General features: G+C 51.2%; 1 protein-coding gene and 2 long non-coding RNA genes across 4 annotated transcripts; 1 reads left to right on the top strand and 2 right to left on the bottom strand.

Annotated features, from left to right (window-relative positions):
- Positions 1 to 51296: 51296 nt before the first annotated feature.
- Positions 51297 to 230246, top strand: LRFN2 (leucine rich repeat and fibronectin type III domain containing 2). Of its 2 annotated transcripts, XM_058306679.2 has the most exons (4): positions 51553 to 51949; positions 165064 to 165218; positions 193407 to 194837; positions 226668 to 230246. In XM_058306679.2, the coding sequence occupies exons 3-4, from the start codon at positions 193432 to 193434 to the stop codon at positions 227605 to 227607; spliced, it is 2346 nt and encodes a 781-aa protein (XP_058162662.1). In that variant the 5' UTR covers positions 51553 to 51949; positions 165064 to 165218; positions 193407 to 193431; the 3' UTR covers positions 227608 to 230246. The 2 variants fall into 2 exon arrangements, with proteins under 2 accessions (XP_004462934.2, XP_058162662.1); XM_004462877.4 differs by lacking the exon at positions 165064 to 165218 and having other exon boundaries at positions 51297 to 51949.
- On the bottom strand, positions 72542 to 77858 carry LOC131280373 (uncharacterized). Its single transcript, XR_009187869.2, has 4 exons — positions 77720 to 77858; positions 74917 to 75104; positions 74241 to 74417; positions 72542 to 73425 (listed from the first exon to the last, which is right to left on the bottom strand). It is a non-coding gene; the product is annotated as an uncharacterized lncRNA (long non-coding RNA).
- Positions 230247 to 240850: 10604 nt separating the features above from the next.
- On the bottom strand, positions 240851 to 241789 carry LOC131280372 (uncharacterized). The gene is made up of 3 exons (XR_009187867.1): positions 241563 to 241789; positions 241293 to 241461; positions 240851 to 240924 (listed from the first exon to the last, which is right to left on the bottom strand). It is a non-coding gene; the product is annotated as an uncharacterized lncRNA (long non-coding RNA).
- Between the last annotated feature and the right edge of the window lie 43532 nt (positions 241790 to 285321).

Genomic DNA, 285321 nt, shown 5'->3' with positions numbered 1-285321 from the left:
TGGGGAGGGTGGGCACTTCCCGGGGGACTTTTCATACGACTCAGCCAATCATGAGCGTCTTGTAACCCAGTCAAGGACGGTCAGGTGAGAAAACCCAGGGCGAGGCGCAGATGAAGCTCTCTTCCTCCTCCCTTCTCTTCCATCTCACGCTTCCTTCCTTCCCACGGGATGCACTGCCCTGTCCTCCTCATCTGTGTTCTCACAGGTTCCACTTCTGGAACCTCAGCTGTGTGTGCATAAAAGGGCCCTCTGGGGAAGCGGAGGTGGCTCAAGTGGTAGAGCTTCCGCCTACCATATGAGAGGACCTGGGTTGGATCCCTGGGGCCTCCCGGTAAAAAAGAAGAGAAAAGCGTGCCCACATAGTGAGCCAGTGCCTGTGCAAGTGCCTGTACGAGGGACTGCTTGGGGAGCCAGTGCCTGCGTGAGTGCCCCGGGCTAGCAGGTCACGCAGCAAGATGATGACGCATCAAAGAGAGACAAGGGGAGAGTCAAGGTGAAGCGCAGCAGAAACCAGGCACTGAGGTGGCACAATTGACAGGGAACCTCTCTCCCCATCAGAGGTCTCCAGGATCAAATCCCAGTGAATCCTAGAGGAGAGAAAATGAGAAGAGAAGACAACACAGACAGCAAGGGGGGAGGAGAGGAAAGGGGGAAATAAATAAATAAATCTTTTTTTTAAAAAGGCCCTCCGGAAGATAAATAGAATTGTGAGTACTACAACCTCCGTGTTTTCAAAAGGGCTGCAAGGGGGATGCCGAAATTAAATTGAGCAGAATGTAGATAAATCAGCTCATCTGAATGCCACATCCATTCACAAACTGCCTTCATGCCTTTGGGTTTAATCACCCCAATACCCTGTGAAGTATCCCTGGTAGCTCTGCATTGCAAATGAGGAAACTGAGGCTTAGCTAAGTTAAGCCCTTGGCTTGTGGACCCGCCGGTGGTGAAGGGGTGAGTGACAGAGCTGGGCCTGGAGCCCAGATCTTCTGACTGCAAAGCTGGAGGCCCTCCTGCCGTGTGGAAGAGCTGGCAAGGGCGGAGAACCAGGAGTGTCCGAGCATCTTGGACGGGAGGGCTAGTGCTGGTGAGCCAGGGCTGGCGTGCTGGGCTCCTGCAATCCAGGCCAGCAGCTGGGGAGGGGAGCAGACCAGAGGGTGGAGGGGGCTGGTGGGCAGATGCATGAGGAGTTGAGGGGCTTCAGGGGCAAATGCAGGTGACGCAAGGGGACTGAGGGGCCAGGGTACCGTGGAGGGACAGGGGGGCAAAGAGATGCCTCTGTCTGCTCCATCCACGGGTCCCTCTCCCTCTCATCTTTGCGTCCACTTCTTGAGTTTCTGTTTCTACAAAAGCTGGTCCTGAGTGCCTCTCTAAACTCAGATTCTACAAAGCATCCTGGGCAGCTGGGCATGCAACCCCCCTAGTCAAAGGCTCTGGAGCCAGAGGGCTCCTTGCCCTGATCACTCACTCCCCTGCTCTTCTGGGTACCCCTACGCTCCTCTGACATGACCACAGGGTCATCTACAGAGATCACAGGATTATACAGGCTACCTGGCCAAAGCTTCCAGGCACAGTGGAAGCCCAGAGAAAGGATGTGGCCACTGGCTAAGAGGTGGGGGGTGAGGGCTGGCACACCAGCCTCCTGGCCCAGGCCAGACTCTTTCCCTGCAGAGGCAGGGTGGGGGACATCACCGAGGCACAGTTGGCAGGGCCATACCTAGCCTGAGACCCCTGCCTGCCCCTGCCACTCTGACTCCGGGGCCCCCCTTCCTCTCTCCAGTTTACTGTTGGTTGCTTTTAAAGCACATCTTGGTTGAGTGCTTTTGCTACAGTAAATCTCTAATAATCATTTCAGACTCCATTGCTTGCCTCGCAAAATAGGACCTGGACATAGTGCTTATTTAATTCTGTACCGCCAGAGAAAGACTCAGAGGAGGCCTGCCAGCGCCGGTTCCATCTTCAGTGCTAGTGACTGCTTGTGGTCCGGGGGGAGGGGGTGCCCCACTGACCTTTGTCACCTGGATCTGGGTGCTTATTCCAACTGGGAGGAGGGCGCTGCTTGTACTAACCCTGCTGAGCCATCTCTCCATCCACGAAGGTCGCTGAAAAAGCATGCGTACGTGTGTGCAAGAGAGAAGGGCAGAAAAAGGGAGAGTTTGCAGGCTCAAGTTTGCTTCCAAGGATGAATATAAAAATGTACATGCACACAGATGTCTCCTTGTGTATATTGTCCCATTATCACAACCCAAGTGGCTTAAAACAACAGAAATTGCTTCTCTCACAGCACTGGAGGCCAGAGGTCAGAAATTCAGGTGTCGGCAAGGTGATGGTCTCTCAGAAGGCTCTCCTGGCTTCTGGGGGTGGCCAGCAATCCTTGGGGGCCCTTGGCGCATGGCAGCACCCCTCCAATCTCTCCCTCTGTCTTCATGTGGCCATCTGTCTTCCCTCCGTGTGTCTGAATTCTCTCTTCCGGTAAGGACACCGCCCTACTCAGTGTGACCTCATCTTAACTACTTACCTCTGCAAGGACCCCACCTCCAAATAAGGCCACATCCACAGGTACTGGAGAATAGGTGAACATACCTTTTGGGGGATTTAATGCAGCCCACACCTTGCCTTGGAGGTGTGCGTGTGCATATACACGCGTGTGTTCACACATGAGAGTGGGCCCCTTTTCAATACTCACAACCAGCTAACGGTCCCCAAGAATGGTCACCAAAAAGAGTCCACAGTAGAAGGCAGAAGGTCAGAAAAGTTGCATCAACTTTATGGTTCACAAATGGCTCTCGCATCCTGCTGTTTCCATGCCCCTTTACAGGTGAGGATACCGGGCTGTAGAGAACTCAGGGCGTGGGCTGAAGTTCAAGACTGGCAGTTGCGGGGCTCGAGTTCCCGACTCCATGAGAGCATAGAGGTTAAAGATGGGAGATGGAGAAATGCTAGCTTGGGTGTCAGGTTTAAATCCTGACTTTGGAACTTACCACCTGCAAGAGCTGGGGTGCCTGATGCATGCTTTTCTCACCTGCGAAGGGAAGGGAGTAGTACCTACCTGCCTATCTCGTGGGGGATGTGGTGAAAGTTCAGTGGGTTGATGTGAGGGTCATATGAGGTCCTGGATGGAGACGCTCAGCATGATGCTTGACCCACTATAGGTGTGAGTGTTTTCTCTTATTAGGATCAGCTGATCCAGTGTAGTTCTCATCACCCTGCCTTCAGTTCAGATTTAGGAAAGGTACCGCTCCTTTCCCTGGGCCAAGCACGGCATCGCTAGATCAGCAGCGCTGAAATATTTTGGTCTGGGACCCATCTTAAAAATTATTGAAGTGTTGAGGCCTTTTGATGATGTGGGTTACATTAATTGAAAATTTAAAAATATTAATTTATTTTAAAAATAATGATAATAAATCCAACGTTTGATGAAGCTAACTATACCTTTTCAAAAATCATGAGAAGAGTGGCCTTGTTTTACATTTTGGGAAATCTCCTTAAGGTCTGGCTTAATAGAAGACATCTGGATTCTCATATCTGTTTCTGCATTCCATCTGTTGTGATTTCATGTCGTGTAGCCTTTGAAAAACTCCACTGCACATTCATGAGAGAATGAGAGTGCAAAAGCCAAATAATGTTTAAGAATTATTGTAAAAATAATTTTGACTTCATGGGTCCCCAGAAGTCTCCAGACCATGCTTTGAGAGCTGCTACACTAGAGGAATACTAAGCTCCCTCCCTGCTCTGCAAGCTGTGATTCTCCATGTTTCTGTGACTTTATCTGGAATATACAAGATTGACTAAGACAAAAGCAACCAGCAACTTCAGATTTCTCTTTCTTGGACCTTGACTCACGGACCTGATATCGATAAACTGAGGTTTGGCTGCTTCTGTGCTGAGCCATCAGTAGTTATTGGTTTCTTCTGTGGGCTCCACTATTGGCTTTAGGCTAAGAGGCCGTTGATGATACCCTACGTTATTTTGTCATTGTAGATGCATTGGAATGGAAGAAATAGAAAACCAAGCTCAAAATGCTTTCAACAATAAGAGAATTCATCATCTCCCATAATAAGAAGTTCTAAGGCTGAGTTGGCTGGAGAACTGGTTGTTTCAGAAGCTCAGCAATAACCATCAATGACCCAGGTCCTTTCCATCTTCTCTCTTTGCAGGCTGATTATGTCAGTCTTGTCACTCACGCTCACAAGATGGCTGTAGCCAGCCTACCATTGCGTGCAGATGCAACAGTATCCTCGACAGAAGGTAAGTCATTGCTTCCTTTGGCTGTCTTTTTTATTTGTGGGAAACATTTCCTAGAAGTCCCCCAGCAGACTTTTCCAGAATGGGGAGACATGCTCCCTCTTAAATCACTGGTAAGGGAAATGAAATCCTGGCAGTTGGCTTCCAGTGGTGCTCAACCTGTGGGTCATTTGCATTCGCGAGGGCTTCTTGGAAGTCCTTACATCCGGGGGCCTGTCAGAGCACACCGTCCCTTGGGGGCAGAAATGCTAAATATCAGGTCATGCAAATGCCAGCAGTGCCCTGTTGAGAAACAGTGGAGACTAACTGAGAGCTGAGGACAGTGTTGGCTGCACACGGGGTCTCTGGGAGGATGGGAAACATTGAAACAAAAACAGGGCTCCGCCTGAGACGCAAAGAGGGGAGCAGTTTTAAGAAGGCCGTGAGCGAGGTCTGTGGGGCGTCTTTGAACTGATCCCACTGCAGGTGTCGTTCCCAGGGGCCTCGGGCCCAGAGCATTAGGCAAAGCAGCCATTACCTTCCTCTCTGCTGGGCAACTGGCGGTGCAGGTGAGGAAGGGCACTGGGGATGATGTGGGGTGCTTGATATACTGTTCTCCCCTTCCCTGCCATACCACACCCCCTCCCCTGCTCCCTGTTTTAGTAATGTCATTGATTAGGGGGTGGGGGGAGTAGAAGAAAAGAAAAAAAATCACTCGGCTTCGAAACCCAAGACTATTTTTTTCCCAGATATTTTGCTGTGTGTATTCAAAATCAGGCATCCTACTTTTAGGAAAGTAATGGCTGTTGTTCTAATTATACAGTTGAGGGGATGGAGAAAAATATAAATAAAAACCAGCCAGCTCCAATGCCCAGGACAACCACTATTACCAATCTGGTGGAGTCTGTTTCCCACCCTCCAGGCAATCTGACACTAAAGAAATGGAGATTATCCCATATATACATATTTTTAACCCCAGCGAGCCCAAGACATTTACAAATCCTACAGAAAGATAATCGATCCTATGAGGAGTGGCGCGGTGGCATGTGCTACCTGCCACTCGACTTCCCAGTTTAAGAAGTGTGACTCAGAACCTGAGCGATCGCCCGGGACAGAGTGAACTAGATGGAGACGCAGGGGTCTCCAGCGCATCCCGTGACCCTCGTGGAACTGCTGGGAGACCCCATGCGAGGTGTAGCGAGCGGCTGACGGGCATCTGAGAGGCCTCTAATGCCCGCAGGGAGCCGCTGGCATCCTGTCCCCCCTCAGACGCTGCTCGGCTCAGGCCCTGGTCGATGCCTCTGCTGGTTGGAGAATGGACCTCCTGGGAGAGCCCTGGCGTCACTAGGCAAGTGTCCTCATGTGTAAAACGGGGAGGGGTACCTGATGCTCAGGTCCTCTGCAGCTGAAGCCTTCGAGCACCACCCTGTCCCTGACGACTGGAGCGACCACCCCACCAGCTGTGCTGATGGCTCGGCTGCGGCTCTGGAGGCCGAAGCGCGCCCAGGCTCCTCCTCTCCGCTCGGTGGCTCGGCGCAGTGACCCTTAGAGCTTCAGCGGGGCGGCAGGGGCTCCAGGTTGTAGCTTTCCCCACCCTCGGAGCCCCTCAGGGAGAAGACAGCACCTCACGCCAATGACAGTCCTACCGAGGGTGTTTGTGGGCCCGTGGAATCACGCCACGGGGACAAGCCTGCCCGCGCCACACCTGCCGCACACCTGCCGCCCCTCCGCGCGGCTCCCGCGCGCCCTCCACGCGCCCGGCGCTCGCGCCTGCTCTGTCTCTCTGTGGACCTCCCACTGGCGCCACTGCCTGACCCCCTTCTCCGGCCCCCACCCCCTCTCTTCCCGTGTAACGGGAAAGGTTAAGTGGAGACAGGCTCACCCTGTCTGTTGCGATAGAGACGCAGCAACTTTCTCCCCTAATCAATCTGTCAGGCATGATCAGGCCTCTCCCGGCTCAGGCGGCCAAACAGGCTGACAGCTCCCAGCACAGCCAGGGACGGTGTCACACACACGCACACACGCACTCACACACACATGTCTGCAGAGGCTGGGCCTGGGGTCCCACCGTGACTGGGGAAACCTAGTCAAACAGAGTTTCCCATTACGCGGGTGACCACCTGCCCCGTGACTTAGTCATGCATTCCACCAGCAGAGAGGGAGCGGCTCCACAGGCGCAGCCCTGCCCAAATGCCTGTCCTCGGGGAGACGAGCAAGTGGATGTGGATGCAACAGAAGAGGCTGGCTGCTTGGGGAAAGGGGAAAGGAGGGCAGGGCAGGGCGACCGCACAGCCGCGGGGCAGGCGGCAACGTAGACTCTAAATCCCGTGGCCTCTCCAAAGGCCCCTTGTTCTGGAAACTGCTCACTTGGGAACCCCGGCCTGGGACCTGCCATGTGGCCTTGACAAGTCCCCTAGTTTCCCCTGTTCTTCGAGCTCCTCATTGACAATGTGAGAAGACGCCTGCTGGGCAGCGTGAGGGGAGACGCGTTGACGCGCGTGAGCGGCCGAGGACGGGCGCGGGCGCAGGCGAGCGCTCACGAGCGTGAGCGGCCACGTGCAGATCCGGGCTAAGGAATTGTCCCCAGGCGGCCCCCATCGGGGAACAGGCGGTCTCTCCCGGAGAACAGGGCCCCCCGGACAAGGGCAAGGGACAGGCCATGCAGGGCGGCAGGCAGGGCTGGGAGCCAAAACCTCTTACCCACGTCTGATGGCGGCCGGGCCGGCCTCGGGGGAGAACTGAACTCCACGCTCCAGGAGCACCTCCTGTGCATAAACTTTAGGAAGATATTGTTTGAAGCACCACAGACTGGCATGTACGGATCCCGGTGGGCTCTGGGAACTCGGGGTCCTGAGCACTCGTCACCCAGCCTCTGTCTGGAAGCTCCCGTCACCCTCCTGCAGCCCAGAGACCCCTCAGCTGGCAGGTGCCTCTGCCGGCAGCTCTGTGTGGACGCCTCCAAACAGTCAGGAACGTACCCCAGCAGAACGAGCACCTCCTCAGTTACCACGGGGGCCCTGTGCCCACCAGGCCAGGCCAGGGCCCCCTCGGTCCCCTCGGCTTAAAGCTCCCGGGACCTGCTGTGGGGACCCCCACCCTGGGGGTTTCTGCTACACCTGCCCTCGCTCAGGACCACCACTGGGACGGTGGGAAGCGGAGGCGCCGCCCTGCCCGCTGGAGCACCCAGGCCAGAAGATGCCCAAGGGGGGAGAGAACTTGGATTCTTAGAGAGGAAGGACTTCCCACAGATGTCCACTCCGGAGCTGCTCCCTTTGGGGTGGGGAGGGGTGGGAGCAGGGACATCCCCCCCGCCTAGGCCAGCTCCCAGGAGAGCCAGCCTTCCTCCTCCCCTCCTGCACCCTGCCGTTCACCCGGGCTTTGTGCTCTTCACGGGGTCCCCTGCCCGTCAGGTTGTGGAGCTTTGCAGCCAACAGGCCTGTGAGATGGGGTGGGCAGGGGGCATCACCCTCAGTGTGAAAGAGGGGAAACTGAGGCTCCAGGGGTAAAGCAGTCCTCCAATATCCTGAGCCCATTGGTTCACACCTGGGCCTGGGATCCTGCTTTCGGGCCAGGTCCCCTCCATCCCCTTGTGTTTGAAAAGGGGTTAGTTGCAATGTCTACCTCATGGAGGCCTTGTAAGAACTGAATGTGTAATGAAAGCCAAGCACGTTGCAAGCTCTCAATATATATTAGTATCATATAATGTCATTGATAATGCTTGTTCTGTTTATTCTAGGTGCCCCCAGAAGCAGGTCCTGGCGATGTCGATTTGGATGCAAACACTTCATTTGGGACGTGAGCTCAGGAAGCACTAGCAGAGCGGTGGGCGGTGAGATGTGGAAGGGAAGCCAGCCACTAGTGGGTACGCTCATGAGCATTCCCCGCTGTGGATAACGGGGCTCCGTGCTGCTGGGGGCCTCTGGGGCACTGCGTAGAACTTTCAGTGGGACCCCAGGGGCCTGAACTGGAACGGGGAGTGCCCAGGGCATATGACAGAGCACCGGCTGCATCTGCCGGACAAGCCACCGGCCCCGCGGGGCATGTAATTCTCCTCACTGTCTCCCCTGTAACCCAAGCAGACTTCTACAACATCTCCCCGAGGTTTTGAAGCTCTCTCTGCTTTGGCCATGCCTGTATCTCCAGTGCTCTGCACACAGTGGGAGCTCAATAACATCTCTTGCGTGGAGGTCCCTGTAATGGCTCTTTGGGGCACATCTTTGTCTTTGAATGCGCACTCCCCTATGGCTCCGCGCAGCGCTCACTTAGCACAGGGCCTGGCGCGCAGCGAGTGGGTAAGACGCGGGTGGGGGTTGAATGCAGGGGCTTCCTGGAGCCTGGGGCAGAAGGAGAGTGCCCGCCTTGGCTGAAGGATATAAGTAAGAAGCCAGCTCACTCAAGGAACACCAAGGCCGGGCTGGGGGACGGCGAGCGGAGGAGAGCTTTTGTGGAGAACATTGATAGACAAAGATTAAAAGTGCCAAAGCCGCCTGGAGAAAAGGCAAGCGATAATGTCTCATTGCCTCCCCAAATTGTCTGGCCTGTGGGATTTCCAAAGGCGCAGACTCCTGGCTCGAGAAAGCTACAGCTGAACCTGTGTAATACAAAGGAAGCATAAATAGGATTCTTTAAGAAAGGAAGCCCCACAGAGGAGGCTCAGAGAGCAACAAATTAAGGGCCCCAGCAGGTACTGGGCAGCCTTTGCAGGGATGAGGAGTCTGAAAACAGTGTAGATACAGCAGAGGCACTGCCACGACACGAAGGCGGAAGGGGCGTGGAGGGACAGAGGGGCTTCTGTGGGCTCCTTCTGTCCCATGGGTGATTGAGAAAGGCAGGGAGATGGGAAGGAAGGTGGTTAGGAGGGGAAGGGTAGCAACCACAGGGGCAGGGAGCCTGCCTTGGATAGTTCTTTCTAGAGTTGCATTTTCCTCAGATAAGGCCAGCCTTACTAATAGTGGCTGACTCACAACAGGATATGATTTTAGAGGTGTATCAGTCAGCAATTGACACAAAAATGCTGTGTAACAAACCAGCCCCAAAATTCAGTTGTCTTAGACAACATTCATTTATTTTCACATTTATCCATTTCACTTTGCAAATTCTTTGACACTACTCCCATCAAGATGAGTCTATGTCCTCTACCCTTAAATCTGGGTTGAACTTAGTGATCATCAATTTGGATATTCTGTTATTGGCAGCTGAAAGCACTCTAACGGATGCAAAGGTATCACACATCACATCAAACAGCCAGCGAGAAGTTTAGCCAGGAGTCCCTCCTCCAGGGTCCCCAATCCTTAAGTGGCCTTTTCCCCACCCCATCCCGTCTCCTTTCCTGACCTTCCAGATTACTCCCATATCCAATGTCATCTTTGCTTGTGTGTCCATGCCCACCTCTAGTCCCAGAAGTGTTCCCTTCTCCTAAATCCAGCAGAATTATCTGACTCAGGGAGAACCACGCTTCTGCCCTCCAGCCCTCAGGAAGCTGAGCAAGGAGCTGCCCTGCTGCTCTGACCCCCTTCCTTGGGCAGGCTTGGGGCCACCAGCCTCGGCTCTCAGGGTAAGACGCCTTCTCTCAGCCAAAGTCAGGGAGGGGGAGTGCAGCTGCTGAGCCAGGGGTCTGGAATGGGGGGAGGAGAAATACAAGGCTCTGGGCTATATTGGACTATCTCGTGGGTGCCACCAGGGCATTCTTAGCACTGGAGGGGGGAGGTGACCCAAGCAGATGCCACCTGCTTATCTGTAGCTTTAAAGGACCCTACCTCCTTCTCTGTGTATTTATATCCTCTTCCGTAGGCATGCACTACTGTCACTGTCTCTCTGCCTCCAGGTGCCCCTCTTTCTCTCTCCTTGTCACTGACGCTGTGCGTAGTTGTCCATCTGTCTGTCTTTCCATCTGTCGGTCTCTGTCACTCCATTTGTAGCTCTCTGTACTTGCCTCTCACACACACGCAAGGCTCAGCAAATATGAGCCAAATATGTGCTGACTTCCTGGGAATGCACGTTTGTCTCTACCAGGTCTTAGTCAAGTCTTGTTTTCAATTTTTTTAAACATTTAACTTTAATCAGTTTAGGTCCAGGGGTTGATAAACAACAGCAAGTGGCATTTAAAGGCCGTGAAATTTTCTTCTCCCAGCTGAGAAGGACTTTGCCTCCCCTGGCCCAGGCAAAACACAGACCCCCTTCTCTTCAGAAGTAGGAGTGCTTTTGCCTTTGCTACAGAAGCTGGCATTGGGCGATGCCGTCTGCCTTGACGGTGGCCCTCGGGATAGATTTGCTGGTGTGCACGACGGCTGTTGGGATGACCCCACCTCCGCTCGCATGGTCCTGTGCCAGCCCCAGGTGGCCAGGTCTGGGACAGAGCCGCCTCCCACGCCTGCTCTGGCCCCCTCCCACACTTCCGGGGAGAGGCCGCACCTCCTCAGACATCTGCCCCGTTGCCTGATTGGCAGTCGTCCCCCACATCCAGTGGCCCCCACTCCCCCATCTGGGAGTTGAGCATATGCTTAAGCTTTCCGATGACTCACATGGAAAGCAGAATTCACAGGGAACTCGGAGGGGGCAGGAGACTTTCAAGCTTGGCCCCTTTCCCCATCCCCTGTTAGGGGGGATGGCATCTTTTCAAGGCAGAGTAGCTTTGCAACATCTGCTTACTGACTTGCCTCTGCTCCATTTCGGCCTCGTTGTTCGAGCTGGAACCTTTCAGGTAAACCTGTGGGGTTCCTGGATTTATACCGGGGTACAGTTCCTGAAACCTGGAGGTGGGTGGGGAATCATGCTTCTATCGGGCTGCAGAGCAAATCCAGAAGGGAAGGTCTCTGAGATTTGGCTTAATATGCTGGGGAGTTCAGGATATCAAAGGCTGAGCCAAAACCCTGGACAAAGGGGCAAGCCGGCTCTCCACATGTTTTCTTCTCACCTCACCCTTCTCAAGTGGGTGACTGGGGAAGTTGGGCTTATAAATCTGTGGAAGCTTCTTTCTTGGTTGAGCTTAAACAGAAGCACTGTTGACCTCTGCATGGCACAGGGTACTGCAGTGTCACGGGATCTGTTCTAATCCTGTCAACCAAAATGGTTCTGTCCCCCAGTATACATCACTAGCAGATACAGGGTGGGAGTGGTGGGCACACAGCCAAAATAGGTGGGTCCCTGTATCCGTAACGGGTTTTCAGAGGTCAGTCTCCTGAATCTCCTGAATTTCAGAGCAAGCAGGGGTGTTGGCTCTTCCTGCCCAGCCCTCTCATGTTACTCTGGGGGAAACTGAGGCTGGAGAAGGGCTGTGACTTGCCCAGCCTCTGTTCTCAGGGTCCCAGTCTAGAATCCGAGCTTCCTGCCTCTCAAGCCAGGGCTCCTGGCCCTTGGCTGGCCATGAAAATGCCCCAAAGTGGGGCAGGAGGTGACGCACCCTCCTGGGCTGAGGAGTCCCCTTGGAGCAGCCATTTGGGGGTTGCCAGCATGGTCGAGCACTGGCTGCGGCGCACACAGACATGGCGAGAGCTCCGCATGCATGGCTCCACCTTTTTCTCATAATAACCCTGTGTTGTCAGTACAGAATTATTGTCCCCCATTTCCTGATGAAAAACCAAGATCTGGAGAGACTCAGTAACCTGCACAAGGAAGTTTGTGAGAGAACGAGTCTTCTAAGCTCACTGCCTCTGATTCCACATGCCATTCTCTAAGACCAGTTTGATTCCAAACCCCTTTTCTCTCAATCCAGTGCTCTCAGCCCTGGCTGCACATTGGACCCTCCCAGGGAACTTAAAACATTCGTGCCATGGAAGCGGACTTGGCCCAATGGATAGGGCGTCCGCCTATCACATGGGAGGTCCATGGTTCAAACCCCGGGCCTCCTTGACCCGTGTGCAGCTGGCCCATGTGCAGTGCTTATGCGCGCAAGGAGTGCCCTGCCACGCAGGGGTGTCCCCTGCGTAGGGGAGCCCCATGCACAAGGAGTGTGCCCCATAAGGAGAGCCGCCCAGCACGAAAGAAAGTGCAGCCTGCCCAGGAATGGCGCCGCACACACGGAGAGCTGACACAACAGGATGATGCAACAAAAAGAAACACAGATTCCTGGTGCCGCTGATAAGGATAGAAGCGGTCACAGAAGAATATACAGCGAATGGACACAGAGAGCAGACAACCGGGGGGTGGTGGGGGGGGAAAGGGTAGAGAAATAAATAAAAAATAAATCTTAAAAAAAACAAGCAAAAAAAATACCCATGCCAGGACTGAAACCCAGATTGATGGGGTCAGAATCTCTGAAGGTGGTAAAAATTTTAAAAATTAAAAAAAAAAAAGTTTATTATCAAAATACATCATTCCTCTAGGAAAATATACAAATCCTAATGCTCACAACTTGAACTTGCACAGACTGAACACAGCCATCTAAACAGCACCCCATTGAGGGAAAAGCACCACCAGCCCCCCAGGAGCCCCCCTGCCCCCTTCCCAGGCAGTCCCTAAAGTTACCCAATATTCTGACTTCTGGCGTCCGAGGTTCTGAACTTGGTACGAATGGAACCACGCAGTATGTACTTTTTGGTGTCTGGCTTCATTTACCCAACAGGTTTCTGAGAAAATGGTTGGGTATATGAAGTTTCTGGTTGGGGTGACCACGACGAGCGCTGCTATGAACGCTTCGTACGTGCCTGTTGGTGCCCCGTGCACACGCTCTTCGGGTTATATAGCTAGGAGAGTGCTGGGTCAAGGGGATGTAGCATTCAGTTCAGACACTGCCGGTTTTCCAATGCAGATGTGTAATTTGCACTCCCACTGGCAGTGTAGGAGAGTCCCGGGTGCTCCACTCAGCACCAGCATTTGGTATTGTCCGAGCTTCTCATTTTCGTGAGCCCGCAGGGTGTACGGTGGAATCACACGGTGGCTTATTCCACATTTCCCTGACGGCTAGTGATGCTAGGCGCATGGGCGTGTTTATTGGCCATCTGGGTAGGCTCTTTGTGACGCGCCTGGGAAGTTTTTCTCCGGGCATCCATATTTTTTTAAAGCTCCCCAGGTGACACTAGCACACCGGTACACTTCTGTACGCCTATGGCTTAACCATTCGAGTAGGAAGCTTTTGGCTTCGGGAGACAGTTAAAGAAGCAGGTGAGGACTGGGGGGGGGCGGGGGGCTCCACCCTTAGAGTCCAGGGTGCTCCTCGGGAGCCGCTGAGCCGGAACCTTCTCCTGGGCACACTTGTCAAGAGGAGGTAAGAGACTCCCACCCCAGAGAGAAGCAGAGGAGCAGGCTGCTGGATCAGCCAGGGCAGCAGGTGGGGGGAGCCCCATGGAGGTGACCCCAGGGGCTGCCTGCCCCGGAAGGCTCCCTCGGATTCAACACCCTCTGAATTAAAGGGCTCGCCGCAGGCCCGGCCCCAACAGAGCCCTCTTTATTAGGAGCAAAATAAGGGAAGGTCACTGAGCTACATAAACCAGGAAAAGCAGCGTCAGATATCGACTGTAAGAGGCGGGGATTAATGATGGTTTGTTGACAGCGCCCCCACCCGAACGGGGACCTGGCAGCAAACATTTCACTTTGACGTCTGCCAGCATAGCCCAGATAATCAGATTCCTCTGGGAGGCTGAGGCTGAGGCATCAATAACCAAAAAAAAGGGCAGATTTATCCTCCTGGCTTCCCGAGCTCAGCATGGACCAGGCTCGCCCTCAAATCACAGCAACACCCAGGCACTGCCATTGTCACCTGCACCCCAAGGATGTCGCACGGAGTGGGTAGGGAGGGCGCCTTGCCAGCCTCCTGCCTCCTTGGCTGCTCCCCAGGAGATGGAGGCCACAGTGCTCCAAGACCATCTGTCTGTCTGTCCCCTTGGCATCCCATGGTCTCCTGGCACTAAGTGACACTTGGGGCTGATTATCCTGCGTTCTGTCCCCACGTGCTCCCCACAGCATGGGGACTGATCAAAGGACACACTCCAGCTAGGCAGCAGTTGCAGGTTCCCTGATGAGTCAGGCTCCAACAGTGAAAGCACCAAGGGCTCATCTCACAGTGCCCAGCTGGCATGGGAAGCTAGCTGCGATTTGAGGATGATCCCAGGGTCTGGACTGCTTTCTGAACACAGACATCTCTCCCTCTTTTTCCAAATCCTACTTTCCTAATTCCTGCGGTTTCCCCCTAGTTTTACTCAGTACCCAATCTGTAGAAAAATAAGAGGATTTCTTTAATTTGTTGACCATTAAAATGCAGTTGTTATATCGGATTTTCTGTTTGGAAATGTTTCTTTAAGGGTCGTCTAGTTCTTCTCTCCTCATTTTAAATATTGGTGATATTTACCGAGAGCTTTCTCTATACTAGGCACTGTCCAAAGTGTGTTCCATGTCTGAGCTTATGTTATCCTCACAACAAGGAGTCACACATAAGAGTTGGTCAAGTAATTTGCCCATGGGCACACAGCTACAGCAATAATATAGATTAAGAAATAACAATGCAGAAAAGTAAAATAATTCTATCATTATTTATTGAGTGCAGACATCATGTCAGCTGTGCTAGTTTGAGGCTTTCATGGACCCCAGGAAAGTCATGTCCTTAGAGCTAATCCATTCCTGTGGGTGTGACCCTATTGTAGGTGGAACCATCTGATCAGCTTACTTCAGTTGTGCCATGGCTCAAGGTGGGTTTATTTACTTTTTATATTTACTTCTCCCTACCCCTCTCATTGTTTTGTGCTTGCTGTCTCTTCATTGTATGCTCACTCATCTTCCCTTTTTTTTTAGGAGGCACTGGGAACCAAACCTGGGACATCCCATGTGGGAGGTAGGTGCCTAATTACTTGAGCCACCTCTGCTCCCTGCTTTGTTGTGTCTCTCATTATGTTTTCCTCCTTGTGTCTCTTGTTGCATTATCTTGTTGTGTTAGCTCACTGCACCAGCCCATTGTGTCAGCTCCCTGTCTTGCTCGCCTTCTTTAGGGGGCACGGGGAACTGAACCCAGGACCTCATGTGGTAGGAGGGAGCTCAATCACTTGAGTCACATCCACTTCCCATCAAGGTGGGTTTTTATCCTCTCACTGGAATCCTTTATAAATGGATGAATACTGAGAGAGAGAGAGACAGTGAAGGAGCCACAGAAGGAGAGGGGAACCCAGAGGAAGCCAGAAGCTGAAGCAACGAAACCTGGATGAGAAGGGAGAGCCCAGCAGACGCCACCATGTGCTTTGTCATGCGAGAGGAGTCCAGGATCACCGGCAACCAGTCTTTGGGGCAGAAAGCATCGCCTAATGATGATTTGGCCCTTTTCACAGCCTCAGAACGGTAAGCTTTTAGCTAATAAGCTGCCATTGTAAAAGCCAACCCATTTCTTAAATATTGCATTTTGGCAGCTTAGCAAACTAAAACACGGGCTTTATATATGTCAGTCTTATATAAAACCCTTTAGTGTATTACCCTCTTTTACAAATGAGGAAAGACACAAAGTAACAAGTTAAGTGCCTTGGCCAGGGTCGCCCAGCTAGTAGGTGGAGATGCCTGGACTGCAACCAAAGGCTGTCTATTGAAATCATCTGAGAGCTTTGCAAACTACTGTACCTGCGCTCCACCTGTTTACCTGGCCCCAGGGGCAGCCAAGAGGAAGGCGCTCTGAGACAGACGGGGCAGTTCTACCCCACGATCCTGCCTGGTCCTGAGTGGGAGAGTCAGGGCTGAGCAGACGCCACCGCAATACCTGCCCCCAGGCTCTCCACCTAATTAGTCAGGTCAGCTCCCTGGGAACACTTTAGCTCACCCCTACCTTCATTAACCTCCTTTTTTTTTTCTTTTTCCCCCAGCTGGGTGTCTGGCTCTGTGGTTTAAATAGAAGCGCAGGACTTTACCTGTTTAACTCTTATTCATTTCAATCGTCTCTTTACAGTTTTCTGGATTTCTGCATGTAAGCTCAGTATTCAGTGTAGATAGATGGTCATTTAGCAAAGATGCACAGAAGGTAACATCACACCAAATAGGGGATGCCTGTTCCTGGGAAAATGGGAGCTGCTGTCACAGCGGGAATACAGGGGGTCATTTCCACTCCCAAGGACCCTCAATGACAACTGAGTGAGTTTGTGATCCAAGCCTCGCCGGAATCACAGCATAAATTAACACTGGAAAGAGCTTCACATTTGCAGAGTCCTTTAACAGCCACCACTTCGTGCAGATGATGCACAAAAGCAATTTTATTATCTTAACTTCACAGACAAGAAAGTTGTACCTTAGAGACATCATGCAACTTACTCCCATTACAAGTTGTGCTTGTGGAGTCAGGACAAGACCTGGGACTCCTTCTCCAGTGCTCTTCCTTGTCACTCTTTGCCCCAAACACCAGGCTGAAAACATGTATTTAGTTTCCTGTAGCTGCTGTAACAAACTACCGTAAGACCAGTGGCTTAGAAGAACACAGATTTATGATGCTACAATTCTGGAGGTCAGAAATCTCACCCGGGGCTCACTGGGCTAAATCGAAGGTGTGGGCAGGGCTGCACTCCTTTCTGGAGGCTCTGGGGAAGAGTCTGTTCCCCTCTTGCTGAGGCTCTCACCCCAGATTCTTACCAACACCTCTGATACTCTACCAAGGTGTAGTAGTTTGATATTATTGACAAATTCCAAAAAGAAATATTGGATTAAGTTTGTAAACTGATCTTTTCCTCCGGGCATTTTAGAGGGTATTGGATTCAGAGGTTTCATTTTTACTTATTAAATAATGATTAAGGCTTTGATTGGGGCATGTCAGAAGGACGTTGAGTCCCCGCCCCCTTGGTGGGTGGGACTCACAGAGAAACTGCACCGCAGAGGAGGGAGGAGTTAGTTGGAGTTATCATGTTGGACTTTTTGATGCGGGAGTCTTGAGCTGGAGCCCTGGGAAGTAAGCACACGGAGAAGCTTGGTTATGAGGAAAGAGAAGCAAGCCCCGGGAAGAGAGGAACCCAGGAAGCCTGAATCCTGGCAGACGCCGGCAGCCATCTTGCTCCAACATGTGGCAATAGACTTTGGGGAGGGAAGTAACTTAGGCTTTATGGCCTGGTAAACTGTAAGCTCCTACCCCAAATAAACACCCTTTATAAAACCAATTTCTGGCATTTTACATCAGCACCCCTTTAGCTGACTAATATATATGGGATTTTCCAAGGCATCAGAGAGACAAAACAAGACCAGTTGTCTAGGGCTCCTAGGGTCAAATTCAGACAAGTGGACCCGGCAGGCTGGGGTCACGGCGAGCAGCTCGTGTCCTCCTCTTTCGGAGCTCTGCCCACTCATTAAGTTCATTCCTCTGATCATCAGACCTCAGCGACAGGCTGGAGTGAGTGATGAGGGGCACACAAGAGAAAGGTATCTAGATTTTTAAGCATTACATGCATATATAAATATATATACTTAATGCTCACAGTAGCTTTATTTTTTCCAGTTGCCTAATCTAGGCAAGGAAACCAGAAGCAAAAACCTGAATTAAGATCTGAACAGCAAGAGCAACCACCTTGACCTAATTGATATTTATAGAATACTATACCCAACAACTGCAGACTAAGCATTCTTTTCAAGTGCACATGTTACTTTCTACAAGATAGACCATATCCTGGGCAAGAAAACAAGTCTCAGTAAGTTTGAAAGGATGGAAAGTACACAATACAGAGTATGTTTTCTGAACACAATGAAATCAAATTGGAAATCAATAACAATAAAATATCCACAAAACTATACATATTTGGAGAGTAAACATTTGTCTAAAGAACCATGGATTAAAGAAGAAATCACAAGAGAAATCAGAAAATATAACTGTGAGAATTTGCTAAAGCGGGGCTTTGGGTGGAATTTATAGCTCTAAATTGTTTGTATTAGGAAAAAAGATATTCAAAGCCAATGATTTAAGATTCTACCTTAAAGAACTAGAAGAGGAAGAACAAAGTAAACCCAAGGTAAGTAGATATTCTTTCCAGAATAAAGTGTATATGTCAATAAAATTTAAAACAAAGAGAGAATATTGCCCTACAAAAGCTACAACAAGACTGATACAACTCTAATTAGAGTGATCAAGGAAAAAAATACAAATTACCAACATCAGGAATGAAGGGGGCTATCTTTATAGATAATATGAAAATATTATGAATCATTCCAATAAACTTTACAATTTAAATTAAATGGACAAATTCTTTGAAAGAATCAAGTTACCAAAACTGACTCAGGAAGTAATAGGAAAGTGTTAACAGCCCTAGGTCTATTACAGAAATTGAATTCACAGTTAAAACTTTTCCACAAAGAAAACTCCAGGCTCAGATGGTTTTGGTGAATTCTATCAAACATTTAAGGATGAAATAATACTAATTTTACTCAAAATCTTTCAGAAAATAAAGGAGGTGAAAACATTTTCTTCTTCATTTTATGAGGCCAGCATTAGCCTAATTCTAAAACCATACAAGACATTATTAGAAAACAAAACTTTAGACCAGTATCCTTCATAAGGCACAAGAATCCTTAACAAAATATTAGCAAATTGAATACAATACATATGTATTTATATTATATATGACTAAGTTTTATTCCAGAAATTCTAGATTGTTTAAAATTAAAAAATTAATCCATGCAATTCACTATAATGATAGGATGAAGAAGAAAAAATCAGTCATATTAGAAGATGAAGACAAAAGCATTTGACAAAACACAATACCCAATCACAATTTTTAAAAACTCTGAGCAAATTGGGAATAGAAAGGAATATTTATTTGATTAAACTCAAATATCTACAAATACCCCACAGTTAACATTGTCCTTAATGATAAAAGACTTAATGCTTTCCCTCTTAAAAAGAAACGTGAAGGGCCTGAGCTTTCACCCTGTTGGGACACTAACAAGTTAGCCTGCCCCAGTTTCACGGATGCAGCCAGGAGGCTTGAGACTCCCGGGTGAGGGACCCAGGATTTAATGACATGTGTAATGACGTTCACATTCTGTTGGTACCCCTAAACCCCGAGTCCAACAGGGCCTAAAAGGGGGCTTTATATATGGTAGGTTTGCATACAAAGCTAAGGAACCCTAAGCTTAGGGAACCCCCCGTCTTTTATAAGCAAACCTGACCAACTTTTGCTCTGGAGAAATACATGACATTTGTTATCCTGGACAGCAGACAAATCTGCCCTCTTCTCCTAAGGGGGACGGGACATTTCTCTCTGTCTTTCTCAGAGATGTCTGTTCTCTGACATGTCTGTTCACATTAAAACATAGAACAAAAGGTGTCAGTGCTTCTGCTTCTAAAATGTGCAAAAGTGTGAGAGACCCATGGGAAATCATTCCAATACTCCTACGGTGGAGAACAAAGCAAGAATGTCCATCCTCACCACTTTAATCTATGGCACACAGATTAGAAAGGAAGAAGTAAAATTGTTCCTATTCATAGAAGACATAGTTAGATTCCTAGAAAATGCTAAGGAATCTACAAAACAAATACTAGAACTAATAAGTGAATAAGTGACAGGCTACACTGTCAGTACATTAAAATCAATTGGATTTCTATACACCAGTAGCAAACAATTTTTAAAATTCCATACTCCCTGAGCTGGGCACGCGGTGGCTCTCGGTTCATTGTGGAGTTGTGCTGTCGAAAACTCAGTCCATTTTAAACGTTTTCATTGCACCAGGAGGGGCATCCCATACCTTCCTGTGCTCCCCCCGCCCCCCCATTGCTGACCCTTGGCATTTTGGTGCAGTGCCTTCTTTGCCATTGTGCGAAAGTACTGCAGCGCAGCTGTTTTCCCCGTGTAGCGCCGTGTTCTTGGCACCTGGTGGAGGAGCATTGCTGTATTTATACTATCGGCCATGGTCTTCATCCACCACCTAAATCACTATTTACGCAGTCCCTAGGTTTATCGTGTAAGTTAGCACTTCCATCACATCTTTGTCAGCATTTGATATTGGCCGACTTTTTAAAGTTTCATTTTTTTGCCATTCTGGTGGTTATACAATGATAGATCTTTGTGATCTGTTTGTATTTCCCTGATTATTAATGAGGTCAAGTGTTTTTGTCATGTGCGTATTCTCTGTGTATCATTTTTAAATGGACTTTTATTTTTGATATTTTACAGTTAAAGCAAAATTCCAATACATTTATCCCCATTTTCTTGAAAAATTCCACTTATAACAACACCAAATAAATTATTTAGGAATGCAGTTAAGAAAATGGAGAGATGGGCCACATTCATGAATTGGAAAACTAAAAATTGTTAAAATGCCAAGTCTCATTGCAATCATAATCATAATCCCAACAGATTTTTTTGTAGAAATTGGCATGTAGATTTAAATTTTATATGGAAATGCAAAGAACTTGGAAAATCTAAAGACACCTTTTAAAAAAGAATGAAGTTGTAAGGCTTGTGCACTAGTCTTCAAGACTTATAATAAAAGCTGTATTAATCCAAACAGTATGGCCTGGCACAAGGACCAACTAATAGATGAATGGAAGAGAACAGAGAATCTACAAATAAACTCACATGTCTTCGAATATTTTGTGTTTACCAAAGGCACCAAATCAATGTAAGGGAGGAAAAGAAAGTCTTCAAAAACTGCTGCTGGAAGAACTGGATATTAAAGTGAAAAATTAGAATTTTGGCAATTGTCTTACACATACACAAAAACTAACATGATGAATCATAAACTATAAAGCTTCTAGAAGAAACTATGATTATATTTTGTGAATAGGGGGTAGCAAAGATTTCCTAAACAGCATTAAAAGAAGACAGTAACCATAAAGAAAAAAAGTTAATTTAGATGTTTCATAAAAATACAAAACTTCAGCTCATCAAAAGACACTATTAGGGAAGTGGACTTGGCCCAATGGATAGGGTGTCCATCTACCCAATGGGAGGTCTGTGGTTCAAACCCTGGGCCTCCTTGACCTGTGTGGAGCTGGCCCATGCGCAGTGCTGATGCACGCAAGGAGTGCCCTGCCATGCAGGGGTGTCCCCAGCATAGGGGAGCCCCACGCACAAGGAGTGCGACCCATAAGGAGAGCCACCCAGTGCGAAAGAAAGTGCAGCCTGCCCAAGAATGGTACTACACACATGGAGAGCTGACACAACAAGATGACACAACAAAAAGAAATACAGATTCCCAGTGCTGCTGATAAGGATAGAAGCAGTCACAGAAGAACACACAGCAAATGGACACAGAGAGCAGACAACTGGGGGGGGGGCAGGGGAAGGGAGAGAATAAATAAAAAATAAATCTAAAAAAAAAGAAGACACTATTAAGAAAATTAATAGGGTAGAGGATGTGGCTTAAGCAGTTAAGCACCTGCCTCCCACATGGGACGTCCCGGGTTCAGTTTCCAGTGCCTCCTAAAGAAGACAAACAAAGAACAAACAGACAATGAGCAAAAAAACGAGCAAAACAATGAGCAAATAGATGAGGGAACCAACTCAGGGGAGCCCATGTGACTCAGTGGTTGAGTGCCAGCCTCCCTCATATGAGGTCCTGGGTTCAATCCCCATTCCTGATACCTAAAAAAAAAATACACAAGCCACGGACTGGGGAAAATATTTGCAGAACACTATCTGACAAAGGACTAGTATCAAGGATATAAAAATCACTCCTATGACTCAATAATAAAAAAGAGACATGCCAATAAAAATGGCCAAAAATTTGGACATTTCACAAAGGAAGATGAGTGAATAACAGGAAGACAAATGCACACATTAAAAAGTGCCCAACATCATTAGTCATCAAGAAAATGTAAATCAAAACCACAAAAGATATACCACTAGACACCCAGTATAATGACTAAAATTTAAAAAACTTACCACACTGATGTTGGTGAGGACACATTGCTGATGGGAGTGTAAAATGGTGCAACCACTTTGGAAAGTTGTAGCAATTTTGTATCAGACTAAAAAGATAGCTAGCCTATGACCCAGTAATATAATTCCCAGGTACTTATCCAAATGAAATGAAAGCAAAGGTCCACAAAAAGTGTCATATAGAATATTCAGAGCATCAGCTTTATTCATAATTGCCTGAAGCTAGAAACAGCCCAGACGTCCTTCAGTGGGAGGATGGGTAATTAAAATGAAAGTGCTATATTCATTCAATGAACTACTATTTAGCCACTGAAAGGAATGAATCACTGACTCACACAATACAGATGAAGTTTAGAGACATTATGCTGAGTGGTTACCTCGGTGGGGTGTGCAGGGATTGACAGAAGAGGGACATGGGGGGACTTTCTGAAGTGATGGTATGTTACTGCATTTTTCAAAACTCCTCACTTGGTGTATTTAAGGTTTGTGCTTTCACTGCGGATAAATTTACCTAAAAAAGAACTGGGAGCAAATATGAATACTCAACTCTCATTAATGATATGCCTGCTGAAGAATTTAAGTGTGAATTATACTGATGTCTGTAATATACTTTGAAATGCACCCAAAAATAAGATGTCATGATGGATAGATAGATGAAAGAATAGATGAGAGATATCCAATAAAGCAGCTCTTCTGAAATGTTAATTGTAGAATAGAGGCGGTAGGTAGATGAGTATTCACTGAAAAAATATTTCAGCTTTTCCGTATGTTTGACATTTTTCTTAAGAAAATGCTGGAGAAATATAAGGAAAATATTGTTGGAAAATAATTTATACATCCAAAAATTTGTGATTAAATATATTTCTGCCTTATAATGGCTTATACCAGCATGCTTAGCTTTTCAGCAACAGATTTGCAGCAAAAGTCTGCCCCAAAGAACAGAGATGACATGCATTAATTAAGGAACTTCCATATAAACTTATAACCTCAAGGCTAATCTTTTCAGTTTTTAGTATGGTATTCTGCCTTCATCAGAGTCATTAGTGGGAATGAGAATGTGATTATGTCTCCACACGCCTGTTTGCTTTTCACAGCTGCTAGCCAGGCTCAGTCAACATTTTTGCGTGCTAATAATTGTAATCAACCCATTTGTTCATTTAAAATAAATACAAGATTACTCTTTGGGAAAGAAATACCTTATTTCTAATTTGCTAATTATTAGATCTTATGAACATTAACCAGTTATTCTTTTTTCCTCTCCAAACATACAGAACCTCCAAGCTACTTTTTTCAGAAAATTTATTGAAGAAATTTCTTCTACTCCTCACCTGGTTTGTAACTGCTCAACATAAAGGAATGCAGTGGGTATTTTACAAATGCACACACACACCCCACATGGGATAATGGGAAGAGGAGAGGCATTTCGTTTTAGTACCGATGTTATATTTTAAACTACACTGCGAAGCCTGTAAAAGCGTGGTGGGATTCGAATCCACCAGGCATGCTGCAGTCATGCTGGGTGTAAAGGGGTGCCCAGTCCCGCTTGAGGATTTGACACGCTCGTTCCACCGTGTCCAGGCCACGTCCGCAGGAGCTCTGTCTCTCCATAGGAGAGGTCCAGGTTGGAAGACACCTATTCTTTGCCTCTTTGGTACAAGAATGCGACACCTTAGTCAAAGACATCCTTGCGTCTCACCCGAAAGCCTCCTCTGGGCGGGCTTCCTGGAAGAGGTGAGCTCTGAGATTAGCTGCAAATGACAAGAGGACTTGGGAACCAATAGAGGGAGGGAACGAGATGGTTCTAGGAGGCTGTGGGTGGAAGCGGGTAGAGAGAAAGGACTCACATACGCCGACAGCCACGCATTCTGGGTAGACGGCTCACCTTCCCACAGCCCAGCGGTTCAAAGTGGCCAATCCCGTGGCCTCCCTCTTCACAGCCAGACCCCACCTTGGGATCCTCTAGTAGGAGCAATGGGCAATCTTGGTGAGATTGCCAAACCCTCGGCCAAGCAACGCCTCGCTTCCACTGGGGCCGGTGGTGTCTTCTTCAGGCAACGTCCAACTCCCTCTCTCGCTCTCATGCTCTCTCACGGGCGCTCTGCAGCCCAGCCAGGCTCGGCTTCAGCATCTGTAGCTGTGGGCGTAGGGACGTTACCTGCTCACCTATTTCTTGAACAGGTTCCCTTACTCCTGTACGCTGGAACAAGGGCTAGACAGAGAATTCTAAAGCCAGAGAGATTCCTAAAGTGCCAGCAAGCACGTGGGAGCCCAGGCCCCAAAACAGGGGCCCAGCAGTCCTCTCGAGTGACAGCTCGTCCCAGTGTGCCTGGGGCTTTGCTCGTTTTAGCACCGAAAGCCCCATGTCCCGGGAATGCAGCTCCTCAACCCTCAGGTCCAGGCACACCAGGACAGTTGTCACCCTACAGCTCTCCTGGGCCTTTTAGCGGGACAGGACATTACTGGACCTACCCCTAGAGCTGGGCAGACAGACCCCAGCCTAGGAGATCCCAGAGGAGGCGAAGGCGGCCGAGCAGGCATTCCCTGACCCCGGGGGCCAGGAGCCTACCTCTAAGGAGCCAGAGCGCTGCCCTCCTCTCCCCGCTCCCTAGCCCAGCCCTGAGCTGGGGAAGGTGTGGGGGTGAGCGCGTCTCGCCGCTGTCCTCTCGGCTAGCACCGCCACAGAGGACTCGGAGAAGGCACGGTTTCGTCCCAGCCTGGGTCCCTCTGCGTTCTGGGCAGTTGTTCAGGAAAGGGGGGTTTCCGTTCCGGCCAGCCTCAGAGATGGGGCTCTAACTGCTGGGCAGCCAGTCGCGGGGCTCCTCGGGCCCCTGGCAGGAGCGCGGCTGGCCCGGGGGCCCGTGTCAGGCCCGCCCCTCTGGCCTCTGCCCTGACCCCTGCAGCAGCCTGGATGGGTGGTGCAAGGCACAGCCCATGTGGTGGCAGAGGGCAGGGGGTCCACTCTCCCGAGGGTGCACACCCTGCCAGCACCGCTCCCTAGTGCCCCCCAGGGTGGGGGGGCCTCAGCCCTTCCACACACCACCTCTCCCGCCTCTGCCCCTCCAAATCCCCTCACGACCTTTCCCGGTGCAGTGGGGGAGGACCTGGGCCGGCATCCCAAGGCTTTCCCTGGGCCAGCGATACCACCCAGAAAATGGACGGGCAACCCAGCGGTAGAGGCCCTGAGGAAAGGCCTCATCGGAGGGAACTTTGGGTTGCCGGAGTTGGGGTGTGAAGGTGGCTAAGAGACCCGGGGTGTCTGTGCCGGCCGACTGCCCGGCCCAGGTTGACAAACTGCAGCACTTGATTGGCACGCTCGCTCGCCTGGCAGCCCAGGAAAGCAGAATGCGCCACCACTCTGGAGGTGGACATGGGGATGGCAGGGAAGAGGGACTTCCCTTTGCTGATTCTCCCAGGTGGAAAGACAGCCCTGAAAACAAGAGATAGAGGGAAGCGGACCTGGCCCGGTGGTTAGGGCGTCCGTCTACCACATGGGAGTTCTGCGGTTCAAACCCCGGGCCTCCCTGACCGGTGTGGAGCTGGCCCATGCGCAGTGCTGATGCGTGCATGGAGTGCCCTGCCACGCAGGGGTGTCCCCCGTGTAGGGGAGCCCCACGTGCAAGGAGTGCACCCCATAAGGAGAGCCACCCAGCGCAAAAGAAAGTGCAGCCTACCCAGGAATGGCGCCGCACACACGGAGAGCTGACACAGCAAGATGATGCAACAAAAAGAAACACAGATTCCTGTGCCGCTGACAACAACAGAAGTGGACAAAGAAGAAGATGCAGCAAATAGACACAGAGAACAGACAACTGGGGCGAGGGGAGGAGAGAAATAAATAAATAAATAAATCTTGGGGAAAAAAAAAAAAGAGACAGAGATTTTGTTAAGTGCCCGGTCCAGGGTCTGGCACGAAGCTGGCCCTCTGGGAAAGGGAGCGGTGGTTGGTAAAGCTCCCCACAGTCCTTACCTGGGATAACAGGTTGCTAGGAAAAGAAGCCCCAGTGCACAGAAAAAGCAGAGAAATTCAGTGACTCACCCACAATCACATAGTCCCTTCAGGCTGGAGCATCTGGGGTTCATTTGTCATCAGCAGGACCCCTTCGCTTTCTCTCTTGCCACTGCATCGCACACCTAGAGTTCTGCAAGTGTGCATGCGTGTCACCAGTTAACGTGGGAGCTCCTGGAGAGCAGGGATTGTATTGCTCCCATCAGACTGGAAGCTCTTTGAGGGTCTGCACTGTATCTACCACCTGAGGCCAAGAACCGAGTGGTCCGGGCACTCTGCTCACATCAGTTTTAGGGTTTTTTTGAGAATTATTTTTATTTGTTTATTTATCCCCCACCCCTCCCACACCCCTTTTGTTTGCACTCACTGTCTGCTCTCTGTTTCTGTTTGTTATGTGCTCATCTTCTTTTTAGGAGGCACTAGGAACTGAACCCAGGAACTCCCATGTGGGAGGAAGGTGCCTAATTGCTTAAGCCACTTCCACTCCCCGCTTGTTATGTCTCTCATTGTGTTTCCTTGTTGCATCGTCTTGTTGCATCAACTTGCCATGCCAGCCCACCATGTCAGCTCACTGTCTTGTTCATCTTCTTTAGGAGGCACCTGGAACCGAACCTGGGACCTCCCATGTGGGAAAGGAGGCATCCAATCACTCGAGCCACATCCACTCCCTGCTGTTGTTTCCTCATTGTGTCTCCTCGTTACATCAGCTCACCAGCCAGCCTGTTGTGTCAGCTTGTTGTCTTGCCTGTCTTCTTTAGGAGGCACCAGGAACCAAACCTGGGCCCTCCCATGTGGTAGGCAGGAGCCCAACTGCTTGAGCCACATCTGCTTCCCCACATCAGCTTTTAACAGGGATAATGGAGATGGTCCTAGAGTCCTGGCCAAGCGTGTGCGGGGGCCCTGCCCAGCCTGCAGCCTCCAGCCCTTCAGGACTACAGCCTCTGCGCTCCACCGCAGCCTGCTCCCCGAGCAGGCTGGGCCTTCAGGAGGAGCCAGCCTTCACAGAGCTCCAACAAGACTACAGATAAGGGTGCTGTGCTCCCTGCTAATGCCTGAGTTATTGCTTTCCCTTCTCCTCTAATGAAAGGGGCACTTTATTGGTTCGGGTTTAGAAATAAAGCAATGAAAGTGACTTGTTTTTATTTTCTGGCATTGTGAAGCTTCAGCTGGAGAGAGAAGGGCTGAGGAGGAATGGAGAGGGAAGGAGGAGGGAAGGTGGGGGAGGAGAGAGGAGGGGTCAGGCAAAGGAAGGAAGAAACGACGGGGCGGAGGGGCACAGTGGGAGGCTGAGGAGGGTGGCGGAGGAAAATGGCAGAGGAGAAGGAGGGGAGGAAAGAACTGATGCCTCCCAGTGAGATACTGGCATCCGTCTCCCCAGCGCCGCCTCCCAATGGGCAGGTGCTCAGAGCTTAAGAAGCAGTTCATTTCAACGGGAAAAGCTTCAACTCCCTGGAGACGCTGCCCTGCTCAAATGCCAGGGCTGCGGACAGTGTCTTGCCGGGGAGAAGGAGGGTCCTGCCAGCCTGCTCTGGCCCTAGGCCACCCCTCCCCCCGACTCCTGCATGGGTGTTTTTTTTAACCCTGTACCTGGGATTTGAGGCCTCCCAGGGAGGGACGCGATGCTTCTCTCATTTTATGGAGCAGGGAGAAGAGACCTGAAGTTTGGCTCCCTTGCAATGGCCCTTCTCCCTTGGTTCCTGAAGAGTGCCACCGCAGGTGAAGGTGGAGAGGGGAGATGCGGAGGGGATGTGGCGCCTACCGCACAGGGGCTTCCCAGCCGACGTGCTCTCCACGCCCCTGGCCTCTGCCCAGGCTACGCCTCCTGCTAGCGCGCCATCCCGAGCCTGGTTGGCCTGTCCAACGCTGGTTCCCCTCTTAGTTTTTGACTCAAACTTTGCTTCCTTTCTGAAGTTTTTCACATCACCTCCAATCTATGTTCCCACCTCACCCTGTAGGGATTTTTATCATTGTTTTTGTGCCACTGCAGTATTTTAAAGATTTATTTTATTTATTTATGTCTCCTCCCCGGCCCCACCCCCATTGCTTGTGCTTCCTGTGTGTTCTCTGTGTCTGCTCATCTTCTTTTTAGGAGGCACCAGGAACTGAACCTGGGATGTCTCGTGGGAGGGAGGTGCCCAATTGCTTGAGCCACTTCTCTCTGCCTGTGGTGTCTCTCATTGCGTGTCCTCATTGCATCATCTTGTTGTATCAGCTAACCGCACCAGCCCATTGTGTCAGCTCGTTGTCTTGCATGTATTCTTTAGGAGACCCTGGGAACCGAACCTGGGCCCTTCCATGTGGTAGGCAGGCACCCAACTACTTGAACGACATTCGTTCCCCCAGCATGCCACTGCATTTTAATTATTAATGTTATCAATTAAGCATTAACTGTGCACTCTTCGAGGGCAAGGACAGTGTCTCATACATGGTAAGATTGATTAGCCGTCAAAGAAGGAGGGAAAAAAGGAAGTGCACAGAGGTGGAGAATGCACTGGACAGTACACCAACAGCCATGGATGCACTTCTCTCCTCTATTACTTACAAGTTGTGTGACCTTGAGCTATAATACTATTTTTCAATGTTATCATGAGAACTAGAAGTTACATAGAACATATAAATTGCTTAAAACTGCCTGGCACACAGTAGGTGCTCAATAAATAATAGCGGTTTTAAAAAATCAGACCTCCTGAATGTTAAGGCCAATTCTTACATGCATCCCTCTGTCCTCCTTACTCCACCATCAGCTCCTTCCACAGACTCTCTGGACTGTTTTTTCCAGGAGGCAGAGATGGATTTTTTTCATGGGAGGAACAGTTTTCCTGTATCTCTGCCAGAGTCGTCAGTGTGTCTGCCACAGGACTGTTGATAGGAGGTGCAAATGTGTTTCCTAATTCAAGATGATGGTGTTTGAAATGCCTGGCACCGACTATTTTTAGCTCTGAATCCCCTAAATAGCAACAGGGAGGAAGAGCCTCCCAGTCAAACACCTCCTGTCCAATTGGAAAATATGACAATTACAATTATTATTTTATTATTGCTATTATTATTTATTGACTAAGTGAATTAATGGCTCTTGGATGTCCATTGGCATCTAGAATGATGCAACCTTAAAATATCTGGACTGAAGGATCCTTCAATGGCATACAGCCAAATATAATCTGTTCTACAGCTAAGGAAACAGCCAGCCGCAAAGGGGAGATGTGACGTGGATACATCAGAGCCAACGTCAGAGCCAAAACTAGAGCCCAGATTTTTGGACTCTCAGTTTAATGCTCTTTGTTCTTATATACTAAAGGGCTTCATGTGCAGCTGTTCAGCTGACTTTAAGTAGGGAGTCATTCTCTGGCCCATCTACCTTTCAACATCTTCCCTCCATAAGTGGAGTCTGTGTAGCTCACTGGGCTGGGAGTCAAGAGGCTTGCATTTTAGTCTCAACTCCGCAGTTAACTGTGTGATCTTGGGCAGGTTGCTTCACTTTTCTGGGTTTCAGTGTCTTCATTCACCCGTCCATTGTTTAGCCATCCATCCGTCCATCCATCCATTCATCCATCAAAGGTATATTGAAAATCTATGTGCTCAGCTGGGAACTTTGGGGATCCATGGAAGCACTGGCATCACTTCTGCCTTCAGGAACCTACAGCAGGGAAGTGGATGTGGCTCAAGCAGTTGGGCTCCCACCAACCACACAAGAGGTCCTGGGTTTGGTTCCCAGTGCCTCCTAAAGAAGACGAGCAAGACAGCGAGCTGACACAATGGGCCTGTGCCCCGAGCTGATGCAATGAGATGATGCAATGAGATGACACAGTGAGGAAACACAATGAGAGATACAACAAGCGGATGTGGCTGAAGCCATTGGACACCTCCCTCCCACATGGAACATTCTGGGTTTCGTTCCTGGTGCCTTCCAAAAAAAAAAAAAAAAAGACACACCGATACAGAGAGCAAACAACGAGCAGACACAGAGAGCAGACAGCAAGTGCACACAACAAGGCCGGGGGGAGAAATAAATAAATAAAATAAATCTTAGGAAAAAAAAAAAGAGCCTATAGCGCATTGGCAGGTAGTGGAGAATTACCTGACAAGTCCATAGAGAAGCATCATGAGGGACTGGCCACACTAAGGAAGGGCAGCAGAGACATGGAGAACTCCAAGTAACAAACACCACCTGGACCCTTTCCCTCAGGTTGTGAAGGGTAACGAGACGTGGCCAGGGGGCTCCTGTTTGCACACACGCTCACACACACCACACACACTCAGGAGCTCACGCTCTTCCTGCTGGTCTCCAGTTCCCCGCATTGAACTCCCAAAAGTGATTCTGCAAGGAGCTGGGAAAGGAAGGGTCAAGGCCACAGATAAGCTAGAGCAGGTCTCAGGAAGCTGAAGATGCAGGCTGCTAGGCGGTGTGTGCTCATCCCCATGTCCCTGCCTGGAGGGCAGGAGCTGGGCCTCAACAGACCTCAGAATCCCCCAGAGAGCCGCGAGCTGTCAGTGCTTGAATTCCTATCACTGGGTGACCTTGGGCAAGTCCATTTCCTCCTTGGCCCTCAGTTTCCTCATTAGTAAAATGGAGAAAGGGTGGTAGAAGAGACTCCATCTGAGGTTATTTTCAGCCTTCAGAATCTGTTGTTCTCTGAATGAGCGATTCCCAGAGACCTTCCCCTGGCCCCTTAGCCTGATGTTCTGCACCCAGATTCCAGGTCCCGCCATCTGACCCCGGCTTCCTTGCCCTTTCATCTTCCTGCATCAGTGTCTTGCTCACCTTCCAGGCCCCTCCAGCCTCACTAGGGCTGGGGAGGGGTGCATCGGACCTGCCTTCTCTGCTCTGAGCACACGTGCCCCTAGTCCCCTCCGAGATGCCATGAGCCGAGGGTCCCGAGAGGGATTCCAGCGCTTGTCTGAGTTAATAGGAGAGGGATGAGAGGAGAGGGACTGAATTTCAATCGCAATGTGATTATTGGCCTTTTTGAAGTTCTGCTGAGGTTTTTTTTCACCTGGTTGGCTCAATATCACTAACCAAATGCTTGTCTCACAAATCGGCTTTGGCTGCAATTCAAATTTAATTACATTCTAGCTAAGTGAAAGCAGAAAAGAAAGCAAAGGAGAGAGAGAGAGAGAAAGAGAGAGAGAAATATAGCTGATGATTATAGTGCAGACAACTTCATCTTTGGGGAAGATCCAAGATCCAACTTCTCTTGCCTTAGATCTTCAAATCTCTCTGAAAGTAACAGTGTGAGCCAGACACAGATGGGTCACTCATGAGATAGATGTGAAGCAATAACAAGCTTCCGGTAATTTGAAGCCACTGAGTACTGTAGGTCAAGGCTAGGGGAAGCCTGGGAAGTTGGCAGAGTTTGACTCAAGTGCTGCAGCTGCCTGGTTCCGTGCCTGAGCTCAGTTTTACTTTTCATCTAGCTGGCATCTAAGAAACTCAGGCTTTCTCCCTGCATCCCCTATCATATCCTCTCTCAAGAAATTCATTCATACTACAGTGTAAATGACTGCCTATAACTTACCCTATGCCAGCACCTTAAAATCAAATTAAAAACTTAACCAGAAAATAAACAAGGGTGTGTTGGGTGGCTTTGAGACTAGACATATCACCATGTAAAAGGTCACTACAGATCTATGACCCAACGCAGAGGAAGAGGGGTATGGATTCAATGATGAGACAAGTTCTTTGTTACAGAAAACTATGGAAGAAAGTTAGTTTTGGGGGAAAGGATGACAATTTCAGTGGAGGGTTGGATGAGTTGAGGAGTTTGTGTGCCCTCAGGGCTGATGTTTATTAGGCCTTTGGATGTTCTCGTCTCGTTCAGAGGCGAGGGTTGAGCTGGGTCATGCATTTGGGAGCAGTTAACTAAGTCAAACCCAGGAGAACAGGTAGGTTGATCCAGGGAGAATGCAGAGAGTGAGAAGAGAAGAGGACCAAGGGCAGGATGCTCAGGAACAGGAAAATTCAAGGAGTGCTCAAGAGGCTGCGAGGTGCTATCCAAGGGGGAGGAGAAAAGCCAGTGTTGTCACAAAGTCGAGGAATAAAATGATTTTTAAGGGACTCAAAAATGTGAAGTGGTAAGGAGAAACTAAGTAAGATAAGGATTCGGGGGCAGGGGGTGGCCAACTGGATGTGGCAATTATAGGCCATTGGTGTCTCTGCAGGTGGTTTTGGTTGAGTGGTTGTGTTAGAAACCACAATGCCATGGGTTGAGGAGTGAATGTGAGGAGAGGATGTGAGGCTAGCGAGTATATGCTCCTCTTCTAGAAAATGTGGTTATTAAGGGAGGAATGATCAGGAGTCCTTTATAAAATGGTAGCATCTTGAACCTGCTTATTCACTGAGGCATAAGCATCAGTGGGAAAGAGGGCTTGATGAGGAAGAAGGTGGACTAGTGATAGGACACAGAGATGGAAGGAGAAGGGTCTAAATCATGGGGAGAAGGGTAAACCTTCACCAAAATTAGGGACCCTTCCTCTTTTATGAAAGAAGGCAAAAGGGAATAGACAAATGTAGGAGAACATGGACTTGTAAGAGGGTTGAGGAACTCCATGTCTAGTAGCCTGATTCTTCATGATGTCATCTACTGAAAGAAAGCTGGGGGAGTGTAATGACCTTCAGAAAAGTTGAGGAATGTTAATAAGCCACCATAGAGAGTGAGAGAAGGAGAGGGTCTAAGTCCACGTCTCAACAGGGGTTAAGGAGTCAGCTGAGGTGTGCAATCCAAACTCTGGTCCCAGTTTCATGTGCAAATTTCCTCCCTGGGCCTGAGCAGCAGAGACATGGGGGAAGACGGTTGTATGGTTTTAAGGATGGAGGCTTTCAAGATGCATGTGGCAAGAGAGCAAGGAGTCAAGGATGCTGGGGATCCAGGAAATAGGGGGTGGATTTGATGCCCTTTGAAGTCTGGTGGGGGGGACATTGTGAATATTGGGTGAAGGAAATATATTTTCTTGCATGAGTGGAGTGGTTTTGAGTTTACTACATGTAGATTGTCCAAGAGACATCCTTAATCCTAGGCTAGATACTTCCTGACTTTTCTCCCTACCTCCTCCATCTTAGTTTCTTGCCTCATTTAGCTGGGCCCAACATAATTACAAAGGTACACCTGCAGCCCCTTCTCTCCCCAGAAAATGGTTTTGAATTCAATCTACACTCAAAATAGAAATTATTTTGTATTACATGCTATTTGGAATTCTATGAGCTTCCTCTTCTCTTCCATTGACACAAGTAATCAAAGCCAAGTTATATTTGATCTTTTGAAATAGCAAGTATAATCATGTCAACCGAGCAAGCCCGCCCGCCCTCTGGTCTCACATCCCCCACCTGTGCCACGAGGGAGGTGCAATAAGCAAGTCTAAAGTTCTTGCCCAGCTCTGATGATACTCTGAACCTCTGATCTCCAATAACCTAGTCAAGTTCAGCCCAGTCTTACCCACCAGCCGGCCCAGCCCAGGTTCCAGCACCATGGCCAGCGCCCAGCAGCACCAGCAGCTGTTTGAAAATGGCATACAGCCGCCTGCCAGACCACAGATGCAAAGCTTGTTTTAACCTCTCCAGTCCCAAAGTCTCAGGAGAACTGTAATTAACCTGGGTTGGGGCTACAGATCCCTGCCTCCCATAGCTGGCCAGGTGGGCAGAGTGGTGTGAAATTGTCGACAGCCAAAGTACAAGGAGGAATCATAATGAGATTTACACACTGCTGGTTTTTCTGCACTTATTCACCCTTTCCCTACCCTCCTTGCACCTCTTGCTGGTGGTGCATTCCCTGTAACGTGTCTGGGGTTGCAGGGGGCATGTCTCAGGAGGGAATGGGAGCTGGACTGAGAGTTGGAGACTCGTGTAGCTCCAGCTCAGCTCTGCCGGGTGTGATCCTAAGCTGGTTACATCCCCTCTCTGCGACTTATTTATGAGGTGGTTGAGCCAGAGGACCTGTAAGCTATCACATAGATTGTCTTAGCCTGACATTCCCCAGAAGCAGACCCTGAGACTAGGATCCAAGTGCAAGCAGTTTATTTGGGAAGTAATCCTAGGAAGCATCCATACAGGAATGGACAATTGAGACAGGGGAAGAAGCAAATGCATGGTCTATAAGTGAGCAATTTACCACTATGGGCGACTGGGGTTCAATCCCACTGGGGACTTCTGGGAGATGGTGTAGGACGCATGTTCTGGAGTCATTAACTTGAGGGGTGAGGAGGTAATTAACCATTCATCCTTGACTGGGGACTTCTCTTAGGGTGTTAACTCCCCAGCATGACCGCCTTCTCTGTGTGGGAGCCAAGCACACTCTTGTGACCAGAGAAAGCCCTCTGGCAGGGAGATGCAGGTGCTTTCAATAAGAGACTCTCAGCAGGCACAGAAACAGTGAGTGCTGAGGGGTTATGGGCAAGGCATCAACGGCATCCACCATGGCTTAACATTCTTAAAATTCTATGACTTCCTTTGGCCAAATGAAGGGTGAGAAGAAACAGTCACCTCTGAGGGACTCCTTTGTACTTTGAGTTCTCCTTATACTTGGAATATCTGGGCCATCCCCCCCTCTAAAGCTGGAAGCCCAAACATTCTGAGACTCTTTCCTGGATTAAGAAGGCAAAAAGCCTGTGATATAGTCCCAGACCCCCTAGTTACTATGAGCAGATTCATATTCAGCTTCAACCCCCACATCTGTAAAGAGGGACCCCTGATACTTACCTGGGTGAGTTGTCATCTTAATTAAATGTAGCAGGCAAGTAGCCAAAAGAAGGAAGTGTGGAATGGGTTGGGCTGTGGTTGGGGGAATTTATGGGAATATGACTAATTCCTCAAATACGTTGTCCAATAACCATGGTACAGTATAGGAAGGGATACAGGGAACTAGAGCTGGATCTCGACTGGCTTTTATATCCAAGGAGGCCATCAGTGTGATGGTGGGGCATGACAGCTGGAGTTTGTGGTACTGGGAGTGCACTGAGTTCTGTTTAGGGCATATTCTTGGTGGGAACTTTGGTTTGAAGGATTAGATGTCAAACCAGGTAACCTGTAATAGGGCTATACTCGAAGGAGAAGGAACCACCAAAATTGGGAATCATATCTGAGGAAAACCCAAAAATAAGCCATGATCCAGGGCAAATATTTGGTAGAAGCCTGATGGTATGTGTGTAGGACTCTCACCAGAAACTCCACGTAGAGATGAAGCAGCAGCAAATACTCCTTCCAAATCGTACTTGATCGTAGTGGGAATGCGGCACATCGTCAGTCAAAATCGGCATAACTGGGAATCAGGTTCATGAGGGGGAGTAACACAAGTACTTTCCTTGTTTGATGGAAATAAATGTTGGGGGGGGTGGAGTTGGGAGAAGTGATTTCTGTGCCTTCCACTCACGTGCATGGACCTGGATGGACACTGAAATTGGGGGTTGTTGGAAGGACCTAGAAGAGGGTCTCCAACAGGGTTGCCTCTTGGATGAAAGGGGAAGGTTTGAGGGTTCAGGGATGGGTATATCTATAGGGTACAATATTGGAAATCGATGTTCAAAGTATGAGGTCGATGAGAACAGAAAAGAGAATAACAATAATGGGATGCCAAGTGGTGGGTTGGGCAAGGGAGAGAAAGCAAGACAAAATAACGAGGGAAGGGGTGGTAGAGGACGGGAGGCTAAGTAGTTGCCAAGGGAAAAGGAAGTCTTGTGTGTGGATCTTTGGGCAAGAGGGAACTGTGACCCATGCAGAGCCAGTTTGGTTGCAGTGACCGGGGAGGACTCTGATGGCCCGCTTGGCCGAGCCTCCCACCTCAGCGCCAAGAGAAGCCGAGTGGCACTGCGCTGGAGTCCAGCCCCACTCCACCCTCACCGCAGTGTGCTGTGACGAGCAATCCCACTCCAGCTCATCCAGGGCCTCTCTCAGGAACAGCAGCTAGAAAGCATCCAACCCAGATGGTATCTGGCACCCGGGGGCAAGGAATGGAGTTAGGGAAAATAGTAACGCTTTGTCAGTGTCGCGTCCAAAGAGGAGAAGGGAATAAAAAAGAAGGGGTGATGCATAAGAAGATATGGAGGAAACGCTTTCAGCAATTCAGGTGTCCCCTGAGTTTCCACGATGAGTGAGCAGAGTGATTATTGCTCTGCTCAGCGGTGTACTCTGTACCTCGCAGATGGAGAGTTGTCCGTGACACCGAGGGAGCTGCACGTGGAAAACCCAGGCAGCAGGCCCATGAGGGCGACATCCCCACCTGAGAGGCCGCCATCTGCCCACTGTCTCCTCTGTGCTCCCAGCACACTCGGCATGCACCCTCACTGGAGCACGCACCCCTCTGTATTATAGTTAGCCATTTTTCTGTCTGTCTTCCCTGTGAAAGTGGGACTTCTTTGAAGGCAACCACTTTGTCATATAGATTATTTTTGAGAAAACTAAGCTCTTCTTGGAACATAATGGGTATTTTAAAATATTTTGGAACTAAGTCATTTGTGCAAAGGGATGCTGCTGTGTTTCTGTGTGCGTGCATGTGTGTTTGCAAGCGTTTTGCACAGATGTGAGGGTGGGAGCTGTGGAGACAGGGATCTGGGGGAGAGGCCAGGAAATCAGACGACTCTATCTCAACACAGAGCGGTATCTCCAGGCGATGTTTCTCAAACTCCTCTGGCCAGTGCAGAAGACTGAACTGGGATGCATGTTAAAAATACACATCCCCCAGTCCCACCCAGATCTACTGAATCAGAACCGCAGAGTCGGGACCGAGCACTTTGCCCCTGCTCTCCACAGGTGATGCCATCGCCAGCCAAGTCTGAGATCCACTGTTCCACGTGCATCTATTGCATTTACAAGCCACTAATCTACAGGAGACCAGGACTCTGAAGGACCTTTGAGAACGTTTGAAACAAATCTTCCCTTTCAAATGCATGCAGCTGTCCGGCCCTGCGGTGAATTATGTGAGGGTGGGCTGCAGGGCTGCGCGGACTGCAGCAGTGGCCCCCGGCCCGCCCCCTGCACCCCACAGCTTCCGTGTGGGGCTCTGTCCCGCTGCCATTGTGTTATCCAACTTGAGGCAGGTTATAAATGACTACAGCGCGGAGATGGTGACCCCGTCCCACGCACCTTAGTCAGTGGCTCATTGATCGATTCCCCTGTTGAGAGACCGCACAGGCAGAGGAAGTAGATTAAAATATAATGCACTGCATTGAAATTTAACACAATGCTATGCAAAACATTCAGCTGGAGCTGCATATTCACATCCCCTCCCTGTCCCCAATTTCTCCTAGAGGTTCCCATCGGACCCCTTTTGTGAAGCTTCCATCGCTGCCGGACAAAGACATTTAATGACTCGAGGGGCTGGAAGGAGCTTCCAAATGTCATCTAATCCAGCTCCCTGTTTCTGGGCCAGAAATATTGAGATCCTGAAGGGCTATTGCCTTTGCCCTTAAACTTGGTGAAGAGAGAGGGAGGAAGGTAGATCTAGAAATGTTCAGTGGTTTCCATTTCACCTCTGACCCAGTGGGTTGTGTCCTCTTTCCAGCTGGGCGTTTCATCCTCAAAGCGTGTTCTTTGAGCTAGAGGCAGTGCCCAGCCGTCTCCCCTGTCCTCCAGCTTTCCCCATGGAACAAGCCCGCCGCCTCTTCGGTCTGCATTAGCATCTTGCGCAATGATTGGGAGCCAGAGTCATAGGGGATAATGTTAGAGTCCCCACAGGCTTCGAATGGTGGAAGGACAGGTAGAAAAGAACTCCATGTGTTGAAAAGAATGACAGCCAAAGAATCCCATTTAATTTGATGGTGCGATGAATATTTAAAGTTGTATAAAGCAATACAGGAAAGCAATCAGGCTTATTCAGGCGCGTGCTCCGGGGAGCAGAGTACGCTCCTTCCCCACGTGTTGGCAATACTGGGACGGGAGCTGGAGGATGAGGCTGGGGGTGGGGACATTCATATAAATAGTCCATATTCTTCCCATTTTTTGTATTGAGGTGGAAAAGAGCTTACTAGTGCAGTTCAAAAAGAAAAAGAAAAAAAAAATCCTTCCAGATAATTATCATAACGTGCTGACACCCTAAACAGTTCCTTTTTAAATTTGAATTTCTAATATCATCGCTTTGGAGATTATAATATTGAGACATGAATCCCTTGGCAAGTGATTCAAGAATCCTACACGCTGTGTGATAAAGGCACCTGCCACAGAAACAGGAGGGGACATAAATCTCCCACCGTGTGTGTGGAATGCCTAATAGTGCCACCCTTTTGGGAGAGCAGGGACACCAGAAACCTACCAAACTGCCACACCAAGGGCAGTTGACTCATTATAAACATGCTACAGGCATTTTTTTGTGTGTATCAGTCAGTATGTTACATGCTGACATTAGAGACCTGGGTGAGACACAATCCCTGCCTTCAAAAAGCTTCCAGTCCTTCAAGGGACATTATCATGAAAGTAAAATCACAATGTACACAATAGGAGGAAATACTTGGCATCCAAGTATCTAATAAGGGTTCAATATCCAGAATATAAAAAGAAACCCTTTGATTCAACAACAACAACAACAAAAAAACAATTTAAAAGTGCAGAAAACATGAATAGACATTTCTTCAAAGAAAATATACAAAGGGGCAAAAAGCACATGAAAGATACTCAACATCATTGGTCCTTAGGGAAATGCAGATCAAAACTACAGTGAAATACCACTGCACATCCACTAGAATGGCTACAATAAAAATTTAAAAACCACCAGAAAATTACAAGGGTTGGGGAGGATATGGAAAAATAGGAACACACTCATTGCTGGTAGGAATGTTAAATGGTACAGCTGCTGTGGAATACTACTTGATAGTTCTGCAGAAAGTTAAGTATAGAATTACCATATGACTTGACAATCCCACTTCTAGGTAACACTCGAAAGATTTGAAAGCAGGGACTCAAACAGAAATTTGCACACCAGTGTTCACAGAGGCATTATTCACAATTGGCAAAAGATGGCAACCCAAGTGTCCGTCAATGGTTAAACAAAATAGGGAAGTGGACTTGGCCCAGTGGTTAGGGCGTCTGCCTACCACATGGGAGGTCCGCGGTTCAAACCCTGGGCCTCCTTGACCCGTGTGGAGCTGGCCCATGTGCAGTGCTGGTGCGCGCAAGGAGTGCCCTGCCATGCAGGGGTGTCCCCGCACAGGGGAGCCCCACGCGCAAGGAGTGTGCCCCATAAGGATAGCCGCCCAGTGCAAAAGAAAGTGCAGCCTGCCCAGGAATGGTGCTGCACACACAGAGAACTGACACAACAAGATGATGCAACAAAAAGAAACACAGATTCCCGTGCCGCTGACAACAACAAAAGTGGACAAAGAAGAACACGCAGCAAATAGCCACAGAGAACAGACAACTGGGGTGGGGGTGGGGGAAGGGGAGAGAAATAAATAAGTAAATAAATCTTAAAAAAGAAAAAAAGTTAAATAAAATGTGGCATATACAATGGAATATTATCCAGTTGTAAAAATGAATGAAGTTCTGACACGTACAACAACATGGATGAACCTTGAAGACATCATGTGGAGTGAAATAAGCCAAACACAAAATGAACAACACTGTATGAGCTCACTGATATGAAATATTTAGAGTAAGCAAACACATAGAGTTAGAATCGAGAATACAGGTTACAAGGGGATGGGATAGAGATAAGGCTTAAAATATACAGAGTTTCTATCTGGAACTATGCAAATGTTTTGGTAATGGACAGTGGTGATGGTAGCACAATATATATATGTGCACAATATATATTCGCTATATGAATATAGCGAAAAGGGGAAATGTTAGGTAGAATAGAGGATACTAGAATTTTTAAATATTTAAAAATCCATGGAACTGCACAACCCAAACAATGATTTGTAAGTTAAACCATGGACTATAGTTAATAGCACAATTACAAAAATGTGCTTTCATCAGCTGTAACAAATGTAACCACATCAGAGCAAGATGCTAATAATAGGGTATTAAATGGGAATTCTGTATTTTATGCATGATTGTTCTGTAACCCATAACTCCTCTAATTTAAGGAAATATATATATTTTTAAAAATTAAAACAAACAAAAACTCTCCAGCCCTTTTGGGGAGACAGCTATGCCTGTGTGCTGCACCATAACGCTAGTTCAGCACAGGGCAAAGACTAAATGAACACAGAGAAGGGAATCTGTTCCTGTAGACTGTGCAGAGAGGGGAAGGTTTTGTATTTGTCACTGTCGCAGTTGCTGTCATTGACCCGTCCTTATCTCCTGAGCCACTGCCACTAGATAACTAAAGCGCTGCTGTGAACACCTGAGACTTTATGCCTGAGGGCTTTTCCTGGCCAAGGGAGCCAGATGTGCTGGAGAGTTACCACCCCTGGAAGGCCTCAGCCAGGGACAGAAGGCACGTAGGTGGGTAGATACCCTACTCTTCGCCCTCGAGGGGATAACACAGGGTGTGCTTCACTGTCTCCCGAGGATCCCCAGCGGGAATGAGCTCCCGCTGAAAATCCTTGGCTTGAGAACACTCCCTGTACTGGATTCTTTCCCTATCTTTTTTTCACTTCCCACTCCCTTACTAACATTTTCTAGGTCACCTCCCAAATAAAACACTTGCATTCAAACCCCTGTCTAAAGGCTTCTGGGGAAACCCAAAGTAGCTGAATAACAACAACTGTCATTTACTAAAAGTCAGCTGTCCCAGGCACTGTACAGGTTTTTATACTTATTTTACAACAATCCTGAAAGGTAGGAATTATTATTATAATTTTACAGACGAAGAGACTGGGCTCAGAAAGGGAAAGTGACTCTTTCAAGGTCACAAGAAAAACTTAGAGACCTTGAACAAATCAGGGTCCTAAGACACTATAAGTGATGGTTCCTTCCTTCTCCCTTGCCAGACAGAGTGATAAACATGACTCCTACCCTTTCTCTTTCTCTGGGAAAAAAGCACATATGCATATGCATGTAAAATTGTCTTCATAATTTCAAATCGGTCTTAGCCCCCCTTAGAACCATCCATGGGCTCCAGATTCTAATAGAAACATTTTTAAAGGAGTGAGACTTTTCAAAAAGGGGACAACATAAGTTTCTGGAGATTTGGGGAGGTAGAGTTCAGGAAAGGGCAGCCGGGGAGCAGAAGACAAATGTACCATAATATATAACATAGTAGTACAGTATAAAGTGTACTGTATGTAGTATAGAGTGAATGTATTGTAGCATATAGTGTCTATATGTATTTATAGTAGTGGAATCAGTGGGGCATAAGGGTGTTAACGTGGGGAGATGTGGGAGAAGGAGGATGCTCTGGTTGAATGAAAGCTGGGAAGGAATGTTTGGAGAAATAGCCTAATACACCCATAGAATCCAGACCCTGGATGAGGATGTGACTGCTCCTATCTGGCCTCAATCATGGATCCTTACTCTGCACCTTTCACTTCCCCGATCTCTGTCATTTGACCTCAGTACCCCACCCCCGAGACCTTCACCTCCACCCCACTTCAGCAGTCCATGCACCCTGCCACCACATCCCAGGAACTGACCTCAGGGAAAGAGGAACTTGTATCAAAGGTGTTGGTTGTATTGAAGAAGCAAAAAGGAGAAGGTGCTGTTACTCAGAGGTAGGTAACTGCTGCCTAGAGAGCTGAAGGAGCAAAATGCCAGATCCTGTCCTCCCAGGAGCCCACCTCTCTGCTCAGACTGCTTCCAGCAGCAGGAAAGGCTTCCACCTTCTTCATGCCTTCTAATCTCTGTGGGTGCTTCCCATCAGTAGGCCCTCTGCAGAAGCTGGCTGGTGAGGGAGTCTTGGAAATGAGTTTTTCAGGCTCTCAAGTCCTGCAGGACAGAGGAGAGAATGAAAGGACAGGCATGGGTCTCTTGCTAACAGGCTGCGTTCGGCACAGTACCCCAAACACGGAACTTCATGTTCTCCTTTGCCCTGGCCACAAATTCCTGTCTTCCCATCTCTCACTGTATGTCTGCTGAATGCCCAGTTCCCATTAAAGGCAGCCTGCTCTACTCTTCATCCAGTGCCTGCCTATCCTTGCTTGACTGATTTACCCAAGACCCCACAATCCATCATTCACGAGGGCTCCCTGTCCAGCTGGTACATGTCCAAGCCGTCCTGACTAAACCCAAATCCTAGAGCATATACATTCATTCTTTCCATCCCAGTTCCCAGGCTGGCAAATAGCTGGACAGAGCCCCATGATCCTGCTGAGTTGCCGCCACAACTTACTGGGTACAATGGGCCTCACTTCAGCTTGCTTTCCCTTCTGCTCGAAAGACCTGAGCTCATCTTCTTGCAGAATGCCTACCTCATCCCCGGGAAGTCACTCCAAACCCTCCTCTCCCCTCAAATCCATGCCACTTGACACACAAGGTCCAGACCACGTATCTTGCCTCTCCACCTCAAAATATCTCTAGTACCTCCCTACATTTTGTCCATGTCCTCTGCTCTGAGGAAGAAGGACCACTTCTCCTTTCTAGGGTGCATGCCTGAAGGCTTCCTGCCCCTCCTCCCTTGCTTTCTCCCTACCCTGGCTGCTTCACTCTGGCTTACACCCAAGTCTTTCCAGCCCCCAAGAAAGTCTTTCCTCCACTCAGATTTCTCCTGAACTCCCAGCCCACCTTCCAGCCTCCTTTCACAGCTAAACTTCTCGAAAAAGTATTATACACTCACCGCCTCTACTTCCTCACCTCCCACTCAGTCCCAACCACTAGCAATCTGGTTTCCACAACCATGACATGGCAGAAATTGCTCTCTTAATGGCCACCAATGACCTCTCAATTGCCAAACCTAATAGCTCTGCTTCACAAGTCACCATCCTCCCAGACATGCTTCTCGGCATGGGTCAAATATGCCATTTCACCAAATTCTGTGCCAGAGGCTCCAGCCAACGTGAAATAATAGATGGCTGATGTGCTTCAGATTGGTCAAAGGCAGGGCCAGCATGCCCCATTCAGTCATGTGGGTGATTAATATATAGACTTCCACACCACTGCCCAAATCCCCATGTGTCCCCTTCCACCGTCTGCCTGGCCAAGCCCCTGGTCTAGGGCCTGAGTTGGATCTGCTCATTATCTAACAGTGAGAGAGACTGTGGCTGGGGGCTTCTGTTCTAATTGCTTGGTACCTGAGCTGCATCACTTGTTAGGTATTGATTCCTTTAGTACTTGGAACAACCACACAGGGTCAGGGGAGTCTGGAGAGCAAATGAGCTGTGAATAGCAACCTCATCTATCTACCTGCCATATGTCATACAAATAGTATCATTTTGGGTGAGGCTTGGCATGGGGATGTTTGAGAGGCAAAGTGCCAAGCCCCCTCCCCTTCCTTGGTCCCCACGACTGGCACCTGTTCTATTAACCCTGTGTGGGCTCCTTCTCCAGCTCTTTTATCTAGCTTCTCCTACTAACAGGGGGCCTTGGACAAGTTGATCTTGCTGAGCCTCAGTCTCCTTATACATAAAATGGAGCAAATCGATTTCTGCTTTGCAGGGAGGATCACGGGTAATGTGTATAAAAGGGCTAGCACAGGACGAAGCCAACCAAGCAGGTTCCTAACTCCCACCTCTTGTTCACCCTATATTCTCTTCCGGGGCTCTCCTCTACTCCCATAACCTTCCACCTTCTACCACACACTGTGTCTTCCAGATGCATTTATTGGACTGTGTCCTGGACAGAAGGAGCTGGATGTCCCCAAGCTCTCCAACTTTACACACCCAATGTGGATTTTATCATTCCGCATCTCCCCTCCCACTTTTCCCATCTTCTGCCAAGGATACCAACTATTTCTCCAGTAGAGTGAGTGGGCTACAGAATTCCTTCTGAGACCCCACATCTGGTCACCTCTGGGGTCCTGTCCATTCTACTTCTCACATCTGCCCCCTTCTATTGTCACCACTATAGCCTTTGATCTGACCCCCTTACCTGGTCAATTGAATAAATTTATAACTGCTTTCCTTTTCTTCAGTTCCTTTTCTCTCCACCAACCTCCTACATAGCTCTGCTCAAAACACTTCCCTTGGTGAGCGGATGTGGCTTAAGCAGTTGAGCGCCTGCTTCCCATGTGGGAGGTCCTGGATTTGGTTCCAAGTGTCTCCTAAAAGCAAAAAAAACAAACAAAGAACAAGCAAACAAAGGAGAAAAACCAACTCAGGGGAGCTGATGTGGCTCAGTGATTGAGCACTAACTTCCCACATACAAGGTCCCAGTTTCAATTCCTGGTCTCTGTACCTCTAAATAAACAAATAAATAGTTACATGCTTATAAAAAATAAACAAACAAAAACAAAACACTTCCCTGGTGCCCAGTTATCCACATAAAGGGGTCTAGACCCATTCCCTTGGCATTCAAGGCAGCACCAACCTACTAGGCACTCTTATTTTCCCCTACTCTCTTTAATAACAACAACAAAACAACAGCCATTTCCTGAAAGTTTGCCATGTGCTACACAATATTCTAAAGTCATTCATGTGTTTTCATCCTCTCATCCACTCCGTGACAAAGTCATTATTATTATCCCCTCTCTACTGATGAAGAAGTGGAAGCACAGAGAGGTTCCACAATTTCCATAAGTTTCCTTAAAGATGAGGGTCTTGAATTTAAAACCAGAAGGTCTCTTTCCAGAGCCCATATTCCTAACTACCAGGCTGCCTTCTGCCCTATGCTTTGGCCGCACCAGAAAACTCATTGTGCCCCAAATCCAGTTTCTTTTCTGGCCTCCGTGCCTTTGCCTATGCTAGAACCGCATCTGGGCTGCCAGTTTCTCTAATCTCTTTACCTACTAAAATGCTATCCACCCTTCATGTGTCATTCAAATGTCAACACCTCCTTGAAGTCTTGTCTGATTTGCCTGCTCAGAAGTCATCTCTCTATTCTGGAAATTCTCATAGAATTTTCCCCAAGCTTTTTGTCTTTGCCTTATTCTCTTCTATTACAGCTATTTGAAGACACGGCTGTGGTCAGCTCTACCAGAGTGTGGGATGGTGCCATAGTTGATCTTTCTCTTTAATCCTCCTCTGTACTTTTTATATGGAACCTACAAAGGCAGTTTTATTAGATTAAGTTGAATTATTGTCCTGCTCGGGCCTGGTACGGGTTGGTTCCTGTCCTGCTCTCCAAGTCCCTTTGGAAGGAAAGCCAAGGGCTTGATTAAGGAATGGAAAGAATTTTGTAGTCAGTCAATTCCGGTTGCAATAAATCTCTTGGGTGAAGGATTCTAGGGCAGGAACATAAATGACGATAGCTGTGCTTCCACAGTTGACTGGGTTATAAAACAAACCCTGTGCTTATGACTATATGTTCTAAACAATACCTCAAAGGGCAGGGAGAAGTGATGGAAGGGGATAAGAGCTGAGATGAAAGGAGACGATCTGCCCTGTCCACTCTGGAGATGGAAGTGGTGATTTTCCTCGCACTGGCTCTCCTTAAGAAAATTCACTTCACAACCAGTCAATTCTAGTGTGGGTTCTGAAGTTATGGCTCTGCCACAAGCCAACTTTCTGACCTAACAAGTTGCTTAACATCCCTGTGCCTCAGTTTCCATACCTGCAAAGTGGGGGTAATAAAAGTACCTGCCTCATAGGGTTTTAGTGAGGATAAATAAATTAACCCTGGTCCAGGGCAGACCCTGTAGCACACAGTGCTCCCTAATTGTTGGTCTTAGTATGCTTCCCGTAGTAGTCAGCCAAAGGGAAGCTGATGCAGAGTACCGGAAATCTGTTGGTTTTTATAAAGGGTATTTATTTGGGGTAGGAGCTTACAGTTACCAGGCCATAAAGCATAAGTTACTTCCCTCACTTGTCTTTTGCCATGTGTTGGAGCAAGATGACTGTCAACGTCTGCCAAGATTTCAGGCTTCTTGGGTCCTCTCAGGGCTTGCTTTTCTCTGGGCTCAGGGTTCCTCTCTTCCCGGGACTTGCTTCTCTTTCCTCACAACCAAGCTCCTCTGTGTGCTTACTTCCTGGGGCTCCAGCTCAAGACTCCAGCATCAAAACTCCAGCATCAAAAACTCCATCTCTGTCCTTTGCCATGTCTTTTATCTGTGAGTCCCCACCCCCTGGTGGGGATACCCTACTGACATGGCCCAATCAAAGCCCTAATCATAATTTAATTATGTCCAGGTACAGATCAGTTTACAAACATAATCCGGTATCTATTTTTGGAATTCATAACCATATCAAACTGATACACTTACCATTAGATGTCTGATGGCAAGTGAGGGGATTCGCAGGGCCAGCGTGGTCTGGTGAAGCACTCTCTTGGTTTAAGCCTTGTGGTCCATCCCAAATCTGCCTGGGCACTTGCCACAGCTGACAGTGTTTTCTGCTTAACTGCCCATTTTAAGATTCGGGGATTCCCCAGGAGCCAGCAGAAAGTCAGGGGTGTCAGGGGATCTGTTGTCTCAAGTCTGGTTCTGGATGTCTGTTTTATGAATTGCTCTTCACTAGATCCTAGAGACACTTTAACCCTGCCTCTCCCATTTAGAGATGGAGACCCTGGGGCTTAGTGAGAGGAAGGGTTGCCCAAGGTCACACTAAAGAACCAGAATCCAGATGCTCTGTTTTCTCCACCAGTGCTCTTCCCAGCACACTGCTCCACAGTTCGAGGGAGTCCCACTGCTGTGCATTTGCCAGTGTGGTTCTTTTGGGCTGGACGCCTGCCCGGGTTGCCTTTCCCTTCTCTTCGCTGGATGTCTACTACACTTCAGGCAGTCCCACATAATTTGCCACACTTAGTGGCCCCAGGCTGGTATTGTCCACTGATGCAGAGCCGCCTTGAACACAGGAAGCTCCCCGGGTGTGGAGTCAGAAGGTTTGGTTTGAGATCCATAGCCCTAAAATTTTAGAGCTATTGCATCATCTCTCTGGGACTTAGTGCCTTTGTTTTAAACTGGGGATAAGAAGCTATTTTGCGAGATTGTTGGGAGGGACAAATGAGGGAGCATTTGAGAATGCTCTTTATAGACTGCAAGGCACTGTGCCAGCATTGGTTTGTATCTTTTCTCTCCAGGAAGAGATTCTGCCTTCTCCCTCCTTCTTTGCTTCCCTATAGCATTTAGCAAAGTACTTCGAAGATACTCAGCAATGAGTTTGCTGATTATGAGGTCCCAGGATGGTTTTACCCTTTGATGCCTCAGGAACCCAAACCCAGACTCAGTACTGGGGCAAGAGGATGAGGTTGTGAAGGAGCCAATTGGGCCTGGGCTGAAGGAGAGGTAAACAGAGTGCTGGATGATGAAAAGTAAACTGGATTTAGAAAACAAATGGGAGCTAATGGCCGTAGGTGGTGTTAGTCATTCTGTTAAGGAATTTTGGAATACATATGCATACTAATAGGAATTTAATTTGGCTGTTTCTTACTCCAGATTTGGGAAGGGAGGAGGAGCAGAGGGCACTGCAGAATCAAAAGACACTTGCTCTGTCTGCATATCCAGAAAGTGCACTCCGGGGCTTGGCCTGAGCCCCTGGGCATGCATTTGCTCAATTCTACGGGATCTGTGGGGGTCTAGGGGCTACACTGGCTCTTGGTCATAGGACATACTGAATGAATGGGGTACAGAGTTTAGGAGCAGCTCCCAGCTGCCAGCCCGTGGAGGGAAATCCCAACACCTTATGAGACTGTGCCCCAGGAACTCTCTTATTCCACCCGCCCCCAAAGTCACTCTTCCACCTACAGTGAACCAAGGGAAACTCTGAGAAGTCATCCAGCTCATCCGAGGGTTAGACTGCACCTCTCCTTTCATGGAGCAGGTGCAACAGTGCCCGCCCTATGATTCCGAAGCTTCAGTCCCCTGGCTCTGCCCTGTCATCCAACCTGACTCACTCCCACTGCTTTCTAAGTGGACCCCCCTCTCTTTCCCTATTCAGTAGATACAGAGAAGAGAGGCTCACCACCTCTTGTGCACAGGGGTCCTTCATCGGCTGTGGTGGGCTGAATAGTTTACTCCAGTTTGGACATGCTCTAGGTCTTCATTCTGGTAGGGTGTGGACCTCCTGTAAATAAGACCTCTTCAAGATGCTACTCCCGTTAAAGCATGGCCCACCTGAGTTGGGTTGGGGTTTCATCCAGATTACTGGCATCCTTTACAAACAGAACGGAAGTCAGATGGTAAGAGCAGCCACAGGGAGCAGCAAGAAGTTGGAAAGGAGAAGATGCCATTATATGCATTGCCACATGACAGAAAAGCCAAGGAATCCCAGCGATTCCAACCCCAGGAGGAGGCAGACCTCCTAGCCTCTGAAACCGGGAGCCAATAAACTGCTGTTGTTAAGCCTTCCTGGGTACGGTGTTTGTTTTAGCACCCAGGAAACTAAAATGAAGGCCCAGGCCACCGCAGCCTTCTCTTCCTCAGAGTGCCCCTCCACCTTCAACCCCTGTTGGGAACTCTTCTTAGAAGGTGCTGTGAGTCCATTTAGCAAGTGTGGACCAGGAGTAGACCACATGCCCAGAGGTGTGCCAGGAGGGACTGGTGCCTTAGTCCAGCCAGAAAGTCAAAGGGTCTTAGTGGCAAGCAGAGCCGGCTGCGGGCGGGGTGGGTTCTGGCTGGGAGTGGGAGGAGGGTGAATTTTCCTCACCTTGGGGTGTTGGTGTCATATTCAAGAATGCTGGGTGGCCTGGATGGGCAGCAGGGAACACGAGGCACACTCGTTCTCTGCCGAAAAGACATGAAAAAGAGTGGGAAAACATCCTTAAGCGCCTGCTGGGAACTCTCTGGGAAATCATTCATCTGCCCAGCACCTCAGTGCCTGGACTGTAAAGCTGAAACAAAAAGCACGCACCAAAAGCCTTAAGTATGTCATCTCTTTCAAGCCAGGGATTCACGTCAGAGAATCTAGCTTAAGCAAAGAAGCAAGAATGTGGGCAAAGACTTAGACGTTCAACACAGGGTTATTTAAAAGAGTGAACATGCAGAAGAACCCAAATGCCCATCATTAGTTAGAATGGCTTGGGTGCAGCTTTCCCCCTTCTCTCCTCTTCATAATTGGATAGGTGTCAGTAAGGATGATTTTATCATATATTTCTTTGTACATACGCCTAAATGTGTATGTGTGCATGCTTCAAATGGCATGTATCAGTGGAAAAAGAGAAGCTCCTGTTTTTAAAATTGGAAACAAAACAGAGCCAAAGGGGCTGATGACTCCTCCCCACCCTATCCCTCTCTGGGAAACCCTGGCTCACTTCTGTGGCCCAAACCAGACCCCTCCCCAGCTCTCCAGTTTTGCTCAAGGAACCAAGAAACCCACTATCATTCACCTCTCTCTTATCTGTGAGTGGAGACTTTCCATGGTCAATGGTCACCACAGACTTGTTTTCCCTTGGGCTCCCAAGGTGCACCTGGGTTTCCACCACGCTGTACCTACCAAGGCTGCTCAGAGCTTCTCAGGAGACCCTTAGAAAGCAAACAGCCAGCCCAGTCCCTTTGAGGGGAAGGGACTGGTCACATTGTTCATTGGTATAAAGGCATAGCAAGCATCCAGGCTGCCTGATACCCAGCCCAGTACTCAGTTCTGGCTGAAGCAAACTTAATTTGATAAATAAATGAGTTGCCCTCGGAATTACCTAATGGATGCTAAGGTGCAAGAAATGATCTGGTCCCAGCTCTTTGTGGAATAGTCACACCCCTTCTTTGAGCTGGGAAACCTTCAGGATGGAGCAGGCATTGGTTCATCCTTCCGGTATCCCTGGGTTCCCTGGCCCCTCCCTCACACCATCCTGTTCCATTACTGGTTTCTGGGTGCAGCTCCATCTCTGCTCTGGTGCCAGCCTGGTGTCCTCTCTGCAGTGGAGTCTGGTTCTCGTGGGGGTGACCGTGGAGTACAGAGATGAGCCAGTCTGCTGCTCCCGGTCCTTGGGGGACAGACAGGACTTGAGCCCAGGCCATAGTTCCTCCTTTCACCCCTAATCCAAGTCCCTGGGAACCCCAGAGGATGCAAAACCACGGGGAAGCCAGAAGAAAGCACTCTCCACGCATGTCTTCCTCACATCCTTCTCACTTCACTGCCATCTCCTGCTCACTTCCTGCTTCTTTATTCCTCTCCCTCCCATTTCTCTCCCCCTCCTCTAGCCCTCAGCCTCTGTTTCTGCAGGTCTTTTCCTGAGTCACCTCACCTCTCCCCAGAGCCAGCCCACCTGATACTCTTTGAGCTTCATCCTGGCCATGCCCTTCCCCTCTAGGCTTTCCAGAATCCCTGCAGGGCAGGTCTGTCCTGTAGTGCCTGCGGCACACCCATCTGGCTGTTCCCCTGGCACAGGGGGAGAGTGCCTGGCACATCAGGACTAACTGCCTGGGATTCGGCAGATGGGCACCCACCCATGTGCCTAGACAGAGAGGAGGCAGGGCCCATGATACAGATTTATCCAGGGGCGCCAACCCTGGGCTGCAGAGACATATCCATATGCCACATGTGCCTCCCTGCAGGTAGCTGGGACAAGTGCATGGGGTGTGTTAGCGCCACGACTGAGACATGGAGTGGATTCCAGGAACATCTAAAAATGTCAGTTCTTTCAGTGGGAAAGGTACACTTGTCTCTTGGGGAGCCCAGCAATGCTGAGCTTTGATCAGTAACCAGGAAATGATTGTGGGCAGAGGGTTCCCAAAGAAGATGGGAACTTTTGATTTTAAACTCCCAGTCGGCTTTGAGCAGGGACTCATCTATCCACGTGCCTTGGGCCATTCACTATACCCTTCTGGGCCTCAGTTTCCTCACACGTCAAATGGGGTTGCTGGGTGGATCAAAGGAGAGTTATCAAAGTGCTGAGCCAACATTTGGCACCCCTGCACGCCTCCCAAATTCCTGTGATACACATAAAACGTATAAGTGTGTGTGAGGGTGCACACGGCGCTCCTTTTTGCCGGTCTCCCGCTAGGGTGCGGGGATGAGAGCTGAGCCCCAGGGCCGGGTGGGCGCCGTCCTTCCAGCGCCCACCCCCAGCCTGGGGCCGGCGCCGCCGGGTTTTCCTCCAGCAGGGGGCGGGCTGCGGGCTGCGCGGCGCGCCCCGCACGTGAGGCGGCAGCACCCGCGCTGCTGCAGCGGCGCGGCCCGGGCCGTCGGCTCGCCTGGCGCAGGGGCCGCCCGAGCCGCCGCGCCCGCCCTCCCGGGTCCCGGCGCCCTCGGCCCGCCTGTCGCCCCCGCCCGCTGCCGCCCCTCCGCGTGGGCCCCGCCCCGCCGGCCCGCTGCCGGCCCGGTCCCCGCGCCCCCCCCGCGCCAGGGCAGCCAATCGCGCGGGCTTCGGCGGCGGCGCTGGGCCGCGCCGGAGGGGGTGCGCCGCGCGGCGGGCGCCGAGGCTGGCTCCCCGCTCCTGCTCCTGCAGCTCCGCCGGCCGCCACTGGGGGCTGCGGCGCCGAGAGCTCGGCGGGGACGGTGCGCACCGCCGCCGACTCCCGCGGCCTCGGGCTGCCGGGCTCTCTTCACCTCTGGCCCCGCGTGGCCTCCGCAGCCCTCTCGGTTCTGTGCTTGAGGTCGCTGGTGCATGTGTGTGTGTGCGCGTGTGTGAGTGCGTGCGTGCGTGCGTGGGGGGCAGCATGCATGTGGGGAGTGCGGGGGAGTGTGTTTGTGTGTGTGCTTGTGGGTATGAGTGCCTGGCTCCCTCTTGCTGAGACACACACACTCACACACACCCCGGCTGGCTCGTCTGAACTTGAAAGCTCCCACATTCCCAAACGCCCGCGGTTCCTGGGAATGCCCGGGGCTCTTCGATCTGGAACATCCTACCGGCATCCTCCTAGGGAGGGATTCTCTTTTTTCAAATTTTTATTATTATTTTTTCAAGCTGGAAGAGAAGAGAACAAATTGCGCACCCCCTCCCCTTCCTCTTGCTAAATGCCATGGATATAACTAAATAAGCCTCTCAGGGCTGTGCCCGCGTGGACGTCCGAGGCCACCATCTGCCAGCGTTCCGGAGCCTGTCTCCGGCGGGGAAGGATGCGTGGCCGAGCCGGGGAGCCCGGGCGCCCCGCGGAGCCGGCCTCGGTGCCTCCCAGCCGGGGATAGATGCTGCCTCGCCCAGGTGAGTGGTCGCCGCCGCGTCTCCGCGTTCGGGTGTCCGCGGGAGCTTGGGGCGATGCAGAAGGCAACGAGGGAACCGGGAACTTTGCATCCCTTTCTTTTTCACTTAAGGGCGCCCCTCACCCGGGCCGCGCGTGTGGACACCCCTTCTCCTCTCGTCCATCCTCATCGCAGGAGAAGATTTTCTTTCCTGCCCCCCTTCCGCGATAGTGAGGGTGAAACTCTGGCTGGGAGTGGGTAGAGCGGGTCCCTGGGAGGCCCGAGAGCAGGAGGGAGAGAGGAGAGCCACGGGCAGATGGAGCCGCTGCAAGCAGCGGGAGAACTTTGCCGCCAGACCACTCTGTTGCATCTCCCTACAGCGGAGGCCTGGCTAGAGCCATCGCGGGGGGCTGCCTGCGCCCCGGGGGCTGGGTGGGGTGGGGTACTGGCCGGTTCGGAAGGGCCGATTCCGCGGGGGAGGGATAGCATCCTGGCAGTTTGGAGAGGCAGGTGGGCAGACTCGGACCCTCTCCTGGCCTCAGGCAAAAGGCAGGGGGGTTGGGTGTGTGCAGCACTGGGCGTCAGAACGGCATGATGAAGCAATATGGAAACTGGCGTTAGCCGTGCCGGGTGGGTAGGTCTCCGTCTGCCCCCCCAGCCCTGCCCTGGTGCTCCGGCTGGCCTGGGCAGGGAGGAGAGAGAGTGTCTGGAAGACGGCCGTGCCTTGCCCTGCACACGGTGTCGGCGGGCGGCGTCCTGCCCACCTTCCCTGCAGCTCAGTACAAAGGACAGGGACATGGAGTTGGAGGGACCAGACCCAGGGAAAGCCAGAGCTGGAGAAAGACAGAGGAGGGAGCCTGAGCAGAGACCGCAGAGGGGCCGGGCCAGGCAGACACTCAGCGCCCCCGGAGACAGCTGCGGACAGGCAGGCAGAGGGCTGCAGGAAATGGGAGCTCGTTACAGGCATGGCCGTAGACGCCGACCCTTTGCCCAGGCCAGAGCGGAGTGTGTGTGTGTGTGCGCGCGCGTGCATGTGCGCGTGCTCCGGCGAGGTGGCAGCTTTAGTGGAGATACGGAGTGGGGGAAGTGGAGCTGACGGACTGGCCCTGTGGGGCTGGGGGAGGGAAAGCTTCAGGAAATTGACCCCCCCCCCCCATGGGTGGAAAGGAAACTGTCCTTCTCAGGGCTAAGTTCCCAGAGACCCAGGGTGAGAGAGTGGAGGTGGGCTGTTGTACTTGGGTGGGGGCCAGTTTGGAACTCACGCTGGGAAAACCCAGGCGGGGGATTATGGGGAAACTGAGAGAAGGCCCCAGGCCTTGGGCCGTGCCGCCACCCCCTGCGAGGAGCTTTGTACAGCCCCCTGCAGTGGAGCCTGGTGGGCTGTGGGTCTCGCTTGCAGGGCGTGTTGGAGGCAGAGGGGGGTCAGAGCAAGGAGGACTTGGAGAAATCAGCCTCGGTGGACTGAGCCAGCTGCCTGGCTCTTCTGCTGACACTGGAATGTCGTTGTCTTTGCCTTCCGACTTGGGCTGGGAGTGCAGAGCTCCGTCTCCCTCCCCCCGGCCTCCCTGCCTGCTTCACCCAGGCCCCCTGCCCAGCCCTCAATTTAGAGGTTCTGGTCTAATTCCTGCCTAGGAAGGTAATTACTTATCTTCCTGCCCACACCCTCAGGAGTACAAACGGCAAACTCGGCATTTCTGTTTCTGCCTCCGGCAGTGCTTCTCCAGGAGGTCAGCTGCCAGCTCCGTCTGTCTCCTGGGGGCCTGGACTGGGTGCCCACCAGCAGCTGGCGCTCGGGCTGGCCGCTTCTGTGAAGTGCAGGGCCAGAAGTGTGAGAGGCTGGAGAGGCTGGTTTCCGGGAGGCGAGATTGAAGAGGGAAAGGGGGGTGGAGGGGATGGAAAACGCAGCTGGGGTAGATGGAGCCCCAGAGAGGACCGGCAGCCTCAGGCCACCAGGGCCCTGGGCTGGCTAAAGGGGGAATCGCCTCTTGGGTCTCGATTGAGCTTCAGAGTAAAGATCCAGGACCGGAGGGTTCGGGTCTCTAAGCGCCAGGCGTGCTAAGCCCCTCCAACGTATGGGACCGAGCGGCACCTACTCGCACCGTATTGGCAGAGAAGAAGCCCTGGGATTTCCTAGTCCCTCTAGCCCGGGTCTGTCTGCCTGGCCATTGGAGAAATGAAGCTGGATTTAGAATTGTTTTCAGAAAGTCTCCGGTCCTTAGGGGGAGACTATTAATGTCTAGGGAACTCCCACTCTGATGGGGGAGGCTACTAGACTTAAGGCAGAGATTTAGAGCAAACAACAAGCAGAGACGGCCAAGTGAAATTGGACCTACGGCGAAAGCAATGGCCATTTGGGCATTCTGTGATTTTTCTTTGAGCAGGGGTAGAGTTTTAGGGTCAAACTTATTTGAAGGGACAGTGTTGTGACATAATGGAACCTGGATTTCGAGGGCCTGGCTTCAAATTCTGGCCCTGCCACATCGTTGTTCCTTCACCACTCGAGCCTCCCTTTTCTCATCTGATGAAATAAGATGTGCCTCGCGGATGTTTTACGCCTTGAGGTTTGTCCTGGAGGGCCCCAGAACCCTTTTCAGATCTGTCGGAGGAGGGTCAGGAGAGAGCAAGAGGGCCTCAGAGGTGGAGAGGCTAGAACCCTGAGGCGCTGAAGCCAGGGCGGGCTGGCTGATCAGTGTAAGGGCTTGCAGGAAGCCCTCCAGAAAACTTTGGGAATTCATATTCAGAGAAGCAGATTTTACCTCTGGGGCTGTGGCACCTGCTTCCCTCCCTCTCCTCTCCCTTGTTTGCTTTGGATTTTTACAGCCGTGCACATTTGCTCAGGAAGCGGGGCATCTGTGCTTTACAAGTGTCATCTGTCACCCTTTCCTAGCTGAGGCTTGAGTGTGAAATAGCCCCCAGAAGCAGCCCAGCCCAGTCTTCCCTGACTCTGCCTCCCCCAGCCGCCGGAGTGGCCTCACAGAGCAGGTGTCAAGCCCAGGCCACCTGAATGGACGCATCTCCTCCTGGGGTCTGTGCAGTGACTGGGGTTGGACCCGGGCCTCCTCTCCAGAGCTGGAGTGGGGTGCACACCTTGTCTGGGAGAGGGGCTCAGATCTAGACATGTATTTAGCAGATGCTCTAACAATGAACCAGTTAGAACAAGGGATGAGAGAGTGGTTAAACCATAATGAGCAGGCCTAAGAGTAGGTGTTTTCAGCAGGAAGGAAGTCAGGTCTGGAAATGGGGATCGGGGAGAGTAGCCATGTCCGGTCTGCTTAGGCTGAGAGCAATCGGGAGGGCTTCTTGGAGGAGGTGAGGATATCAGGAAAAGCAAAAGCCCAGGGAAGGCAGGTATTTTTTTTCTCTTGAATTCTCAGAGGTCACTGGGAGTTTGGTGAGCTTTAAGGATAGGGGCACTGAAGAAATAGAAGTTTTGAGAAATTTTGTAGGCTTATCAGGACCAGCTCCTCCAAACAAATAAACAATTTCTTGATTGCATATTATATGCCATGCACAGTGCTAAGAGCTTCACAGTATCGTCTTATCGAATTTTCACAGTCCTTTGAAATTGACACTATTATCTCTTCAGATAAGAAAACTGAGGATCAGAGAAGTTGGGTGCCTACTGGGTAGCTAGTAAGTGGCAGAGTTGTCACTCAAACCCATGTGAATTCGAAGGCCACCCTCGCCACTCTTCTGTACTGTCTTTCTCGCCAAGGTAAGAAATGGCCACTCAAGGGCATCCCTCTAAGTCCCCACTGGCCTGCTGGGGAGGAGCCCTGAGTCTCCATCCACGCCCTGCTGGTGCGGCCCCCTGCCCAGCGCAGGCCCACGTGGTTAACAGCCAGTGCCTCTCCTCTGCAGACCGTGCTTCCGAGTGCCCTCTCGAAATTAGCCCTATGGCTGAGACAGCAGATGTTGCGGTATAGTGAGCACTGGACTGTGAGTCAGGGGCACTGATGCCACCATGGGTGGGCCTTGGGTGGGGACAGATCCCTGACCTACCCCCATGCCTGCTTCCTTATTTATGGAGCCGGATGCCGGTGCTGCTTGGGAGGGCAGGGCAGCCTGTGCGAAGGCACGTGCAGAACTGGACGAGCCTCTGGAAGTCAGCGTTCTATTTGTGACCCCTTTCTAATTTAGATGAAGTGATTAAAATGTCAGATATATGAGGCAGGGGTGGGCTTTAATGTATCAGGAAGACAGCAGGCCAGGCAGGTTGATGCTGTCCTGTCTGGGAAAAGGGGCAGTGTGGTCCAGATGGTTGGGTGGAGTGGCCGTGGCAGCTAGGAAGGGGTGCACTGCCACCTCTACCACTCCCTTTTGTACTCAGGGGGCCACTCTTGAGGGAAGAGGGCCCAGGAGGTGGCCTCCTTAGGTCAGTGTTTCACCGCTGCCTCCCCTAATGAGCTCTTTCAGGCATTTTCCTTATTGCATCCCTCCTCCTGCTCAGGCCTTCCCTTCCTCTCCTGTCCTCTGTCTTTGCCTCTTCTTAGGTCTCGAATCAACTTCCTGGGGGTGCAAAATTGATTTGCTCCTCCCCATCCCCCCTCCCCTCGGCTCCCTACCTGTTCCTTTTCCCCAAGGCCAAGTCTCCCCACACACACAGGTGCCGCACGGCGAGGCCTGCAAGATATTGCATGCTCCTGGGTGGGCAGGTGGTCCCTTGGAGTCTCAAGGCCCTGTGGACTGGAACTGCTCTGACATCCAGAGAGGTCCTGGGGCCCAGGATGAATGGCGCCCTGGGCGTGTGGGGGCAGACCTCAGGGGTCCCCGGGGAACGCTGGGTCCTGAGCACTCACTGGGGTGCAGGGACCCCGAATGGGTTCTCGGGAGGCTCTGCCAGGAACCTGCCCAGTGGCTGTGGCCAGCGCCTCCCTCTCCGTCCTCACCTGGAGAAGGGAAACTGCATGCTCAAGTCCTGTCCAGTTCAGGTGTTTGATGCTTTGATTTAGGAGTCCGTGAACCAGCCTCAGAGCCAAGGTGCATCCGCGGGGCCATCCAGGCCCTGCAAGTGACTTGGCTGGGGCCCCCCTGCCAGATGGCACTGACCTGATGCTTCTGTCTGCCTCATGCTGCCGCCTGCCCCGTGACCTGCCCCTGACCAGTTCCTGGGTTTGGTTTTGAATGGCCAGGATCCCAGGGCTGCAATCTGAATGGAAGTATCTCCATCCACGCCCACAGCCCAGTCATGTGCACGTACACACTCCTACATACTCCCAGGCCCTTGCACACACATTCACACACTCACTGCATACCTACACTGCATTCCCACACACATACAGGCATACTCTCCTGTACACACACACTCACACATACATACATCCCCGAGTACACACACCTATATATTAATATATACACAGACTCGCACACTTATATACACTCTTCTACATACTTACTGTCACACACTCACACACCTGCACACATACTCTGTCACACACTCCTTTCATCCCCTGCCTCGGCTTCTCCCTCAGACGTGGGTGCATGCCATCCAGCCCTGTGGAACGCTGACCACGTCACCAGGAGCACTTCCACACGTGGTCTTCAGCAATTCCCACGCCTCTGAGCTCCGGAGGGCAAGTGTGCATGAGAAGCAGGCTGAGATCCGAGCAAGCCCGCGCAGCTAGCAGCCAGGCGCGAGTTCCAGACCCCGAGCCCCACCCCAGGCTTCTCCGTCCCAGCAGAGCATCCCAGCACTTCCCCACCCTTTACCACGTCTGCTGTAGAACAACCCTGGGAGACAGGCAGGGTATATTTGTCCCTGTTTTAAAGGCGGGATACTGAGGACCAGGGAGACACTGCGGGTTACAGAGCCAGAACCGGAGCCCAGATCTGGCAGATTGAGCTCTGCACTCTCCCCTGGGATGAGGGTGCCCTCCTGCAGCTGTTTGGTGACCAGTTCCTTCTTTCCGGATGCTTGGTCTGCTGGAGTTTTTAGTAACATCAAGCCTCAAGCAGTTCCGGAGCCTTCCTAGCTCAGCCACGAGGCCGCTCCTGAGAGGGTGGGAGAGGGCTGACTGCCTCTGTAATGCTTGTGCGGCGGCGGCATGTCGAGAACTCGCTCAACTCGCACCAGTTATCACGGTCTCAGCCCCTCCCGCCTCCCGAGACCATAATCTCCGTGCTCTGCTGCCTGCTGTAGGACTGAAGCTTTCTTGTATTTATTCTAAGAGGTTCCCTCTACCCACTTCAAGCTTTAAGATCCTGTGATCTTGATAGTTTAGGATTGTGATCAAGCCCATGAGCCTTCATCGCTCTCTTTTACAACTTGATGGACAGCCGTCCTAGCGTGTTCAGCTTAATTCCACTACTGTGTGCCACCCAGCAGGCCACGTTGAACCCTCTCTCCAAGTCTGGGCGTGCATGCCAGCGCTCCCTCTCATCGATCATCTGATTTATCTAGCCCTGTGTCTGGATTCCAGGACTTGGGGTGGTTGGGGGGGGTGGCAGGGTGGTGGGGGTCTCCAGGTCTCGCTTGTTTCTAGTGCCCTCCCGTACCTGCACAGGTGCATAGGTGTGTATTTCTGTGGTATCCATTGTGCAGGACTCAGCCGAAGTCTTGACTGACAGATTCACGTAAAGCTGACGATAGAGGTGACGATGATGATGACTGAGGGGAGTGGTGATGACCTCTTGAGAACAGACTGTCAAGCGACTTTCCCAGATCCCTGGCCATCCCCGCCCTGCCATCACGCTGCCACCTTACCGTCTCACCCAAATAAAACCTGATGGGATGAAGAGATTTGGGAGTCAGAGTCCCAGTTTTGGGGCAGCTGGTGCTAAAGAAATCATTAATCTTCCTCCTGGCCCAGGTACTTGCATCACAGGGCCTGAGCTGGGGGAAAGACTCAAGAACAGACACAAATCCGAGATGCTCAGCCCAGAGCCACAGCTTCCAGGCACATGACAAATGAAGGCCATGGCCGTGGGGGATGGTTTCCCAGGCCTCAGAGGGGCCGGAAGCTGGGGGTGCCGAGGGGGTGGGGCGGGGAAGGGGGTCACCGGCAGGCAGTGCAAGCTCCTTACACTTGACATTGTCCTCTCATTGAGGAAGGCCCTTTCTGTCCTCGGGAGGTTTGTGTTCCAACAAGGAGGATGGGGCAGGTAAACATGGCGTGTTATCGGGGCGAGCTTAGGCCCTGAAATACATGGACGCAGCATCCTTCTTAGGTAGGGAGCACGTGGGTTCCCCAGTACAGGGTTTGCACCGTATTCTGATTTCCTGGTTGTGTGTAGTTGGGCAGGTCACTCTCTGTGCCTCAGTTTCCTTATCTGCAAAATGGGGTTGTTAGAGTACCAAATGAATTACAAAATGTAAAGTCCTTGGAGCAGTGCCCAGCATATAGTGAACATGCTATAGGTATGAGCTATTAGTAGTAGTAGAAATAGTAGTGGTATCTTCCTAAGAAGGGGAAGGACCTGCTTAGTTCATACTCCTTGCAAACAACCCCGTACTTTGTACAGCAACTTGGGGCGATTTCCTAATATCCTCCATGTGATCTCATTTGACGCTCCCAAGAAGCAGACAGGACAGGCATTGTGATTATGTCCCTTTTACATGAGGAAGAAACTGAGGCACAGAGGCTAGCAGTGGTTCCTGGTCTAGTTGGGTTTTTCGGTACACCTCACGACCATGCTGTGATTCAGCAGAGGGGCTGGGGGGGCTGGGAGTTGAGGGTTTCAGGTATAGATGGCCAAAGTGTGCAGGACTGGACCCCAGGCCATGGCTTTATTAGTGCCAGGGTCCAATACTGGAACAATACGTCACGGGGTGGGAGAAAGTTCACCTTACATCCCAGACTGGCATGTGTAGGCTGGGTCTACACAGCAGGGCACGAGGGAAAGTGGGCTGTGTCTATACCGCACTGCAGGTCAGTGAATGGCAGTCGGTCGGGGAGCCACAAGGACATGCTTATTTGGATCCTTTTTGAAACCATCTCGTATGCCCTGGGGTGAGGGTGGGTGGCACTGTCTTGGGGACGATAAGGGAGGGTGAAAGGGTTAGAAACTGGATGGGGGAATCTTCTCTCAAGGAAGAAAGCCCCTGATTCAGCCTGGCCTGGTAAGTGGGGACCTCTGGGCCACAATTCCTGTCCCCCCCAAAACTCCCTTTCCCCAAGACTGCCCCTGGTGGCGAGAAGATGGACCTTCCGGACCTTTTGGCCCGAAGGCTCTGGGGCAAGAAAGTGGACCCTGAGCAGGACACCATGGGGTGAGGGGCAGGGAAGACTCCCAGCTTGTAAGACCAGACCCCAGCAGGGGCTTCGACAGCTCTGGGGGAGTGGAGGGCGCAGGAGTGGATCCTGGGGTCAGTGTCTCTGGGGGGCTGACAGGGTCGGTGTGTGGCCGTGGGGGCGGAAAGAGGAGTCAGAGAAGCAGAAGGCGAGAATCGGGCAGCAGCGAGTGCCCCGGGATGGCACGAGACGGGTCCAGCCTCCTGGCCTTCCCAGCACGGAGCCGGGCTGGCAGGACCCGAAGCCCCCGCCCAGAGCCTCTCTTGCAGGAGGGAGAGGTCAAGGCCCCAAGCTCACCTCCAGGGCTGCACGACCCACCTGCTCCATAAATCTCAGGCCCTGTAAATACCGCACACAATTGGGAGGCACTGCAGGGGATAAAACCCCGGGCAGGGATGGGGAGCAATGGATCCTGAGCTGCAGGGGGCCCGGCAGGCGCGTTGGTGGCTGGCCCGGCGCGGGGTGTCAGTTATCTCAGGCCAGGCCGCCCTGCCGTCTGCTGCTGCGCAGCGCCGGGCTGATATTTACTGTATATTGGTTTTTAAATTACAGTACAACATTGATTCCCTGCTCTTTAAGCTCAGCCCTCACTCTCTGTCCCTGGCTCGCTCTGCCTTTCTCTGCCTCTCCATTTCTTCCTCCATCTGTCTTGTCTCTCTCTCAATTCAGTTTTTAATATGCAATGTACTATCTTACATAGTATCGTATTACTCTGTGTCTTCTGTTTATATATAGTGTCTATATATTGGCATGCCCGTTCTCTGCATCCCTCCCACCTCTGTATATGGCACTGGCTACTTTTGAAAGCTCGACTTGCAGCCATGTTGGTCTTAATTTTGGACCCCGCGGCAGTGAGGAAGTAGGGCAAGCAGAGGTTTCTCCATAGAAAGGTGAGGAAAATGGAGCTCAGAGAGGCTAATGGAATGACCAGGTCATACTTGGATAAGGTTACAGTAAAGTATAATAATAATAATGGCTCCTGGGTACTGAACACTTACTGCGGGACCAGCGCTGTTCGAGTGTAAGCTTCGTGCACTCATTTTATCCTCTAATTTTGTAGGGTGGGTACTGTTATTAGTTCATTTTATTGGTAAGGAAAAAGAGGCCCAGTAGGTCACACGGATAATAAAAGGGCAGAGCTGGGAATCGAGCCCAAGCAAATCCCTGCTCCTGCACCCACCCTCTTAACCAGGATTCATGCTGTCGCTTGTGTTCCCTGAGTCAGACGGGGCGGGATGGCTTCACAATGTTACAAGAGGCCTCGTCTCTCAAACACCCTCAATTTCTGTAATAGATTCTTGACACCCAAGGGGGAAACTTGGAGGAACCTTAGGGCAGTTGGAAATGCCCCCGGGAGGGTCCGCCGCTTCCCGGGAGCTGGCCGGGGCCCCGATACCCGCGGGACAGGGCCAGAGAAGGGGTGGTGGGCGCCTCTGCTGGCTGGCTCACTCGCGCCGCCCTCCTCCTCTCCTGTGCCCGTGGGGGGAGGGACCGGCCTGACCCCCATGGCGCTCAGCAGCTCCTCGCAGGGCTGGGGCTGCCATTGCTGGTCCATTGCTGGTCCATTGCTGAGCAGCCCCGCTCACCCGCGGAGGGCGTTGTCCCGGGTGCACCTGAGGGTCCTTGCGTCGGAGCAGACGTTTGGATGAGGGATGGGCTCGATTTGGATGCAGCAAGAGGTCCTTCTGGTGCAGGCTCCCCGTCCCCCTCCCACCCCATCCTAAGGGGGTCTTGCCATGGCTTGAGTCTGGGTCACTGCCCAGCTGCCCATGGCTCAGGGCTCTCCCCACCATCCCCCAGGTCTCACTCGTGGGGAAAGGGAGGCAGTTGTTCTGGGAGAAGCAGGGATCCCTTGCCCATCTGCCTGTCCCTTATGGGGGGAGGCGGGGAGAGGAGGGCCTGAGCCTCAGCACATTGGTCTAGGCCTGATTTCCTGGTGAGCCACAAGCATTCCAAGAAGCGCCCCCAGCCCTGCACCTCTGTGTTTTGGTGGGGCTGCTGTAAAGTGGGGCTTTGGGGCCTGGATCTCCCTGCCCAGGCTTTCACCCCACTCTGTCATTGTAAGTAGGGTCCTTTGGCCCTTACCCTCTCTCCCCTGGGCTCAGAATCATCACCTCCTTCCCCTGTCCTGGACACAAACTGGAAATGCAACCAGAGCAGAGATACTCTTGTTATTATTACTAACAGCTACTATCTATCGAGCACTTGCCATGGTTGAGGAAGTCTTGCACAGTGATTAAGACCCAGGAACCACACAGCCTGGTTCAAATCCAAGCATTTCCACTTTTGAGCTTTGTGACCTCTAGCAGGGCACTTATTTCGCAGAGCCTCAGTTTCCTTCTCTGTGAAATGGGGCTAACACCAGTGTCTGACACCACCCAGTGTTGCCTTGAGTATTAAATGAGTGTCTGCAAAGTGCTTACAGCAGTGTCTGGCACGTGGTGGGTATTTGCTGACGTTTCACTATTAAAATTTACATGCATTCTCTCCAGTTGTTCCCACAATACCTTTGCAAAGTAAGTACAACCTCCCTCGGTGCAGATGTGGAAATGGAAGCTCAGAATAAGAAAGGGATTTGTTCCAAGTCTGCGGTGACCCACGGTCCTGTTTTGCCTGGGTGCCAGGGGATTCCTGGGATGCAGGACTTTCGATCTTAAACTAGGAATGTCCTGGGCAAAGTGGGATGAGGTGGTCATTCTGCTCCGCTAACACAGCTCCCGTGTGGCTGAGCCAGGATTTGAACCCCCTTGTGCCTGACTCCAGTAGCCATGCCCTTAACCACCACTCTGTTGGGGACTGGAGAGTTGCCACATTTACTGGGCCCTGCTTTTGGGGCACTACCCTACTCCATCCTCAAGAACCTCTGTGAATTAGGTATGCTTATCCAGATTTTACCAGAAGGGAAACTGGAGACCAGAGAGGTAAAGTAACTTGCTCAGGGTCACCCAGCCAGTTAGTGGCCAAGGTGGGACTGGAACCCAGGCTCTCTGGTGCCAGAGCCCCACACTCCTAACCACTCTACCCTAGCTCCCCTTGCATCTGTTTTCCAAATTCCCTCTTCCTGTGCCTGGTCTCACAGTAGCCTCCGGAGTAGGTCCTTTTATGCTGGTTTTAAAGGTGCAAAACCTCAGCTCAGAGAAGCCAAGTAACTTAGCTAGAGTCACAGAGCTTGCAAGAGACAAAAGCAGGGTTTAGCTTCATCGGGGGAACTCGCTGTGTTGTTTCCTGGCCTGATAAATGGGCAGAGGCCCCAACCTCTTCTCTGAGGCTGCAAGGTCTCTGTTGTCACAGGCTGAGATACTCGGAGGGCAGGTTTGGGAGGGCTCTGGACTCTTCCTGTGCTGTTGCTCTGACTTTTCCATTCGATCCCGTTGTGAGTCATCCCATAGCAGGCCGCAGAGGCGCCTTGCTGCGGAGTGAGCACGCCTGCCAGCCCCCTGCCCTGCCCAACAGGAGCCTGCTGGCTCCACGCGAGGGGCCTCTGTGGACATCCAGCCCCCACCCTCCCACCAGCCCGGGGGGAGAGGCAGAACACGCTGCGTTTCCCTGGTCCAGTAGCAAACACTCTATTAATGTCAGGCTTGCTTCTAAGGCAACTAAATAAAAAAATTGGGAAGGACAGTGACACGAGTCTATAAATTCTGAATGCTGTTCAGGAAAGAGGTCTGGGCCCCGGGGCCCATAAAAGCCAGATAGACTGTGGGTCAGGGTAATTTATGGCCTCTGCCGTGAGGTCACCTGTCCATCAAACCTCCCACTTGTACGACACTTTTTCTTTTTAACTTCTGAACTAGTTGCATAGTCCTTAGCATTTCCTGGTTATTCTCAAGCTGGATGAATCATTTAACAAGTAGAGAAACTGAGGCACAGACTTGCCCAAGCTCACAGGGTCCCAAGACTATTGCCTCCAGCCTGGGAAGTTCTCATTAGCAGCTACACTGATTCAGCATTACCTCCAGGCACTGTTCTAAGGTTTTTACACACCTTAACTCATTGAATCCTTGCGACAACCTTAGGACATAGGTGCTATCATTGTCACCATCATCTCTATTTTAGAGTGAGGAAACTGAGGCACAGAGAGTTTAAGTAACTTGCCCAGGGCCCCACAGCAAGTAAGTAGAGAGTCTGGATTTGAATCCAGTTCTTAACTATCAGCTGTTAGCAAAAGAAGGCAGGAGGCCTCTGACGTTGAGGAGGGGCTACTGCGGTCCTTGGGAGCATCTGGTAGTTAGTGTCTTCCCAGGAGAATCCTGGACGTCTGTTTCTTTCCCTGGAGAAAGCTCTGTTCCAGGCGCCCTGTCCTTGGAACAGCATCAGCAGCTCCAGACACCGAGAGTCCTAAGGGCGCCGTGAGGGCCGGCCGGGGCTGTGGAGGCGGGTGGAGAAGTGCCGTGGAGAGAGCACTGCACCGGCAGGCTGGAAGCCTGAGTGCCAAGCCCAGCTCTGCCACCGACTTGCCATGGGACTGCCCTGATTTTGGTGGAGGTGGGGTGACACCTAGCTTTGGGGCCCTCCTGGTGGTGGTGATGGCAGCAGCAGGACCATGGAGGCTGATGCCACCCCTAGCCCTTCTAGGTGCCCAAATTGCCTGTTAAATATCTGGGCTATCTCAAGTGACTGGCGCCGCCTGGAATCTTGGGGCTCCCCTATTTCAGGCAGCCTCCGGGCTCTGGGCCCCGCCCCCCATTGCCCTGCCTGGTGGTCTCTGCTGTGTGTGTGTGTGTGGGGGGGGGTGGCTGGGGTTTGGCAGCTGCAGATTATCCCCAGCTCTGATGCTACTGTTCTCCCATCAGAGGGGGTGGGCACTGAGCCACGCAGGGAGAGGTTCTCTGGGGGTGGGCGTGCAACAGCCCCTTCTCCTGGCCGGTGTCTGTGAAATCCTCAGACCTGTGGAGGAGAAGGTGGGCAAGAGGCCTCTCCTAGTTTCTTGTCGTCTTTGAAACTCTTTAGGCTGCTGCTGGCCTGATGAGCTGAGCATGCCTCCACTCCCTGCCCTTGCAGGTAACAGGTAATTACTGAGCTCCTAGGAGGGGTCAGGTGCTGGGCTGTAGAGGTCAGTTAGAGTCCCTCCCTCCTCAAGGCGCTCTCAGTCTGGTGGGGGACATTATAATGCACTGTGATGACGCACTGGAGGTGAGGACCTGGGCGGCTTCCAGGAGGAGGCGACTCCTCTCCATCTCTGCTGCCTGCACCTCTCCCTGCAGCATCCTCCTGCCTTGCCTGCCCACCTCCCCAGCCTCTTTGCCTCTCTCCATGCCCCCGACGTGGACTCTGACAGTTCCCAAGTGAGCCATGCTCTTTCTCACCTCTCCTCTGAGCACCGGGCCCTCTGCCTAGAAACCGTCTCCCCACTAACTCGGCTGGATCCTTCTCACTTTTCAGGTTTTGGCCTAAATCATGCTCGGTGGGAAGACTGACCACCCAGTCTAAAGTCAGCCCTCCACTGCTCTCACCCAGGGCAGCTTTTTGTTCCTGTACCACTTGCCATCTCTTTGCTTATTTGCTTCTTTCTTGTAGCTTCTCTGCTGTGGGCTCTATGGAGGCAGGATTGGGGAAGGGGCAGGTGATGCGGAGGCTAAGAGCACAGGCTCTGGAGTTGAGACAGCCTGAGTGCCAGTCCCCGCTCCACCACGTAACTGGCTGTGTGGCCCCTGGAAGTCACTTAACCTCTCTGTGACCCAGTTTCCCTACTTGCAAAATGGGGAAAGTAATAGCACCTCCCTCTGGAGGTGTTGTGTGGGTTAAATGAGTCAATAACTTAGAATGGCGCCTGGCATTTATATGCTCGTTAAATATTAGTTATCATTATTGTTTTTATGTCCAGTGCTTAGAATAGCGTCTGATTCAATAAGTATTTGATAATTGCCTGAGACACCTGGGCTGAATCGCCAAGGGAGTAGGGCAGGGTCTGCAGAATGAGAGCAGTGGCTCTCAGCCCTGCCTGCGCATTAGAGTCCCCTGGGCCCTTTAGAGAGCACGGGCGCCTGAGCCCCACCCCCAGGAGAAGGCGATTTAATTGACTTGGGGTGTGGCCTGGGCCTTGGAGTCTAAAGAGCTCCCTTGGGATTCTGTCCTGCAGCCAAGGTTGAGAGGCACGGAGATGGGGGAGGGAAGATGTTCCGGGCGCAAAGAATGTCTTGCAGCTCTGAAACCCTTCCTGGAGGGAGTAGGGCTTGACTGGGGGAGGGCAGGGGATGAGGCGGGAGAAAGGGGAGGTGAAGGACGGGCAGCTGGGAAAGGCAGGGGCGCGGCGGGGCGCGGCGGGGCGGCGCCTGGCGGCCATGCTGAGGAGCTTAGGCTTGGTGGGGGATTTGGTGGAGAGCGTTGCAGGCTTTTACGCCGGGGATGAGGGATGGCACGGTCCGCTTTGCCTGTAAGGAAATTGGCCTGGGTGCATGTGTGGAGGACGGATTACTGCCAGCGTGGAGATGGCAGCGTGGAGATCAGAGTGCAGGCACAGAAACCCTTCTGCCACGGCGAGAAAAGTTCAGGGCCGGGCTCAGGCAGGGAAGGCGACCGGCCGGTCCCCGGTTTAATTACTTAATCCTGCTTGGCTTGTCTGAACACTGGAATCTAGTCAGTGCAGGAGTCCTCCTTGCCCCGGTCGCCCCCCTCTGCGACTCCGACCTCTGTCACTCGAGGTGGACAAGGTGGACGTAGCCCTAGCTCGTCCTGGCCTCGGAAGGCTTCCCTGCCTGGGGTTCTACGCCGCACTCCCAAGCTGCCAGCTTAAATTCTTCCTCCCCCAAGCTGGGCGCTTCAACCTGGAGATCCCTCCCCAGCCTGCTTCCTTGTTTTTGACGTTGGCCTAGAATGGCCCTCCCAGCTCTGCAGTTCAGATGCCTCTAAGGTCCCGACTCTGCCCCGGGCTCTCGGCTGGCCCCCCTGGAATTCCTCTCCGTAACAGGCGTCGTGCTCAGGGGTTTCTCTCCCAGGAGCAGCCTGAGTATCTTCTCAACTTCCTGACTCCAACTCCCTGGCTACTGAGCCTTTTCTCCCTAATCTTTCAATTTGTCCTCCTACATGTGGGAGTGGCTCCCTGAGCTGCTTTTGGACACCGGGCTCTTGACAGAGTGACTCATGTCCTTCCCGCCTTATCACACCGCTTACCACCCAGTGGAAGAGTGTAGCTGGGTGCGCCACCCTGGCCCTGCTACTTACCGACTGTGAGATCTCGGACAAGGCATTGACTTCTTTGTGCCTCAGTTTCCTTATGTGTAAAATGGGCATGAAAATCCTACTTAAAACTCAGAGACATTTAAGAAGTCCGTTACAAGCAGTGATTATGGGTTTGGATTGACCATCCAAATCAGAGGCTTTCATTTAACACTGTGCGGTTGTAGCATTAGGGAAGGATTCAGGATGGGCACTAGAGCACACGCAGCGTCTTCATCTCCTGGGGAGGCCTAGCAGCCACCGCACACACAGCCTTTCTTTGCCCCTCACCCGCCTGGGGCATGTCAGCTGCTGTGGGTAAGAGCTGAGATGTGTGTCCCCTTGGCCCAGAGAAGCTGCAGCCTCGGTTTCCTGCCATCTTTGTACCCTTTTGGAGATGTAGACCCAAGGCCTGCATGCCCACTTCCAGCTCCCCAGGCCCACAGGTCAGGGGGTTCACAGTAAACAAGGCAGATGCCCCAGTCCACACGCATCTTAACTACACGAGCTCATTTTCCCCAGGGAGGCTCAGAGAATTCATGCTGATGTCCACCCTTGACTCAGAGTTAGTTATCTGCACACGTTTCTCTTAGGAGTCAACTAAGAAAGGCAAAGCTGCATGTATAAGGGATAGAGAAGAAAAGAGAGGGGGAAAGCCTGTAGACCACGTGGGGACAGCGAATCTTGCTTTTACATAATCGGGGGTACACTGATCAGCTGGCAGCCAGCAAAGTGGCTAGCCTGGGCATTTCTGTTTTAGAGCATGCCAGTTGTTCATGGATTTTCCCAAAGCACCTTGGGCGTTTACCTGGGGAGTAAAGTCTCTGCTGCCTGCCAGGGCCTGTCCCCCAGCACCTCCACCATGGGTAGGCCAGCTCTGTGCCTTTCCTGTGCCCGAATTCCCCAGCGAGGGGCTGCTGTCGGGATTACGGGAGCAGGTCCATGAAGAGTCAGCGAGTAGGAACTGTTCCCTATAACGATGTTCCTAGTAAATGCTCAGGAAGCTCTCATTACTGTTGTTCTTTCCCTCTTGTGGACGCCAATTCTGTCGGCCTCTCTGGCTTCATGGCCTGGGGTCCTGAGTCTCCTCTGGAACCGAGATCCCAAAAGGGAGAGGAAGAGTATGGGCACACAGGGAAGCAGCCAAGAATCAAGGCAGCTGTGGAATAATGGGTTTTAAGCAATGAAGTGGTCAGGTTGCTCTCCCCATACCCTTTACGTGGCTGGAGTTGAGGGAAGTTTCTTATTCCCTCTAAAGGCAAGGCAGCCCCAATGAGAAGAACCCCCTACCCATAATTTCTTCCCATTGGTTGTGGGCAGGCTGTGTCCACCATTTTGTTTTGTTTCTTCCTCAGCTTTGGATCACGCCTGGAAGACCAGAAAAAGTATCTTTGTAATGATTAGATAATCCCTTCATCTAATTGAGGGAGCCGAGAGTGAGAAGGAGTTGCAAAGATGATCCTTAGGTTTCTGGTTGGGCGACTGGATGGGTCATTAGATTAGAAGCTCCAGGAGGGCAGGGATTTTGTTTTGTCCACTTGTATCCCAGCGGCATCTGGCACACGGTGAATCCTCAGGAAATGTTGGTTGGCAATTATAGCTGCTGACTCTTGATCATGAACATGATGGGAACTGTATATAACAATTTTTGGTTCCCTTCTCTATATCTTCCTCTGGACACCAAGCGCTCTTGGAGCTGGCCCACAATTGCTTAAGGGGCTGGACCCCAGACTCAGATAAACCTGATCTGAGTGCCAGGGCCTTCCTTAACCAGCAGGATGATTTGGGGAAAGTTACTTAACTTCCTTGAATCTGCACACAGTCACCTCTACATGGAAACAAAAAGAACCTTACCTCTCAGGGTTGTTATACCAATGAAAGGAGATTGTGCTCTGAGATAGTGTTGTAACGCACTTAGCTTAGAGCTCAAACCTTGGTAAGTCGTGGTGGTGACTTTTTAAAAATTAGTCGTTTGTAGCTCTCACACCCAGTATCCTGCTGGCCTGCCGAGGATGCTCCGTGGAGTGACGGGCGAGGAAATGAGTGGAGGGAGGGTGTTTGTAGTAACCATGGCAATAGTGAGGGCAGGAAGCTATTGAATATTCGGGGACGGTGCTGGGGACTGTGGGAGATTGATGCCGATTCCAGATCCAACCTACTGCTTCCACCCTGGTTCTGTTCTCGTTCCTCAGCCGTCCGGGAGCCGAGGCTGTTTGCGACATGGCCCCCGGGCTCCTGGCAGGGCCCCTGGTGCTGCGCGGGAAGGCAGGTGCCTGGGGACTCAGCTGCTTCCACTGCTACCTTCGTCCTGCTTAGTCACAAGGAGATGGATGTGTTTTAAAAATAGCAACAGGTGATGTTCAGCCAGATGAAACCCCCCAAAACAACTGCTCCCTGGTGGTCTTTGTGCCATGGTAATTCACTGCGCGTTGACAAGGAGCCCCCGCACCTGCGGCTCGCCGCGGCTCCCCGTGGCTCCCTAGGCCCTTCCCCCTTTGCTGAGAAAGTGAGGGGCTCAGCAAGCCCGGAGACCCCCCTGCGGAGGAGGTGGAGGCTGCTCCTTGGCCCAGCAGCTGCCCTTGCTGCTGCCCTCGTGCCTTTGGGCTGGAGAAAGGGGAAGTGATGAGCAGCAGGTCACTGAGAGAATGGCCAGGTGCAGAGGGGCTGGGATTTAGAGAGAGGTACCCAGCACACCCAAGGTCACCTGTGGGTACCCAGGAGGGTCTCCCATGGGCCCCCAAGCCATCTGTCAGCCTAGCATCCACCCACCCTCAGGGAGCCATGAGTGGGGCTGGAAGTGGGCAGTTGGCGCTTCGTCGAGCCTTAGGGGGACACATGTGACACATGCTCCTGCACGCACAGACACATACAGGCCCTCACACTCGGTGGACAGCCCCTTCCTCTTCCTCCCTCAGTCTCCCCTGCAGCCCCTTGATGGGCGCAGCTATGGACAAGCCCCAGATTGGCCTCTCAGGTAAAATGCGTGTGTGTGCACACTGCGTTTGCACGACAGGGGAGGCTAAGCAGTCAATTTCTAGGAAAGTCTTCTTCTCCAAGCAGTGCCAGAAATAGTCCATGTTTCAGGAGACTTGAATCTCTGGACTGGCCATGTGCCAGCTGGGCCCTGAGCCTCAACAGAGTTGCAACACTTGCTCTCTGGTTCGTTGGACTTACCCAGGTCAGCTAACAGGGAGGTGAAGATGGTCAACCACCACACCAGGGAACCAGGAGAGTCTACAACTGCAATCAGGAGAATTGTATCCATCAGTCATGGGGGATCTAAGCCCCCTCTTGATTTAGAGGTGGAGTGGACATCACCATCCCAGGGTCCACAGGATGGAGGAATAAAATATGGATTAGAGTAGATTTATTGGTATTCTACTATAGAACTATTGTGACTCTAGCAACAGAAGAAATTGTATCATTGATGTGGAGATAGTGGCCACAGGAGTTGCTGAGGGCAGGGAGAGGGAAGAAGAGATGTGCTGTGGGGGCGTTTTTGGGATTTGGTGTCATCCTAAATGATATTGCAGGGACAGATGCTGAACATTATATATCCTGCCATAACCCACTGAACGGACTGGGGGAGGGTGTAAACTGCAATGTAAACTATAATCCATGCTGTGCAGCAGTGCTCCAAAATGTATTCACCAAATGCAATGAATGTGCCACAATGATGAAAGAGGTTGTTGATGTGGGATGAGTGGGGTGGGGTAGGGTGTGGGGTATATGGGAACCTCTTGTATTTTTTAATGTAACATTTTTTACGATCTATGTATCTTTTAAAAAAAGACAATTAAAAATTTTTTAAAAACTGGATAGCATAGTAACAAGCCTTTAAAAATGTAAATTCAAATATATTAGTAAGTAATTATGACTAATTATGATGTTTATATTATAGTTCTATTGACACAAAATCCCTAAAAATGAAATAAATTATTGTTTAATTATTTAATTTCCAAAAAAAAGTAGTTGAGTTTCTTTTCAGAGCACTTTCTCTGGAAGGCGCCGCTCCTGCCGCTCCTGCGGTGGTCTAAGTGCTCCCAAAGGTGCTTGGAGCTTCCGGAGCAGCACTGGGGGCCCTGACAGGTGCCTGCCTCTGGCGGGGTCCAGAGGGTCCGGGCAAAGTGGTCCCTTTCTGGGAGGACCTGCTTCCCCTCGGGGATATGAAGATGGAAATCTCTTTCCTCACTCCCTTCTCTCCTCCTCACTTCACCAAGTCCTGCCTCTTTGCTGGGCACGTTCCACTTGTTAAAACCCAGGACGCCTCCTGAGGCCCTCCAGGTCCGCACTGGAGGGACCACCCCCCATGCGGGCATCTCACGCTCCCCAGATGTTGGCACTAGACCGTGTCATCTGGGCTCCTCCTGCCCCATCGTGGGCCGTACCCTAACCTCCACCTCCAGGAAGCCTTCTAGGTTTGACCCATTAGTCTAGCCCTTCCACTCTGAGCAGCTCCTTCCCCAACACTCAAGCTGAGGCATCCTCTCCATGTAAACCCAGGAGGAGAATAACTGGCGAATCCAGTTGCCCTCTCAGACCCCTCGACCTGGCGGGGTCTATACCATGGGAGAAAGTGTCCCATTGGTACGACCTGCTTGCAGGCCTGGGGCATGGGAGTGGGCAGTGCTCCTGGAGGAGGTTTTAGGGGCTGTGCATTTTCTTGCCAGGCAAGACCCAGACCAGCCTGACCTCCCTCTGTGTGCATGTGTGTGTGTGTGGCAGGGGGGCAGTGTTCAGTTTTCCCATCTACAAATGAGGGTTGCAGCAGAAGCTTCCTGGGATCCCTTCCAGCCCTGCCCTTGTGACTGTGGGGGGGCCTGGGGCCAGGCAGTCTCCTGCGTCGACACTGTCCTTTATTTTCTCTTCCCCTGAAGACAGGGGACCATTCCCCGCCACTGACTGCAGAGACCATCTCGGCACCCTCCTCACTGGGAGTGCCCGGGGCTTAGGGCTCCTGTCCCAGCTGCTCTTTCCCTTGTCCCTGAGCTCCCAATGCCACCTGCTAGCCCTGGGGAAGTGTGTTCTGAGGTCCCATTGAACAAGCCTCCCTGCTGAGCACGCTCTGCTTACGCCAGGGAGGGGGCAGCTCTGCACCGAGGCAAGCGTCTGCTCAGAGGAGCCCTGGGCACAGGTGGACCCTGCATATGTTTGCCGAACAAGGAAAGCATCTCTCAATAGGCTATGGCAGTTTGGGGGTGGTCTAGATCATCTTCATTAGTGGCTTTCAATTTTTTTTATTGGACCCACAGTAAGAAATATATTTTGCATCACAACCTAGTGCATACATTTGATGCACACAAACACCCAGTGTTGTAATGGAAACGAGTCTATTTTGAAACAGTATGCCCTCTAATATTTTTCATTCTATGCTATCCTATCAAGCATGCTGGTCATGACCCACCAATGGGTCATGAAGTGCATTTTGATAACACTGATCTGGAGCAATTGGGAAGTTCAGGCTTGATGGCTGCTGTGAGCTTCCGTCTGTTCCAAGGGGTTAGTAAGAGACGCTTTGCCTCCTGGAGCTGATCGTGTAGCAGCCTGCCAGCAACTGCAGGTCCCTGTACCTGCGGGCCCCGTGCCGTTCCTGCCCCCTGGACTTTCCCAGTGCTGCCATGTCACAGACACCACCACATTTCTGAATCCATCAGGGTCCTTCGACTCATGGGGGCTGCCCCACCCCGGGATGGGGTCTCAAGCATCACAGCCTCCTGGTGCCTTCAGGAAGAACCTAAGAGTCCTGAGAACATGAGCTCTGAAAGGGTGGGTGGTGGCGGCCGTGCTGCTGGCTGGAGCACTGTCCCCAAGCGTTGGCTCAGAGAGGGCCTCCGGAGGAGAGTGTTACTGGCATTGACTCCATCCAGTCCACAGACATTAATTTAGCACCTTTTCTGGGTTTCCTGTGCTGTATGTGATGCTGAGGACACAGGACTGAGTGTTTCTTCCCTCAGTTTAAGTTTACTGAGCTTTCTCTAAATCCTTGGCCCAGGGCACACAAAGGCCATGCAGGAGACCCAGCCCCGGCTCTCAGGCGCTCACAGTCCAGTGGGAGACGCTTGTGTGGACAGAGTTTATACACCCCTTGGGGAGGAGCATCACGGGGCTGCGCCTGCGATGAGGAAGAGGGAGGGGGCTCTGTGAGCAGCTGCTCCTGGTTGAGTGAGATCTGGAAGAACAGAAGAGATTTGTGGCGAGCTGGGGTGTCCTGCCCAGGTTGGGAAGGTGGGGTTCTGTGGAGTCACAGGGCCAGAGTGAATGCAGGTGGACACAGATTTGCACGGGTGCTCTGGCGGCGGGGAGGGGGGGGCAGCCCGGCAGCACAAGCAGCCTCCCACTCTGCCCCTGCTGGACCCCAGATCCTGGAGGGTCTCAGAGGCTATACACCCTCCGGGACTCTAAGCTGGGTGTTAGCAGGAGATGCAGGCAGTCCCCTCAAATACACTGCCCGCCCCCGCCCGCAAGCCTCCCCACTCGGGCCTGGGCGGGGATTCCCAGGGTGCCGGGTGTGGCACCCGCTGCACCCCCCACCCCCATCTGCAGCGGGCTGGCTTACAGCGGAGGGAGACGGGCTAAATTCAAGTAACATTTCAAACGGTGGCATCGGGCAATAGCCTGAGCGCAGCGGCGCGGTAATGGCTTTACTTGGGAGCCCTGATTTACGGCCTCCTGGGCAGCCTGGCCCCCAGCTCCTGGCGGGCGGCCCTGGGGAGGCGGCCCCTTCCCCGCCAGGCCTGCAGGCTCCGCTCTCTCGCTGCGCTTGACAAAAGCCAGAGACACAAACGCCCGCCCTTACCCTCCCTCCCACCCCTGCTGCTTCATTCCCCACCATCCAACAAGCTTTTCTGCTTGGATCTGCACCCCAACACACCTTTTCCTCCCTCTCAGTCCTCCCCCTTAATCCTCCTTGTTCCTTGTTTACACAACCTGCTCCTCTTGGACCCCTTCCCCGCGGCTTCCCTGACGCCTGCTTGGTGCTGTTAGGTGATGCTGGTGCCGGGCCGGGCAGGGTGATGGTTAGGCCTGGACTTTGGATCCTGTGCCGCCTCTCCCCGTGGGACCTTGGGCAGGTGGCATAACTGCTCTGTGCCTCAGCTTCCTCATCTGTAGGAAAGAGGTGATAACATGACCTCAGGGTGGTTTCGTGGGGATTACACAGCACGATGCAAGTAGAGCCGAGTAGGCTAGGAGCTCGTACTAACGGGAGTAGGACTTACTGCAGCTAAGAATGACTTAATGGCCCTAACATCAGTCCAGCCCTCATCGTCCCCCACAGATCCATGGCCACACCCGCCTTCCTGCCCCAGATGAACTGGGGGCCTCAGTGGGGGACAGGGCCATCCTCGCCAGACCCTAAGCAGGGTCTGCCCTGGAGGAGGGGAGGGGCCGAGGCAGAGTGTGATGACCCAGACCCTCCAAATTCCAAGGAGGGCGAGTGTGGTGCCCAGACCCTCCAAATTCTAAGGAGGGAGACGCAGGTTGTTCTTCCATCAGCCCCTGGGGCAGAAGGGAATGGTGCCCTGGAGCCCCAGGGGGTGGCCCGGAGTTCCCTCCTCTTTCCCCGCCTGCCACCCCTGTGGGGTCTGTGGGAAGAGGATGTTACCTGGAGGGTTGCGCTGCTGAAGAGGGCTGAGAGTTGGAGGATCACTCCGGGTGCTTTTGCGTCACACCAGCGCCCCAGTGGCCTCGGCTTACGCACACCCGCAGCATCAGAAGGCGCCTCCAGCAGGTGCCTCCACTGCTCCCTGCCTGGGATCTTTTCCTTGTTTCAGACCAGTGGGCTAGGGAATCCTTGTCCAAAATACAGAACCAGGTAACAGGGAAACCACTGGGGAATCAGAAAAGGCTTCCGTGTTGTTTTTCCCCTCCCCCCCACCCCGGTTGTATTTTCTCTGTGTCTATTTGCTGCGTCTTCTTTGTCTGCTTCTGTTGTTGTCAGCGGCACGGGAATCTGCATTTCTTTTTGTTGCCTCATCTTGTTGTGTCAGCTCTCTGTGTGTGTGGCCCCATTCCTGGGCAGGCTGCACTTTCTTTTGCGCTGGGCGGCTCTCCTTACGGGGCGCACTCCTTGCGTGTGGGGCTCCCCTACGTGGGGACACCCCTGCGTGGCGCGGCACTCCTTGCGCACATCAGCACTGCTCATGGGCCAGCTCCACACGGGTCAAGGAGGCTCAGGGTATGAATCACGGACCTCCCATGTGGTAGTCGGACGCCCTAACCACTGGGCCAAGTCCACCACCCTTCCATGTTATGACGTATCATCAACAATAATCTTGTACATATGTAGCACTTGTTTGCCAGGCACGGTTCTGAGCACTTTGTAAGTATTAACTCATTGAAGCCTCACAACCAGCTACTAAATAGGTGCTGCTATAACCAATTTACAGATGAAGCCCAGAAAGGCTAAGTGACTGTCTGAGGTTGCACAGCAGAGCCGAGATCCACACGGGAGCTTTGGGAGGCAATGGTTTGGGCCCCAGCGAGCTGCCCCAGTCTCTTTCCCTGGGTCCCCCTCATTCTACTCTTCATTTGTAGTTGTCCTCCTGGGCCTTCAAGGCCTGTCTCTGACTCCAAGACCTGGATGGAGCCTCCCTGGCCTCACCCAATGGGACCACTCCTTAACACTGACCCCTGAGCCCGTGGCGCTTGTCTCCTGTGCCACTGGGGATGAAGGCATCTAGTGGCAGCCTTGGCCCTGCCACCAATACCACGCCTTCTCTGATCCCCCACAGTTCAGCTTCCTTGACTCCTAGTGCTTTTCTGCCCATTACTCATTTCCCAGAGACAGCCAGGATGCATCTGTGCCCATCACAGTCTGTCAGCATCTTGAGGACAGGCCATTGTCCTCTGCTACTTTGCAGCCCTTGAGAGGGAGGACGCCCCCTGGACCCTGGATGCCTGGCCTGAGAGTGAAGGAGGAGCACACGAAGGCAGAGGCCCCCTCCCCTTGACAGCCTCTGCTCCCTCCCATTCCTTCAGGGCACCTGCACAGGAGGTCTTAAGTGACGGCAGAAGGGCTGAGGGGGTGGGATGGGGTGAGCAGACTTGGAGGCCCCAGGGAGGCCCCTGGCATTGGCCCATTGGCTATGGTCCTGGCCATTATCACGTATCTTGTCCTTAGCTCCCGGTTGAAAATGACATGGATGTAGGCAAAAGAGAAAGTGCCTTAGCTGGATGTGTGTGTTAGGAGAGCCAGGCAGTGGTGACCATGGCCTCAGGAATTCCAGGCTGGGCCGAACTTGGAGTCAGTCAGATGGAGACATGAGTCCAAGAAATCACCCCATTGGGAAGAGGGCCCAGGGCATGAGCAGGTGTGAGTGGTGAGTGTGTTTGCACGTGTGCCCCCGTGTGAGTGGGTGCGCTTGCGTTCCCTCTCCTTTAACCAGCCGCTTGACCTTGAGTCCATCACCTGTACTCTCAGGTGCCTCATCTGAAATAATTTTCCATCCCAAGAAGGGTGGTCTCCTCTGAAGACACTAATGGTGGAATCGCGGGCAGGGGCAGGTGAGGGGAGAGCATTCTGACCCCCCTTAACGTCACACTAGAGTTGCCCCTCTGCATCCCCGCCCTCTGCCCCAAGCCCTCAGCTTTGCTGCCCAGCTTCTCTCAGCACGGCCTCGGACCACAGTATCCTTTTGGGCAGAAGGGCTCTTGCCTTTAGGCGGGGGGCCTGCCGGGATATCAGGGCGCCAGGCAGGACCCTGAATTCAGACACGGCTGGGTCCCTGCAGGCTGAGGAGGGGCTGGACGGGAAAGCTGACCACGTGGCCGGGGCCAGTGTGTGGGGGGATGCCCGCATGGAGTCCAGCCTGGAGCCGCATGCCAGCTGGCAGGGCCTGTCCAGGTGGCCCAGGTGGGTGGGAGGGGTGGGGCTCGAGGAGGGCAGGTCTGCAGAAGCGTGGGCTGACGGCGAGGGTCAGGGTGCCCTGCACATGCTTGGCACAGGGCCTGGAACGGAGCTCAATCCAGGCTCCTTGTTAAGGTGATCCTGGTTTGTGTCTCTTTTTGTTGGGGATCTCCCCATCTGAGATAACAACAAAAAGAGAATGACTTAGCCCAGCAAAGCAACGAAGACTAGATCAGAAACTGTGCAGACCACATGCATGCCACGGATTTGTGGGGGTGGGTGGTCAGCAGTGGGGGTCCCGAGTCAGGGCAGAGCAGGCTGGGCCAGAATCGCCCCTGACTCTTGTCTGTTCAGTGCTTCCTGGGGAGTGGACGTTTCTGGACCCTTTGAGATGATGAGATGGAAACATGCTGGGAACAGGTTATGTCAAAAAAAAAAGCCAACTGGTGAGTGGTCCAGGATGTGAGGCCAGGAATAAAGGGTCTCTCTCCGAAGCCCTCCCCCTGTGCAGTTGCCTGCGAGGAGGGGGCTCTGAGTGTCCACTGCCTCTGGCTCTTACCTTCCGGATGGGGCCCAGACAGCCCATCAGCGGCTGCCACCCCCGTGCACCTCTGATCAATACTTCTGAGAAAGGTTTCCTGTATCCTGCCAGCTCAGGTTCAGCGTGGAGAAGAGAGAAGGAGCACGGTCTCCTTAACAGTGGGTGAGCTCATCTCCGGCCTAGCCTGCTCCCCCCACCCACCTGCCCCCAGGCCAGAGCCCACCCTCCCGGGGGCCCAACCCCCAGCCCTCCCCAGGGGTGACCTCACCCTTGTGGCTTCTTCCCCGAGGGCTTGGGCAGGAGCCTGACGTTGCTCCCACTCTCACCACAGCCTGCCCTTGGTGGGGGCGTGGGGAGGAGCAGGCTGGAGCGCCGCCCCCACCAGAGGGCTCTATTTACCCGGAACTTTCCCAAACTGGTGAAGACAATGTCTTACGTTCCCAGGGCAAAGAGGAACCAGGTGAAATTATTTAATCAACTCTAAAGAGAAGGATGGCACTGCATTAGCTGTCGGGAGGAACTTTCCTGCAGCTGCAAGGGAAAGGATCCTTTTTATACATTATAATTAATTAATTACAATGTATAATTAATGCATTATTGAAAATGGCTTTGCTAGAGACAGACTGTCACCCTCACCTCCTGCTTTTGCCGTGGAAACCAATGTGGTTATATGTGGATTTACAGTGGGGTAACTTAACCACGAGACTAGCGGCAGAGGTAACAGATAGATGGAAGATACTTAGGTAAAAGTCAGTGACCAGGACAAAAGGGATTTTCAGACAGAGAGGGGAAGAGAGATCTTTATTTTTAAAACCCCAATAGTGTTTGAGACTTCGGGCCAATCGTCTGGCCTCCTCGGGCCTCGGCTTGCTCATGGGGCCGCGGGGCCCGTGGACTAGTGCCTGAAAGGCTCGTTGTAGCGCATACGTTCAGTGGCTCCATGAAGGTGTGACTGTGAGTTGGCAGCCAGAAAACAAACTGGTGTTCTGGAGAACTGGGCAGCTGTAGGGGCCACTTTGCCTTGACTTAATCGTTGCTCTTGGGAAACAAACAGGCAAAGGGATACAAATAACTACCTAATCCTCTGGGACCTTTCTCTTTCCTGTCAGTTTGTCCATCCAGAGTGCCTCTTGTCATCTTGTCTCTGCACCTATCCATCCGTTTACCCGCTCATCCACCTGTGCACCCACTCATCCATCCATCCACTCACCCGCTCATCCATTTTGAGCTCCAGCTTGCTTCTCTGTGGAACCAAGTCAGGGAAGACAGTTTTTGGGGAGGCCACAGGGGGAAAGACCCTCAGGAGTAGGCCATTGGGCAGAGGCCCCCAGAGCTGACTGGCAAACCAGGCCCTGGGTGCGTTTAGCACGCCCCTGCCCAGAGCCCCGCACAGCCTATGCCTTCACGAACTCCCCTTCTTGCTGCAGGTAGCTTTTGCAGTCCTCAAGTCTTCTTCTTGGAGTGTGTCATGTACCATCTCCCCTCTTCCTGCGATGGGGCAGGGGATAAGGGGCAGGAGTGTCTTCCCAGCAGGGAGCCCCTGCTTCCCAGGGGGTGGTAGCCACAGGACCAGTCCAGGAGGGCCGAGGGGAAGGGGTGCTGGGGTGGTGGCAGTGGTGGCAGTCGTGGAAGTTCCTTCTCTGAAGCCTAGGAGGGACAGGCCAGCCGAGGGCGGGGGGGGGGCTTGCCTGACGTGTGGGAGAAACGAGGGCCACTCCGAGGCCCGTGAGCAGGGGTATCCAGGGCAGGACGGGACTCCCGTGGGGTTTGCCGAGAGGACCCTAGAGGTGAGAAGCGTGAGGCGGGGGTGCTAACCTGCTCGGCCCCCAGCTCCCTGACAGAAAGCATCACCTCTGTTTTCCCATCTGTGAAGTTAAAATCAAGCCTACCTTACTGACCTACCTGTGAGAATACTTAGGGAGCTAGTGTACGCTTAAGCGGTTCATCTTCATCAATGAATTAAATATGGAACTAATCCACCAGAGACTATAGTGACCAGTTGACCACATCCATCGGTTCACTCATTAATTCAATTTCTGGAGCATTTACATGCAGGGCTCAGAGCCTGGGACATAAACCAGAATGGCCTTGACCTCATAGACCTTCCCATCCAGTTCGCGGTTGGGAAAGAGCTCTTCTGTTTACAAACGGAGTGTCCAGAAGTCCTGTCTTCCCTCACTGCCTGAAAGTGCCTTTTCCCAGCGGCCTGAAAGGACCAGTGCGGGGAATGCCTCATGGCTTGGAGAGGACCTGCCATCCTTTTCGCCTGTCTTAGTTTCCACTGCTCCTTTATGGCCCTGGACTACAGAGTCATTTTCTTCCCTGTGTCAGTGTTGTTGATTATAAAAGACTCAGCTTGTGTTGAACCCATAATTGCTTTGTCTTCTAGTTTAACCTACACTGGTTGACATTTACCATATTTACCAGCGAATAGACTTGATATTTACCAGGTCTCTCTAAAGAGTCAGGTGGCAGAGATGAGCTGAGTCATCAGAGGCTTCTCCTCGGGGTGCGGGTAATTAGAAACTGGGGTGAGCAATATGCTTTCCTCCACCTAACCGGAAGAGGGAACAAATGAGAGGGAGACAAGTGGCTGCTGGGGGAAAAAAAGCCAGAGCTGCGGGGCACATGCCTGCTCTGAACCGGGAAAGCATCAGACCTGTGAATCCAGGAAAGTGTAGCTCTTACTAATTTGCTGAATAGCTGAGGATATTAATGGAACGATTAAGTACAGGATTTTTACTGATTAAGATAAATGAGAATAGAATGAGAACACTCCAACACAGAATTATTATAGATAAGAAAACTCCACAATAAGGGGTAGGAATTGCTTTTCCTTTTTCTTTCTTTTTTTTTTTTTAAGGATACTTATAGGCAGAGGTCGGAAGAATATACAAAAATAAAAATGGTTATTATGCTTACTGTGATGAGAGTATAAATGTTTCACTTCCTTTCCTTTTCCAGAAATCCTTTAATAATATTGATTTTTATAATGAAAACTATTTTGAAAACGAGGGAAAGAAAGAAAAAGGTTTTGAGACTTTAGCGACCTTTGTTTTTTTTTTTATATTTGAATTATCTAATGTTTTTTGATATAAATATGACTTAGTTTAAAAATCTCTTCTTTTGTGATGTGGTAAGTCTCTGGGATTTCATTTTTTTCAAGTCTTACACAATTGTGTCTGCTCGATTGCCTGTGCCTGTAGAAGACGTCCCAGTCAGTCTCCACAGGTGACATGGCACAGATGTAAACAACGTTTTAATACAGCAAGCATTGTTGTTCAAAGTGCTCCCTGGACCAGCAGTCTGTGCCCTACCTGGGAACTAGTTAGAAATGCAAATTATCTGGCCCCTCCTCAGATCTACTAAATTTGAATTGGCAGTTTAACAAGATCTCCGGGTGATTTGTGTGCCCATTAAGATTTGCACTGTTCTTGAACCGTGATTCTCAAACTTGAACATGCATTAGCATCACCTGGAAGGCTTAGCAAACCCAGGAGGGCTGGGCTTACTTTAGAGTTTCTGATTCAGTCGGTCTGTCGTGGGTCCTCAGAACTGGCATTTCTAACAAGTCCCTGGGTGATGGAGGCTGCTGCAGCTGCTTATCAACCACTCTTGGGGAACCACTGCTGTGGAGGATTGACTTTAAAGACTGGGCCTCCAGTGCGTGAGGACTGGTGTGCCCTCACTGCGTGAACATGGGTCGTTACGTCTGTGGGACTTGGGTTGGTCTTTTTTTTCCCCTGGGCTCCAGTGTTCTTATCAGGAAAATGGGTGAACAGAACTAGATGGACTTGGTTGTTCCTTTCTTCCTCCTTAGAGCTTTCTTAGCATTTTGTTCTATTACATTCCCAAGTCAGAGGAATTATTTTTCTAAAACGTCCTCTTGTTCTTATTGAGAGGACTCTGTAATTCTTCAGTCACCCTACATTGTTAGGTTTACTGCAACTTCATAATCTTAACACCATGGTCAAAATAGTTCTGTCTTGGATTCAACCCTCAATAGCCATTTCTACTCATTTGTTTAATGTATTTGTTTATTCGTTCAACATTATTTATTGATCGCTGTCTATGTTCCTGCCAGTGGATTAGGTGCTGCTGTAGAATTCAAAGAAATGAATGAAGCTTGAGTGATACATGGCAGAGTATCTTCTAAAGGCAAATAATGGAAAACCCAACTCGTACTACATAAAACAATTGAGGGAGTTTTTTGGTTCAGGTGTTTGAAAAGTCTGCCAGTAATGTCCACTAATGTGGGCAGGCCTCTGGCTCCATTTCTCTGTGACTGTCCCAGGCCTGTCCTCCATGTGCTGGCTTTGTCCCCCAGCTCACTTCCATCATGGTAGCAAAATGGGTGCAGCAGTTTCCCAGCCTGACATCTTTGTACCACGCTTTTTTGAAGAATGCATGTTGTTAGAGGACCATGACCCACTGCGTCTGTGATGTTCAGGATGGTATCAGCCATTGCCTTGAGCTGTGCCTGGCACGCAGTAGACCTTCTATAAATACTTGTTCCTTAGTGCCTTTGTCCCTAAGAGTCACTCTATATCAGGGGTTCTTAATAAGGGGTCCATGAGCTTGAATTTAAATTAAAAAAATTATTCTTGTGGGGATGTGTTGGTGTGGATGTGATATATTTAATAAATAATGCACTGTGTAGTGTGGACTTAGTAAGGGGTTCGTCGTTTTCATCTGACTGGCAAAGGGATCCGTGGGACAAAAAACATTGAGAACTCCTGACTTGGGTCATGAGTTCCTCTGGAGCTAGTTTCTGTGGCCAGGGTCAAGGTCCACTACTTACTAGCCTAGGGTTGTACACATGCTCCATCCTGGAGCTGGAGATGAATTGGCTTCCAAAGACCCACAGAGTCCCTAAATGGAAATCAGGAGCTTTGGTGATGATGCTTGGAAGGCAACTACTAATGTCCACTGCAGACCGCCTTTTTGGCTGCCAACACATATTCTTTTACATATATACATTTTCAAAGCCACCACCACCTTCATAAAATGCTCTCACTGCATGCCCAGATGGAGACTTTGTGAAATTTCACCCATTTGCTGCTTATGCTCCAAGTCCAGCATCTTGTAGTGCTGTGAGATCTCTTCATCTTATCTAGATATAAGTCCTTATGGTTCAAAGACTGATTTATTAAGTGGTAAGCTATCTACATCCCAACATACCTGATATGGATGAGTGGACATAGAATATGACAATCGCAAAAACACAAAGAGCAAGCAAACTAAAACATACCTCTTTCACTAACACCTCCTGCTTTCAAATTGTATTGCAAAGCCACAATAGTCAAAACAGTGTGGTACTGACACAAAGATAGACAAATCGATCAAGGGAACAGAATTGATTTTTTTTTTCTATTTAAGATAAAAATTCTGTTTATTCCTGTTTTGTTGAATAGATTGTTTTACTCTTAGACTGATTGTTTATGTCCTCAAACCAGGTTGGATTAATTTTATAGTCAGCCTTTGCAAACACATGTTATTCTGTTTGAATTAACAGGTGAATTGATAGCCTAGAAATATAACGATTTATTTAGTTTTTATTTTTTGTCTTTATTTTTTTAATATTACATTCAAAAATATGAGGTCCCTATATATCCCCCATCCCCCTCACTCACTCCTCCCCCCATAACAACAATCTCCTCCGTCATCATGAGACATACATCGCATTTGGTGAATACATCTCTGAGCTCCACTGCACTTCATGGTCAATGGTTCACATCGTAGCCTTCACTCTCCCACATTCCACCCAGTGGGCCATGGGAGGATATACAGTGTCCAGTAACTGTCCCTGCAGCACCACCCAGGACAACTCCAAGTCCCAAAAATGCCCCCACATCTCATCTCTTCCTCCCATTCCCTACCCCCAGCAGCCACTGTGGCCACTTTCTCCACACCAACGCCACATTTCTTCAATTACTAATCACAATAGTTCATGAATAGAATATGAGTAAGTCCACTCTAATCCATACTCTATACCTCCATCCTGTGGACCTTGGAATGGTTGTGTCCACTCCACATCTACATCAAGAGGGGGCTTAGATTCCACATGGATGCTGGATGCAATCCTCCTGCTTTCAGTTGCAGGCACTCTTGGCTCCCTGTTGTGCCAGGAGGTTATCAGAGGGGTTGCCCTTATGCACACCTCAGCAGAGTCCCAGAGACAGATAAAGTAGATACAACCCCAGGTATTTGTTCTTCTGAGGGCTAAAGAGACCCACAGGTTCTATGGTCATGGCAGATGGAGTTCAGTGCCATGTCAGTTGGCCCTAATTTGGAGTTTGTGTTTCTGTGTGATGGAGCTGGACTCAGATGTGATCTTTGTTCACAAGCCTCTCCTGTTACTTTTACTGGACCTGTAGTTCGTGCTGGGGTTTAATATATACCCAGGGAACCTGAATCTCTGGACTGACCATGTGATAGCCAGGCCCTGAGCCTCAACAGACTTCAGCTCCTACACTCTGGTTTATTGGACTTACCCCACTCAGCTAACATGGAGTTGAAGAAGGTCAACCAGAATTGATTTTTGACAAGGGTGCTAGGTATGTGCAGTGGGGAAAGAATAGTCTCTTCAACAAAAAGTGGATATCCACATGCAGAATAATGAAGGTAGACCTCTACCTCACATCATATAAAAAAATTGACAAAATGAATCAAGGGGGAAGCAGATGTGGTTCAAGTGATTGAGCGACTACTTCCCACATGGGAGGCCTCAGGTTTAGTTCCTGGTACCTTTTATTTTATTTTATTTATTTATTTTTAAGATTTATTTTTTATTTATTTTTCTCCCCTTCCCTGCCCAGTTGTCTGCTCCCTGTGTCCATTCACTGTGTGTTCTTCTGTGTCCGCTTGTATTCTTGTCAGCAGCACCGGGAATCTGTGTCTCTTTTTGTTGTGTCATCTTGCTGCATCAGCTCTGTGTGTGTGTGACGCCACCCTGGGCAGGCTGCACTTTCTTTCGCGCTGGGCGGCTCTCCTTACGGGGTGCACTCCTTGCACATGGGGCCCCCCTACGCACGGGACACCCCTGCGTGGCACGGCACTCCTTGCGTGCATCACTGCTGCGCGTGTGCCAGCTTACCACATGGGTCAGGAGACCCAGGGTTTCAACCTTGGACCTCCCATGTGGAAGGCAGATGCTCTATCCATTGAGCCAAATTCACTTCCCCCAGGTACCTTTTAAAAACAAACAAACAAACAAAAAGGACAACAAGCCAACAGACAAAAAAAACCTCTACAACTCAGGGGAGCTAATGTGTCTCAGTGGTTGAGCACTGGCTTCCCACATATGAGGTCCTAGTTCAATTCCCAGCCCTGGTACCTAAAAAAAAGAAAAAAAAGATCAAAGCCCTAAATATGAGTTAAAACCATATAAGTCTTAGAAGATAGCATAATATAGAGGAAAATCTTCATGACCTGGGATTTAGCAATGGTTCCTTAAATATGTTACCAAAAGCATGAGCAACAAAAGAAACAATCGATACATTTGATTTTATCAAAATTAAAAGGAAATTCTCAAGAAAAGGAAAAAAAACCCAAAGAATGGGAGAAAATTATTTCAAACCATATCCTGGGTAAGGGTTTAATATCCAGAATCTATAAATAAATCCTATAATTCAACAACAAGAAGACAACCCAATTTATAAGTGGCCAAAGGACTTGAATAGACAATTCTCCAAAGAAGATGAACAAATGGTCAATAAATACATGAAAAGACACTCAACATTATTAGCCATTAGGGAAAAGGAAATTAAAACCTCAATGAGATACCACTTCACAGCCATAAGAATGACTATTATTTTTTAAAAAGGAAAATAACAAGTATTGGAAAGGATATGGAAAAATTGGAGCCCTAGTATATTATTGATAGCAATGTAAAATCGTACAGCCACTGTGAAAAGCAATATAGTGATTCCCCAAAAAATTAAATGTAGAATTACCAGTTGACGTGTCTATCACACTTTTGGGTATATACCCAGGAGTAAAAACAGAGTTGCAAACAGATACTTGTATATCATTGTTTACAGCAGCATTATTCGCAATAGACAAAAGCTGGAAGCAATCCAAATGTCCCTCAGTACATGAATGGATAAACAAAATGCAGTACTTATATACAATGGAATATTGTTTGGCCATAAGAAAAAATGAAATTATGAGACTTATTGCAACATGGAAGAAACTTGAAAACATTATGCTCAATGAAATAGACACTTTTGGACAAAAACAGTACAATATCACTTATAAGAGATAACTAGAAATAGCAAATTCATAGAGACAGAAAGCCGATTAGAGGCTACTGGAGGAGAGGGAGATAGGAGTGTTTTTGTTAAAACAAAACAAACATACCCCTCCGTTTGGAAAAGAGTAAAACTGAAACCCCATTGCAGTCCCTGGTCTATGGTCCAAAGCATCTTCTGCTGGCTGTGAGTGCCTTCCTTGATTAGCCAGTCTAGGGTGGGAGGGTATCTGTTGCCTATTGCCCTCTTTGGCTTCCTCTCATATGGACCTTGGAGAGGATATTCCTTCTGTACTACTTTAGCAGTTGCCATCATTAAAGAGGTGGGAAGCTGGGGAATGCTGCAGGCTTTGAGCAATCAAAGGCCATTGTCAGCCAGGCTTGACAATATAATTCTCTTTAAAAACCTTAGATCTCCAGTCTGTTTACTTCTCAGTCAATTCCATGTGCCAATAACCACAGCCACCAGATATTGCTGAGTCAACCTTAGGTCTGAGAAGTATTGTCTCCTAGCAACAGGCTTCCTTGCTCTGCTCACTCCCTGGCCCTTAGTTTGAGAGCTTCTGCCTCCATATTGAGAGGAATCTGTCAGGTGCCTATATAGACCTTGGAATGGGAGGCACCCAATGATCTGCCCTTTGCCTGCTTGCTAACCCCAGCTGCATCCTCACAACAGAGGTGGCTGTTCTCATTGCCAGGTATGGAGTTTATTTTTAATGTTTGTGTTCCGGGGAATCAGGCTTCCTGCTGACCTCAGTCTTATGTTCCACCATGGCTTCCCCCACCTTCCTTTGCCTATAGGCAACAGCACCACTTTCCCATCCCCGCCAGGCCAAATTGTCATCATCCCAGGCAATTCAAACTACAGGTCCCAGGCAGGTATAGCCTCTATTAGCAAAGCCATATTTTCTTCCCTCTCTGCTCTCAGTGGACCACCATCTACCAAAAGTTATCTTTTTATTGTAGTACCTTACCTTTTATTGAAGGCCACAAGAAATAGCCAATTTATTCCAATATCCTAAACCTGCTGTAGCTTTATCAGGCATATGGTCTGAGACCCAAGGAAGAAGAGTAAACAGTTTAATGACCCTGTCGCATAACAATTGTGGCAAATTTGCCAGAATGGGGAAACAACTGCCCTGCTGCTAGCGTCATTGACATCTTTGTGCAAATTAGAAAAAACCTCCCCTTCCTCAAGTCACTTTACTGCCCCCTGCTAGAAAATTGTCTTGTAAATATACAAATCTATGATGACTGTAATGACTGTGAATGCCAGTGATGCCCTAGAATTGTGAAAGGCACAGTACATGGCAGCCCTAAATAGCAACATCTTTGTGGGGTTCTGCCCCTACCTCTTTGGCTTGGTCATATATCTCTGCCTGACATTGTCGGGTCTATTATTTCCATTTCCCACTTCTGTCACCAGATTCTCAACCCATTGGATGCAATTGGTTGGAAGTAGATAAAACCCCAATTTGATCAGACTTTAAAAATGGACTTTGAGTGACTTGAGTAACAAGAAAGTAGTGTGGACTTCACATATGGATTCATCAGAGTTTGGGTCCATTTCTCTGCTCTCTGCAAAATGGCCCTATCCTTAGGCTGGCCCTCTTCATGGTGGCAAGGTGTTATTGCAGATGTGAGCTGAAGACTCATGGATCAGATCATCTAGGAGGCGGTGGCCCTAGAGTTTTGAAAAGAGTTCTGAGTTCCACTCTGTTTTGACCAGTGTAGATCTGGTACTCCTCTCAACTAATCACTGTGGCCTCTGGGATTAAATGCCCTGATTGGATCCAGGGGAGGAATCAATTTCCCAGAACCACATGACTCCCCAAACAGAAATCAGGGGCTTTGTAGAAGATAGCCTCACATTTTCCTGATGTAATTATAATGCTAATAATTCTGATAGCTATCATTTATTGAGTTCTGCTATGTGCATTGGTCCCTCAAAATAACCTATAAGGTAGGTAATAGTTTTTACCCCTAATTAGAAATAGATCAGAAAACTGATGTTTTTACCTAAGTAACATTTGCTGGAAAATACTGGTATATGATATTTGACCCAGTGTCTGCCAGACTTCTATGACTTTTATGAAAATGTTACTTTTTGGCCTTCTCTAGTGAAAGCCTAATGGTCAAAGTCCCATCAGGAAACAGATGATGCACTTAAACTCCTCAGATAACCCTCAGATGGGTTACCTCGGGAGAGTTTAAAAAGGAACTATTTCCTGGGCATGGAAGCCACAGGATTAGCGCATACCCTGGGGTTTTTGCAACAGCAGGGGGCCCTTCCTACCCCTAAACGTGAAGGGGTGAAGGGAGGGCGTAAGTCCCTGTGATGGTGAGGCTCATGTCAGCTTGGCCAGGTGCTGGTGCTCGCTAGCTTGGTCAAGGAATCACTGGCCTAAATTGTACTGCGAGAACATTTCATGAACTTAACTCATCAGTGAGTTGATTGCACCTACGGTTGATTACATCTACAATCTACTGGAGAAATTGCTTTCAGCAACGAGAGAAGACTCATCCAATCAGTAGGGGGCCTTAAAAGGAGACGTGATTTCAACAGTCGCAGAGAGAATTCCCATCTCTCCTTCAGACAGCCAGCTTCTCCTGGGGAACTCCTTGAGGTCCTCTATGGGAATTCCCGGCTTGCAGCCTGCCCTACAGAATCTGGACTCGTGCATCCTTAGGGTCACATGAGACGATTTTATAAAATCTCATAATATTTATAGGTATCTCCTGTCTGTTCTGTTTCCCTAAAGAACCCTAACTAAATTAGAGAATGAGTGAGCAGTGTGGAGACAGCTGCCCAATAGGAGCTGAGAGCTTTGGATGAGGCCAGACTCTCAGAAAGGGGGCTGGGGGATATTAAACAGCTTAAACTCCGTCTCCTTTCCCCCTCCCATCTCTTGCTGGTCTTGCCTGTTGACCCCACCCAAGTGGAAGCCAGAGGGCCTGGCACCCATTGATGCAGAGCACAATTGGCCTCCTGGCCGGAGGAATGTGGACAGTGGGTCTGGAGCAGCAAACCCATGATGACCAGCACTGGGGCACTAAGACAGAATAAGAAAAGTCATGTAAAACTGTGATGAAGGAGATGGTATGAGGCAGGAGAGTCACCGTGGATTTGGACCGTTTACTGACATTAATCAGGATTTACTTTATTGCCATTTTTATGGCAGAAATACTCTCAAATGAGTAAAATATAAGAGCTGCAGTTTACTGAATACTTTATCAAATACTTTACATATGTCTCCTCACATCCTCTCAGTACCTCTGGGAGGCAGATACCATCATATGCCTTCTTTGACAGGTGTGAGAATCAAGGCTCAGGGAAATGAACTCAGTGTTATAAAAATTAAGAGAGCAGGGCCCTGGGAATCAAATTCTGACTCTACCACTTACTTGCTGTTTGACTCTAGGCCTGTTATTTTACCTCTCTGTGCTTCAGTTTCTTCATCTGAAAAATGGGATGGCAGCGGTATCTGGTTAGGTACTAAACCTATGCAGAACGCAAGGAACATCAGGTCGTACTGTTTGCTAATTGGTTCAAGGTTGCACCGCTTGGAAGCAACAGGAGTAGGTTGGAATCCACATCAGCCTGCCTTCAAACCCAGTGAACACCAGCTTATTTTCTGTTCTGTATCACAAGAGTTGGCCAAGCCTAGGAGGGTATGTCATCAGGGGCTCCCCTGGGCTCTCCACCCGCGGCGACCAGGAGGCGGTTTTGGGCTAGAGCCCAGCTTCTCACCTCTGTCCCTAATGAATCTGAGTCCAGCACTCGGGTGGTTTATTTTGGCTGCAGGGAGGCCAGGATCAGCATTAGCAGGTCACTGGAATTACTCATTCCATCTTCTTCCCAGGACAGGATGAGCCCTTTGGTTACAGTGTGCAAGGATTTACATAAAGCCACTGGAAGGGGCCAGGCCTGTAAGACTGAGTGGACCCTTCCAAGCTCCATCTCAGTGCATGGCCCTCGTCTTTCCCCGCTGCCTCTCTGCAGTGTCTGCAGTCAGAACCACCCCGTCGCCCTTCCACTGTGGACTGTCACACTGAACACTCTTTACCTCCCCTCTGTCAGCCTTCTCTCTCCAGCCAGGCTGTGATCCTCAAAAATAGCCCCTGGCTGGTCCCTCTCTTTGGAGTTCCCCCACTATCCAAGGTATAGGGCAGAGACCATCATAGCTGCTTACCTAAAATATGTTAGTCAACCTCCTGCTCTGAAATATTTCATTCAACTAGTGGTTACTGAGTGCTTTCCTGGGGGAGGCAAGGTCTGATTCTAGGGCCTGAAGATACACTATAAAAAAAATAATAAAAGAAAAATAATCAGTAAAAGAAATCCCTGCCCTCCTGAAGCAGTCATCAAATAATCTTTCTCCATTCATTGGTTGAAGGATATGCTCCCTCTTTAAAAATTGGGCTGTAGTTTACATGTTCAAATGATGGATTGAAGGATGTCTCAGGCTTTTCTAAAATTGGGCTGTGGTTTATCTTTTCAAATGAAGAAACTTGGGTCCTGGGCTTTTCTCCCTCAACCTGCTCGCCCTCTGCCTCTGCCTTTTCTTCCTTTTTCCTTTCCCTGGTTTTTCGTCTTTTTCTCCCTCTTTACTTGCTCTCCCATCCCCCCATCTTCCTCTCTTCTGCCTTCCTAACTGCCCCCTTTCTCCTCCGTCTTCCTCCTCCTCCTCGGGCCGTCCCTGGCGTCGCTTCCTCCGTTTCCCCTTCCTGTCTGATCGCGTCGCACCTCCGCTCTGCCACAGCCAGTGCCCACTCAGCACGCTCTGGGGCTGCCCCAGCGCTTGCAGGTGGGAGGTGGGGGAATACCAATTGTTCAACCAATGTGTTTTCAGTGAAGGTGGCTCACACTCTCCCCCTCCTTTGCCAATGACACATTGTTGTTTCAGCTTAGTGAGCCTCGTGCCTGCCTGGCTTTGCGTTGTAAACGAGCGAGTGGCCTTGCGATGGGCCACGAAACGCCAGCGGCCTGCCCTGACTCACGAGCCCATCTTCGTCCTGTGCCCAGGGACCCATGAGGTCCTGCCTCCCAAATCCTCAGGGTCTCTATCATGGCATAGTTTTCTAGCATTAGAGGCATTAAAGGACTATCCTTACTACTGGTCAGTTTCCAAGAGGAGAAAATAATAACATCTGTCACGTGCTTATTCTGTACTAGGTACTGTGCTAAGCACTTTGCAGGAGTGAGGTGGTGTGAGCCCACAGCAGGCCCACGGGGTCGGCATTCTTAGTATTCCCCGATTTACAGTGCAGAAACGCGGACCTGGCTTACCCCGGGTTGCCTGCCAGGATGTGGCAGAACAGGGCTTGAATTCAGGACTCTGCTTCTAACCGTTACCCCACATCGCCCATTGGCAGCTCTTGTTCAGTTGACATTATCCTAAACCGTCACAACTGCGAAGGGCCCTGTCACACATTTGCTCCACTTCCCTTACTGTGAAGATGCAGGTTTAGGGTTCAAAGAGAGACGGTCCCCCCATGGATCCAGGCACTGGGCTGGGACTAGCTCCCTCTAGCCACAATAGCGTTTTCCCCACCGCAGACCTGCGGGTGTTCTCAGCTCTGTGGACTCGGGGTTGGGGGTGGGCCATTCCTTGAAACATCCCTTTAAAGGTTTGTCCTTTGAAGAGGAGGAGGAGGAGCGGGTGGTCGTCACCTGCCCCCTCTGTCCGCGTGGCCCAGTGTCCTTCCATCGTGTCTGTCACAGGAGGGCATCTGAGCAAACGACTTCACACCTCTTTCCGGCGCAGACTTCCTGAATCTTGGGTTTGGGAGGGGGAGGTGTGTGATCCCAGACATTTGGGGACAAGGATCTATGGCCACTCAGGGGCCCTTCGTCCCCAACCAGGGCCCTGTAGGGAAACACAGGGATGCACATGGCTGTTTACTCAACTGCACGTGGTGTTGCTCAGCTGCCGACGCGAGGCCTGGAATTTGGGGCCCGAAGTTTGGCAAAGTTGCAGCTTCAAGTTGACACTGCAAGTGTATCTTAGAACAGGCCCAAACGAGTCCGCTCCAGGTGGAGGGTTGAGACCCTGCAGGCTTGCGCGGTCAGCAGGCTTCCAAGCCGGCAGGAAACCAGGGCTTGAGTCAGAGCCCTCCCAAGCTCTGCCCTCTTCCCTCCCCTTTTCTTTCTCCCCACTGGCCAGATTGGATAGTCACTTCCAGGCTCAGGGGTAAGACTAGTCGATTGGGTCCTTGTGTGAGAGTCCCTGGAAGGCCCTGCAGTGATGGATGGGAGGCGGGTGCTCCATGCCAGTCCCTGGAAGCTGGGAGCTTCCCCAGGCCGTGAGTGGGGATGGGTGAGTGCGCCAGGCCCAAGTCTCTCTGTGGCATATGAGCTGAGCATTTAGAGCCAGCCTGCAGGAGTTTCCTCCACCAAGGACAAGGGCAGGAGACACGCATGGGGGCCCTGCATTTCAGGAGGGCAGGGAACAGAGAGAAGGAGGCAAAACGCAGCTCTTGCCCCTCTTCGGTGTGCCTCTGGGATGCCTCACTCTTTGCTGATACGAATGATGCCCAAGCCAGGAAAGCCCCCAACGCCTGCAGCTGCTGCCCACTCAGGACCTGACCCGTAATTATAATCCCTTTCCTTTGATTTTCTTTGTGAAAACAGCAACATTCAGGCTAGGCTTCAAGCTGAAAAGGAAAAAAAAAAAAGCACCATGTAAAGCTTAAAAGATTCATAAACACAGTGAAAATCACAGGCTTGTTTTCCCACAGCCTTGTCCCCCAGGTGAGTGGAGAGGGGAGGGGAGAGGGGACAGTGGAGACAGGGTGATGCGAGTCAGAAGGAGGGGAGGGGAGGATCCAGATGTGCAGGACACCTGCGTGTGGGGGCACCAGAAGCCGAGCAGGAGTCAAGAACGTGACTCAGCTGACAGTCGCGTCCTCTCCGCCGGCAGGGAGCGAGGTGCTTGCCCGTGGGCGTGTGTGCACCGATAGGCACGTGCCCCTGGCTTTGTCTGCAAAGGGTTTTCCGGGGCTGGCCTGAACAGGGAGGTCAGCACGCCAGGGATGATTCTCCCACTGGGCTCTGCTGAGGGGGAAGGGACCAAATAAGCCGGAGAGATGCCCCTGCCTTGGAGGTGGGGACAGGTGCGTGGTCTTTTCCCCGTGCCTGATGATGTCTGTAGGGCCGCCCTTCAGGAGTAATGCAGTCTTTGGAGCTGGGAGGAGCCTCTAGAGGTCATCAGAGCCAGTCACTTCCTTTGAGCATGGTTCGCTGTCCATTTTGCAGATGAAGCGTCTGGGTGGCCAGCTGTGGGGCTGGGAATTAGGACTCTGATCCCTAGCCCTGGTCCCCTTTGCAACCCTGCCTTGTCTACAGGGTATTTTGGCATTCGATGCCCTTGGGGCAAATGTGGATCCCCAACTTTGAGGAATAAAATCTCCTGCTGTATCGACAGAGACCCAGGCGATTTGTCCCAGGCATAGAGGCAGCCCGGGGGGGGAGCCCAGCCCTCTGGGGAAGGGGCTTGAGGGACCCTCGTTTAGGCTGAGCTAGGAGGGGATGCCCCTGCTTCACCTGTTGAAAGAGGCGATGCCTGGGCAGAGTGGGAGAGGGGCAGGGCTAAGAGGAATGACAGAGGGCTAGTTTCTCACTTCCCTCCACTCAGCTGGCTCAGAGGCCCACGGTGCAGGGCCCCTCCGGGCCACCTGGGTGGCCGTTACTCTTAAGGGAAGGGAGTGACGAGGCCACTGCTGCACCAGGGTTGCTGCCCGTGGCTGGGGTGTGGGTGCCCCGGCTCAGCGCTCTGCGGGTGTTTCCAGACCCCTCGGAAGGTCCCTCCGTGGCTGAGCGTTCACACAGAGCCTCCTCCTACCCATCTAACCCCATCCCCCCCACACCCCTTTCCTTCCTCCTAGCCCGCACTGCCTGGGCTGCATCCTTAACCACCCCCTGCAGCCACCGCTGCCTCTAGAGCTCAGGTTTCCTAATTGGAAACCTCAGCGCCTGCATCCCCTGCAAAGGCAATCATCATGGAGGGGTGGAGGAAGCTCTCTGCAGAGAGAGCTGGGGGCTTTCTCCGGGTGCCGTCCTCTCCTCCCCATAGAAGTAACACGAGTACCCCTGAAACAAGCATTCAGCCCAAGGCAGCAGCCCCCCTGGAAACGGAGCAGTGTGTGCATGCCCATGTGTGCGCATGTGTGTGTGCGCACACACATGCACGTATTTGAGTCACCCGTCCTCTGCACTTGTGTCTACTGAGTGTAGGTGTCTGCGGCGGGATCACTTGTGGTGGTGAGGATGGAGATGCACACCGGGCATGGTGGGGTGCACCTGCAGGTGGTACTGACTCGCGCGTGTGTGCACGCATGCATGTGTGTGTGAAAGAGAGCTAGGCGTCTTTGTGTGTGTCAGTCTGCAGCTGGTGGCTTGCATTTTTGTAGGTACCGGCGTGCCTCTCTGGGCTCCGTGTGCAGGCTGGGCGTGCCTTTGGAGGCCCATCTGACTCTGCAGGCCGCTGCCAGTGGCGGCCAATGGGTGCACGTGTTTGAATGACATAACGAGAATCTCTAGAGTCTGAAGCCAGCTGTGGGCAGGGTTGCTGGAGGGCCTGAGGCCCTTAGCTGCCCTGGCAGAGGTCCAGAGTTCAGCCCAGCATACATCCCAGGATCCTCTGCAAATGAGAACCTCCCCATGGGTGACGGCTGAGACTGTCACCTGCGCCTGTGGCTGGCCTGCTGGAACCTCGCAGGTGATCTCTGTCTCCCTGGGCTCTGCCCCAGGTCCCCAACCTTCTCCCTGCCCCGGGCCTGGGCCGCTGTCTCTCATCTTTCTCACCTTTGCCTTCCTGGTGGCGAGGAGGCTCCTGGGCTTCTCGATGCAGTTGGCATCCTGATGTCTGCTGTCCCCCCTCCCCTCCCCGCCACTTCACTTCAGGAATACCCACCTGGGCCTGTCACTTCGCGGCCCTCAGTGGCACAGGGCTCAAGGTGGAGAAGTCCTCCGACAGCTCGCAGCTGGCCCTGGGGACGCACTCTGCCTGGCTCAGCTCTGAGCTCCTCAGGGGCGGGGCTGGCTTTACTCCCCAGGCACCTGGTCTAGTGGGGACGTCCCCTTGGGGAACCTCAGGTGAATGGGTGAGTGGACCTCGGCAGGTATCCCACCCACGCGGATGGCCGGGAGGGGCTGCAAGAGCATACATGTGGGGTGCCGTGTGCCATGCAGCGGCATTACGTGGGAAGGTTCAGCCCGGAGTGGCTGCTCCTCCCGCCCGGCCTGCTGTCGCTGGGGAGGGGAGGGGGCCGGGGTCTGCTGGGGCAGGCTGCGGGGTTAGGGCCCACCCTGTGCTGCGTGCTCCTGGCTCTGGGCACCCAGCAGTGCCGCTGCTGCAGAGTCCCGGGGTGGGGGCGGGATCCAGGACATGGCGGAGGCCCAGAGGCTCGCTTTCGCCATTCTCCTCTCCTGGGGTGAAATCTCATTCCTCTCCGACCCCTGTGGCCTCCGGCAGCCTCAGACAGGCCCCTTCTGGCCCTGAGAGGGGGCTGGGGAAGGAGTTTGGTTCTCTAGGCTGCCCTGTGCCAGGCTAGCAGCACCGCCAGGGTGGCCTCCCGGCGTCCTCGCCATCCCTCGGGCCTCCGCGGGGTGGTGTGTGCATCTCACCAGCACCGGGGGAGCTGCCCCTCCAGCGGGGAGGGAAAAAACCAGAACGCTCTGCACTCGGCACCGCCTTACCCCCGTCTCCCTTTCGTAATGAAAATACCATTCTGTTTTTTGCTCTCGACAATACCATGGCAGAGGCAGCTGGCAGCCCCTTGGGGCAGCGTGCTCCTTCCCCACGCTGCCAATCACTGCAGATGCAAAGAAAGCTGCAAAGTCCAAGAGCTCCGTGGCTGCCTCCCCTCCCCGCCCAGAACCTGGAGGTGGGGAGGGCGCCCCAGCTTCCTCGCTGATGGGTAGGGGGTTGGCAGTGGAGCAGCCCGGAGGGACTGGCGCTGGAGGCCCAAAGGCAACAGACCCCGTTACCTTACACAAGTTTGGGATCTGGAAGGGAGTTCAAGGAATCTCATCCAACCTGGTGGTTTTTCAGATGGAGCAGATGGAGAGGCCTGGGCTCCCCCGGGTCACGCAGCAAGCTCCCGCCTATCAGTGTGTGTGCAGTGCTTATTACATGCCAGGGGCAGTTCTGGGCATTTCATTTGTAGCAGCACTGTCAGATGTGTGCATTTCCCTACACACCTGATGGGAAACTGAGGCACAGTATTTGAGAAGCTCTCCCAAGCTCACATAGCTGGTCAGAGGCAGAGCAGATATTCAGACTCAACTCAGAGGCACAGTCTAGTCTCTCCACTGCTGCACTCTGCCGCCCAGGGCCACGCCGGGTTGTGACCTTGACTCCCAACCCAGTGCTCTTTCTCCCTTAGGGGAGATTTGTCAGATTTTAAGCTCTACAGCATCTCTTCTTTCCTGGTACCTCACGGCATCCTGGGAAGAGGAGAGGAGGCATACAGGATTATCTTCTCTGGGTCACAGATGGGGAAACTGAGTCAGGAATCCCTGCATCCATGTCCTGCCCAAGGTATCACAGGGAGTAAGGCAGGGACCAAAATCAAACAAAGACCCTGGCCACCCGCACCCATCGAAAGCCACTCTACCATGCATCCACACTTAGCGCTCCATTTATTCTTTGCTCAAAATACAAAGGCACACAAACCACTCAACCTTTGCTCCCCAGTGCAGACAGCGGCTTGCGAGTCCTGTGCTGGGTAAAAGGGGCAGCGGTGTGTGTACCTGGGAGGTCTGTGCCCACAGGTGATCTTCCATGTTGAAATGTGAATGGAAGCGGCTGAGTTCAGGCACGCTGTTGTAGCCACAGCTCTTAGAACAGTGCCTGACACCTGACGCACAGTAGGTACTCAAGAAATATTTACTGAATATATGAATGACTTGAACCTGGAAGCTTCCGGCACCTGTTGAGAGTGGCCGTGGCCGAGAACTCCCTGTCTATTTATTCTTCCGTTCTCCAAACAGTATTGACTGAACCCTTGTCAGGGGCTGTCAGGGAAGGACATCAAGATGATTAAAGTTAGGGAAACGGTGCCTCTGGGGCAGTGTTGACAGGAGGGGGCCAGTGACCCCGAAAAAGGAAGGCCACCTGCAAGCTCTGTCTAGGAAGACTTGAGCTAGCCGGGCTCACAGCTGTTCATCAGCCTCTGCCTCTGAGGACGGGTCCCCGAGGCAGGCAGAGGTGGGTGCGCGTTCTGCAGGGGCGCGGGTGGGACTGGGCTGGGGGGCGGGGGGCGTGAGTATGGGCTCGCAGCTGCCCTGTGTCTTTAGAGCTGACCAAGTCTGTAAGGGCCTGAGCGGGGCCAGACGAGGGTGAGGTGAGCGTCTTGGGCACAAAAGTTTATGGGGGTATCAGAAAACTCACGTATCAAGATAAATTACTTCTTAATGCAATATTTTTAAATAATTAATGCAAAAAATTAAGATGAACAAAATAGAAGAATTTTAAAGGCAGGATCCCACCTGCCCTCGCCCGCCTCACCTCACTGATCACCTGGCTCTAGTTTCTGTCCAGGGCGTGAGACTAAATGAGTGGCACTGAGTCCGGGAGGAGGAGAGGGGAGGAGCTGCTGATGCCGGGCAAGGTGGGCTGGAGCCTGGGGTGACGGGCCACGAGGGCAGGTAGGGGCAGGGGCGAGGTCCCTTGGGAGGTGCCTAGAGGAAGCCGGACTTGGAGGGGAGGGGGAGCGTTTGGGGTTTGCCCCTGAGAGGTGGTGAGCAATGAGGGGCGGGGGGGCGCTGCTTGCGGGTGGCTGCGGGAAGGCGGAGCAAGGGGATGGCAGCTGTGAGTGCTTTTCTTTGTAAACCAGCCAAGCTCTCCCCCTAATTGGACCCATTGTGTTTATGCTAATTCTCGCCCGGGTGCAGGAATCCTGAGCTGGGTAGGGGCGCTTTCTCCGAGTCCTCTGTGTAGGGAGCCCCTCCCGTTCTGTCCCCCTGGAACACTGAACAAATGACACTAAACAAGTCATGCTTTCTCCTCTAAGTCCAGGGGTCTAGCCAGGAGGTGAGTGCCCACCTCCCCCAGACGGGAGCCCGCCCCCTTGGCAGTGGCTGGGGAGCAGGGGCGGGGCCAGGATCTTAGGCATCCCAGCCGGGCTGGGGCAGGCAGGGCAAGTCCTGCGGGAGGGGGCACCGGGCTGGGCCTCGCTCCGTTCCCGCCACGCTTGCTCCTGGGGACTCTCTTGCTTTGGGTCTCCATGCTTGGGGCTGGCTCATTGTGGCCACACTTGGGTGTGACATGGTGGAGGCTTGGGGCCCTGGGAGTGAAGGGCGCCCAGAGGATGCTTCTCCTGGAAGGACACCCGTTCCGTAAACTCGCACACTCGCTCTGTAAATCTTCCCGAGGCCCCCAGGCTCCGTTCCGGGGTTGAGGTGACTGCCCCGTGGAGTTTACGCATGGAGAGGGGTGAGCCTCAGATGGTGCCAGAGGCTGCCCTCGTAGGAGTCTGGTGAGGTTGTATCTCTGAAAGCAATGAAGCCGAGGAAGGAAAGCCACCACACCAGAGCCCCGGGCTCGGATTCCAGCTCCACATGTACTAGCGTCATCGCCTTGGTGGGTCACTAGACTCTCCGTGCCTCAGTCTCCTCTGGGAAATCAGAATCGATGGTAACATAGTACGCGCAAGCACTGCAAACATGCTATGCATTCGATAAATGGTACCTTATAACGGTAGTGATTACGCGTGTTGTTATCCTCGCAGGGGGCTTTCTCCACCTGGGCACTCTCGGGAGATTCCAGGCCTCTGAGGTCCGCCCCTGCAGACCCTCCTGGTCTCTGGCCCTGTGAGGGGCTGGCATCTGGGCCCCAGCAGGGTTGCAGCCTGTGGAGCCCCTCCAGGCCAGCTCTCGGCAGCTTAGGGGACAGGTCTGGGGGTTTCCCCAGCTATTACATACCTCCCTGTGGTTCCCACCAAGAGGGGCTCCCCTCCTGGCTCCCCGTCCCTCCTTTTGTCTCCAGTTTAGCCCCACGCCCTGCAGACTCATCACTGGTTCTTTTCCTCTTCCTAATTCATTAGCCAGAAGTTGGAGCATCTGTCCCTGTGTTTAGTTCTGAACACATGTAGAAGGTCCCATCCTGACCTTGAGGAATAGCTAAGCCGTGGATGTATTATAATAGTGTCCTGGGATGTCTTTGGCTGCCGCCTCCGACTAGGTGCTCCCTGAAAGCAGGGGCCCGGACCTCCTCTTCAGCTCGAGGCTCCCAGAGTCAGGGGTCCTATCTCCCTCACTGGCTTGTAAGTTCCTAGGACAGGGGCTGTGTCTCCTCCATCAATCTGAGCTCCCTGAGTGCAGGGCTCTGCCATCAGCCTGCCCCGTCACCAAGGACCCGAGTCTCTCCTAGACTCTCCCTTCCTGCCGGAGCAGAGGGAGCCTCTCCAGCTCTCTTGCCCGCGTTGCCTCCCGTGACTGGTCACACGCACCTGGCGACTGACCCCAAAGCATCTTCTCCTGGACTCCTCGCTCCTGGGCCTGCACAGCATCTCCCTAACACTCCCACTTGAGCCAGGCCCCTCTGCCTCCGCATCGCTGAGCCAGCTGCAAAAGCAGGTCACTCTCTCTTCCTCTCCTTGTCTTTCTTGTCCCCTTTCCCTAATCGAATTATTTTCTCTGCACTGTGCACGTGAAACGAAGCTTCGGCAGACGTGGGTTATCTCCACTCCCTGCACGCGCTCTGAGCGCAGTGATGAGGTGGGCATAATAAGAGTCTGGATGCATAATCAGCAAAGCGGCAGGCCTTCGCCCCTGCCCGGCCCCCCCTTCTCCCCGCCCGCACCCGCCACCGATGCCGGCTGCACGGCTAAGCAGTTCATAAACTGCTGGGCTTCGGGAGAACGGGAGGGCACCCGCCTCACAGTCCCGTCACCTGCTAAGCTGGTGCTGGGCTGGGAGACGAGGTCTGTGTGGTTAATGGGGTCACGTCAAAGCCCATGTCTGCGGGTTGCAGCGGGCACAGCCCTGTCCATCCCCGGGGACACTGGGGGATGGCATGAATGGTCCAGGCTCCTCTCCTTGCACCTCTTTGGAGCTTTAGGGGTCCAGGTCACAGCCCGGTGTCAGGCTGCTCTGACCCCTTGCCAAGCATTCAGCTGCCTGCCGGCGTACTTTGAGTGGACAGTCCTAATAGTCGTGACAGTGATAATGATAGCAATCATGCAGCAGTGTTGCAAATGCTTTAACTGCTTCCCAAAGGGCATTCCCTTCTGTCATCCCATTGGATGGGCAGGCAGGGCGATCGAGACTCAGAGAGGTCAAGGGGGTGGTTTATGGTCACACAGCAAGGCAGAGGGGAGCAGGGCCTCCCATGCTGGAGTAACTCTTCCTTTGGCCCCATCTTGTTCTCTGGGATGACCCACCACCCAAAGCCTGACTCGGGGCTGCCCGAAGGAGGTCGAGTAGAGTAGTAAGTAAGAGTCTGGGCTTTGGAGCCATTCAGACCTGCGTCTAAGTCCCAGCCTGCCACTCTCTGGCTGTGGGCTTTGGGCGAGGGGCTCCATCGCTCCAAGCCTCAGGTGCCCCATCTGTGAAATGGGATAGCAGTACAGAGCTCCAGGGGATTTCAGAAAAGACATGTGCAGGGCGCCTGGCTTAGTAAGGACTCGGTAAATAGTGGCTGCCTTGATCTTGTCCTAGCACTCCACTGCCCCTTCCTCCTCCTCTTCAGACCAGCCCCTCGCGATGTCCTTGCCTGTGCCTAAGGGTGCGAAGGAGAGTGACCACAGAGCGGAGGCAAAGGGTGCAGGCAGTGGCATTGGCAATGCCTAACGCATATTCGTCTCCTTCTCTGTGCCAGGCACTCTCCTAAGCACCTTACACGTATTTTCTCATAAAAATCTTTACGATCTATTATATCTATTATAGTATCTATTATAATGAAGCCCATTTTCCAAGGGGGGAAACTGAGGCACGGGAGGTTACCTCAGCTGCCCCAGGTCACACGGTTGGCTTCAGAGCTGGTGCAGACCTTGACTGCCTGTCAGTGCAGAGCTGGATGCGATCAGTTCTCTGGTTTGGATTTTCCATGGAGTCGTTCGTTCATGCTTCAGCAGCAGATGCCCCCCAGGTTTCTGGGGCTCTCCAGCACGATGGGCACATGTTCCTGGGGAGAACTGTAACCACGTCCTCACAGGAGCCCATGACTCCACGGCGAAGACCCAGTCCCCTCGTCCAGCGTGCCCATCGCAGTGAGAGGCGGGCAACCTAGAATGTGAGCGGGTGGGTTTCACGGTTCCCACCCCCCTCAAACGCTTAGAAAGTGGGTCAGAGTTCAGATTGCCTGGGTCCACCGCCCCGGGCAAGCCCCTTAAGTCTCTCCGTGCCTCAGTTTTCTCATCTGGAAAATGGGGGCGATAGTTGTAAGAGTCTCTCTAACATGAGAATTAAGTGAGCTAATCCATGTTAAAAACTTAAAACAGTGCATGTCCAATCCTAAGGGCTCAGGAAATGGGCACGCAGGTAGGACAGCTGTAAATGCCACTTGGCAAGGCTGGGAGAGAAAGGGAGGAGTCAAAAATGGCTTGAAGGGCAAATGGGAATTCTCTGCTGCAGGAGGGAGGCTGTGTTGGAGCAGACACTTAGAAAACTGGTGGCATTTACTCCAGCGGTCTCTACGCATGCCTGTGACCCTGCCCCTCCCTCCTCAGTGTACACACAACAGCCGTGCACACGTATGTCCCCAAATGAGGTGTTCTCGGGTGTTCACAGCAGCCCCCGGAGACTGCCCAGATCCTCGTCAGCAGCGAAGAAGATACTCGAATCGTGCTGTAGTCACATGACGGAAGACTACGCGGGAAGGAGAATGAACACCTGCAATTACAGGGCACGGCACACAGGAATCTCATGAGCATACTGTTTAATGAAAAAAGCCTGATGTCAAAGAGTACGTACTGTAGACTCTCCTTTGTATAAATTACAAAAATGGGTGAAATGTAACAGTGGTGTTAGAAGTCAGGACAGTAATTAGGCTTGCAGGGGCGTGAGTAGCAGGGTGTCCGGGGCTTGGGTGGTGGGTAGTTGTGCGGTGTCTCTTCATCTGGTGCAGACTACATTGGTGTGTTTATTTTGTGCAAATTCTTCGAGCTGTTAATGTGCTCACTTTTATGTATGTATCTTCTATTTCAATAAACACGTTTTTAAAAATCCCGTCTCCAGCTCCTCCAGAGGCTTCAAGGATTCTGGTTTGGAGCAACCAGACAAACAGCAAACAATAGTGACATGAGCCAAGGCCAGGAACACAAGAAGAGTGGCTGGCTGTGAGGGAAAAAGAATTCGCGTTGTTTAGGGTGCCTGGGAACAGTCGGGGGGAGATGCGATCTGGGCACGTGGAAAAGTGTGTGGGGAGCTCCAGCAGGGCCAGGATGGCAGAAGCGGGGGCCGTGGGTGTGGTGGGCAGTGTGGGAGAGGGGGGCTGGGCCACTCGGGTGGCGTAGAGAGCCGGGAGAGCAGCAGGCAGACAGCGGGTTCTAGAAGGCTCTAGCGTTCAAGGGCAAGCAGAGGATGGCCATCCTCAGAGGAAGCTGGGAAGAGGTGGGCAGAGGGGCCCACCAAGCTCAGGAAGGGTTGGTTTGCAGGAACCACGGGAGGTTGCGGGAAGGCTGAGCAGGGTCACTGTGGCCGTCGCGTTGCCACCACCATCACTGTTCCCTCCTCCCCCACTCCTCTTTTCCAAGCCTTTTCCCTTGCAGTGGGCCACGGTGCAGTTGTCTCCCCGCCCATGAACTTCACTGCTGGCCTTGAGCCCTTTTTCATTTCTGGAACTGCTCAGGAGCCAGGGCTCCCTTATCCTCTGCCTGTGGAATTGATCGTCCTAATCTCATGGAGAACTTGCCATTGGTTCCTATCAATGTTGCCTTCTATCTGGATAAGCCACCGAGAAAGGGGCAGACTTCCTTGAGCAGGACTGTATCCTTGGGTGGCCTGGAGCCCAGGATCTGGGAAGAGCAGGCGGCTGGCATCCCGAAAAGGAGAGCACAGTGAGGCCCTGCTCAGTGCCTCCTGCATCCACTGACCCCTGGGACTTCAGTTTCCCCACACGGAAAGCACGCGTATCCCTTTACACGGCCACCCATGGGGGCTACCTGTAATGCCTTCCCCGAGAAATGGGGAGGATGTGCTGGCAGATGTAAATCTGTGCTTCTGTTTGGGTGTGCACATTATGAAAGGAATAAGTTCAGACAAACAAGTAGAATCCTTCCAATTAGCGCAATAGTAATTGCTGCCATTTATTGAGGCTTGCCATGCTCGTACGTGATCTAATTGAATTGTCACGTCCACCCTGTGAGGGAGGTGCAGTTGCGACTCCCACGCTGCAGCTGGAGGCGTTGAGCCACAGAGAGCCTCAGTAACTTGCCCAAGGACAGACCCTGAGCTTAGAAGTGGCAGCACTGGGATTTGAACCTAGACAGCTCTAACTCTCCACCACCTTTCATGAAATATTACTGCTAATGTAAACGTGGGGAGCGGTGACAGAAAACTATGCATAATCTAAATCCACAGACAATACTCAGGCCCTTTATTGGGGAGTTTAAAATGCACTACTTGATGGCTTGGCAGCAGATTTATTTCCTTTCTATATTCCATTTGGTTTAAGCAAATATTAAAATGAGTTACATTTCCCTTAAGCCCACACTGACTGACTGCAGGAAAACATGTATGGTTCGGAGGCAGCCCGGTGCCTAGGTGGACAATAAATATCACAATTTATTTTATTTACACTGGCATAAAAGTGATCTGGAAACCCCCTTCCCCACAATCCTACTGCGTAGGTAGGAATTTCAGTACCGTCGTGAAGTGATTCTCCTTTCCCACTCAGCTCAGGGTTACGCAAAGGTCCTGGGGTCCTTTGGAGTGTGACTGATCTCCCACCTCTTCCCAGTGCCTTCAGAGCTGTATGGCTCTCCCTGCTCCTCCTTCAGAAATCTCCCAGTAATTTCCTTACCAAGTTTAGGTTTCTATAAAAGGCAGGAAGGGCAGCAAATCTTGCATCGTTTATTTTCCAGCCTGAAAACATCCACAAGGCCTGGAAAAACGGGGGGAGGCATACGGAGAACCGGCACAAATTAGTAAGTACACGTCTGTGGGGAGCTCCCGGTCTGCTGGAGGAACAAGAGCCATTCATGCAGGGTCTTGGAAAACAACTGAGCCAGAATGTGTCCCGGGGCGGCGGGACTGGGTAGGGCTGTGACTGCTGCGGGTGAGCAATGCAGGAGGCGCTGGAGAACCCACTGGGACTTGGGGTGCGGATCTGACAGCCCAGAGGACTCTGTCCCCTTGAAAGAGAGAAATAAGGAGCATTAGTTAGCATTCTGGAGTGCGCCGTTCCCCTGGTTTTACTGAGGCTCCGTCTTGGCTCTGCTGGTGTAGGGACGGAAGGCAAGCCTCTATTTCCCGCAGTGGGGAATTCACCGAGAAGTTACGGAAGACAGACGTGAGCCTCCCAAGACCTGAGGCTGGAGGCCTCGGGGCCTCCTAGTCCAGCCCCCTCCTAGCGGTGAGAGCAGCTCCGCGGTCAGAGCTGGGCTGAGGCGGGCCTTCCAGCCGGGTCACGGTGATGTTCTGCCGTGTCCACACGACCGTCTGGAGTGCCTGGAGATCCGGGCACTCCCGGTGGGTCCTCAGCTGGTTTCCCAGCACAGCTGGGCAGCCCCGCCTCGCAGCTGCCGGGGAAGAGGTGGGGCTCAAATCGGAACCTATCGAGAGTTCAAGGGTTGGTAATAGGAAATTAAAGGTTTTCTTTAAGATACCTCTTTAAAATTTTAGGCTATGGTATAGAGATGATTTGAACTCTGGCACCTGAGAGAACTGGGTTTGAATCCCAGGTCTGGCCTTGTTGTGGAAGCAGGGAGATTCAATGATCGTGCATGGAAGGCCAGGACTCAGGAATATTTTGAGAAGGAAAAATGTATTATGACCCGCCGGGCACGGCAGACTCTTGTCCAAAAAAGCCAAGCCCCAAATAGGATTTTTGGATCCCTTTTATACAGAGGATGTAGGAGTGGGGAGCCAAATGGTGCTTTTATGCAAAAGGACTTTCCTTGTTAGTTTCTTAGTTAGAGTTTTAGGTGTTTGTCTGAGTATCAGATAGGTCTTGAATTAACACATATCCCCCACATTCCGGGTAAGCTTGAGTTAACGCATATCCCCTACATTCCAGTAAACTTGAATTAACACATATCCCCTACCTTCCAGGTAAGCTTGAATTAACACATTTAGTCTGCATCCTCCCTGAATATCCAAAGCCTACAGGCCTGTATCACTTAATTGGCTTTCTGAGAACTAGGCAGACTAGAGTGGTTGGCATAGTTACGAGAGGTGGGGCTGCAGTTTTTATTGTTTGCATGCACATATGGCTTATGCTGGAATCTGAAGTTTAGCAAGATTACACACAGCCTAGGTTATTTATGAAGGAACACACAGCCCCCACACACAGCCCATATCAGCCTTACCAGCTGTGTGACCTTGTATAGGTTACTTACCCTCTCTGAGACTCAATGACCTCTTCTGTAAACAGGAATGACAGCCACATCATAGGATCCCATGAGTTAATGTGCTTAAAGCACTTGTACTTACTAGCATATATACTATCTATTTAATTATTATTATTATTATTATTGTGCCTGCTGGCAAGAGTTTCCTTGGTCTCCTTTATATGATTCAAACTACAAACTGAACTTGGCCCAAAATCTAGAACATAATCATGTAGTTTCAAATGCCTTACGGCGTCTTTTAAAATTATTTTAAAAACAGCACCAAGTGATCATTAATGAGTAGAATAGTTTATTTGGGATGATTTTCAAGCTCTGAAGTTTGGTACCTTTCTCCTTGATTGCCTACTAACTTTATTTTCACCCTAATATATATCTGTTGTCTTTCTAAAGTGACCTTGAACCCAGCTCCCCTCTCGATTTCAGGCTGTTACATCATCTCCTTCCATGACTGGAGTTTTGAGGGACTGGGAAGAGTCCAGACTATGTGAGCAGACAAACTGGAGTTCAGATTCAGGCTCAGCCACTTGCTAGCTGTGTGGCTTGAAGGGAATTTCTTGACTTCTCTGATCCTCCTTGTCTCCGAGCGTCTCAAAGAGTCATTACATCAGCCTTCTCAGAAGGTTTCCGGGCAGGCTTTCACGGCCAGTGGTCTTACGGCCGGTGGTCTCATGGCCATGTTTTCCGTCTGCTGTTTTGTGTGCCTGCCGTGTTGTCCATCGGACACTCTGCTCACCTGCCTCGGAGGAGTCCCGAGGCCTTGACGGTGTAACGTAAGGCGGGGAGGAAGAAGGGCAGGAAGGACGAGGGGACGGCCCTCCTCAGTCCCTCAGGCTGCCGGCTTGGGCATCCACCAGGCCTGCCCGGGAGGGTGGACTATGGTGCCCCAAAGACGCGGGCTGTGCGGTGTCCTGCACGGGTGTTTCCTCATCAGCGCGGGCTCGCGGGGCCCCCTAAAGCTCGGGGTTCGGGAGGCGGGGCTGGGGGGGGGGGGGTCTGCCGGCCGATCGCCCGGTGTCTGCCGAGGGCTGGGCGCGCCGGACCGCCGGCCTGGGGGCGCTGCTGCTGTCCCGGGGGCTCACAGTGGGCGGCCGCGGTGGGCCCCCCAGGCGCCCACGAGGGGGAGGGGACCCGCCGGCGGTGCGGGTGATTCACGTGCTGCAGACGGTGGTAACAGCTCCCAGGGCCACGCCTCCCCGGGAGGACGCTCGCAGAGGGGGAAGGTGCCGTTTGCAGCCCTGGGTGGCCTCTTTGAGGGGGTACCGTGAACGAGACTGAATTTGGCTCTTGGAATAACGCACATACACGCCGTGGCTTTGCTGCCAACTCGGAGAAGGCCATCGGGGTGTTGAGGGGGCGATCCCCCACCAGCTGCCTGGATTTGAACCCCAGTTCTGCCGTAGTTATCGCTGTAATGTACCACCTCTCTGAAGAAGCCTTGTCATTCTCATCTGTAAAATGGGGACACCAGCAGTCTAGCCCGCCCCTCGCAGCGCCGTTTGGGGGTGAAGCAGGCTAACCTGCAGCACACAGCCCAGGGAAACGGGAGCTGTTACTGCATCAGGAGCATCTTGAGGGCAGGGACCTTTTCATCCTCCTCTCAGCATGCCTGAATGCTCAGCGCATTAAAGATGGTGCCCTTCAGTCAGTCCTTGAAGGAGGCTATTTCCCATACGTCACTGGGGGAGCGAAGTTCCAGGGCCAGGGAAAAGCAACATTGCCCAGGACATAACGGAGAGGGCCCCTGGGTAGAGGCCTGCCCATGCGGGAGGGCTGGTGATACATGGGGGACTTCCTGGAGGAGGTGAGAAGGAGGTGGAATAAGGGAAAAGTGAGAGGAAATGTGGGAAGAAGAAGGAAGCACCGAAGGAGCCAGGGGCAAAGGGTGGGCACGGAGCACGTGTACATCTCAGTTCCCTCGGCTCATAAAGTTCCGCAGACGTGTATTTCCGTCAGTTTTATATTAACATTTACATAACAAGTAGATTGAGAGATTGTGTTATTTACATATATATGGAGGCCGCCTGGAACCCGGGAGCCTCGTGCCTGTCCGTGACGTTTTATTGATTAATAAATTAGACACTTACAGATCAGGCACAAATCAAATCCATCCATTTCAGACACCCATCAGGTGCAAATGAATGTAAATTGGCGGCCTCATTTGCATAGGAAAGCAAACCGTTTAGTCGTCATTTGTCACAGGCACCCTTGAGAGGCTGTAATTTGCTTCTCTGAGCCTGCCTGCAGCAGGGCCGCCCCTGTGCTCTTGGGTGATTTCTGAGAACCCAGGGGGGAGCGCAGCTCCAGGCAGGGGTGGGCTCGGAGTGGGTTATGGAATGTTCCTCTTTCCAGCTCTCCCTCCCCGAATCCCCAGCGTCTCCCCAGAGAGAGACTGTGGAGCCGGAATTAGATGCGACCCAGGGCCATTGCCTTGCTGCAGAATCAGAGTCCACGTTGCCGGAACAGGAGAGGCTCTTGCAGTCTACCTACACCAACCCCTGCATTTCACAGATGAGGAATGGAAAGCCAGAGCAGGGAGGACACTTGCCTAAGGTCACACAGCAAAGTGGGAGCAGTGCCAGGACAAGGACCCAGTTGTCCTTACGCCCATAATGATTTCATTATGGCTCCTTCTAACAGGAAAGAGGGACAGGGTCTGGAGCTTCTGGAACCATTTGTCTGACAAATTTTGGCCCTGGGCAAGATCGAAAGGGTGGCGTGGCGGCTCCAGTGATGGGCCATCACTCTCAGGACCCCGTTTTTCACCAGCCTCTGATTTCAGGGCACCTGGAGGGCCCCTCACCCCTGAGAATACACCTCCCAGCATCCCTCAGACTCTGCAAAACTCCTGTAAGTACTGAAAGGGCTTTGCATTGCTTAAGACAAGATGCAGCTTAAATGCCTGCTTGGGCGGAGGGGAGAGAGAGTGGGCCGGAGACTTGCTCCTCGGCCCCGAGAGCCAGGCCAGGTAAGACACGAACGTGCGAAAGGGTGGGGGGCACCGGAGGCCAATCTTCACCAGCTCAGCATCAGGGAGGAGAGGCCCACCTTGTGTGTGGGGTGTGATGGGGGTGGGGGTGGGGAGGAAGCGGATCCAGGGCAGAGTGAGGGGCTGGCCGTGGAGGAGTGGCCAGGACACCAGCTTACAGGGCCCCGGCAGGCATCCACCGCTCTGTCCTGGTTAGAGACCAGCGAAAGCCGAGTTCACACCAATGGGGTTTTCCTTAGTTTTTAAATCTCTGTGTCTTTTTGGCAGATTCGAGTATCAGGGTTTGGATGTGATTTAATTTTATTTTAAAAAATGTTCTCCCTCCTGTGTGCAAAGAAAACAGGCTAATGGGGACATTATCCCCCATATTTCCTGTATCCCTGTTGCTTGTAACGTTGGGGACAACAGTGTGCTCTTTCCCTGGGACTGCCGGGAAGTGGCACACAGCCGGGGCTGACCCTCCCAGCTCCTCTTCCTGCCCCGTCTTACACACCCGGCTGGGTGGCAGCAGAGAGGCTCCTGGGCTGCGGGAGACCTGACTTTGAACTCCAGCTCTGTGACCTTGGGCCAGTCAAGTGACCGTTTCCTGCCTCCTGGGAGAGGGGCTTAGCCAGGGCTCATGGGACTGCCTGGGGGCTTTGGGTGCCCTGTTTCACCTTTCTCAGCCACTTCAGGTGCTCATCAGTCAAATGGGCTCACGCTGGACCTTACCTCTCAGGAGAGCATGCATGCCGGTGCCCGGGCCGGGGCAAGCGCATAGTAGGCGCTCAGTAAACTGAAGCTGTTCTGCATCGCGTCTCTTCTGTAACATCAAGGCTGGCCGTGCCACTTCCGAGGGCTGTTGGAGACAAAGCACCAGAAGATGCTTCAGTGTCTGTAACACCCAAAGAAGAGTAGGTTTTTATGGCGTTATTATCCTTCATCACGTGGCGCAAGAGGGCTGAGGCACCAGGGCTGGGGGTGCACTGAGGGCTTGCAGAAACTGCCTTGTGAATTAGGGGGCAGTGCTACCAAGGGGCTGTCCCCAGGGGCAGGAGTCAGGAGGCTCGGTGGCCGTTCAGAGGGAGGAGCGAGGAGGGGGTCACATCCTCCCTATACGGAGCATTTGTTGAGCACCTACTGTGTGCCAAGCACCTTCCCCAGTATTACTGCATTTGGCCTGGTGACACACAGTCCTTTCTGCACCTTGGACTTCAAACAGCCTCGAAGCCTCTGGAGAGATACAGACGATGTCATCCTGGCAACGGTTGTGTCACCCAGTCCGGAGCCTGCCTGGACTGCCCCACACTCCCCTTCCAGACCACATCCAGGGGGCCCCGCTTCTGACGCTCTGCCCAGCTTCTAGCACGTCACTGCCCAGCGAGCTGGAAGCCAAGAGCAGAGAGGAGCAAACAGGAGGCCGGGCTCCAGGAAAGCATCCCGAGCCCTCATCCCTGGCTCTCTTGGTCTTTTCCCTTTGAAACACCTGTGGGCTCCCACATAGCTGCTGCTGTGTCATTCTAAGCCTGTGGTTTTCAAACTGTAGTGCTTCTAAGATTCCTGGGCCCCAGCCCCTGGGACTCTAAATTAGCGGGTGGGCCTGGGCCCCAGGGAATTCTGGTGCAGATAGATGGGTCACAAGGCGACCTTGTCCCTTGTCAGCCCTGCCTGGCTTCAGTTGCACCCCAGCTACCAGCACTGGCCTGGGGCAGCTGCAGGTTCAGGCAGGAGAGGAGGGCTAATGAGGAGGGCAGTTGTCATCTCAGGGTTACTCTCAGCCAGGAATCTTCTAGCTTTGCCTTCCTACCCTCACCCTGTCCTGTGAGTCCAGCCCCCTGAGCACTTGTGCAGCTTCCCAGTTGGATTGGGGCAGACCCTGTGCCTCAGGTGGTAGGTGAGCGCCCTTGGCCTTCTCTTCTGGGAACACTGGCTGGACTCAGCTTTTGGGTCCCATCAGCTCTCACTCTGAGCAACCAGATCCCCTTGGTTGTTGCCCAGATCCCCACCTGTCCCCACCTTCCTGGGAGCCCTTGGGCCCAGCCCAACTTGCTTTTGGGGTTTGTTCCTTTTCTTGTCCCACTCTGCCTTCCACTTGTGCCGTTTTTTAGCTTCCTTCTCTCCAGCAGGATCTACTGGCATGCCTTGCAGCTGGCAGCACACCCACCACACCTGACCCCTCTTTCTTTGCTGTAAGGACCCATCTGCTCTGGAGGCCTTTAGGTTGTGGTTGATTCTTAAAAAGATTTATTTATTTATTTACCCTCCCCCCCCCCCGCTGTTTTTATTGTCTGTGTTGTCTTCTCATTTTCTCTTCTAGGATTCACCAGGATTTGATCCTGGAGACCTCTGGTGTGGAGAGAGGTTCCCTGTCAATTGCGCCACCTCAGTTCCTGGTTTCTGCTGCGCTTCACCTTGACTCTCCCCTTGGTCTCTCTTTTGCTGCGTCATCATCTTGCTGCGTGACTCACTTGCGCGGGGCACTGGGTCACCAGGTGGGCGCTCGTGCGGGCACTGACTTGCCGCGCAGACACGCCTTCTCTTCTTCTTTTTCAGGGATTGAACCCAGGTCCTCCCATATGGTAGGCGGAAGCTCTATCACTTGAACCACATCCGCTTCCCACCACTAGGTTTTTCTGTTCCTCCTTTCGTGGAGCAGCCACCCTAGCACTCCATAGAGATTCCTTCCTTTCCTTCTTGGGTCTTGGGGACGTGGCCTCAGTCCCTGAGAACCCCCTGGCCAGCCCATTTCACAGATGGAAAGCTAAGGCCATGGAGAATAGAACATCCTTTGTCTCAAACCTGATAACTGGTTTAGTCTCATAATGGGGCCATATTTGGGAAGGAGTGTAGCTTTGCCAGCAGCCCTCCTGTGAGCTCTATTCAGCTTCTCTCACTGCCCCTTCATCGGTGTCTTTATTTTGTTCCATTCCAGGATGTAAGAGATTGGTCAGAGGAGGGAGGTCAAGGGGTCAAGGTAAAGGTGCCCCACCCTGGACTGGAACGATTCAGGGCAACCCAACCTGGGCTGGAATCCCCCTCCCTGCCACAACTGCCCCCAGCCTCAGAGTCCCTCAGGGGCAGAGCCCCAGACCATCTTGCCGCTGTTTTGTGAATCTCAGTGCTAATTATATGTATAAAATTCCACTGCTTAAATCGTTCAGGATTAATCGGCACCAACACACAGAAATGCGGCCTTGCCTGTAATTAGCGATTCCGTGGCAAATGCGTTTTGCAAAATAGCACTTGATTTTAATAACAGGCTGTTAGTATTAGAACGTTGAGCCCATTTCATTTCAAACTGTCAAAGAAGCCCCTCTCTCTGGCCGCCCCAGCCTCCCACCTCACAGGTGCCTTGGGCTCTGAGATCCTTTCGGGGGCCCTGGCACCCTCTGGGAAGGGTCTCGTAGTGGGGTCCCTAAGTCCTGCCCTTCTAAACATGCTCCCCCAATTCCAAGTGCCTTGGGGCACACTGAGGACTTGCTGGCAAATTAGTTGTGAGAATCCCAGCCCTCCTGGTCATGGATAGCACCCCGCACTCTCTCCTACTCTCCCTGCCTCCTCCTCTCTCTCCCCGCTCCCCTTTCCTCTTGGATCCACAGCTCTCCTCCTTGTCTCTCTCCAGGAGCCACTCTGCCTTTGAAGGACTGAGTTTATCTCCCTCTACTCCTCGCTGCCTCTCTAATTAATTGCTTCTCCCTCCTGGTCTCTGTTTGTTGGGTGCCTGTCTGGGGCTGGTTCTCTAAGTCACTGGCCTGCCTGGAGAGTTAGAGAACTGGAGAGGACTTGCCCCACCTGCCCCTGGTGACTGAGAGGTGCCCTCAGAGGATGCTCAGGGGAGTGCGGCAGCCCCTTCCCCACAATCGCAGCCAAGGAGAAAAGAGGGGGCTGGGCTGACCGGGTGCTGCCTCCCCACCCCTGCCCCAGAGCTGACCCTCTCCTGCAGACCCGGGGAGTCCCCTGGCTCCTCCTCCCAGCTCCACCGCCTTTGGTCTGAATCCACCAGCCGCTCCTCTTCCTCCTTGGGTCTCTGAGCCCCTTCTCCAGCCGTTGCTCATTGCTGTGCCTGAGCCTCTCCCCGTCTGCAGGGCTCCTGCCTCTGACCATCCCTTCTCCTGACTGCCGGAAGGCTGTGTCTAAATAAAGCCAGTTCTCATCCTTTCACTTCGAACCCCTTGCAGGGTCTGTGTCATCTCACGTGACCTCGCTGCCCCACTCTGCTCTGTACCCCTTTGCACTCCAGGTGCAAGATTATACTCAGACCCCATCCCTCCTCCTCTGAAAAAGTCCAGTACCCAGAACAGTGTGAGGCACCTAGTGTGGGCTCAGTTAATGGTCGAGTGATGAATCTAGCTCATCATTTCAGCCATGGTTCAAATGGCTTCTCCTCTGGGAAGCCTTTGCTGCTTGTACTAGACTTACTGCTCCTCCTTTGTGCTATCAGGGAAACTTTTACACATCTCTTTTTCCCTGAAGTGAAAACAGATTTGTATTTGTCAGCTATTGCTAAGTAACAAACTATGTTGAAACTCAGTGGCTGAAGGCAGCAATCTTAGGCTGAGCTTGACTGGGGAGGTGCAACTAGAGTAAAAGCACCAATATCTCCTTTCTGTTCCAGGAGCCAGTGAGCTAGCACAGGCATATTCTTTTTTTAATGTTAATTACATTAATTAATTCATTTTCATTACAGCAGTTGTAGGTTTACAGAAAAATCGAGCAGGAAGTACAGAGTTCCCACATACTCTCACATACAAAGTTCTCCCTATTAGTAACATTTTGCATTAGTGTGTTTACTTTGTTACAATTCATGAAACATTATTATAATTATATGACTAATTTTAGCCCTCTGTTTACATTAGGGTTTGCTCTTTGGTTTTCCGTGGTGTGTGCATGTGTGTGTGTGAATTTACATACAATCCCAAATTTCTCCTTTTATCCCTTTTCGACTGTACAAATCAGTGGTGTTAATTATATAAAGCTGTGCCTCCATCGCCATCATCCATGGCCAAAACGTTTCCATCACCCTGAACAGAAACTCCACACCTATTAAACATCAACTCCACACTCCCCTCCCCCACTTGGCCCCTGGTAACCTGTATTCTGGTTTATGACTTTGTGAATATTCTGCTTATGTCATATGAATGAGATCCTAGAGTATTTGTCCCTTTGCGTGTGGCTTATTTCACTCATCACGATGATGTGGGTGTTTTCAAGGCTCATCACGCTGATGCATGTTATCAGCACGTCACTCCTTTCTACAGCTGAATACTATTCCGTGGTATGGGTGTACCGCACTTTGTCCGTCCATTCCTCGGTCGATGGACGGTGGGGTTGCTTCCACACTTCGGCAGTCGTAACCCAGGCATATTCTTGTCATGGCAGTGGCAGAGGCACAAGAAGGCAGGCGGCACCCCATGAGGCCTCTCGGGGCCCCGGTTCAGAACTGGCACATCATCACTTCCTCCTTCATCTGTTGGCCAAAGCAAGCCAAGCGGCCAAACCCGAAGTCAAGGGATGGAGACGTGGGCTCCGCCGTGAGCCCTCCAGGGAAGAAGCCACGGCCTGTGCCTCCTCATGTGCTCAGGGCCTGCGTGTGTAGTACGTGCAGGTGCTCTTTCTAACTACTTGAACAAGAGAGTGAGTGGATGGATGAGGGTGGCCTCAAGTGTCTTGTCAGTGTGGGCTCTGGGAGTGGAATGTGGGGCCACCAGGGAAAAGACATTAGAAAATGATGCCCACTGCCATATCTCGGCATTCACTAGGTGCCCGCCGGGGCTGGGCTCTGGAGTGCAGGGAGGCCCAAGGGCCTGGCCCTGTTCGGCATCTCTGCCCAGCCGACCAGCTCGGGCAGCACAGGACGCGCGGGTACAGGCTCTGGGCCCAAGCTGCCCAGAGTCGGACGCAGGCTGTATGTTGGCTAAGCTGGGGAGCTTGGCAATTCACTTAGCCCATCATGCCTCAATGCCCCCCTCTGGGAAGTGGGGTTGTGAGAGCACTTGCTTTATAGGGATGTTGGAAGGATTCACTGAACAGATAATTATTGGTTACCTATTATGTGCCAGGCACTGGGGAAACAGCAAGGAACAAAGTAAAATCAGCAGTGGATGAAATGAGTTGCTACCAGGAAAAGACTTAGCCCAGAGCTGAGCGCATCGCAGATGCTCAGTAAGTGTTCACAACTGTTCTTGTCATTTGACAGATGAAAAAACTGAGACCCAGAGAGGGCTAGGCCTTCGTCCCCGATCACACAGCAAATTAAAGACAGGACTGGGCCTAGAAACCAGGTACCCTGATGCTCATGAAGGATCTTTGTGCTTCGTCACCCACTTCCACTTGGAGAGGGCTCAGCTGGGAGATGAGGAGTCAGCGAGGAGGGGTGGGAGGCAGGGGAAGACGGCCCTGGTCCACTCTCATTCCCCTCTCAGCTCCTGGGAGCCTTGATTGAGTGATCCAATTTCTGTTGTCATTGCCCAATTGTCCGCACTAATGGAGCAGAGCTAATCCTAAAGTGCAGCTAATCCCATAAACCATTCTCCCCCAGCTGCCACACAACACACACGGCATGTGCACGCACACACGGTGCCATCGTGTGTGAGGAGAGACTGCTAATTAACCTCCCTAATTAGGCTTTGCTCAAACTGGTCTTGGAATGAATCTGCCTCCTGTGAGGGCACAGGGACGGGTGGAGGGACGGCACCCGAGGTTGGGATGAAGGTCAGAGATGAGCGGGAAATGGATGAGCCCCGTGGAGAGCTGGCTCTGCAGGTGCAAGGGGGCTCCGGGAGCGTCTCTGCCCTGGCCCGGCTCGGTATCAGGGAGCAGGGTCAGTGCTCTGCCCAGAGTGAGGCTCAAATGGAGCTGCTGCGTGATTCTTGACCTAAGAATCCACGGTTGGGGAGCGGATGTGGCTCAGGCAGTTGAGCGCCTGCTTCCCACATGGGAGGTCCCAGGTTCAGTCCCTGGTGCCTCCTAAAAACAAAAGCAAAAAAGCAACAAGCGAACACCTGAAAAACCAACTCAGGGAAGCTGATGGGGCTCGGTGGTTGAGTGCAGGCTTCACACACATGAGCTCCTGGGTTCAATCCATGGCTCCCATACCTCAAAAAAAAAAAAAATACAAAAACCCACAGATGGACCAGGGGAAATGTGCACATTTTAGAGGGATCTGCCTCCCCATCCCCAAGCATGACCTGGGTTCTCCACCTCAGAATGTCCCATTCTGTCTGTTTCCCATGGTCTGACTAACGTGGTTTCACTCCCTGAGGATGTACCTTGTACTTGATACAGAGGTCTTTGGGAGGCCACGTGTTAATTCAGTCGAATGGATTCAGCCTGGGATCTGGGGTGTTTGGTCGTCTGGGAGGACAGGGGATTTCTGCTGGGGCTGAGGGGAGTGGGGCCAGTTCTGTCATCAGAACACCCGCAGACAAGTCCTTTTGCCCCAGGCAGGACTGCCCTCTCCAGCAAGAGCTGATTTCTGGAGCTAGAATGTAAGCACGCCGTGGGAAGGGACTTTTTCCTGGCTTGTTTGCCAGTGGATCCCAAGGTCCTAGAAGAGGGCCTGGCATGCAGTAGATGCTCAATAAAAAATAACGGTGGAAGGAAGGAATAGCTCATCCTAGATGAGCATGAGGTATTTCTAGCCCTCAGGTCCCTTCCCTGCCCTTTTCTCAGCTGCGGGCGAGCCCCAGAGAGGTGCTGGTATTTTCCCAAGGTGACTCAATGAGCAAGGTTCAGATTGGGGACCCTGGCCACTCAGGGTTGAGCCTTCCTCTTGTGGCCACCCCATGATTTTCCAGGAACTGAGAGGCTTGAGAGGGAACAGCCCGTGACCAGCGGGGAGGGTGTGTGACTGTCACCTGTGGGCAGAGAGGTCAGAGAGGCCCCAACTGGCACCGTCAGCAGTGGACAGACGCCAGGGGCTGAAACCATTTGGCAGGTAATTTCCTAATTAGGAAAATGTGGCACTGACTGGAGATTCCTGCAAATCAAATCAGGTGACCCCTTCTCGCCCTCCCACGGCCGTGTGTGTGCTCAGCTTCCTTTGCTGCCGCCAGCCATCTGAAAAACGCATCCTTTCCTTCACCCGGTGTCCTCGTCCCTGTTTCCTTGTAGATATGTCATCCCTGCGACGCCTCCTTGGTGACCCCCCCAGGCCTGACTTCGGTGCAGATAATTAGGGCTCATGTTTATTCAGCATCTCTTGGGGCCTCCGTGACCTTCAGAGGAACTGGCTGGAGGACGGGAGCCATGGACCTTTTATAGTGCCTGGGAGGCTGGGACCGAGCCACCTCCTTGTCCCCAGGGCACGTGGCCAGTAAGTGGCCACATGGGTTTCTTTAGTTTGGGTTCCCCCAGAAGCAGACCCTGAGACAAGGATTTGAGTGTAAGCAGTTTATCTGGGAGGGGAGCCCAGGCAGCACTGGCTAGGGATACAGCCAAGTGAGGGGGCGTTTTCAAGCCAGGGACCCCAGGTGGCACCTGGAGCCTAATCCCACCAGGGAACCCTGAGAGCCAGTGGAGAGACCAGCCTCTGAGTGATCCCACCCGAGTGGCGAGGGAGCTGGGGATTTACGCCCCAGCGCCAGGAGGTGTTGGTTGAGTTCTTGGGTTGGGGAATGCTCATTCCCTGGCGACTGGGCCTGCCACGTGGACAAGCAAAGTGGCTTAGGTGCCAGTGAAGGCCTCGGTCAAGGGGCGCGGGTGCTGGCAGCTGGGCGTTAGGTGCTGATGCGGCTGCAGCGGGACGCCTGCTACGCGCCTCCGCTGGGATTCGGGCGCCAGGCAGCGTGACCCTGGAGCTCGGGCTTCTTGCACCACCTCTCCCCGAACCATGCATTCCGCTCACTGTCTTCTGGGGCTGCTGTTTTCGGGGACCAGATCGGCACACAGTTTCCAGCTTGGAGGTCTTTCCAACATGCATTTGGGGAAGGAGACGCTAGCCGCAATGTGTGTGGAATTCCTTAGCCGGCTTCCCCAGGCATCCTGGGGCCCTCCCCCTTCACTCAGAGTGTGTTCAGAAAAAGCAAACTCCTTTTAGCATGTGTCTGAGGAAGGCCAAATTAGGAAGGTAAGGCTGAAGTAAAAATAAACCCACTTACGCGTGCCAAAAATAAATGGCTTTTGGATTATCTGCTACTTCGGATTATTCTAACCGGTGCGGAGTGACCGTGACTGCTGCACTCACCTGCTGCAGAACGGAGCAGGCTGAGAGCTGCGCAGGTGCCGTTCTGGGTGAGGGGTGCTGCCAGGGACTTGTAGGAATGGGACTTCCAGCCAGGGGAGGGTGGGGGGTATGAGCCGCGTAAGGAAAGAGACACACTTTGGGAGATGGAATATTTGGTGCTTTTCTCCCAATCTTCTTATTCTCCAGCAAGTGACCAGGTATTGGGGTGAGAGGAGAGAAATAAAAAAGGGTTATGTGGTCGAGTTAGGGCAAAAATGCTGGAATTGGCATAGTAGAAATTTTACTGCAGAATTTCTCAGATGCTTTGTTGAGCAAATCAGCATTGAGACGTGCCAACAAAGGAAGGCAATAATGTATTTTGCCAAAACTCTTTCATGGGGTTGATCTTGGAACTTGATCGAACACCCTTGGAGCATGCTTTGGGAATGCTGTTTGGCATTTTTCCAGAGCTTTTTCATCCAGTGTTCTCCTGGGATCCTATCATAAAAGGACTGCTTCAAATCTTTCAAGCTCCCTGACGATGCTCAGATTTTCAACCTGGCATCCGGCCCTCATGTCCTGGCTGCTGCCTGCCTCCCTGGTCTCCTCTCTGGCCGAGCCTCCTGATGGGCTCCTCAGAGTTGCCCTGAGCTTTCTGACCCCTGGACCTTTGCACACACTGTCCACCCTGGCAGGCATGCCTCCACTCTGCCCTCATTCTGCTCCACGAGCCCCCTGCTCGCTTTTCAAGACTCAGTCCAGACTTTACTTTGGGGAACTTTTTCTTGCCACCTTCAGGGTGAGACCTTCCACGAAGATGGCTCTTAAAATTACAACCCCTCCTGGCTGAGCTGCCGGGGGTCCTCCTTGCTTTGTTTCTCTCCCTGGCACTTTGTTTTCCTTATTTGTCTCCTGCCCCCAGGAAGTTTGCAGCACAGTATGGGGCTCTTTGTCCATTTTGCTCTCTGTCTACAGTGCCTGGCACAAAGTAGGTGATCAAAAGTCTCTGTTAAATGAAAGGATGTGGTAAAATACTTCCTCAGTTGTTTTGTCTCAATCCCTTAAATGCACAGTAATTGAGCACTGGGGCGTCTTGCCTTCCCAGCACACTGACTTCGCTGCTACCTACTCTGCGCCTCACCTGTGTCCCAGAAATTAATAAGACCCTGCCCATACGGACAGACTAAACAAATAACCATTGCAAGCATCCGTTTTGACGTTTATGAACAGGAAAGCCAGCTCTGCATCTGGCTGTGCTGGGAGATGGGGTCTGGGTCCCGGGGCCTGCCCCCCAGCCCAGGGGGCCCTGTGTCTTTCTCCCAGGTCTCCTGGGAAGGCTGTTTTTCCACCCTGCCGAGATGTTGGCCAGAGGTGTATCTCTTCCTCCTCGGAAAGCAGCAGCGATTCTCTCTCCCCCAGGACCCAGCAAAGAGGGAGGGGCCGTGGCGACCTCCAGCTGGGCCTTTCTTGTCCCCGTATGGGCTTGGAAAGTGGTCCAGGAAGCTGTGGGGCGCCTGCCTCTGTGGGGCCTGGGAGGGGTCTAAGGCTCGCTGCGTTCCTTTCCAGGGAGGCTGAAGCCGTGCCTGCCAAGAGGGAGAAGCTCTGGTGCAGGTGGTGCTGCGGGGAGTCGCCGGGGGAGGGGGGCCCTGGGCGAGCCTGAGGTGCAGACCATCCCTGCCACCAGGCGGCGTCTGCAGTGAGCACCTGGCGAGGGCTTTGCAGGACGGCGCAGAGATGAGCCTTGCCTCAGCTCCCCTGTAATTACGGGGTACACGTTGGATCAGGTCACTTGATTTGAGGATGGGAAACAATGGTTAGCAGGACAGCAAACCAGGGCGGAGGAGGGAAGGAATTGCCCTAAACAGAGCAGGTGTCGGGCTTTAGCCAGAATCTCCGTCCTTAGAAGCTCTGTGTCCCCAGAACGACTTTTAAGCACCCCTCACTGGCCCGCTTTGCCCATTTGCCGCACTCTCCGCATCCCGTGGCCTTCTTACCCCTTGTCCCTGCCTCTTGCCCTCTGTCCCCACCCAGCCTTCCTTCTTGTTGGGGACAGTTACCTTCTGTGAAAACCACCCCTTGTTTCTCCTGTATCTGGCTGGAAAGGTGGGTCATCTGAAACTGTGGCTCATCGTGTGTCCTTCCCCTCCATCTCCCTCCACCTGCTGGGACTGCCCTCCTTGCCATCACCCACAGCTGGCTCTCAGCCCCTCCCCGGCGCCTGTGCACCCCACTCGCTTCTACCTCTCCAAATTGCCCACGTCCTTCCTGAAACACATGTCACCATCATGCCTCGTTTCAAAAACCTGCAGAACCCACCTCCCCCCCTCCGGCTGTGGCATCTGACAGAGGTCAGCCGGCAGGAGGCAGAACACGCGCTCCCGGTAGGCTGACCTGGGGCAAGTCCCCTCGCCTCATCAGTGGTGTGACTTGGGGCAAGTTGCTTAACCTCCCACTGCCCCCGTTTCCTGTGAGTAACAGTGCAGTATCCATCAGTTCTCAGGTATTTATTTTAACATCTCTGAAATTGGAATGCATCCTGTAATCAATGACATGGCAAAGCTTAATTAGCAGTATTTCTTTCTTAGGGATACAAAAAATTACAGTCCATTTTCCACCTTCTAATCAAAAGAGTCTTTGGTTCAATGAAGTACTGTAGTTTCTACTCCAAGGATTGTGAAGATTAAAATGATTTAACACAGTCAAAAGTCTTAGCACTGGGGAGCGGATGTGACTCAAGCAGTTGGGTGCCTGCCTCCCACACGGGGGGGCGCGTGTTCTGGGTTTAGTTCCCGTTGCCTCCTAAAAGACGATGAGCAGGGAGCACACAAAGAACAGACAGTGAGCCCAAAGAACAAGGCGGGGGACAGAAATAGAAATAAATCTTTTTTAAAAATATTTAGCATTATTTCTGGCATGCAGTACGTGTCCATAAATATTATTATTGTTATTATCTTAAGTGTAAAGAGTACGACCTTCACATTCTCTCCAAGGGCTCCTCCCATGCCCCCCACGAGGAGGCCTGCTCGCTCCTCCCTCTGGAGCCTCCCAGGCCTGGCTCCCTCTGGCCCCTTCCCCTCCGGTCCTGCTCTTGACGCCTTCTCTGGAACATCCGCTCACCTCCCATTTACCCATGAGTTCTGTCCCTCCTTCTGGCCACACTCCTACTTCTCCCTTGACCTCTGGTGAGCTCCGCCCTGTCCAGAACTGTGGGTGTTTGTACAGCTTTCCCCTATTCCTAGGGCGTAATTCCCATTTTCCCAGTGCGCCTTCAAACTGAGAGCCGTGCCGTCATTGCTCCCTGGCCCTGCACTCCGACTGCCGCTGGCCAGGCGTGCATAGGACATCGGTGCCACCCGATCTAAAAGAGCAGAGCGCTCTGCCCTTCGCCCTGCGTTAGTTTGCTGCAGCTGGTTGCCCAGCCTGGCACTAGGTCCTGTATCTGCTGGTCTGTTTCAGGCGCCCCATTCTGGAAGGTGAACCCCATGGGCAGGGACCCACTCGTCACTCAGCCCAGGGCCTGGCTCAGTATGTAAATGGGATTAGCATTTACTAAAGGCCACAGGACTGAGGATGTCTGCCCAGGCCGCCTAATGGCTCCAGAACAGCTCCCTGCTTTGTTGACTGGCAGGAGACAGAAGGTTTGGGGGTTGACTCAATTTCCTGCAGCCTTAGGGTCACACACCAGGACGGGGGCGGGGGGGGGGGAACACCTCTGGACAACCAGGAGAAGCTCGAGGTGGGACTCTTCAGCCTTGCCTGGCTTGACACTGTCCTCATGTTACGTTCACCAGTTCTTTCAAGGTACACGAGGAAACTGGGGTCCGTGAAGTCAGATTCAATGTTCTCGAGGCACTTTTCGGACGGCGCCCCACGGAAATGCCTAAGTTCTCATCACAATCCAACACGTGCAGTGCACACGCCCTGTGCCTCCGCCTTGCCCTGTGCAGCACACTTCATCTTATGTGCCATTTCATTCCATTCTCTGCTCTATCATTTTGCTTTTTTTGTTTTTCTTTTATCATGTTTTAAATTGAGGTGAATTTCACATAATGTAAAATTACCAGTTAAATCCAGTGGCATTTAGTACATTCACAATATTGTGCAACCATCTATCTAGTTCCAAAATATTTTCACCATCCCCAAATAAAACCCGGTACCCATTAAGCAATGAATCCCCATTCCAGCCTCCCCTCAGGCCCTGGCCGCCCCGGTCGGCTTTCTGTTCGCCTTGGTTTAAAGCCAGACACAGCCCACCCCGTTGAGCTCCTGATCCACTAATGGTTCCTGATCCGCGCTCTGGGAAATCACTGCCCGCTGCCCCAGAGCCTCTGCGTGTGGGAGGAGAGTCCCAGCCCGGGATGCCTGGACGCAGAGCCTGCGCTCTTTCCAATGAGCAGTCCCGCCCCGGAGTACGCCATCAGAAACTCGCGTGTGTTAAGAGAGCGAGGTTATTCTTAGAAAGCAAGTGGGAGGCCCTGCTAGAGCTTGGGAAGGACGCTCGCTGGGGTGTGCCATCCCTGGGGGCCGGTCATTCGGGAGGAGAGGGCTCTGGGGCAGGTGCTCCACGTGTTTGTGGTGGGAGGGAGTGGGTATCTCCCCTTCCCCCAACACCCCAGCCTCGAGAGCAGATCCTGCAGGTGGAGGGGGGATAGGTCACCCTCGTGGTCCTTATCAGGAAAGGGATTTCAAAGTCCTGGACTTGGTCCCACCCTGTCATTTTCCAGATGTGAGAACTGAGGTCGAGAGAAGGGATACCCAGGATCACGCTTTGGTCCCTTGGAGAGCTGGCTCCCAGGCCGTGCTGAGCACAGTGGGAGGCCTTGGGGCTCTTCTGGGCCATTGCTATTAACATTAGTTAGAGCAGCATATTTGAGCATTTGTGCAGCACTAACTTCATGTCGTATGTTAAGTTTTTTATTCCTCATGCCAACCGCATTTTCCAGAAAGGAAACTGAGGAACAGAGAAGTAAAGCAACATGCACCTGGTGACCCAGCTGGTCTGTGGTGGAGCAGGGATTTGAAGCTAAGCGGCTCTGAGCCCACTGCTGCTGAAGGCCTGGGGGAGGGAGGCGAACACAGGATCTCTGGGAACAGGCAAAATACCCAGAGCCCTCTTGGCAAGAGTCCTCCTCCTCCACTGCAGATCAGATCCTCCGGAAAAATCTGTACCTCTTCCATTCACCAGCAGAGGAAAGAGAGAGGCTGGCGAGGAGGAAGAAGAAAGACAAGACTGATGGTGCAACAGAAGCAGGAGGGTGTGGGGTGGGGAGAAAGGCAGAGAGGGGCCCCTTGAACGGACAAGACGGATGGCTGGACAGGGGACGGAAGATTGGCTCTGCCCTTTACCCAGGGCACATCCTTGGGCAGGAAGAGCAACAGCTATTGAAATGCATAGCCGGGGGCAGCGGAGGTGGCTCAGGCAACTAGGCGCCTCCCTCCCATACGGGAAGCCCCGGGTTTGGTTCCTGGTGCCCCCTAGAAAGAGAAGATGAGCAGACAGCGAGTGTAAACAATGAAGTGGCCGGGGGAGAAAGTAAGAAATAAAAATAAATAAATCTTTTTTTTAAAAAGTGTCTAGTGAGGCGCTGGGTGCCAGCCACTAAGCTCAGTGCTCTGCGTGGATCTGGGCCCCAGGCCTAGGAGGCAGTGGGGGCCAGGGGGCGGGCAGCAAATCCCAGGTGACAGCCGGTGAAGGGACAGAGCCAGGTGTGGGGCCAACTCCACCCGGCTCCTGCACTGCTGCTGTCAACCCCGTGCTATGCTGCAAGCTCCTGGCCTGCTCCCTGCCTCAGTTTCCTCACCTTTCCCAGCGGGAGAGAAGCTCCAGCCTTGAGGACCGTCACGATCTCCATGCAGTGTCTGGCTCGTAAAAGGCATGCAACATTTGCTAGCCATTCCATCCATCTCCCTGTCATCGTGGCATCAGAAGCAGAAGCGCTGCCTCTGAGCTTTGGCTCGAGGTTTAATCAACTTCAGACAGAATCTGATACCATCCAGGGCCTGAGCGTTTTGTGAGTAGATCATTAAGAATCCACTAGCAGCATGGCCAAAAATAAACCATATCAAATTACAACAAAATGCCACCAGCATTTCTTGGCACCTACAGTGTGCCAGGCACCAGACGAGGTGCCTTATTTCCACTTCTAAACATGTACAGAAGATCAGTGTTATTCATCCCAATATCCAGATGAGAAAACAATGGTTCAGAGGGGACCTAGAACCTGTGCGTTTGGTGTTGAATTCGAGAGTAGGGGCTTTGGAGCCCCACACCCTCCTACACGGCCGCCCCATGTCACTTCACTTCTCTGTACCCCGGTTTCTGACAATTGGGCCCCTCTCAGCAGCCTGTTATGAAGATTAAACAGGATGCTGTGCATTCAGGGTCTAGCACCATGTCTGACACAGAGCAAGCACTCAATAAATGGTAGTAATCAAAATCCCATCTGTGTTTCGTGAGGCTACAGAAGACAGGGGGAAAAAAATCCCTCTTCAGATTGTGAACTAAGCCAAGGCAGTGTCAGTCTGGCTTGGGGGATAGTTTGACGCCTCAGTAGACGTTTATTAAGAGCCTACCATGTGCTAGATGAGCCCAGACTCTCATGCTCTAGCAGAGATGCTGCGCAGAGTAGGCACCGAACCCCGGGCGCCCGACTCTAATTCCAGGGCTGGGCTCACATCACCCCGCCCAGAGGGGGGACCCAGCATCCCGGCCATTTAAACACCATCACCTGGCTTTTCAGTGCAGTGTTTTCCAAACTTATCATGGGACTCAAGCTGTTTATTACTTTATCACTTTGAAAGGGCATCCCCCTTCACAAGTGTCAGGCTTAAAATTCGGCGGTCCTTTCTTTGAGCTTCATATCCCCGCAGGTAAACTGGGGAATAGTTAGTCTCCCCTGACATCTGAGAAAGCTGAAACTCAGAGAGTAGACGTGAGTTGTCCAAATCCTCAAGGCTGGAAGTGTGGGGGTGGGGGACAGGCTCACACCCCCAGGTCCAGGAATCATCGCCTCTTCCGTTCCAGGCCACTTCTCGGAGTGGAGTACGGCTGGCACCAGCTTTGGGGACAGGGCCATCTAGCAAGAGACAGCTTCCGGCAGAGCTGGGTTAGCAAGGCTCAGCATTGGGGGCAACGCACAGCTGGTGCCTTTCTAATTTGCAGGGCACCTGTGAACATGCCTCGGGGTCCCGCCAGCTCGCCCGCACCTACCTGGGGGACTAGACACGCTTACTTGTGTGCCACTCTGATCCGAGCGTCACAATTTTAGAAAATACAGGTATGCCGTTTGGACCCAGGGCACACTCTTTTCCCATCCGTGTTCAGAGAGCAGGTTCAAGGTGGCCAGAACTCTGCCCTTGGCTCAAGTTCCTACGCAAACCTCTGCATAAAAAGAGAACGGCAACAATAAAAGACCCGTCTGGACAATTTTCATTTCCATTTACGATTGGCTGGGTTAAGCCACAGCGGGGATGGGGGCGTTCCATGCACACAGCTTAGCCTCAGAGAGAGGTGACCAGTGCCTGCACCCAAGCTGCCCACGGTGACTTGTGTAGCCGTGTGCCAGGCATCGTCCTTCATCCTGGTCCACCCAGTGAGGTGCCAGGGTAAGCTGCTCCTCAGGTCCCACCGGCCCTGGGCTGTGGAGGTGGTTGGCGTTCCTAGCGGCCCCCCACCCCGGCCCCCCAGACCCCAGGCTAAGCCCACAGGATCGTGGATCTGGACAGGGAAAGACTTGGGCCCATCTCACCCGCTGATGTCCCGGCCAGTCGGGCCCCGGAACCCCTCCCATCTCCGTGTGTCCTGGGGCTCTAACTGACCAGCTGGTAGAGGCGGCCGTGCTGGGGAGGCCTGAACTGGGGAACCGCCCCTGGGACCCCCGGGCTCTGTCTTAAGACCGTGGGCGATGGGTGAGCCCTGCGCGAGCCGAGGTCCCGCAGCCAGCCCCACCCCGCGCCAGGCTGGAAAGCGGCGACCCCGCGCCTAAAGGCCACAGGGCTGAGGACGCCTGCCCAGGCTGCCCGGTGGTCCCAGAACAGCCCCCTGTCACCCAGGCCCCTGGGCACACTGCGTTCTCTTCCCTCTTCCCGCCCAGGCAAGGGGACACTTTTGTGTGGCAACTTCCTGATTTCACATTTTAATTTTAAAAAAGGAAATAAATTCTCTCCAGCCGCAGCCGTAATTGACTTTGGAGTTGTGGCTTTATCATGCAAATGGTTATTTGTGGACTTTTAGAAACCTGCGTCATGGAGCGAAATTACATACTTAGAGACTTCCGAAACCACGGATTACGGTCCCAACAGATCCTAACGATTCTCTGGGTGCCATTAGGGTATAACGTGAAAATGCATATTTAGAGGATGATTAAAAAGCCAACGAGCACGCGCGGTGAAATTCCTTGTGGAAAGTGGTGATTAGGCTCACTGCGCAGTTATTCTCTCACGTCGGGGATCACGCCGACCAGGCCCCCGCCCCCCCATCCCCGCGGAGCCCAGGCCCTCGCACGCCCACAGGCAGGTTATAAACAATCACAGACACCCGCCTGAACAAGGAGGCCCCTGCCGCGCCAAGCAGCGCTCCCACAGACGGGCCCACCGGCCGCTTTGTGCCAGTCACCAGTGATCGGGGACTGTCCTCTCCCAAATCCCAGCTGGTTTCCTACATTCCACCCTCTACCACCCACAGGACGCGTGCCCTGGAAACAGTGGAGAGCCTGAAGTCGCTTTCACGGCTAAGTGAGGGGCTTCTGCCTCCAGCGAAGGAGGGGATGTTTGCAGGACCAGGAGCCTTAGTCCCAAGACAAGGAGACCTCAGCTCCAGACCCCACTGCTTCTGCTAGAGATGTGCCAGAGTGACTCCGGGCATTGGGACTCACGCACGTGTGAGATGGGGGCACTCACACCAAATGAGTGTCTGTACATAAAAGAGCTTGCTTTGGAAACTGTAGTGGCCTGAAGGCTGAGGCTGATAATGACCCTCCGTGCCTGTTTCTCGGTCTTGGTGAAAGCAGGTGCTTTCTCGGGCTGGGCTCCAGGAGGACTCCCCGCACTGGTGGTGTAGTGGATGGAATAGTGTGCCCCAGTTTGGGCATGCTCTTGGCCTTGGTCGGCATTCTGGGGGGTGGGGACCCTTTGGAAATAAGATCTCTTCAAGGTGTCACTTCAGTGAAGGAGTGGCCCAGTGAATGAAGTTGAACTTGAATGCAGACTCCTGGAGCCCTTTAGATGCAAAGTGAGAGTCAGAGGGAGAGAGAAGCCATGGGAGCAGCAAGAAGCTGGAAGACAAGGGCACCTGGGTGAGAAAGGAGACGCTGCCACGTGCAGTTCCATGTGGCCGAAAAGCCGAGGAACCCCAGAGATGGCTGGCCACCCAGAAGGCACCACCGGGGGCAAGCAGGCCTCCCGGCCTCTGGAACTGGGAGCCCATCAATTCCTGCTGTTAGCCAACATGTTGTGTGATGTTTGTTTCAGCAGCCAGGAAGCTAAAGCAGGCGGTTTTCCATAAAAACGCCCGGCCTGTTTTCTCCCTACCTTCTCTGTCTTTGGCTGCAGTCGTTTCTGTGGGAAGGAAGCTTGCTGTTACCCAGAGCCCCAGAATGTGCTTCTTCCCTAATTCCTGCTCCCACCCGCATGTGGAGTAGTCCCCATGCTGACTTCCTCCCGAGCCCTCTTCTTAGTATGATTGCGATGACTTTATAGTGGCTTGAGGACTCATTACAAGTTACTGAGCACTGACAAGTCGGGCACTTGGGATGCAGGCCATCTCATTTCACATTTATGATGACCTCATGATTATTCCAATTCACAGATGAAGGAACCCAAGTCCAGAGAAGTTAAGAAACTTGCCCAAGGTCACACAGCTACTAAGATATGTGACTCCATCCAGGACCTCAGTCAAAATCCCAGCTTTTAGCGATGGGCCCTGCCTTGGAGGCCAGATGTAAGAGCCAGCCGTGGAGGGTGGTTCCTCGTGGGTCTCGCCTGCCGTGTGAGTCCAGTCTTTCCTGGGCAAGGCCCTTACCCTAGTTCCCAAGCCCGTTCATCCTCGATCCTGAACTTCTTCTTCCCTCCTTTCACCCGCCTCCTCTCCAGGGACCACCCTACCTTTCTCCAGCTCTGCACAGACTTCCTAAAGAGGTGGCCTGCTCTCTGCCTCCTTCCCTTACTCGCGCATCGGCTTTTGCGCCACTTCACTCTTTAAAGTCCTCTTGCTATCTGACTTCTCAGAAGCATTGGACTCCCCTGAGCACTTCCTCCTTCCTCCTTGCCTCCGTGACACATGCTGTCCTGGGCTTCACCTTGGATTAGGTTAGGATATGGATAGTATAGGTGTAGGTGTAGGAGTAAGTATAGGTGTAAGTGTAGGTGTAGGTATAGTTATAGATGGTATAGGTGTAGGTTAGGTATAGATGGTATACGTGTAGGTGTAGGTGTACTTATAGATGGTATAGGTATAGGTATAGTTATAGATGGTATAGGTGTAGGTATAGATGGTATAGGTGTAGGTGTACTTATACATGGTATAAGTGTAGGTATAGTTATAGTTATAGATGATATAGGTGTAGGTATAGTTATAGATGATATAGGTGTAGGTATAGGTATAGTTATAGATGGTATAGGTATAGGTGTAGGTGTAGGCATAGGTATAATTATAGATGGTGTAGGTATAGGTGTGGATATAGTTATAGATAGTGTAGGTGTAGGTGTAGCTATAGATGTTATAGGTGTAGGTGTAGGTATGGGTATAGGTGTAGGTATAGGTGTAGTTATAGATGGTATAGGTGTAGGTATAGGTATAGGTGTAAGTATAGGTATAGGTATAGCTATAGGTATACGTATGAGACATTTTCCTTTTTTCACTTAACATTTTATAGTGTTTATTTTCCATCATTTGCACCTGTATTATCAATAACTTCTAATCAATAGAGCAGTATATGCTCAAGACAGAAAATGTGAAAAAAAATGCAGAAATGTACAAAGGAAAAAAATCCTGTAATTCACAGATTTGAAGACAACGGTGGCTCTTTTGCTCTCTGCCCTTCCCAGCCACTCTCCACACCTGTAGCTAGTGTCTTTTATGAGCTTGGACTTTGCGGCCTGCTGCTCATCTTAGAGGTGAATAGTGACTCTTCCCCGTATCCGTGAATATTCCTGTAGCTCGTCCTTGATCTGGACAGTCGAGTACTTCTGGACTGCCGTGGTTCACTCACCCGATGCCCGCGGACGGGCAGCTGGGTTCTTTCCATTTTCGTCATTATAAACAACATTGCGGTGCCCTTCCTTGTATGAAAACGTTTGTGTACGACCGTGGCTACTCCTCTGTACACTGCTGCTTACTAATATTTAAGGAAGGGGCTATTTACCAGGGTGGGGGCAGGGTTGACAGAAACAACAAGGCACCTGGAGGCACCCAAAGGTGCCAGCAATGGTGGGGAGCCACGAGCCCCCTTCGGCCTGAGATGACTGAGGGAGGAGACAGAAGCGAGGACCGAAGGAAGTGGGGGCGGATGTGCTCAGCCTCGCGCTCCTCCTGCCCCCTCGCTTCTCGCTGCTGCAGCCCCTTGGCCAAGCCCAGCTGGAGAAGAGAGGACAAGGGAGCCTCGGGAGGCCGAACACAGAGCTCAGCCTTCTGGAAGGGCAAGCAGGACAGCCAGCACACAGGTGTCATCGCCAACGCCCGGTGGGGAGAACGGGCCCTCGGGAGGACAGCAGCCTGACAGAGGGGCCCTGAGGCACTGGGACCCAGTCCCCTTCTGCAGTGGAGAAGGCTAAGGGGCCCTCGAGGGGGAGGCAGCTCCACCCTCCATGCACCTGCAGGCCGAGGCCGGGGGCCGAGGGCCACGGCCTCTGGAGAGACCTGCCAGGCCTAAGCATCGGGAGATGACCACAGCCAGCATCGTCTGAGGGCCTGCCTGAACCGTCTCTGAGCGAAATTTAAAAAGATAAAACTAAAATGCGTAGTCTACTGTCTATAATATGTAAGTATAGATATAATAATCTATAGTCTATGTTTTGGAGCTATGTAATAGTCTAGAATCTCTCTATATAATCTTGTTTAATCCTTACCGCAGCTCCATGAGATAGGTTTTACAGAAGAGAAAACTGGTGCTCGGAGAGGTTTTAAAACATCTTGCTCCCATAGCCAGGAGAAGGTAGGGCCGGGCTCCAGACCGGGCAGGTGGCCCCACGCCCCCAGCCCCGACCACCACCCTGGCGGGGTCGGCGGGCCGCTGGCCTCAGGCCAGGCCAGGCGGCAGACCCGCCTTCTGCCTTCGCCTCGGCCAGCCACTGGTGCTGCCGCGCCCTCCCTACGCACACCTCAAGCTCAAGAGACCCCGCAAAGCCCTAAATCCGCTCCAATTGTGTTTTCTCTCCACCCTTTGGAAAATAAAAATTGCTGAGCGCCTGCTCTTTTCCCTGAAACTGTGTGGCAGAAATCTTCTCCTGGGCTCTGACCCTGGGAGTCAGCTTTCCACCCAAAGCACATTTTCACAGCCAAGTTATTTCTGATTCTTTAAAAGCAAAAGCAGGAGCAAAAAAAAAAAAAAAAAAAAGTCTGGAAGGAGCGGGCTCTGTGGCAATGTAATGTCTCAGCAAAAACCCCAGCAGCTGGGCCGCTTGGCTCCTGTCCTGACAGCGGGAAGCTGGAGACAAGACGTCTTGAGCAGCGCGGCGGGGAAGCGGGGCTCAAGGCTGCAGGCAGCCCCCCGCACTTTAATTATTCCAGGGACATGATAGGGAGGGAGGGGGAGGCTGTGATGTTTAAAGGAGAGGAGCGTGCAGCCAGGCAGAGGAAGGGACAATTTACAGATCTGACTTTGAACTTGGATGGGCCCCACTCCTCATTCTAAGTGAGCTGCTTCCTGGGATGTCATAAAAATGCCTTGATTTCAGATTTATCTTTAAAATCCCCAGAGCCGCGCCTGTGCACTGTGTGCACGCTGTCTTTGTGAGTGTGTCTTTGGGAGCATATCCTCGGGGCAGCAGGAACCACCTGTGCATCTCCAGCACCAAGCATGCTCCCTGGGGGTAGCATGTGCTCAGCACATGCTGGGGAATGTTTGAGTGCTTGCATAGAGCCGGAGCACTCACACGTGTGCGGCTGCGCCAGCGTTTAGGGGTTGGGGGCATGCCTGTGCATTGCTGTGGACAGCTCCCTCCAAGGACAGGTGCCTGAGGCCAAAGTCTTGGCCTCCTTCATTCACTGGTATACCCTGCAAATTTGGTTTTCCCCTCCCATTCGTGTCCACCTGGAACCTCAGAATGGACCTTATTTGGAATTAGGGTCTTTGCAAACGTCATTAGTTAAGGGTCTTAAGACAAGATCATCTTGGATTTAGGGTCTACCTAAATCCAATGGCCAGTTTCTTGCAAGGAGAAGAGAGGACCCAGAGAGGCACAGAGGAGAAGGCCCTGTGGAGACAGTGGCAGAGCTTGAAGGAACACGGCCACAAGCCAAGGAGTTCCAAGTGACCGCTGGAAGCCTCCAGAAAGACCCAGTGCACTGCCACCTTGATTTCAGACTTCTGGCCTCCAGAGCAGGGAAAGAGTACATTCCTGTTGTTTTCTGCCATGCAGTTTGTGGTCATTTGGTACGGCAGCCCTGGGACCCCACACCCCACACCCCAAGCACCTAATGCAGTGAGTGTGCAGATGCGTGTCCATGCGGGTGCCACAGAGTGGGCCTGATGTGTGTGCAAAGGGTGTGAGTTCACACATGTGAGAGCTGGTGCCTTGGGACATCTTGGTGCCCTTAAATATGGAGAGTGATTGTACTGCCTGGGGTGCAGGCGTGCATGCTTGTTTGCTAAGAGATAGGTGCATCGACGGCACAGGCGACTGGAAGCAGAGTAATATCTAGAAATATCTTCAGGGGTAGGCCAGGTGCTTCTCCTGTAGTCTCTGCCGCTCCACCAATGACCCTGGCATGTCGAATTTGGGTCTTAATTATTAACCCCTTCAGCCATGAGTGCAACCTAGATTCAAGGAGGAGGAGGAGCCTGAGGGCAGGAACTGGAGTTTTGGCCCAGAGTGGCATCAGTTACCTCCCTTGCTGCGCCAGACCCCACCAGCTGTCTCTCATCTCATCTTCTGTTTACACTTTCAATACCTCCCCCCCACTCGATCTATCCAGGCAGAGCCTGTAGTGTGGACACGGGTCTACAGGCAAGCAGGCATGGGGCCAGCGTCCCCCCTGGACAGCCGGGGTCTTACCCCTGCCTTGCTCTTCCAGGCTCCACCCTGCCCTCCACGGCCCTGGACCCTTCAGCACCCCAGTGGGCACCCCTACTGAGTGATTTTCTCCTTTCTCAAGGTCAGTCTTGTCTCAGGACTGCTCCCCAACAGGAAGGATGATAAATGGCTTCTGCGGCCTGAGACTGGGGAGGCGACATTTCTCCAGCCGTCTTAGGCTCCCCCGTGTGTTCGCTGTTGATGTCCCGATCTTGTTTTTGGATCATCCATGCTTCCTGGGTTGCCCAAGGCCCTCTCTGCAAAGGCCATGCATCAATCCTGGGAAGACAGGCAAGTAGAGGGCAGGTGCGATAGGAAATCCAGGGCATCCAGGCTGCAGAAGCCATGCAGACATGGGGACTGGGTCATTGCCAAGCAGTCAGCCTCCTCTTCTTGCCCCATCCCTGTCCTCTTGTAAAGGCATTCTTTTCTGTTCTCCTTAGACGTGCTTTCTGTGCAGCACAAGGGCCTTATTAGATGCTAAAAGCGGTAATGGGTGAGTCCGAGAAAAGGAGAAAATAAAGTGCCGAGATGACTCCCGCAGCTAAACGAAGATGTAAGAAAGGTTTGGCAATAGGTGTCTGGGTCGGGGTGGGGGCCGAGGGGAAGCACAGAGCCCATAACTGACGGCAGAGTGGAAAAGCCAAGGCAAGCCAGGGTGAGTGGGGATGGACGAGGGGAACAGATTGGGACCCCCAGGAGGAGACGCTGGAAGGGAGGGAGGTTAGGGTGCTGTGGGTGAGAACAGGGGAGGGGGCTGCTGGTGAGGGTCAGGGTTAGGGCTATCCAGGGCAACTGCTGAGCAGGCTCGAAGACTGGGGCAAGGGGCAGAAGAAAACAGACTTGTGAGAGAGAGGGGCAGGGGGTGGTGACACAGGAGGGTCTTCCCCTTGGGGTCCTAGAATTACCCTGCTCCCTGGAGGAATGGGGCCAGTGTGCTGGGTATGGTGCTTTACAGCTTGGGGAGCTCTACCACATCCAATAACCTTACTCAGCCCCTGGAGACATGTCAGGTGTTAGGACCTTTATATCATAGATTGGGAAACTGAGGCATGGAGTGATTAATTGGCTTTTCAAGGTAAGTCAGCAAGGAACTATAGATCTAGGATTATTGGCCAGGTCAACTCACCAAGCACCTATTCTGTGCTTGGAACATTTTTAGGTTCTGGGATTAGAGTGGGTGCCACACAGATGGAATCTCTGCCCTCAAGGATCTCATATTCCAGTGGGAGGAAGAAGAGAATAACACACAAAACAGTCAGTGGCGTGCTTTTAAGTACTGATCAAGAAGATAAAGTAGGTTAGTGGAACAGTGGGTGGCAGGAGAGTGGAGGGTGGGATGGGACCCTCTGACCAGGGTGGTCGGAGGTGGGCTGTCTATGGAGGGGCCACTTGAAATGAGATCTGATTGGTGAGAGAGAAGATATGTGAAGACTGGGGCAGGAGAAGAGGGTTCCAAGTAGAAGGAATGACCATGACAAAGATCCTGAGACCAGAAGGAGCGGGAGCCAGCTCATCTGGAGCTTCCTGAATGGGGTGGTATTTGAGGGGCAGAAGGGGGAGATGAGGTTGGATGGGAAGGCAGGGGTTGAGTCAGCCAGGGCCTTGCAGGCTGCAGTAAGAAATATGGATTGTATCCCCAGTGGAATGGGGACATTGGAAGGTATCAAAGCCGTGGATAGACCTGGTCTGATTCTGGATTAGATAAATCCCTTTGGTAGCTCTGTGGCGAATAGATTGGAGGCAGGCCAGAATTTCAAGAAGGAGGTAAATTAGGAGATTAATGTCATGGTCAAGGGGGAGAGATGATGGTGATTTTGATGGTGCGGTAGCCGTGGAGGTGGTGAGAATGGATCAGATTCAGGATACATTTTGGAGGTAGAGGCAACAAGACTATCGATGGATGGGATATTTGCAGTGCAGGGAAGAGAGGAACTAGGGTGCCTACTAGGTTTTCGACACGGGCAACTGGATGGGTGGATGGTGGGGCTTTTCTGAGATGGGAAAATCTTTGGGGTTTGGTGAAGATTTGAGTGGGAAAAAAAGAATCTATCATTCTATTTGGGTTTGAGATGCCTAGTAGACATCCAGCTGTAGTTGACAAGTTGGCAGTCAGATAGGCTAGTCTGCAGCGTTTGGGGGAGAGGTCTGCGCTGAAGGTAAAATTTCAAAAGCCTTCATCATAAAGAACACGTTATAAGTTTTAAGACTGGGTATGATCATCTGGGAGGAGAGTGTAGATACAGGCGAGAAGAAGGCTGAAGACAGGGCCTGGGGCATCTGACCCCTTGAGGTCTGGAAACTGACGAAGGAGTCTGAGAAGGACTAGGAACCTATGAGGTTGAGACAAACTTACGGGAATAAGAGACCAGAGGAGTGTTTCAGGAAGCAGACAGGCTTGACTGTCCAGTGCCGTGGAGGGACCAGGCCAGATGGAAACAGAGTTGGTTATTGGCTTTGAGAAGACGTTGAAATGTCAATGGTGACTTGGATAAAAGCTTTCTCAGTGGAGAGGTGAGGATCAAAGTCCAAGCTGCGAGAGGTGAGGGATGAGGAAGCAGAGATTATACTAATATGAAAGGGGAGGGGGACAGGGAAATAAATAGAGCGACTGGAAGGAAGGCAGTGTGGGTCAAGAAGTTTTTAAAGATGTGAAATAATAAGATGTATTTGTCGGTGGTAATGATCCAAAGGGAGAAAATGGTGATGCAGAGGAGAGAGGTTGCCACTGCAGAAGCAACGTCATTGAAAAAGAGAGACCAGACAGAGCCCTGTTCATTAGTGGGGGGTGGAGTGGGAACTTGGTCATAGAAAGCAGTGGGGACAATTTTCCCATTTAAACAGGAAGCATGGCAGAAGATGTAGGTACAGATGCAGGTGGGCTGGTGAAAGAGGGCTCGGAAGAAGAGGCAGGTCTGTGATCTCATTGATTTCCCTATGAAATATGCATAAAGCTGTCATCTGGTGAGAAGAGGAAGGCAGAGGAAAGTGATAAAGATTTGAGGAATGGGGGAAGAATTTGAATTAATTTTCTTAGAGTGGGAAAGCAAATTTACTAGGAGAGTACAGAAACATTATTACCTGGCAGAGCTCAAAGATATGCCTAGTCATAACTTTGAACCAGTCAGCATGCTGTGTGATATTCTCTAGTGGGTCCCAGATGGCAGTCAGCTGATGGGAGGCCACTGCTGACTAAGTGGATGGTTGAGTTTAGCCAGGGTTGGGGTATTTTCAGGCAAGAGAGAAGGGTCCACTTTCATTAAAAGTGCTTGAAGGGAAGCGGACTTGGCCCAATAGACAGGGCATCTGCCTACCACATGGGAGGTCCGTGGTTCAAACCCCGGGCCTCCTTGACCCGTGTGGAGGTGGCCCATGCGCAGTGCTGATGTGCGCAAGGAGTGCCCTGCCATGCAAGGGTGTCCCTGCGTAGGGGAGCCCCACACGCAAGGAGTGCGCCCCTAAGGAGAGCCGCCCAGTGCAAAAAAAAGTGCGGCCTGCCCAGAAATGGCACCGCACACACGGAGAGCTGACACAGCAAGATGATGCAACAAAAAGAAACACACATTCCCGGCGCCGCTGATAAGGATAGAAGCAGTCACAGAAGAACACACAGCGAATGGACACAGAGAGCAGACAACTGGAGGGGGGGGGGAAGGGGAGAGAAATAAATAAAAAATAAATCTTTGAAAAAAAAAAGAGTGCTTGAAGAGGATGGTTTGGGGGCTGGCCCATGAAATCTGGGCTGAGTAATGAAGGAAAATAAGAACCCTATCCCATCAGTGGTGAGCCAGGTGAATGGATTGGAAGACTCAGTTAGGTGGGAAAGGTGTTGGCATAGGAGCAGTAGAATAAGACAGGAAGTCAGACTAAGGGATGCTTGACCTTGAGATTTCAGAGGTGGGGGAGGTGTTGGGATGATGAGTTGTAGGATATGGCCAAGGGGATGGGAGGTTGAGGAGAAGGGAAGAAGGTCTTGGGAGCTAAGGGAGGCAATGGCCTGAGAGGTCAGGGTGTTAACAGACCATCTGCAAGGACACTGACGTCAAGAATGGTGGCAGGACCTGTGGCGAGGGAGGGGCACTGGGCCGGGGGCTGAGGCCATCAACTGATGACTAATCTTTAGTGCTAGGACTTTCCAAGTCACCCAGTGACATGTTTTTAAAATGATTTGCCAAACTCTCAACTCTGTTGAAAATGGGGTCCCCTGGAGGGACTTTGAGAGGGCTCTGTGGACCTTCTGCATGGCACACCATTAGGAAACCACTCATCTAGCCCAGTGCCCCTTGTCTGACGTTTGAAGAACAAGCGGGTTCCTTGCCCAAGATCACGCTGGTGGTTAAGAGAAGAGCCAGGAGGGGAACCCAGACGTGGGTTCCTAACTGCCCTGGACCCTTGTTCCTATGCTGTGTCCCTGAGGCTGCTAGCACTCTCCAGCCTGCCCAATTCAGGCAGGGCTCATTTCATTCCGCCTGGCCTTTCCCAGAACTGGGGGACAGCACTGTCCTGTCAAGTGCATTGTTAGTGGCTAGGCTTAGGTGAAGGGCGTGCTAGGATGGCTGGGGCACTTAGACAGCTATGGGATCTGTCCTGGGGGGAGGGAGGAGCAGATCAGGGTGCAGAGATCACCCAAACCTTGGACTTGGGCAAGACTGGGGTCCCCGAGCCTGGCTAGGCATGGAAGTGAGGCAGGATTGACCTGCAGCCAGGTGTCACGCCAGTGTCTAGCCAAGTGCGCTCTCCAAGCAAGACATCAGTTGGGCTGAGAAGCAGAAGCCAGCTGCCAGGCAATGGGTCAGAAACCAGACTCCACGAGGGGGAGGTCAGGAGGAGGGGGGCAGCCAGAGCCAGAGGACTTTCTGGAGGTGCTGGAGAGGACAAGGGACTCATTGTAAGGAAGGTGCTGGGCTGGCCCCTGGGTGGGCGGCTGGTCCAAACCAGCTGGCTAAAGCCCAGCAGTGGGGGATGTGAAGTGTCAGCTGGGCCTCTTTTCATTATTTCCATCAGTCCACGCACAGCAGGACACCACCTAGCCTGGTGTTTAGAAAATGGCATCTCTTGCCCCTGGTAAGGGACTGGAAAGCATTAAACAGGTGTCATTGCCTCAGCCACGTGAGTCAGTATTCAAGTCAGGACTCCAAGCACAACAGACTACTAAGTGGGGAAACTGAGGCAGAAAGCCAGGATGGGCCAACCTGGGCAAGGGGACATCGTACAGGAACACACTACCCATCTGGCACCCAGCCCGATTTTGGGGTCCCAGTGTATAGAGGACTCCGGACTACTTTTCCCCCAGATCCTGGCCTGGCTTGGCCTCTGCTCCAATGTATCCTCCTCAGAGCGACCTTGGCCACCCTATCTGAAAGCCCTCCTGCCTCATTCCTCCCCGAACCTTTAGTCGTCTTTGTGTCTCCTTGAAGCTCGACCTGAGTTCTTGTACCATAATTGTTCACTTTTGGTGCCTGCCCCCGGCACTGGCCCACCACCGGAAGCGTCCCCAGGGCAGGGGCGTTGGTTTCTCCCTGTCTCCTTGGATCCTAGGGCAAGGTGCCCAGCTCAGCAGGGAGTCGGAGGGATGCTCCTGTGGACCTTCCCAGCTCCTCCCCCCCATTTCCTCCTTCTCCTCCGAGCACCCAAGGGAACTGCGGAGTTGCAGGCACTCCCTGTGCCCGGGGCCACTGCGGGCCGAGGGGGGAGCCGCGCTGGGCTCCTGGAGGCCCCAGACCGCTTGTATCAAGGCCGATAAGTCTCAGTAAGTGGTTCTAAAGATAATCAATTGTTTTCATTCCGAGTGAAACAACCGGCTCCAAGGAACCTCTATTTAAAAACCACACACATACTCCAGATCCATCTTTTGTTAAATTGTTGCCCTGGCTGATTTGATTTAACCTGGCAGGTCCAATGCGCTTCCTGTGCATTGAGGGCCAGGACTGGAAGGGGAGGTGGTGAACAGGGCAGGGTGAAGCTGCAGGGGGTGGGGGGCAGCGGAGGAGGAACAGGAGGGGACCTCGCCTCCCCGCTTCACCCACCTTTGGGGTTCAGGTGAAGTCTCGCCTATTGTGGGAAAGCCTGCCCAATTGTTCCCACCGCCCTAATCTTCCTCCTCTGTTGACTTGTAAGAATGCGTGTCCTGTCGCAAGGGACTTTAGGCCACTGCGTCCAAATCCTTGACGTTTAGAGAGGGACACAGAGACTCAGAAAGGGTATGCCACTTATCCCAAGCCACACAGCAAAATAGTGGCAGAGCAGAGCCAGAGCCTGGGACACAGAAGCCCACGGGGCTCCCCAGTTTCCTCTGGGCAACAGCTGACATCCTCCTTCCGTGGCCTGCAAGCCCCAGGCCGTCCAAAGCCCACCTCAACACCTCTCTGCGCCTCTCCCCTTCCCCGCCCTGCAGCCCCCCTGGCCTCCCTGCTGGTCCTCCTGAGGGCCACACTCCCACTGTTCATTTGCTGGTGATGTGCTGAGCCCCACAGAGCCCAAAGGTGGGAGGCATCGCCCAAGGCTCGGAGAGAAGGCCGGAGCCCAGGAGCAGGTGCCCTAGTGTCTGGGCAGGGATGGGAGGTGGGTGTGGACTGCCCCAGGCCTCGACACGAGGGTGGCGGCTGGAGGGCGGTCTTGGGTGCTGTGGCCTTTACCAGCCCTGGTGGGCTATAGAGGGAGGGCAGGGAATCGGCAGTCGGGAGAGGGGCTGGTGGGGCTGAGGGGTGTCCAGCGGACGCACGTCTGGCCTTGTGCGGAGCTGCCGCGGGCAGCCTGCGGGGGCGTCGTGGGGGCTCTCGGCGTGTCTGATGGAAGCTGAGTCACCGGGGCTCCACCCGTGCTCTCCCCGCGGGCCCCCGTGGCCGCCCCTGCTCGGCCTCTGTCCCTCCACACGGCGGTGGCCCGAGGCACGGGCTCAGCTATAAATAATAGTAATAACGAGGGAGTCAGTTCCAAGTGAGATGATTTTATGAAATTACATTTTTGAAAAGGTTAATTCTTCCATCTTCCCACTTGTAGTCCGATCTGGAGAGGCAAATGTGGATTAATTGGCGCCTTTTCCTCCCCGGGCTCCACAGAGCCCCGACCAGACGTTGGCTTCCGCGCGGGCTCCGGCCCCTCGGCGGGCTCTGCCGGGCCCGTCCTGTCCGCGAAGCCCCCCAGCGCCCCGCTCCAGGCCCGCTGTAGCCCCCGCTGCTGCCCACGCAGGCCCGGAGGGGACTGGCGCGCCGCCGGCCGCGGGGCCCAGGGCCCTGCCTGGAGGACCTGGCCGAGTCGGGGGCAGCCTGGATGCTCGGGGGCAGGGGGCTTGCAGGGCAGCAGGTGGGGTGAGGGGAGAAGCGGGGCAGCTGGGCCCTGGAAAGGGGTGGAGCGGCACGAGGCACACATACGGGGTGGGTGAGCCGCAGCGGGGGAAGGAAATGGAGGCAGATGGACAGACAGACAGGGGAGGAGCCAGGAGCTGGTACCAAGGCCCTCTCTCTGTCTCTACTTCCCACCTTTCGATTGTTATTTTTCCCAAAATCAGACCGAGGGAGTGATGGAAAACCCCGAGGGAAGGTGTTTCACCTGAGCGGGAGCCGGTAGAAGGGGACGCGTGTTCCCTCCAGGGCCGTGAGCTGCTGCCCCCTACCCCGTCACCAGCACCCCGAAGCGGTCGTCCTGCCCGCCTCCCCCAGCCTGCCTCCCAGGCCTCCCTCAGCTGAGTCCACCCCCAGGGCTGTGCCCAGCACCTCCTCCCCTCCCCCCCACCTGTCGCAGGTGCACGCGTCCTCCTCTGGGAAACACCTTGCACAGGCCCAGCCAGGAGGGGCGAGGGGCCTCGGCCGGCATCAGGCGACCTGGCCCTAGACGTTCTGGTCATGTCATTTCTTAGCTGTCAGCCTCAGGCAGGTCACCGGCCATTCGGGACCTGGGTTCCCCCGTGAGCGGCACTCAGGAGTTGGAGGAGCTCATCCCCAGTGCCTGCTAGCTCTGCGCTGCGAAGGTCGTTTGACTGGGAGGAAAGGGCACGCTGTGGTGCTGTGCTTTGGCTCTGGGCTTTGTTTCTGAGGCAGGAGCTGGAGCCTCACTGGTTTCCAAATACAATCCAGGGGCCCAGCAGGGACCAAGAGTGAGATGGAGGCCGGTGGCGTCGGTGCGTCTGCCTCTCTCTGTTGCTCTGAGGAACATGGGTACCAATGGTACCAATGGCATGTGCGTGTGTTTGTCTCTCTTTGCATGTGTGACTGTGAGGTGAGTGTGTGTCACATGCCTGGTAACTAGCTGTAGAAAGAATCACGTTGACATCAGGCTCCACGCTCAGTGCTATGGGAAACGTTCACTGCGACAGCTTGATGACGGCACACAGCTGAGCATAATCCAGCTAGCACTTCGCCACCAAGTACTCCTTGCGTGGCTAAGTCAGCCCCCTTCTTAGGGCGACCCCTGATCCCACCAGGGATGCACAAGTACCCCTGTCCTGAAGGAGGGAGAGGAGGTGGATGTGCCAGTGATTCCAACCAGAGGGCGTGTGCTGCACCTGGAGTCCACGTGCTCCACTGTGGGTACAGACAGGAGGTCATCAAGCATTGACTGCACCCGAGGACAGTAGCCATCAGGGAAAGCTTCCTGGAGGAGGGAGCCGTTGAAAGTGGGCCCTGAAGAATTAGAGCACGTCTGCTCCTTGGACCATGGAGGCTGGGCGAACAGCTGGGCCGAGCATCAGAGCAGGTGCCTGGTGTGGGAGGGGACGGGTGGAGAGCTGTGACTCAGCTTCCGAGAAGAGCGGGGTTTAGGCAGGCTTTCTGCAGGAGGTGAGGCGTGAAAGAGAGGCGGGGTTTCGTGGCGCGAGAGGGCAGTTTGGAGAGGTGGAGCTAGTGGCAGAGGGACCGGAAGACAAGTCGGAAGGACAGAGCGTGGAGGAGGAGGGGTCAGGCAGGAGTCCAGCAGAGCTGCTGACTGGTGGTCGAGGAGAAGCAAGGTCTGAATTCGGTCCAAGATTAGGGGCTTCCCAGCATCCCTTCCTTGTGGGCTCTGGGTGGGGGCCAAGCCACCCATTCCCTGGTGTAAGTTCTCCTCTGACAGGCGCTTTCCATGTTTATTCCTGTTCAGAGAGCGGGGAAGACCTATGTCCCTCCCCAGAGCCCATTTATTCTGCTTTCTCATTTTCCAATCCAGTGACTTTACAGCTTATCTCCGTTCGGCTGCATCTTCCCAACAGCAAGAGAAGCTGTTCCTTCTCCCTCTCTACCCCCACCCAGGGAGGAACTGAGGGCCACTGCTACAGCTGAGGGGCCCAGGGCCTGCTATGCCAATCCCCAACCCTGCCCGCCAGCCCAGTGGGTCTGGGACCCCACTCCCAACTTAGCCATTCAAGGCTGGGGGCTGGGCCGCTCCTTACGGAGGAAGGGCTGGTGTGGGGCGAGGGGTGGGGAGAGGAGGAGACTCTCACTGCCCCATAGCCCAGAAGTGGTAGGGAAAACGTGGGGTTTGGCTGAGAGGGCACAGGGCACCTCCAAGGGGCAGGGAGAGGGGGGAGTGAGATGGGGAGGGCGGGGCAGGGCCTGTGCGCAGTGATGTGATGGATGGCAAGCCTGGACTTCCTTTGTTGTTTGGTTCCTGGCGTGCTTCTTTTCATCCTTCCTAGGGTGACCCCAATCCTAGATGTTCCCTTGTCCCGCTGTCTTTGGGCCTGTTGATGGCATCCACTGGCTTCCCTTTTCCATGGTTTCTTGGGCTTCTATACCTTCTCATCCTCATCTTTCCAAAATCAAGAGGTCAGCAGCTTTCCCGCCCTGCCCGCCCTCCCATCCCGCCCGCTGACTTTCTCAGGACAGTCTAATAGTCATTCTGTGGAAATGGAAGGCCGGGCTCCGTAGAGTTGCCATTCACTGAGAGGACGCAGACTGCAGGGTCCCCAGGCTCGGGGGGAGCGAGGACTCAGCTGTGGCCCTGTGGGGTCGGAGGTAGCTGGTGGGATCCCAGGGGGGATGTTGAGGAGAGTCGCGTCGCGAGTCTGTGACGTCAGGGCCGGGGACATGGGCTTGGGACCTGGATAATATTTCCAGCTGTGGAATCGGATGAGTCCCCTAAGGGAAAGAGAACAGATGAAGAAGAGAAAGCACCAAGAAAGGCCTAGAGCACTTCAGTGTTTTGCTGGAAGAACCAGGGATAGACACTGAGAAGGACAGCCCAGAGAGGAAGGGGAAACCAGAAGCATGTGGCATCTACTTGTCAGCAAAGCCTCCCTAATGTGGCTGGTCCCTGGTGGTCTTTGGGCTCTTGTCCTCGTGGAACAGACCAGAAACAACACATATGGAATTAGGACCCAGCACCAACCCTTCCCAGCTGTGTGGCTTTGGGCATCTTAGCCTCTCTGAACCTCATTTCCCCATTTGTAAAATGAGGAGGCTACATCCAGAAGATTCAATAAAACCCATGAAACATCTGGCACCTAGTAGCCGCTCCACGAATGTCAGTTCCCCTTCCTCTCCTTACACTTCCTAAAATAAGACTGCCGTGGCGTACATCATCTTAGAAGGAAGTCCTGTAGAGTTTGAGATATTTGTCTTTAAATACATTATCTTACACTTGCCCACACTGAATCTCATCTGTCACTTTTCTGCCCACGCACACACACCCTTGTGGGACTGTGAAGCGTATCCCCATCGGCTTGACATTTCGCTTCCCCCAAAAAACTTAGTGCCATTTGCAGATCTCCAGCTTTCCCTGTGTACTCCCTCTTCCAGATGATTTATTACAATTTCAAATGAGATGGCTTCATGCTAACTGTGGGGTACCTCTGTTGGCCATTCCCCACCCAGAGAAGTCCCGGCAGGTCCTCCGACCCCCGCCCTTCCTAACCTGTGGATCGTTCCACTGAGAAGCCCCCCCCCCTCTATCCCCAAGGCCCCCCACAGGCCTTAGTAATCCCACCACAAGGCCTTGAGACCTGCTCAATCCCCCTTGAACCTACAAGGACCCCACCCCTTGCTATAACTTATCAAGCACTTTTGCACAGTAAGAAGGTGAAACGCATTACTCCGCAGGTGCCAGGTCTCTTCCGAGATGACTCTTGTCGGCGGTGATGTTCTGACTAGGGCTCTACTCACCTGTGTGGAGCAGACACTCGGGGTTCCGTGGGCAGATGTCTTCCGGCCTTAACCATTTCAGTGCACATCAGCCCAACTCCCAACTTTCAGCAGCAGTGTCTTCGGCCTCAGCGTTTCTCTGGCTGCTTGAGCAGGCTCTGCCCAGGCAAGCCCAGAAACAATAAGAGAGAAGTGCTAGGGAATTTAGGCCCCTGGTGCAGCCCCCAAACAGTGGCTGACAGGTGCTCAGGTCCCAGCACCCTCTCCTGCAGGTGGGAAACTCTCTGGTGTGATCTACACAGTCTCCAGAGTTCCTAGTGAGATTGAGCTCCTGTTGCCCTCCATCACAGACTTGCTTGCTAACATACCTTAAATTGGCTGTCCTTCTCTCCAGTCTTACTTCTTGTATTAGTCAGCCAAAGGGGTACTGATGCAAAGTACCAGAACTCAGATGGCTTTCATACAGGGGATTTATTTGGAGTAGAAGCTTACCTTCACAACACCCTACAGAGTCCAACTCAAGGTACCATAAGAGGTACTTTCTCACCCAAAGTCATTGGCCATGTGTTGGAGCAAGATGGCAGGCAATGTCTGCAAGGGTTCAGCCTTCCTTCTTCCTCTTAAGGTTCTGTGGTCCCAGCTCCTTCCGATCTCAGTTGTAGGCTGGCATAAGGCTCATCTCTCTCCCCGGGATTCGTTTCTCTCTGGGCTCAGCTGCAGCTGTGGGCCATAGGCGCATCTCTCTTCCCAGGGCCTCTCCTCTGTTAGAGCCTCCTCTCTTTCCTCACATCTCTGTTGCTCGGTATATTTACTTTCCAAGGCTCCAGCATCAAAAACGCAGACTCTCTCCTCTGCCGTGTCGTTTTTCAACATCCTATTGATGTGGCCGAGTCAAAGCCTTAATCGTAATTTAATCAAGTAAAAGTGAAAGCTCTGAATCTAATATAATAAGCCCAGAGGAACAGACCAGTTTACAAACATAGCTCAATAGCTATTTTTGGAATTCATAAATAATACCAAACTGCCATACTTCTCTACTCTCTTCCCAGTGCTTTTTAGGGACCACCTCCCAAATAAACTAAGTGTCCTTAAATCCTTGTCTCAGGGTCTCCTTCTCGGGGAACATAAACCAAGACTCTCCGGCTGCGTGGCCCATGACCGCTGAGTGTCCTTGGTTCCTGGGCCACAGCTCCCCCGATCACCCCCGAGTTCTTTCAGTGACTTGAAGTCCAGACCCTGGGCACTCCCTGCCTCTAAGTTCTTCCCCATTCCAGGCAGTGCCTGGCCTTGGACAAGACTTTGTGGGGTCCTATGCCGGAGACCGCCCCTCTGTGTCCAGGCATTTCTGAGCTCTGCCTGTCCATGCTGGAGGAGTTTGTCTTGTCACTAGCTGCACTGTCCACTGATTTATCTCTGTCCAGGCTGGTAGGGCCCAGCTGCCGACAGCAAACATATTGAGTAAATTCCTAATGAACTGATTACTCAGCTTAGCATTTTAACTGCGGCATTAAGCATCCTGTCACCCTCGTAAACATGTTGAACTACTGAAGGGATTATGGCTTCCAGGCTGACCACTCTGTCACGGAGAAAAATTAATCTCAAGATTTAATCAAAGCCCCAAATCAAAACCCACACACCTCCGTAGGGAAGGGCCATTTTCTCTCCATGATGCCCAGGAAAGGATAAGGAGCTCATAGTTTCCTCAGACTTGGGCGTGACCTTGCGACATCACCTGGGTCATCCTCCTATGCCTGGGTGCATATACATCTTCTTGGTCCAATAATTGAAACCTTTCCTAGATATGACCTGGAAGAGAAATGCCTCTTTTGTAAATCGAAGCGTAAATCCAACAGGAAGTAGGTCACTGACCTTCCCGAGAAAAAGTTGGAGTGTGCTAAGGTGAACAAATACCAGGTTCTTACTTGCTTTTAGCCTCTTCTGTTAGTGATTCACCATGACCTTCAGATCCTCTTCTGGGGGTTTTTAGAGCAGCAGGCCTCCTGAACTTCTGCCTGGTCAGGCTGACATGTGAGTCTGGATGGCAGAGCCCCCTGGGCAACTCTCACCTGGGCATGTTTGTCAATGCCAGAAAGATCTGTAAGGACCACATGCCTCTGGGGCAGGGCCCAGCTGTTGCATTTAGTTGCTGTAGGCTCAGGGGCTTGGCTTGGCTGTGCTCTGATGCAGGTCTGTGGCTACTGGGCAGAGGCTGAGAACAAGTGTCTGCTGTCTCATGCCTGAGGGTGGGGTGGAGGACAGCCCTAGACTTCGCCCCTAATGTCTGCACTGAGGAGGTGGTCCCAGGTCATGTACACCCTCACTGCTCCGAGTGTGGTCAGTGTACAAGTGGCATTGGAATGCAGCATCTCAGGTGCCTTGCAGACCTCTTGAACCAGGATCTGCACATTTATGGGATCTCCCAGGTGGGTCGTGTGTGCCTTAAAATGGGAGAGGCACTGGTACAGCCCACTGCTGGGAGAGTTGGCTTTGGGACTCAGAAGGATGGAGCTGGACCCAGCAAGGGGAGCCCTCCCCGCTCAGGACGGGCCCGGTGAGATGAGAGCTCACTGCTCAGTGTAGAGCAGGCGAGGATGAGGGTGTAGCCATACCCAGGGAGAAGAGGGCACGCTGATGAGCAGTGACTGGACAGAGGCCTCTGGAAATGAGCGGTCCCAGTTGCTTGTCCCCCAGCCCTGTCACCACACTCTGTCCCTGTCGGAGCCCACTGTCCGCCTTCTGGTCAATCCTTGCTCCTGGCATGTAACGGTTTCCTTTGCAGTGGGTCGGTGGCTGTTTCAGGGGCGAGAGCGGGGTGCTGGCATCGCTGCGCTGCTAAGAGGTGGTGAGAGGCAGAGGGCAGCCCCTGGTCCCTCGGAGCTGGCAGGAAGCCCCCACTTACCTCCCTCGGAAAGGCTTTGTTGAAGGAGATTGCGAGTTCGGGAGGGGGAGGGGATGGGGACGGCTGCCCTCTCTGAGCTGGGCGTGTGGACACTCGGGAGGATGGTGTTGGAGGAGTCCTCTGAGTGGCCATGAACCTGGACCCAAGGACAAGGATGCTCCCGGGGATTCAGATGCTCCTCAGGGGCGTTTGGAAGTCAGACTGGCTTTGCCCTCTGAGCTGCCAGCCCTCCTCCCACGCCCCGCATTGTGGAACTGCTGGCCTCAGTTTCCCTAGATTTGAAATGGGGGCGGCAATGCCAAGCACCGCCTTGGGTTAACGTGATGATTACATGAGCTGATTCCTGAAAAGCTCCCCAAATGGAGCACCCGCGTCATCAGTGCTCAGAAGTGGGGCCCTGTGCAGGGGTTCTTATGCTGCCACGGGCTTCCCAGGACCCCCAGAGCTCAAGGCTGCCCCTCCTGGGGGCCAAGAAATCCTGTCCCCACCTTCCCCAGGAAGCCCCGTGGCCCCAGGAAGTATGGGTGAACTCCGGAAGAGGAGGCTGCAAGGGTGTTGCCAGCTCTGCCAGCCCGTTGGTGGTAAAGCCAGGGAGATGGGAGTCTCGAGGAGGGAGCAGGGAGGGAAGGGGAGAAGAGAGAAAAGCAAGGTGGGTTGGAGGGGACAGCGGAACGCAGAAGAAAGGGGAATGAAGGCGGAAGGCAGAGCGAAAAGGGAAGGGGCCTGCCTAGCCCCTGCTGTGCTGCGTCTGGTATACCCAGTTTCTTGTGGACGCCCCACAGCAATCCTTAATGGCTGCCCATTTCGCAGATGGGGAAAGTGAGGCTCTGAGAGGCAAAATAACTTGCTGAGAGTCACACAGCTAAGAAGTGGCTGAGCAGAGATGCAGATCCAGTTTTCACAGGCTGCTCTCCACGTGGAGCCATTTGGGCACTGGGGGAAAAAGAGAGAGCTGGAAAGAATGGAGGAGAGGTGAGGGGCGTGGAGGGCCGGGGGCTGCCGCGGCAGGGCCAGGGAGCTGGCAGTGGTGTCCTGGCGTCGTTGGCAGGCCTGCTGCCGCCAGGGAGCGCGTTCCCGTCACTCACCTCCTCTGCTGTCCCGCTCCACCCCGCCTGGCCGTCCCCTCTCCACGGGGGAGCCCTGGCATCTGGGCCACCCTGGCCTGGAGGAACGGGTGGCGACTCCTCCCGGGGTGGGGAGGGACGCCTGGGTGGGCAGGGCGAGGGTGGGGGGCTGGGCCGGCGGAGGATGCGGTGGGGGAGGCCGCTGGAGGGGGCCGACTTCAGAGAAACCGGCAGGGTTGCCACGGCAACCGCAGGCAGGCGACATCTTTGAAAGATTTAAAGGACCCCAAGTTTGGGGACTTCGTGGGCTGTCTTCGCACCCTTTTGCCGGGAGGAGAAGTCACGGTCTCGGCGCAGGCCCAAGCAGGCCGGGCAGGCGGGTGGGCAGAGGGGAGGCGGGAGCTCACCAGGGAGGAGCGGCTCAAGCCCTGGAAGAGCGGGGCTCCTGGTGGGTCTCTGGGCTCCAGCCCTCAGGGGAGCGTCCTCGGCTGCAGCCCGTCCATCCGCAGTGGACCTCCAGGACCTGTTGAGAACCAGGGACCTCCCTGGGGCCTGCTGTCGGGGCCGGGTGCACGCGGACATGCTAGGTGACCCGCGCTGAACGCCCTTCAGATCTGGGCCCACCAGGAGGAGGGGCCTTCGGAGGCCGGGGAGACTTTCCTCTTCCCCTCCTTGCCACGCCCGCCAAAAAGAACCCCCTTCATCAATGGGACCTTCACCCGTACAAGTGACACGGGGTAAACGTTCAAGCCCCTGAATCACACTGTCTGGCTTCCCAACCCCAGTGTCCCTTCCAGGGGCTTGGGTCAGCTGGCTAACTGCTCTGTGCCTCAGTTTCCCATTTGTGAAATGGGGACAATAATACTTGCATCACTGGCTGTTAGAAGGGCTTGAAGAGTCAGGGTAAGTAACACACTTAGAACAGAGTCACTGACTGGTCTGGACTGGTGCTGGAAGGTTTCTGCAGCCTTCAGCTTTCTCTGTGCACTTGAAGGCTTTGGGAGGGTGGGGTCGTGGGACCGAGCTCCCACCTACCCCCATCTCCCACCCTTGGGTGCAGGGACCTCGCACACCTGGGCACTGGCCTCCAAGCTACCCTAAACTTAGCCAGGGAGCCCCCTGTCCTTGTTCTGCCTTTCCTGGGCCTGCGTGCATGCCCAGATTCCCTAGGCCTCAGGCTGTCTGAGGAGTTTCCCATCCCTGGTGTTCCTAGGATAGTGAGCGAGAAATAGAAGCAAATGCAATGCAAACCCGATTTTGATCCTCTGGGAGAGAAGCTGTGTGTGCTGGTGAGAGTCTCAATCTGAGACTGACTTTCTTTTTTTTATTAATTAAAGTTAATAGATCACAAGGAATGTTACATTAAAAAATATTTTTGAAAATTTAAGAGGTTCCCATATAAGCCACTCCCCACACCCACAACATCATTTTTGTAAATTGTATTTTTTTGAAGATATATACATCTCACAAAAAAATGTTACGCTAAAAACTATGAGGTTCCTGTATACCCCCCACCTCCCCACCCCACTCCTCCCACACCAACAACCTCCCTCATCATTGCGGCACACTCATCGCACTCGGTGAACACATTTTGGGGCACTGCTGCACTACACAGATGATAGTTTACCCTGTAGTTCACACTCTCCCCCAGTACATTCAGTGGGTTATGGCAGGATATATAAAGTCCAGCATCTGACCCTGCAATATCATTAAGAACAACTCATAATTCCAAAAATGCCCCCACATCATATCTCTTCTACCCTCTCCCTGCCCTCAGCAACTACTGTGGCCACTTTCTCCACCTCGATGTTAAAAGTTCTTCTATTATTCATCACAATAGTTTTATAGTAGAATATCAGTAAGTCCACTCTAGTCGATATTTTATTCCTCCATTCTGTGGACCCTGAGATGGCGATGTCCTCTCCACCTCTAGATCAAGAAGGGGCTTAGATTCCACATGGATGATGGATGCAATTCCTCTGCTTACAGTTGTAGGCGCTCTTGATTCCCTGGTGTGGTGGCTGACCATCACCTCCCTGTTAGCTGACCTGGGTAAGGCCAACGAACCAGAGAGTAGGAGTCACCACTCTGCTGAGGCTCAGGGCCCAGCTGGCACATGGGCAGTCCAGAGATTCAAGTCTCCTGAGTATGGACCATCCCTAGTGCCAACCACAGGTTCAGTAAAAGTGACAGAAGAGGCATGTGTAGATAAGACACATCTGAGTCCAACTCTGTCACACTCAGGAGCACAAATTCCAAAGTAGGGCCCTCTGACATGGCACAGAGCTCCAAATCCATCTGCCATGACTATATACCCTGTGGATCTCCATAGCCTTCAGGAGAACCAGTAACCAGGGTTGTATTTACTTTGGCTTTTTCTGGGGTCCTGCTGAGGTGTGCTTAAGCGCAACCCCTCTCTTGACCTCCTGACTCTTTTTGGAAGACTCTTAGTCATATCGACTCATTTGTCTTTGCCATTTCCCCCTTTTATTCAACATCAAAGAGTAGTTTTTAACACTTGATTCAACATGTAGGCTGAGATATTCTGCTGGTCTCAGTTGACCCTTTTATTCAAGGTCTCTTTCTAGTTGCTTCTCCAGTTTGTGATTGGTAATAATCCCTTGGTGCCAGGGAGGTTCATCCCCAGGAGTCATGTCCCATGTTGGGGGGAAGGTTAATGCATTTACATACTGAGTTTGGCTTAGAGAGTGGCCACATTTGAACTACATGGAGGCTCTCAGGAGGTAACTCTTAGGCACCCTACACCTCTAGACCTAGTTCATATTTCAGGCACACAGGCTCCTAAGCATAGTCATCAGTATCAAGGGCTCATTATTGGACCATCCTTCCTTGTTGATCTTTGCTGTTGCCCTTGGGGGATTATTGTTGTTCCATTGGGGAATGTGACAGAGCTCCCCTAGGTGGGAACTCAGCACTCCCTCAGTTGACGTTTGTAACTATAACTACTATAAAAATACCCAACATATATCCTAACATATTTATGTTCCCTATATACATGCCCTGGAGAACTACCCCCCACCCAAGTGCCCCCCATCAATAACACCCCAAACCAGAGTTCCTCCCCTGCCATAGTTGAACCTCTCTGTGGTCCAAAACTTCTTCAACAATGAAGCCTAATATATTGCCAAATTCAATTAATAGGAAATTGAAATACAGTGATGGGTTTTAAAGTTTAGAAATTGAATACATAGTAATTTAGAAGTACTAAAATAAAGCAAAAGTAAATTGGTGTATTATTAAAATGAAAAAATATTATAAAGCTTTGTTTCTAATGTTTTGCCTTTCATCACTGTAATAGGTGTTGCCCTGTACATACCGTGGCAAGGCACTTTCATTTCTTCCTCAGTGCCTACATCCTTTTTTTTTTTTCCTAATTTTTAATTTTGCCTTCAAAAGAGTTTTGGATCACAGTAATTCACATACACAATATAGGGGACTCCCAGATATCCAACATCAAGCCCTTTCCCCTTTCCCCAGCGATGATCTCCTTACATGCTCATGTTATATTTGCTGCAGCTAATGTACAAATTTTGAAACAGAGCTATCAAACATGGCTCCATTTTGGTTTACATTATTGTTTATATTTTAGACCATACAATTTTTAGTTTCCTTATGTTTTACATTATAGTTTACATTTTAGTTTATAGTCTTTTATACATTTTAGATGTAAGTTGACATGTCCATCATTGCATGATCTTGTGGAGCACTTCCATTGCCCCCCAGTTCCCTGCTTCCATCCATGCTATACCTCTCTCCCCCTCCTCTCAAGGCACACCCTGACACTCAGTCTTCACTACTTGAGGAACCAGATTTACAGATACTGCAACAATGCTGAGGGCTTGACATACTACACTGCCCTAACTAACTGGGAGGCTGTCATCCTCTCGAGAGGCACAATTCCCTCTCTTTGGGAATACCCGGTCTCCCCAGGATGTGGGTACACCTTCACACTCATTGTATGGGTCTCCACCCAGTGATAAAACACACTATGACAAAATGAGCACTCACGTACTCCCTAGAAGCTTGCCCCTGTACCAGATGCCCCTCCACTTAAGCAGGTAAAACATGTGATCCTTCCTTATTATATTTTCTAAAGAGGTTTCTCAACAGTATAGTTTCAACCATATACCTGACATTCTCCCATATTCAATGGTTCCCCCCAGCCTTCCCCCCAATTCCTTGGGTCATCTGACTCATCCCCCAACCCTAGCCCCCCTCAAGATCACAAAGCCCCACCCACAGGTATCCCTGTGCCCCCATCTTATTCCTTCCCTGTACAAACATTACCTCCAGCATATAGTAGATTTCACCCATGTAGGTGAGAGAGACTGTTTTTCAAAAAGTGGTTTTGTTCCTTCCTAACACAGCCCTTAGAAGACCTGCCTTCCTACATAGACCCGGACACTTGCCAGGGGAGCAGCAGCAATTGTTGACACTCAAATTAGCATAGCAGTTGCAATTAGCATCTAAATGCTCCAGAAAGTTTCTCAGCAGAGGGTGTGTATCCCAGAATTGTTTATTTGACCTTCCCTTTCGCCCCCACCCCCCAGATGCATAGGTGACTTTATTTCAGGCTCCATTTTTGTTACCATGAATTTCAGATTAATTAGATTTTGCATTAAGTGCCTGGTCAGCAGTTTGATATTCCTTTAAATCATAAATAATAACTACCTTGTGGCAACTGCCTATACCCCACCAGGCTCTTAGCAAGACGGGAGATGTGCCTTATCAATAATTCCTAATCACAGCAATCTTGTCGGCTAGACTGCCTGGATTCTTATTTCCAGAAGAGGAGCGTGAGGCCAGAAGAAATCAGGGGCTCATTCAAAGCCACACAGTAGCAAGTGAAGGAAGCAGGGTTTTAATCCAAGACTGCCCAGCTCTAAAGTGAGATCTCCGAGGCGCAAGGCAGCCTGGAATGGTAGCTAAGGGCCTGAGTTCTAGGCCAGACTACATGGGAACAAATCCCAGCTTCTCCAGTACCTAGCTGTGTGAAGTCACCTTTCTCGGCCTCAGTTTCCTCATCTGAAAAACAGTGATACTAATACTAACCAGGTACTACTGAGAGATTAAATGAGTTAATTCATGCAAAATTCTTAGAAGAGGGTCAGGCACGCAGCAAGAGCCACATGAGTGTTTGCTTTTATCCTTTCTAACAGGCCCTGAGGCTTCCACATACCCACCTGGAAAAGGGGAGTAGACCCTTGCCTGCACCCAAACATCATTTCTCAAGAGACCTGGAAATTTTCCTAGAAAGAGACCTTTTAAAAACAAAGCAAAAACCACAGCATGGGTGTTAAGCTAAAACCATTTTCCCAAACTTACTCCCAGCAGCGGATGCTCAGGGCTGGTAGGGCCCTGTGTGGCAGAAGGAAGGGAGAACGTGGAGCCAGTTGGACTTGTTATAATCCACGCTCCTCCCCGCAGTAAAAGTGGGACCCTGGCATGTTTCTCAACCTCCCAGAGACCCAGGGCCTCTAGGTGGGCTCCGTGGTGAGCACAGAGGGCCAGGACCCCCACTCTCAGGCCGGCCCTGCCAGTAACTTGGTTGGATTGCTACTCTGGGTCTCTGCTTCCTTTCCTATAAACTGAGGATCTTGCTTCAATTTTTTTTTTTTTTAATATTTATTGGTGTAACATATATACAACACAAAACTTACCATTTTAACTACTTTCCTGTGTACAATTCAGTGGTCTCAATGACCTCCACAATATTGGGCTACCATCACCACCATCCATCACCAAAACCTTTCCATTGCCCCAGACAGAATCGCCACACCCATTATGCAATAACTCCTCAAGCCCCGGCCCCTGGTACCCCGAAATCTAGTTTCTGTCTCAATGAATTTGCTTTTCTAGGTTTTTCATCTAAGTGAAATCATACAGTATCTGTCCTTTGGCATCTGGCTTATTTCACTCGACACGATGTCTTCAGGGTTCATCCATGTTGTAGCAGATATCAGGACTTCATTCCTTATCATGGCTCCGTGGTAGTTCATCGTCTGTCTCTACCAAATTCTGTTTACCCATTCATTCACCGATGGGCACTTGGGTTGCTATCACCTTTTGACTGTTGTAAATAATACTACGATGAAAATTGGTATATAAATGTCTGTTTGATCCCCTGCTTTCAGTTGTTTGGGGTATATACTTAGAAGTGGATTTGCCAGGTCATATGGCAGTCCAATGCTTCACTTTCTGAGGAACCACCAGTTTTCCACAGTGGATGCACCATTTTACATTTCCACCAGCAGTGCACCACGTTGGGTTCCTCCTTATCTGCATCCTTGTCAGGACTTGTTATTTTCCTTTTTTTTTTTTTTTTTTTTTTATCAAAGTGGTTTTTTAACAACACAGACTCAGGATCAACGCCTCCACCCAGAGTGCCCCTTAGGCCCCTGAGTGGCTGGACCAGATAGCCACAGTGGGAAGGGAAACTAGAGCAGTTCCCTGGAAGTCTGGAAGAGCTGGGGGACACCTGAGAAAGTTACTAAGTACGGCTGAGAAAAAGAAGGTGCCCCTGGGGCAGGCGACTCATCCAGTGTCGGAACTGTGACCAGACTAGTGTGTTGTGGTGCAGGTCCGATGTCCTTGACGGGAGGCCACGGACAGCTCAGGAGGGGCGTGCCCGAGACCCTTCCTCTGGGGCGGGCGGTGGGTTCCACTTGCCAGCCTGAACAATGCGAATCTCCCCAAGTGTGCTTTGGCACGGAGGTTGAAAGACACATGTTATATTAGCTGAGATGATGACGAGGATGATGATGGCTGCAGTTTATTGAGGGCTCTGTGCCAGACACTGCTCTAATCATTTATATTCATTTAGTCCTGTGAGGTGGGAGCCATTACCAACTCCCCTGCGCAATGAGAAAACGGAAGCGCAGAGAAGTTGAGCAATTTGCCCGAGGTTACCTAGCTGGTGATACAGGAGCTTGGTTTTGATCAATCAGTCCAATTCCAGAGCCTGCCCCTCAACTATTTGTCCACACTGAGTCCTCGGAGTTGAATTTTTCTACACTTCCAATCCCTAGACATCCAAGGAAGGGGACAGGACTGGACTCAATTCAGTTTAACTCCATTAGTATATTTGTGGAGATCTACTATGTGATTAGCCAGATAACCAAAAAACAGCGGCTGGTTCCACATGAACTTTATCCCTACAAAGCTAGTTTCAGAATGTGGTGTCTCACAGACCACACACAAGGGCAGGTGCACACTTACAAATACACAAGTCCACACGCTAACACACATGTGTGTGCGCACACACACACAAGAAAGGACGGAGGGCATGGCCGCTCAGTAGCCACGATGTTTGGCAGGTAATTCACCTGCTCTGTGAGGGAGGGGACCATCTCTCCACTGTTCATTCCTGCCTCTCCAATTGTACTCATCCAGCAAATGAATGAGCTTATTTCCTCCGTGCTACTTTCTAGCTGTGTGAGTGTGGGCAACTTATTCACTCTCTCTGTTCCTCAGTTCCCCATCTGTAAAATAAGGAAAATAATTGTACCTACTCATAGAATTGTTGTAAGGATTCATTAATTGATGTGTATAAAAGATTTAGAACTTGACCCAGAGTAAATATGCACAAATAGCCGTGATGATGGTGATAATGGTGATGATATTCTTTTTTTTTTTTTTTACATTTTTTTATTGATTTTGTAATAATATTACATTAAAAATATATATGTGAGGTCCCATTCAACCCCACCCCCCCCCACCCCACCTCTCCCCCCCCCCCCAGCAACACTCGTTCCCATCATCATGACACATCCATTGGATTTGGTAAGTACATCTTTGGTCACCTCTGCACCTCATAGTCAATGGTCCACATCATGGCCCATACTCTCCTCCATTCCATCCAGTGGGCCCTGTGAGGATTTACAATGTCCGGTGATTGCCTCTGAAGCACCATCCAGGGCAGCTCCATGTCCCAAAGACGCCTCCACCTCTCATCTCTTCCTGCCTTTCCCCATACCCATCAGCCACCATGTCCACTTTTCCCAATCCAATGCCACCTCTTCTATGTGGACATTGGATTGGTTGTGTCCATTGCACCTCTATGTCAAGAGGAGGCTCAGATTCCACATGGATGTTGGATGCAATCCTCCCACTTTCAGTTGTAATCACTCTAGGCTCCATGGTGTGGTGGTTGTCCTTCTTTAACTCCATCTTAGCTGAGTGTGATAAGTCCAATAAATCATATTGTAGGTGCTGGAGTCTATTGAGGCTCAGGACCTGGCTATCACATTGTCAGTCCAGAGATTCAAATCCGCTAAATATATCTTAAACCCCAACATTAACTGCACCTCCATCACCTTAGCATGAAAGTCTTATGAAGGAAGATCCCATCTGAGTCCAGATTCATCACACATAAACACCAGTTCCAAAAAGGGGCCATCTGACCTGGTAGTTAACCCCATCGGCCATGACCATAACTCCCATGGGTCTCTTTAGCCCTCGAAGGAACCGATATCTGGGGGTTGTATCTGCTTTATCTGTCTCTCTGACTCTGCTCAGTTGTGCATGAGGGCAATCCTTCTGCCAGCCTCCAGACTCTTTTTTAGAAACTCGTAGCCATATAAACTCATTTCTCTTTTCCATTTCCCCCTTACTTTAGGTCAAACAGCATTTTAAAGTCATGTTATTTTATGTAGACAGGGATATTCTGCTGATCCACATTGAACCTTCCGTATAAGGTCATTTTCCAGTTGCATCATCAGTTGGTAGTTGATAGTGGTCCCTCGGTGCCAGGGAGGCTCATCCCCGGGTGTCATGTCCCACGCTGGGGGGAAGGCATTGCATTTACATGCTGAGTTTGGCTTCGAGACTGGCCACATTTGAGTAACATGAAGGCTGACAGGAGGAAATTCCCAGGCACAATGTTGCTCTAGGCCTTGTTCTTATTTTAGGCTTATCGGCGGTGATGATATTCTTATCATCACTTTTTGTCTATAACCTGGGTCAATAATAGCGTATACATCCTGGAGTTGTTCTGAGGACCAAATAAGATAATAACAGAGTATACACTCAGCACCCAACTCATGAGCTGGAGAGGGGCAAAGGACAGGGTGCAGGGCCCGGGGGCGCCTTCCACTCCACTCTGGGAGCAGGCGCGGGCCCTGGGCTGGAGCTGGGCACAGCAGATGGAACACTTCCTCCCCATGTGCCAGCTTGTCCCAGCGGCTGCCCGCCCCGATGCTCCACTTCGATGTGTGACCCAAACTGTCTCTTTAATTATCACACGGAGGAAAACCGCAAACACGTTGGCGATGCGCATGCTTTGCTGCGCCTGCGTTACATCCCGCGTGCATGTAAACAACATCTTGAGGCATTGTCTGATAAATTAAACAGCTCTCCTTCCTGGGCTCGGAGAGGAGCCTTGGGTCCCCAAAGAGGGGCGCGGGTGACTCCTCGCCCCAGCCGCTGCAGAGCTTCAAGTGCAGCGCTCAGAGCAAAGCGCTCTGGAAAGAACGGGGAGTGGAGAGCTGTTTCTGGAGAAGGTGACTGGGATGATGTGCTGAGAGCCAGCCCCTCGGGGCGGCCTGGGGTTGCCGACAGAGAGGGAGCTAACTCCCATCCACCTCTCGAGCACCCAGGTTGAGGTCGAGTGGTGTGCTGGGCACCCTAGCCCTCCACGCCACCCCCCTGCTCCACCCCATACCGACTCTTTCATTGAAAAGAACCTGACTTAGCAGCTCACCTCTGCCCCCCATTCGCTGCTTACACTTCTGTGTTTCTTGTGAGAGAAACCTAAGCCCTCTGGGTTTGGGTTTTCTCCTGAGACCACAGGCAGCCGCTGAAGGCAGGCAGTGGGATCACGCCCTCCTGGAGGTCCCTGGGGCTCTCAGAGCCCGGAGCGTCTTTCCAGCCTTATTTCCAGGTGAGAGAGGGGATTCCCTTGACTGAGGAAATGAGCCAAAGCAAAGACCTTACGAGAACAAAAGGGAGCCGCCTCTGATTAGAAGACCTGCCACTAGATGAGTGCTTTTGAACTCACTGAGAATCTTTTTTTTTTAATACCAAAAATACCAAAGCGGGGTCCCCCACCCAGAAATTCTGTTGTAATTGATCTGCCTGTCTTATTGGGCCTGTATCAAAGCTCCTCCTAAGTCAAATGCGCAGCCAGGTTTGAAAGTGCTGACCTACATAGCCTGACAGTCAGGAATTGAGGTGGTTTGAATTGATGAGGAGGCTGGAGGGATTCTGGGGAGCCACATGTCCAGGCCCCCGGGCCTCTCTGCAGCCAGTCCTAAGGCGCTCCTGGGGCTCCAGCCCCGGGAGGCTGGAAACAGGAGGCAGCTCCTGAGGCTTCCCACGGAGTGTGGCTGGGGTGGGACAGAATATGCCCCTCGTGTCACCAACAGTGCCCCAGGCTTGCCCTGGTCTGTGGGGTCTGGCATGAATGAGAAATGGGGCCTGGTATCAGCAGACTCCCCACGGGGTGAGGATGACGGGGGTGGGGGGGGTGGGGGGGCGGTGTGCCTTGCCCTCCAATGGGCGCACCCCAGGGATGGCAGGGGAGAGAGGAATTCCGCGCAGAAGGGTGAAGGAGGGCTTCTCGAGGCAAGGAAGCTTGAGCTGAGGCTGGGAAGGATGTCGACGAGTATTCCAGGCAGAAAGCAAGGAGATGGCGAGATTCCCAAGCAGGAACTAGGAAACCGCAGGTAGTTCACTGTGTCCGGCCTGCGCCTGCTAGCTCAGCTCTTATGGGGCCCCTCAAGTGCCCAGCTCTGTACAGGGCTTTGCTGGTGGTACACGTGGGAAGTGGTGCACACAGGAGAACACGTGTATTTGATATTCCGGCCCCTGGGGTGTGGGTGGGACAGTGAGGTAGAGGGAGGGGGTATGCTCTGAAATTTTAGGGCTGAGAGGAAGCTTTGATTTTTAAACCAGCCTGGATTATAGCCATCTTTAGGCCCCTGCAGCCATAAAATATAATTATTTATGGAGGAAGAAACCTGCGAAGGCCAAAGGGCCCAGGGCTCATGCCCGTTGCACTGCAGCCCTGGGACAGGCCGCTTACCCGGGAGCCTCTGCCAAGCCCGCCCTTTAGTGAGCTGTGTTCTCCCGCAACGCACCAGTGGGTCTGAACCTGTTTCCCTTTCCATGAATTGGGAGCGTTAGAGCCAGCTCCAGGGGGTACCGTGACCCGGGCTACATCTGGAACGGTGCCCTCTGCGGTTGTGCGATAAATCTGAACCTGCGTGGAAAGGAGCCTGGCCTTAGCCCTTGGGACGGGATGGGGCGCCTCGCTCAGCCTCGCTATGCCCATTCTTTCCACGGAAGCAAGGCTCATCTCCGGTGCACGGCTCCCGACGCTCTCTGCGCGCTCGGCCTGTGTATCCCCCGGCCACCCTGCACCCCGCTCCCAGCTTCCCGCGGCGCCAGACTGGCTTGTCCCTCCCCCACACCCAGCCCCACGCGGCCCCAGTGTCGCGCGGGCGCGGGCCCAGGCCGGGTCTGTGTCCCTAGTGGACTTTCCAGGCCATCCAAGTCCTCGCTCTCCTCTTTGGCTCCAGGATCCCTGCCGGGTCCCCACCTTGTCTCCGGGGCCCAGTCGCCGCCTCCGAGGGGAGCAGCCCCGTCCGTCAGCCCCGGTGGTGCTTGTGCTCTGGCTGGTCAAACCGTCCCTCAGCGCAGGGCCGGGCTTGTTCTGGAAGACGGGTCCCCAGCCCAGCCCAGACGCCTGTTTCCCACACACGCTGGGGCCAAGTGGAGCCCTGGCGGCCCCGTCCCCACGGGTGCCCCACGGCGGCTCTGGCAACCACCAAGGAGGGCACGGCTGGGCCGTCTCTGCAGCTCCCACCACCGGCCCCTCTTCCCAGGAGCCGGAGCCTCAACCCAGCAGGCTGGCAAGGAAGCTGCCGGGGCCTGGCCTCCCTTTCCCAGCTTAGGAGTTGCCCTCCCTTCCCCTCAGACACCTTCCTGGTGATCTGCCTGAAGCCCCCAGGCCTAAAACAGGAGCAGGGATGGGACCACCTTGCAGGGACGGAGCGCCTGCGGTGCACCAGGGAATGTCCGAGAGCGGCCTCCAGGGAGCGAGCCGGGCAGGCAGGAGGGCGGCTTGCGAGGGTGACCAAGAGCCGGGTGCCCAGTCCCTGGGCAGTTGCTTTAGCCCCTCAGGGCCCTCCTCAGGAATCGTAACGCCCGGCTCCCGGCTTGTTTTGAGGCTGAAATGAAGGAGCACATCTGGAGCCCTGGAACTGTGCCGGGTGCCGTGGAAGCGCGGGCCGTGGCCGTGGCCCCGTGATTCTGGTGAACAAAGGTCGGCCCAGGCGGCTTCTGTCCTTTTCCCAGCACAGCTAGCGGCTGGCTGGGCTGCAGCTTAAACCCAGGGTTTTTGTGACTTTGAAGCTTTTTCTAGTCTGACACGCTGTCTCCTTTTCAGGAACCTCCTGGAGGTGTGAGATTTAAGCTGAGAGGAGGCGAGATGTTACCTGAAATGCTTAACAGGCCTTCTGGCCAAAGGTGGCACTGGGGGGTGCTTGTCAGTTTACAGCCCGCCACTCCGGCTGCCACCCAGCAGAGACCAAGTCCTGGAGCTGGGCTGGGGCCCTGGGGTCACCTTTTTGGGGGAGAAAGAAGAGAGGTGAGGGGACCCTGAGGCCAGGAACTGGGCAGGTAGGGTATGAGCTGGCCTTGGGGGGACGGGAGGAGCTGGCGTAGGAGCAGAGGCAAGCCCGCAGCGCACTGTGCGTCCTTCTCCTGCGGCACGGGGCCCTCCTGAGTCTCAGCATCTCCCCGATGAGATCCGCTTCCATCAGCCAGAGGAACAGGTGCTTAGGAAAGAGCCGGCGGGTGCTGCCCGAGGGAACGAAGGGTGTGGGGAGACAGGAGACTGATGGCCAAGGAGAATTACAGTCACAGAAAGTCTTGAGCCACTGAATGATATGGTTCCAGCTTGTCAGCTTGTCCAGGTACCTGTAGGTGGGTGGTGCCCCAGGCAGGGGAGAGGCCCGGGAGAGAGGATGAGGTCATTGTCACAAATGAGGCTCCAAGTCCTGACATATCCAGGGTTCCCCTTAGGATCTTCCTGGAACCACGGGCTGAGCTCCTTCGGGGGACCCCAGCCTCAGGAGGAGGGAAGCGCCTGCATGCAAGGGGAGTCCCGCCAGGGTTTCAGGAGGAAGGAGGCTGTGGGGTTTTGGCAGCTAAATTTGGATGCTGTATGGGGAGAGAGGGTACTCAGTAGACCGTTTTCAAAGGACCCCTCAGGTGTGTTCATTAGGCTGAAGTGACCTCAGTTGCCCCTCTGCTTCCGGCACCCCCAACCCGCCCCACTTCTGCTGAGTCACTGCTGTGAACAGCTTGGGGCCTCCAGATGCTTCCTCAGCAAGTAGAAAAGTGGAAAAGGTCAGGCAGGCAATGAATGGGTTGCTCTCACTTTGTGAGACTAAACCCCCAGATCCCTGATTTTCTCAAAGACCTGCCTGCCACGTTCCTGGTTTGGTGGAATCGACCGCTTTTGACCTGCAGACGCTCAACCAGGCCTGGGAAGGAAAGGAGACAAGACCAACTGTGAAGGTTCTGGAAGGAGGGCAGAGGGAGGATGAGAGCAGAGAGCCAGGGAGGGCAAGGGAGAGGTGGGAGGAGTTCAGGGTTTTCTCGAGGACCTGATGCCCTCCATCCTCAGCACACAGGCACACGCCGGGGAGCGTACCTCCCGCAGCCCGTGTGCGTGGCGGGGCAGCCATTTGCACCAGCTCGCCGGTCCCTGGGGCGGGCACTCCAGCGAGGGGGTACCTGGGGCGTGAAGCTCACAGATGGACATACGTGGACCCTCGCTGCTTCTGGGCACTTGGGCATGCGCTTGGGGCCTGGCCCTGCAGGAATGGGGCCCCCGTCACCCTCCCCCTTCTGATGAGGGTAGTCTGGCTGTGGGTATGTGGCAACCTCTCTCTGGAGAGGACGCCCCTCTTAGTGAAAAATAAAATGAAATTCTTTCCGACTGGTCAGGAGGACAGATTGTTTTGGTGGCCATTCTGGTTGTGCCACCACCCGTGTTTCCATTAGTGCTATACCTAGTACGTGAAAGCTGAGCTCGTTTAACCTTCACACAATCACTGTGAAGGGGGTACTATGATTTTCACCCCCGTATTACAGTGAGGGAGTTCAGTGAGTTGCGCAAGGCCAGGCCACGCATCCATAGCAGAGCGAGGGTTTGCGCCAGGCCTCCTGGCTCCCCGGGCCTCTTTTTTTTTTTTAAAGATTTATTTATCTCCCTTCCCCCCCTACCCTGGTTGTCTGTTCTCTGTGTCTATTTGCTGCGTCTTCTTTGTCTGCTTCTGTTGTCGTCAGCAGCACGGGAATCTGTGCTTCTTTTTGTTCTGTGTTTCTTTTTGTTGCGTCATCTTGTTGTGTTAGCTCTCCGTGTGTGCGGCACCATTCTTGGACTGGCTGCACTTTCTTTCGCGCTGGGCGGCTCTCCTTACGGGCACACTCCTTGCACGTGGGGCTCCCCTATGCGGGGGACACCCCTGCGTGGCACAGCACTCCTTGTGTGCATCAGCACTGCACATGGGCCAGCTGCACACGAGTCAAGGAGGCCCAGGGTTTGAACCGCGGACCTCCCATGTGGTAGATGGACGCCCTAACCACTGGGCCAAGTCCGCCGCCCTCCCTGGGCCTCTTGACCTCCGAATCACACCACCTTCACAGAGTGGTCAGCAGAACGCAACCTTTACAGAGACCCCTGTGTCGCACCCCTGATCTGTGCCGTCCAGCCTTTGCTGGAACCCGTCCAATGACAGGCTGCTGCTCCTTCCTTTGCCGGAAGGCCAGCCCCATCTTCAAACACTTTGGGTGTTTGGAAAAGTCACTTTGATATGAAGCTCTGACCTGCCGCCCGGTAACCTCCTGCCCTTGGCTGCAGTTCTGGAACCACAGAGAAGAGGTGCACCCCCTTGCACCTGACACCCCCACAGGTATCTGAAGGCAGCCCCATACCATTGCTGCAGATGTGGCTTGCACAACTGTGGCATCCCCAGGCCCCTTGGCCCTTCTTCCTTCTTAGATTTGGCTCCCACACCTCTCACCGGTCAGCCTCCGACTGGCTGATCATGCTCTGGTTTCCCATGTCCTTTTCAACCTGCAGTCCCAGGTGTGGGCAGGGCACTCGTGTGACATACCCAGCAGCCCCTGCAGCTCCCTGTCCTCAGCCCATCCTCCGTGTGGCGAGGGGTTGGCCCAGGCGGCACGGAAATTTCTGTAGCTGACATTCTGGGAAGTCTTCTGTAGTGCAGCCCCCCAACTCCTATCTTTGTCCCCTGGCTGGGCCCCTGGGCCCGGGTCCCAGGCCTGGCAGGTGCATACTTTGGAACTGAACAGCGAGAGGAGCAGCAGATGACGTGACACAGCAGCCAGGGCCAGAGGGGCCACGTGCTGAGACTGGGGAGTTGGGTGGGAAGGGATCCCCACAGGCCCAGAGCTGCCGGTGACCTGGCCCTCTGAATTCTCTCTCCCTGGAGAATTCCTGCCAGAGCAGGCCAGAAACAGCCTCTTAACTTGCTCATTAAACAGAAAACTCTGGACACCATTTGACTGATGGTTTCTATTGAATGAAGAAGGGAAGAGAGAAGGATTGTGTTTTCTTTCCTTTTTTTTTTTAATAGTTAATTGTATCTTAACATTTTTTTATTTTTTATTTACCTCCCTACCCCCTGGCCCTTGTGCTCGCTGTCTGCTCTCTGTGCACATTCACTGTGCGTCCTTCTGTGTCTGCTTGTCTTCTCCTCAGGGGCACGGGGAACCGATCCCGGGAACTTCCGATTGGTGGCTCACTTGAGCCACCCCAGCTCCCTGGTTTGTTGTGTCTCTCCTTGTCTTTTCCTCTGTGTCTCTTTTTTGTTGTGGCAGCTCTCCGCACGGGCCAGCTCACCTTCACCACAAGGCCCCAGGCAATGAACCCAGGACCTCCCAAATGGTAGCCGGCAGCCCAATTGCTTGAGCCATATCTGCTTCCTGGATATATTTTCTTAGGACCACCAACTCCTCCATGATTGCCCTTTTCCCAGGTCTCCCACATGCCTCAGGGAGCTAAGCTTGCTGGGGTGGGAAAGTCCTAGCGTGGGGTTCCGTGGCGAGGATGAGGCGATGTGTAACAGGTGAGAAAATGGAGGCACAGGCACCTTTGCTTTGGCTGCCAAAGGCCCATGTCACCCCCCCGTGATTGTCTAGAAAGAAAATCATCTGCCAGCTGTGGGGTTACACCTGCTGAGACCTCAAAAGGCAGGGCCTGACTCTGAGGTTATCAGCCTACCCTCTGCCTATAGGAAGGCAGGCACTGTGTCCATTAGGGACCCCAGGGCAGGTAGATGACCCGCTCCTGGGGTTGTCTGAAGAGGGGAGTGAAGGGGTCATTCTCAGAGGTGTGGGCGGGGTAGAGGGACCCGACACGGGCTGGCACAGCTCCCAGGCTCTTTGATGCCAGCAGCAGCTCCCGTACGTGTTGGATATTTGGCTAGATTGGTTTTTTTTTAGTCATGGAATAAGTACCTGTCAAGCCACCACCCCAAACAAAAGCCAGACCTTGGCCATAACCTACATCAGTCCCATCCCATCCCACACCCTGACCTCATCCGCAAAGGAACCATCCCTCTAAGTCCTGGCCATTATCCCTGTACTTTTCTTCCTCTTGGGGTTTATTTCATCCTTTCCTCATGATGTTTCTTTTCTTAAATTATGAATATTGCAGGCATTCAGAAAGGTCTAGAAAATGATGTACGGATACCTACCTGGCTATGTTTTAAATGCAGCAAGTAATTTGTGAGCACCTACTCTGGTGCCAGACCCTGGGATGGGCAGAGTTTGAAGAGATGAGCAAGGTGAGTGGCCACAGTAGAGAAGCCAGTGGGGGCAGGGGCATATAGAGAGGAGCTCAGGGGATCTCCCGGGTCTAAGGGGGAGGGAGGAAGGGCTGTGGGGCTGAGGACTTGTTCCCCTGTCTGCTCCCACCACTAGACTGGGAATTCCTGGAGGGCAGAGGCCTGGGTCCTCTTCCTCTCTGACCCATCCAGTGCCTGCCACAGAGCCAGTGCTCAGTACACGTCTACAGGGTAGACCACAGAGGAATTCTTGGAACAGGACAGTAGGGCCTGTTAGTCCACCAAGGAAGGTCATGAGCAAGTCTTGGGTTTGGAGGGTTATGGGGAGTTACAAGACAGTCCCTTCTGCCTCCGGTCTCAGGTTCAAGGAAATCATTCCTCAAGAGCCCAGTACACCCCTTACCACATCATGGAATGCTGCACTGGCTTGTGACAAATATTCTTGAAGTGGGTTCTAATCTTCTCACACTGCGAGTTCCCTGAGCTCAAGGCTTTGGGAATTTCACTAAGGTCAGGAACTGAATATCCCTCTTCAGATTTGGAGATTCCTGAAGCAGAGACTGTCTACCCCATTAGATTGGGGTGCTTGTCATAAGGACTAGGTCTCTTCCATAAGGAGACACCAGAAGTCGTCTGTCTCCTCTATCAGACTGGGAAATCCTAAGGTCAGTGTTTTTCATTTGATAAGTCTTCCTGAAATCAGAGTCTGTTTCTGAGCTCCCTGAAGGTGGAAGGCTGTATTCACCCCATCAGATTGGGAGATCCAAGGGTGTAGAGTGTTTTGTCTCCCATCAGACTCATAACTTCCTGTGATCTGAGCTGTGTCTCCCCCATTTCACAGGAAGGGCACATGTTTTTTTCTCTGTGTGCTTGCAGAGACAGGAACTGGCTCCCTGCTCCTGCCGCAGAGATGTCGTGGACCAATGCCCAATTTCTCTGAGAAGCCGTGGTTTTTCTTCTTACTGTCCAGCCTGGAGATAACTCACCTGTATCATCCCTTTTATATCACTCTGGACTTGGCCAAGAGTCATCTACCAAAAGCCCCATACATGGTGTCTCCACATCTGTGCAGCTGAGACCTGAGCTGCTGGGGGGCATGATTGGAGGAGAGGAGGCTGTTCCTTCTAATTCCGAGCCTGCTACCATGTCCACAACCTGAGTCCAGCCTCCAGGGACACAGGCAGCTGGACCTAGCACAGACAGAATCTGGAGAAAGCTTCCCCCTCAGTTCACCAAATAAGATTCTTCAGGGACCCGAGAAGAGTGGCAAATGGAATGGAGAGAGGAGTCCTATTTTTGGAATAAACACACACATAACACCTCATTAAAGTTTCCAAACAGTGAGATAAGTAAAACACATGTTGTCTTCATTTTGCAGATGAGGAAATTAAGGTGGGAAGAGAAGTGGCTCGCCTGGGGCGACATGAATAGGCATGGAGATGCTCAAGTGGGACGAGTGCTTTCTACCTGTAAACCGCAGGCTATGTCCAGTTGGAGACCTTGTGGCTTTGTCTTCTAGAAGGACCAATCCTGGTAGGTTCTTGAGTGGCCTGGGTCCTCTCCATCCACATTGTCTCATGGTGGAGACTCCTGCTCATACTGGGCTTTGTTGGATGTGTGGCAGTAGGTGTCCTTCGAGTGGGTGTCCTATATGCCCCTGTCACATGAGAGGCTCCTTAAAGGCAGGGCTGAGACTGTGCCCTCAAACTGGGAGCTCCCCAGAATAGATGCCCTATTTTTCCCCACCCTCTGGGCACTTCCCTAGGAGACAAATTAACTGTAGGAAGACAGCTGTCTCCACCAGGGAGCCCTTCCTCGTTTGTGCATTTCCAGGCTCTCCTGCTTTCCCCTCTTGCCCTTGCTGCCTGCTCCTGGGTAGTCTGGTCATCTTATCTGAAGCTCATAAAATCTCCAGACTTCAGGTCAGAAAGGACCTGCAAAGATCATCTCATTTCCTAAATCTCCTTGGTTATCTGCAGTGAATACCCATCACCCCAGACCCAAAAGAAGTGCTTGGTGGCTAAAGAGAGAGACATGGAGATCTCCTGAAGTCGGACCTCACTTGTGGCACCCCTTTCTCTTTCTTTCAGTTCTCTGATTCAGAGCCCCTGGTAGACATGGGACCTTAAGTGCATTGCTTTCTGTAGTTCTCCCAGCTATTGTCCATCCCCAACTTTTTCTCCGTCTTCCTCATGGGCACCTTCCGAGGAAAGCTGAGGGCGGGGTGTGGGTACTTCCGTCCTTCTCTGGGTGGGCAGTCTGGGCCCATTCTCTTCCACCTGCTCTCCCTCTCCTCTTTTCCACCCCATCCAGCCCACCTTTCCCCTTGGGCTCTAGTTAACTCAATGATGAGGGCTCTCTAGGGCTTCCCAATCCTTCACTCCTGGTAACTGCGGGTATCTCTTGAGTCTCCAAATTCCCACGGACTTTATCATTTTGGGAACCCCAAGGCCCAAGGATCCCGAAGTGATCAGATATCAGATTTGGGTCAAATCCTAGATGGGTCAGGGTAGGTCTTTGCAGTATTGGCCGAGGTGCCCTTAGTTCTTTACAGCAATTACAGCTCTATCAGGAAACGAAAGGTTTTAATTTCACAAGAGTGCGTGCAAATTGCTCATGTTGTGCATTTGCTCAGCCTTAATCAATACGGTAAAAGAATTAAGAGGTCCCAGCAAGACTTGTGATCTTACATAAGCTAATAACAAATGAGTGTGCCCACCGACAAACAGGGCCTTCACTAAAGTATTTGTAGATAGCTGGTAACCACTGTTTATTTTTGTTTTTGTTGTTTTGTTTTTTGTTTTTCTCTGTCATTCAGGTAGTACTAAAGAAGTGTTTGTGGGGAGGGGGAGTTGCATTGCTATGGCAGTTTGGATTTTTTGTTTCTTCTTCTTTCATGGCATCCAAATTACATTACATTACAACCCCTGGTCCCATTAATCTCCATCCCCTTTCCTGCTTTGTTTGTCCCCTTAGCACTTACCACCTTCTAATATGCTGTATAATTTATTTGTCTAATTTATCCCCAGACTCTCCAAACCATAATGTAGACTCTGTTGAAAGCAGGGGTTTTATTTTTTATTTTTTTGGCCTCTTTTGTTCCCTGCTGTATCCCAGTGCCCAGAACGGTGCCTGGTATGTGGTGGAGGCTTAATAAATTGTTTGTTACAGAAAGGAATGAAACCACCTGGCACGATTTTGGCTATGCAATGTGTCTAATTTCTAAAGTCACTTTGGGGCTCTAAAATTCTGTTCCCAGATGTTTGGTATATAGGGTATGCTTCCTGAATGCCCAGCTGGTTGATTAAATAAATGGGCGAATCAAATGTTACATTACAATGATGGGAAATGAAGTTGTTGTCCCATTGAATAGCCTCCCCTATCCCATGGCTGTTTCACAGACCCAGCTGGCCAGAGGAAGGAGGCATGGAAAACAGCATGTATTTTCTGCCCTTATCTCTCCGGCGCATGGCCGATTTTAAAAATAGCTTTTAATGACCATTGCATAACGATGTCACTGTTTCAGCACCATTCCTGAACAGCTGGGAGACAGTGAAGCCCCCTCGTCTTTGTGTGGTGAACTATCCAGCCCAGGGGCTGCGGATCTCCTGAGCCGGTTCACCTACTTCATTTGTAACCCAGCTCCCAGATAGAGAATTCTGCTAAATACTCCCTCTCCCATATTGGCCTCGCCTATAGTAAAGCTCTTGCTACACAAGCCAGACAATTAGAGGTAATTGGGATAATTGTCATTTATTATGGCAATTTGCATTTCTACAGCTGGCAGCGCAGAACTTACAACCCCGAGTTTGGGAATGTGCTTTTTGGATTTGGGCTGAATTCTGCTCTCCATTCTAGAGCCCATTTTAGAGCCAAGCAGGATTTGTCCCTCCTGACTCCCCGGGAGGTCCTTAGGAGGTGGGGCTAGGTGTGTGTGTCTCACCAGCCAATCAGAGAGGAGCATGCAAATTACACCTGGGAATTAGGGAAGCATCTCTCCCATCAGCAGGAGCCCGGGAAATGTCTGCCACCTGAAAGGAGCCCTGAGCCTGTGGCCAGACCCCTGGTGACTGATGTACCCTCTATTGACCAGATGTTTGACTTAATCGACAGCATCGTTTCACTGTCTCAGCTGAGTTCCTCAGACCTCAAGCCTGCTGTTGGTAGGGATTGCAGAGAGGGAGCCCTTTGTGAGGACACTCCACACCCAGCCCACCCAGGGACTTGGGAACTTGCAGCTGCTCCCGCCCTCTGCCACCCTCCCTGGTGCCCAGCTTCACCGGCACCCACTTGTCCTTCTCATGAATGAGGACAGTGTCGTGCGGTGCTTGAGAAAAGGTTGGCTCAGGATTGCAGTTTCCTAGGGCTGAGTCTCTTCTCTACCAGTTGTTGGCTGGGGGGCCTTGAGCAAGTTACTTAACCTGTGCTGCAATTTCCTAATAGACAAAGTGGAGGTAATAATAGTACCTGCCCCATGGGATCCACAGGAAGATTAAAGGAGATAATGCATATGAGGTGCCTAGAAGAGGGCTGGAGACAAATGTTAGGTGTTCTCATTAATAGGTCTTCTCTCTAGCTCTTCTACGAGCTTCACTGAACCTGTTCAGCAAGCCATTCTCAAGCTACAAAGCACCAGGTGTGCCGCAGGAAGCACAGCTAAGGTTCTGTGGGTGTTTGAAGAAGGGAGCAATTGACCTGGTTGTGGGAAATGGGCAGCTTTGTTCTGGGTCTTGAAAGACTGATAGGAGAGATGAGATGGAGGCCCCAGTGAAGCAGGAGAGAATGGGGATGCACGTGAAAAGAGGTTCACAGCAAAGGGCCCTTTATGTACAGGCACCTAAATATCTCTATCTACAGTAAAAAGACAGTGTTGACAATTTGTCAGCAATTTTTCAAGGGACTCGTTCCTCACCTGCAGCTTCTGTGAACCTCTTCCTCTCTTTTGCTATCCCTGGGTAGGGAGACAGAGAAAACATCTTCTGCAGTAGCAGTTCCTCTGGTCTGAAGCTTTACTCCTATGACAGCCCCATCATAGATTTTGTGCCATTTGTTGAGAATGCAATGGCCAAGCTGGAGAAACAATTTTCTTGGATTGTTGGGGGAAATGAAAGGCATTAGATGGCATGGCCTAGAGATCACTAGACCTTTCAGTAACCACCCCTCTCCCCCAGCCTGCCTGCCTGGGAAAGGGATCTGGCTCCCATTTTTAGAGGTGGTAGAACTCTTTAGCCAAAGCTTCTTAGCTTACAAAGAAAAATGTTTTTGTTGCTCTTGTTCCTGTGGGATCTTGGGAAGCATATATGATGTGAACTAAATCATTTGCTATAGCGTCTTTTTCTCCAGTGCATTAGTTAGGATAAAGGAACAGCTTCTCTAACAAAGAGCCCCGAAAGGGAGTGGCTTAAGTAAGATGGACATGTATTTCACTCTCATGTAACAGTCTAGCTGGTCCAGGCTGGTCAGGCAAGTCATATGGACTCAAGTTCCTTCTATCCTGTAGCTTCACTATTCCCTTGGACATTATGTTCAACTGCGTGGTTGGAGCTGGGTTGCTGGCACATTTGTTTACAACTCTTGGGAATTGGAGATAAAAGTCGAGCATAATAGTTTTTCTTTAAAGCAAGGGATACAGAAGTTGCGCTCATCATTTTTGCTTACCTCCCTTTGGAGAACACGAGGTCACATTGTCATACCTAACCTACAAGATGCTGGGAAATACCCTACCATGTGCCCAGTTGAACCTTGGCAGAGGGGTGGAGTATTGTGGCGTAAGGAAGGAGGGCTGTGAGTGCTTCTGCTCTCTATCACTGTTGAGAGAAAAGAAAAAGCCGAGAGTCACTTTATGTTGCTATAAAGTGGGCTGTCACTTATCAATATAGCCATGATTTAAAACCCATTGGGTTGATTTCAGTAGACACCTTAGGGCCGGCCTGTTTTCTGTATTGCTGATTTCGGAGGCCTCTGGGCTTTTTTGCTGCTCCTAAGTATACCTCTAAGTGAAAATATCCACTGCCCAGCTCTCCCTGCCCCTTGTGCACAAGGGTCATCACTGCTTGCATGTAGGAAGAACATCAATTGGCAATGGAACCTCCGTTCTGGAAAATTGCCCATTCTCTGATCTAACCCTCCATCATTTCTATATTCATGTTTACAAGGCAGTTGCCTATGTTTTCAACTGCTCCTCACAGCCACCCAAGCAGGATGAAAGCTGGACAGGCTTTCTCTGCAATTACAGGAAGAGAAAACAGGCCCAATGAAGCTAAGTGGCGGATGAGTTAGGATAAGTTGGGTTATGCATTCATAATAAGCAATTCTCAATCTCAGTACCTTGACATGACAAAGATTTACTCCCCACCCACCCAAAATCCACTGTGGATGGGCCTGCATGACTCTCCAGGGCAACAGTCCTGCATGTGGAGACTCAGAGGTCTGGGCTAAGGTTGGCTCCATCTCCCTGTTGCTGTACCATCTAGATGTTGCAGCCTCCTTGGACCTCATGGCAGGGAAGAAGACAGACTGGATAATCGCCTAGGAGCTTTCCACTGCATTACCCAGGAAGTTGCATACGTTGCTTCTGCTCACATTTCCTTGGCCAGACATCATCAAAGAGCTCAGGACCCTCAAGGGAACTGAGATGGGTCACCTTCTCCGTGCCTGGAAGGGGAGGAGAGCTGGATGTCAGGGAACACTCGTCATATCTGCCACACATATTTGCTCCAGATTCTGTGACAAATTGTGGCACCTTGAGCTTTTCGGAGAATTTTCTCATTTCTGATGTAATCTTTTAGGCTAGACTGGCAATAAGGCAAGCTCCACCTTTCTCAGAAATCACAGCAAATATTTACAGATGTGATAGATAATGTAGTCATTTTGGGGGAGAAAAAGGCTAATCCCATACCTGGAACCTCCTTGTAGGATCCTCGGCTTCTTTCCAGAGTGGGCAGCTCTCTAGGTTTCAAAGCCTCAAATACATAATTAGGATCCCTGCCTTGAATTAGGGCAGTGGTAAAATCCTCTTAAAATACACACATCTCGCTTGGCTTGGAGACAGGATGCACAACCATCGTTATCCGTTCACACCGCCATGTGGTGTTGGTATTCTTAGTGAGCAGAGTGGGAACTAGGGGGTGATGGAGAGGAGGAGAGACGTGGGAGCTGGAGGGGAGTGAGAATGTCCAGTCTGCAGCCTAATCCTGCTAGAGGAAGATGCTGGAAAGCTGTGTGGACGACTGGTGGCTGAGTGGGGAAAAGCGTGTGTGGGGGCATTCCAGGGAGGCCGTTTTCCCCAAGTGCCAAATTACTGTAAGTGTGAGCAGGGTGCCACTGAGGCTTGTAGCTTTGACTGTGACTGTGACCCAAGGAGCACGGCTACTCCTACTTCATTCTTCTCTTGCCTTTCTCGCCTTGGAAGAAGCTCTGAGTCTGGGTCCTGAACAACCATTTAATAATGAGAAACCCTGGAGAACACTCAACTGTCTTTCTTCATTTTCTTCCCTTCTCAAATGGAGAGAAAATTCGTCCCTGCAGGGTTCTCGGAGAGTCGAACCAATCAACAAATGTACCAGCTTTGTTAAGCACAAAGGGCTGAGTGTTGTAAGGGGTTAACATAGGAAGATCATTGTCACCATTATCATCCCCATTATCACCCCTGCCACCGCCATCATCATCACCATTAATTTACTGCATACATGATTGCACACGATACAGAGGTATCATCAATTACAAGCACTCAGAGTCGTAACAGAGTCTGACTATTCCTAGCTTAAGAAGCGATTCTCTCTGCCGTACCTTGGGCTCGTTTCCCTCAGTGTCCCTTTCCCAGGTCCACTTCCTCAGAGTGCAGCGTCTTGCCCTTCTGGCCTTGGGCAGTGAACAGCCTCCTTCTTTTAAGCTGAAATGAATTCATACTTCTGCATATCTCTATTAGTTCGACATGGTGGTGTAACAAATGACCACAAGCTCAGTGGCTTAGAGCAACGCAGATTTATTATCTTGTGGTTTCTAAGGGTCAGGTGCCTGGAACATTTTAGCTGGGTCCTCTGTTCAGAGTCTCACATGGCTGAAATGAAGAAGTCAGGTGCATGCTCATTGGAAGGCTCTCCTAGGGAAATACCTGCTTGCAAGTCCTCTCAGTGCTGGCAGAATTCAGTTCCTTATGGTTGTAGGACTGAGGACCCCACTTTCTTGGTGATTGTCCACCAGAGATCGCCCTTAGCTTCTAGAGGCTGCCCACCAGTTCCTGCTCCTTCAGCACATGCAGGAGAAATCTCGTGTTCTAAATCTCTCCAACTTCACAATAGTCTGTATCCCTTTTAAGGATTTACCTGATTTGGTCAGGCCCACCCAGGATAATGTCCCCTTGGATGAACTTACAGACAATTGAATAGAAAATATTCACATACTTTCTACCCTGTAACATAACGTCATCACAGGAACGATGTCCCATCATATTGACGAGCCCCAAGCCCTCACACGCAAGGGAAGGGGATTATTAGAACTCTGTCTACTACAGTATTCAAGAGGTCTGTATTTCTTGTCCTTACCACTTCTCTCAGACCAACCTGCGCTCCAGTCCAACAGTGTTGAACCTCCCCTGATACCCTAAGTTTGGAAGAGGCAAAGAGGCCTAGAACCCAGAGCCTGAGGTGGCGATCAAGTGCTGATGCTTGAGTGGGAGGTGCAGTTCCAGGGCAGAGCGAGGGAAGGCACAGGGGAGAAAGGCCGGCAAAGACGGGAAGCAGCGCAAGGGTGTCCTCAGCCACTGCTTCGCAGCAACCGCCAGGAGACAGAGCTGATGGCTGCCAGACGCAGCTGCCCCGCTAAGCTAAAGGCTTCTGGAGGGAGGAGGAGGTGAAGTCATCGGCCTGGCTTCCTGTCTCCTGATTTCCACGGGCTCAAATGCCCCGTAGGGAGCAATTCCAGGTTGTGTCCCTGGAACTACTCCACAAGCCAGGTCCCGTGCCCTGGGTGTCGGGTCTTGTCCCGGGCAGGAACCGTGCTTGACCGCACGGCAGTGTTCTGCCGTGGTGGGAAGGCAGGTGAGGCCAAGAGAACATGATGTGCTTGGCTGAGGGATGCAAACTCATCTCATGATAAGGCAAAGGCAATCACACTTTGAGGCAAAACAGAAAGAGGCAGCAGGCCAAGTGAGAGAGAAAAATGGCTCCAAGGCAGAAGCATTGGGGATAATGAGAAGGGGAGAGAGTCAAGAGGCATTAATTTATTTCATTCTGTTATTTACTTTATAAGTACTTTTTATTATAAAAGTAATATTTTTAAATTAAAAAATGGAAGCAGTGCAAGAGTGCATATAATGAGAAGAAAGTCTTTAATTTTTGTCCTAGATTCCCAGCTACATTTCCCAAAGAAACCACAATTTTCGGATCCTTTCAAAAATGTTCTGGCTTATACAATCAAAGATAGATAATGGATAGATAGATATTAACAGATAGATAGATAGATACATATATACATAGATTGTGTGTGTGTGTCCTTTTAGAGAGGTACAAATAGGATCTCACTATACATTAGGATTTCTAACTCAGTATTTCATATATGGGTGGCTAAAGGTGTATATATATATATATAGAGAGAGAGAGAGAGAGTCTTTGGCAATTATGAACGATGTAATGAAATCCTCGTACCTGCATCTTTGTGCATATGTGCGAGTATCTGTGTAGGATAAATTCCCAGAAGCCCTTGGGGAGGCAAGATTGGATGCTTCGGGTGTCCTCCCGGAGTCTTCTATTAATGTCCTGGACTTTCCCTGTGCCTTTGTTTCCCCTTGTGTAGGAGGGAAGACAATGGTGAGCTCTCTAGTGGCCTGGAGTGTCCGTAATGTCATTTTAATTGGGCGATGTACCCTTGGAAGTGCCAAGCTGAAGAGGAGATGGTTCCCAGAAGACCATGCTGATGGCATTTTCTCATTCCTAATCTGGAAGGGGGCTGGGACGTGTTTCATCATCTCTCTGCAGCCAAATGGGTCCAGGCCCAAGACAGCATCCAAACAAGGCCCCCCTGTGTACTCTGGACTCTGCTAAAAGGGCTCCTTGCCTCCTCTGGTTACATAAAGCCACAGGTATGACCAGAGAGCAGAAGAGAGCGCCTGTGTTTCCAATCAGGCAAGGCACGTGCAGGGACGCTGCCTGGAGCTCCAGCTCCTCTCTGTAATTGCCAGGAAACCAGGATCAACGCAGCTTCTCTGAATTCTGGTAATGAAATATCTGCTCTCCCCAACACAGGCCTCGTGGCAAGTCCAGAGAGAGGCTCATTAAATGAAAGGGCTGATAATTCAATCATCACAGGGCCAGGCATAAGCAGAAAGTCCCGCTTCTCCCAAGGGAGGAGCCAGCCTATCGAGTGGGGGCCCAAGGTGAGGCCTGGAACTCCGATCTCGGGAGTTAGAGCTGTGCAGGAAGAGCCCCACATAGACATTGCCCGCCTCTCTTCATGGAGTGGATTCAGTCAGGCAAGCCGTGGCCTAAGATCCACTTCTAGAATAGGGGCTCTTAGCTTGGTGGAAATCACCCCCTTTCCTTGGAGAATCTAATGAACGTTCTGGACACTCTTCCCAGAAGAAGGCATAATCAGCCAGAATTCTGCACAAAATTTCAAGTAATTCACAGACCCAAGAAACCTTTCCGTGGTTTAATGGTTAAAAAAAAAAATCCTCTGTAAGATTATGTCAGCTTTTTCTAGCTCCCTTAGGTTCATTTCCATTCAGTTTTGGGGGAGCAATAGTAGTTAAGCTAATGATAATGTGGGTGGAAATGCTTTTATGCTGTCTTTGACATGAATGACACCTACATCCCACATCTGTGCATGTCTAAATGTTGTTCATGCTTTAGGTTTCATGGCAAGATCTCCAGAATTCATCCCTATCTTCCTCCCCCCTCCTTTGAACTTCAGTGAAGTTCTACTCCTAATGTAGAGATCGTTTGCTTCCTACATCGGGTTGTATGTTATACAACTTTCCTCACCTCTAAAGGAGGGCCATCGCAGCCTGCCCCTCGGTGCCTGTTAGAGAACCTTTTGTTTGTGGTGAGTGCGCAGAAGATGTGTCCTAGATGGATGGGTGAATGATGAATGAGCGTCCTCACTTGGGGGCTGCCGCGGAATAACTGGTCTGTGCACGTGGGATGAAGCTGGACCTTGAACAAACACAGGGTACTTGGCCTCCCTGCAAGTTTCCAGCCCAGAGGCGTCCCCCACTCACACCTCCTCAGGGACATAGAGAAGGCTGTTCCTCGAAGGAGATGCTCCCCGCTCCCTCCCTGGCAATAGGCTCAGGGCCTTCTGACATTTAACTCTAGTGCAATTTGTTTGTTTTCACCCAAGCTGAAAATACCCATAAATGTCACCTGCCTTTGCTTCGCCCTCCTGACATGTGACTTTGATGGGCCCGGAGTCGGCAACACGAATGAGCCTCTCAGGTCCATGAATTAACAGGGAGGTGCAGAGCTCTGGGAGGAGAGAAGTCAGTGTGAAGGGGGTGCAAACAAGAGAAGGGCGAGCACAGGGTTGGAGATGGTGGGGCAAAGAGGCTATTTTAATTTGCTAAAGGCTGCAAATATACCAGAAATATACCAGAGCAATATACCAGAGAAGGGTTGGCTTTTATAATGGGGATTTATTAGGCTAAAAGCTTACAGTTGTGAGGTTGTGAAAAGGTCCAGATGAAGGCATCATCAGAGCTGCTGTCCCGCTGAAGGTGGCTGCTGGAGAGCCGGGGCTCCTGCTCACAGGGCCAGGCATCTGGGGGCCTGGGCTGCTTTTCCAGGTCTCGTGGCTTCAGCTTCTGGCTGCTCCGTCTGTGGCTCCCTTTCCTCCACGTTCCTCTCTGAGCCCCTGGGGTCCTTCTCTCCGTTTCTGCAGCTTGTTCTGTGTGTCTCTGTTTTCAGTCCTCTGCCTATAAAGGCCTCCAGCAAGAGGACCAAGACCCACCTGGGTCATCCCTCGCTGAAGCAATCAGTCAAAGGCCCCCAACTGAATACAATCCAGTCAAGTGGTACCACGCCCAAGGAATGGGTTGGATTCTAGAACATGTTCTTTTCTGGGATCCACAAAAAGCTTCAAACTGTCGTGGATACTGAGGCCAGAGGCTGCGTATGGAGGTCAAGGAAGATGGTTCTTCTGTCACTTCGACCCAGCACCATCAAATGGAAAGATGACTCAAAAATCTAATGCCTCTTTTGTTTTAAAGGATTTTTCACACTGCCTTGCAGATTTTCTAGTTATTTCCTTATCTGTGTCAGCAATTCCTTCTGCCTACTACATACATTTCTCAGGAACAGAGCTGGGATGGTACCTTGTACTTTTTTGGTGATTACATCAGTTAGGAATACATTTCATCTTGATTGATTAAAAACCCCAAAACAAAAATGGCCTAAATTCGATAGAATTTTATTTCTTTCTCATATATGAAGTGCAGGGAGAAAGATCTGTATTTGAATTAATAATATAGTACCAAGTTAGTCTCCTGTTTTGCCTGTATCCTATAAGATGTTATAACTGGGAAAAGTGGAGCAAACAATAAACAGGAACTCTCTGTATTCTATTTGCAACTTCTTTCATGCCTTAGGCTATTTCAAAATAAAAAGATGTAAGTAAAATGCAGGGAGTCTGGGGCTATATGGTGGTGCCATGATTGCCAGGTACAAGGTTCCTTTATCCACTGTTTTGCATCCTTGACATATAGCTACCACCTCGTGGTCCAAGCTGGCTGCCCCAGCCCTGTCCATCGATCCCCATTCCAATCAGTAAGAGGAAGGGACAAAGAAGGGTGTGCCCTTTACTTAGGGACACTTTGAAGACGTCATGTAGTACAATTTACTTAGCTCCTGTTGTCTAGAACTTTGTCACATGATCACATGTAGGTATGAGGGAGTCCAGGAAATGCAGTCTTTATTCTGAGCGGCCTTGTGTCCCAATGGCACGTGGGCATTCTTGCTGAGGAAGAGGCCAACAGGAGGCTGCACAGTCGCCTGGAGGAAGAACACAGCGCTGGGGGCCAAGGCAGAGCTGGCGGATTTGACCCTCCAGCCTGACCTTCCCGTGACCACCCCGGCCACAGCAGGAAATCCTGCCTGCAGCAAGAGAGAACTGCACTTCCTCCCTGACCTCCAGCACTTCCTCCCAGCTCCTCAGCACTGCCTGGGGCGCATCTTTCCTGGCTCTGTTTTATGTAAAAGGGCGGGAGGCTCTTACGTGGTGCGAATTAGGAGACTCTAGTAGAGGCTTCCCATCTTGCTCTCAGGGCGTAGTGCCTGAACTTTCTGTGGGAGCTCAGTTACTTGGTCTACGCAGTGCAAAATTCTCATTTAGCATGATCAGCCAGTAATAACGTAGCCACCGATTTATTTGATCTTTTTGGGCGTTGCTGAAGAATAAGGCTCCTCGAAGGTTAGGGCTGGAAGGGGAGGCAGAGACCTCGTTGCTCCCACACACCCTTCCCATTATGCGAGGGCAGTAGAGCGCGTGGAGGGCTGCGGTCACGCTGTGGCAGACGTGGGCCTCTCGTGCCATCAGCTTCCTCTGATCTCCTGGTGGTCACAATCACTATTTTTTCACCCAACCTGAAGCTGGCTAGAGGGGAGCATGGGTTTGCTGAACGCACTAAACTCTGGGGACTTCGGAATTAGAACCAAACACACCGGCTTCAGCCAAGTGCTGAGTCAGCTTCTCCTGATGTAAGAGTGAAGTTTCGAGCTCCTTCCCCAAATCAGCCAACCACCCTGAATCCTGAGGCCCAGGGGTGAGGGTGAGTCGAGGTGGGCTCACACTCCCGGCCCCCACTGGGGGGAGAACACTGCTCAGGAGCACCCTGCCCCCCCCACTCACCTGCCTAATGCTGGGCAAACTCTGACCTTTGACCCGTCAGGGCAGGGGATCCCTATCCTGAAACCATGGGACCTGCCCCCAGTTTCTCCAGTTAAATGTTTGATAATGAAGTGACTTTTTTTTAAAAGATTTATTTATTTTATTTATTTCTCTCTCCCCTCCACCCCCACCCTGTTGTCTGTTCTCTGTGTCTATTTGCTGCGTCTTCTTCTTTGTCCGCTTCTGTTGTTGTCAGCAGCACGGGAATCTGTGTCTCTTTTTGTTGTGTCATCTTGTGTGTCAGCTCTCCGTGTGTGCAGCGCCATTCCTGGGCAGGCTGCACTTTCTTTCGCGCTGGCGGCTCTCCTTACGGGGTGCACTCCCTGCACGTGGGGCTCCCCTACGCGGGGGACACCTCTGTGTGGCAGGGCGCTCCTTGTGCGCATCAGCACTGCGCGTGGGCCAGCTCCACACGGGTCAAGGAGGCCCGGGGTTTGAACCGTGGACCTCCCATGTGGTAGACGGACGCCCTAACCACTGGGCCAAGTCTGCTTCCCTGAAGTGGCTCTTTGATTACCACTTGGCAGGGGGCTTGTGGAAGTTTTGTGGGCTGGTTCTCCTGGAGGAGGGCAGAGGTGAGTCCCTCTGACCGTGTGCACAGAGCTCCAGCAGAGGCTGGAAGGAAGAGTGGCCGCGCACTAGGAGGGTGACCCTGCGCAGCTCACCTAAAGCCCTCTCTGGGCCTCAGTTCCCCAAGTGTGAAATAAGGGCGATGATCACACCTACGCCCGTGGGGCGCTGGGGAGAGGAAGTAGGATAAGGCCTGTGTGACGCATAGGGTGCACTTTCCAGTGTTCACCAGTATGGATGAGGAGGATGGGGGTGAGTCAGCTCATCTGAAGTGATGAAGAGTGGAAGTATCTGAGCCAAGCTCAAGGCTTCTGAGAATTTGGCAGAAAGATAAAGGTTTTTAACGATTCTCTAATCTCGGGTCCCCAGTTAAATTCAGGTGGAAGAAGACATCACAAGAAGGTGACAGTTTTGTCTGTGGGGTTGCTAAAAGGTATCAAAATTTGGGGAAAAAAAGAGACTGGGAATCTATGTGAGGCCCCTCCTGAGTCAGTGGTTAATGTCATAACATCCCAGCATCTTTCAAGCTAATTAATACCCACGTTTACACAAGGGAAACCGAGGCACAGGGAGAGAACATGTTTTGCTTGAAATTAATGAGAAGGTCAGTGGGGTCTTTCTCTTGCGAAGAGGAAATGGAAATATAGCGATACTAGTCTAAGGTGAAATGACCCTGCCCTCAGAGGCCCAGTCTACTGGGGGAGACACAGCCCCTCCCCTCATGGAGCCGCAGTCTGAGGGGGGACACAGCCCTGCCCCAGGAGCCCCAGTCAGAGGGGGGACACAGCCCTGCCCCAGGAGCCCCAGTCAGAGGGGGGACACAGCCCTGCTCCAGGAGCCCCAGTCAGAGGGGGGACACAGCCCTGCCCCAGGAGCCCCAGCCTGAGGGGGAGACACAGCCCTGCCCCAGGAGCCCCAGTCAGAGGGGGAGACACAGCCCTGCTCCAGGAGCCCCAGTCAGAGGGGGGACACAGCCCTGCCCCAGGAGCCCCAGCCTGAGGGGGAGACACAGCCCTGCTCTAGGAGCCCCAGTCAGAGGGGGAGACACAGCCCTGCCCCAGGAGCCCCAGCCTGAGGGGGAGACACAGCCCTGCCCCAGGAGCCCCAGTCAGAGGGGGAGACACAGCCCTGCCCCAGGAGCCCCAGTCTGAGGAGACACAGCCCTGCCCCAGGAGCCCCAGTCAGAGGGGGAAGACACAGCCCTGCCCCAGGAGCCCCAGTCAGAGGGGGGAGACACAGCCCTGCCCCAGGAGCCCCAGCCTGAGGGGGAGACACAGCCCTGCCCCAGTCTGAGGGAGGAGACACAGCCCTGCCCCAGTCTGAGGGAGGAGACACAGCCCTGCCCCAGTCTGAAGGGGGAGACACAGCCCCTGCTTGTAAGGGACTTTCAGTCTGAGGATGTTAGCAGGGCAGATTTTGTTTCCATCTTTCGCCCCCCACCCTCCCTCTGGAAGAAAATGATTGCGCCTTCCTTCTGTGCGGGTGCTCTGTCTTGTCTGATAGATTGCAGGCTCCCAGAGGACAGAAAGGAACTACATACTCAGACTCGGTATAGAGCCCAGCACAGCAGGTGCTCATAAATATTTATAGCTGCTAACGATTTAGCACAATAAATACACATAACCCAAGTGACAGCAGCTAATGAGCACAGCACATAGCAGCTGTGCCGGCGGGCCCGTTGATGGTGAGGACAGACGTGCTGGCAGCGGAGTTGCTGGAAAGCCTGCAGTGAGCAGGGCGGGGAAGGGGTGCCCTCTCTCCTCTGTGGCCCCACAACGGGAGGTCAGGACGCACTGACCAGGGCCATGTATGACATTCAGGGGCCCACGTCCCTTTTGACTTCGTGACCCCTTCCTCCATGACAAAAATAATAAAAATTATATTTTACAACCATACTGTATTAAAGCCAAACATAATCCAGGCTGGCTTATATCCAATTTGTTCTTCTAATTTGTCTACCTGTGCCTCGTGGCCAAGTCGGCGGCGCCCTGTGGAGGGAGCTTCTCTCCACCTCGGTCACCTCTCCCCTGGCCGGGAGGCAGCACCAGCAAACTACACGCAAAACTACCCGGAAGCTGGAGCCGCTTCCATTATTCCTCCCCACGCCAGCTTCATTTGCATTAATTCCTATCCAGATACCCTACAAGGACAGAATTATTTTAACCAGCGGCTGAAATCCCCTGGGGTTCCTGAGTTCTACAGGAATGTTGTACATTTTCGCTTTTCATTTCAGTGGCAATCTAAAATCCTCTCTTTACCACAGTTTCTCTTTGAGAACAGCCATTTGCAATTTAAAGATAGTCCACAGAATAAGAATTATAATGGGTAACATTGTTTGGAGATTATACCCTGCCCTGCTTAAGTGTTTTATACATATTAACTCAGTTAATCCTCCCAATTCTATGGGATTGTTTAGTTTTACAGATAAGGAAACAGGGTACTGAGAGGTCAAGCAATTTGCCCAAGATGACACAGCTAGTAAGAGGCCCAGCGAGCATTCAGATTTCGAATTGGGGCATTCTGCAGGATCTGTGAGGGATGTTTTCCTTTAAAAGGTTACTGTAAAAGTACAGCTCTGTTACATTACTTGTTGGTTCCCCTCTCTATCCAACCACAATACCTTGAATATTTGTTCTTCCTTCTAGGACATCCTCTATCATTTCAAAGCCACAATTTTAGTACCATCTCTTCCAAGATGTTCTCAATTGTCCCAGCTGTGGGCAAGGGAGCGGGAAGAATTCCCATAGCATGTTGTCACTTACTTTTCTCTCTACCTTGAGATAGTGTTGTCTGTGATGGAGTAGGACACACCTGGGCTGGGATTCCAGCTCTGCCTTTTGTCGTAAGCCCTTGAATAAGCAATGTAAGTTTCCTGAGTCTCAGTTCCAGTAAAACAGGCAGATAGTATCTGTTATAGTTTGCTAAAGGCTGCCAATGCAAAATACCAGAAATGGGTTGCCTTTTTTCTTTTTCTTTTAAAGATTTATTTATTTATTTTCCCTCCTTCCCCTCCTCCCACCCTGCTGTTTTTGCTGTGTGTGTTGTCTTGTCTTCTCATTTTCTCTCCTCTAGGATTCACCAGGATTCGATCCTGGAGAGCTCTAATGGGGAGAGAGGTTCCCTGTCAACTGCACTGCCTCAGTTCCTGGTCTCTGCTGCACTTTACCTTGATTCTCCCCTTGTCTCTCTTTTGATGCATCATCATCTTGCTGCGTGACTCACTTGCACAGGGCACTGGCTCACCAGGCGGGCACTCGCGCAGGCACTGGCTCACCGCGCAGGCATGCTTTCTCTCTTCTTTTTCACCAGGAGTTCCTAAGGATTGAACCCAGGTCCTCCCATATGGTAGACGGAAGCTCTATCTCTTGAGCCACATCCGCTTCCCATGGGTTGCCTTTTATAATGGGAATTCATTAGGTTATAAGTATACAGTTCTGAGGTTGTGAAAATGTCCAAATCAGGGCCTCATCAGAGATGCTGCTCTCCAAAGGTTGGCTGCTGGTGCTCCTGGACTCCTGCCCCACGGCAAGGCAGCATGGCGGCTGAGGTCTCTGCCTGCCCCACCCCAGGCCCGTTTCCTCCCCAGCTCAGCTGTGGGTGATCAGGCACAGCTCTCCCCTCGCCTCGGGGCCTTGTTGCTTCAGCTTCGGGGGGCTTCACTAATTCCAGCCTCTAGCCCCCTCTCTCAGCCTCTGAGCCCGTCTGTGTTTCCGCAGCTGCAGGCGATCCTGGAGTCCTCTTTCTCACAGCGGGATAAATGACAGGTTTTCCTCTCCCCTCTCCTCCATTTATATAGGTCTCAAGGAAAAGATTAAGAACTACCCTGGGTCCCGCAATCTAATCAAAGGCCCTTAACAGAAGTAATTTTATTAATAGGTCCCACCTACAATAGGTTTACATGGACAGGAATGGATTCGCTTTAAGAACCGGATTTTCTGGGGGCCACAAAAGACTCAAACGAGGATGGCATCAAGTGGTTTAAATGAAGATATCGTGTGGAATGTGCCAACCCAACCTAGGCACTTCCCTCTCCTGCTGGATCGCAGTTCTCCACGTGCACGTCTGTGAGCACCTCCCGAGAAGAGAGGAGCTGCCCCGTCCAGCTCTGTCTCCCTGCTGCCGTGTCCTGTGTCGTGACTGCGTAGAGAAGATGCTCAGCTGAAACCTGACTGAATGACTGCACGCGGCCGCTGAGCGAAGCATGTCCACATGTCTGTGCGGGTGGGCGGAGGGGGCTCAGGAAGGAGGGACGGACTGCGTGTTCCAGACGCTGGCTCCAAAGACCCCAGGGAGGAGGTCAAAGAAGAAACAAAGAGAAGGAGAAAGAAGAAAGAGGAAGAGAGAAACAGAGAAGGAGGGAAGATTACGGAGAGGAAGATGGATAAGGAGACAAGAAAGAATAAAAGGAAAGCGAGAAATGAGGCACTGACTGAAAAAAAAAAGGGAACAAAGGAACCTGAGGTTCAGATTTGGGGACACAGAGGTTTTCCATGCCTGAGTGGCAGGGTGGGGTGGACTAGGGTGGCAGGGGTGGACTAGAGTGGCAGGGTGGGGTGGAGTAGGGTGGCAGGGTGGGCCGAATCCTCAGTGCTCCCCAGGCACATCTCACCCAACCAAGGCTGGAAATGCTCTTGATTGGTGATATGCCCCATCTGCCTGAATTTCCCACATGAGGAAACTGAGGCACAAATTGGGGAAGTGGCTGAGGTCCAAGGCAGGGCCAGATGGGGACCCTGTGCTATCCTATTCCCATTGCATCAGGCTGTAGGTGGGAGTCAGGATGCTCATGGTCCAACATGGAGAAAGACATTAAGAACACAGAGAACAAATCCCAGGGTAACAGAACCTTATGTTGGCATCATCCTGGTGGCTTTTATCTGATCAGCTTGTCAGTGCTTAAGAAGGCTGGTTTCTGTAAATGGCAAAAACAAATTTAATTCAGTTACAGCCCTTGAATTGAAGGGTTCATTGTTTCCAGCAAACTCATCTTTCTTCTCTTTTTCCTCTGTTTCCCTTTTCTTCCTTCTTTTCCTCCTTCATTTTCTTATACTTCCATATGGTTTTATTTTCCAACAACTCATTGGGAAAGTTGACAAGAAGGAAGGGCTCTCTAGGCTGGTTTATTTTCCATTTGCTTCTCCAAAGACACCTTCCATTGCTTTCTGATTTGTATGGTCAAGGCCATGGGTGCAGCCTTGCGTCTGGCTTAGTGCTGGGCTTGGCTGCTGGGAGGCCCCAGCAGGAGGTGAGAGGGTGGGGTGACAGAAAAGTGCTTATTTCCTCGGCCGGCTCCCTCCCAGGTGGAAGCATGTCAAGGGGTTGTATTTGTCTATTTATGGCCACTGCTCCCACGGGGCACTGTTTCTCCTGTGGCTGTAGCCCCAGCTGGGTTCTTGAGACTTGCCCTCTGCCTCTCCCCCTTCAGGGCTAGGGGTGGAAGTCTCCCCTTTGGTGCTAGCCCCTGGGTGCTGCACCATCCCTTGTGGGTCCCCCTGCCCCTAACACACCTCTGTCACTCGTCCCTCCATTGAACTCCCTTTGGCTAAATCCTTGAGTCATCTGTTTCCTGCCAGGACCTGTCTCTCTGCTCCTTCTCCCAGAACTGGGTGGACACAGGAGAGCAATGCAGCAAAGGAGCGGGGAGGAGCACCCAGCTCCATTTGTTCTCTGGGAAGTGAGAGGAAGCAGCTGGGCTCAAGTGATCTCTGGTCTTTGGGGAGACTTTTGAAGGGTGTGCAGAGGGGAGAAGGATGGGATGCTGACCTCGCACCCATCCCCCGAAAGACTTGGGAGACGTGCCCCACACCCCCTCCTGCCCCTCTAGAGGTATCTTGGTGCGTACCCCCAGAGCTGGCGGGGCACGTGAGGAAGGGCAGCCTTTGTGGGACCCTGCAAGTGGCCACTGCTGTGGGTTTTCCCATGACTAAGTCTCTGCTGGGAATTTGTGGGGGCTATTAAACAATAAAGCTCACCCCACTGGAGAGCCTGCCTGCTTTTATGTGCCTTGGTTTCCTTTAAGCCTGGGTTGGCCAATAAGTGAGGATTCTGTTCCAAGAACCCAAGCAGCAACATGGAACCCTTTGTCCATAAAAGCGATCCCCATTGCAGCAGGCCCTTCCTGCTGCCCACGAGCAGGCAAAATGAAACAAGCAAATAAACTCCCATTAAGAAGCAGATTTCATTTTCTAAATTCTTATGGTTTTAATAATCAGAGGTGCTATTAGGAGCCTAAGATTAAATATGCCAGGCTTGGTGGCATACCAAATGCACAGTACCAGGGCCGGGTAATGACAACAGGCCTCTGTAATGAGACAGTGTCTTCAGAGCAGCTTGGGAGCTCGAGGAGAACCTAGCCCAGGCTGCCCCTGCGGAGCCCAGGTGTAGACGCACAGGAAAGGGCAGTGTCCTGGAGGCCTCGGGATGCAGAGGCGCCCAGAAGTGGGGCAGGGAGAGACGAACAGAGGAGCAGATGGATGCCCCTAACATCAGCATCAGCCTCACGAAGCAGAACTTTGGGCTGGAACTTAGGATATAGAGTAGACACAGCCCTGTGCTCAAGAGCCCCAGTCAGAGGGGGGAGACACAGCCCTGCCCCAGGAGCCCCAGTCTGAAGGGGGAGACACAGCCTTGCCCCAGGAGCCCCAGTCAGAGAGGGGAGACACAGCCCTGCCCCAAAAGCCCCAGTCAGAAGGGGGAGACACAGCCCTGCCCCAGGAGCCCCAGTCTGAGGGGGGAGACACAGCCTTGCCCCAGAAGCCCCAGTCTGAAGGGGGAGACATGCCCTGTCTTCAGGAGCCCCAGTCTGAGGAGACACAGCCCTGCCCCAAGAGCCCCAGTCTGAGGGGCGAGACATGGCCCTGCCCCAGGAGCCCCAGTCTGAGGAGACACAGCCCTACCCCAGGAGCCCCAGTCTGAGGGGGGAGACACAGCCCTGCCCCAGGAGCCCCAGTCAGAGGGGGGAGACACAGCCCTGCCCCAGGAGCCCCAGTCTGAAGGGGGAGACACAGCCCTGCCCCAGGAGCCCCAGTCTGAAGGGGGAGACACAGCCCTGCCCCAGGAGCCCCAGTCTGAGGGGGGAGACAGGGTCTTTACCTCTAGTGACCTTCAAGTCAATCCATAAGCATGTGCTTTAGCCACAGTGAACTTTAACACTATGCCAGCCTTGGCCTACTCTCTAGCCTGGGCGGCTTGAAAAAGAAAAACCAATTTTCATTTTAGCCTGAACCAAACATAATGAGGAGAGTAAATCAGACAGTGAATATTCCCCAGCCTAATGAAACGAGTTTAGGATTATGTGCGCTTTGAGTCGCCCACCCACTGCTCCCTCCACAAGCCCCGTCCTGGAGAGCACCATGCACCAGGCCTGCCCCCATATGGGCCCTCACCAGGGGTTAGGGGTGGGCTGTGCCTGTGACAGTGAACCTGGGAGGGCCTTGAGACTTAGCGTGGGGGAGGAGGTGAGGCTGAGAGGCCGAGGCTGCCCTGAATTTGAACCTGCCTCCCAGGCACCCACGTTCACCCTCCGAGGTAGGAAGGAAGCGTTCCCTCATCCGGGCTCCGAGCTGGAGCCTTGCTTGAGGCTTCAGGTGGTGGAACCGAACAATGCTTGAAACAGTCACCGTTCAATTTTTAACTCGTACCTGAATTAAAGCACCCGTCTAGCTTTAGACACCAGAGCACCCACGTACTCACACCTGAGGGCTGAGTGGGGGCCGGCAGCCAGGAACGGGGAGGAAGGCTGTGGCCCGAGCTGGTGCCGAGGGCTGCCAGCCCGTGGGCTGAGTCCCCAAAGCAGGGACGGGTTGCAGGCGGCCTTGGAGCCTCGTGCCTTTCCAGTCGAAAACAGGGCACCGAAACGCACAGCTGAACAAACCAGCTCTGCTGCCCCGCCTTCAGCTCGCGCAGCCTGGTTCACCGCACAGCCCTCCATTCAGGAGACACGCCTGTTCCTCGCTCGCCTCCATTCATGCCACACCCCCTCATCCTCACTCGGAGGCGTCTCCAGCCGTGCGCTCAGCCAGGCACGCCTGCTTCCGCACAGCCCTCTCCATCCACGTTCTAGCGCCCTGTCCACCCCCCCACGGGCCCCGTCCGCCCGTGCACATTGCTCGTTCACAGGTAGGCTCGCCCCTGTCTCAAGGTAAACAACAGCCCGTTGGTCCACGGCCCGGGCTGCAAATGCCTTAGAGAGAAGACGTTTTCCATTAAACCGTGACTACCAGCCCTTCACGTGTGAGCTGCTTCCTTCCTCAATAAGTTACTACTGCTGGTTAGTTAGTGATAATAATGTGCACTGCTTTCCTGTTTTTTCCCACCAGTCTTCCATTTCTGCAGTGGTCCAGGCTCATTTGGTACCTCCTGCAATGTCAGTTATGACTAAGACATTTGCCTTGGGCAGGATTCCCCAGAAGTGGACCCTCAAATTAGGACTTGGGTGCACGTGGTTTACTGGGCAGTGACTGTCAAAACACGGGCATGTGATGGAGAAGGCCAGGAAGCTGAGGGTATGGGAAAAAGAGCAGTCACTGCCAAGGACAACTGGGGACCTCTCAGAGACTGTGCAGATCAAGCCTGAGTGTTGTGTCGACCAAGGGGGGAGGAAGTCGAGGTATTTATCCGCCATCTCCCTCCCTGGCACTGGTTGGGGGCTGCTCCCTGGGGACATTAATTCCCCAGCACACCTGGCCTGCCCCACACAAGAACGAGTGTGCTCCTGCAGTGAGTAAGCATGTACAGCGTGTCAGGGCGGGCAAAGGGCCGGACTGTTTGTGCTAGAGCTCAGAGTCATTCACTCATTCACTCATTCATTCACTCCCCAGCCATGTTCCAGGTACTGCCCCTGCTCCTAGGGACCCAGAGCTGAACAAAAGACACTCCCTGCCAAGGAAAGATCCCCAGGTGAAAGGTAGAAGACAGGCAGACACATAAAATAACTTTGCAACACAGTGAAAGCAATCGTAAATGTGTTAGCACCGAGGCCTACTGCTGGCATGGAGAACACAGAGCTGCAGCTCCGAGCTTAATAAATTACTTACGATCACAACTGCTTATCCTGCACAGTGCACGTTTACAGGGAGCCTTGAATGCGCTCCTTCCACCCTTTTGATCTTCTGGATATCATGTCCCCTTTTCTGTCCTGAAGCCCATGCTGCCAAAGGCGGCTCTTCTTACCGAGTTTATGAAGAAGGTTGGGGGTGCAGGGTGCCGCCCGTGTCTCCATGGCCTTGTCTGGGGACAGCACAGGAAATGGCCTTGCCTGTTCCCTGGAGGCATCTTTCTGCAGTCCTGAAGCTAGACCCTTCCTCAGGGCCGGGGGCTCCAGTGAGGGCTTTGCGCTCTCTCTTTCCCTTCAAACTAGAAGCTGTGACTCCAGCATCAGAACAGGCGCCCCTTGAGGTCCCCACTTATGCCTCCCTGTCAGCCTGGGAGCTTCCTGAGGTCGGGGCGCTCTCCTTCTCCAATCCACATGCACGCGGCTCGCACACACCCACCCCTGCACACCCCAGCGCGGGGTGCCCGCTGCGGGGGATACTTCGGGAAATCAGCATCCTGACGCTAACTCGCCTTTCTGACCCTTAAAGGAAGCCTCAGACTCTCCCTTTCTGAGCGTCTTCAGGGAGGCGGATGAACTGGGGCAGGGCAGGGATGGAGGCTTCGCAATGGAGCCAGCTCCTGGCGCCGGTGGCCGTTTCCCTTGACAATTCCAAGACCAGAGAAGCAGCCCCTCCAGCCGCCATCTGGCCCCTGTGCTTCCGCCACCCGAGTGCAAGTCCAGTCTCCCCTGCCCGAAGCCATCCCGCCGAGGGCTTGCCTCGACTGGTATTTTGGGGAGCGGCAAGGGCTCAGTGGGGAATGACTGGGAAGAGGCGAAGGCGGCTGCCTCTCCGTGGCAGATCTAAGCCTGCAGCACCCTGGAGGGGCATTTGCTTTTACCTGAAGTGGAGACAGGCATCTTGCTTGATGTACAGGCTTGAGGGGCGGGAGGCTGGTTGCTATGGTATCTTTTAAATGGAAATCAGGGTGGAGAGATAGCGCGGCGCAGATCATGCCAGCAGATCTGCTAAATGTTGCCTGGAACAGCTCGAGGTGGTTGTCACAGGGTAGCAGGGCGGGGAGCTAGGGGAGGGGAGGAGGGGCTGGGTGGGGCCACGTTTGTGGTCACCGGCGTTCAAGGTGAGGAACAGGAACTGTCCTGCTCTGCCATCACGTGCTTCATTTTTCCACCCTTTGTTCCCGTTCTCCATCTTCTTTTTGTTTTTTTTTTAAATATAAAATCCCAGCTGGAGACTCCGATTACAAACCGTCAGCCTAGTTCCCACAACGCTGTATTTACTGCCGGTGTGATGTGCGCACCTGTGGATCCCCAGCGTCAGGGCCTGACTGCTGGGTCTTCCTGAGCCAATTCGGGCTCGCTGCTGAGAACACCGGAGCTCCCTGCAAGCGAGCCCCGAGCAGGAAGCACCAGGGCCCACATTCTGTCCAACAGCCGGGCTCTCACTGTTACTAAGCAATCCTATAGTGGAGGCAGCCAGTTTCCGTGTACACCAGGCACACGGAAGCCTCTGGAGGGGCCTCCTCCCGCCCCGAGACCCCCGAGCCAGACAATCCTTAGTTGAAATTGTGATTCTTCCTAGGAAAGCTGAGAGAAATTGGGCAGGCCCAAACCTCTTTGGATTTCACTTCCTAGAGGAAAACGGGGATAACACTCATCAGGGCCGTAGGGTGTGGTAGAGCAGGTTGCTCACTGAACGAGGTTGTACAGCTAAATGGAGCCTCTTTCTAACTGCACAAGGGTGCCTTGTGGGCTCACCTGGCAGAGCTTTTGTGAAATCTGCATGAAGAAATCCAACCAAGGGTGGACTTCCTACTCCGGGAAAGCTCGCAGAGACCGGGCTGATTTTCCCGGGCACCTGTGGTTCTAGATGGGAGAGTTGTTCCTCCTCTCCCCCCTTCTCTCTTTCTGCCTCTCCTGGCAACACCCCTCTCCTGCCAGGCCTCCCTCTGCTGCCCGAGTCCTCGCTCATAGACATTCTGAGCAGGTAAAACCTGGCTCCGCTGCAGATGGCTTCCTGCTATGAAGACTGATCCTGACATTTGATACCAGCATCCGTTTCCCAGCCCCGCTCCTGATCCCGGGCACGTCCCTCAGCTGTGCCCACAGATCGTCCTGCGAGCCTCCCCGCGGCTTGCTCCTGGGAGCAGCCCTCTTCCCCTCCTCTTCGCCCCTCCTTGCTCCCCTCCACCACCCACACCTTCCCCAGCTGCTTAGAGGGCCCTACGCCTGGGATTCCTCCTGCCAACATGTGTTCAAATTCCTGCTCAAAAAGGCGCGCTTCCTCCCTGCCACCCCCTCCACGCACCCCCTGGCTGTGCACTGATTGCAGGTATCGGTGGAGTCTCCTCGCCTCCCTCCCAACTTAGGTTTAAGCTGCCTTTTGTTTGGCCGTTGGGGTAATATCTTAAGTGACAGTACTCAGAATACAATTTTAATTAAGATTCAATAGTCACTCCTCTGTCAGTAATCTTCCGAGCTGATTACTTAAAATATATTTACCCAGCTCTATTATGTCACAAATTTGAATTCATTAGACATTTCTTAGTCCTCAACAAACTTTTTTTTTTTTTTAAATGTGGTTTGTTTAGCATAATTTACAAGGACAAAACTGTCTGAGATACTGGGCGCTGTGCTCTGAGGCCCCAGAGTCTGCAGCCCGGCGGGTCTGGGTCCAGCAGAAGGCAGGTGCTGGCGCTGAGGATGGAGCGGGCCGGGCAGACGGGCAGAGGGTCTGGAGGAACAGATGGAGGAATCCGGCACAGGCCACCGACGCCCCGTCCCTACACACGGGTGTGGCTGACAAGTGTGATCATCTCCGGGGTGCACCGCGGGGTGAAAATGACGGGAGTCCTGCTTAGCCTTACAACGTTGCAGAATACACAAGGATAGCTCCTCAGGAGGAAACTGTCCCGTGGACTTTCAGAATGCTACCCCCCAAACACAGACACGCAGTCACCCCCAGCTTAACCAGGGAGGGACCCAGTGGGTGTGGCCATCCCTGAGCCCTTCGTCAGGGCTGGAGGATCTCTTAATTCTGCTCGGGCACAGTGGCCAGAGAACTAGTGCCTCCTCCATGCTATAAGCACTGTGAGCCATAGGGAGGGCGGCTGGGCAGCAGTGCCAGACGCCTGGCAGAAGACGGTGCTGCTGCTTCTGCTATTACCAAGCCACAGCTGAGCAGCCCCGTGAACCCTGGCCTGCGTTTGGTCCAGAACCCATAAGCTCAGTGCCACGCCAGAAACTCATTTTGCTCCAGCACCCCTTTACATTCATTGATTCCTCTGTCCATTCGTTCATCAGATATTTAGTGAGCACTTACTATGAGCCTGGTGTGGTGTTGGATGCTGGGGATACAGGTGGGTGGACAAGACGGATCAGTTCCCTGTTTACAATCTAGGATGGCAGACAAGTCACTAATTAAGTAATATTTAAAAGTGTGATGATGGAGAGCAAGTACAAGACGACAAGGGGCAAACGGCGGGAGGGCTTAAGCTGATCTAGGCTTTGGAGAGGCTTCCTGGGGTGGGTGTTGTTGAAGCGGAGACCTGGGGGCAGAACAGGAGCTTGGCCAGGCGTGGAGGTGGGGGAGAAGCCACGGAGAGGCAAGAGCATGAGGGCGTTCTGGAGAAAGACCGAGTATGGCACGAAAGAAGGTAAGAGAGTTTCAGTGTGGCTGGGCACAAGGAGCAAAAGGAAACAGAGCGGGAAGAGAGAAGCTAGAGTAGTGGGCAGGGCCAGCAAAGACTCATTCTTGTGCTAAAGTATAAGAAAAGGATCATTGTGGATAGAGGAGACTCGTGTTTGTTGTATCAGGCCCCAGCTGCACATGGACCTAGATGGCCAGAACACACCTGAGCGAGCGGAAAGTCTCCCTCTGTGGACACCTCTGGGATGGATAGACCTGGTGGAACCTGGTTCAGGTGGGCTGGTCCATTGCAGGTAGGAGCTTGGTGACAGCAGGGACTGGGCTAAGTGGAGGGTTGCTCTGCGGAGTCCAGAGCAGCAATTAGGCACTTTAATAATGGCTTTCAATAGGTGGTAACCATGATGAAGATGAAAAGAAAAATACTTACATCATCTAGAACAGAGGTCAACAAATGTTTTCTATAAAGCGCTAGATTATAAATATTTTAGGCTCTGAGGGCCATATGATCTTTGCCTCCACTAACATACCTCAGCCCAAGAAGCCATGGACAATAAATAAATGAAATTGACTGTGTTCTAATAAAACTTTATTGACAAATAAAGGCAGTGGGCCAGATTTGACCACGGGCTGTATTTAACCAACCCCTGCACCAACAGCACTGTCCAGTGTGGCAGCCACAAGTGGCCAGTGAGCTTTTGACTTGTGCTGTAAGAATAGACTTAGTATGAATTAGAGGATGCCAGACATCTTAATTTTATACTGATTGTATTTTACATATTATTTTGGCTATAGTGGATATGTTATAAAATAATTTCATCTCTATTGTTTTTAAAAATAGGGGCCATTAGAAAATTTAAAATTACGTATGTGGGTCACATTTATGGCTTTCATTATATTTCTCTTGGGCAGCCCTCTCTCCAGGGTAAGTCTTTGGCCCTCAAGGGTCTGAGATGGGGCTTTATTCAAAAAGACACAATAATGCAAAGCAAATCTGCACAATCAAGTGATCTCTGATTGGAATGCGTTTTTAAATTTAATATTAGTATTCCTTAAACTGGGATCTGTGGGTCTCTACTTCCTCAAGAAAGTCATAAAAAAAAAGGGGGTTGTCTCAAAAAATGGGCATATTGCAGAATTAAACATTAATCCAATTTCTTTACCGCAGCAGAATTTCGCAACCCTCTGAACTTGCTAACACTTATAGAGCTTTTGCAGGAGCGTGAGAGAGTAGGTGGTGCTTTCTACACTTATTGGCCTTAGAAGTCTTTTTCTACAGAATCCTAATTAGCACCTCTAGAAGGCAATTTGAGATGTGCTGGTCTGCATGATGCTACACAACCAGTGGACAGGATTTTCCAAAAGCCCAATTCAGTTGGTTGTTTTTGGTGCAATGTACATAGAGCTGTGGTGAGTACACTACGCACCAGTGAAGAAACACACAAAGATTGGGGCCAAATTCCTCTTCCTTCTTTCCCTAGATATTCATTCATGCATAAGCGCCTACTATGTGCCAGGCCATACTTTAGGCTCTGGGTATAAAGTGGTAAATAAACACAGATCCCTAGCTTTTGGGGCTTTGCTTCCAGTACAAAGGACAAATAGTTAAAATATTGAATATGTTAAATAATGAGAACTTCTAAGGAGAGATACAAAGCAGGAAAGAAGGATAAGCAGAGTGGTGGGACGGGCGGGAATTCCAGAGCAGGGTCAGAGAAGGCCTCGCTGAGAAGGTGGCTTTTGAGCGAGGACCCGAAGAGGCCCTGAGGCCACGGGCAAGTCCTCACCTGTGTACAGAGATAATTCCTTCCCTGTGAGTGGCGTTCCTGAAACCCAAAGGAGATGGTGTATGTGAAGGTCCTGGCAGAGCCCCCGCACATGCTAAGTGCCCAGAAGACGTGAATTCCTTTGCCTCCCATCCCACCCCCTTCTTCACTCCCTTAGACTCTCCAATATTCATCCACTATGTGGATTCTCAACAGTGAAGAATTTATCCAAAGTCAGTTCCCCACTAACTCTGGCATTTCTTGGGTCCAACTCTCTTGGTCCACAGCCTTCAGGATACTGGTCCAAGTGAATTTCATGCTAAGCCAAAACCAGTTAAGAAGGTAAATCTGTGCTTTAAAAATGGCCACAAAACACTTTTCAAATCCAGTGATTACTAGACAAGCCTCTAGTAGTAGCCATCAACCCCCATCCATCCATTCAACAGATGTTTACTGAGCACTTACTATGTTCTAGGTACTATGCTAGATGCTTGGGAAACAGCAATGAACAAAACAGACAAAAGTCCCTGTCCTTGTGGAGCTGACAGTCCAGGGGCGAAGACAGGAAATAATCCACAAACATTAAATAAGTAAATTAAATCGTGTTTTCAAAGACGGTAAGAGCCACAGAGAAAACAGAAGGTAGCACCTTTTGGAGGGATTGAAGAGATTAGACCTGGCCTGAGCACACATGAGCAGAGGCCGTTTTCTGCTGCTCCCCGAGCAGAGAGCGAGGGTGAGGGAGGAAGTTCCGGGAGAGGGCGTTGGGAAGTCACCGCCTGACCTTGACCTTGTGCCCCTCCCTCCAGGCACCGCGGCCAGAGGGAGCGGACCATGGAGACCCTGCTGGGCGGCCTGCTGGCGTTCGGCATGGCGTTGGCGGTGGTGGACGCCTGCCCCAAGTACTGCGTCTGCCAGAACCTGTCCGAGTCCCTGGGCACCCTGTGCCCCTCCAAGGGGCTGCTCTTCGTGCCCCCGGACATCGACCGGCGGACGGTGGAGCTGCGCCTGGGCGGCAACTTCATCATCCACATCGGCCGCCAGGACTTCGCCAACATGACGGGGCTGGTGGACCTGACGCTGTCGCGGAACACCATCAGCCACATCCAGCCCTTCTCCTTCCTGGACCTCGAGAGCCTCCGCTCGCTGCACCTGGACAGCAACCGGCTGCCCGGCCTGGGGGAGGACACCCTCCGCGGCCTGGTCAACCTGCAGCACCTCATCGTGAACAACAACCAGCTGGGCGGCATCGCCGACGAGGCCTTCGAGGACTTCCTGGTGACCCTGGAGGACCTGGACCTGTCCTACAACAACCTGCACGGGCTGCCCTGGGCCTCGGTGCGGCGCATGGTCAACCTGCACCAGCTGAGCCTGGACCACAACCTGCTGGACCACATCGCCGAGGGCACCTTCGCCGACCTGCAGAAGCTGGCCCGCCTCGACCTCACCTCCAACCGGCTGCAGAAGCTGCCCCCGGACCCCATCTTCGCGCGCTCCCAGGCCTCGGCGCTGACCGCCACGCCCTTCGCCCCGCCCTTGTCCTTCAGCTTCGGGGGCAACCCGCTGCACTGCAACTGCGAGCTCCTCTGGCTGCGGCGGCTCGAGCGCGACGACGACCTGGAGACCTGCGGCTCCCCGGGGGGCCTCAAGGGCCGCTACTTCTGGCACGTGCGCGAGGAGGAGTTTGTGTGCGAGCCGCCCCTCATCACCCAGCACACGCACAGGCTGCTGGTCCTGGAGGGCCAGGCGGCCACGCTCAAGTGCAAGGCCATCGGGGACCCCAGCCCCCTCATCCACTGGGTGGCCCCCGACGACCGCCTGGTGGGGAACTCCTCCAGGACCGCCGTGTACGACAACGGCACCCTGGACGTCCTCATCACCACGTCGCAGGACAGCGGCGCCTTCACCTGCATCGCCGCCAACGCGGCTGGGGAGGCCACGGCCACGGTGGAGGTGTCCATCGTCCAGCTGCCGCATCTCAGCAACGGCACCGGCCGCGCCGTGCCCCCCAAGTCCCGCCTCTCGGACATCACCGGCTCCAGCAAGACCAGCCGGGGAGGTGGAGGCGGTGGGAGCGGGGGCGGGGAGCCTCCCAAAAGCCCCCCCGAGCGGGCCGTGCTAGTGTCCGAAGTCACCACCACCTCGGCCCTGGTCAGGTGGTCGGTCAGCAAGTCGGCGCCACGGGTGAAGATGTACCAGCTGCAGTACAACTGCTCCGACGATGAGGTACTGATTTACAGGTGAGCAGGGGCCGTGGCAGAGCAGGGAGGTGCCCGGCTGGGCAAGGAGGGGGTGACGGGGAGCTGTTGAGGGGTTTGCACCTGTGCCCCTCTGGAATGTTCTGGAGGAATCCTGGGACAAATTGTGCCCTGGGGTCCCCTAGGATTCTCCTGCAGGTAAGAGGGGGAAGAGAGAACTCCCGCGGTGGGCAGCCGGAAGGGATGGGCATTGCAGGGACAACGCCCCCCAGGTAAGTGGCGGTGGTACGTGGTTATGCAGCCGTGAGCCTCGGGACTCCGGAGTGAGGGCTGAAGGGCACTGGAGAAGGCCGAGCAGACCTGACTGAAGGACGCAGCCACTCCGAGCAGGACTGACCCTGGCCCTCCACTGCACTTGTAGGTGGTGTGGTTAAGACTGAGGTTGCAGAGAGTGGAGTACAAATCAGAGCTGTGCCGCTTCCTAGTCGATTAATCCTGGCCTCTGTCACTTGCCTCATCTGTAAAAGGGGGATGATACAGAGCTGGCTTAGTCTGGATGTAGGTAACTGAAGAAGAGAGAGAAAGAGAGAATGGAAGGGCAGGAGGGAGGGAGGAAGTGGATGGGAGTGGAGATTTGGTGGCTCCTGTCACCAAACAGTCAGGGACTTGCAGGCACGGTGGGATCGGGACGGAAGGCCAGTCTCGGGGTTCTGCACCTTCCTAAACTGCGTTTTCCTCTGGCCGGCTTTACCCCGGCAGCCTCTTTCCGCTGGGCAGCCCCGATGGCTCCACTGAGCAGCCCCGGAAAGAGGAGCACTTCCCCTCCCAGCCGGCCCTACAGATGCCCTGGATGAGCCCTGATAAGCCAGACCAGGCCGTGCCACCCCTCAGCAGGGTGATGGTGGGGTGGGCGTCGCCACCCTGCCCTGGCCTGGCCTGTCGGGGCCTCCCTCTCCTCATCTGGAAGTGGAGACACTGACGTCACCTTGGAAAGCTGAGGATTGAGGGTCCCCTCCTGGGCCAGATGGGAAGGGCTGAGGCTGGAATGCGCAGGGGAATCGCATGAGCGGTTCGGAGGGAGGAAGGGGCTCCTGGGGTGACAGAGGGCTCGGGGTGTGAGGACTGACGGCCCACGAGGACCAGCGTTGCTAGAATCCCACCACTCGCTGGATGCAGAGCTGCCTTCAAAGCCTTCATCCTGGGAGGGGTGCTGCGGGCGTCGCCAGACCCCAGAGGGCCTGGGCATAAGGGAGGCCAAGGAGCCCTGGCCCCTGGAGCAGGTGTCTATCAGCCCTGGCTTTCCGAGAGGAAGAGTCCTTTGGCCAGGAGGGGTGGGGGAGAGAAGCACAGAGGGAAGGCATCCAAGCACACAAGGGAGTCGGCGCGACAGGGGGGTGCCCTGTGGAAGCGACTGTGCAGGCCACGGGCCACCTAGGGCCACCGGAGTGGAGCTGGGAGCGTCTCGCACCAGGCACGAGCTTGGCCTGGGTGGAGAACAGCTACATTTCTCAGGGGTGGAGAGAAAGCAGCACTGGAACCTACCTGAGAAATAACCGTACGTGTACGCGCACGCACGTGTATGTACTCAGAGACATACGTAACTAAACTTATATACATTTATGCATACTTTTCTAATTATAAAAATAAATGGTCTTTGTGAAAAAAAATTGGAAAGTAGAGAAAATTGCAAAGAAGAAAATAAAAATTACCTATAACCCCATCATCCACAGCTTTCCAGAAGCAATTGGAAAGTGCCTTTCAGTTTTATTTCAAATCAAAATGATACTTATGACTACATAAAGCATACATTTTGCGCCTTAATTCTTCCCACTCATTATAGCTTGCTTAGTTCCCATGGTATTCAACGGTTTTCATTTGGCGGTACCATAATTTATTTAACTAGTTCTCTATTGTTGGCTATCTAGGTTGTTTCCCGTTTTTCAATATTAAAATGCAGTGATGGATAATTTTGTACCTAAATATATTTTTGCGACCTCAGTAATTTCCTTAGCATATTTTCCTAGGCATTGAATTACTGGTTCAACGAGTGAATTATAATATTTATGCATTATGTATAAATATTTATTTACCCTCTCACCAGTGGGAGGCGACAGGGCCCGTTTTGACCACACTTTTGCCAATATTAAATGTAATATCATTTTTATCTTTGCCAACTTGATTGGTGAAAAATGGAACTTATTTCAATTTGCATTTCTTTGATAACTTTTCAAAAGGGTTGACCTTTTGAAAATACGTTTATTTATTCACTTGTGAATTTATTATGTAGTCTTGACTTTGATAAAATGTGTAAAGACGGAAATCTACCAGCTCGGAGGCTGCTCGCATGGAGTAGTGAAAGGAAATGCAGTTTGTGAGGGGGAGGGAAGATCCTGGCATCCGGCAGCAGCACAGGGAGTTGCCAAAAGGCTGGCCCTCCCTGGGGGGCTCTCAGATATACTGAAAGGGGCATGAGAGCGAGCAGGACTGTGCCCCTGCATGAATTCAGTGGCTTCTCTTTGGTGGTTGAGAACCTGGAGACACCAAGTTTATAAACAGAGAATAAGTAAAACAGAAACCTTGGAATTTAAAAATTGCAGGTGACATGGTGACTTCTCTAGGGTGGTCAGGAGGACTAGAAGAGATGAAGTATGGAAAGCTGTCCAAATAGTGTGGGCACAAAATAAGTGCTCAGGAAATTCAAATTAGTAGCAGTCGTGGTGGCAGTAGTGAAAGCAATAGGAAGGCCATTATGGTCGGTGTCACCCGCGGAAGGAAACAGAGGGGACCCTCAGACGTACTGCTCGATCTTTAAGAAAACAGACTTTCAAACCTTTGGAGAAAGTGGTCAACATGAGTGCGTAGCCAGATAATCATCGTAATGCACTCGCTAGCCAGCACTGTGACAAGCTACCGTGGGCTCGACGCCGGCTTCGCAGGTGGCGTCTCAGGTGATCCTCCTCTACACGCCGGCTGGGACAAGCCCAAGGCTAGCACATTCTCTTTAAAGCTCTCCCGAGCTCACGCAGCCAGAAAGAGGCAGGGCCGGGATTGAACCCAGTCCTCCTGGCTTCTGGGTCCAGACTCAACCGCTATGGCCATGTTGTCCTACGTCCTAGAAGTGACTATTGCCTAAGAAAACTAGGAAAACTCTAAGAAGGGGAATGTAGATTTTCAGAAAATGAATTGCAGCAGGCTGCAGAGTGGGCTTTCTAGCGCTCAGGTTTTAACGGGTATGTGTACAAAAGTGGGAAAAGTCTGTATCCAAGGATGAATATTAAAGAGGTGGACAAACCTACAGGGAGTGATAAAGGCAGCCAAAACGGTGTTTCTTCAAAAGATATATTTATTAATTTAGGCCCCCCCCACCCCGTGTTGTTTTGTGCTTGCCGTCTGCTCTTTGTTCGTTGTGTGCTCTCTGTGTCTCCTTGTCTTCTTTTTAAGAGGCACTGAGAGCCAAACCCATGACCTCCCATGTCGGAAGGAGGTGCCCAATCTCCTTGAGCCTCACCCACTCCCTGCTTGTTGTGTCTCTTGTTGTGTCTTCTCATTGTGTCACCTTGTTGCATCATCTTGCTGCACCAGCCCTTCATGTTAGCTCACATTCTTGTGCATCTTCTTTAGGAGGCACTGGGAACCAAGCCCAGGAAACCTCCCATGTGGTAGGCTGGTGCCCAATGGCTTGCGCCACATCTGCTTCCCAAAAAGGGTGTTTGTAATCCATAGTCAGAGCAAGAAGAAAAAATGACAAAGGTTTCTGGTTGGGAAAATGTTGCCATGAAGGTAGACAAAAGCCAGCGGGCAAAGCCTGGCATTTGCATTTTGCCCCCTTTTCCCCTCCAAGAGAACAACGACGACAGCAGCAGTAATAGTACAGCTCCATGCTGAGGGCTCATTCAGGCGGGCATGATGCTGTGGGCTTTGTGCACTAACTCGGGGGTTCACACGCATTCCCAGGAGAACGACTTTTATTCCATCTTACATAAGAAACTTGCCTGCTGAGACCAGCTCAGCAATTGGTCTGCATGAAGGGAAGGCGATGCAGAACTAAAGAAATAAAAGGACAGGAAGAAAGACACAAGAGAGGAAACAAAGATGGGACCTGGGAAGTTCACAGTTTTGAAACTGAGAGCCTCAACCCTAGTTTCCACATCATATTTATTTGAAAGCTGCGGAGCAGCTGTTTGCTACAGGAAGCAACTTGCAACATCTTCTACAATAGCAGGAAACAACTTGCAACATCTTCTACAATAGCAGGAAGCAACTTGCAACATCTACAATAAGTTAATTTACAACAACAGAAAGCAACTTAGAACATTTTCTACAATAAAGGAAGCAACTTGCAACATCTACAATAAGGTAATTTACAATAACAGGAAGCAACTTGCAACATCTTCTACAATAACAGGAAGCAACAAATAGGTAAGCCAGTTTCCCTCAACACTTGCCCAAGGTTACACAGAGGGTACGAAACAGAGCCAAAGTTTGAACCCGGTCATCCGGTGTGTTTGCCAGCAGACTCAACGTGGGAAGGCAAGGTGCATCTCACTGTTGCACCCAAGTTTGGGTCCCCAGTCCAGACGGGTCCCATCCCAGGGCTAAAAGAACATATAAATGAGATTTCCAAGCCTGTAGCAGTCACCTGAGACAGCATGGCCCAAAAAAAGAGAGGAGCCTAAGACTGGAAAAGGGCAGATATTCTGGTGTCCGAAGAATAAATCCTGTAAAACATAGGTACCAGGCTGGACAAAATTCTAGAAAGGATTTCTCAGCAGATGGCCATGAGCCCTTGGAAAAGACAGCCAACTGCCAGGACTGGGAGCAAATCCATCTAAGTTTTGCGCTACATCTTCAGGACCACGTGGGCCAGTAATCCTCAATCTTTTTCTCTGCCTCCTCCTCAAGGGCAACCCTTGTCAGTAACACCGCCCCCCTCTCGCCCCCCATCTTAGTTTCCTGGGGCTGCCATTGCAACAGTGCCACAAACTGGGCAGCTGAAAGCAGCAGCAGAGTATTGACCTCAAAGTTCTGGAGCCTGGAAGTTGGAAGTCAAGGCGTCAGAAGGGCCCACGCTCCATCTGGAGCCAGTCGGGGAGAATCCTGCCTTGCCTCTTCCAGCTTCTGAAGTTCGCCGGCAATCCTTGGCATGCCATGTCTTCTCGACACGTCCCTGCCTCCATCTCCACAGGCATGGCCTTTTGCCTCCTCTCCATCCTCATATGCCATTTTCCTCTGAGTCTCTCTGTGTTGAATTCTCTCCTTCTTATAAGGACAACCAGGGCATTGGCTTAGGACCTATTGGATCCAGTTGGGTCTCATTTTAATGCTTATCATCTTCACGGACCCTATATCCAAATAGGGGCATATTTGATCTGGTCTGGGAGTCGGACTTGGAAATGTCTTTTTAGGGGACACAATTCAGAACACCTCCTTCCATGGTGATTTTCTACTCTAGCCCTGCCCCCTCCCATCACTGTAGAAGTGGAGACCAGAATTTCGGGGGTGACAGGTACAGTTGAATGTTAGCCTAGGAGTGTTCACTGGCTGTGAGTCACTGCCATATAGAGAATGCCTAGGAATTTCATAGGATGTTTGGCAAAATCTCACACTGTCTTTGAGGATAAAGTGTAGGAATGTGAACTGATGAAGTAGCCTTATAACTGTTGACTGGTTAATAAATTGACGTGAATATGCAAGAAAGCTGCTGGCTTGTGGCCCAATGTCTGCCCCATGTCTGCACTGCTCAATACGTTTTCTTATTGACATGGATAAAGACACAGAGGACACACTTGGCAAAACTGGCGTATCTACAAAACTAGGAATGCTCGCTGCTATAATTGATGACAGTGCAAAATTTTAAATGATATTGATAAAATAGCACCCTTTAGTGAAATCAATATGATGAATTTTAATACAATTATGCACAAGTTCAGGGTGAGGAAAACCTGGCTTGACTAGAATTTTATGAGGCATAGGCTCAGAGTTTTAGTTGCTCTCAAGGACAATGTGGCTACAAAGGGATGGAACAATCTTTGGTTGTATTAATAAAAGTATAGCACTGAGCTCATGGGGGGTTATGATTCCACGGCATTATTAGAGTTGGTCAGAGCAGAGCAGTAATGTTTAATCCAGGATGGCTCATTCTTAAGAGTGCAATGCAGAAGACAGTTGATGAGAACAGGGGTCTAGAAGCTCATGTAAGATGGGTCAAGTTTAACTTGGAGGTGAGAGGACTTGGACAGGATGCTTTCTGAACAGTTTTGAAGAATTTATAGGTGGAAGAGGGGAAACACACAAACACACACACAAAGCAGTAGACACTGACCCATCATGAGAAAAAATTCCCAACAGCAGCAGCTTTCCAGACCTCTCTACTGCTCTTACCATCTGGTAGTGTCATGATTTGGCTGTGTATCTGTCTCCCTTTCTGGCATGTGCTATTCTTGTGTGCTCCTCTCCTTACCCCCAGCCCCTAACAAGCCCTGGCCCACAAGAGCTATTCCATCAGCATTTGGTGAACTGAACAGAATGGAAATGAGCATCAGAGCTGCCTGACAGTAGAGTGAGTAAAAGCTGTCACGGAGCAGTGAGCTGCCTGTACCAGGAGGGTTCAAGCAGAGCCTGCTGGCTCCATGTCAAGTCCTGGGGGGCAGCCTGACGTTAGCAGAAGTGAAACATTGACCGGATGGTCCCTTCCCTGAAAGTCCATGGATCCACTTTTAAGACTTCTGTATTCCCACGATCAAGTCGGTATGGCTACCGTCGGGGTTAAATCCACCTGCCTTTCCCAGTTGAGACCACGATGCCATCCTCTCTCCCAGGTGAAGGTGCCCTGTCTTAAAGGAGTATGAACCCCAGAGCCTGGCATCGGAGACAGGGACCGTGGCAGGACCTCAGAGAATCCCCTCAGGCCTGGGCACAGGTCACTGACATGACCCTCCACCCACCCACCCCTGGGTCCCCCAGCAGCCCCGGGAAGCTGTGAGCACTCTCTGAAAACATGTTTCTAGTCTCCATACTGGAAAGTGGGAGCAGAGGCCTGGTCATCCTAAATCAGGGTAACTCAGAAAGGATCCGAAGTGGAAAGGGTCCTGCTCTCCTGGCAGCCCGCTAGCCCCCTGGTGACCTAACGACTCCGCTGGCCTCCCAAGGCCCCTGCCCGCCGGGAGTCCACATGGCCAGGCTCTGCAGGCAGGCCCAGGGCACTCTGGACACGCCAGGCCGCAGCGGGGCCTGGCACACGCAGGAGAGGCTGGCTCCCACCTCTCAGCCCCAGCGGGTGACCTCCCCGGTGGGGTGGGGGCTGGCATTCAGGGAGACAGTATCGGAGGGAGAGGAGTGAGCAAGGGACAGGATGGGGAGGGGAACGTCGGAAGAAAGGGGGGCCTCCCCGCCCCTCCTCCCCTCCCCTGGAGTGGGCAGCAGCCTGTCCCTGCCCAGCCTATCCCTGCTGTGACATGGGAAGGTAAGGGCCTGCGTGTCACTATCAGTCCAAGTGCAGTTACGAACACCAGTCTCCAAGAGCCATCAGGAGCGTCCGCCACCGGGCGTGAGGCGGGAACAGTCCCAGGAGGCCCGGGGAACAGCAAGCTGCTTCCAAAGCACAGTGTGGAATGGGGCGGACGCAGCCCTGCCTTCTGTGCCTTCCTAGAGTGCTGCTGTCCGTCCCTCGGCAGGGAAAGGGAGGGGCTAGGGGAGAGACCCCGAGGCTGGGGGAAGAGGGCAGTGCCCCGTCCTCGCTCTGTTCCCTCTGCAGACCCCTCCCATGCCGTAGTCTCCTTGACCATCACACCCAGCCCCTGCCCTGGGGAAGCTACACCTCTCCACTGAGTCTGCGGGGTGGGGTGGGCAGGCATCATCTACTGCCGCTCAGCTGCCGATCAGGGAAAGGAGAGAAGGGCGGTTTCAGCTGATTTCCACCCCATCAGTGGAATCGATCAATCAAATCCCCAATGGGGTTGTGCAGCCCCCCACCCTTTGATAACGGAGCCCTGCCCCCCAGAGGGTGGAGGAAAATTGACTAATGGCCCCAGGCTTTGTGGGGACAGGAGAGGGGCAGGTGTTCACCGAAGGGAAGGGGCAGGCCGGGCACCGCTGCAGCTCTCAGGCTCAGCCACTTCCCCAGGCATCCCAGCTTCTAGTGCAGGTGTGGGTTGATGCCCCGCAGGCAGAGGGAGAAAACAGTGTCAAGGAAGAAAACTGGGGTGAAGGGAGAGGGAAAGCAACTCAACGGCCAGAGCCAAAATCAGTACCAGACTGCCCTGGATTGGACATTTAAAAAAAATTTTTTTTTTCAGGCTTGGTTACTGAAATCTGAGGTCCACAAGTGGGAATGGTTAGCACAAGTACTAGTACACCCATTTTATAGATGGCAAAACCAAGGTTTAAGCAAATCGGGTAGATTTCTCAAGGGTACTTACGCAGAGACAAGAAATGTGGTCTCCGAATCCAGCGCGCTGTCGGCTGTGCCACGTACCATGCCGAGGGCGACATCCACTAGTGCCCCAAGGGGTTTCCATTACGGCTGGAGACTGGGGGTGGGGGACACCAAGTGTAACCAGCCGGGAGCTTGCTGGGAGTTTCTCTTTCCGCTTTAGTTTCTGTGCCCACACTTCTAAGTGTCAGCAAAGTGGGAGCAAAGGAGGAATAGGCATGCCAGCAAAAACCTTGGTGCCCGCTCAGAAACAGCCACCTGCAGTCGGCTAGCGGAAAACACAGGCAAGAAGAGGGTTTCTGGGTTTGCTGCCTCACCAGGCAGTCAGGGTGAAGTGACGGAGTTGCTGGAGGTATCGCAGAGAAAAGTCAGGCTTGAGACAAAGGTCCAGGATGGCAATTAGGATGAAGAGAACTCTTGAGGTTTACATTTCTCTCCTGTATTAATAGAAGAAGTCTCATGATAGAGCACCCAGGTCTGGTGTTCTAGGCAGCGTGACCTTCAGGGACCAGCTCCTTCTGCTTTTCTGCTCCATCATCCTGAGCACAGTTTCTGAACTTAAGGTTGCCTCATGGCCCCGGATGGCTGCTGAAGCTCTGGCTAGCATATCTCCCTTTTATGCGGCAGGCAAGATGAAACACAGAAGGGTAAAAGGTCAAAGGGGGCTTTCTCAGAAGCTCCATCCGATAACTTCTGCTTACATCTCGTTGGCCAGGCCTGCCTGTGAGGAAGGCTGGGAAATGTAGTTTTAATTTCATCGAGGCACCGTGTACTCCCAGGAACGCGGGGAAGATGGGGTGGGCAGCTCACAGATCCTTCCTCCATCTGGATTTGTGCCCCAGCGCCCTGAGTAGTCATGTGGTCATGTGCACATCACTCCACTGCCTCAGTCTCCATTGCTGGCATCTGTAAACTGGGAAGAGAGATTCCTTTCTGCACATTTCATAGGATTGTGGTGATGACAGACAGAGATCACGTGTGTGAAAGAGCGCCTTTCACAGTAAACGATGAAATACTGGGTACATGCCAGTCGTTGTTTTTAGGAGCCTGCCCACTTTCCCTTCTTGGCCCCTCCTCATTCCCCAGACTGCCTCTTGTAGCTCCATTCTTCAGGAACTTTCTCCAGGAGAACTGTGAAGCTGGAAAATGATCTGTCGAGGTGCTAGGAAATCAAGATGTAAGATGTAACTCATGTTGGAAATACTTCCAGTTCAATTGGGAACTCTGAGGACCCCAAAGAAGTGAATCTCTACTGGTGGAATTTCAAAACCTACAGCAGGCTCTCCCTAGGGGAGACATTTTTCAGGGTTGCCTTCCAAGAGTGTCTGAAATTAAATCACCACCTTTTCATCCTGCCCCATTCTCTGCACAAGAAGGTGACACCATTCAGATTCAGAATTCTTCAGGGCATCTGTTCAGAGGTGACTAATTTCACGACATGTCATTTCCTCCTCACTCTCAAAAATCTCTGGCTGGAGACATCTCTGAAGATAGAAATAATTAACAGGAGAAAAGGGATTACAGAGTACATCCAGTCTGTGCCTCTCTTCTGAAATATAGCTTTTTTTCTTTTCCCTTCTAATAAGAGGGATTCAGAGAACCAGTCCCCTGTTGATTTTATAGATGTGGGGGGTGGGCCGTTGTTTATTTCATTTCAGAAAAACACCAAGGAAGGTTAACAGAGGAAAGGGGTTGGGCAGGGAGGAGGGCTGGAACTTGGGCGACCATGCTGATTGGGGCAGGCTGAATCAGAATGACACCAAAGACATGTCCAACAATTAGATTTTCCCTGGCACGTTCCCAAGAGCCTGCTCCTTTCGGCCTCACAGCGGCCCCGGGCTGGACGGTCGTGGAGAGGCAAAGGAGGGGTGGCATCCAGGGGCTCGGGTCCCAAGTCAGCGGTTTCCCACCACACTGGTGTTTCCCAGCCCTGGCTGTGTGTTGCAAACCCTTGAGTGGTTTCTTCCCTCTGTGAGAGGCTGACTCAGGCTGGGGAGGCGCCTGCCTGGGCATCAGCGTTTGAAAAGCCCTCCCTGCCCCACCACGATTCTGATGCGCTTTCAGAGTCCGGCCTCCACGCCCAGGGAGGTCAGGGTTTGCAGGCAGAGCTGCAGTGGGTTAGTCTCTGAACTTGGATGGGGCAAGAAGCCAGGGAGACCTGGGTCCCCAGCCCAGCTCCCCCGTGCCCCAGCTGTATGGCCTTCAGCAAATCATTTTACCTCTCTGCAGCTTTGCTTCATCTGTAACACTGCAATACAAATCCCTTCTGTGGGGTTATCTCCAAAGAGATAAGCGCATGAAAACACTTTGGAAACCAAAGGGCCACGTGCGTTTTAGTTGCTGGCTTCATTTTTCTTACCTAGACTGGCTGGAGCAAGGAAGACAGGATCACGGGCTCTGGGTGTGTGCTCCTGGTCTTCCCAGGCCCCCTCTTCCCTTCAGTGAGCCCCGGGTTTCTCATCTGTAGGATGGGAATAATAACCGTCCTGCCCACCTAACAAGGATGCTGTGGAATAGAGAGGAGAGGAAGGTGTGAGAGACAAGCATCTTCGGCAAGGATAAAGCGCTTCTAGTGGCAGAGCTCTGACTGCAGTGGCGTAACCAAATTTGGGGGTTGTTTCTGTCATGTAAAAGAATTCCAGAGGAAGGGAGTGGGCTGGGATGGGGGCTGCGGGGACATTGGGGTCTCAGGCGTCTTCTGGAGGGCAGCTGAGCGGGCCTGCTGGCAGTCACACTCGGCCAGGGGCTTTCTCTGCACGCCCTGCTGCAGCAGTGCCGGCGGAAGTGCGGGGGCGTTGAGCTCCCGGAGCAGCCCCCAGCCCTGGCAGAGGGATTGGGGGGTTGACCCCTAGCTGGGGAAGGGGACCGACACCAAGCGGCGCCACGTGGTCTCCCGGAGGTCTGGGTGGGGCTGACCTCCCGGGCCCGGCGTGCACCTGCTCGCGGAGGCGCCCTGGACAGCTTCCTTCCCCGAGCGCTGCCCAGCCTTCCTGAGCCCACCTCGGGGTCTGCGTTGGGGGACCCCACACTCAGTCAGGCTCCAGCCTCCAGGCTGATTTAGCTCCTCTAAAGAGCCTCTAGAAGCGTCGGCCCGGGACTGCTGCCGTGCCTCGTGGTAGTTCCTCCCGTCTGCTGGGAGACGGAGTTAGGTAGCCGTTTGTCCAGGCACATTTTCTCCCCAAATTAAATCAGGGCTCTGCAGGGAAGGTAGAGGGGAGGAAAGGATGTTGGGGAGGGGTGCAACCGTCACAGAGCTGCATGGGAGAAAGCCGTCACTGTCAAGAACAGTTTTTGGCACCTGCCCACGGAATCCCAGAACGAGGTAGCCAGGTGGCAGCTGAGGCCAGCCGGGGAAGAGGCCGCGGGCTGCTTTCTGCCTCACAGGGAGGGTTCTCGCCTCATCTCTGGAGACAATGGGACACACAGAGAAGCAAAGACAGACGGCTCGGCTCTTGCCAGATCAGCCTATGGTCTGGCACGTGGGTGCCTGACAGGTGGGAGCGGCAGTGACAGAAGGCTTTGGGATGTGAAGTCAAATGAATGCCTGTCATCTCCAGAATCTCAGACATCAAGTGAGTGGACAAAATCACATAAAACTGCAGAGTGGGATGTGCCAACCCAGGGAAAACACAGGGCCACGGAGACGTGCAACAGGATGAACCGGCTCGTTACCTGTGTACAGAGGAGAGCTGTGTTCGCCGGGCTCTGAAGATGGGCTCTGGACTTGTTCTGTTGCTGTAGGATGAGGCCGTGATCCAGACATGGGGATTATATTGCACAGTAAAGAAGGCAAGTGGTAGAAGAGTCTACGTCAAAGAGAGCTTACGGATGTTTCACCTTCCCTCGAGATCCTCAGTGCTGGTACTAAGTCAAGGAGCTTTTCAGTTACTGATCAACCAACAAAAAGGTTAAAATGGCAATGAACCGCATGCTGAATTTATCCACTTGGACTTTTCCTGAGTAACTAAAGTGAATTCACGTGCCTGGGCCTGGAGGGGTGTGTTCTGGGGAGCTGGTGGAGGGGAAGCCGGGTCTTGGGCTACAGGTAGGATTTGGAAGGAAGAGGAGAGGGCGCAGCTGTTTCAGGTGGAAGCAATGAAGAAAAAAGGCAGAGGCAGGATGAGCAGGGCTGGCTGAGACCTGAGAGGGCCTGGTGGGCGGTTTTTGCCATCATAATACCGCATAAAAACAACCCCAAAATCTAGGTTGCTTGCAACCACTAATATTTACTATTTCACTCATGCCCCAGTAGCTGGTTGGTGTTCGGCTGGGCTGGGCGTGGTTCCAGGCTCCAGGCCTGGTTTGGGCTTCTCCGTGTGTCTTACTCTGGATACCGGGTGGCGGCTCTCCAGGATGTGTGCTGCTCACGGTGATACACGTGCAGGAAGGAAACTCAGCTGCAGAAGCAAGCTGCAGGCCCCTGCTGGCATTGCGGCTGCTCAGTCCCACTGGCCAAAGCAAGTCACATGAATCCAAAGTCCAAAGTCAAGGGGAAGGGACTACACTGCACCTACCACGGACCACGGCAGGGCTGTGGACGTATTACTTCAGGTCCTGGGACCGAAGACACAGGCCCAGTGATCCCATCCACCACCCCTGGCTTACCTAGCGAAAGGCTAGCAGGAGGAGAGGGGTTCTCAAACCTGAGCACGCAGCAGAAGCCCCTGCAAGGCTTATTAACATGCAAATACACCCCCTGCCCCTCGAGTTTCAGATTCAGTAGGGTCTGGAGTGGGGTCTTAAGAATTTGTATTTCTAGCAAGTTCTCCCAGTGACGCTCAGCTGGGAGGAGGTAGAGCTGGAGCTTGTAGCCAGTGCTGTGTCCTGACTTCGGGCTTAAAGTTGGGTGTCAGGATTGAGCTCTAAGGAGTGACCTGTGGTGGAGAAAGCTCTGCATTTGAACCTTGATGATCTAGCCGCAAACCACACATTGATTTCACTTATTCACTCAACAAAAATTTATTCAATCAGCAGATGTCTGCTTTGGGACAGGCTCTGGTTAAGATCCTAGGATCGGAACAAGGAGTCTTCAAGGAGCTTACATTCTTATGGGAGAGACAGACAAAAAATGAGAAATGTGTACTTGGGGTTAAAATAAAGGAGTGACTGCGGGTTTACTTTTTGGAGAAACAGCAAGGAAGGGAGGGAGGGGGAGGATGGCAGTGCACGAGGTTAGAGGAGCGGGCAGGGCCTAGATCACACAGGGCCTCGCAGGTCTTGGCGAGGCCTGAAATTTTACCCTGAACGACCTGTGAGCCTTTGGAGGGTTGAAAGCTGGAGAGCGACGGCATGTGATACAGAAAGACTCTCCACGCCCAGTATCTCGTTTAATGAGTGCATAAGGCATTGCCTCAGCGTTTCCGTTAACAAATCCCTTTCTCTAGTGGCTCTTCGGTGCATTTTTGCCGGTGCCTGGCCTTGGCGTTGGACCTGCAGTTGTGGGGTGTGAGGAGGTCGTGGTCAGGCCCGAGTGACCTGGGTCATGAGTGGGCAGGGAGGGAGGCAGCCGAGATCCTGGGCGTGGAGACAGGATCTTGGACGTTGAGATGGTGGCGATGCAGCAGCTGGCACCGAGCACCGGAGAGCCATCCTTCCCACCTGCCAAAGTGCCACGTGTGCCAGCCAGCGCCAGGGGCTGCTTCCCAAGGCTGCTTTGCTCTCCTCCCCCCAAGCTGGCTCCGACTGTCATTCGGAAGAAGTTCTGAGTGGAACAAGGAGACTTTACAAATTCCCAGGCTGGCTTCCCAGGGGCTCGTCCTTTCCCGCAGGGGCCAGGAGGGAGGAGGGGCTGAAAGGAGGCCTCAGTCTGCAGCGGAAGTGAGTGGGCCTGGAACAGGAGTGCGGGGGGCAGACCCCAAGCCTGCTCTCGCCCTGCCCCCTAATGTGGACCTGGGAGAGGACCCCACCCCACACTCCTCCCTCGCAGGAGACGCCAGGGCCTGCGATTTCCCCGCTGGAGAGGCATCTCTTTGCGTCTGTCATGGACAGAGAGCTTGACGGAAATTAGGTCAGAAGTGCCCAGGAAACGCAGGTAGGTTTCTTCTCCAATAACGATGATGATAATGAAAGTGAGACTTGCCGAGAAACGATCAGGCACCAGGTGCTATTCTAAGGGATTTCCATTTATTGGCTCATTTAATTCTTACAACATCCCTATGAAGAAGAGACCGCTATTATCTTGATTTTACAGATGAGAAAACTGAGGCAAAAAGAGGTTAAGAAGCCTGCCCGAGGTGTCCCTGCTGGGATTTGAACCCAGGCAGCTTGGCTCGAAGGTCTGTACCTTGACTCCTTGACAACGTGCAGGAGGCGTTTGAGTGCTTGCTGTATGCTCCCCACGGCACCAAGCACCTGCACGACCTCCTGGGGAGGCAGCTCGCTCTACAGATTAGGAGTCTCCTGGATCAGACAGGGGAGGTAAACTGTCAGTGTCTCCCAGCTGGGAAGTGGCAGAGTCACACTCTGAACCGTCGTGCGCTGAAGCTCTCCCTAACCGCTCTTCTTCCCAGGACACAGGTGGGAGAGGCATGGGTCTTGGGGTCACAGGAGATGTGCTCAAAATAGAGGCCATTGACTCCCATAGACTGTCCCCTGCCCAGTCCTCTAATTCTATTAACAAATCCAGAACCACCAGGCGTCATGAAGAAACAGGGAAAGTGCCAATCAGACCAAGCCATCCCCACCCATCTGCAGATAAACTGAAAATCAGAGAAACCGGGTAAGCACAGCAGGAAAGAGTCTCAGTCAGACTAGTGGAAGAACTTCCAGGCAGCGCTGGTGATGTCTGGCCTAAACCCCCCACCGTTTCTTTGAAAGCAGAAGGAGGCCTCTGCTGCCTCAAGTGCCTGGAGGAGGCCACCTGAGGCAGGTGGGCTGCTGCAAGCCTTTCACCCCTTCCCACGCTGGGCGAACCGGTGGCCGTATCCAGGGGCCCTCTAATTCATTACTTCCCATTTGAACCCCAGCTGCCCTGCCTCCCCATTGCTGCCTCCGCCCAGGACAGAAATGATTCCCAGATCACGTGCAGCCCCAGCGACTGCAAGTGCTTTGGGGAGCGGGAGAAGATGTGCGGCTTTGTCTCCGTCCTCAGTGAGCCGTCACCCCCCAGAGCCGGCGCGGCCACTGCCTCCCGGGCTGAGCAAGGCCCAGAGCTGCGGGCAGGCGGGGGCGCGGGGCTGGAGGCTGGCTCTGAGAATCTCCGACAGCCACGGGGTCCCCGGCTCGGGACGCCCAGGTGAAGAGCAGCCTCTAGACCACAGCTGGACTGTGGACGTTGAGTCGGAAGCAAAGTCAAGACTTGAAAGGTCCTGTTCATTCCATCAGAGCCGCTGCAGCCGCCAAGTGCCCGAGTGTGAATAACGACGGTGCAAATCACTCACCACGCTGGGAACTTGGCAGATCCGTCTTCCGGCCCTGTCACCCACTGGGCAAGCCGGCAACCACCCTGGGAGACTCCAGGGCCCCCCAGCTGGGGCTCTCTCTGGAATGGAGCAGACCTGGGACCCCCTGAGCTTCATGGGTCCCTAGAACGTAAGCGCTCCCTGCCCTCCACTGTCACCTTCCCGGCCACCCATTTAAACTGAGCCCGCCCCTAGCACTTTCTCCCTCCCTCATGACGTGCTCCACTTTGCACCTTTTCCAGAGCATGGCCGGCTTTCTAACACCCTAAAGAATTTGCCCGCTCTGTGTGTGGTTTCCTGTCCTCCCCCTGCTAGAGCGTCAACTCCATGAGGCAGGATCGGGCGCTGCTGCGGGCCACGCCCATCCCCAGCGCCTCGACCAGTGCCCGGCACATAATAGATGCTCCATGCAAGTTTCTTGGGTGAGTGAGCCCGGAAGTGGCCTGGGGAAAGGTCCCCTCCCAGCCCCTCACCATGCCAGTGAGGACAGAGCCCCAGCCCCACGGCCATTTAGGGGTGCAGAGCTGGGGGAAGCGTCTGGGTCTCCAACTCTGGCCAGCCCTCAGGGTCCTCTCCTACCCAGAACAGAATTCCCTTGCCAGTCACATTCTCTTGGCAGCTGTCCTGCCCAGGGTGGAGTGGGGCAGGGTTTGCTTGCTTTCTCTCTTGAGTAAAAAAAAGATAAAATAAGTTTACTGGCAAGTAACTTTCTAACCCAAAGGAGAACCAAATATGTGGGTTCCAGGACTGGGAGAGGTCAGGGAATTTTCCTTCCTTTTAGGGAGCAGGGTGGGAGTAGAGCGAGAGGCATTTCTTGAGCACTTCCGTTCCCCTATGGCAGCCACTGTCTCCTCACCTCCAACCTGCAAAGGAATGTCATAATAAGAGCTAGCGTCCGCTGAGCTCAGTGCCAAGTGCTGCTTTCAGGACTCCATGGGCATCCGTTCATTTAATCCACCCAGCAGCCCTAACACGTGGATAGTTTCTATTATTGTCTCCAGGTGACAAATGAGAAACTGAGGCATAGGGTGTTCCGGCAGTTTGCTAGTGAGGGGCAGAGCCAGGATTTGAACCCTGTTTTGTTGGATTCCAAAGCCCTCATCCCTGTGCTGCACCCCACATGACACCCTGAGGGAAGGCCTGCCCGCCCGGGACACTGGCCCACCCCCTACGGAAGTAGGCGCGCTTCCAGGACAGCCTCGGTGAGTTCTAGGTCCCAGGGTTTAGCTGAGGGATGGCTCAAGAGGAGCGCTGTTCATTCATTCAGCAAATGCACCGTAAGACAAATTTTAGGTGCTTGGGATCCATCCCTGAACAAAATACCCGGAGGCCCTTGTCCTGCGGGAAGCAGGCGGCCAGCCCAATAAATGGGTGATTGCGTAGATGCGAGGAGGCAATGAGCGCGCTGCGGGAATGAAAATGAGAGCGGGACGGGGGCTGGGTGCCGGGGCCCTGTGAAGAAGCGCATGAACGGGGATGGCCAAGGCAGGCCTCGCTGAGCAGGTGAGACCCGAGCCAAGCAGATGTCTGCTGGAAGAGTGTTCCAGGGAGAAGAACAGCCATGGCGAGGCGCCTGCGGCTGGAGCACGGCTGGGGAGCAGCGGGGAGGAGCGCACCGAGGCCCCTGTGAGGACGTTTTCTCGAATGCTGGGCTGCGTTCAAACGCTCACTGGTCATTTACACCCTCAACCTGGAGCCAGCGCCCACCTGCCATCTCTACTCCACGTCCAGGGATGTGCGCTCACACACCACTCGCGCGCCCTCACCAGCCAATGCACACCATGCCGCTGCCCGGGCGGGCATCACCCTCCGTCCCACCCATGCGGGAGGGGCAGAGGCGGCTCTTCCGTCAGCCTTGCTCCCACCTGCAGCCCAGCATGGCCCCCGCCCAGGGGGCCAGAGGGGAAGGCCAGCGGGCCAGTTCCAGACCCGTGCGCCGTGATGAGCCGTGCTAGCGAGGCTCCAGGAAGTCACGGGGCGAGCCTGTGGTTTACCCACACGCGATTTATTCACGTGACGATCAGGGTCTCGTGGGACAACCTTCCAGGGATGTTGAAGCGCACTGAGTGCTCTATTCTGTGCTCACTGCCCGCAGAGGAGCCGGCGCCCCAGGCCTGGGGAGGGAGGAGGACTAGCACATCACTGCTGCTTGGCGTTATTCTCATTCAAAACCAAGAAGGGGCCCCTCTAGGCCAGCCCCATCTCACAGCTGCTGGCCAAGGCGGAAATCCCGCTGTGAGGCTCCCCCTCCCTCAGCACAGAGACCCCAGCCCCCAAGACTGCAGAGCTCCCGGGGAGCTCACCTACCACGGCAGGGTCCCACTGGCAAATAAGTTGGTTGGATGGTTTAGTATTCCCTATAAATAAATGATTAGATAGATAGATAGTGATGGACAGGTGGTGATAGATGATAGAGATAGGTGATAGATGGATAGATTATAGATGGGTGATAGATGATCGAGAGGATAGATTTCATAGGTTCAGCCTTCCTATAACAATACTGTACTAAGTATATATTGTAGACCAGTGCTGCTTTGTGTACTATCTCTAATCTTCACGTAACTATAAATTTGGTGTGCAAACTGCTCTTACAAAGAAGGAAAATGAAGCTGGAGAAGTTAAGTAACGTGGTAAAGGATATCCAAGTGGTAAGCTGTGGAGTGCGGCTTTGAACCCCTTAGGATTACAGTGGAAATCAAACACGGTGCGTGTCTACTTGAACGCCGAGTGTGCGTGGTGACGCGCTCACAACCACAGGCACTGCTTTTTTTTTTTAAAGATTATTTATTTATCCCCCCCCCCCCCCGTTGTCTGTTCTCTGTGTTCTTCTTTGCGTGTTCTTCTTTGTCCGCTTCTGTTGTTGTCAGCGGCACGGGAATCTGTGTTTCTTTTTGTTGCATCATCTTGTGTGTCAGCTCTCCGTGTGTGTGGCGCCATTCCTGGGCAGGCTGCACTTTCTTTCCCGCTGGGCGGTTCTCCTTACGGGACGCACTCCTTGCGTGTGGGGCTCCCCTACGCGGGGGACACCCCTGCGTGGCACGGCACTCCTTGTGCACATCAGCACTGCGCATGGGCCAGCTCCATACGGGTCAAGGAGGCCCGGGGTTTGAACCATGTGGTAGGCGAACCCCCTATCCACTAGGCCAAGTCCGTTTCCCCCAGGCACTGCTTTTTATAACGGGCCCTCAGCACCCGGGCACAAACGAGTGACCAGGGAAGCAGCACTTGCATGGGGCTGCTCGGGGCTGCGGCCCGGAGGCCGGACCCCACGGCGCGCAGTGTGGCCTGCAGGACATCTGGCTTCCTGAGCTGCAGCATCATTCTGCCGCTGCCTCCCCCAGCCCCCCACTCCCGCAGACGTGCCCTTCCACCCGCCTGACAGGAGGAGCCCACTCAGCACTTCTCCGGCCACGTTTCTGCGGATCCTCCCCAGACACCGTGCATCTCTAACAAGCAGGCCTGCCAGGAAGAGATTAACTCAAGGTGGGGAGAGAGACGACCTCTCCAGTGAGAACTTGGGAGGGCAGGAAGGAGGCACTCTGACCTGTGCCCTGGCACAGAGCCAACCCTGGAGCCCAGGGGGAGGGCGGGAAGGGATGGGCAGAGCTGTCTCCACCCAGCAAATGCCCTCGGGGTGGATGAGGCTTTAAACTGGGCTCTGTCATGGACTGGCTGTGTGACCTTGAGCGAGTCACTTTCCCTCTCTGTGCCTCACTGACCAATTCTGCTATCATTGTAGCTACTCTTTATTATAACCCATATTCTACACACTGTGCCCAGTACAGAACACATACTAGGACATTTAATTTTCACGAGGACACCGTATGATCAATATTATTCACCGCATTTTGCAGGTGAGAAAACTGAGTGAGGCACAGAGATGTGAAGTGACTTGCCTGGTGTCATATACAGTGGGCAAGTGCTGGCGCCCGTGCATTCCCCACTAGAGCACACAACATGTTTTTTTCTCCAGGGAGCTTCTAATCTGATGGAGGGAGGGTACAACTGGTGACCCCAATAGCCATCCATGAAATGACCGAGGACTTGAGGCAAGATGAACCTACTGCACCCTGGTTAGTTCTAGCAGGGGTCGCTGTTGATTTCGCCATTGTTGTCACAAAACTTAGTGTTTACTGTTCACTCATTTACTTCCAGGCACCAGCGCCAAGAATTTAGCACCCTTTACCTCATTTAATCTTGGCACTAGTCCTGCGAGGTAGGTACTAGTGTTCCTATTAGTAAACCGTTAAACCGTTCAAGATCCCAAGGCTAGTTAGCGACAGCGAGATTTGAACCCAGGCCTGGCCGTGCTGTGAATCTCCGTGCTTTATCTTCAGCATTCTCTCACCAAGGGTTTGATTCATGCCAAGTTCTCTGGAGCGACTTTATTTTCCATCAGGACACTCGTGGAAGGGCAAACAGATGGCCAGGAGGCCAGTGTCTCTACCTCTATCCCCTCCTCAAACGCCACCACCTGCCCTGACCTGAAGGCCCCACCACGCCCGGGAGCGACAGATCAAGAGGGCCCTGCCCGTGGCGGCTCTTGTGCGAGCGTTCAGCAGCCACGCTCGGGTGACTGGCGTGTTTCCCACAACCCCTCCGCTCCCTGCCCATCTGGCAGAAATTGCTCTGTGGTGGCAGCTTTGAGGAGGCTGAGGCTGCAGGTGGATTTGCCCCTGGATGGTGCCCCCACAAAACCACGGAGTGAATTCTCTAGCCAAGTGCACTGTCAGCTGGCATTGACTTGGCATCTGCCAGTTGACTTGTTCTAGTGCCGCGTGGACATGGCTGGGGGAGAAGCTGTGTTTTGCGCGCTCCTGAGTTTATAACGAGGTATAATTGGGCTGACACCTGCTGCGTGTCTTCTCTAAATGATGAATTGTTATTGAACAAGCTCTTCTCAGCTCCTACAGAAGATAAATGACAATGAGCATCATCATCATCGTGGTCGTTGCACCAAATGGCCCTGCGAGGGGAGGGAAAGGGGCACCGCTGTTGGTCTCTGGTGCACTTAATTCCTCACACTCATCCAGGGAGTTCACTATTACGATCGCCATTTCTTGAGGCTACAGGCAAGGACAATTCAAAACAGAGAAAGGTCCCCCATTCACAGAGATTGGATAAGGAGAGGCGGAGAGAGGATTCCGTGGCTGGGCAGCACAGCTGGGCCAGCCCTGCCTGCTCGGATGGAGACACTGTGGAGGACAGAATGGGGGCGGCGTGGCGTGCCCGCAGCTCTGGGGAAAGCACGGGGCCTTAGCCTCCACGGTCTGCTCAGTGTGAGCCCCCGAGGGGATGCAGCTTCCAGAATGTCGAACGGGTTCTGGGGGCGGCTCATGAGAGCTGTGGTGTCTGAATGGGGGAAGCTGGGGTCTGACTGTTCTCTGCTGCTCAGACCCCCCTGAGAAGAGGGTCAAAGACAAATCAGCAGATGATCAGACGGGAGCAGCGGCAGGGAGGCCAGCTAGAGATGGTGTCACAGGAGGTGGCAATGGAGAGCAACGGAAATGCTAACTCTGGAGAAGTAAAACTCGAGGGGGGATGACCAAGCTGCCTCACAGTTGAGGAAGCACTGACACATGGAAAAGTCAGAAACAGACTTGCTCTGAGTGCCCCGCAGGTTGGAGCAGGGCCAGGAGGAGGGAGTGGACCACAGCCGGTCGGGGCAGGGATTCTCAAGCCCTGCGAGTTCTCCAAGGCTGGAAGGAGTGGCCTTGGTGTGCAGTGAGCCCCCGGCCCCTGGAGGTGGGCGAGCCGACTGCTGACAGCCAGGTGGGTCAGCTGCGGAGGGGCTGATGAGCTGGGCGCCTCCCGGGGCCCCTCTCCACTGGAGTGTCTCTGGTCTGTGAATGGAGAAGGCAAGAGGGAGGGTTAGAGAGAGACAGAGGCAGCCTGTTAAGCCAGCAAGAGAAGTGCCTGGGCCACTGGGCAGGCTGGGCCCGGCAGCCTGGCAGGACAGACGGTCTCCCGAGCGGGGCTGTGGACCCGCCTCGCCAGCCGCTAACATCTCACCTCGTACCTGGATTCATTTCTCTGTCCTCACTGGGACCAGATGACTGCCCCCATCACGATCACTAGTGTAGACTGAGCACTCAGTACGCAGCAGGCATTGCTCGGTTTCCAGGGACTGACTCCGTTAGGCCGCACGACAAGCCTGTGCGGCAGGTTCTGTCATCTGCCCCGTTTTACAGAGAGGTGACGCGGCTAGCCCGAGGCTGCACAGCTCGGAAGTGGTGGAGCTGGGGTTTGACGCCTGGTCTGCAGTGCCAGCGCCCAGGCCTGTGCACCTTGCACGGACCTCTCCGTGAGGCAGGGCTCTTCCTGACACTACCATGGCCACTGAACACAGGGCTGCCTGGCCACCTTCCCAAGCCTGTGCCAAGCAGCTGGATTTGCTGCACTTCCTGAGTCAGGGACCAAAGTCACTGCCTGCTCAGGCGTGAGCCCCACCTGTCTCCAGGTACGCCCCGACTCCGGGGACACGAGTGCAGAGGCAGCCTTCTGGGGCTCGGCTCACTTTGGCCTCATTTGCAGTCGTCTTTGAATCCCTCAGCCAGGGCTGAACTAAAACTGTCATCGTGTGTCTTCTGAAAAAGGCTTTCAGAGCCACCTGTGGAGGAAAACACGTGAGCGTAGACGCCGCGATGGCTCCCGGCCAGCCCAGGCAGGGTCCAGGCCCTGCTCCAGCCTCCCAGTTCCTAGCTTTATGAGGCTGCAAGCCTCTGAGGTCTGGATTTCCATCATCAGACATACATCTCCTTCGGTTTGTCATTACCCATCCCTTTATTTAACAAACCTCCGTGTTGGCAGACCTCCATATTTGGCAGACACTGACTTAAGTTCTTTGTGAATCGTATTTCATTTGATCTTCCTAACGACCCTATAAGGCAGAGACTGTAAATGCCCTATTTTATAGAAATAGGATGTTTCAAGGAAACTAGGACACAGAGAGGTTAGGTGCTTTGTCCAAGGTCACCCAGCTGGTAAGTGGCAGAACCAGGATTTGAGCCCAGGCAGTGTAAGTTGCAGCGTCTGTGCTCGTCACCACAGTGCTCTGCTGCCTCTTCTGCTTCTCTTTTTAACAGAACGTAGAGCACCAGACGTGTTTAGTTCCCTTGGAGATGGGAGGCAGAACACCAGGAACAAGGACATAGAAACAAAGAAACAGAGGCACCCCAAGTCTCAATTCAGCCGGGGGCTGGTGCCGCCTGAGGACCAGGCAGCTCTGCGGGTGGACTGAGGCTTGGGAAGGAGGCAGCCCACAGCCTGAGTGAGAGAGGAGAAGAGTCGGAACGCTCCTGGGGGCAGCGGAGCTTGAGCTGGGCCTGGGGAGCCGAGGAGAGCCCGCTGAATCCAGAGGTCCTGGGAGCCGGGGAAGCTGGTAGCACCAAAGAGAAGGAGTGACGCTCTTCGGAGTCACAGAGAGGATACCAGCGGGGGCGCAGAGGTCGGAGCCTGGCTCAAAGCCTCCGAGAACAAACCTTCCCTTGGCCTGAGCTGTCCCCGAGCCGGACAACGTTCCGTGAACTGGCCACCCGCCTAGACTGTCGGGGCTCACGTGGAAAATCATCATATTTATATGGCCTGCTGGGGTATGTGGATGAGGCTGCTTCCCGTGCTCTAGAGCAGCACTGCCCAATAGAACTTTCCACAATGATGAAAATCTTCCATGGCGTCCAATGTGGTGACGACTGGACACTGGGAATGTGGCTAATGTGACTGAGCAAATGAATTTTAAAATTTATTTAATTTCAATTCATTTAAACTTAAATAGCCACATGTAGCTACTGTAATGGACTATGTAGATATAGAATATTTGCTCCATTTGCCCATTAGCAAATGTTTTTTGAGGGCCTACTATGTGCCAAGCATTGTTCTAAGTGCTGGGGAAACATCAGTGAACAACACAAAGACCCTGACTCCTGGAGGACAGAGGGAGAGCTAGACAGTGACCTGTGAGCATGATAAATAAGGAAATGCCATTGTCTGCCAGGGATTAAAGTGCAATCGAGAAAAGAGAGAAGACTAAGGGGCTTGGGGAGCCAGGGTGGGGAAGGGGGGACCCTGCAATATAAAATAGGGAGGTCACCCTGAGAAGGGGGCTCTTGAGCACAGACTTGAAGGGGGAGAGGCAGAGTCCCGTGGGCACGTGGAGGAAGCGTTCCGAGGAAGCAGAGCACAGGCCCTGAGGCAGAGCGTGCTTGGCTGGGTGGAGGAAGAGCAGGCAGGCCGGGTGACTGGGCGGAGTGAGGGGGCGAGTGGGAGGAGAGGGACCCGGGAGGTGAGGGGCCGAGCACGGGGGCTGCGGGCTGCGTGAGGACGTGGGCTCTGCTGAGATGGGGGCCGCTGGAGGGTTTTGAGCAGAGAGAGGCGGGGCAGCAGCTGTCCTGGGTTTTGAGCAGGAGCCCTCTGGCTGCTGGGGAGAAGAGCCAGAGTAAGAGTGGGCGCCCAGAGGCCACCTGGACTGGACATTTTGCTCCCCCATGCTGCCTTCTGCCCGAGGCTGTGGGAATTGATGTCTGGATGCACCTGTGGATGTAAGGATGGCGGCACAAGCTCTGCCTCCGAGAACCTCATCTTGTTGAGCAGAACATGGCCCCGTTTGCTCACTCACGGGGCGAGGAGCTGCAATAAGCAAGGGGGGTCTCAGAGGACCTGGAGAGGCCCATGCTCCCAAGAGGCACCAGAGTGGAGCAGGGTCAGAGCCTGGCCCTGGCTCCCGCCCACAGGTTGACCCATGGGGTCCTCTCAGTCACACCAGCTCTGCAGCGGTCCCTTACACCTGCCTTCCTCTGCTTAGGACAGGCCATGTGTTTAAAGAAGGCCAGCATTTGGTAACAGACACCAGAAAAAGAGATTCTAGATCTTGAACTGGTAATTCTGGTGATTCTCTGTAACCACCCTGATTCCTGGACCAAGAACACAAAGTACGAGACACAGGTTCTTCCAGCTCTATAGTACTCTGTTCCACTGAGATTGAACACAGCCTCAGACTCCTCCTCAACACTGGTGACCAGCCACCAGCAGTCACTACCAGTTCATCAGAGTCGGAACACAGAGTGGATGCATTTGCAAGCCCTCCAGAACCTGGCTCCTGGCTCCACCTGGGTGGCCTCTTTGCCCACTGCTCCCCCTTCCGTCTCACTACTCTAGCCACACTGGTCTCCTTGCTGTTTCTGCCTCTGAGCCTGTGTGCTGGCAGTTCCCTCTGCCTGGAAACTCTCCCCACAGGTAACCACGGGCTCCCTCGCTCCCTTCAGACCTCCCGTGAGTGTGCGTGCAGAAGTAGCAAGGCTGCCCCCGTCACTCTTTGGAATCCGTCTCCACCCCTAATTAGCTATGGGACATCAGGGTGTTCTGTTATCCGCTGTCTCTGAAATAGGGAGCATAATTACGAAAGCAACTTCCCAGGGTTATCATGGGCATTAACTGAGCTAATGTGATAGTGCTGGGTTTAAAATCTTGACTGGGTACAAACATCGTTGTGAGACCATGGCTAAGGCACTTCATCTCTCTGAGCCTCAATTTCCTTATCTGCACAATGAGAGTAGTAACAGCACCTCCTTCTCGGGTGGCTGTGAGGACTGAATTGGTTAATATATACAAGGTATTCAAACAGTATCTGGACCATAGTAGGTGCTCAGTAAATGTTAGTTGTCATTGTAAAGTAATACATAAGGGTTTTGGGTTTTTTAAATTGTTCTCAAGCAGTTGGTCTGACTTTAAGATTTGCTTGCTCATAAAATCTGATTCTCCTCGACTCAATTCAAGGGAACACAGTGTAGGGAAGATCATGCCTCACGGCGGGATAGACCTGGCCCCCCATACTAGCTTATCCACTTGTCACCTGGTCCACTTGGGCAGGCGACATAGCTGCCTGAGCCTCGGTTTCTTCACCTGCGAGTGGGGATAATTATGCCTACCTCATACATGGAGGTAAAGTGCAGATTCAGCGAGATCCTGCCAAGTGCCAGGCATGTAGTAGATACTCAATAAACTGTGTATGAGCTAGAGCCAGCCACGCCACCTCTACTTCCGGACAGCGTGCAGGGAAGGAAGCAGGGCTCTGTGCGGCTTGCAGGAAGAGGCAGAGGCGGGAAGCCGCGGCTTACCTCCGTTTAAGGAGGCCCTTCGCGGCCTGGCCAGAGGCGCTGGCAGGCGGGCAGTTCTGTGAGGAGCCAGGCACGCAGACCAGGGAGGAGGCGGCGCTGGGATTCAGCTAGGATCAGCGCATCGCTGAAGTGGGGCGCAGAGAGCCCCTGGCAAGTGGCGTGTTGGAGTTGCTGATGGGGAGATGGAGGCTGGAGAAATCCTGTAGCTGAAAGGGGTCTGAGCATTTTGCTCTTGTGTAAACTCCAGCACCAGTTTCTCCTGACACAGATATACACACACGCATACGCATACTTTCTGTTGCCCCGGCCCCCCTCCTCTCTCCTCACACGCCCCTCCACACAGCAGGCTCCTCGGGGCGCTGGCCTCGCCCGTGGCGCAGGGCAGGCCGACCGCCGCGGCAAACGGGGCGCGGCTCTCCGGAAGGCCTGGCCCGGCGCGGGCACACGCCGCTCCACCGCCTTCCACGTGCCTGAACTTGCCGCTTGATGCACCTAGTGGCCCGGGGGCTGCAGTGTGGAGAACAGACAAGAGCCGGGGAACGGAGGAGAGCAGATTTTTGTGGTCAGCTCACAGGCTTTGCCACGGGGCCAAGGTGGTGCAGTGACCTGCTCCTTAAAGACCCTTAGAATCTCTCCCGTTTCTATTCCACTGCCCAAAGGGTGGTAAACCTTTTGGGGGAGCCCACACAGGGAGTCGCCCGGAGGTATCAGGGGACTTGAGGGGGCCTCTTAGTAGGGATGGGGGGTGGGAGGGTTCTGGGTGATAGGAGGGGAGAAGTAGTACCTAACGAGAATAAGAATCCCTCACAGCATATGCATTTAAACTCCTACACTCCAACCACCCTACCGCGTCACAGACACACTCATAAACACCCAAAACGTCCGGCTCCCAAGGACTTCTTAGATGCACAGACGTACCCCATGCATTGCTTCACACACATGCTCACACTCTCACCTACACACTTGCACTCACACACCCCAAACACATATCTATATTCATATCCACAGAAGGTCTTTGGAAGTCCGTGAGGTGAGCTCCAAGGATATGCAGCAATGCCTTTCCAGAAAGATCTCAACACCAGCCACAGTGTTTGAAAGTTCACCCTTAGCCAGCCCTTGCATTTACATGGAATGCCTTCCATTTGTTTAGGCCTTAACATTTAACCAAGGGCTCTTTCATTTACTGCTCAATCGTAGGGTAAATGTTTACTCAGCGTTGACTCTAGGCCAGATATCCCGACTGGCGGTGGAGATACCAAGATAAATGGACACAGCTGCTGTGCATGAGATGCACTCAAACCAGGGCGTGCATGGGAGCTGAGGGGGCAGGGAGAGTTCTGCATGGGAGATGGCACTTGAGTCAGTGGTGGAGTGAGGCCCGCGGGGGGAGAACGGGATAAGAGGTTTCCAGAAGAGGAAGCACCGTAAGCAAAGGGGTCAAGGTGGCTTTTGGGGGGTGGATGAGTGATTCAGGAAGGGTGGCAAAGTGTTTCCTAAAACTGGAGTTCCACCAGGTAAGGCCAAGACGTGCTGCTGCTATAAAGCAATGCCAGTCCTTTCCCAAAGTGCAAGGAGAAGCTGCCCTAATAGAATATTCTTGTCCAATTAAAGGTATCTCCTTGTATCAGTTAGGATTCAGTTTTTAAAAAATAAACAAAAATTAAAAATTAAAAAAGAAAAAGAAAAAAATATACTGTAGGCCTACCAGGGGCCAGTGGGGCATCCTAGGGCTCAGTAACAGCGGGAAGCCACTGCCACCCACTCACAACCACCACTGTCCTGCCCCCAGGGCTGGAGATCCAAGGCTACCTGGCAGGAGTGTGCCCTGTGGGAGCTAGAATCAGAGAGACTCAGCTACTGACAGGAAGACACCGCTGGAAGCAGAAAAGAAGAAGGAGGCCCCGGGCCTCTGCCCTCTCCCTGCTCCCCACCCTTCCTCTAGTGCCTCCATTGACCAACTCCACCTGGAAGCGTGAGGGCAAAGGAGCCTGGGAAATGTAGTTCTCTGCCTCAAAGAAAACGGCTCTGAGAGCAAATAGTAGAGAAACTGGTGCGTTCCTATGATTTCTTCTTAAGTCTCTGGTATCAGCTGTAGATTGTTTGCTATGTTAAACTGAATGGCCAAATGACAAAAGAATATTAACAGGGGGCAAAGAAACAACTCAGAAGCAGCCACTTATGCTTGTTTTGTTTTTCCTGGGTAAGCGCTTGGGGTTGCGGTTTTAAATTGTGTTTTAGAGCGTGTGAGCTTAATTAAATTTAGCACATTGAGGCAACTTAAAATAGCAATTTGTGCTTCCTGCTTACAGAATTGTCGCTGGTTTATTTGATGGAAGGAAATTTATTCAGAATGTCTTTCACAGAGGGCTATGACCTGGTGATTATACCAGATATCATCTTTTGTGTCTCCAAATCATGCTCCCCTCCTCCACCCTGCTCTGTACCCCGGGAGACTGGCCGGTGGATGCCCAGTGGATGCCAAAAGCTTGGGCTTTTGATTGGGTTCAGCCAGGGGGAGCAGTTAGGAGACTTTGGCAATGCGTGGGGATATTTTTTATTAATGCGGGCATGGGTGGGGGTGGGATTTGCTGGCATCTAGTGGGTAGAAGCCAAGGATGCTGCTGAACATCCTACAATGCAAGGAAGCCCTGGCAACCACGACTCATCCTGCCTGCACTGTCAGCAGGGCCCAGGGTAAGAAACGCCGCTCTGGACCAGTGCCGAAAGCGATTCACGGTGAATGACCAGTTTCCTTTCCCCCAGTCCCTTGCGGGTCAATGCTTCTGTGAGAATACAATAAAAATAAATAATCAGATAAAATGACCATGCACTTGAATGTCACAGTCAATGCCAGTCTGCTGTAACAGTTTCTTAATGCCTAATCTCTCTGCCATCTCATTGTGGATCAGGAATAAACAGTTCATGGGCTGCACTGATCTGTGGACCACATCTGAGTAGCACTGATCTAGATGATTCTCTCCCCTTCCTGGATGCCCCTGGTGCGCTCAGCCCTAGGGATGTGAAGAGCTCGGCGGCTCATAGCCCTGGGTTATTGCACTTCCCCTATATTCCGTCCACCTCTCTGTAGTCATTGCCTTACAAATAGAGTCTTCAGGTGCCTTCTGTCCTGAAGGGCACCTGATTCCGAGGTTTCGCTGTACCTGAGTGAGTTAAGAGTGTGGCCAGATTTAGAAGGTATGCAGGTGGGATGACAAGAATGTGACGAGAAGTCTGGTCTGGGGCTCTGGGAAGAGGACACCTGAGAGCCCTGCAGGAGCTGGGACGGGCTCTCGCGGGTTAGCGCCTGCCCGTGTGTCCATGGGCCCGGGCAGGGCCAGCGCTGTGTTCTAGGTGCAGCTCTCTGGAGATGGTGGGCTGAGAACGGCCTTTTAAAGGAGCAAAGCCAGAGGCGGAGAGGACCCTTAGGAGGCGGTACCATTCTTCCAGACCAGAAACGGAGAGGCCTACGCTAAAGTAGGGTGGAGATGAAGAGAGGGAGACGTTTAGAAGGTAGCGCCTACCAGCCCACGTGATGGGATGGGGCTGAAGTGAAGGGGGCATCCAGGCCAGGATCAGTGCCTGGCTTTGTGGCCCTGCCTGACTTCCTCCACGTTGTTGGAGGATGGAGGGAGTTGACAGGCTCACAGCTGGCACACAGCTAACCCAAGTCCTTGTTCTTACTGCTGCCGCTCTTCCAGGCATGTGTGGAGCCTGCCTCTCCAGTTTACATCCTTGGCTCCCCTCTGTGGAGGCCTTGGAGGACTCTTGTGTCCTGCAGCACTCCCTGGGCCCTGCCTTGGGGCTGGCCCAGCAGGTCAGGGGTCCCGCAGGTGGAGGGCACCCTAGGCCCTGCCTCACGCTGGCCCAGCAGGCCAGGGGTCCCGCAGGTGGAGGGCTCCCTGCACCCTGCCTTGCAGCTGGCCCAGCAGGCCAGGGGTCCTGCAGGTGGAGGGCTCCCTGGGCCCTGCCTCATGGCTGACCCAGCAGGCCAGGGGTCCTGCAGGTGGAGGGCTCCCTGGCCCTGCCTTGCAGCTGGCCCAGCAGGCCAGGGGTCCTGCAGGTGGAGGGCATGACTGGGGGCTCTGAGCATGACCTGGGGAAGGGGTGGCTGACTGGGCTCTGTGGTGCCATCACTGGGTGTGGAACAAGCCTGGTCTGTGGCCCTGGAAGGCTAATGTTCAAGTGCCAACTGCCCCTTCCTGGCAGGCCCAGCCCTGTGGCTCAGGCATATCTCTCCACCTGCCTGAGTCTCGGCCATCCTTTTCTGAAATAGGAGCAGTGACGTCTGATGCCCAAATGAAACCGCGGCCGTGACTCCCCCTGCAGGCCAGCTGGATCTGCCCTGCCCCCCACTCTGGCCAAGCACTGGGCAGAAGGGCTGGGGGCTCGGTTCCTCCCGTCTGGCTCCTCCAGCCGCAGAGGGGCCCAGGAGGGTGGGCCGGGCGGCGGCAGCCTCCAGCGCTGCCCCCTGACAGGACGTCAATAGCTGCTGTCAGCGCCAATCCTCGGTGCGGGTTCTCAGGTGCAAGTTTTCGGGCTCCAGTATTTCATATGTGAGCTCTCAATTAAGCTGCTGGCTCTGGGATTGAGGGGTTGACAGGGCTGATGGAGCCCTTCTGCTCTCCAGGAGTAGGGCACAGGAGAATGGGGGCTCTTTGGGAGTAGGGGGGCTACGAGGAAGGCTGCAGAGAGGGGTCGGCACTGAGGCCTAAGTGCAGAAGCCTTTACGGGGGTGACACAGGCATCACCTCTGGGGAGAGCAGAAGGCAGAGGCCTTACAAGGGCGTTAGAACCCCTGATTTGCTTCCAGGTTTTCTGAGGTCAGGGCAGGAAAGGCCAGGCTCCAGGGGACAGGCTCTGGGATGAACCGATCGCTGCCCCATCAGACCTTCCCATAAGGCACAGGAACCAGCCGGGGCCCCACCAGGGAAGCTTTCCCCAGGTTTCTTTGACTGAGCCTGGTCTGTTGTGACCAGAGATGGGTCATTCCCTCTGAAGGCAGAATTTCTCAAAATTGCACTGCCTCCTCCACCTCCAGGGACCATGCCCCCTTGCCTGCACCAGCAGATCTCCTTTGCTAGCCCCGGCCCCTGCCACCCCTTCCCACCCCCAGCCTGCAGCAGGAATGTCATCAGAGAGCCCCGTGAGGTTGTTTGGAACTGACTTGGACCAAGAAGGGGTTCGGCGAAGGCTCGTTGGTGACCCAGGTGAATCGCAGGGGACGGGCAAGGGATGGTGGCGCCTCAGGGCCAGGCTGAGGGGGCGCCAGGCTCCGCTTGACTGGAGCCCCACCTCTTCCCAGCCCACCGAGGGGATATTTGCAGCAGACCTGGCGGGAGGGGGCCGACCCTTAGTTTAATTTCTGCTTCTTCACGCCTTTAACCTCTGCTTGTGTCTCTCTGCCTCTCCCTGTGTCTCCTGCTGCTCGCCTCCGCTCGAGCCTCTCCCTTTTCTTCTCTTACGTCCACCTCTCACGCCTGTCCTTTGAATTATTCTCATTTCTCCTTGCCTCTATCGTCACACTCGTTACCTTTCTCTTTCCACATCCGTTTGTCATTCTTCCTCACCTGATCGCCCCTGCATCGCACATGCCCTGCTACCCACCCGGCTCTCTGTGCGCTGACCTGCTCTCCCTCCTCCCACGGCTCTCTGGCTCTTTCGTGATTTTTCATGCCCTGCGCCGACCACGTCCTCTCCCCTCCCCGCCCCTCTCGGCCTCTCCATCTCCCCCCTTCGTGTGTCTTCACCTCTCTGCCCCTCTTTTGCTCTGTCCCTGTTTCTCACTGGCCCGTTTCTGCCTGTCCATCTGTCTCCCCCTCCCCCTCTCCGTGACTCCGTACTGTCTGTCTCTCCATCTCTCTCCTGTCTCCCCCGTCACCCCGCCCCACACCCCCTCGCCTCTGTGTCGTGCTCCCCACCCCCACCCCAGGATGATCCCAGCCTCCAACAAGGCCTTCGTGGTCAACAACCTGGTGTCGGGGACTGGCTACGACCTGTGCGTGCTGGCCATGTGGGACGACACGGCCACCACCCTCACGGCCACCAACATCGTGGGCTGCGCCCAGTTCTTCACCAAGGCCGACTACCCGCAGTGCCAGTCTCTGCACAGCCAGCTCCTGGGCGGCACCATGATCCTGGTCATCGGGGGCATCATCGTGGCCACGCTGCTGGTCTTCATCGTCATCCTCATGGTGCGCTACAAGGTCTGCAACCACGAGGTGCCCGGCAAGGGGGCGGCCGCCGCCGTCAGCAACGTGTACTCACAGACCAACGGGGCGCAGCCGCCCGCCCCGGGCGCGGGGCCGCCCAAGCTGGCGGTGCGGAACGAGGTCGTGGAGTTCAGTGCCAGCCTGGCCCGAGCCAGCAACTCCTCGTCGTCCAGCTCGCTGGGCAGCGGGGACGCGGCGGGGCCGGGGCGGGCCCCCTGGAGGCTCCCCGCCCCTGCCACCCGCCCCAAGCCCAGCCTCGACCGCCTGATGGGGGCTTTTGCCTCCCTGGACCTCAAGAGTCAGAGAAAGGAGGAGCTGCTGGACTCCAGGACTCCAGCCGGGCATGGGTCGGGGACAGCGGCCAGGGGCCACCACTCAGACCGAGAGCCGCTGCTGGGCCCCCCCGCGGCGCGGGCCAGGAGTCTGCTCCCCTTGCCCCTGGAGGGCAAGGCCAAACGCAGCCACTCCTTCGACATGGGGGACTTTGCGGCCGCGGCGGCCGCCCCCGGGGGCCACAGTCCCCCTCGGAGAGTCTCCAACATCTGGACAAAGCGCAGCCTCTCGGTTAACGGCATGCTCTTGCCCTTTGAGGAGAGTGACCTGGTGGGGGCCCGGGGGGCTCTGGGCAGCTCTGAGTGGGTGATGGAGAGCACGGTGTAGGCTGGGGCGAGGGGCGTGCTCTCCCTCCTACCCTTTCAGGGCGGAAAAACGCGACCGAATCTTTACTGGCAAGTATTTGTGGAGTTTCCATGGTGATGTTTACATCCAGGGACAGCTTCGTCTCCCTGCCAACAGCCTCTTCTCCCCCTGCCCCACTCCACCACATCGCCCTCCCAGGCCCGCCCCCCACCACCCAGCCCGGGTGTGCTCAGGGAAAACGGACTTGCTAATATGTGGGACTGAGCCCTGAGTGTTTAGAAAGGCGAAACTCCCGCCTTTCTAGTCACAAACGTAGCGTATGAGCAAGTGGCTTCGGATCGCTTATGGTTCCAGTGTTGTTTTATTTCTGAATTATTTTTTTTTTCCATTTCCCAGACTCTGCTTCTTCATTCACACAGATAATTGAGAGTTTCCTTCACATAGGAAAGTGTATTTCCAGCAGCCCTGGTAGTGGATGATTACTGCTGACTGGCAGGAGAAAGGAACGATTCTGGTTCCACACTAGTTGGGGAGACTCTGGGGCCCCCTGCCCAGGCGCCTCATGATTCCCAACCACCCCACACCTGGGAAGGGTGAGTAAACCCTCCTGATGGCTGACTCAGTTTCCCTTGCTCTTCAAGCATACCACCCCACACCCAACACCTCAGCTCAAAGCAGAAGGACATTAGAGACCGCCCCACGTCCTTCTTGTGTGTGGCGGATGGGAGAAGGGCTTTGAGAGCCTGTAGGGCATAAGGTATCTTACCTGTTGGGCGTGATTTGGGATGTTTGCCTCTTTTTCCCAGAAAGCTGGGACAGAAAGTCTCCATGGGCATGTGCTGGGCCAAGAGGAATTCTCTTAAGGAAAACAGTCTAGCATGGCAGAAGGAGCACTGGACTTTGGGTGCAAAACTCTAAGTTTGGGCTTCAGAGCCACCACCATGCAACCAGCTGTATACCTTGGGCAAGACACTTTTCTCTCTTTGGACCTGTTTCCTCATCTGTAAAATACTGGGGTTATACTAGAAGGTTTCTGATTCCTTTCCAATGCCAAGGACAAATAACTCTTCATGATTCTAAATATTATGGCTTCCAGCTCAGCAGTACCAGTGGCACAAGCTGGTAGAGCATTCCTTACCCTATGCTCCTTGGTGGACACAGGGGAGAGAATTCTAGAAGCTTGGAAGGGCAGAATCTGAACCTTTTTTGAATCACAGAGTTTTGAAGCACGGGAGGTGTTTGTGATCATCTCATCCTTAACCCTTCCTCCCTCCCCCCCTTGAAAGAAAGCATGAGGGGCTTGCCCAAGGTCACAGGTGAGTCAGAGACCACGTCAGGGCAGGAGCCGAGGCTGCCAACCTCCTGAGGACAGAGTCTGGGATCTGTTATCCTGTCTTTACCCTGGTCAGAGCAGTTTGTGTCCAAAGTCTGTCCCTTGTTCCTTCCTGAAGAAGGTGGCTCTGGGTGGGACACAGGATGCCTCCTCTTGGTTCCCTGCAGAAGGATCCCCATCTGTTGAAAAGACTGGATGGGGGTGGGAAGGGCATGAGCTCCTTTCCATCCGGGGATTAACCCCCACATTCCCAGACAGTGGTAGGGGAAGAGGCGGAGGAGAGATGGCCAGGAAGAAGGCGTTTTAGATGAATCTGAGTGATCTGCCATCTGCGTCTCTCCTGATCTCTTTTCTTCTCTTTCTCTCCTTGCTGCTGATACACTACCTCTCCTTCGGTCTCCCTAACTCATTCTTTCCTCTCTCAAATCTCCTCCACAGACCTCTCTCCTCTCTCTCTTGTTCTTCTCCCTCTGTCTTCCATTGCCAACCACACAGTGGGTAACAGAGCATATACAGGTGAGCTCATTTCAGGCTTCAAAGTTCTAATGGGCTCAACTCTGGGGAGCTGAGCCACTGGCCCCCAAGCCCCGCAGGATGACCCAAGGAGAGGGACCGGAACACTCTATGCAGGATTGCTCCAGCCCAGGGGCCTCCAAATTCGATGCCTTCATCTTTCCTCTCCCTCCTGCCTCCCTTCCCCGCTCCTTTTCTCTCCTCGCCTTCCCTCTACTCACCTCTCTGGTCTTCTTTCACTTCCTGTGATGCTCAGCCCTCCTCCAGCCCTTTCTAGCCCTGGCAAGGTCATTAAAAGATCAGGCCAGGCTCTTACTGAGACCATAAATTAATTTCCCAGGTCTTCCCTAGTCAGAGAGGCACCAATAGAATTGGGCAACTTGAAAGGAAATCTCTCTCCCCACTCCCTCTTTTCCCTTCTTCCCCTTTTATCCCACCTCTCTTTTCCCTCTGCACCTTTCCCTTTCATCCCTTCAAAATGTAGCCATTGAGGAAGTGGCCCCAAATACCACCTTTCTGTTTGCCTTTGGGTTCTGACACCCAGAGGAAAAGTGGTGGACAGTGGAAGGGGGAGAGGCAACTCGCCGTCTGATCCTCCTCAGAGGCTCTGAGCTCTGTCGTGACATGGACATGTACTTGCTCTTGTGTTTGTCATGTTTCTGGCTTAGAGTTTTGGAAAGCAACCTCCCTGTGGTTGGAATATAAATGCCAATCTTCTCTTTTGCTAAAAAATGTACAGTAAAATGTACAGTTTAAAAAACAACAACCGATCATCCTTGGGAGGGAGAAAAAAACAAGAAGCTTCTCGTGTCTGTGAGTGTCTGCTGTTCATTTCTCTGGAGACTCTGGGGTTGTTTTTCTGAAGATGGCTCTGACGTGGCATTTCCTCTTGCACTTGTGTTTGTCATGGCCTGGTCGGAGCCTGCTTCCTGCCATGTTTGGGCATCAGGTGGGGAAGTCTTCTGGAATAAGAGAGAATGGGGGCGTCCTTCTGAAGTAAAGAACAGTAGTGGAATCTGGAGTGAAGCTCCAGGCTGAGAAGGGATTATCCCTGACTGCCACCTTGACATCTCGAGTCTGCTATACCAGCTCTACCTACTTTTTCCTGGACTGTGGCCACCACCACACCTAACCAGTAGGGACACATAGGTATCTTCCACCCATTTTGGTTTAGTTCTGATTGGCATTTTTCAAAAGGGTCTTTACTGGGAAAAGAAACCCAAACCCAAATCCAAGGTGGACACATGGGCTTCTCTAATGTCTAGATCGGCGCTGTCCAACAGAAATAAAATGTGAGCCACATTGTGACTTTAAATTTTCTAGTAGCCACATTAAAACAAGTATGAAGAACAGGTGAAATTAAAATGTAATTTATTTAACCCAATATAATCAAAATATTATCACTTCAAACATGTATTCATTATAAAAATTATTAATGACACTTTTCTATTTTTACACAAAATCTTCACAATCTGGTGAGTACTTTATACTTATGTGACACCTCAATTCAAACTAGCCAACTTTAAAAGACTTGAGAGCTGCCTGTGTCTACCGCTGGCCGCCATATTGGACAGGGTGGCTCTAGATATACCACAATGGGCTTGGAAGAACACCTTTTGAAAGCACCTTACTGAGCACCTATTTATACTTTACAGGTACTGGGTTTAGTGCACTTCTCACTGAATCCTCTCTACAGCCTCTCAAGGAAGATATTATTATGCCTATTTACAAATGAAGGGCCTTAGACCCAGGGCAATTGAGTAACTAGCCAAAGGTTGCACAAATAAGTCTGGCTGCAAAGCCTTAGTTCTTTCTGTGACATCTACCTCATCTACCCTCTTATCATCCCTTCACCCCATTACAGATCATATTTTACACCAAAATACTCAAACTTCTAGCCTAATGGGAAGCCCTTAGTTTGGCCTCAAGGTCTGGTAGAATCCTCAGTGCTGACTCCAGGCAAGGGCTCCTTGGTTAAGCATTTCTTCTGACCTTACATGGGTCCTTTTTGGTTTGTAACACATTCCCTCCCCTGGCCTGCAAGATTCTCCCAGGCTTCAGCCCGCCCTCCCCTTCTCCCCACTTTGTAATCTTTGCAGTCCCCTTGCTGAACCTCCCACCTCCACCAAATCTCGACCCCATCTCTCTCCTGACCCCTCTGCCCTAAGAGCCTGCAACTTGTTCCCCTTAAGACTTTCTGCCTCACTCCAGCATGTTCCAGTCACGAAACCCACTTTCCTTTTTATTATTCCAAAAACCCTTGTCGCATCAGGACAGGTACTTGCCCACCCAAGGTCCTCTTTTCTGATAGAAGGAAACCTTCAGCTCTGACCATTTGCAGAAGAAAGCTGATACATTGTGAGCCCAGCTGATGATTAAGTTTTCTGGTAAACAGATCACTCCTCTTTCCCCAGGTTCCTAATAATGACACATCCCTCAGCTTCCCTTCAAAGGAGATGCTTTCCATTTTCCTATCTGCAGTGTCGAAATCCCAAAAGACCTTAGGCACATTTTTCTTTCCTTGTTTAAGAGATGTAATTTTCATCCGGGTAAGAGAGAGGTCACTGTCTCAGATTTCCCACTTCCCAAATGGAAAGTAGCTTTCCTCTCCAAGTCTGTGGGTACTGAGTACTTCTTTGTCTTCTGTTCCGTGTGTGTGCGGTGAAGGGCTCAGCGCTTCGGCAAGCTGGTGGCGCTTTCTCTGTTCCTGCAGTCTTCGGGGGTTTCTGCAAACTGCTGCTGGAGAAACAGACACACTTACTCAAAAGGAAAGACTGCTGGCACACAGCAGTCCAAATCTGAACACGCAATTTTAAATATCACACCTGAATTCCAAAGCCCAGCCTTTCCATGTGATATAGTTGGCAGCAGGAAAAGTTTGTTGTGACAAGGAGGCTTCCCAGGTGTAAAAACCTGAGGCTGTCTCTTTTGCCTAATAGAACCCAACCCACCCAGGTTGCTCTCCAAGCGTCCAAAAGGAACACTGCCCCTTTCACAGTTTAAAAATACCGATTTGTGCTTTCGGGCTTTAAAACCAAGATCTTGGTTCCTTGGTTTTCATAATCGCAATTAAGGAATTGGCTAGTGTTTCCACCAAGGTGCATGTGTTTCTCTCCCCTGCAGCCTCTAGAAGACAGAAATTGGCATGCTTCCCCACAGGCCAAAGAGGGGGCTGGCTGTCCCTGCGAAGCCCCTCCTAGCCCTCCTTCATAGCCACCAGGATCCTCTGACAGAGCCAATGTTCTTGCTCCATGTCTTCCTTTCCGAGAACATTTGGCAACTGTCTTCTGCTCATTGATTCTGCACTTGCAGGCTCTTTCCTGGCTATTTTCCATTTTTGTGTGGATAACTGATGCTCTGAGCCCTATAGCCAGGGGCCAAATGGGCCAGCATTCTCCTCCATCTCACCCTGGAGGCTCTCTGGGGGCTGGAGCAAGAGAGACTGCACTATCTGGTTCCTTTCTAAGATGTCAATGGATCCTGCCGTTACCCTCTGGTTGCTACTAATGAGGGAGTTAAGATGCAATTTCACCCACTCCAGTGGGATCCCCAAACCCATCTGGCCCACAGTCAGCCCACTGACCAGCCTCCCACATCCCCAGGCTCCATCCTGGCTGCCATCTGGTTAGGAGATGAGGAACACACGCCCTCTTCCTTTGCCACCTCCTCTGTAACATGTGTTCCTGGGTGCTCCCCGGCACACTCAGCAGCAACTCTAGCATTTATATTCTTTGCACAGGTGCATTTTCTTTCCCTTGACTCCCCTATGTTATGGCCAAGAAGTCTCCTGTTCTCTAAACTTGGTTACCTCTGTTAGCTGACCTTTCTTACACTGTTCCCACTTTTACAGGAAGTAAAACCTCAGAGCCCCAAACCTGTCCCCTACATCCCCAACTCCACATGCCCTGCTAACAGGCAAGTATCTTGCTCAGCTTTTGAGAAGGCATATTATCAAGAAGAGGGTTAAGGTCTCTGTTTCACCCATCAGTTCTGAATATTTCCCTCTTGGGCTCCCTGCTCTTTCAACCAATTCCTTTGGGGATCTCTTATGGACCCAATTCTGCCTGTCCTCCAAGGATGAGCTGGTAGCCTTACCTACTTGAATTCAGTTATCGAGGATTTCTTATCATTTCATTAGATTGACACGAGGTTGGCGTTTTTCACATGGATACTGAAGTGCAAAATTAAATTGATAAGCAGAGCTGACATTTACTGAGAGTTTCCTATGTACCACGTACTATTGTAAGAGCTTTATATAGAATATCTCATTTAATCAGCAACACAGCATGATGGAGTAGGTAGGTACTATTATTGTCATCCACCTCATTGGGGAAGCTAAGGTAGAAAGGAGGTACATAACTCCCCCAAGGTCACAGAGCTAGTGAGCGGTGGAATTGGGCAAACGCTCAGTAAATGGATTTACTCTGAAGTTACCTGCAGAGCTGCAGAGGCGATTAGAAATGGAGAGTGGTGTGGGTTTCATGTCAAAGATCTGAATTCTGATATGTGAGCCTTGACTTTTAGAAGACTGAGACAGGCAGAAAAAATGAGCATGCATTTGCAGATCTGCCTTGGCTAGTGCTGTGCCTACTCTTGAGAGAAATTAAAAATGGGTGGGTGGGGAGGGGGGGACTTACATGTCTGCCTGAGGCGGGGAGACATAAGCTGGTTTCCAGGTTTCTGAGTTTACTAAAGTGGGTCAGTTTTCTCTCATTTCAAGTCTAATTGTGCCTCTGGGGAACTCACTCTCCAGGGAGAGACCAAGGCAAGGATAGCTCAAGGGCCACATAGCCCAAGGGGCCTCCCTTGGCTGGAAGAAGTTACTGGATTTCAAATTCCAAAGGGGTCTTGACTCATTTCACAGAGGAGGAGGTGAAGACCCAGGATGGGGAAGTGACCAGCTTTGCACCAAACGGGGCCCAGTTAGGCCTAGAAACCTGCTCCTGGATAAGCAGGGACTGGAGGAGGCAATACCAGCCATTCCCGGGAGCTTCAGAAGTGGGAGGGGTGAGGGTGGGGTGAAGGGAACAGCCGGTCTGGTAAGAGGTGGCTGCCAAGAACTGGAAGGGCATGCGTGACCCAAAGCAAGTGTAGTTGCTCCTGAGGTTGAGGGCTGTTTAGTGGGAGGAACTGGATTGAGGATCTCTTTCCTAGTCACAGTTTACTTTTTGGTAAAATATCAGCAGTAAGTATTGGCTTTGGTAAATAGTGGAGTACTATTGAGTTATACAGATCACACGTCAGAGTGAAAAAGGCAGAGTAATAACCCTTATTATTATTAATGATATGTATCATTGGTATCATGATTATAAATGATAGCATATGAACGATAATATTGGGTATGTTAGGCTCATAGACTCTCAGAGCTGGCAAAAGATTTCTGAGGTCATATACTCCAGCCTCCCTCAACTGGTATTAGAATCCCCTGCTCAATATCCATGAAAACTGTTATTAATTTTATTACAGGCAAAATTGTGCGTGATAGATTTCAGAGTTCATCCAAGGCAGAAGGGGCTCCCTGCGCTCCATTCAGCTTAAGGCTTTCTGGTTATGGCTCCATGTTCTTGGTGGAGCCTTGTGGATCTATAATTTCTGCCTTCACAGAAAATCCAGACCTCAAATAGGAAGCAGCTCTCAGAGTCTCCTGTGATCAAAATAGGGTTAGAAAACTAGGTACAGAGCCAGGACCCTGGCTGGCAAAATCTCAGCGATGTTCACTCTTCTCTTGCCAAATAAGCCCTAGTCTCCATGACACAGAGAAGAAAGGAGGCTGGAAAGGGACAGAGAGCACAATGGTTACCTATAGCCCCCAAACTCTCCCTTATGTTCTGAAATCCACATTCCCAGTAGCAGCTAGGAGGACCTGGAAAACTCCAAGTTTCACCCCGGGTCTACAATGAAGCCAACCAGAAGACGTCAGTACTCTTCTATTCACACACAAGCTATCCAGCGAGGATGGTCTATAAGCCCTTTAGCCCTCAGTTCCCCAATCCTTGCTCACCTGTCATCTGTGCTCCAGGATTGGCAGAATAGCCAAAATAAAACAGACAAGACTCCAGAATGACCCAACTACCACCACAAAAACCTCACACGGGTTTTCCTTCTTTCCTTTGGGTTAAGAAGACTTTTTCCCCACTTGACACAGGAGGTAAGCTCTTCCCAAGAGGGATATGGGATGACTTCAAGCAGCCCTCCCCGCCTTCTGGTAATCCAGATCCCCTCTAGCCCTTCAGGTGGGAGGATGAAAACTGGCTCCCAGCAATTTCTCCTCGACAGGAAGAAGCAACGTCAGAGAAACTTTTTCACCCCATTTAAGGTCAGAGGGAGTTTGTTGGAGATGCATATCTGGACATCCCCGTCATGCCCCAGGGGTGGAGCTGATACTCCAGATTGTTCTTCAGGGTAGAGCTGAGGTATGACAAGACATGCTGCTGGGGATAAGGCAGCCCAGGCCCTGGAAGAGCTGGCTTCCATGTTGAAGGTAATTGGAGAAGACTGTGGGCCACCCCTAAAACCCAGAGGAGGTAGGGAAGGACCTTGAGAGCGAGCAAGCCAAGGGGCCCAATTCTTCCCTGGTCTTTCCTACCTTTGAGAGCCCAGGTGAGATTACATCTCTAAGGAATCATGCAAATAGCTTTAGGTTGGCCCTGACCGTGGGGCAATCAGGCTGAGGCTTTTCTTGGGGCTCTGCTCTTCAGGCCTAGGCCCTTCCATCAGGTTTAGGGAAAACAGGGATCTGTGTAAGGCAGGAGAAAATGAAAGCAGAGGGACCACCTTTCCTTTCCTTTTTTTACATTTATTTCTCTTGCCTCCTCCCCCAGTTGTCTGCTCTCTGTGTCCATTCCCTGTGTGTTCTGTGTCTGCTTGCATTCTTGCCAGCGGCACCCAGAATTTCTTTTTGTTGCATCATCTTGTTGTGTCAGCTCTCCGTGTGTGTGGCACCCCTCCTGGGCAGGCTGCGCTTTTTTTCGCACCAGGCGGCTCTCCTTGAGGGGTGCACTCCTTGCGCATGAGGCTCCCCTATGCAGGGGACACCTCTGTGTGGCAGGGCACTCCTTGTACGCATCAGCACTGCGCATGGGCCAGCTCCACACGGGTCAAGGAGGCCCGGGGTTTGAACCCTGGACCTCCCATGTGATAGCAAGATGCTCTATCAGTGGAGCCAAATCTGCTTCCCATCCACCTTTACTTTCTATCCCAAACTGACGGTGGAGGGGGCTAGGTGAAGAGCACCTGATTCCAGGCGTGATCAGACTGGATTCTCGTCCTCAGTCCTGCTTGTCTGTAGAAAGGCAGGCTCTCATTGTTCAACGGGAAGAAACTTAACCGGACCATTTGATGTACAGAAAGTCAGTAGCAAAGTCAGCAAGATCGCACAGCATCTCACTGCTCCAAAAAAAAAAAAAATCCTTATGCATGGATTGCCATTTCAGTCCTTCCCCCAAAGTTTGGATTTTAGTTTTCTAGGGTTGCAACAAATTAACACCAACTGGGTGCCTTAAAACAACAAAAGCAATCATTCCCTCACAATTCTGGGGACTTGATGTCTGAAATCGAGGTGCTGGCAGAGACACGGTCCCTGAAGGCTCTAGGGGAGAATCCTTCTCTGCCCCTGCCCAGCCTTTGGCGGCACCCAGCAAGCGTGGCATTCCTTGGCTTGTAGCTGCCTTGCCCCAGTCTTTGTCTCCAGCATCATATGGCCTTCTTCCCTGTGTCTGTGTGTCCTCTCCTCCTCTTATGAGGACCCAGTCATTGAATTTACAGTATACCTGAATCCAGGATAACCTATCTTTACTTAAGTAATTACATCTGCAAAGACCCTATTTTCATAAAGATCATATTCTGAGGTTTGGGGTGGATGTGAATACTGGGGACAGTATTCAACTCACTACATCATTTTACAGGTTTTCCAAACTGAGGTTCCCAATTGGTGATTTAGTTTTTCAAAGTTCTTATAGACCCTATGGGACTCAACCTTTATAATTCCCCACCCCCCAGAACGGGAGTTCTATTCACTGCACAACCCCAGCACTTAGCTGTTGTAACCATAGCTGGCTACCGCATTAGGAAACAGGGTAAGAAGGAAGGTGAGACAGCAGCTCAGAGCTAGGAAAGAAAACATCCATACCTGGGGGAGGAGAGTCTGGCCTAGCAGCGGGGAAGAAAGGATACGGACCCTGAAGAGTCTGGAGATGGGGCTGAGAAAGGCACCTCTTCCAGGGATTTACCATAGATGTGAGGATCTCTCAGCTCTCCATGGGCAAAAACCATCACCCAGTTGCTAAGCAGAAAAGGGACATGACAGGGGTCTAGATAGGGACAAGGAGAGAAGAGAATGGGCAGAATCAGAAAAGGCTGGTTTGGAGGACACAAGCGGCCCAGGTCTAGGATATAGGTCCAGCTCACCCACAAGACATAACTAGAATTGGGGGGGAGGGCAGAGGAAGGAGCAGCGTATTGGGGTAGGGCTCTACCTGGAGTGTCTTTGTGGGCACCCTACCTGCTGAATGCAGGAGGCCATTAGGGGCCCACTCAAGAATCCTGGTCATCCTCAGGGTTAGGGCATTTGTCCTGTTTTGCTCTGAGGCAAAGACTCCCAACCCCATGTAAGGAGAGAGGCACATTGGAAAATCATGGTTGTATCTACCATATTTCAAGGCCTTCTAGAGGAAGAAAAGGCTGGCTTCTCCACATATCCTGGAGACTTCAGGGTACGGGCCCACCCATCAATTCACAGCACCACTCATCTATTGCAGGTCTCACAAGGGGATGGCTAGAGGGCTGAGAGTGAAGAGACCCAGAGCTTCCCTTCCAGAATGTTATTTAAAGGATGGGGGGTTTCACAAAGTTTCCTGGAGTCTGGATTGGCCTGGAACTGGCACCCACTAGAGAAGGGGAGGGGTCAGGAGCACAGGACTCCAAAGCTTTCCCCTTTTGGTTGTGAGGCACTGTGAGCGTGAAAGCTCTTAGCTGAATACAAAGAACTATCCATGCACGGAAGAGGGAACTTATTTTAATTTCCCAACACTGTAGTAAGCATCCATTTTAAAGGACACATACAGTTAAAGGAAGAGCTAGATAATTAATAACTGGAGTTGCCCTGAAGTTACCTCAGGAACAGCAAAAGATATCAGAATTTCAGTGAATTTTCTGGAAGGAATCATAGTATGTGAGGAATGAGGATTAAAAGAGTGAGCCTAACATAAAAAAGTAGAGGACATGGAAAGACCTATTGAGCAAATACTTAGTCACTTCTCTGTGCCTGTCCTAGTGCCTCATATAGTGAGAAATAAAAGGTCCTGGGAGTGGTAGACGTGGCTCAAGTGGTTGAGCACCTGCTTCCCACACAGGAGGTCCTGGGTTCAGTTACTGGTGCCTCCTAAAAAAAAAAAAAACAAGAAAAGCAAATGAAAAACCCAACTCAGGAAAGCTGGTGTGGCTCAGTGGTTGAGCTCCAGCTTCCCTGGGTTTAATCCTCCCACCCCTGGTGCCTAAAAAAAAAAATGTGTCCTGACAAACTGGGCACTGAATACTTCCTGGGTCACTTTTGTTGCCAAGTGTCGGGGTTGGAAGTAGGGGAGGAATTATGAAGCAGGCCCTTAGAAAGTACACCTGAGGCTGCTCGCTCCCTATCCAAGGCAAGGGCACTGCATGCCCTCTCCTTCAAGGGGGCTGAGAGTACTTTTCCTGGCTTAGGGATCTTCATCAGTAAAACCATCATTCATGGCAGGTATCTACACCTCAAAGCGTTTGTGTTTGTAAATTTCAAAGCTCTACAAACCTACACATAAAACCCACAGGATGTGAGAAGTCACAGACCCATGACGATTAATGTAATGGATCAATGATAACGCTGTTATAAACACCAGGACATCGATGATTATACACGTAGTAGAACCAGAGAGTCTCAAGACTGGGGAAGATCAGCGGTCTCCAAATAACATCCTCCCTACCCCCCATCAATATCTTTGTCAAGTGGTATCATTCTCAATTCCCTCAAGGAAGAGAACACATTTAAGAGTGTATTCTCGTGCCCTGTGTCCCTGTAGTTCAAGGTCTGTGTTAGATTCCACCATTCCGACCTCTTTAAATATTGCAGCCATTAGAGAAGACAACTCCCAGAATCTTCTGTGGTCATTATGGGGTAGAAAAACAAGTAGAGAGCCAGTGCCCTGGCTGGGAAGCCTTAGGCATGTTCATTTTTCTCTCAGCAAATCAGCTCTGGTCCCCAAGGCACAGGGAGAAAGCAAGAAGGGAAGAGAGGCCAGGGGCTCTGGGCACCCCCTGAGGCCCCGCTAAGTGGATGCTGCTTGGGGATCTGCTTTGCCTCTTCACTGCTAGGTGCAAGGTCCTGCCAAGTTCCCACCCTCTGCACAGCACAGGCCAAGGACAAGATACCAGTATTCTTGTATTCACATCGACAGCAACAAGCCCCTTCCACCAGTAATGCATTCCCTAATAAATCTCCCTTTTACCCTCATGCAGGGACGAGAAGGTATAAAATAACTTATGAAATTGCAGGACCCCCATATGACTGTCTATGCCCACCCACTTCCCTCAAAATGCCCTGACATCTTGGTGGACAGAAGTATCCATTTGGTTTTTCCCCTCTTAGAATGAACACACTCGAAAAACTTGTCAGATGTCTAGTGAACCAAGTGGTGTCCAAGTGGGGCTGGAGCCCCGGCAGAGCTAGTGAGGAGCACTGGGCAAAGTGCAGGGGGAAGGCCCGGGCAGCCCTTCAACAGTGCTCTCACCCTCTCCTCTCTGCCCGTCTTCCTCTGGCACACAGTCCACCTGGCCTGGGTGGCAAGGAAAAAGAGGACCCAGATTTTTCTGAATCACCACACCCATCACAAGTGGAAGCAGAAAAGAATGGCATAAAGCCTTTTATTCGAGAAACTCTTCCACTCCATCCTGAGTTATCAGGGGCTCTCTTGGGGCTCCTTGAGCCCATAGACCTCTTTCATAGAAGGGCAGTTTTGAGGAACAGGATGATGCACAAAAGTGGGTACCATACCCACGAAAAGAGCCAAGTTTCCATGTTGATAGTAAGTGGAAAAACTCTGGGGTCAGAGCTGAGCTCTGGGACAAACAGAGCACAGAGGAGCGATGAAGGAAAGCACCTCCTCTTCACTGACTTTAAAGCCCACAGCCTTCTCTGCTGAGGAACCACAGGGACTTTGACCTGTGAGGGAACGTCACCTGTGAGGGCATTTCTCTTGGTGTCTAAAGCTCAGTCTTCTCCCTGAAGGTAGAGGACTAGATATTTTGAGAAGGACAAAGGGTGCAAGGGAACAAAAGCCCCAGCAGGTCCTTTTCCACGTGTCTACAGCTCAGCAAGGCTGGGAAGGAGTGTGGGCAGGTCTCCACCAGTATGGGAGCTCCCGAAGGGTGGCGCCCCCACTCCTAGAAAGAGGCAGTGTGGACAAGTAGGCTGCCTCCTTGCTCTTCCTTATAGCTCGACTGATAATCACAGGCAGGGACCATTCCTGCGAAAGAAAAAATAAGGCCTCAAAAGCTTGATACCAAGAAAAGCAGCAGCAGGGAAAGCCCACAAATTAACAAAAAATAATTTGTAGCACATAGTTTTCAAGACAGTCACATAATCACGCCCCTTCTCACAGGAATTCTGAATTAGGCATTACATTTTTGCTCATTTTTTCAGGTGAGAAGACTTGTGCTCAAAAGGTAAGACACTGGATTTAAAAGTCAGGTCTTCTGACCCCAGGCCTGGAGTTCCACCGGCCCCTAAACCCCAGTCCTCACTGACCACATTACCATACAATGAACAAGATAGGAAGGGAGAGGAGAAAGAGGACTGAGAAGAAGGCCTGGAGCCAAGGAAGAAAATACCCACACACTCTGAAGGCAAGTCAGGCCTGCAAGAGGCGGGAGAGAGGCACAGGCCCTGGAGGCTGGACATGGGCTGGGAAGGGCAGCTTTGCGAGGCACGCCTCGTCCTCAGAGTCCAGGCCCTTTCACGAGCTGAAGGAGGAGAATGGAGTCGTCCTTCCACGAGAGAAAACCTGAAGAGGTAAAGGGAGAAACCGAGGGTGCTCAGGAGGGGCTTGGGGTGGCTCCTGCAAACAGCCCATCCCGGCGGGGTGGGGAGGGCCGCGCTCCACACCTCAAGGAGGGGTCTGGACGCTCCTGCCGCACCTCCCGCAGCCACCTGGGAAAAGGCGACGGGCGCCCCAGCCGCCCACACCCCAGCCTAGGAGTTTGTCTGCATCCTTATCGGCAGCGCTCATCACCCCGGGGGCAGTCCCCGTAGCTGCACTAGCCACACGGCCGCCACGTCCGAGAAATCACGGGGAAAGGCGCCTTCCCCAAAACAGCCGCCCAGTGCGCTTCTTGCTGTTGGCCCCGCCCCCACAAGGCTTCCTCCAATCAGAGATCCCGATCTTCCTTTGCCCTCCGAGGCTGCGCAGAGAGAGCCGCAACCTCGGCTTTCCAGAAAGTTCCACAGCCTCTGAAAGGCCTGAGAGCAGCCTTCCCAGCTGGAGGAAAGGGAGTTCAGAGAAGGAGCTTCTGGGAAACGTCTCGGGCTGATTAAGTCCTGCCTGTTGGGGAGGCCGTGAGGGTGCAGGATGGCCCCAGGGTTACGCAGATTGGAGGGAGCCCCAGGCCTTGCAGAATATAGGTCAGCCGTGGCCTGGCCTCCGAGGGGAAGAAGCCAGCGGGGCGCCTGTGCGGGCAGTGCCGCCCACTTTATACTTACCAGGGAGTAGAATCACAGGATCTTCAGGCCCCTTTTCCCTAGAGGAAAGCAAGTTCCAGACGACCTGAGGCCATGCAAGAGTTAGGGATGGGGCTGCCCTCAGAGGTCTGACTTCCTCCTCCCACAACCAAAGCCCTCTCACTAGAGAGAAAGGCTAGTGGGGGCTGGCCAGCTCAAAAAGATCGAGGCGCCTCGAGGTGGGTCCGCGCCCACGCCCTCCTGCCTGCCCGCTGTGGTGCTGGAGACGCCAGTTTTCCCTCAAGGATGCAGCCAACGGGAGAGAACTGCTGGGGCAGGGGAGGGAGGCCCCTGACCAGTGAGAGGAGGAGGACATCTCAGTGGCCAGCCAGGGTTAATAGTTACTGTCGTGAAAAGTTCAAATGCATCATCGTATCTAAGCCACCCATATCCTTTTTTTTAAATTGACATAAGATGCCCCAGTTTAACCATCTTAAAGTTTACAAATCAGTGGTTTTTTTCTACAGTCGCAGTGTTGTGCAATCATCACTACCAATTACAGAACATTTTCATCACCCCGAAAAGAAACCCCGTACCCATTAAGCAGTGGCTCCCAGTGCCCTCTTCCCCCACCGCTGGCAACCTCCAGTCTGCTTCCTTTCTCTCCGGATTTGACTATTCTGGGCATTTCTGAATAACAGACTATTTGGCCTTTTGTGCCTGCCTCCTTTCACTTATCATGTTTTCAGGGTTCGTCCGTGTAGTAGCATATATTAGTACTCCACTGCTTTTTATGGTTGAATAATATCCCAATTGTGTGCCTATACCATACTTTGTTTATACATTCATTTGTTGATGGACATTTGGATTTTTTTCACTTTCGCCTGCTATGAATAATGCTGCTATAAACATTTATGTACAAGTTTTTGTTTGTTCTCTTGGGTATATACCTAGGAGTGGAATTGCTGGGTCAAATGAAAATGTTTAACTTTTTGGGGACGGCCAAACTGCTTTCCACAGTGGCTGCACCATTTTACATTCCCACAAGTAATGTATGAAGCTTCCAGTTTCTCCACATCTTCTCCAATACTTGATTTTAGTCTTTTTGATTCTAGTCATCCTAGTGAGTTTAGAGTAGTATCTCCTTGTGGTTTGTGATTCGACTAATAATGTTGAACATCTTTTCATATTTTTTGGCTCTTTATGTGTTTTCTATGGGAAAATGTCGATTCAAGTCCTTCACTAATTTTTAAAATTAAGCTTTTTGTTACTAAGGTGCAAGACCTCCTTATGTATGCTATAAGATAGATGATGTGCAAATATTTTCTCCCATTATGTCAGTAGTCTTTTCACTCCCTTGATAATGTCCTTTGCTGTAGCAAAGTTTTTCATTTAGATGACGTTCAATTTATCAGTTTATTTTGCTGATTGTAGTGTAGTGTCATTTTTAAGAAATGGTTGCCATACTCAAGGTCATAAGGATTTACACCTATGTTTCTTTCTACAGGTTATCATGTTAGGTCTTACATTTAGGTCCTTTTTTTTAAATTAATTTTTTTATGTAGTCTGAGGTATAGGTCCAAATTTCATTCTTTTGCATGTGGATATTCAATTATCCCGGCACCATTTGTTGAAAAGATGACCCTTCCCCCCACTGAATGGTCTTGGCACCCTTGGCTCCAAATTAATTGACCAAAGCTATATGGGTTAGTTCTTGACTTCTAATTATATTCCATTGATCTATGTATCTATCCTTATAACAATACCACACTGTTTAGATTACTGCAGTTTGTAGTAAGTTTTGAAATTGGAAAGTGTGCATCCTCCAACTTTCTTCTTTAGTATTATTTTGGCTATTCAGAGTAACTTGCAATTCTCTAAACCTTTTAGGATCTGCTTGTCCATTTCTGCAAAAAAGGTAGTTGGGATCCTTATAAGTATTGCCTTGCAAAGGTAGTTGGGATCCTTATAGGTATTTTCATCCTAACAACATTAAATCTTTTGACCCATGAACACAAAATGTCTTTCCGTTTATTTAAATCTTCTTTAATTTCTTTCAACTATGTTTTACATAGCTCCTTCACTTCCTTGGTTCAATTTATTCATAATTATTGTATTTTATTGATGTTATAAATAGATTTGTTTCCTTAATTTCATTCTCAGATTGTTCATTGCTAGTGTGTAGAACAGCTGATTTTTGCATGTTGATATTGTATCTTGCCACTTTGTTGGACTTATTTATTAACTCTAGTAAATCTTTGTGGATTCTTTAAGATTTTTTTATGGTCATGTCATCTGTACAAAGATAGTTTTACTTCTTTTCCAATTCGGGTGGCTTTTATGTCTTTCTTTCTTTCTTTCTTTTTGTCTAATTGCCTTGGCTAGAACTTCCAGTACTATGGTGAGTAGAAATGGCAAGAGCAGACATCTTTGCCTTGTTCCTGATCTTAAGGGGCAAGATTTTATTCTTTGACTATTACGTGTGATATTAACTGTGGGTTTTTCATAGATGCCTTATTGGGTTAAGGGTGTTCCCATCCATTCCTATCTTATTGAGTATTTTTATCATGAAAGGGTGTTGGCTTTTGTCAAATGGTTTTCTGCGTTAAGTGAGATGATCATGGTTTTCTTCTTCATTCTACTGATATGGTATATTACATTGTTTGAATTTTGTCTTTCAAACCACCTTTTTATTCCTGGGATAAATCCCACTTGGTAATGCTGTATAATCCTTGTAATATTTTGCTGGATTTTGTTTTCTAGAATTTTTTTTTTCAAATTCTACTCAATTTATTCATTTTTTAAAAAAATATATTACATTCAAAAAATATGAGGTCCCCATTTACCCCCACCGCCCCCACCCCACCACTCCCCCCACAGTAACACTCTCCCCTATCATCATGACACATCCATTGCATCTGGTGAGTACATCTCCGGGCATCGCTGCACCCCATGTCCCGTGTTCCACACCATAGCCCACACTCTCCCGCGTTCCATCCAGTGGGCCATGGGAGGACATACAATGTCCGGCAATTGTCCCCGCAGCACCAACCAGGACAACTCCAAGTCCCAAAAATGCCTCCACATCTCATCTCTTCCTCCCATTCCCCGCACCCAGCAGCCACCATGGCCACTTTTTCCACACCCTGCCACATTTTCTCGATTATTAACCACAATAGTTCCTGAATAGAATATCATTAAGTCCACTCTAATCCTTACTGTATTCCTCCTTCCTGTGGACCTTGGCTTGGTTGTGTCCATTCCACATCTACGTCAAGAGGGGGCTTAGATTCCACATGGATACTGGATGCCATCCTCCTGCTTTCAGTTATAGGCACTCTAGGCTCCATGGTGTGGTGGTTGACATTCTTCAACTCCATGTTAGCTGAGTGGGGTAAGTCCAATAAATCAGAGTGTAGGAGCTGAAGTCTGTTGAGGCTTAGGGCCTGGCTATCATATTGTCAGTCTAGAGATTTGAATCCCCTAGATATATCTTAAACCCCAGCACCAACTACAATTCCAGTAAAGTAGCATGTTTTCTAGAATTTTTATTGAGGATTTTAACATCTACATTAATCATGGGTATTGATCTGTAGTTTTCTTGTGATGTCTTTGTTTGGGTTTTGTATCAGAATAATACTGGCATCATAGAATGAATTGAGAAGGATTCTCTCCTCCTCTTCTTCTTCTTTTTAAGAGTTCAAGAAGGATTAGTATTAATTCTTGTTTAAACCTTTGGTAGAATTCACCAGTAAAGCCATCTAGCTATCTGGTCCTGAGGTTTTTTTGCTGGAAGTTTTTTGATTATTGATTCCATCTCTTCACTTGCTATAGGTCTATTCAGGTTTTCTATTTCTTCTGCAGGTAGTCTGGGTAGTTTGTGTGTTTCTAGAATTTGTCCATTTCATCTAACTTGTGGACATGCAGTCCTTGATATCATTCTTTTAAAGTCTTTTTTATTTTTATAAGGTTAGTAGTAATGTCCCTACTTCATTCCTAATTTTAGTAATTTGAGTGTTACTCTCTTTTTTCCTTAGTAAGTCTAGCTAAAGGTTTGTTAGTTTTGCTGACCTTTTCAAAGGACTAACTTTAGTTTTGTTGATTCTCTCAATTGCTTTTCTATTCTCTATTTAATTGATCTTTATTCTTTATTAGTTACATCCTTCTGCTTACCTTGAGTTTAATTTAGTTTGCTCTTCTATTTGTTTTCTTAAAGTGGAAGGGTAGGTTACTGATATATAAGCATTTTCAGCTATGAATTTCCCTCTGAACTTTGCTTTCACTACAACATATATCTTGTGTTTTTGTTTTCACATCAAAGTGCTGTTTAACTTCTCTTTTTATTTCTTCTTTGATCAACAATTGGTTGTTTAAGAGGGTTTTGTTTAATTTTCACATATTTGTGACTTTTCCATATTTTCTTCTCTAATTGATTTTGAGTTTCATTCCTTGTAGTTCAAGCATATACTTTGTATGGTTTCAGTCATTTTTAATTTATTGAGATTTGTTTTGTGGCCTTACATGAGGTGTCTTCTGAAGAATATACTATAGGCACTTGAGAAGAATGTATATTCTGCTGCTCTGGGGAGTGTTCTATTTATGTTTTGGGGTCTAGTTGGTTTATAGCAGGAGTTGCTAACTTTTTTTGTTTCATGGACCCCTTTCCCTAGATGGGTGAAAACCACAGACCCCTTACTAAGTCCACATTATACTGTGTATTATTTAATAAATCTATCTCATCCACACCAGCATATCCCCACAAGAATAATGTTTTTTGAATTTTCAATTCAAGCTCATGAACCCCCTGAAATCTTTCCATGGACCCCTTGGGGTTCCATGAACCCCTGGTTAAAAACCCCTCATTTATAGTGTTCAAGTCTTCAGATTCCTTGCTGATCTTCAGTCTAGGTGTTTCAATCCATTGAGAATGGGAACGCTGTGTCTATTATTATTGAGTTGTCTATTTCTCCCTTAAATTCTATCAGTTTTTGCTTCATATATTTTGGGGCTCTGTTTTTAGGTGCACATATGTTTATAATTATTACATATTCCTGATGGATTGGCCTTTTAATCATTATACAATGTCCTTTTTTGTCTTATAAATATTTTTGTCTTACAGTCCATTTGCCTGATACTAATATAGCAAGTTACCATCTATGCAATACTTTTATCATAGACTATTTTCCTCCATTGTTCAAGTCGTATCCTTCTATAGCTATTATGTTTCCTACTGCAGGATTCAATCCAGCATCACACTTTGCATTTATTAACAATTGTCCTATCTCTTTAATCTGGAACAGTTTACTCACTTTTCCTTTGTATTGCATAAATTGTATGGTTTTTATAATGCTCTACAATTTGGGCCAGCCTGATGTCTCCTGTGAATTAGATTCAGTTAAAGCATTTTGGGCAGAAACACTGCTTAAGTGACTTTTGTCCTTGTCAGTGTATTACGTTATTTTGTCCCATTAATTGATAACTGTTATCACCTCAAGATGTTTTAAGCCAGATTTCTCCATTGTAAAGTATTTTTTTCCTTTGTAATTAAGTGATTTGTTGGGCGATACTTATAAATGATGTAAATTTCCTTCCCTTCATGTTGATTTAATTTTATTATTTGAATATGTAAAGTATTAACATGATTTCAAATGTCAAACCATGCAAAAATGTGTAATCAGTGAACTTTCATTCAACCTAGTTTATTTGTATAGAGATGTGGAATGTAGTATGATATATATATATATGTGTGTGTGTGTGTGTATATATATATATATATATACTTTCCTCTACATCAATGGTTATTTCTTCTTTGTCAATTCTTTATGTATATTTATGTTTTCTTATTTTTTCTGAATTAAATTAGCTCCTTTTTTGTCTATACTGTTAATTTTTCTATAATAAACTATTTTTATTCATCATTTAGATTTACTGCTTTCCTGTTCTCTATCTCATTTCCTTATATATTTAGATTTCTTATTTCCCTTTTTGTATACTTTTTGGGAAAAAAATTCCTTTTTTTTTTTTTTAGAATCTGAGGTGAAAATTTAATTCAATTATTTCATTCTTCCATTTTTAGGATATGTGTTTAAGGCCATGAATTTTCCTCTGACCACTGCTTTAAATAAAATATATCTCATAGGTGGGCTTTTGGGGGCATATATTATCATAATTTTTTCAGAATTCTCTAATTCCTGTTTGTCTTTCATTAAAACCCAATAATTTTTAAATAAAGATTGTTTTAAAATTCCAGTTGGAAGGGCATCTTTAAAATTTTTGTGAAAGCCCTTTAAACAGCTCTGAGATATGATTTATATATAATAAATTACACATATTTTTAAAGCATAAAATGTGATAAATTCTGACGTGTATAAACACCAGCAAAAACCATCATTGTAGTCAAGATAGTGAATATATCAATAAACCCCAACGTTTCTTTGGGCTCCTTTGCAATCTCTCTCTCATCCCTTATTCTTCTCCCAGCAAACATTGACCTGTTTTCTGTCACTACAGGTTAGGTAAGCATTTCTTAGAATTTTATATATATAGAATCATACAGTATGTATACTTTTTTGCCTGAGTTTTTTTCACTCAGCATAGTTATTTTGAGATTTATTCATGTTTTAGTGTTCAAGTTTTTAAATTGTTGAATTGTATTCCATTGTATTGATGTACAACAATTTGTTTATCTGTTTACTTGATGATGGGCATTTTAGTTGTTTCCAAGTTTAACAAATACAATATAATTGCTATGAACATTGGTGTACATTTGTATGAGCACCTGCTTTCATTATTTTGGATAAAAATCTAGGAATAGACTGGCTCTATCTTGTAATAGGTAGGTATGTGCTTACCTTTTAAGAAACTGCCAAACTGCTTTCCAAAATTATTGTAACATTTTACATTCCCATCTCATAGGGAATTTCAGTTCCTTCCCATACTTGGTATAATCAGTCTTTTTATTTTTAGCCATTCTAAAAGTTAAGTAGGGTTGGCTAATTGTGGTTTTAATTTGCATTTCTCTAATGATTACTGTTATTTAGCTTATTTTCATATACTTATTTGCCATCCTATACCTTCCTTGGTGAAGAATCTGTTCAAATTTGTGTCCGGTTTCTTATTGAATTGTATGGTTTCTTATTATTTCGTTTTCAGAATTCTTATATAATCTGGGCACAAGTCTCTTCCCAGGTATGTGACACACAAATAATTTCTCCCAGCCTGTAGCTTGTCTCTTCATTCTCCTAAGAGTATACTTTGAAAAACAGAAGTTTTTAGTTTTGATGAAGTCCCCTTTATCAATTTGTTCATTTATAGGTCATGATTTTGGTATTGTTTCCAAGAAATCTTTGCCTAACGTAAGGTTGAAAATGCTTTCTCCTATACTTTTTTAAGAAGTTCCTATACTTTTTTAAGAAAAAGTAGCTTTAGGTTTTACATTTATGTTGCCAGTCTATTTTTGGTTAATTTTTATGTAGTGTATGATATGGATGGATATTTTATTTTTGATGGATATCCAGTTATTCCAGGGTCATTTGTTGAAAAGGCTATCATTTTTCCATTGAGTTATATTTGCGCTTTTGTCTATACTCAGTTGTCCATTATATGTGTGGGCCTATTTCTAGACTCTCTACTCTGTTCTCTTGATTTGCCTATCTTTATGTCACATTGTCTTGATTAATCCTGCATCTTTGGTCTTATTTTTCAAAATTGTTTGGTGTGTTCCAGGTCCTTTGATTTCAATATGAATTTTAAGTTCATTTTTTGTCAGTTTTTACAACAAAAAACTTGCTGAAATGTTGGTTAGGATTACATTGAATCTAAGGGTAAATTTGAGGAGAATTCACATCTTACCAATATTGGGTTTTTAAAATTACGAACATGGTATATCTTTGCATTTATTTAAGGATAATTTCATTTCTTCCAGGAGTGATTTTCAGTTTTCATTGTAGAGGCTTTGCACATCTTCTGTCAGATTTATTCCTAGTATTTCATATGTTTGATGCTATTGTTAATACTATCTATTTCACTTAAATTTCTGATTGTTTCTAACTGTCTTAGTTTGCCAGTTTGCTGTGACAGATACCACAGTGAGTTGGCTTAAATAACAAGAGTTTAATGGTTCATTGTTTTAGAAACCAGAAGTCCCAAAGCAAGGTGTTGGCTAATCTATTCTTTCTCCTGTTTGTAGCTTTCTGGTGATGGCAGTCCTCCATAAAATGGTGATGTCCTTGGTCTCCTCCTGTGGCTTTCACTGACTTCTGCCTTAGACTTCTGGCTCCTCTGACTGCATCTGAATTTCCTCTCATTATAAGGCCTCCAGTAATAAGGAATTAGATGCATTCTGGTTCAGTTGGCTACATCAAAATAGGATCTTAGAAAATCCTATTCACAAATGAGTCTGCACTTTAACTGATACTTCATCTTCAAGGGGTCTTATTTACAAATGGCTTCACAGTCACAGGAATGTGGATTAAAATTAAGAACATGTCTTCTATTGGCATATGTGATTCAGTCTATTATAGTTACTAATACAATTGATGTTTGTATACTGATTTTGTAACATGCAAACTTTCTAACTCATCGATTAGTTCTAGTATCTTTATTTTTGTAGATTCCACATAATTTTTCACTTAGAAAATCATGTCTTCTGTGAATAAAAGACAGTTTTAGTTCTTTCTTTACAATCTGGATATCTTCTATTTCTTTTTCTTGCCTTATTACAGTGGCTAGAGCCTTCAGTAAATTCTGAAAGAAATGGTAAGTACAAACCTGCTTGTCTTGTTTCTACTCTTAAGGGGAAAGCATTTGGTCTCTTACTATTAAATGTTTTATTGTTTGTAGGATTTTCAAAGATACTCTTCGTCAAGTTAAGGAAGTTCCCTTCCATGGCTAGTTTGCTGAAAGTTTTTAACAGGAATGGATGTTAAGTTTTTTCAAATAATTTTTCTGCATCCATATAGATGACAACATGGTTTTTCTTCTTTCTTTTTTTCTTTTCAGTTCCCTCCCCCGAGATGTCCTTGTCTGTTTGCTTGTTGGTTTTTTTGCTCATTGTTTTTGCTCATTGTCTGCTTGTTGTCTGTTTTTTCTTTAGGAGGCACCGGGAACTGAACCTGGGACTTCCTGTGTGGGAGGCAGGTGCTCAACTTCTTGAGCCATATCTGTTCCCTGCTCATTTGTTTTTGCTTGTTGTTTGCTCATTGTCTGCTTGTTATTTGTTTATCTTCTTTAGGCGGTACCGGGAACCAAGCCCAGGACCTCCAATGTGAGAGGCAGACACTCAACTGCTTGAGCTACATCCTTTCTGGTTTTTCTTCTTCAGTTTCTTAATATGGTAAACTACATTGATTGATATTTTTGAAGGGCAAGCCATCCTTGAATTCCTGGGATAAACCCTACTTGGTCATGACATATTATTCTTTTATTATATTTTTGGTCTGTATTTGCTAAAATTGTATTAAAAAATTTTGCATCTATGTTTATAAGGGATATTGGCCTGTATTTTTCTTTTCTTTCAATGTCTTTGTCTGGTTTTGATATCAGAGTAATGCTGGCCTTAGAAAATAGTTGGGAAGTACTCCTTGCTCTTCAATTTTCTGAAACAGTTTGAACTGAATTGGTATTATTTCTTCCTTAAATGTTTTGTAGAACTCATCAGTGAAGTCATCTGGGTACAAAGTTTTCTTCATTTGGAGGTTTCTAACTACAAGTTAAAGTTCTTTAATAATTATAAGATATTCAGATTATCTATTTATTTTGAATATTGTTTGTGAGTTTATGTCTTTCGAAAAATGTATCTATTTCATCTAAATTGTCAAATTTATTGGCATGAAATTGTTCAAAATATTCCCTCATGATTTTGGTATCTGTAAAATCTGTAACCTTTCTTATTTCTGATATTGGTAATTTATGTTTTCTCTCTTTCTCCTGATCTAACTAGAACTTTATTAATTCAAGACTCATTTTCTCTTCTGATACAGGTTTCTAGAACTAAAAATTTTCCTTTTAGTAATACACTAGCAACTTCCACAAATTTTTATATTTTTGCTCTCATTTTCAATCAGTTAAAATATACTCTAATTTCCTTTTTTATTTCTTCTTTGACCCATGGATTATTTAGAAGTGTGTATTTTTTAAAAACAATTTCCAAACATATGGAGATTTTCAATGATCTTTCTGTTACTGGTTTCTACTCTAATTCCACTGTGACCAGAGAATAAACTTTGACTTGAATCCCTTTAAATGTACTGAGACTTGTGTTATGGCTCAGAATAGTTGGTAAATGTTCCATGTGCATTTAAGAAGAATGTTTATTCTACTGTTGTGGGATGCAGTAGTCTATAAATTTCAATTAGGTCTAGTTGATCGATTGTGTTATTCAAACCTCTGTACTTTCACTGATTTTCTATTTGCTGTATCAGTTATTTAGAGAGGGGTATTGAAACTTTTGGCTATAGTTGTGGATTTGTCTATCAGTTTTCCCTTCATTATTTTGAAGCTGTGTGCATAATCAGTTAGGACAATTATGTACTCTTAGTGGTTTGAGCCCTTTATCATTACAAAATTACTTTCTTTACCCCTGGTAATAATCTTGTCTCTGAAATCTACTTTGTTGTTAATATAATCTTTCTCGCTCTTTTGATTAGTCTTAGCATGGTGTATATTTTCCCATTATTTTACTCTTAATCTATCTGTGTATACTTGAAGTGAATTTTGTGTAGGTGGCAATAGGAGGGCTTGCTTTTGCATCCAACCTTTCAATTTCTGCTTTTTTAATTGGGGGTGTTTATATCATTTACCTGTAATATTATTAGTGATGCCGTTAGGTTTAAAGTATATTGTCTTATATTTTATTTTCTGGTTGTCCTGTTTGTTCTTTATTTCTACTTCCTTTTTTAAAATTTTGTTTTGAATTGATAATTTTTATGACAATTTTATCTCTTTTCTTGGCTTATGATCTATAACTGTTTATTATTTAATGGTTGCTTTAGGGCTTATACTATGCATCAGTAATTTATAAAAATTTACCTCCAAGTTTTATACTACTTCATGTATAGTATGATTACCTTATAATAGTGTATTTCTCCCCCCTGGTCTTTATCATTTTTACTTTTACATATGTTATAAACTTTGCACTGTACTTCAATATTTAAAAATTACATCATCTTTTAAAGATATATAAAGAACAAGGGGAAAAAATCTTATATATTTATCCATATATTTACAAATTCCTGTCTCTTTATTCCTTTGTGTAGTATTATAGGTGTTTCTGGTATCATTTTCCTCTTACTGAAGGACTTCCTTTAACGTTTCTTGTAGTATTGTTCTCCTGAGCATAATTCTTTCAGTTGTTGCCTGTCTAAAAAGTATTTGCATTTGTTTTTTAAGTTTGACAGTTTACTTCTCACAGTATTTTAAAGATGTTAGCTCTACTGTATTCTCATTTGCATTTTTTTTTCTGATTAAAAGTCTGCTATCATAGATATCTTTGTTTTTCTTCTTCTAAAGTGTTTTTCCTTTGGTTACTTTTAAGGTTTTTTCTTTATCATTGGTTTTGAGTAATTTGGTTATGATGTGACTTGATATGGTTTTCTTTGTGCTTCTTTTGCTTGGGATTTGTCAAGCGTCTTATATCTGTGGATAACTGGTTTTCATCAAATTAGGGGTATTTTGGACAATTATTTCTTCAAATATTTTTACTCTCTCTCCATCTTGCTTGGGGAGACTCCAATTATAGGTATACAAAACTGCCTGAAGTTGCCCCACAGCTCACTCATGCTCTTTGCATTTTATTTTTTATTCTCTCTTTTTTTCTGTTTCATGTCGAATTGTTAATATTGTTATGTATTTAAGTTCACTGACCTTTTCTTCTTCAATGTCAGATAGTATGTCACTCCTCCTACTTTAAATTCTTCTTCAATATTATGTTGGCTATTCTGGTCTTTTTCATTTCCATAAACTTTGGAATCAGTTTAACAGTATACATAAGATAACTTGCTGGGTTTTTTTTCTTTTAAAGATTTATTTTATTTATTTCTCTCCCCTTCCCCCCCCCCCCACCCCTTGTCTGCTCTGTGTCAACTTGCTGTGTGTTCTGTGCCTGCTTGCACCCTCAGTGGTTCCAGGAAACTGCGTCTCTTTTTTGTTACATCAGCTCTTGTGTGTGTGGTGCCACTCCTGGGTGGGCTGTACTTTTTTCACATGGGGTGGCTCTCCTTGCAGGGTCCACTCCTTGTGTGTGGGGTACCCCCACATGGGGGGCACCCACCTGGCATGGCACTCCTTGTACATGGCAACTCTGTACATGGGCCAGCTCGCCACATGGGTCAAGGAGGGCCTGGGGATCGAACCCTGGACTCTCCCATATGGTAGGGGGACACTCTATCAACTGAGCCACGTCTGCTTTCCAACTTGCTGGGGTTTTGATTGGTAATGCCTCCCTCCCTCCCTCCTTTCTTTTTTGGTGCTAATATAAATGGGATTGTGATTTTTATTTCAAATTCTGGTTGTTCCATTGCTGCCATATAGGGAATCAATGGACTTTTTAAAATTAACCTTTATCTTACAACCTTGCTATAAAAACTTTTTGGTTCAGGAGATTTTTGTCAACTCTCTGGAATTTTCTACCTAGAGAATCATGTCATCTGTGAACAAAGACAAGTTTGTTTTTTCCTTTCCAATGTGTGTATCTTTTCTTTCTTTTTCTTGTCTTATTGCATTAGCTAGGACTTCCAGTACAATGTTAAGTAGGAGAGGTAAGAGTAGACATCCTTGCCTTGTTCCTGATCTTAGGGTGAAATCATCTAGTTTCTTACCATTAAGTATGATTTTTAGCTGTAGGTTTATTGTAGGTATTCTTTATCAAGTTGAGGAAGTTCCCCTCTGTTCCTAGTTTGCTGAGAGATTTTATTGTGAGTGGTGCTGGATTTCATCAAATGCATTTTCTGCAACTATTGATATGATCATATGATTCTTTTTTCTTTAGCCTGATGATGGGATGGATTACCTCAACTGACTTTTGAATGTTAAACCAGCCTCAACTATCTGAAATAAATCCCATGTGTTCATGGTATACAATTCTTATTTATGTATTATTGCATTTTACTAATATTTTTTTGGGGATTTTTCCATCTGTGTCCATGAGTTTTCCTTTCTCATATTATCTTTGATTTTGTTAGTAAGGCAATGCTGACCTCATAGAATGAGTAAGGCAGTATTCACTCTTTCTATTTTCTGAAAGAGATGAGGAGAATTGCTATTATTTATTCCTTAAATGCTTGATAGACTTCACCAGTGAAACCATCTATGTCTGGTGTTTTCTGTTTTGGAAAGTTATTATTTATTCATTTTATTTAATTGATAAAGGCCTATTAAGATGATCTATTTCTCTTTGTGTGTGTTTTGGTAGATGTGTCTTTCAGGGAATTGATTCATTTCATCTAAGTTATCAAATTTTTGGGCATAGAGTATTGTTCATAGTATTCTCTTATAATAACTTTTATTTCTATAAGGTGAGTAGTGATGTCTCCAGTTTCATTCCTGATTTTAGTAATTTTTCTTTTCTCTTTATCCTTAGTCAATCTAACTAAAGAGTTGTCAGTATCATTGATCTTTTCAAAGAAATGACTTTTGGTTTTGTTGATTTTCTCTATTGTTTTGCTACTTTCAATTTCATTGCTTTCTGCTCTAATTTTAATTTTTTTTTCTACTTACTTTGGATTTAACTTGCCCCTCTTTTTCTAATTTCCTAATGCTTAGCTTAGATTTTATTTTATCCCTTTGTTCTTTTCTAAGATATACATCTAAAGTTGTTAATCTCTAAGCACTGCTTTGGCTGTATCCCATAGATTTTGATAAGTTGCATTTTCATTTTCATTTAGCTCTAAGTGTTTTTTTTTTTTCAGTTTCTCTTGAGGCATCTTCTTTGACCCATGCATTATTTAGAATTGTCTTGTTTAATCTCCAAGTATTTTGAAATTTCCCAACTATCTCTTTGTTATGGATAACTAATTAATTCCAGTGTTGTTTGAGAACATACCTTGTATGATTTCTCTTCTTTTAAGCTTGTTAAGGTGTGTTTTATGGTCCAGAATGGGGTCTTTCTTGGTGAATGTTATATGTAAGCTTGAAAATAATGTATATTTTGCTGCTGTTTGTATGAAATATTCTATAAATGTCAGTTAGATCCAATGGATTGATGGTATTGTTAAGTTCAATCATATAGTTACTGATATTCTGCCTGCTGGATATGTAAATTACTGATAGAGGGGGTATTAAGGTCTCCAGATATAATACTTTATTTTTCTTTTTTTCCCTTGCATTTCTATCAGTTTTGTCTCACATAAGTAACTGTTGTATTAGGTACCTAGGTGATAAGAATTGTTACGTCTTCTTGGAGAGCTGACTCCTTTATTATTATGTAATTCCCCCTCTTTAGCCCTCATCATTTTTCTTGCTCTAAAGTCCACTTTATCTGAAATTAATATGCTGCTTCAACTTTCTTTTGATTAGTATTAGTATGATACATCTTTCTCTATCCCTTTACTTTTATTCTATTTATGTCTTTATGTTTATATTTAAAGTATGCTTCTTGTAGACAACTTATCATTGTTTACAAGACATTTTTTATCCACTCTGTCATTCTCTGTTTTTTAATTGGTGTCGTTTACTTTATGCCATTCACATTAAAGCAATCATTGATATCTACCGTGTTTGTAGCTGTCTTCTAGTCATTGCCCTTATTTTTTCTTTATCTTGCCTTTCATACCTTTTCTGGCTTTTGTAGTCTTATTAAGCATTTTTATATGATTCCATTTTCTCTCTTCTCTTATCAATCACATTTTTTATTTTAATTTCATGATCTAGAGTTTGCAGTATACATTTACAACTGATCTATGTCCACTTCAAATAAAACGATACTACTTCATGGGTAATTCCAGTACCTTATAACAGAGTATTCTCATTTCCCCCACCCTGTACCTTATGACATTGTTGTCATTCATTTCACATTACCATATGCTCTAATAACCCAATATATTTTTAGTTTTATTATTTTGAGTAGACTGTTACCTGTTAGATTATTTAAGAATAAAAAATTAAAAGGTTTTATTTTACCTTCATTTATTCCTTCTCAAATGTTCTTCCCTTCTTTACATAGATCTCAGTTTCTGGCCTATATAATTTTCTTTCTTTCTGAAGTATTTCTTTTTTTTTTTTTTTTTTTTAAGATTTATCGATTTCTTTCTTTCTTTCTCTCCCCCCCATCCCCCCCCCCACCCCATTGTCTGCTTTTTTGTGTCCATTCACTGTGTGTCCTTTCTGTGTCTGCTTGTATTCTCATTAGGTGGCTCTGGGAACCGATCCTGGGACCTTCCAGAGTGGGAGAGAGGCGATCATTCTCTTGCACCACCTCAGGTCCCTGTACTGCTACATCTTCTTATTGTCTCTCCTCTGTATCTCTTGTTGTGTCATCTTGCTGCACCAGCTTTCCGCATCAGCCAGCGCTCCTTCATGGGGTGGCATTCCTGCATGGGCTGGCATTCCACATGGGCCAGATTGGTGCTTGGGCCAGCTTGCCTTCATCAGGAGGCCCTGGGCATTGAACCCTGGACCTCCCATTTGGTAAATGGGATCCCAACTACTTGAGCCACATCTGTTTCCCTGAAGTACTTCTTAACATTTCTTGCAAGTCAGTTCTACTGGTCACTCATTCCACAGGATAGACCATTCCCATAAACAATTAAGTTTTTGTTTGAGAAAATCTTTATTTCTCCTTCATTTTTTAAGAATAATTTCATTGCATACCGAATCCTAGGTTGGTGATTTTTTTTGCCTTTCAACACTTTAAATCTGATCTCTTCCAAATTGATTGATTTCAGCTTCTTGCTTCCATGGCTTTCTCCATCTCTGTCTGAATTTCATTCTCTTATAAAGGACTCCAATAATAGGATTAGGACCCAAAGACCACAACTTAACTGAAGTAACATCATTGATAAGTCCTAATTACAGTGGGTTTATACTTACAGGAATGGATTAGGTTTAAGAACATGTTTGTCTGAGGGTATAACCAGCTTGAAACCACCCTGTTCCAGCCTCTGAACCCCAAAATGCATTCATTCCAACACAATGACCTCTGCTTCCATGGTTCTGCCTTTTGATGTGATTTTTCCTTCAATTTGTTCCTTCTCTGTCCCTTTTCGTCCAGGCTGGCAGTGGTTTCGTACATAGAGATTTCACAAAAAATGTGTATGTGGTACACAGGGGTCCAAACCATAGGACAAAGAACTTTCCAAAAATCCTTTCTGGATAACTGTATTTCCAATCCTGACTTGCACTGAAATGGCTGACTTGATCCATATTCAATTAAACCTTCACATGGAGCCCAATTTTACGGGAACTCACTTTGTAGAAATTCAGAATTTTCAAAACCATCAATTTTTGGTTTCCTTATGCCCAGGAGTTCAGTGTTCAGCATATCCCTTTCCTCTTATATTCTACTATAAACTACAAGGAGAAACCAGGTGGCAGTTTCCACTCTTAGCCTCTAAATCTCCTCAGCTAAATATCCAAGTTCATGACTTTCAAGTTCTGCCTTCTGTCTAACATCAGAACTTAATTTTGCTATTTGGAACAGGGGTTGCCTTTTCTCCAGCATCCAATGACACATTCATCATTTCCATCTAAGGCTTCAACGGAAGTACCTTTAGCATCTGTATTTCTACCAATAGCCGCCTCAAAGCAATCTAGGCCTTTTCTATCAAGTGTCTCACAATTCTTTCAGCCTTTACTCACCATCCAATTCCAAAGCCATTTCCACATTTTGGTATTTGCAATAGCAGCACCCCACTCTCCTGGTACGAAACTCTGTTTTTGTTTCCTAGGCTGCTTAGAGCAAAGACTGTGAATTGTGTTGGATTAAACAATAGAGACTTACTCACTCACAGTTTTGAGGTTGAGAAAATGTCCAAATCAAGGTATAATCATGGCAATGCTTTCTTTCTGAAGACTGACTGCTGATCATCCTTGGCTTCTCTGTCACATGACAAGGCACATGAAAGCATCTGCTGGTCTCTTCCTTTTCTTCCAAATTGATTGATTTCAGCTTCTTGCTTCCATGGCTTTCTCTCTATGTGTCTGAATTTCATTCAGGACTCCAGTAAGAGGATTTAAACCCATCCTGATTGAGGTGGGTCACACCCTAACTGAAGTAATCTCATATAAAGGTCCTACTTACAATGGGTTTGTATCCACAAGAATGGATTACATTTAAGAACATGTTTTCCTGGAGTACATGTAGCTTGAAACCACCAACCATGTATTTTTGTATGTAATCCACTTTTTCCATAGTAGCCCTTAGCATATTAACCCGTTATTTTAACTTTCCTATTTGATAATTCCAAAATGTTTCTCTACATGAGTCTGGTTCTGATGTTTGATTTGTCTTTTCAGGCTGTGTTATTCCTTTTAGAATGCCTTTTAAATTCTCTTGAAAGTGGGATGTGAATCAGGTAGAAGTAACTGTGGAAATGGACCCTTAATGTTCATCTGGCTGCAGTTAGGCTGTTTTTACTGTTTGCTGTCACTGTGGTGCACAAGGCTAAAATTTCATCTAGTTTCTTCTATTTGTCTCCCTTGTTGTCTTTGGGATTCCCTAGAGACTCCTTCTTAAATAGGGTCTGAAGCTTGCAGTTCTTTCATCCATTATAGTGTTATTATTATAGAGGAGCTCTACTGATTTGGTAAGGTATATAGAGAGAGGATGCGTTCTGTAATCCTATCATTAGGTCTCACCTCTTTTAGTGAGTCTGTATCCCTGGGCTGTGACTTTCACAGGTGTGTCTCAGGTTGCCCCCCGCTCTTTGGCGAGACCAGAAGGGTAGAGGAAGCTGGAGCTGGGTATTTTTCTTCCCTCACATGGAAGGCTTGAGGGGGCTAAAATTGAGTATTTCTCTCCCCTCCCCCCAGGCCATTAGTCTCTGGTAAAACCCAAGTAGGTTAAGCTCTTATGAAATAGTCTCCTTTGACAGCAGGCTGTTGATAAAGAGAATATAGTGCTCTGGGCATACTTTCCCTCCACTGTCAAAAGCACGAGGGGATTTTTACTCTAGTTTTCACTTTGAAAACCTGGTGGGGCTCCTGGAGGTAAAATTCATGAGAGGGTGGGACCCCACCCCCGTGGCTTTGGATCCCCAAGAGTTCTTCCCCCTCAAGATAGCCCTCACTCAGTCGCTAGCAATTAGTCAGTTATCCTTTAAGTGTTCCCACCAGCTCCAGCAGAAGATTTTCCTTGCAGTGAACTGTATTTTCTGTATTTGTTGGTCTCTCCAGTTTTTCATGTGGCAGCTTACCCTTTAACCTCAATTCTTGTGATGGATCAGTTTATGAAGCTTTATTTTTGTGAGTATAGTTGCGACTACTTTCAAGCTCTTTACGTGTCGGATTGGAAATAAAATCTGTTTAATACTCTTCATCCTAAATTCTGCATTGTCTCTTATTAGGATTGATAACCCTGTTTTATAGTTGTCGCCATTTAACTGGTAAACCTTTTCCCACCCTTTTATTTCTATTTTTTATCCTTTTTAATCACTTTGTTTTAAATGTATCTCATGCCTATGGAGTAGGCTTGAGTTTTCCTTTATATTTTGAAACTCTGTTTATTTTACTAAGATAGTTAAGCTCATTCACATTTAAAAAAAATTTTTTTAAAGATTTATTTATTTATTTTCCCCTCTTCCCCTCCTCCCGCCCTGCTGTTTTTGCTGTCTGTGTTGTCTTCTCTTCTCATTTTGTCTCCTCTAGGATTCACTGGGATTCAATCCTGAAGAACTCTGATGGGGAGAGAGGTTCCCTGTCAATTGTGCCACCTCAGTCCGTGGTTTCTGCTGCGCTTCACCTTGACTCTCCCCTTGTCTCTCTTTTTTTTTTGATGCATTGTCATCTTGCTGCGTGACTCACTTGCACGGGGCACTGGCTCACCATGGGGGCACTGGCTCACCACGTGGGTACTGGCGTGGGCATGCTTTCTCTTCTTTTTCACCAGGAGGCTCCAGGGATTCAACCCAGGTCCTCCCATATGGTAGTCGGAAGCTCTATCACTTGAGGCACATCTGCTTCCCTCTTTCACATTTATCGATATGACTAATACATTTGGTATCAACTCCCAATGTCATTTTGTTTTAAATTACTCTATTATGTTATGTTTACTCTGTTTCTTTCTCTACACAATGCATAGTCTTTGCCCTTTTTTTAATACTTACAAAAGTGTACATTTTTGTTTTAGTGGTCACCTTTGCATCACTACCTTCTAATATGCCCTTATTCTCCTTTTTTTCCTACTTAATCTTTACTTAGATTTTCTTACATAAACGTTTTCTTACTTAACCTCAATTTTAAATGGTATCATTTGATTCTTACCTATTTCCTATGGCCAATGACCTCATTCTCATTTTCTCCTTGTGTCTCCCTCCTCCTCTCAAATTTTAAGCTAAGCTTTGTTCTTTGTCAGACATATGACATTTATAAGTTATTTTCTACCCTTATCCCTTATCCTGTTTAAATCTTAGTTCTACACTTAAGTACACTATAGACTCATCATCATGTCTTTGGCCGGTTTCCCCAATTATATCTTGGATGAATGGAATTCTTCCTCTAGTAGATTGTCCTGGAAGGCTTTGTGTGTACAGAGTTTGCTTATGTCTTGTATATATAATTTATTATCCTATAGCCTTGATAATTGAATGATGCCTTTGCTGCATACACAATCCTTGGTTCACTATTTTTTAAAAAGATTTATTTATTTATTTATTTATCTCCCCTTCTCCCCTCCTGCCCCAGTTGTCTGTTCTCTGTGTCTATTTGCTGCATGTTCTTCTTTGTCCACTTCTGTTGTTGTCAGTGGCACCTAATCTGTGTTTCTTTTTGCTGCGTCATCTTGCTGCATCAGTGCTCTGTGTGTGCAGTGCCATTCCTGGGCAGGCTGCACTTTCTTTCGCTCTGGGCAGCTCTCTTTACTGTACATACTCTTTGCGCATGGGACTCCCCTATGCGGGGGACACCCCTGCGTGGCAGGGCACTCCTTGCGCTCATCAGCACTGTGCATGGGCCAGCTCCACATGGGTCAAGGAGGCCCGGGGTTTGAACCGCGGACCTCCCATGTGGTAGGCAGATGCCCTAACCACTGGGCCAAGTCCTCTTCCCTTCTGTTCACTATTGATTTATAATGCTTTATGTTACTTGAAAATCCTACTCCACTCTTGCTCTGCTTTGCACATTGCTCTTAAGTATCCTGATACCAATATAATTTTAAGGCCTTGCAGGTATTATGAGTGTTGTGCATGGAGGCCTTTACTATGTTTCTTCATCTTTAAAGTCTAACAGTTTTATAGGCTGTGTCTCAGCGTTGATCATTCTCAGTTCGTTTTATCAGGCACATGGTTGCCATTTATATAAATTTAGGTTTTCTCTTATTTTGACTACAGTTTCTTGGATTTAAGGTTTAAACTATTAGTTCTATTCCATTTTAAAATATTAACTCTATTGCACTGTTCTCCACACTTGTAAGGGACACTAATGTTCCTGAGTATGTTAGAAAAGATGGGATATAGTAGATAAGTATATGTCTGGTTTTAGATAGGAGCACAGTTAGTTTATAGGCAGGAAAGCAGAGTGTGGGTACCGATGGTGGTAGGTGGGAAGATGTGGAAATGGTTGTCTAGGGAAATGCCCTTTTAATTCTTTTGGTTTTCTCAGTGATAAGGAGGCAAGTTTTAGGCTAACTTTCAATACATTCCCACTTGTACAAAGAATCATACTGTGCATTTACAAAATGTCAATCATTTACCAAATTCCATGAGCAATTTTCTAGAAGGAACTCAGTTTACAATTAGTACCTGTTCCTATCACTTACTAAAAGACCCATAGCTAGTTCCTCCTGGGATCTGGTCATGTCCAGAGGTACTAAACGTAGCACTGGTGGAGATTTTGAACTAAGGAAGAGAACAGGCACTGGGAAAACCTTGGAAACCTATTTCTGTGTTAGGAATCTGAAGGTTTGTCCTGTGGAACATGGTGGAGACCTTATCTGTATTACTTTAGGAACAGTGAGATACAGAGAAAGGAATGTGGATTTTCGGTGGTTATAAGAAAGAACTATAAAGGACTGGAAAGCCTGCTGTGTTAGGGTGTGAATTATCTGTCTCAGGAGTATTCATTAAGTGACTAGGTATTATGATGTCAGGAATGTGGGGAAGGGATTTCCTGGTGATCCCTAAGTAAGGAGATTGCCAGGTGATCTCTAGGGCAACTCCAAGTTGACTAGCCACCTTTTTTCTCTACCCAAACCTACTCTATAAACAAATCTTAGTCACTGTACCTTTCCACATATATTCAGAATCCAACAATTTCTAACTTCCCCTACTTGAATCATCCTGGACCAATACACAGTTTTCTTCCATGAATTATTTCAAGAGCTTCTCATATGACTTCTCCTTGCTGGCTCCTAGTCCCTTTCTCCAGTCTATTCTCAAAACAACAGTCAATTGATCCTGTTAAACTGAAGGTCAGATAAGTTACTCCTCTGTGACAAATTCCACATTGGTTCCCAATATCACAGTAAAAGCCAAAGCCCTAATGGTACCCTACAAGTTCACATGATATCTGCCTCCCTGTACTCCAGTCTCTCGGACCTCATCCTCGGCTGTGCTTCTCCTGCCCCTGTGTTCTACGCCTTCTCTGGCCTCCTGGTTATTCATCAGAAAGTAAGGCATGCTCTTTCCTCTATCAAAAGGCCTTTGAAATTTCTTATTCCTGGAATTCCTTTGCCTCAGACATTTGGAGACCTCACTTGCTCTATTTCTCCCTCTGATGTCATTATTCTAAACATCTGCCTGGGTACCCTTTATTAAAAGAACTCCCATCCTTTCACCTTCTTTTATTTTTCACAATGGCACTAACTACAAATTACAAATTTAATTATTTGTTTATAGCTCGATCACCGTGTCTGACAGTGACTTTGTCTTTTTTTTTTTCCTTGCTGTATCTTTAGTGTCTAGAAGGGTCTAGTACAAAACAGGAACTCAAAAAAAAACATTTGCTGAATGAGTGAATGAATGAGTGTGAGTGAGTTTTTATGGGGTTAGAGGGCAATGTGACAATAAGCCCGGGCTTGTCTCCTTCCTCCTGGAGGGGAGAAGGACTGAGGGTTTTAGAGCTTGATAGGGCCTTAAAATTTTATTGTGTTCTGATTCTGGGTAAGATGAAGTAAACACATGTCACTATAAAACCTGGAGAGAATGCATAATGCAGTTCTTCAAAATATCTAAGCAGTAAATACTAGCAAGCAGACCGGGGAAGAAAACCAGAATTCCAAGTACCACCAAACTGGTGGTGAGTTTACCATGTATTTTTCTGCAGTATTCTCCAGGCTGAACTCAATGTAGTCCAAACATAGTAGTGAATGCAGGCAGAGAGAAATATAGGAGAAATCCTCTAGTTTCAGCCCAGGGACTAAAAAAGGAAACTCTTAAAACTCAAAAAGGTGAGGGAAATCTTCCATTTTTCATTCTCTCGTTTTTTAGCCACTCAGAAATCCTGTGCTGGGAGCAGCAGTGGCAGCAAAAGTGGCAGGCCACAAAAAAATGCAAGAGCTAAAAACTCTGAGGTGGGTAAACGCTCCCCTTCATTTGGTGAAGCTGTGGTGCCAAGAGTGCAGGTCCAACCCAATTGTTTTTATTTTCTCTGTCCTATTGTGGTGCAATCATGAAAGTAGCAGTTTCTTGCCAGAGGACCAATAAGAAAAGCCCCAGTATACCAGAGAGTGCCAGGAAGATAGCAGAAAGGGAGGAGCTCAAGAAAGCAGTCTCAGAAAGCTATTCATGGACTCTGGGATGTGCAAGTGTGTAGCTGGTTCTAATTAGAATACCAAACATCTTAATAATGGAGCTAATGGTAGGCCTCTGCTCAGACTCCATGCAGGGCAGATCTGAAAAGCACTGAAAAAGCTTTGAAAACTGAATTGACATTGGAACCCCAAGGTGGATTAGACCTTGTGGCCTGAACCTAGCCAGGTCAAGTGTCTGCTAAAATAAAACATATAAACATTCTCCATAAGATTTAAATAAGGCCCAGAGTCTCACAACATAATATTTAAAATGTCCAGGATAGTTTCCAAAATTACTTGGCATACAAGGAAACCACAAAAATCTCAACTCACATGGGAAGAGAGTCACCAGATGCCAATGACACATTTGGAATTATCTGACATGGACTTTAAAGCAGGTATTATAAAAGTGCTTAAGAAATAATCATAAACAGTCTTGAAACAAGTTAAAAAAATAGAAACTCTCAACAAAGAGGAGATGTAAAAGTGAACCAAATGAAAGTTTTAGAACTAAAACAATAATGAAAATTTTTAAAAACCTCTCTCTATGGGCTTAGTAGCATAATGGACATGACGGAAGAGTCAGTAAACTTGAGGTAGATAAATAGAAATTATCCCTGAACAAGAAAGAGGAAAATATGATTGAAAACAATGCACAGACCTTGAGGAACAACAACAAAACGTTTGTTATTTATGTCCTTGGGGTCCCAGGAGGAAAGAAAGGAGAGTGTATGGTGCTGAAAAATATTCAAAGAAATAATAGTTGAAACTCTGCAAGTTTGGCAAAGGACACAAACCTACAGATTCAGGAATCTGAGAGAACCCCAAACAGAATGAATCCAGAAAGCTGATACCTAAACACATCATAATTAAACTGTTTAAAACTAAAGACAAAAATTCTTAAAAGTATTCAGAGAAATGACATCTTGCTTATAGGGGAATAATGATTCAAATAACTGTAGATTTCTCATTAGAAATCATTAAGGCCAGAAGGAAATGGCACAGCATTTTAAAAGCACTAAAAATATGTACCAATCTAGAATTCTCTATCCAAAAAATATCTTTCAGAAATGAAGGTCAAAAAAAGATATTCTCATGTGAAGGAAAACTAGGAGAATATCTTTTTTTTGAGGGAAAAGATGTTTTAGACCTGTTCTAAAAGAATTGCCAAAGGAAGTTCTTCAGACAAAAGGGAACTTATACCAGAAGGAAACTTAGAACATCAGTAATAAAGGAAGAGAAACAGAAGCAGTAAATAGTTGGGTAAATATAATGGACTATTCTTCTCCTCCAGAAATCCTTAAAATATGTTTGGTGATTAAAAACAAAAGAATAACATCAATAGGGTTTTCAGTGTCTGTAGATATAATAAGACAACTACAGCAAAAAGGAGGGAAGTTCAGGGGAACTATATTCTGCAAAGATTTCTACATTCCATTTGAAGTAGTAAGATGAAATTTTAAGTACACTGTGAAAAATTATGTATTTTGCAATCCTTAGAGCAGTCACTAGAGAAAAAACATAAAGACATACAATGTGCTTGTGTGGTTCTTTACTCTGGGGAGGTCACCCAGTTTGGGCAGTGACATAATGAAAACCCCATTGCCTAGACAGAAACCTAAAAATAGAGACAAGAAGAACACTAGGAAATTGAGAGATCATTGCCCTGGGTTGGTTTCCAAAGGAAAACTTCCCTTTTCTCTTGGTGCCTTGGTCCACCCATCCATGTGTATGAGGAAGGGGTGTAGGAAAGAGAGTCACAGGAGAGATCCACTTCAGATGGCCCCTGGTAGAAAGTGCTGGCCTGTTTTCTGGCCTCAGGGTTGAAAATCATATCCCATTCATGAGTACTCCAAGGCTCCTGAGTCCTGTCATTCTTTCTAGTTTACTTTTGTCCCACGATCAGTAGATGTGGGGGTTCACTTGGCCCATGCTTTTCAGGATACAGCAGCTGTCACATCTGAGCCCGGGTCAAGAAGTCTGTGGCTCCAGACCCCTCTATAACTACTTTGTGACCAAGCCTGCCCATCACGCCCTGTCAAATGAGGAGCTGATCCCAGTCCACTGGGCTGGAGTGGACAATGAGGGTGCAGTGAGCACTGGCCTGTTATGGTCCCTGAATAAGAGAAATGAAATAACAGCCATAACAGCCCCCAGATCTGGGGCATGGGATAAAGCTGGAGCTTAGGGGAGTTGGGATCAGTCTGGAGTAGGAGAACAGAGGAGAGGCTCTGAGATCTGCCCTTATGGAGTGTTCCAAGGACACTAGACGGCCAAGCCATGACCCCTGTGAGCAGGAGGTGGGGCTCCTGCTACTCTTACCTGACTATTCTGAAGTTCCATATAGGAGAAGGCTCTTAGCAATGTAGAAAGGGCTTTATGAGTTGGTAAGGGAAAAGATATTTATTTTAAAGTTTTCTGCAAAGAGCTTCATACGTGTTATGCTAATTAATCTCCACTAAGCCCTGTGACAAGAAGAGTAAGACACCCAGTTTTCAGTTCAGTAAGCTTAGGCACGGAGAGATTGTAAACTAAGTGTCCAAGGTCACATTCCTGGTAAGTGACAAGGCTGAGTAAGCCTTGAATAACCACATTTGCTTGCACTGGAATTGACATGAAGCCTAGAAAATTCCTTAATTCCTAAAGTGAGCTCTAGAAGGAAGAGCCCAGCAGCATTGTGAGGGAGATGGAAAAACCAGAACTGCCCTCATTTAGTGGCCTGCTGGACACTAGATGCTCTGCTGCTTATTTTGAGAAATGAGAGTGTAGACAACTCTGTCCATGCCCTTGGGGTTGTTACAAGTATCCCCGAGGAACTAGGCTCTGGTTTGCCAAGATGGCGTGTTTTCCGCACATATCCCATGGCACCTGTGTCTTTGAGGAACACACTGGGAAGGGTGGATTGGCTGGGAGTGGAGTGTGGGTGCCAAGTCACCCAGTCCAGGGTAGCTCCTACAGCTGGAAGAATTCATGGGGGCTCGTAGAGGTTTCCAGACCTTCATGTCTCATGTACGAAAGGAAGAGATGAAGGCCTTGAAGGAGAAATTTTCTTTGAACCCAGCCAGGAATCAGTTAGGGCTGGACTGTTGTTTCTGAAGAGACAAGCTTGAGGGAAGAAACACAAGCTTTGGGGGGATGTGGATATATGGGTTGGGGGGGGCGAAGAGTGTCAGTCCAAGGGTGGTGGGCCTGGGGAGAATAGAAGGTCCCTTCAACTGCCCAAATTGAGGGAAGCTGCCTTTCTCTTCATGAAGGAGGGGTGCGGGGTTTTATTCTTTGCCTCCAGTTCCTTAATTTTTAATACAGCAATGGAGAAGGATCTAGGGCAGAAGGTGGCATATTTGTTTACTGAGAAGTACTGAGTAATTAAATGCATGATGCAAAGGACTGGAGAAATGGAAGTGCTAAGAGTCTCCACTATATTATTTACATCATCAAGCACATTGTAATCAATTACAGAATATTAGTGATGGCATTGGATATATTGGAATCTACAAGCACTGGACTGGCCATGCAGCCAGTCTCCCTCTTTTATTTATTTATTTATTTTTAATGTTACATTAAAAAAAATATGAGGTCCCCATATACTCTCCACCCCCCTTACCCCACTCCTCCCATAACAACAACCTCCTCCATCATCATGGGACATTCATTGCACTTGGTGAATACATCTCTGAGCACTGCTACAACACATGGTCAGTGGTCCACATTATAGTTTACACTCTCCCCCAGTCCTCCCAGTGGGCCATGGGAGGACATACAATGTCCAGCATCTATCCCTCAGTACCACCCAGGACAACTCCAAGTCCTGAAAATGCCCCCACATCACATCTCTTCTTCCCACTCCCTACCCTCAGCAGCTACCATGGCCACTTTCTCCACATCAATGCTACATTTTCTTTGATTACTAATTATAATAGTTCATGAATAGAATATCAGTAAGTCCACTCTAATCCATACTTTATTCCTCCATCCTGTGGACCTTGGAATAGTTATGTCCACTCCACCTCTAGATCAAGAGGAGGCTTAGATTCCGCATGGATGATGTATGCAATCCTCCTTCTTTCAGTTGCAGGCACTCTTGGCTCCCTGGTGTGGTGGTTGACCTTCTTCATCTCCATGTTAGCTGGCAGGGGTAAGTCCAATAAACCAGAACGTAGGAGTTGCAAGTCTGTTGCAGTCTCCCTCATTTGGTATTAGAATTTTTTCTTCAATACTTGTGCCAAGGAGTACTGATCTTGTCCCACAGACTAAATAGAATGCTGAACTTCACAATTCATCCATGGACTGGAAGAGGGGGTTCTTGTGCCCAGGATTGACCAGATCCATTGTTTTCCTCTTGAGTGTCTGAGCCCAGATGAATGTGGTATCCAGACAGGCCGTGGCCACTATCTGAATAGGAAAACCAAGATGGGTCAGGGCCTGGACAGGAAAAATGTTCTGTGGTGTCTACTCTCATCTCACTCCAGTCTGAGAGAAGAAACAAAGGTCATGGGGCAGAGGCAGTGGCCACATTCCCCTGAGCCCCACTATCTCTGGAAGCTGCAATGCCCCGCAGAGCTCCAGATCCACACTCCCCGTCCAAACAGCACTGCCGCCGCACTCACCCGTTACGTGGGAGTCCCTGTCCTCACCATTACAGGCACGGTCACCAAGAAGCCACCCCAGAGGACAGCTGCCCCACTCTCACCCCAGCCCCACTCAGTTCCTGGCACTGGTAGCCAGGCCCCCTCCTTTGCATTAATGGACCCCCTCCACACAATGTCATTATCCACTGCAAGATGCTCTCACCCTTTAAGGTACGTGGCGTGGCCACTCTGGGGACCCTTGAAGATGACAGGTGGCAACCACTACTTGAGAAGGAAGAGAGGTTCCCCCAGGGCCAGGCTCATCCCATGAATGTCCATCTGTCTCCCCAATTAGGGTGGAAAATAAAAAGAGACTTTTGCTGTAGTCTTCATCACCTCTACCACAACTCCTCGCAGTGAGGAATAAAATATTTTTTAAAAATTTTTAAAAGAAGCCATTGCACCCCAACCTGATGCAAGAGGGACTCTATCAGAGCCTGGGAGCTGGCTGGGCCTCTTGGGCCCTGGGTGAAGCAGGAGTTCCAGGGTCAGCCTCAAGGCAGAGCTGGGGAGCTCCTGGGTGCCTACGGAGGAGCCTGGCTGCCTTGTGGGTATCGGTGGAGAGTCACAGCTGGGCTCGAGACTGGGCTGGGAAGGCGCTGAATGACTGATGGGTGGGGATACCAGCTCACAGCCCGTACCCCTTCTCCTGAGAGCAGGAGGAGCTGGGCTGCTCTCCGGGGGCCTGGGCTGCCCCTCCCTGAAGCTGGGGCCTGGCACTGTGAGGTGGAAGCTGAGCTAAGCAGGCCCTTTCCCAGGTCCCTGGGGCTCAGAAGGTGCAGGGCAGGAAGGAGCCTGGGAGGGTGAGGGAGGCAGACGCCTCCTGGAGGGGGCTGTCCCCCGCCATCAGCGCGCTGTGCTCATCTCTGGTTTTTTCCACCTGTGTCTGTGCACTGGGATCTCCTACCCCATGCTCTAGCTGACCTGATGTTTGCGGACTTTGAAAGTAAATGAAAATCAGGAGACTTTTTTTTTTTAAGATTCATTTATTTTTATTTATTCCTCTCCCCCCCGCCCCAGGTCGTCTGTTCTCTGTATCTATTTGTCCTATTTGCTGCATCTTCTTTGTCTGCTTCTGTTGTTGTCAGCAGCACAGGAATCTGTGTTTCTTTTTGTTGCATCATCTTGCTGTGTCAACTCTCCGTGTGTGCGGCACCATTCCTGGGCAGGCTGCACTTTCTTTCGTGCTGGGCGGCTCTTCAGGAGACTCTTGATAGCAAGGTAGCAGCAGGGCGAGCAGAGACAGATGAGGCGTCAGCGACAGTCACAGTCCATCTCACGGTGCCGGATCAGGCCGTCTCCGAGCCTCTCACTCTCAAGAAAACAAGCCCTGCGGGAACTGGATCTTGTTATTTTGATCAATTTAAAGGGGAGGAAGCTGTGACTCAGAGAGTTTGGGTGTTTTGCTTCAGGTGACACAGAGCTCAGATGGCAGAACAAGGGCCCAGAATCAGGTGTTCTGAGCCTGGGCCCACCCCTGCCCCCACCCCAATCCCAGCCGCAGCAGGTGAGTGCACGGGACAGCAGGTGAGCCAAGAAGAGCATGTCTGTGGTCTCTGAAGGAGAGCCAGGCCTGGGGAGGCGGGCAAGGGGCACAGCCCCCGAGACACTGGAAACGGGCTGGGCAGGATGGCTCCTCCAGGCACACGCTTGTCCTTTGAGTGTCAGGCTGTCTCATGGCACGGAATGGCATGAGAGCAGAGACTCCTTCTTCAATGGGAGAAGAAATTAGAGCAGTGGAGGGACAAAGGAGAGAGATGAGAGCTGTGAGGCCTGGGACAAGTGGTGGTGGGGGTCCCAGAGGGCTCCAGGAACAGCTCTCGCAACCACCTCGTCCCCTGCCTGGGTGGGAGGGAGCCGACGTCTGGTCCACAGGTAGGGGCAGGGGATGGAAGAGGGTGCCTGGAGGAGGCTCCCCCTGCTCCCCTCCCTGTGGGTGAGCCACATGGGGTGGGCAGAGGGCACCGCAGGTCCCAAGGGCATTGATTAAGCCCTGCCTGTGAGGGCCGCCAGTGCTGGGGTACGGGGGTGTCCAGCTGGAAGTAGGGGTACTGAAGGCAGCCGCCTGTGGCGTAGTTTGAGCAGGTAGGAAGCAATAGCCACACATTTTGGACACATCAACTTCCTGCAGGCAAGTCAAAGATAGGGCAAATGTTCCGACTCCCTTCTTCGTTGTATAGGTTGACATGCTGTGCTGAGGGCTTAACTCTCTCATTTCATCCCCAGCAACTCTCTGAAGAGGGCTTTATTGTCCCAGTTTACAGACGAGGACCCCTGGGGCAGGGTTGGGGCTAGGCTGGTTCCCAGGCCTCTGGCCCAGGCTGGTTTCTGAGGCCCTGATAAGCCCGTACTGGGCAGAGAATCTCAGGCCACGAGAATGGGCGCCCTCGGGACCGTCCCTGCTTCCAGCATCGCGCCTTCAGCCAAGGCTTCCTGGTGTGCTCAGAGTCCAGGGGGGCCATTCCCCGAGGGCAGAGAAGAGGTTTGGGGACCCGGGAGCTCCAGGGGCTGCGGCTGACCGAGAGGCCACGAGCCGGGTGTGGCATGCCCCTGGGCTGGCTGCTCTGGAGAGCTTGGTCCGGCTCCTCGGGCCAGTGTGTGGTGCTGAGGTCTCTCCCTACTTGAAAGCAGAGGCTTTGGGGACCGTCACGTCAGTGAATGGCCCCCTTCACCACCACCGCCACAAAGGGGAGGGCTTTGAGCAGCACTGAAACTGATAGGCCCCGAGGACCAGAACACGAGGGGCACATCTGCTAGGGTTAGGCTGTCCTGCCACCATCAGAGAACACATCTGGTGCACGAGCCTGTGCTTCCCAAACACCAGCTAGCTAGAAAGTCCCGCCCTGGCATGCACTGGGCACTGGGGCAGAACTCCAGTACGCGTAGGCTCCTGCTGCCCTTCTCCTTCTGCTTTCTTGCCAAGGGCAGAGAAGACACCCTTCCTTGCAGATTGGTCCTGGGCTGGGTGTGCGGAGGCCAGGGAAGGAAGCTGCGGGGGGAGCCACCCACCAGTCTGACCTCAGACCTGCCTCCCCAGTGCTTGGTGCCGGCCCAGCCACGTCGGTGAGCGCAGCTCGTGACCAGAGAGCCTGGGCCGCCCCAGCCCTCCCTTTCTGAGGACTGTGGAGGGGCAGGTCTCTCAGCCTTGCAGCCAAGTCTTTCATTTCTCCAGGCAACCGACACAAAGAGCCCGGCCAGTTGGTGGAGATGCTTTGACTCCCACACAGAGGTTCTATTTCCTGTTGTGTATTCTTCCAGGCCAAACGGTTTTGAATCCATTCTCAGTGGAATTCTGTTTCTTCACATCGGCTGTTAGAAAGCCCATTTGTGTCAAGCGGGTCTTCCCCCTTCTCTGTTGTTCCACCACGGTGTGCTAGGTCATAGACATAGACATAGACGCGGCATGCACCTGCGGCCGGGTGGCAGTGCGTGCGAGCAGACTCCCCAGTGTGTGCACAGCGTGTGTGTGTGGGAGTGAGTGTTGGCATGTGAATAGAGCACTCACTGGCCAACAATCTATATGTGAGGAGTGCTTGGTGCAGGACACACTGCAGTGAGGTAGAAGGGCAAGATCGCTGTACACATGGAGTTTACATTCTAGGAGTGGAAAGAAATAGTAAACAATAGGTCATGGACTCTGGGGCCAGATTACCTGGCTTCAATCCCCACTGTGCAGTTACCAGCTGTGTAATCTTGGGCAAGTGAGTTGACCTCTCTGGGCCTCTAAGGGTAATGACAATACTTTTTGTTATGGAGTTACTGTGAGGATTGAATTAATTAACATATGTAAAGGGCTTAGAATGCTGGCCAGCACATAGTAAGTGTGTTATAAATGCCAGCTGCTGTTATCTGTAAGCACCATTTAGTCAGTAGAGGTAGTATTAGAGGAAAGGAGCTTAGATTTTAAGAGGTGTGCCTCTGTCTGCTGGTACAAGCTGTAAACTGGAAATCAGCAGAGCTCTGAATTTTACTCCCTCTTCTACCACCGAGTCCGTGGGTGTCCAGTCCCTTCATAGGGTACCAGACAGCCCTGTGGGGCCTAAGTTAAGTGGCTGACCCCGAAGTTGGGAAGTGGGGAGAGGGTCTTAACCACAGGATGAAGTTATTACCCAGGGAGTGAGTTCGAATCTTGTCCAAGAGAGTGTGAGGGGCAAGTTAAAACTCACAGGAGACTTCTGCGTCCTGGAGTGCAGAGTCTTGGCGATAAAGAGCTCGGTCTGCCTCTGTGAGTTGGCAGTGGAGGAGATGGTATGGGTGGCCCTAGCCAGAGACCTGCCCCGTGACCAGAGCTCTGAGGTGTGTAGCCAGCCAGCTCTGGGGGCTTCCATCTGAGATGCCTAACCCCCCCCTTAAAAAGCTGGACGAAGCGGGGCACTGACACGTTCTGCCTGTTTACACAGGTTCACTTGTGCCACTACAATGCGCTGGCTGGTAGGTAAATCAAATTTTTGTCAAACAAATTCCATTTTCAATGCACTTTTGTTTCTTACTGTTTCAAGAAGCCCCATTCCAATTCCGATTGCGAAGCCAATATCTGTCCCGCATAAACGTAAGTGCTCGTATATAGGCTTCCAAAGTAGGGAGTACCTGTCTGCTCAAGCGTGTGTGTAGATGTGCGAGTGTGCAAGTGCAGGGTGCATTTGCATTCACTCTGGCATATCAGAGGATCCATGAATCTTTTTTCTTCCTCTCCCAGCCTTTGTTGTGATATGTTGCTGGCAAAAGGCAAGCAAAGGGCAGACCCTGAGAGGCTCAGATCTCTCAACTGTGCTGCCTGATCTTCCTGGCATCTGAGGGTGGCTCCCCGTGGGCACATCCTGGGGACACATCAGGGGCGGGGGCAGAGAGGAAACGTAACCATGTGGGAAAAACGGAAAACCTGTCTGCTGCTGGATTGCCCGGGGCAGGGGAGGCAGGTGGAGGAGTGCCGGGGGGGTTGACTGGGAATTCTCCTGGAATTCATTCATGAGATGACATTCTACAGTCATTTAGCTGAGAGCATCCGGGGACCCCTGCCATGGGCGTTCTGCTCGTCTGAAGTCGTGGGGACCGCGCCCCACCTGTTGTGTAGTTAAGTCTCAGAAGAATGGCTTGGCCTTCCCAGCTGAACTCGGGGCCCCTCCCTGGGCGCTGCCTCTTGTGTCACACCTCCTGCCTCTGAACCCTGTGTGGGGAAGGGTCTGCTTCTCTCCCCTGTCCTCCACAGCTGAGCAGCCTCTGGAAAAGCTCTTCTTCATCATTTATTTATGGTCCCTGGCCTCATCCCCAAAATAATTAGGGTTGGGATCGTGTCATATCATGCAGTTAATTGCCATCTTCACTGCTAAAGGAGTTGGAGCATCAGGAGTGACCTGGGGGGGCTACGGACGACTGAGGGGATGAGAATGTGAGTCAAGGCGTTGGCTGCCACTGCTGGGGGCGGGGGCCAAGGAGGTACCAGGGGGCAGCCAGGCCCCTTCATCCCTCCCGTTCATGGGGAAAGTGCTAAGAAGCAGCTTCTCCTCTGGAAGGAGGAGGGAGGCGAGATCCTGGTGGAAAGCTGGGCCCTCACCTGACACCCCCAGGATGCACCGGGACTGCCTCAAGCTTGTCTAGATTTGTGGTGGAAGCCCTGAGTGTAGCCCTTTGTTTCTGGCTCCAAAGAAGCAGAGTCTGATCTGGGACCCTTGTGTGTGCCACTTGTTGAGGAAGTGCTCTAGGGAAACTGCGAGGGTGCAAAGGGAAGCAGGGTGGCGGGAGGGGCCGGGATTTGGCAAGGAGGTCAGAGATGTCCCTTCAGGTGAGGGCTGGCCCGAGCCCACTCCCGCAGGACACTCTGGGGTGTGACTGGCAGCGTGGAGTTGGCACCTCCTTGAAACAAAAGAGCTGGCTTTTATATCCCTGCGCAAGCCAGCCATTAGCCAAGGGCTTTTCTGGGGGTTGGAGGGAAGGGTTAACCTCCCAGGGATCTTCCAGAGAAGTGGCTCCTGTGGGCTAAGAGCAATCCTTTGTCGAAGGGGACAGTTATGTGCCATTGGCAGCCGACCCCCACGGCAGCGTGGGCTGGGTGCCCCGGCTGGAGGAGGAGCTCTGGGTGGGTGCACAGGCTGAGGGGCCTGGCCCTGATGTAGAGCTGCTCTGAGTCTGCCTCCTCCCGTGGGCAGTAGGGTTAAATGGCTCCCCCGCCTCTGTCAGAGCGTGGAAGGTAACACATTGGTAGACAGTGTGCAAAGCCTCTTTTCACTGTAGTGTGCTACATAAATACGCTAGTATTACTGCACTTAGCCCCACGCTGTTCAGCTGAAGAAATGCCCAGACTGAACCTTGCACAGGGATGGAGTGCCCAGACCAATGCCTGGTGGGATTTATGAGGCCTCTCTCACCCCATCACTCTACTGGCCTACCAGGCGCCTGGGCTCCCACCCTTAGAAAATCATTCCTTTGGAAAGGCATTATTCTCTGGGACAATTTAAAAAGAAAATCGAGAGGGGTCCATTTTAGGTCCTCAGTCATGACCGCTAGTGTGAGAATTACTGTTCAGGCTTTTCTAGCCTAGAACAGAGAGATGGATGAGGGCTAGGGCATGGCCAAGGCCAGGCAGGCGGCCGGTGTGCGTCCAGTGAGGAACCTCACCCCAGCCTCACCCCATCTGAGGAGTGCTGTCCTTGGAGGCTAAAAAGGGCTGGACACTCAGGGGTGGACTGGTGTCCCTGACAACTACCTGCCCTAGCCCAAGAGGGGAAAAAAGTACTCCTGGGAAGCAGATGTGGCTCAAGCAGCTGGGCTCCCACCTTCCACATGGGAGATCCCAGGTTCGGTTCCTGATACCTTCTAAAGAGAAGACGAGCTAGACAGTGAGCTGATGCAACGAGATGACTCAATGAAGAGCCAAACAAAGGAAACACAATGAGAGACACAACAAGCAGGGAGCAGAGATGGCTCCGGCAACTAGGCATTCCCCTCCCACATGGGATGGTCCTGGGTTCAGTTCCCAGTGTCTCCTAAAAATAAAAAAAAAGAAGACAAGCACATGTCAGACAGACACAGAGAGTAGACAGCGAGTGCAAAACAGTGAAGGGGGGTGGGGATAGATTAAAAATAAATCTCAAGAAATAAAAGTACTCCTTCCCTGTCTATACCCAAACCTCTCCTTCCCTACCCCCCCACCCCACCCCCCCACTGGCTATGGCAGAAGGGAACCCATGGAACAGCCCCTGCGGGGGTGAGCAATGGTGCCTTTTTGGAAAGGCAAGCCTGGGGAGCGAGTGGAGAGGAGGCCAAGAGGAGAGCCCTCCTTACTGACAGGTAAAAACAGGCGGCTTTGGGAGCCCAGATGGGCTGTGGGAGGGAAAGAGGGAGAAGGCAGGGCTCATAGCCCCATGAGCCTGGGGCTGGGGACAGCGCCAGAGACAGGAAGGTCTTCACCGGAAGGAACAGTGATATCCCGGTGCTCTCGTCCATGTCAAGAAATGGAGGGGAAATCGAGCAGAGTGCTGGGCTTGGGAGAAACTCGTTTGGTCATTGTGGCTGGGTATGTGGGATTGTTTCTGGGGGGAACAGCTCGCTTGTGCCTTTAAGGAGCTGTAAGGATGTACCCGTGTCCTGGATGTGCCTGTCTGTCGGGGGCCAGGTTAGAGGGGCTCACAGTCACACTGCTCCTGGCATCCCAGAAGTCCAGACCCCTGTCCAGAGCTACGTCCTCAGCAGAGACAAGGCTGGCCAAGGAGTTGGAAGGTTTATCTGCTGTTTGCCCAGCCGATGAGGGACCCCGTGTTACTGAGATGGCTGCAGGAGGCTCCTGGGCACGGCACTGCCCAGAGGGACGTGTCCTGCCATCAGGCAGGTTCAGGGGCCATTGGGGGTCAGCTTGAGGGTCTGGAGAAGGGAGCTCAAAGTCCACCCAAGTGCTGGGGGAAGGCTGCGTGGATGAAAGGGGGCTGGAAAGAAGCAGAGCACTTGCACTTCTAGGAAAGAAGAGGAAAGAGGGACATGCAGAGGTCAAGGAACTGACTCAGCAAATGTGCCACCTGGCTGCGAGAAAGATTTCTTTTGGAAATGATCATCCTCACCATCAGAGCTCACCCTAACTGAGCACCCACTATGTGCCAGGCACTTTTCTTAGAGCTTTACACATTAACTTATGTCACTCTCACCACAACCCACTGAGGTTACAAAGGATGAAATGGAGGCCAGAGAGGTTAAGTAATGTGCACAAGGTCACATAGCCAGTGTATCTGCCAGCCAAAGAGGCGCTGATGCAAAGGACCAGTAATCTGTAGGTTTTTATAAAGGTTGCATATTTGGGGTGAAAGCTTACAGCTACAAGGCCCTAAAGAGTCCATCCACAGTACCATAAGAGGTACTTTCTTACCCAAGTCAGTCGCCGCGTGCTGAAGTAAGATGGCGGGCCTGGTCTCTCCTTCCTCTTCCTCTTAAGGCTCCGTGGCCAGCTTCTTCTGATCTCAGCTCTAGGCTGTGTTAGCGTTTGCTTCTTTCCAGGCTTCCTCAGCTCAGCTATTCTATTCTCTTTGGCTGCAAACTGTCGGGCAAATGGCTCATCTCTTCCCGGGGCCGCAGAATCAAGGTGCTCTCCTTTGCTGTGTCTATGGAGCTCTCTTTCTTCCTGGGCCTCCTTCTGTGTCTTCTTGAGTGAGTGTCCACTTATATAGCTCGGCAAGGGGCCGGGGACCTCACCTGAGTTACTCCCTTCTGACATGGTGGAATCAAAGCCCTAATCTTAACACAATTTAATCAACGTCATCTCGGCTGTATTTAATACAATCAAAGGGTATCATGCCCAGAGGAACAGACCAGTTTACAAATATAATCTCTGTTTTTTGGGGGGAATTCATGGCTAATTTCAAACTGCCACAGCCAGAGAGTGGCAGAACCAGGTTTCAAACTCAGGCAGCCAGGCTCCAGAGTCTCTACTAATCCATATGCTCTATACAAGCATACAGTGAGCACTTACGAGTATCAGGCATCATTCTGAGCCTTTTATTTAATGAATCCTCATTATTAAGCCCAGTTTGATAAGAAAACACAGACACAGAAAAGTTAGAGAAATTACTCAAAGTCACACCAAGAGTAGTTTCCTACGCTGTGATAAATTACCACCAACCTATGGGCTTCAAACAGCAGAAATTTATTCCCTTGCTGTTCTAGAGGCCAAAAGTCCAAAATGAGTTGCACTGGGCCGAAAAATCAAGGTGTCAGCAGGCCATGCTGCCCTGGAGGGCTCCAGGGGAGACACCCTTCCTAGCCTCGCTCACCCTGGTGGCTGCCAGCACTCCTTGCCTTGTAGCCACATCCCTCCCATCTCTGCCTCCGTGGTTACCTTGGCCTCTCCTCTTTGTGCGTCTGCAGCCAAATCTCCCTCTGCCTCCCTTTTATCAGGATACATATGATGGTATTTATGGTCTACCCTGATAATCCAGTGTAAACTTCCCATCCAAAATCCTTAACTCGATCACAGCTACAAAGCCTTTGCCATTTAAAGTAACAATGACAGGTCCCAGGGATTAGGACCTGATATCTTGGGGGTCGCTATCCAGCCAGCACGTGACCCCAGGCCATCTGGGTCCTTAGTGACCATCCCGCCATGTGAAGCGGGAGGGGGCGGGCAGGGGGTGGGTGTAGGATTTGGACACTGTTCTCAGGCGCTGGGAGCACATGGGTCCCGATTGCCAAGAGGGAGCAGGGCCGGGGATGATGCGCCCAGCTGGGGTGCATGCCAAGGCGCCGCTTGGTGTGTGTGGATGCGAGCCACCCCCAGAGGTGAGCTTAGTACTGGCAGGTGGAGTACTCGCCCGGAGGAGGGGGCAAGTGTCCCTGTTGGGGCAGAGAGGGGCTTCCCCTCCCTCCTAACTCAGGGCCCACTCTTGGGGGCTTTCTGGGGCTGGGTCCGGGGTAGGGCCTGCTCTTCCCTGGCTCCTGTGGCCTACTTTCTAGGCGGCCGCCAGGTACCGGGCCTGGCAGGTGAGTTATAAATATCCCGGAGTGACAGTGAGGGCTTGGCACTGACGCTGACGCGGATTAATCTGGATGTGCCGCTCAAGGTCACCGGCTGGGCTATGGCTGCCCTGGAAGGGGTCTGGGGGACTGGTTGATGGGGGTTGCCGTCAGGTCCCGCTCAGCTCAGGTGTGCTCCAGGTGCTTCCCATCTGCCCTTACCTGCCCAGAGTTTCCCTTGCCCCCAGCCTCTTCTGCCCTCCCGCCAGCCTGCCCTCGGCAGGTCTCCTCGGCCCTGCCAGGGCCTGAAGGCCTTTGGGCTCCGTGGTGAGGAGGGGGATTGCCAGGTGGGGCGGCTCCTGGCTGCCTTTCCTTCTGCCTCCACCATACCCCTGGTGCCCAGCCTCACCCCACCCTTCCCAAGGTAGAGCTGGGCAGGGACTGGCTGTGCCCACTCCCAGGGGACTGTGTGTTGTGGGTGCGACCACATCCACTCTGCTTGTAGAAAAGGTATCTAGGTGTCTCAGACTCCCACCGCTAGACGGGAACCACGGGAAGGATTTATCTGAGACTGAGGCCCACGGAGGGCACGTGACGTGTGTACACCTAACACCCAGGCTTTCTGAACTGTCTCACCCCCAGGCCAGTGCTCTTCTATCGTGGTTTGGTTCCATCCCACAGGAGCCCAGGCTAGCCCGGGGACCTAGGTCGGGTTGGGTGGGCCTCGGCTTAGGGAGCTGGGTGGGGTTGGGGCAGGGATGGGATGAGAGGCCTCTGTAAGCCTTAGAAGGTGGCGGGGAGGGGAGCAGGGCCATTCCCTCTGGGGTGGTGTGGGAGGGTGTGGGCTCGCCCGGCACGAGCTGTGGTGGCAGGTGTACCCGCGGTCTGGTCACCAGCTTCCTGGTCCCCGGCTCACAGCTAGGGTGACGGGACTGTCAGCCAAAAGCCCAGCAGGGGTCCGCGACCTTCATTTGTCTAGCCCCTGGGATGACGGAAAGCTTTGAAGTTGGTTGCCTTATTAAATCCCTTTTGGTTTGAAATAACTCCGGTGTTTCTGTTTTCTCCGCTGAACACGCTGTGGGATGCGAATGGTTCACTGACACTGGGCCAACACGAGGCCTCCCTGGGCTGGGGCCTGGGACACCGAGCTGGGCACTTTGGCCTGGAGGTGATGTGCTTGAGACGAAACGTGAGCTGCAGGTGTTTGGTGAGTTAGGGTGAGAGGCTTTCTGGGTGGCCAGGGCGGGACCGCCACCTGGCCGCAGGGACCCGGTGTGGACATTGCAGGGAGGGCAGCAGGCCCTTCAAAGGCCACCTAGCCCTGCCCTTCTTCAGAGACCAGCCCGTGCTCTGGAGGCCCCTCCTGCCATGAGTTGAAGGAAATCCAGACCACATCTTCCCAGGAGCCTGGGGGCCAGGTGGGTCAGGCTGGAGAGCCGCTTCTGGGGAAGACCCTTCAAGAAGGGCCGACGGGCCAAACGCACGGACCGTGGACAACGTTTGCTGGGGAAATTGCCCAGGCCGCCTTGGCCCTGCAGGACTCACCTGCACCCTCTCCCTGCCTCCGTGCAGGCCAGCCCGGGAAGGGGGCATGCTCAGAGGTGAGGGCCCAGGCTCCAGGTCTGCCCACCTGCCCAGCCAAGGCCTGCACCCAAGGGGAAGGAGAGGCTGAGGCTGCCCCAGGAAGCGCTAGCTTCTTGCCACATCTGAGCTCTCTACACAACCGCAGAGAAAAATAAAATACCAGAGAACCTGAGAGGCTGAAATGCTCGGATGATGGAGCTAGGTGTGGGCCTGGCTGTCCTGGCAGCGTATCGGGAGCAGCAGTTAGTCCCTCCACGCTGGCCTAACGAAGCCCTCACAGGACCTCCTGGCTCACTGCCGTGTCCTCCAGCTCCGAGTTTGCTTATCCTCCCTCTGCTTTACATTGCCTTTCTCCAAAATGGGGGTGGCGGTCAGACCCTCTGCCCAGGATTGATGTGAAGATTAAACTGGGGGATTAAAGGTGAAATGCTTAGGGCAGCTCCTGACTGTAGCACGTGCCTAATAAACGTGAGCTTCTATGACTACTACAGTTATTAATTAATAATCAGATGATCACCCTGACTCTCCATTATCCCCAACCAGCGAAGTTACAGTGTTTAAACATTTTCTGGCTTTCGCACCACAGTAGATCAAACAACAAATCAGAGCCCAAGGTAAGACCTCGGTGTCCTCACCCTGCACCGAGCTGCCCATCACTTTCAGCGGGACGCGGATGACCCCTGCCAGGAGCGTGGGGTTGTGGGTCTTGCAGTGGGTGGAAATCAGAGCTACCGTTTGCAGAGTATTTACCACCTGCGCAGTGACCTACAGGTACTGTGCCCCTCAGTCCTACAGAGTTGTCATCACCCCAATGTACAGATGAGGAAACTGAGGCCCTGGGAGGCTGAGTAAGTTGCCAAGGATCACAGAGCTAGTGAGCAGAGAAGCTGGGATTTGAATCCAGTCTCTGCAGTCTGGAGCCCCAGGTGTAACCACTGGGCTAAACTGCCAAACAGAGCGGGGTACTTCTGGGCGCCCAACTTGAGGGTCTGTGAGCCGTTTCTGTCCCTCCTCCTGACCACTCAAGGCCACCACCTCCCTTCCCCTGCCCAGCTCCCTCCCTAGCCGCCTTCCAGTCTGGGCTAGGCAGGTAAGGAGTTAATGTGAAAGGAAGGCTTTCTGGCCTGGCTGGATGGGAGCTGAGCTTCCTCTCTCCCTCCTCCTTCTCCTTCCCTCCCTCTCTGTTTCTCTCCATCTTTCTCTCTCTCTTTCAACTGTCAAGCTGCTCTGATATCATCCACTGACATTTAAGTCCCAACTCCAGTTTCTAAATATAGGAAGTCAGAGGACTGGCCTTGGCTTGTGCTAGGGGAGTGGCCACCTGCCAACACTGGGTGCAGGCAGCCTGAGAGGCGCAGCGGGGAGCGGGGAGGCCCCAAGGGCCGGCTCCCTGCACGCTGGCTTGGGAGACTCAGAGCTGCCCTGGCACCATCTGACGGCGGAGGGAGGCACATCCTTCAGAGCCCACGCACCCTATTCACAGCCTGGAATCCCAGCACTCCAGCCACCCTTAGTCTCGGGTAGCAAATTGGGGCCACATGGCCAAAGATTCTGTTTGGCCTGTATAGCATTTTAAAAATCGGGATGTGAATGCATGTATCTCTAATTCTTTCTGGTCTCCCTGATCCCTCACTACCCTACTTACTGCTATAAACGTTCATCGGCTGGGTACCTTGTGCACAGCGCCATCTCCAAAGGGCTTTCTTGTAAATACTTGTGTATCCCTGGGAATGGCAGAGCCTATTAATTCTCATGAATTATACTGCACAGAACTAATTTATTAGCAGCCACCCTCTGACAACTTTCGTTGTCTAGGCCTGTGGCTTGGGGTGGGCTGGGGTTATTTTGGAGAATGGGGCCCTGCTTTCGAGTAGCCAGGGGAAGTGGGACCTGGGCAGGGAGAGGTGGGAGATTCCGGGCCACGGTCCCCCTTTTTCCCAGGTGGGCCTCCATGGGAGGGCTCTCTGCCACCAATTTTTAAGCACGCACCATGGTCTTGGGATTGTACTGGGTACTTCAGAGACATCACCTAAGTGGAGTCCCTGAGGTAGGGTGTTATCTTCACCCCACAGATGGGATAACTGCGGCTCGGAGGGGAGGAGTGGCCAGGACCGTCCCTGTGCCCGCGCCCCCCGTCACCAAGCCCCCGCCCTCCACACAGCGTCGCTGTGGCCTGCCATCCCCTGCATGGCAGTGTCCCTTTCACTGATTCATCAGGCATGGATTGACTGTCTTCCCACCAGGACCCTGGATGGATGATCGCTGCCCTGACCAGTGCCCACGCTGATGGCCGAGGCAAGGTGGGCAAGCAGAGCTCCCTGCCCGAGGAGGGGGCTGCTGGGATACCCTTCCCATCCACAACAACCCACCTTTCCAGCAGGCTCCCCCTGCGCCGGCTGTCTCCAGGGCTTGGCGCGGACTAATCATTGAATCCTCTCACAACCAAGGGGATCCTGAGACCATCTCCGTTTTCAGTGGGTGCGACAGGGCCTCCGAGAGGTTCCGTCATTTGCCCCCCACCACAAGGCAGGCCCGTGGCTGCCCAGCACAGCACCCGAGGGGGGCAACCCCAGACCACCCCCAGGGGGCGAGATGAGTTAGCGGACACCTGGGGCAGGTGAGAGGCTGGGCTTTCGGTGCAGTTCTGTCTCTGTGCCTTTGGCCACCCCTCTCCCTGGAAGGCCTCGCTGGCAGGCAGGGAGGGATCTGAAGCAGCCTGCCTGCCGCGGGGGGCTCTGCCGCGGCCTCTCCCAGCGGTTTGAGATGCGCGGCTGCCTCTGGCTGGCGCCGTCTGAGCCTCTCAATCCCCGAGAGTGATTCCGTCTCATGGATGAGGGCCTCCGACATCTGTATCTGTCGGGCGACAAATGCAGGCGCACACTGCCTGTCTGGTTAGAGATGCATCAGGCCCGATTAGGCCGCCGAACCTGCCCGCTGCTCACGCATCCCTTGAGCTGAAAGCCGCAGAGATAAATGAAGAGGGGGGGCAAGCCGTGCCGGGACGCTGCCAGGCGACGTGGTGAAGGGTCTAGTGTGGGGACATGGGGGACAGGGGTGATACGACACAGGCAGTGCGATGCTGGGGTGGAATTGAATGATCACACGGTGTAATGCAAGGCACCCTGCACCCCAAACCCCCAGACCCTCCCCGCCACGTGCCTGAAATCCCGGCATTGGTGTCTTCTGCCTCTGGAGAGTCCAGCGGGGACTGTTCTCATCTTTTATGGCCCTGCTCCCAACCTTGGTGGGGAGGGCCTGCCAGGAAAATGGGCAGCCTGAGCAGAAGTAGCCTCAGAGAGCAGTTTGGTGACATGCCACGGGCAGCCTGCCCTGCTTCCCCCCTTCAAGCTGGATGCCGTGCCCTCACCCCGAGCCCCTGTTTAACCAGCACCTGCTCTCTGGATGGGGCAGCGCTGTCGCTCCCTTCCCCAGCCCCTCCTCTGCGGGCCTGGCCTGCTCCCTGGCAGAAGGGGAGCTGCAGGTGGAGAGAAGCCAAGGGTACCTCTCACCCTGCTCCCATCAGGGCTCAGCGCTGGCCTGGCTCCAGCCCGCCGTGTCCTCCCTGGTCACCCTGAACTGCCCTGCCAGCGCCCCTGCCCTGCCTGATTGCAGGTGCCCCCAGCTTCCCCCAGTGATACCCTAACATGCATTCCACGGCAGGTGCCTGTGACAGCAACACCTCCAGTCCACCCCTGAAGGCAGCACTTTCCTCATACACCTGTTTCATCTGCCATACTCAGGGCTGGAATAATGGAGGTGGAATCGGTTCAGTGAGCGACAGTCTTGCTAAATGCTGCTCCCAGCCCACTCCCGCACTGCCACGGGCAGGCACCCCCTGCCACCCCTGGAGGACATCTGGGAGGCTTTATGGCCAACCACGGCTCTTGAATGCCTTCCCTCTGTTTGGAATGCCCCCTCTGTGAGCTCTGACTCTTGCAGCAGGGACTCTCCCAGCCTCAGTAGCCAGTGGGACCCGCCTGCAGGAGGCTTCCGCTTGAAGCGAACGCAGCGAGCCTGTGGCCTGCAGCGCCTCTCTCCTGGCAGGGGTGGAGGCAGAGGCGTCTGGCTTTTAGGGCCACGTGGTGGGGGTCCAACTGCGATGCATGTGCCCAAAGCAGCAGCAGGGGGATCTCTGGAGGAGCAGAGCCGAGGGGTGGTTTGGGTGTCACTCCTGACTGTCCAGGTCCAA

This window comes from Dasypus novemcinctus, chromosome 11 (assembly GCF_030445035.2).
Source record: "Dasypus novemcinctus isolate mDasNov1 chromosome 11, mDasNov1.1.hap2, whole genome shotgun sequence".
In the NCBI taxonomy this organism is placed as follows: Eukaryota; Metazoa; Chordata; class Mammalia; order Cingulata; family Dasypodidae; genus Dasypus; species Dasypus novemcinctus.
Note: the sequence above shows the minus strand (reverse complement) of the source record. Positions and strands in the feature narration are given on the sequence as shown.

Excerpts from the sequence above, each read along its gene's own strand:
- LRFN2 (XM_004462877.4), top strand. The coding sequence starts at position 193,432 with ATGGAGACCCTGCTGGGCGGCCTGCTGGCGTTCGGCATGGCGTTGGCG. Across the intron at positions 194,838-226,667 it reads GATGAGGTACTGATTTACAG|GATGATCCCAGCCTCCAACA; the intron begins GTGAGCAGGGGC and ends CCCCCACCCCAG.